Source organism: Battus philenor, unplaced genomic scaffold (genome assembly GCF_028537555.1).
Source record: "Battus philenor isolate CCGP_79_NKW_IND1 unplaced genomic scaffold, ilBatPhil1.0.hap1 SCAF_21, whole genome shotgun sequence".
In the NCBI taxonomy this organism is placed as follows: Eukaryota; Metazoa; Arthropoda; class Insecta; order Lepidoptera; family Papilionidae; genus Battus; species Battus philenor.
This window is the reverse complement of record NW_027181684.1, coordinates 12,661,462-12,949,819: the sequence shown is the minus strand read 5'-3', so window position 1 is coordinate 12,949,819 and position 288,358 is coordinate 12,661,462. Positions and strand designations below refer to the sequence as shown.

The 288,358-nt window shown below is 36.5% G+C and overlaps 1 protein-coding gene and 1 pseudogene across 1 annotated transcript; both read right to left on the bottom strand.

Moving 5' to 3' along the window:
• Positions 1-158,880: 158,880 nt before the first annotated feature.
• Positions 158,881-159,834, bottom strand: LOC137923431 (solute carrier family 25 member 3 pseudogene; annotated as a pseudogene).
• A 2,214-nt stretch (positions 159,835-162,048) lies between these two features.
• Positions 162,049-278,803, bottom strand: LOC137923432 (fibrillin-2-like). Its single transcript, XM_068766682.1, has 54 exons — positions 278,675-278,803; positions 233,563-233,714; positions 221,136-221,218; positions 220,540-220,659; positions 219,527-219,631; positions 218,717-218,824; positions 216,707-216,885; positions 215,584-215,745; positions 213,323-213,410; positions 212,482-212,637; positions 210,796-210,976; positions 209,741-209,878; positions 208,924-209,040; positions 207,253-207,469; positions 206,091-206,301; positions 204,933-205,037; positions 203,894-204,153; positions 202,852-203,041; positions 201,388-201,495; positions 200,744-200,913; positions 199,696-199,828; positions 199,035-199,196; positions 198,010-198,335; positions 196,907-197,057; positions 195,135-195,287; positions 192,824-193,004; positions 190,779-190,971; positions 189,972-190,145; positions 189,124-189,290; positions 188,113-188,252; positions 187,217-187,333; positions 185,612-185,758; positions 184,501-184,617; positions 183,863-183,966; positions 183,108-183,369; positions 181,880-182,046; positions 181,199-181,356; positions 179,569-179,802; positions 177,778-177,947; positions 176,831-177,032; positions 175,720-175,839; positions 175,125-175,282; positions 173,963-174,063; positions 173,028-173,267; positions 172,294-172,513; positions 171,150-171,323; positions 170,159-170,267; positions 168,950-169,186; positions 167,533-167,825; positions 165,895-166,098; positions 165,360-165,514; positions 164,145-164,384; positions 163,364-163,454; positions 162,049-162,596 (listed from the first exon to the last, which is right to left on the bottom strand). The coding sequence occupies exons 1-54, from the start codon at positions 278,675-278,677 to the stop codon at positions 162,229-162,231; spliced, it is 9,021 nt and encodes a 3,006-aa protein (XP_068622783.1). The 5' UTR covers positions 278,678-278,803; the 3' UTR covers positions 162,049-162,228.
• Between the last annotated feature and the right edge of the window lie 9,555 nt (positions 278,804-288,358).

Genomic DNA, 288,358 nt, shown 5'->3' with positions numbered 1-288,358 from the left:
ACCGTGATCAATTTGATACGATAGGCTCGCCTTACTTTTTTATTTATTTTTTTCTATTTTATACTGCCTAATTATTATAAATATTAACTGTATATTTAGCAATATTTAACAGAAAAAAGATTATTTTATACGTATTGCTAAGAAGAAATTTTTGCAGAAAGAAAAAACTGTAGCCATTTTTAAAACAGAAGTTTGATGGCGTCTGGAGATGCTGTGTATGTGTTAAAGTATTCCGACGAAGAAGTCCGACATAACTTAATCTTGACTTAGAAAAGGTGGTTATGTAAAAGCATTAAGATAAGATATCGCAAATCGAGTTCCAAAAGCTAAAAGTACTTTTGTATTTTTCGTCGTTTTTTTAAGTTTGTATGCCCATGTACACCATTATAAATATAACTCGTATGTAGTCCCAAAGTAGTTCGTGATATAGTTCACGGACCCTTCCGCTCCGTGAACTAATATCCGAAGCTGTTAAAGCCTTAAAAGGCTAACAGCACCAAAATCTTTAAAACAGTGCAGTACAGTACAGTTCATAGTAGCTGAATAGCAAATTTTTTTTTCAAGCGCATTATGCCTCTTTGTTTTTTATTCTTCCATATAGCACCTCTTTCTTTTTCTGTATTCTCTTAAAAGCTATCAAATATATACATTTTTACTTTCAAACCTAGATTTTGATTAAAAATAGTTTCTGCCACAAATGATTATTTTTAATTTCATTCAAATATTCCAACTTTAAAGTGATTTTCGGATTAAAGATGGCCATTAAAAGGTATTGATCTCCATTAGAGATACCTATTAATGCACAAAGTGCACACACACACATAAAAATATTTATATATATATATATATATATATATATTTAGGTGTATGTATATATATATATGTGTATATATATATATACCCGTATATATATATATATATATATATATATATATATATATATATATATGTTCGTTTTAATGATGACCGTTGTGGCCGATAGATTCTAGAGTGGTAATCACGTGTCGGTAAACAGTGACTATGATTTTTACGTAGAGAAACTACCTTATAGTTTGACATTGTGAACGGAACTTGCGACCTATGATCTATATATATGTTCTCAGAAGTTACTTTAACTGTAGTTCATTAATTATAGAAATAATATCATCGTGATGTTCTGCATGTATATAAAACAATATCGTACGTCAAATGGTTGTGTGAATTCGCGTTATGGTTCGAACGTAACAAATCGAATTGTAACGAAACGAGAACTCGTCTGCTTTATTGTTTCACACTTGATCAGGTTGAGCAGCGAGCCGTGGCGCCGGCCAGAAATGATATCCCACGCTCGCCCCGCGCTGGGAGATTAAAAATCTAACTAAGACCAACCACACCAAGAATAAACGATTTAGGTGATGTATATATCTTTCACACAACGCATTGGTAATTATAAACTAATTAGTAAATTTATTAATTGAATTTGAAATATTGGTTAGTTTTTTAAATAAAATTCCACAAAACATTATTGAACTACCATTTATAAATATCGAAACCCATAATGAAAGTAAATTGACGGAAAAGGCTTATTATTCAATAGGCGAATATTTAAATGACAAGAATCCTTGAAAATTATGTCGATTATTTTTATTTCATTCAGGCTATATCTGATAAAGTATACCTGTAAATCTGTGTTGTTAAACTTTATTAAAATATGTTTTATTGTGAAATTTTTTCCTTACTTTTTCTTTCCCTACAACTTTAACACATTGCGAAGCAGAGTAGAGTTAAAAATAAAATAGATAAAAAAATAAATTGATAATACTTTTACGATCAATGAGAGTTCTGTTAGAGATTTCTATATTGAATATTTTTTTAACTTTCAATTATGAAACATCTTCTTGTTCTCCAATATCAAAATACGAAAATCCACAACCTGGACCCTTCCGTTCCATGGACTCGTATCCGATGTTGCTTTAAAGCCTCCAGGGCCTGACATCACTGACATCTTCAAAAACAAAAGAAGGTATGTTTTTCTCCTTATAGCTTATTTTCATAAAAATAATCTTTCTTTTTTTCTTTCTTTTCATGACACGCGCCTAAACTACCATTAACTCAATTAAAATTTTTCTTAATTAATTCAAAGAAGGTAAACTAAAATTTCTTGACTTTTTAAACTTTCAAAAATTCAGTAATTTAATTAAAGTTGGATATGAGTGTTCATCTTTAGGTAAAGGCTTATACGAAAATTAAAAATATTACCTCCTAAACCTCTCCAGGTCAGATCTCGTAGCGTGAAGGGGCGAAGCCCAAGGTGCACTTTTCACGTTACCTTTTAAAAACGTCCGCAGTTTAACCAACTAATGGAATACTTAATTCGCCTCGCAAAACTTGAAATTTAAATAATTAAATCGAAATATTAATTCATGATGCATATTCAGTGTAACTTGGTCCAAGATGCATGGCTTATCTCGGGCAAAGGCTAAGTGAATAGTTTTCAAGTAAGTTTCCGAGAGCGGCGATTTAAAGGCTAAGTCGCCTTTAAGTTTTCTTTAAGTGTATCTCGCTAGACTTGATGGCGTGGCTAAGGAATCTACTGCCAATGTACTTCAGAATTCTGCAGCGAAATAATTAACTCACATAATATCCCTGTAAATTTTATATATTTTTTTAATTTTAACTTAAATAAATAACATATAGATAATACATTAAGTCAAATCTGTGTTAAAAAGTAACGTAATATTTTCATTTACATTACTTGAATGTAGTACGTAAATTTTTTCTCTAGGTTTGTAAGACTTGTGCTAAATCATTTTAAAACATGTTTTCTCTGTCTCAAACGCATCACGCATCTATAGGTCGATGTCATACTGCGTGGGTTCTTCGCGACTTTTTGACAAAAACTGATGTCGTTCCGCAACTCTAGACTGAGAGGACAAAAATCTAATCGAAGGAGGTCTTGAAGGCCTTACCGGATAAGACTAATGGCGTCATGATACGCCTGGTTCTAGTGCGTGCTAAGTCTCCGCATTCAACGAAGGCTGTATCTTCCAACGCACCCGCCATTATTCTTAGCTAAATATTCGCATAAATTTATTTTCCACCATCCAACATGTTAGCAGTGTTATATAACGTTCAAATAAATTCAACAGTTTTAATTTAATACACTCTGAAGCGTCAGACAATAATTGATAATAAATTCTTAATTAAATTTACTTTCAACACTTCAACGATATCGATTTTTTGCTTCGTTTGATTATAAAGGAGGGGAACATCCCGTGCGATATCGGAGAATTCATTTCTCACGTCTCCTTTCCCATTTCCATGATTGGAAAAATATTGCACAAGTCATTTATCAATTCGTTATCGCGGAAATATGATAAGTTAATGGAAATCGTTTGCGGACTCGAAGTTAACGGAATAATGTAGTCCACATTATTTCTTCTCACGACTAACAAGGTATTATAAAGTTTACTTTAGTCATTATTTTGCATTCCTATTTTTAAAATTAGCAATTACGAAGACCAATTTCATTGCAAAATCAACGTATGATTCAAAAAAATATTAAATAAGAAGACCTATACAATTAAATGCATGCAATTCATTGCTTGAAGATTCCATAGTCTCACTTGCAATGCAAATCGTAACAGCTTCGCGATAGAGTGAACGTGTAACAAAACACCTGGTCACAGCGCAACAGGTTTATTTTTTCGAATGGCATCCTATCTACGTCCTAAGAGATGTTACGATATTTAATGGAATCAGGCGTTACCTCGCGGAAGTCCATTCTAAGTGTGAAAAGGACCAATATTTAGCCACTTCGCACATGCAAATCACTCAACACGTGTTTCACCCCTCCACGGGGCGGGTAACATAACTCGGTGTAACATAACTCCTGAAGATGCCCCGTAGAGGGGTGAAACACGTGTTGAGTGATTTGGCGGTGACGGTTGTGTAATTCGCATTGTTTGCCGCATACGCATTTATCAGCGGGCTGGCGGGCGGTGCATTTTATTGCACGACTACCACTGCATGTGCGGGAGTGACTAAATATTGGTCCTTTTCTTACTTAAGATGTTACGATTTTAGACTATTAACAAAACAAACAATCGAATGAACGCTTATGCACATTCGTACATTCTATCAAACGTGAATTTTAATATTCATTTATCCGTTCGGTCATTTTCTCATTCCTACGTTCTTTCTTTTTTTACTTCTTTAATCATTTCCTTCTATTCATTCTTATATTTAAACATGATCTAATCCTCTCCTTCTTACTTTGTTTTCTTTTTTTGTTTCTCTAATTTATTCTTTTACTTATACAACCATTCTTCTATCCATTCATTCATTCAAGCTGCTCATTTTTTATTTCTTTCGCTTCTTCTTTTTTCTTTTATTTTTTAAATAACATAACACAGCATAATCGCGATCCAGGAGGGCTTCATTTGAATAACGAACACGGGCAAGTGATACGAGACGCATTATACGCGGCACTTGGCTGCGACAAGAAGCCTCCGCCGTCTCGCAGACAACTTGAGAGCACTACAAAGTTAAGGTAACTCTAAAACAACATGCGAACGTTACTTTAGTTAAAGCTTAAATGTTACATATTAAACGAAAATGCAAGCAAGAATTTGGAATAAGGCAAAATCTTCTAAGGTAATATAAGCATCCAGTATAATTAAAAAACTTAGCCTACAAGTGTATTCATAGCTTAAAATATCACGTACTTTTCCACCGACATTAAGTTATTTATTGTTAAATAGTTAAACGAAGATTACTGTTTTTAATAGTTCGTTAAACGGATCTGTATAATATACGTTCCTTAAAAATGACCAATAAATATAGTTGATATTTAGTTGATATTTCGCGAATACAAAACCATGCGAATTATATCTAAATATTTAATGGAATCAGGCGTTACCTTGCGAAAGTCTATCCTAAGTAAGAAAATGACCAGCGGTACAACATTTAGTTTTTTATGTTTATGCACTAATCGGTGTAACATAACTCCTGAAGATGTCCCGTGGAGGGGTGAAACACGTGTTGAGTTGTTTAACGGTGGCAGTTGTGTAATTCGCATTGCTTGCCGCATGCGCATTTATCAGGGGGCTGACGGGTGGTGCATTTTGTCGCATGGCTGCCGCTGCATGTGCGGAAGTGGCTAAATATTGAAATATATGTAAAACTCGTATGAGAGAGATCTGAGATAAAGGTAAATTAGCAAACTAAATCAAGGAATAAAACTGTTTCGTTGCGTAAAATTGCTTTTTGACTATAATTTAGTAATTATTAGTAATAAACATGTCCTAGCAAACTATCCGGGGCGAAAGAAATCACCGTATCAGGCGACGTAATAACTTGTTCCACTGAGGCAGGGCTGCTTAGAATTTTTTTTTTAGCAAAAGGAGTAGCTGTTGTACATCCAAATGAAATCCGAATCGATGTGGTGTAAATCCTATAGGAGCATATATTCATCCCAGGAGGCTGTGCTCTCCCTGAATAGACGTCCTTACTCTGGAAAAAATATCCTGATACAGAGAAACAGTCTGTACATATCTCACATCCAAGCCTTAACAAGTTCTCATTAGACAAGGCCCAGGGGCTGAAAGCGAGGTCATTATTGTACGTCGAAACGACACCCACGGGATTTATAACACTGTCAATTATGTGATGGTAGCGATATCAAATCACACAAACTCGTGCCGTTATTGCACGTAATATTGCAGGTATTGATGCAGCGAAAGTTCTTGAAGTTGGACTTACAAAGCTTTTCGGTTTGTCCTAAGTATACTTAAGCGTGGCAAATCCAAAAATTACTTGAGTAGCACAACTTATATATTAGACAATACTTTCGTCACATCCTTGTTTATTTCGAGGATTTTAACCACACAAAGTGTGTAGAAATATTCAGTATACACATAAACTAAAGGCAATTAAATAAATGAAATTTCTGTTCAATGTATACCTGGGTTCAATGAACTCGCATAAAGGACTTCGATAAATCAGCGTAGAGTAAAATGCAATTCGAGCTGCATCAGTAACGTGGAACCGAATGGAATACATCGCTAGATTAAAAGCAGGACAGAGCCAACTATGACGTTTTTCGATTTCAATCGGTTGATTAAGAATGTATGTGCGCGGGGGAATACAATAGTCTCGCAAGTGGAAAAGAGCGGAAAATTCGCCGCGTACGCTTTCCAAATAGAACGTATGTTTTCCTAAATTTTAGATAGACGATAACATACTAAACAAATAATCTCAAATAGCTAATTTATAAGTAGAACATTAAATAATACTTCTGAATTCTTTCTTCTATCGATTTTAACGGATTGTTTTACGATTTATTCTGTTTTCAAATTGCTGACGTTTCCAAAGTCAAATCCCATTCCACCCATCAAATTTTACAAGGAACATGTATAGCTGATTTAAAAAAAGTCTCTTAAAAAGACTGAAGGAGTAAGATCCCAAGAGTTACTGCACACCTCACTACTGGCCATAGGCCTTCCCAAAAGATTTCCAGTGAAACCAGTCGTACAATCAGAATCATTCGATGACGTTGTGGGATTCTTCGTAGAGCTGTTAGATCCTGGATGTATTGACAACACAAAGTCTAAAGTAGGATGTGGATATTCATTAAACTTCGTCGATATTTATACAGATTCTTAAAACTATGTAAAAAATGTTCAACCAATTAAAATCATCAGCCAATCATAAAGTAAGAAGTATTGTAGAGCGCTCTCTTTCGCTCGGTGTAAATATAGAGCACTCTGGTGAGGGATTCCCCTGTTTGCTGCTCTAACCTGTCAGCTAGTACCTTACCTTAATAAGGTTATTTGTCAACCTTGTTTGTGAAAATCCTACGCTGTGATTACAGATGTGTGATCTCCACTTCCGAATCTTAACCCTTAATAGCCTGATTTATGAAACTGATTTTTTTTTAATATTACTGTGTTTGCTTGAGGGTCTAGATGAAGGGAAAAATAGATATTTTTTTTTTAATTTCGTTGGAAAGAATATTATAATTAACAGTAAAATTCGTACAGCCAACCTATAAAAAAACTAATAGTAATGTGAACATTCGGTTTAAAAGATTGGTATCAAAATTGAAACTCTAGGCTATTAAGGGTTAAGACACCAGCATGCGTCGAGGCATTCCCAATGCAATTTGAATATGCCCACCCGCTGGGCCATGTCGGTTACTTTTTTACTACAACTACTACTACTACTACTACTCCGCTAGCTCAGTGACCCAAAGTGGGTCTTGGCCTCCGAAGCGAGAGACTTCCACTTTCCTCTATCTTGCGCCATCGTCTGCCATTGGTTGACATTCAATTCGCGCAAGTCTGCCTCAACGCGATCGATCCAGCGATATTTGGGTCTACCCACTGGTCTTCGACTCTTTTTACTACAACGAATATTTTTATTCATGATCGAGAAATCTTGAGCATAGACCAGAAATTTAAAGCCTCATATCACGCAGAGTTTGCTATGATTAAATTGAAAATAAAATACAGAAAGGTATTTTTAAATGTTTTGATACGCGTTTAGAGATGTCGGTTAATTTTCATTTAAATTATTGGAGTTATAATCCGGATATCAAAAAATCGAAAGAGCAAAACGAAGTAACACCGCCAATGTAAATTTGGTCGGCAATAAAACAACGGACGGGTGCGTGTTAAATTAATAAACCCTGTCGGAGGCATAATCCCCGTCGGCTCTGTGTCCACCGTATTGAATCAGGCTTTTGTCAGATGGATTACGATTTGTTTACAATTTAACGCTTTGCGTATTCATAAGGCTTATCAAACGCTTATGAAATGTGATATCATGTCTCAACTCTTTACTGAAATTTTTGAAAAGAATTTTAAAAATTTTATGGAATCAGGCGTTACCTCACGGAAGTCCATCCTAAGTAAGAAAAGGACCAATATTTAGCCGCTTCCACACATGCAGTGGTAGTCGTGCAATAAAGTGCACGGCCCGCCAGCCCGCTGATAAATGCGTATGCGGCAAACAATGCGAATCATACAACCGCCACCGCCAAATTACTCAACACGTGTTTCATCCCTCCACGGGGCATCTTCAGGAGTTATGTTACACCGCCACTCTGAGTTTGGCAATAATCGTAATAAATCAGCGGGCTGATGCGGGCGCTGCCTATATATATATATATATTGGCAGCGACTTGACTTTACATGTCAAATATGAACATCGCTCTGGCGAGAATAAATAAATAAACGATTGATGATGAAAAAAGAATAAATTGGATGTCGTTTTTTGAAAAAGCCAATCATGACCAGCATATCAGCATTGAAGATGTAGCTGAAGAAATAAAAATTTACCACTAACCATTTTTGACCCAAACACCCCACGATACAAAATATAACGTATCCTTCTTTTGCAATAGTTATAAGAGTTCATTCAAAGTGTCAGTTGTTATTATCCTATAATTTGATTGCAGTCCAGAATAAGTTCACCTCGGTGCCATTCGCATTTCCATAATTGAACGGTATCGCAGAACCTATTTATCATTTGCCCGCTGAGAAAATATGACAACTTGAGCATTATTCATTTATTTCACGTTTCTGACATCAGAATTAATGAGAAACTTCGCCGGAATTCAATTTTTAAAAGATATTGATTCTGGAATCTTCTTTCGTTAAATTGCTTTATTGTTGTTTAAAATGTAGTTTTGGAATAATAAATATTTTGAAGTTCATAACACATCCAAATATCAATTATTACAAATTTGTATGATCATATAAAGCCAGAAGAACCTTATTTGATAAAATCTAGAATCAGATTGAACTCACCCATAATATCATACATCATCTTAAAGCTACAATAGTGAACGCACACTGATCTAAAATCCACAGCAAACTCAAATGTTTCTTTTGTGGCCATTTATATAATATCTTTACTACTGTTATAAAGCATGAGTTACAGAACCCTCTAAACAATAAACACTGAACCCTGGGATCAAGAACACGCATGACCTTGAAGTTATTTATAAATTTTTAAGTGCAGCTCTCGGAAATTTTAACCAAATACTATCTCGAACTTACTAGAACCTTATCCATAGTATAAATAAGTGTACTCCTTATGTCGACAGTTCAGTGTTGTTTTTCGATTTATAAGATTAATATACTACGATCAGTGATACAAAGTGACTATTCCGCAAGTTATTTGGACAGTGATTTCTTAAGCGATTTGGAAGCGTAGTTTCGATTGAGCGAAAGTATGCTCTGTATTAAAGTAGGGTGACCATCTGATTTGTGAATAAAGGACTCCATGTGAACCAGTTATGTTTCATTTCGACTGAGAACCCACAGTACGTAACAATACAATAGTAAAGCAATTTTAAAACTTTATTATCGTTTCAAAAATCTTTCACACTATAAAATGATTCTTTACAACTTTTTGTTTAATGTATTTCTTAACATGTTCACTGCGGGCCCAATTTTGAAGAACTTTCAGCTGGTGCGGCTGAGGTCGAATCAGCCTCAAGCTGAACTTCCTAGTAGTGCGGTTGAGGCCTTTTCTGCCTCATGTTCATCAATATTTTTTTAGAATATTGAGTCAATGCTTCGCAGACATAAAGAAAGCTATATTTGTCTTTGTCATACCTCATACGGTTTAGTGTAAACAGCCGCCGCACTAGAGAGAAAACACGAGTTTTACGCGCCGCACCAGAGCAAAGTTTACCATGAGGCTGAATCGACCTCAAGCCGCAGTGAACGTGTTAAATATGTTACAAGATAATTTAAAAATATAACATTGGAGTGCGTTAAAAAAAATAACATACTGCTAGCCATCGTCCCTGAATATTTTTGAAGCTCGTGGTGTCATCTAGCTTGAAGTTATCTGTGGGAGACAGGATAAAGGTCGCCATAGATAAAAAAAGAATTAAGAATCTATCTCTAGTCAATGAAACATTATATTTTCCCATAGCAAGTCAACCGTACCGCTTTTGTTGTCACAACGAAAAAATGTAGTTCATATTTCAGCACGCCCTTTCTCGGTGAGAATTTATACTTTATTACTCTGCCTGCCCTTGAATATAACCTTTGTTATGGTGTGAAAATCATTATCTTTGTTTCTATATCATTAGATTAAGCATTACTCGTCATTATTGTTGCATATACAAAATACTTTTAGGTAAAGACACAAAGAAAGCAAGAAATGTTAAAAAGAGGAACACGATCTCTGACAAAGTTGAAAAAACATATTTTTGAATGTTGGAGATTAAGACTAAGAATACATTAATTACACTTATTGGTTTAGTGTATATTTTAATATAAACTAAGAACGTTCCAGAAAAAAAAAGAGAGAGAAATTTTAAAAATTAATAGGATATTCCTTGTTTGTTTTCAATAATGTCATTTCAGCCCATAGACACTCACTGCAAGACCTTTCCCAAAGAGGACGTCACTGCCCATCCTCTGGAGACTTCTTTGGGAACTGGGGTAATCCTATATAATTAATACACAAAATGTGTATAAAAGATTGTATTCTGGGAAAAGAACTGGAGATCTACGATGGCAAATCTTAGGTCTCTGTCGCTTTTTTTTTTGGTTTCGGAGGGGAAATCTTCCGGACGTTCAAGATACCCCGCCTCTAGGAGGAGGATAGGGATATGTGGGATTCCTACCCACTAAAATATACGGGGGACCACGGTATCTCACGGTCAGAGATCGCCATGCGGTCTTCCCTCGCGCCGTACTATTTTATATAGCTCATCCCAGGGTATGCGGTATGGTTCACACTACCCCCGAAACCCTCGTGGTGCTATCGCGATGGTTCGAGACCACGTCGAACCATCGTCCGCCTCAGAGTCGCCAAAGCTAGTGGGAGTTTAAGACCCCCCACCCAAAACTCCCGCAACTCCGAAGGCCCCGTTTATGGTAGGGGAACACCATTCACCAGAGGGCTGCCGCGAGGTGCGTCCCTGCGCTGACGGCTTCGTCTCCGAGCGGGATCTGTCCCCTGAGCTCCCTGGCCCTCTCGAACTTGTCCCCGCTGGTGACCACCAGCGTGTCATCGGCGTAACAAACGACGCTCACGCCAGCGGGGAAGACCACTGTTGCTGGCCTAACACTGCTTGCATTTTAAGTTTCTCAGAGAGTTTTTCCTCTGAATGCCTTCTAAATAAATTTTATTATACTATATAATGATGACACTGAAATGTCCAGTTTAACCACTGTAATAACGTTTAGCGAAAATATATTTTGAAAATCGAAAACAGAAGCATTTAATTACCTTGTCACGTTCGATACGATGTTTAATATTACGTTTATGCGTCACGGATTGAACATGTGAAATGTTCATTTATTTTCAACCGCTTCTCACAATGTCGATGTAACGGTAGATAAATTGACGAAGTGGCTATTTTAAAAAAAAACAATAAATTATTTTTTTGTAAGTACTTGGTTGGTAAAAATTTCATTGTCAACCCTCGTATTTATATTATGTTAGTTGAAATAAGAATCGAACCATGTGGAATAGCAATAGTGGCCGCACCGCACCGAAGATAAGGCCCCCCGTGTTCCGGATTAAAACAACTTTTGTATAAAGTGATTAAAGTTTACCTGGCGAAGTTCTAAGCCAGCCGGTTAAGCAAACGTAGCCCAACCGCTTCGCCGCCATGTCAAAAGCGGAAACTTCCACGTGAACACTAATTAAGGCAACTAGGAGGCTACAGTCAGACAACTGAAGGGTCGCACTTAAGAGGTCGTTTCGTGGAGTTACGCAGCGAACTGCTCCTAAGACGTAGGGCTTAGCTTTGTCGCGTGGTCCAATCCAGAAGCGGACGGCGTATTGTATTTTATAAAATTACATATTGTAACGACAAGAAACATATTTGACTATTCGTTTTATACTGTAGTCACACTGTTTACGTCAGTAGTTTCCCAGAAACCCACAGCCCACAGAGGGGCAATTTGATAATTAAGGGAAGCAATTTGAAAGTGGAGTTGACACAAATTTAACCCTTTCGCTTTAATACAAAAATTATATATGTTACATAGGCGACGTAAGAGTTTTAGAAAGGCTAAGATGAGGCGGGCATAGAAATGTTGGAAAATACTGGTCTACCCAATCACATTAAGTCCTATTTACACATTACAACACGTCCATACGTAGAAGCAAAATATAAGAAAATAAAATGCAATAGGTACTGTTTTTAGCTGCCATTCGATGTACACGTGCTCTATATATTTAAGTGAAATCACGAACAATTCGATAATATATGAAGGAAAATATTCGGTAAATGACCATCTAAATTTAAAAAAAATCTGAATATTTTCTTCACATTTATTTTCATACATTCGTTAAAGTACCAAGTGCTACTACTACTAACAAAACTAATTAAAGATCAAGTAAGATAAGAAAGAAATTGAGAGGAAGAAGTTAGAAGTAAACAAAATTGTTGAACAACACAGTGACTAAATTGTTATAGTTTAAGCAAAAATAATGATGTCATTTTAGAAAGAAAAAAGCTATAGAATAGAATAAGGAAAGAATTATACTTGTAGTAGCTTGGAAAACGTGGTGAAGAATAATTAGTGATGTGTAAAAGAAAAAAAAAGAAAAAGAAGAAGAAAGAAAGAACTGTAGATACTTTAAAGAACAACACTAGAAGAACAAATAAGATAGTAAGAGATAGAAGAGACGAACAAAAATAAAACTATACGAGGAAATAATTATGAAAAAAAATTATAAGACCCTCCTAAATTATAAGGTCCTCAACTAGATAGAGCTTTAAAACGAGGCCGTGGTGGAGTTTAACAGGTTAGGTAGGCAATGTTAGAGACAACTCCTAGCTAGCTGGAGCACGAAAATTAAAACGCTTGGATGAAAGATAGACAGTTTATTTATTTTAAAATTCATCCGCCTACAACTTCAGACACACCAACGCCATAATAAATTATTTGTCATACGAATGAAATAATTTTTATATAAAACCAACTCCACTCATTTGTAAATATTAAACATTGATTCAAAATTGATATAAGATAATCTTTAATTTCATGTTCCATTATAACACTAAAGATTTAAATAAATTCACAAACAACAAATATGTCACTTGATGCCATTCGCCATTTTTATATTTCATAATATTTTTCGGCGTGAGACGCGATTTTGACAACCGCCTACAAATCATACGCCGCGCATTCTTACATTTTGCGCATGCGTAGACTGATGAATTGACAGATAAACGAAAGCATTTTGACAACAGTGATTATTTCGCTACAAGTCTATAAAAATATTTATAAAATTTAATCAACTCATAAAATGGTCTTCTTATAATACGATTTATTTATTTAGAAGTCAAAAAAGGAAGCATTTTTTTAATATACAATTACAGCAACATTAAAGGTGAACAAAACTGATAGAAAGTTTTCGCTTCTTCTTCTTTTCGTTCCTCTTTACTCGATGGAAGTCTACTGCAACTCATAGGCCTAATCCAAAGATCGCCACGACGACTGGTCCTGCGCTGCATGCATCCAGACACTTACTGAGTCCTTACCTGTGTCGTCGATCCAACGAATGGGGGGCGTAACCACGCCGCGGTTACTTGCTCGTGATCATCTATTGGTAGACATAATGATGATGGTGTTGAAAACTGAAAGAGAAAGAAAGAAAATAAGTTTCATTCAAGAAAATTAAAAATAAAATAATTCTATCTGCTATGACTTGGACCTACAAATCGTAGGTACAGATCTAAGCATCACGGCGGCGGCGCGAGTGTTTATAATGGCACCGCTGACCCTCAGGAGACCCGGTGTGCGAATCGGAAATTAAACCGGTTCGAACCGGCACTGTATATGCTAAGAGACAACCGCGCGACCTTGGTTTTTATCTAGAACATTTCCGTTTGTCGAATTTATTTTAAATGTTCTGATTTAGTATTTATTTTATGACATTTTTAACCGTATATAATAACACGCACGAAATATAAAAGACAAAGTTATTGGCAAAGAAAAAACAATATAAGTTTAATATTCTAGTGGACTTAATACTTGATTATATTCAAAATATATAGTTAGCTATGTAGTTTGCTTAAATTAATGAAATAAGAGAAAATATTAACGATTTAAGCTACTTTCTTTCAGAATAGATATTTGGATACAGTAAGAAGTAATGTCTAAAAGTCCAAATTGTATTAAGCGTCTTTCTCCTAAAATATTAAGATGAAGAGAGAATGAAACTATGTATAGAAGTAAAAAATTATTAACCTTCTTTCTTCCAGACTATTTTTATAGCAAAAGGTAACTCTGTATAATAATCCAATTTACATTAAGCTTTTTCCTCCTAAAATATTTAGATGAAAAGAGAATGAAACTATGTATAAAAGTCAAAGAAGTGTTTAATTATTTTCTTGGCGTATATCCACATGAAAAGAGAAGAAAACAATGTATAGAAGTAAAAAAAGTATCAACCTTCTTTCTTCCAGAAGGTATAGATGGCAAAAGAAGGTAACTCTGTATAAAAATCCAATTTATGTTAAGCTTTTTTCTCCTAAAATATTTAGATGAAGAGAGAATGAAACTATGTATAGAAGTCAAAGAAATGTTTAACTATTTTCTCGGAGTATATCCACATGAAGAGAGAAGGAAACAATGTAAAGTAGTAAAAAAAATATTAACCTTCTTTCTTCCAAGAAGTAGAGAAGTGGAAGGAAGTCCAGAATATATATATATATATATATATATATATATATATATATATATATATATATATATATATATGTGTGTATGTATATATATATAAATAAGAAGAGAAGGACACAATTTATACAAGTCATAAAAGTATTTACCTTTTATGACTTGCATAAATTGTTTTTCTCCCAGAATATCTATACAGAAAAAGAGATAAACAATGGATAAATGTCAAAGATGTATTAAGTTATTTTCTTCTAGAATAACTAGATGGAGAAAGAGACAAACTGTGTGTAGGAGTCAAAGTTATCTTTAGCTTTTTTATCTATCTATCCAGAAAATCTGTAAAGAAAGAGAAGAAAGCTATGTGTAGAAGTCAAAGAAGTATTATGCTTCTTTCTCCTATAATATCTATATGAAAAAAATTGCTATAATTTCTAGTTGTATTGTATATAGAAAAAACTGTTCACTTTACACACTTGTTTATCTAGATTACTCCATACGTTATATCTCTAAAATTTCTTGCTCCACTATATCACTTCCAGAATGCGCACGTTCGAAACGCCTGCAAGCTGCAAATATTTCACCAGCGCCTGGGAACTGCCTCAACTAATTAGCGATGTAATTTCCATTCATATTACGCTAGCTCTGTACACCTGCGCGCTTCGACTGACAAATAGGATGTAACATTTTAAGCCCTCGGATTTGATGTTTAAATTTATTCAATGCTGTTGATTCTCTGTGACAGGCAGCGAGCGGTTAGTGGCTCAAATACTGTCACGATCGGGGAATCCCACAAAGTTTATAAGCGGTGAAGAATAATATTGTAAAGTAACATTTTTATCGGAGGAACAAGGTGCCTGGTAGAAGACTCTCTTAATAAGAAGGCAGGTCATTGTACGCTTTTATTTAAGCACCTATTACCACAATAAGTAAAATTAGTATTGACTGATATATACATATATATAAATATATATGTGTGTGTGTGTGTGTGTGTGTGCATATATGGTCCCCTTAACAACAAATCCACAATAGCGCTCACATTTTGAGAAGCATTGAAAACTAATAATACGAAAATTTTCAGATGTCAAATTTACAATATAAAAGCGCTTAAACGTAATTTATATAGTTTATTTGGACTCCCACTCTACTCAAATAAAATTAGTAGATTCCTTGAGTATGATAGGTGACAGGTCGCAGAGGACGCCTATCCTAGTATCTCTTTTAAGGTAGCGACTACTATTTTACCTGACTGGAAAACCGAGTTCTAAGATTGCCTTCCGCAGACGTTACATGGATTGACTAAGTGGAAGAGACCCTTGTAGGGGACCCCGGCTTGAGTTTTCCGTCGATACTAATAATTAATAACAAAATGATGTGATGCACATGAAAATTTAGAGTTCTATTTTAGAATTTAGTTTTTTTTTGGAAAGGTATTTCTAAATAGATCTATTCTAAATGTATACAGATTCACCGATGAAATGCACAAAGCGGTGATTTTCAAGTTTTTAAATAGAAATATATTTGTTTGAGTCATTTCTTTCTCCGAACTGTCGTCATATAAATCAAGTTATGGTATTTGGTTGCTTTCGTGTTAGTAATATTTTTGGTGATAAAAGTAGACTTTATTTGCGGGGCGTTTGTGCAAATTACGCGGTATGAAATATTATGCAGTGTAAGTTTGTTACAACAGGAAAAAAATAGTAAGATAGGAAGCCAAGGGCCAAGGAACTCACCATATGAGTATTCATTCTGGTCCTCAGAGTCCTGAGAGCGGCGCGGATCTTGATCCTAGTTGTAACTTTAATTGTCTGTTACAAAATAAAAACACACGCGGCGTGGATGCGGTTAGTAACATGGTCGAAACAATAATAGTAGGCGGAAGAAAGTTTTGTCACATTTATTAAGTAAGAAAATAGCCAGCGGGCTGGCGGGCGGTGCACTTTGTTGCACGGCTACCACTGCATGTGCGGAAGTGGCTAAATATTAGTCCTTTTCTTACTTAGGATGGACTTCCGCAAGGTAACGCCTGATTCCATTAAATAAATAATTACCATTACTTGCCATGATACCATAATCACAGTGTAAGAAACTACAAGGAGAACATACGCCTTTCTAAGGGTCGTCCAAATACCCTAGGTGCAAGACAATTTATTTATTTATTTATTTAGGTACACCAGCGGTATAAATAAATTAAAGTTACATTAAAAGTTATCATATCTTATTAATAATGATACTGTTGTGTTACTTTACAGATGACACAAAATTAAAAGATTACTTTATAAAATATTGCAGAATGATACACACAAATATACACATCAAATCAAAATAAACTGATTAAAAAAACATTGAACAGAAAAGTGATCTCACGTAAGAGGAAACATCTGGCTTACTTTAGACACGAAAACAGCACTTAATTTGAAAATGTTTCCTCCGGCGCGCAATCTTCTTTAAGATTTTCAACAGATTATATTGGAAGATGTAATACTGAAGATGTTCTATAGTTTAGATGAAGATGATGAACTTTGTAATTTAGTTTTTTTTTTTAAAGCAGGTTAGCGGCCTGGATCCTATCTCTCTCTGATAGTTTTGCCTCTGAACACCTTGCGATTGGAGCGCTTCCGACAATCCTGTTCTATATGGTCTACTGCTTATGGAGTAAAAGATTTTACGATGCCTTAAAGGAGAGAAAAAGTATAAAAAATATTGTGATGGTAGAAAGAAGTAAATGAAGTAAAGTAAATTAAAATATATAACTTATAGCCTGTAGCCCCTAAAAATGCAAGAGGAACGAGAGGTTCCAAAAAACCTAGACCTTAATAAAATCCATAGAAAAATTAATCTATGGAAAAAATTAAATTAAGGAAAAAAATGATTTTTGTTAAAAAAGTAAAGCATGAAAGATATTGTGACAGTAGAAAGATGTAAATGAAGTAAAGAAAATAAAATATAGAACTTGTAGCCTGCAGTCCCTTAAAATGCAAAAGTAACGAGAGGCTCCAAAAAACCTAGACCTTAAAAAAATCCAAAAAAAAATTTAATCTATGGCAAAAATTAAAATAGGGAAAAAAATGTATTTTGATTTTGATTAAAAAGTATTGAAACAATATAGTATACATTTTGTGTAACAGTATTAAATCTTATTAAGTAGACCTTGTTGAACTTGGACGGGGTATTACGTTCCGTTTATACGCCGATAGCCGAACTTTGATACAACAACTAAATTTAAGTTGTCACATCGTAATCAACTTAGTTTATGTCGGAAGGTATTAATCAATTTTGTTTAGAAATCCTTATTTTTTATGGCCTACTGGGGGCCGCTTGTTCTGTTATCTTATTTATGAGCAGGGACGTTTTTATCTTTTAATGATTCACTTTCTTTTCTTTTTTATTTCCGTACTCTTCTGTCACATTTTACATGATCTAAATTTCTTCTACTTCAATTCTGCAATGGTAGTCGTGCAACAAAGTGCACCGCCCGCCAGCCCGCTGATAAATGCGTATGTGGCAAACAATGCGAATTACACAACTGCCACCGTTAAATCACTCAACACGTGTTTCACCTCTCCTTTCACACCTCCACGGGGCAACTTCAGGAGTTATGTTAGTGCTAAACACAGAGTGCTAATGCAAACTACCAACTAAATGCACGACTACCATTCCATGTGCGGAAGTGGCTAAATATTGGTCCTTTTCTTACTTAAATGATAATTTTAACAAGCATCTTTTAACCTTTTTTTTTCTGGTTCCTATCTTACAGTAAAGTATTTTACATAATTCTTTTTATTTGCATTCTCTTTACTAGTCCTTTACAATATCTTTACTTTATCCTCTTTCAAATTCTACAATTTCTAACTCTCTCTTTCTTTCATTCACAATCCTTGCTCACGGCGTCTCTCCTTCTTCGCCACGTTCTTTTATTTCACAGTTAGTTTAAAATTTATTTCAAATTAAGACGAGTATTTGAATTCCACCGTCGTTCACATTTGGGCTGATTTTTAAAGTGCAAATACGTGAACAAGTAGCAGTTCCAAGCACCTGCTAAGCGCGTATCTCGTAATCTTAAAAAAGTATCATTAAAGATAAATGTCTGGAAATCCTAAAAAGTTATCAAAAGGTCATACATAACTGCTAATGTTTTCATTATCAACTAAATTAAAAGTGTCGTTAAAATACCTTAGTCGTATTAAAGTCTAAAAGCTTATATAAACACCGTCTCAGCCGGAGGACCTTCCGGGAAGGATAATTAAAGGGATCGCACTTAAGTGTCATTCCGTGAAACTACAAGGATATTGGAACGGCTTTTGTCTTACTTATAAGGAATGTAAACTCTCGCACAGTAAAACTAAGGTGTTTGTTCTTCTATTTCCATTCTATGGTTGTTGGTAAAGGATTTCGTCATGTGGCCTTCTTGTACATATCAAAAATCTATGTATTATTATATATTACTAATCGGTGTAACGTAGCTCTTGCAGATGCCCCGTGGAGGGGTGAAACATGTGTTGAGTGATTTAACGGTGGTAGTTGTGTAGTTTGCCGCACGCGCATTTATCAGCGGGCTGGCGGGCAGTGCACTTTGTTGCACGACTACCACTGCATGTGCGGGAGTGGCTAAATATTGGTCCTTTTCTTATCAAAAATAACATCCTCAAAATCATCAGCTTTCGAATCATCGTCCGAGTAAATAACCCGTGACATAGTTACTTTTTTATAATAATATATAATGATGTTAAAATTTTGGTTAAGAATGACTTGTACGTACGAAGTACATGTGAGGCCAGCTTACCTTTCCACCAAGCGACAAAGACACACTGAAAGTTGCAGCACAAAAACGCTGAAATTTATCTTCAGTTTAAACACAATTGCCATGTGGTGAGACAAAGATACTGTCGTCGATTGTCTCAACCGAGAGGAGAGGCCAAGCAAGCAATAATATCATCGTGGCTGGAACAATGCATCCAGCCCTTATAGGTGTCGTACGTCGAAATGATATGTATTAGGAGAACTAAGTTTTCTTTCGTAAGTACAGTCACGCACGTTATAGAGACTTTTGTTTATTGCTCTTGTTTGTTTTAGATTATTACTGTTACTGTTGTTTTGTTTTATTATCGCTTTTAAGACTAAATATTGCTAAAAATGTTCAGACGAATTACTTTTATACGACTTATAAAAAAGTTATTAAAGTTATTTTCGTAACATTAATATAGGTATACGCTTTAAAGGAGTGAATGTATGGCTCATTATAAAAGCTTTAAAGTTTATATACTTATTCCAATCGCCTTATATAAAGTGATCGCAAGGATAATTTGATATTTTCTAATGTAATTCTGGTAGTACAAAGTCTGCACCGACAAATCCTGAGCAATTATGGTGTAGTAATCTAAATCCAAACGCGTTTTATTACAATATCCTCGTTACGTTATTCAGTATTTCTAAAACAAAAGACTTTTGAATAGGTTGTATTGTAATTATTTGACAGCTATATATTAACATCTTTAACCCTTCTTTGCATGGTGATGGAAATTCAATCATAACATTTAGTAAACCAAAAAAGATACTCAAAACCCTTGTAACGTAAATTTGTTGTTGCTCGCAACTTTTTAAGCGACTATTGCGTACAACAAAACGCGGTTGTCGAAAAATAGCAAAGGTCACTGTGAATTACCAGACCTAGAACTTGTTATTCTGCTGTTTGTTGAGACTGGAAGAAAGGAGCGTGATTTTAAATTGTTTTATGGAAATAAACGGAGATATAAAATACAATAAAAAATGAAAATGAGTGGAAAAAAGGTTTGTTTACATGTTTTTGTTATTTTATGTACAATTTATATCAAAACACTATAAATGAATTTCTCAAAACGTTGTGATAGAAATTTACATCACCATGCAGTAACTTCACTTGTAATGTATCGGAATTTTTTTTGTAAATGTTTATTTTATGTTGTTTTTTGGGGAAACTTGAATGAAAGAGATATTGCAGATTATCTTTGTAAGTTATAAGGCGGTTGGCTCTCAGAAGATGGCCTTAATGACCAAGATTCCGATGAAGAAAACCACGATGCTGATGAAATTATAAGTGTTGCAGGAGGAGAATGATGATGACGATGTGGATGAAACTGCTGACGTTGAACCTCCTCTTGTAGAACCAGACGATCAAGAACCCTCTCACAGATCAAATTCATCTAATTTGCAGTCTTCATCCAGTTTTCCATTTGACAAAAGAAAATTGATTTGGAAAAAAAGGAATCTGGTGTGTGACACAGATAAAATTACTTTCTTGGGGAGTTCTGCTGCTTCAGGTGGTCTATCACACCTAGAAACTCCATATCAATGTTTTAACCATTTTATCCCTGAAGATTTTATCAAAACATTACTAAAGGAAACAAATTTATATAAAAAACAGAGTAATGCCAGTTCATCTATATCATTTACAGAATATGATTTGTATAAGTTCTTTGGTATATTATTATACATGCCAGTAATCAAATTTTCTAGCACAAGATCATACTGGTATACATACTGATATTACTTGTCCGTTTATTGCCCAAGAATACAATAAACATATGGGAGGAGTAGATCTCATGGATAACTTTTTGGACAGAAATCATATAAAAATGGGGTCTAAAAAGTGGTATTTGCGTATTTTTTTTCATCTATTTGATCTTGCTATTATAAACCCTTGGATTGTTTATAAAAAATGCTCAAGAAAGTGATGAACCTAAAAAGAGTCTTCTTACAAGGGGCCAATTCAGAAATGAATTGTCCTTTGTGCTATGCAACAAAGGAACCTCCAAAGCATCTAAAAGGGGGCGTCCTGGTACCAGTGTACTAGAAGAAGAATTACAATCAAAAAAAGAAAAGGTTCTCCAGCTCCACCACCTCCAAAAGACATAAGAAAAGATGGTGCTGAACATTGACCAAAAGTAGGTGGGTCACCTCGGTGCAAATTTCCCAAATGTAAAGGCTATTCTACAATTTCGTGTAATAAATGTGGCGTCAATTGGTGCTTAAATAAAATAATTATTGTTTTTTGAATTATCACTAAGAATAAAGAAGACTAAGTAAACAACTTTTTTTATTTATTTAGTACCGGGCTAAATATGTGAAAATGCATGATGATGTAAATTTCCATCATATTGTTTTTTACATAATACATATTTTTATTCACACTAGGATTTTTTTTTATATTTTTCCTTTAATCTAGAGCATTAATTACATCACCCTGATTTATTTTAAAAAAATAGTAAAAATCATGCAAAGAAGGGTTAAGGCTTTTATATATAACCAATTTTCCTACACTCAAAAAAAATTTTCTTCGATTGCTTGTAATTTTGAAATATTAAAATAATATAAACATTTTCTCTCTGCCTGTACGTTTGACGCGAGCAATATCTAGTTATACAGCCTTTTGAAAAAACTATATGAATGTCAAAAGTTTTACTATTTCATTTATAAAAACATGTTTTACAAAAGAAAATGTCTTCGTTTTCATTTTTTTTACTACTTTTTAAACAAACTCTTATTGATTTCTGTCATAAAGAAGAGCCTAAATTAAAAAAAAATACACAAAAGTAACATAACACTTACTCTCACATATTTAATGGAATCATGCGTTATTTTGCGGAAGTCCATCCTAAGTAAGAAAAGGACCAATATTTAGTCTCTGAGACTCTGTGTTTGGCACTAATCGGTGTAACATAATTCCTGAAGGTGCCCCCTGGAGGGGTGAACCGCGTGAGTGATTTAACGGTGGCAGCTGTGTAAATTCGCATTGTTTGCCGCACGCGCATTAATCAGCGGGCTGGCAGGCGGTGCACTTTGTTGCACTACTACCACTGCATGTGCGGAAGTGGCTAAATATTGGTCCTTTTCTTGCTTACTCTTACATATGTACTAGAACGATACAAAAGTTGACAGTTATGTACTGTAATCACAAAGTGACAATTCATTAGGAAAAGTTGTAGCATAATTTGAACTGAATTCACTACCCCATTTGCAATTCCTGTCGTGTAACAAATAAAAGTCATTCGTTAAAAAACGCGTTTTATACAAATTAGTCTTTTACCTTCAACGCGGTCGTCAAACGTTGAATGTATTTAAGAGAATTTTCGTTGCCTTCCTTTGCCCGTCGCGTTCGTTTTAGAAACATTTGATATTTATTTATTTATCTGCTACACTTTACTCTTTTTTTTATTTCCACCAATATATAAATACATAATATATATATATAATGAAATATTTGACACAAAAATTTATTTAAGACACATCTTTAATTTAAAGGCTTTTTTACATAATCAAGTCTGCCAATAAAAAAGACAACTAACAAAACTATGAGATTTTAGACCTCATGAATAAATGAAAACATATGTACTCACAATACAAATTTCGAAGCAGATTTTTCAATAGAACATTAAAAGAATTTCATGTATTTGGAATTTTAATAATCTCACAAATTGCTATTTAAATTATAATAAATTAAATTCACATTAATTTTCTTCTTAATTTAAATCGAAAAAAATAATTATAGTAGTTTTTCTATAATTTCAATTTAAAATCAAAATTCTGTCATCGGACACAAATTACAATTTTTTATTTTTAAATATTATGTTATACTTCAAGAACACACATTTGAATAAAGAACATCATTGCATAGTGAACATTTTTATTAGTTACTTTGCGTAAATCAAAGTAATATTTTTTTAATTTGGTATTTTGTGCACGTAAATAATACTTACATAATAATGAAATAACAAGCAACCATAGCGCAATTCAACCGCTAATCAGCGGCACCCCACCAAGCAAGCGATTTACGTAAATTATATACCGTAACCGATACTAATAATCTATGAAAGCCTTTAAAATAAACCGGCATATTCAAGAACTGAACATTTCCGAAGAATTTTGTAAGGATTTGTGACGTTATATTGACATGGGTGCCGTCAAGAGGAAATTGAATAGGCATATTACAAACCGTACTTTCAAATTTCAATATAACCCGTCTTCTTAGAGGCAAAGTATCATGTAAATATTTCGGGGCTTTAATTGTAAAATTTATGACAGCGTAAAATTTCATTTCCTTAGTAATAAGAACGTGTACGGTTGAATAAAATCGATTAGTCAATTTCTTTGTTTTGTTAACACTAAACTATGGGTCAAATTATGGACCTTAAAGAAGGCTGATAGACCATAGATGCCTTCGAGATATGTTAATGGAGGAAAATTTCCATAAATTCCGTGAACTCGAAATTTCAATTTAAATTCAAAATATTTTTACACAAATTGGCATTTTAGGTTTTTTATCGGCTTTTTTTTGATATTATAAAATCATGTCAAGTCAATGTAGTCAGTTGTAGTGTTGTTAGTGCCTTCACTAAGAAGTAAAGTTCTGTGCAATTTTAGAATCAAAACTCGTCTGACTATCGCTCACCAGCGCCGAGTATCTGGGTCCTGGAACAACTGCTGGTGATTTAAAAAGTCGAAGGCATAGGTCTGAAGGGTCGAAGCTCGCTTATCACATCACAGCGCTGTTAATGCTGCGATCACCATGAAAATTACTTCGTGTCTATGGGAACACTTAACACGTAACAGTGATGCGAAGAGTAAGTTTCCATTGCTAAACTCTTATGAATAAATATCATACAGTCGGCAATAATTTACTTAAAATCCGAAAATGTGGAAAATTTTTAAATTCTTCGACTAAATTGACCACATAAAGTGAGCGTTTTCAGGGATATATACAATATATACGGTCAGGTTGATTTATCCCGTGGAACTGTCCGACGGCGCGTGATGCGGTTGGCACCCTAATTAAATCAGGCTTACGACCCCCGCGGCCATCCTATCTAAATTACACGTCTAATGATCGGATTAAAATATACAAAGGTTTGTTTAAATTTCAAACTAAGTTCGGGATCACTCGATTAGTTTCACTGCGCTGCGGCGCTCGAGTGGGGTTAAAAGCGTCCACCTCCATATCATTTACAAATCAATGACTCCTTTATAACCTTTAAAATTTAACTGAAGCAATAACAGTAAATGAACAGATTATTCTTAATAAGCATAAAGTGCATTCACAGGGTGTGTCTATGTATGGTGAGACAGTATTTAATCGATTTAGGCGTTGTTTTGCGGAAGTCCGTTCTGAGTAAGAAAAGGTCTGATATATAGCTACTTCCACTATGTAGCAGTAGTCGTGCAATAAAGTGCAAGCCCGCTGATAAATGCGCATGCGGCAAAGAATGCGAATTACACATCTACCACCGTTAAATCACTCAACACGTGTTTCACCTCTCCACGGGGCATCCTCAGGAGTAATGTTACACTGATTAATGACTCGGTGTTGGGCGAGTCCACTGCAAGGCCGGTCTTGCGCTGCCAGCATTCAGCGACTTCCTGCCACCTTTATTATGTCAACGGTCCACTTGTGGGAGGCTTGCCCACTCCACTATCTACTGGCTTATTGTGGTCATTCATGAACCTCTTAGCTCCAACAGCTGTTGGCTGCAACGGGCGATATCTCACCTCCCCTACCATTGAGCAATTCTTCTAGCTAAATACAAATATATTTATTTAAATTAAGAATTTTTAGCAGAACTTTTGTTATAACAATTTATTATCTATTTTATTTTTAATTGCTGTATAAAATTTAACACAGATTTATACATATACACTTTATCAGATATAGCCTAAATGATATCAAAATAATCAGGTGAAATCACTGCCAAGGATTCTTGTCAATTAATTTTTAGCATGTGTTTAAAGTTAGATATACCAATATTTAATGGAATCAGGCGTTACCTCGCGAAGTCCATCCTAAGTAAGAAAGGACCAATATTTAGCCACTTCCGTACATGATATATAGATATACCAACTTAAATGTTTAAATCAAAAGTACATATAGAAATTGGTCGTTCGCCAACGACGATATAGAGATTATGTTTTATCATATGACCGAGGTGGCCGACGATCACGTACCAGAAATTACAATGTGATTATATTGCAGAAACTCGAATACCGTTAATGCGAACCGAAATGGCGCGCAAGTTACACAACTGCAATTACCATTAAATATTAGTCGAGAGCGCTCGCAGCCAGGGGCGGAGGTGGGCAGGAAGCTGCGGGATTGTTAGCGCCCTAGCATTCCATTGTACCGATCTAGATATATAACTCACAAGTTTGATCATTCAATCTTCTACTTGTTAATTACGGCTATTTGTGTAATTATCACGTAATTATTTCATATTCAATTTTCCTATTATATTAGAGTCCGTGCCTTTCTTTTACATAGACATTATATATATTTATATCTTTTCCACATATGTATATATGTATATACAAGTATGTGTATGTGTGTTTATAGTAACGTATGCATTTGAAACTGCCCTCTCCTTCGTGTCTCTCATCTCCATCCAAAGGTTGTCTGGTAGAGATCGCCGCAAGCAACAAAACCGCCTCTCGTACCTCTATATAAGTCTTTTTTTCCTTTTTTAGTCATTATCTATCATGTACAAAAAAATGTAAATAAATGTATAATATTTCTAAATTTTTGTTCAAGTAAAAAAAATACTACACTTAATCTATTTACCGTATGACGCTCAGTTCACCCAAATGTGGCCCCCACTCAAGGTCACACGTCACGTCAATTTCAAGGTCGTATCAAACTAGGTAAGTACTAGAAAGTTCGTTAAACTAGCATTGTTCGTTCTTTATTTAAAATCGAAAAATCATTCTGTCGGTCTCTCAGACCAACACGCGGGTATAGGAAGGTTAACGACGCCCTAACAATGTCCAATTCTTAAAATTACTCGACCACTTCCTCATTCCTACTCCATGTTATCATCTGTGTTGTGGTTAAGGTATTTGCCACATCTTGAGTCTCATCTATGCAATACACGCACGAGTTCGTGTAACGACGAAATTGCTACCGCCGCATGACAATTATACAGCCCGAGGGTGTCTTTTGTTCAACGGACAACAATGACCGCCTCGCTCTTTAGCCCCTGAGCCTCGTGGAGAGTCATTAAACCTGTCTCTGTACCGTAGCCTTAGATAATGACAACTTGGTTATCAGCTTAGATATGGTACCTTTACTTTTGTCACGTTGCGTTTAGTTTATTGTAAATTAAGATCTAAGGAGCAACCTCTCTTGAACAGCAAATTCTTGACAATAAATTTCTGTATTACATAATTCTTCTTGATTAAATCTTTATTTAATTTGCCATACATTTTCTTATTTATTTTCTTATCGGCCTGCACTGTCACTGCTGTCCAAATGTCATTTGTAGATTCCGCCGGTATGAAGTAGCAGGATTAAGATCGAATCAGAAATGATGAGATCTACAGAAGAACTAAGATCACAGATGTAGGTCGAAGAATTGCTCGTGTAAAGTGGCAGTGGACAGAGCACATCGCTCATGCAGCAAATGGCAGTAGACGCGACATGGGTAGGTACCCCACTAGGGGAACCGACTACATAGTTGAAGTCGCTGGAAGTCACTGCACCGCTGCAGATTGGTCACAGTGGCGATCTTTGGAGGAGATCTACGCCTTACAGCGAGCGTCCATCGGCTGAAAAGAAGAAGAAGAGAAAGTGGAAGAGCGTAGGGGGGTGCCTAACCTAAGACCTATTTTAAGTAGCGAAGCTCCAAGATTCCAGGGTCAGCCTCGGCTCGAAATACTACTATTCTACCAGCTTCAAAGGCTGCCCAACTCTTAGATCATTTCGATGATCACTCTTAAGAGTGACAGGGTTCAAAAGCGCCCACGAGAGCTTCCTTGGTACCGATTTGCTTTAGTCTTTAATCGTCTCCGTTTCTTTATCGTAAACAACATTTGAAACACTAAATGTCTTAAGTAAGAAAAGGACCAATATTTAGCTACTTCCGCACATGCAGTGGTAGTTGTGCAACAAAGTGCACCGCCCACCAGCCCGCTGACAAATGCGCATGCGGCAAACAATGCGAACTACACAACTGCCACCGTCAAATCACTCAACACGTGCTTCACCCCTCCAAGCGGCATCTTCAGGAGCTATGTTACACCGATTTGTGTCAGAGTAACTCTGTGTTTGGCACTAATCGGATTCTGATCCATTAAATATACTTTTATCCTACCAGCTTCAAAAGCCGCCCAACTCTTAGATCATTTCAGTGATCAGTCTTAGGAGTGACAAAGCTCAAACCCATCACGAGATTTGCTTTAGTCTTTAATTGCTTCCGTTTCTTAACCGTAAACAACATTTGAAACAATAAATGTCTTACAATAATCTCGTAATATTAGAACACAATATGTAAGACAAAGTTGAACAATGTGTTTTAGAAATGAACACGGTGTTATATCGTCGGTGGGTCTATGCTGACTGCAGATGTACTGGATTTGCATGCCAAAGGCCGAGGCGTGCGGGAGAATAATTAGCTACAAAAGACAGCATCCGTGCGTCGGCTTAATGACGAACCGTTTGAGTGTTCTCTGGCCAAGTTCATCGTCGCTAATGTTCTTTAGTTACATTATATCTCACGTTGTTTGAACTATATAGCTAATTGTTTTTAACAATACAGCATATGTTTCACTATTTCTTATACAGGGACTTGTTTTTCCAAATACAATACCATTTTTAGCTTATTTTGCATTCTCCTTCTCTTATCTTAATTTCTTTCGCTATCTCTTTTTAGGTCCTTTGTTATTTCTTGCCTATACATTGCAACATTTCTCGCTATTTTGCGTTTTACTATTTCTAGGTTTATTATTTATCTATCCTAATTTTAGAATTTAAATACGGTATTAATTCAGTTAATATTTTGTCTTATATATGACATCTTATTTTTCTATATCAAAGTAAATTATTTTACCTTTACATGTATTAGTACGTAGGTTTTATTTTGTTTTATTACTTCTTCTATGATTTGTTTACAGAATCCAAGAACCGATGTCATGGGTATTATTTCTTCCTGTTCTATTTCGGGACCCTAGGTTTTGGTGTGGACACTACGGAACGGCAAACGCAACTAAGTTAACGTCGTCTTATTGTAAATCTACATGAGAGACCTATCAATATCACCTGTACTGCGACTTGTTATGTTATTAATAAAAAAATGAGATACACCAAAGCAGAACTAATTCTAGACTCTTGAGAGAAAGAGGCCTACAACCATTAGATACACATCTATCTCCCTCTACAACTGAAGCTATTGTGAAGCGTCACTTAGTATAGCATTTCGAGCGTGAACCATAATTAGCCGTAGCCAGGGGAGCCTAATTCCCGTTAAATTGTCGTGGAATACGTAAATAGTTTATACGTTTATTGTAGCTCTGCAGTTCAGCATTTAACTTTGGAACCATTTACATTTAATTACAAGGCATTGTTTATTTTCTATACTTTTACATATAGCTTGTTATCTTTTAAATATATAAGGTGTTTGTAAAACTAGACTTGCGTTCTGGAAAGATAATTTATTATTTACACAACTGTAAAAATTGTTACAGTACAATACTTACTTACTCCGCTGGCTCAGTGACACAAAGTGGGTCTTGGCCTCCGATGCGAGAGACTTCCACTTTCCTCTATCTTGCGCCATCGTCTGCCATTGGTTGACATTCAATTCGCGCAAGTCTGCCTCAACGCGATCGATCCAGCGATACCTGGGTCTGCCCACTGGTCCTCGACCCCTCGGTTTTTCCAGGTACGCTACTTTCACGCTCTGATCCGATTCCATTCGCTCCAAGTGACCAAGCCAGCGGATTCGTTGAGCTTTATATTCGCCAATGATATTTGGCTGTGCTACTAAAGTCTCAATTTCGGCATTCTTTCGGTACAGTACATTGTTTATAATAATAAAATTTATAAATTATAAACTAACCTGGAAAGAAAAACAATTGCGAGATGACATTTCCCCTCTGTTCTTTTCATATCCACCCAGCTGTCCCGTCAATGCCACAGACCACAGAACCGCCGCATACAGTACTACAGATAAAAAATATATCAAAGCCGTTACGCGGTACAACTTTAATGAATAATGTGTCACGCACTTCGTTTACAAATATAACACACATCTTAGAGAAATTCAATTCCATCTAAATGAAGAGAAATAAAACAGAATCTACAATTGCTATATACTTCTTGGTGTATAAGAAATAAAAAAGAATTGAATAACTAAATATAATTGATTTAAATCGTGGTCAGATATTAAACCATAAATTTTTATTTATATTCCACTATATAATGTTTTTTTTTTTTCTATATTAAATTACTAGTTTATTTGTAATATCGATTACACGCATGAGACATTATCCACCACATCTATACAGATAAACAGAAGAAGTAGTTGGAAAACAGGCAGAGAAGAATAGTATTCTCTATCTTTTAGACGATAGACGACCACTAACAAGGCAACCCCCCCCCCCCTTAAGATCACCACGATGAGTGGTATTGTGTTATTGGGATCCAGCGAGTTCCCACGATCTTAGCTATAACTTCAGTCCACCCAGTGGAAGACCTATCCACGCCGCGTCTACTCGCCTATGGTCGCCACTTGGAATCTTTCGGTCCCATCGGCTTTACCCCCTCACCAGCCACTTCAGATGGGCGATCCTTCGAACTACGATGCATATATGATTAATATATACTTAACATGTTCCATAAAAGAGGTAAAAAAACTTGAAAATTAGAATCTATGTTTCTATTGTCGTCTTTTTAGTCCATAGATCCTCACTGCAAGGTCTTCCCCAAAGATATTTATGGAGGTGATATACCATAATCGCCACACTTGGTAATTGCTGTGTGGTATTATGACATGCAGAGGACGCTGCTGCCCATCTTTTGGAAACTTGTTTATGTGCAGTCGCAATTGTACATAACTAATGCATAAAGTGTATATTACATAAGATTGTATCACCGGAATCGAATCCACCAACCCGAGGTCAAATCGAAGTCTCAAGCTACCACTGAACTACCATTACCCGAATATTAAATATGTTTAGTTTAATATTAATGTATAGTTATCTAAATTTTGAAAAAGCTTTTTCTTAGTATATAATTATCAAACAAAAAAAAATTAAATTATTTTATTCAATATTAGAACTTTTAAGAAAATTATTAACCACTAACTTTATATCTATTTATTTTTATTCTATTTTATTTTTCGACTTTACTCTGCTTAGCAAGGTGTTATAGTTGTGGAGAAGAAGCAGGAAGAAACTCCACAACAACACACATTTCAATAAAGCACTGGCTGGTCATCGTGGTATTTCTTGCAGGGGGCATTTACCGGCTGATATGATAAGGAATTTGTGGTGGTTTATTATTAGTATTATTATGTTATTTATTATTTTTGTCACCATAGATTTTTGATAGCATTTGTACATATGTATTACATAAATCATCCTGTATATGCTTATCTAATTCACTTATAATGACACGTTACAGACCAACATATAACGTATAACATGATAGTATCACAAACGGACAGAAGTAAATACACCCCCTACCACGTAATATTTATATTAAACTTTGCGGGAGTGAAATTTATAAAAACAAACATTCATAGATAGCGCTGTGTGGGAAGCAGAGATGCAACACCGCCAAAACTCCTACAAAATAGGTTATGTAAATTTGACAGATACAAAGTTCATATCTGCATCAGTGATACGAAGGCATCCAGGTTGGACCAGAACATACGGATGGAAATTTTGATTTTAAACGTCGCGTTCGCGAGCCGACACCAAGAAATAAAAAAATGTAAAACCTCGATTTTTAATTTCTTTACGCTGAATAAAAATGTTAAGTTTCACGGATCATTTAAACACTTTGGTACGGCACTTGTCAGCTATAAAACCATACACATAGCCGAGCGTCGAGTATACTCGACGGCCGTAATAAAAACATACGTAGCCTCATTAATGAATGACGGACACGCTACTATGTCCTATGCCAGCATTTCTAAAGTTTTGCGAAACCATTGTCAAACAAGCTACAAAAATGAATAAATTGAATTGATTTTGGGCAATAGAAACAACAAAGTGCAGAAATAGATTATATTAAATGATAATAAAATAGAATATAAAACTCTAAAATTACGTAATTTGTGATAATGTTAACAGTATGTAAAAATAAAGAAAAAAAAACAATGTAATTTTTTGTCAAAACTAAGAAATAAGAGAAAAGGATAAAGCGATGAACGAATAGCAATCAGAATGGAAGAGAAAGACAGATCTAAACATGGTATGAAAGAATAGAACGATATACCATGTGAAGTGTGACAGCTGAGAGTGAAAATTTAAAAGACTGAAAAATTAGTAAAGATAAAAAACAACCCTGTACCAAACCAGATAGGGGTGGAAGCAGAGGTCCCCAGTAACAGTGGCCATAAAAAATATGAACGCGCACAGCCGAGCGTCGACTTTAGTCTTCAACCAAGAAATTTTAGCCTATCTCTGCAATTACAGTTTATGATATCATTATATGAACGTAAAGCGCATCTGTATCAGCTTGTAATGTAAAACACTCTGTTTACAAGTTTGTTAAAGAGCAAAACGAACTCAGTGTCGCAGCAGGTAAGAGCCGGCTGTGGACAATTACCTGTGGCCGTCGACTATACTCGACGCTCGTGTCAAAGTGGTTAGTCGAGTGTTAATTAATTTTAAGGCTTTTTCTTTATCATCTTATCATCATCGTGTCAGCATCAGGTATACGACCATTGCGAGGCATAAGCCAACCTCAATGATCGCAAGTGACTATTTTTGTTATTTTTCAGTTTTTTTTATTCAACACTTGCTCACCTATTTGGGGATATTCTCTCTCCTCTTGTTTTTTGAGGGGCAAAGACGTTAGAGCACGGGTAAATCATTTTTCATTTATTCTTTTTTTCTTCATCTTCTCTTTTCATCTTTCACAATCTCTATCTCTCTTCACATTCAAATCGTCTCCCATGCATCGTGTTCCTTTCCTTACCATCTTTACTATATAGCTTGTAACATTTTACATTACATACATTTTACTATTTGTACTAATTTTTATTTTTAGTTTTATTTTCTAACTATTATAGCTAATTTATTTATAGCTATCTTTTCTTATTTACTAAAACTATGTTGCAAGAATAAATCATGATTAACTTGGTATCTTGCTCGACCTTTCTTTACTTACTTCTGAGTCTTATTGTATTACTTTTTTGGAGAATTCGAGGAATGTAGAGCATTTTCATCATGAGGAAGGCGGTGCTGTATTCTTCAATATCCTTTCCCCATTTGGACCTCAGAATCAGGAGTTCTCCAAACACAGAACCGCCGGCAACGATGTATTCCACGGTCTGGTTCATCTTCGAGTATTTTCGTTATTTCTCTTTACGAGTCCATAAATAGTGTTAAATTAGGAGCTACTACCACAATTGTACAATGTTTTTGTTGTATTTTTGTTTCCACGTCTTCCTTCACTTAGTTAGTGGGTATATTTAAGTTAATGACTTATCTGTGCTCTTTTTATCTATAGTTTAATCCAAGGCTTTTCCCAGAGCTCGTCACGATGACCGGTCCTGCGCTGCCTGCATCCAGCGACTTTTGCAACCTTAACTATTTAGTCGGTCCACCATTCATCAACACTTTAAAATCTTTCTTTTCCAACGGCCATCAGTTGCACGAGCTATGTTCCTCACCCAGAGCCACTTCAGACGAGAAATTCTTTGAGCTACGTCATTGATTTTGATTCTTTTGTGGATTTTCTCATTTCTGAATCGATCACCCAATGAAACTCCGACCAAAGCCCTCACCATTGTCCTTTGGGTGATCCTTCAATAGGTGAAGTCGGGGATCTGTCCACGCCGCGTCAATCGACTCAAGAACCTTTCAGTTCCAACGGCAACGTTGCATGAACGATATGCCTGTCAGCCAAGCTACGTCGGTGATCTTGGTTTTTCTATTTTATTTTTACAATTAAACATGCCATGTACCTTACTTTACGTCATTTCTTATAATAATCGATTATAGTTTTTGAATCGATTTTTAACCGAAAATACTTCCGTGTGTTTTCACTACAAGTGAAATATCCGACTCGCAGTATTCCTTGGCAAAGAGCTGTCGTAGCTCTTCTGAAATTGTGATTTATTTGACGTGGAAATAAGGCGACCCCTGTTTTATATTGCCCGAATTAAAATATGAGCCCGCTTGGAGTTGTATTTTGAAATTCTGTGTCAATTCCTGTTTTGTACAATAAAGGCATGAACTACATTTACTGATATCACACTTCTATTTCACTTAATATAATCATATATTTATGTTAAGTATTTTGTATATAGTTGTAATGGAATAGGCGTTTGTCTTCCATCTCACCTGATGGAAAGTTTAGATGAAGCCGTAAGTGGTACACGCCCATCCAAAAGAAATCTATTAACTCTATTCTTAACGGCTCCAGAGTTCAACTCATCAGGAGAAATAGACCCAGGCAAGTCGTTCCAAATCTTGGAGACTCTGACCAAAAACGAGCTGCCGAACCGTTTAGTTCTTTTGGGTATGACAACAACGTTTAAAAATGCGGAATAAAAATAGAAATAATTAATTTTTAAAATTAGCTTAAATTATATGGCTTTTTTAACATTTTTGGTCTTGCCAAAAGCTGTTTTAGGTAGGTATAGGAAAAAAAAGTTTTTTTTAAATGGTGTATAACTCTAACTGTTAAACTATAAATAAAATGTATCATATGAAAATTAATTATAAAACACTGTTGAATGTAATGTAAAGTTGTGATCATGGAATATAGATGAAGAAAAAAAGGCAATGTATAGAAAAAAGATTTGCAAATGAAAAAGAAAGATCATGTTGGAAGGAGTTTGTAAATAAAAATTTCAAAATTCTGAAAAACTTATAAGGGCGTGTTGAAATAAATGATTTCGTTTAATAACTTAAGTTGGGTAATAATTCAAGAAGAAACTAGAATAACTTAGCTAAGTAAACATTGTGCACATGCAAAGACGAAGGCAAAAAAAAAATTCAGAAATATTAGACGTAATGTAAAATAGGCGTGCACGCTTAAGTCTATGGAATATAGATCCTAATAATTAAAAAAATTAAAACTCTTTAAATGTAACGTCTCTGCCCCACGCATGGCAGAGGATTCATGTGTGTTATACCATAATCTAATAAAAGAACTAAAGAGGAGAAAAAAAATAACAGAACACAAACACACAAAATAAAATCGCGTTCATGCTCACACCATACAAAATCCATATTTGCATGCATACGTCGTATATATTTTTATTTGGTAAGTGTTTGTAAGTCGTTTAAAACTTTTGTTTCTTTTGTTATACGATGTATTCGTTGTTTGCACAATGCTATGGACGAGAGATGTTTTTGTTAATACAAACACTGGCGCAACGGAACTAAATGTAAACCTGTAGTATTCTGGTGCGAAGGTGACAAGTGAGGTGATCAATAAAAGGATTATGAAAAAATTAAAGAACTTACAAAGAAGAAAAGATAATATTTAGAAACTTCCCCAAACTTTTTTGTGTCGTAGACCCCTTGCCATGTTTTTACGTATTGGGTAGACCCCCTACTTACCTGATATTGATTTCCTGTAAATTTCTAACTGTAGTGAAGTTTAGTGTTAAAAACTTAAAGTAAAAACACATGTTAATTTACACATTTATAAATTAAATTTAAATCAAAACTACTCAAAATAAAATTTTGTATCTGTTATATAAAACATACGTAACATTAAATAAATATAAAATAAACTATAATAAAAATAACATAAGCAATAAGTCAATATTTTTAGTGAGAAGGATGAACCTGATGCTTTAAAAATAAATTATTAACATTTGGCATCAATTTGGTAAGGGTTAATCTTAAATCTCCTCGGATAGTGATGTCCAGTCTGTGGACCCCCATTTTCATTTCATGGACCCCCAAATTTTTTGCAGGTTGTCATAGACCCCTAGGGGTCGATATAGACCACTTTGGGTATCACTGATTTAGAAGGAAAAAGATGATAACGCAAATAATATGATGAAATATAAAATTATTTTGTAAAAATATTCCATGTATACCGAATACGGTGGATGTACGAATACGTACGATAAAGTTCAGTCAATAATAATGGCATCATCAAAACTGATTTTTGAAATGTTTTATTATCTAAATCAATATATTAATTAAATATTTTAAAGGTGTAATGTAGACTTTTGAGTCTTCTATTAAATATAAATAAAAATCTTCATTTCTACTACTAAATAGTAGTCACCTCTCTGACGAAGGCCTCTCCTAAATCCCTCCATCTATCACGCTTCCTTGCCTCACGCATTTATAAGGGTTCCTGTATCTGTTTGAAGATTTCGTTCCATCTTTCACTTCTTCGTCTTCTTCTTTACGTGGCTCTTTGGCAGCTACTCTATTGTGCCTTTTGCCCATCTGGTGTTGTTCATTCTAAAGACGTGTCCTGGCTAATGCTACTTGTGTAGTTTCACTCTTTTCCTCACATTTATTATATTAGTTTTTACTCAGATGTCGATATTGTTGTCCTTATCAGATACTTTAAGGTCGAACATGACACTCTCCATCTTATGTTGGCAGATGGCCATTCTTCGTCTTGTTTTTTCAATGACCACGTCTAATATCCGTATGTCAGGCAAGCAATGTCGTTATTTCGTAGATTTTTTATGGTTTTTTATATGGATTTTATTATTTCTCTAAATCCACAGTATTTCTTCCAGGCTTTTCCTACTTTCTATTTCTGTATTGTTTTCAAATGTTACAAATGCACCCATATATATACTCTTTTACATATTCAATCTTTTAAATTTCTACCGTAATGCCTTGATAAATAGGATATATTCATTACATACAATTGGATATATTTTCAATGTATATGCATTTACTTATCACCGCTAAAGATGTTAAGAAAAAGAAAGTAAATGTGATCATCATCACCGCCATTGTTTCAGACCGTAAGCCGTCAACTGCATACAAAACTCCCGGAAACATTTCCAATAAGACAACAGAGTTCACTTGTTCACCTTCTGAGTAGATATGATGCACTATGTTTGCCGATCTGTGGTCTCCAATAAAACTAACAGAACCTTGAAGCCCTAGCAGCCATCTGTACTACGAACTATACTTCCCGCTATTTCAACTAAATATATAAAAATATAATAAAAACTCCTTTTGTTTTTTGGCAAAGCACAATACAAACCTCTGTCTTGCCTTGAGCCATAACGAGGTCTATATTGATACATGTTTGACTAAAAGATGCATAATCACTCTTGACTTGTATTAAAATATAAATACAATCAATTTCAGATTTTCTTATTTAAGTATTTTTGAAAGTCGTGACCCAAGTAAATCACCTTTACTTTTTTATACATATATTATAGCTGTAACAACTAAGGAAACTTTATGTTTGGAATTGGACGATCATCAAAACCTATTACAATTCCCCTAGATCAATTTAACGTTGAAATTGATTTAGAATCAAGCAACTGTATGTAATCCCGTTACATCCCCTCGCGTCATCTCGTTCGATGGAATGGTGAACATTTCTATCAGATTACGACCCTATTTGAGGATCGCATATTCACCAATCACAGAAGAAGGTATATTCAGGGACCCCTAGAAGCTTTTTTCCACGTATGAGCATTTACGAAATTGCAAATTGCATGTATTTATCAAATTCAACATCGTATATGTATTGTTGTGTAGAAATGGAATCGATCCGGAAAATTAAATTTTCTACAAATTTAAATTAAGAATTAAATTCGCTCGAAAACCAGTAATAATTCATCATCAATAAAAAGAGATGAGATTACTCTTATATATATACAGAATGATTGCTTATAGCTGTAATTCTTTACTTATTATGAATTCTGTGTATTTAACTTTACACAGGCTGATTGACAATAGTTATAAAAGCTTTAAAGTTTTTTGCTGACAAATGTGCTAAACATTCAGCCTTTTGGAGCTTTTTTATCTAAATATTTATAATCAGGAAGAGGAGAGAAGTAATATTAATACAGATACTGAATGGTTAGGAGACTGAGAAAGCATATGAATCCAAGACGTTGTCGCTTACAATAGGCCTCCTAATAAGATTCAAAGTCACATAGAGAGAACTATGATAGAAGTATCAGAAGTGAGGCGAACCGCAGAAGAATCGAGATCACTGACGAAGAATTGAAACTCGTCTGAAGTGGCAGCGGGCAGAATGGCAGTGGGCAGAGTGGCAACCACGTGCTGTTAGATGCGGCGTAGGTAGAATCCCTTCTAGGTAGACTGACGACATACTTAAAGTCGCCGGAAGTCGCTGGACGCGGCAGCGCAGACCGGTCATCCTGACGATCTTTGAAGGAGGTCTGTGCCTGCAAGCAATAAATAGTTTCACATTAAAAACAGAAAACGATGGAGGAACAACAAAACAAATGCGTAACTTACAACGTTAGAAAATGTGAAGCAAGGAAAGAAAATGTGAAACCAAAATAATATATATGTAAAAAAATTTTACCCGAATCTGTCACATATATATGTAGGATATCGCCAGATCCCTTAGAAGGTTGCTTGCTTGACTGTGGTCTCTACTACAGAACCTTGAGGCTTCAGCGGCCATCTGTTCTGCGTACCACGTGGCTTATTCTCTGCCATTTCAATTAACCGATCCGCTGGGTAATTTCAATTATTTCTGGGAAAATTCATTTCTGATTTGACTTCGTACAGAAATCCCGAGCATAGTTCTCTCCGCGGCTTGTTTAACATCTATCAGCTGTCAAGTGACGGGTTCATAACATTATTAGAAGGAGAATAAGGAATGTCATAAGTCATATATACTATTAGAGATTACTTTTTAGTTTACAAATCGTATATATTTCAATTGTAATAAAAAATGAAGAAGAAACAAACTTTAAACCGAGACAATGGGTTATTTTACTTAAGCTAATGCTTTTTCCCAGTTGCGGTAACCCATATGCGCGCACAACTTGCGAAGTTAAAAGCAAAACTCTAGTTGGTTGCAACATATTGACTACGATGCTACTGAAACTATAATCTTAACATGAATGCTTCCTCTATTATTTAATAATAGTATTTATATTTATTTAACAATAAATTTAATTAAAAAAAAACATCCTTTATTTTTATCATTAAATAATAGCCGCCTTTTTGGCGTAGGCCTCTCTTAAACCTTTCCATCAGGCTTCGGTCTCTCACGCAGTTAGGGGTCCTCTCTGGTTGAAGACTGGAGACTTCTTCCCTCCTTTTACTTGTATATCGTCTTTTTCTTTACATATATATTCACACCAATTCTGTTAGGCGTTTTGTTCATCAGGTGTCATTCAACCTGAAGACGTGTCCAGGATGTATATCATACGAAAAATTAATTCTATTTCAGAATTCAGTGGTTCCATGGAATAGTTAGTGACAGTTTTACATAGTAATGGGTTAGTATTTTATTAAAATTAAAAGGCGACCACGAGCAGGAAGACCCGTCGTGGACAGGCCCCCAACAAAGTGGACCGACGATATAGTTAAAGTTGCGAGAATTAGCTTGATGCCGCCAGCGCAGGATCGGCCATTATAGCGATCTTAGGGGAATTTTATGCCTTGCAGTTGACGTACAAAAAAGATGAAGGAGAAAAGATAATACTAATTTCAAATTTGACCTTTAAAAATGTATATATAAATACATGTTAGATATTAATATTCTAGATAAATTAGAACTTAAAAATGAATATCAACACGCACCATCAAATCTACGCACACTCAGCTGGAGATCAATACTGGACTCTACGCAACATATTATATATTCTTACTACTTTGAAAACAACTAGAAATGTTTTACTGCGGACTAATAGACTAGAACTAGGGCGGACACCTACCCGCTGGTCAAGTCCAGTCAATAGCTGGACTTCTTATTACGGGTAGGCTGAAGACAGGGCGGAAAAGCTAGTCATCGATTCTATCGAAGCGCTTATAGAGACATGATCTTCTTTAAGACCAAGAATAAGCAACATAAAGCTTTCTAAGTTAGGTTGTTTAACTTGACTTTGTTTCCCAAGACACAAACCTCTCGTAATATCCAGTGGTAGTCGTGCAATGAAATGCACCGCCCGCGACTCTGTGCTTGGCACTAATCGGTGTAACATAACTCCTGAAGATGCCTCGTGGAGGGGTGAAACACGTGGTGAGTAATTTGGTGGTGGCGGTTGTGTGATTTGCATTGTTTGCCGCATATGCATTTATTAGCGGGCTGGCGGGTGGTGCATTTCATTGCACGACTACCACTGCATGTGCAGAAGTGGCTAAATATTGGTCCTTTTCTTACTTAAGATGGACTTCCGCGAGGTAACGCCTGATTCCATTAAATATCTCGTAATATCGGTAGCAGATAATTGTTATATTATTGTTAAGTAGATATCTATTAATAAAACATTATAAATTTGTCAAGTTTGTAAAACTGAAGATGGCCCAGTAATTAAAACAAGATGAACAGTTAAACAAGAGAGGACAGAAGATTTGATACGAAAGCACTCGGAGCTGACAATTTGAGTGTAAACTTTCAGGTAAACACTAATTAAGAGAAGTAAGAAGTCGAACGACTGAAGGGCTGTTCTTAAGAGCTCATTCTGCGAAATTGCGCAAGGGACTGCTCCTACGTCACAGAGATTTAACTAGGTGTGTGGTCCAAGTTACAAGAAAAAGCGGTTTCATTAAAAAAAATTAAAAGTTAATTTTGAATTTCATCTTTTCATGGTTAATAACATAGTAATCATTTTTTTTTTATAAAGGATACAGAAGAAATTTATTGTTAATAGTTTTTTAACAATTAAGTTTTTAAGAGGAAGTGGCCATATGTGGTAGCTGGAGCCTTAAGATTCTGGAAGGGAGAACAGAGATAGGCAAGCACAACTTAGGTAGATAGAGTTAGATCATCGATAGTTTGATGAAAGATGCAGACCGCTTCCAACCGGCCCAGAAATCTTTGAATGAGGTCTATGCTCATCAATGCTAATTTTTTATTATTCTTTATTGTACACGTTAAGATACATTTAATAAGTTTTACAATAATATACAAAAAGGTACAATGGGTGGTCTTACCACACAAGGCAATCTCTTACAGACAACCATAGTATGGAAAAGGTAAAAGTACTAATAATGCTTCCTATTGCCGAAATGATAATAGGATACATAATAACAATTTATAAACTCACACAAATTTAAACTCCTTACATCATCAGTCTATTTGATATTCCCTTTTTCGGTTCTCGTTTTGAGGACCCCTATTTCACCCGTGTTATATATATATATATATATATATATATATATATTCGTTGTAAATTTTTTCCAATTATACTTTTATTTCATTTTCTCCTTTCATCTTTCACAATCTCTGTCTTTCTTTGCATTTAAACCGTCTCCCGTGCATCAATCCCTTTTTCTCTAGTCTAGTCTTTGTTTCTAGACAACAGTTTGCTACTTTATCAGAGTTTTGACTCTTCGATTTTACTTCTAGTTTTATTTTAACACAATAATCGCTATTTTATTTTGTTTTCTTCATTATTAAACCTATATTGCTTTATTCGTGTCTAGCTTGGGATCTTGCTCGATACTTTTTTGACTTGGTTTTGTGTGCTACTCTTTTCTATTATAAATTGTAATACGTTTTTTGGAGATTTCTAGGAATATAGGACAACATTTTTGGTCGCATTTGTGAGAGGCAATACTACCTTCGATCCACCTCCCCATCTCGCTCTCAGAATCAGAATGGATGGTTCTCTTTAGGTAATAATGAGTTCATAGGTTTGGCAAAATATTGTAAATATTATTTTTAATTCATCGTCATTTCAACCGTAGAACACAGCCTGTTTTATGAAGGCTTTCGCTCTAGATTTCGAATTTACGCAGTTGGAAACTGGCTGCATATATTACGTTAAGTTTATCCGTAGATATGTGTATGTACATTATTTAGGGTAACTAGTTTATAAGCCCGAACCTTCATCAACGAAATAAATAATTTTTAAAACGCTACCGCTCATAACTAGTGCCCCTGTTCAAGCTAAGAGCGAAAGCTCTAAATCGCGTCCAAGTCGGCCGACTGTTTATAATCGCTCCGTGCGACCAAACTTAAGACCAGTGAATTAATGAAAATAGTTAAAGGTAACCGGGACTAATTCTCTGTTAAATTTGCTATCTTTGAATGGTTTAAAATATTTCATTTGTTTTATTTTCTAACAGTTAATGTTTTACTTGTTAAATGACACTAAATTAACTTATAAAATGACAAATATTCCTTCGACAACATTAAACTTAACACACAAAACAATCCGGACTGGACTAAACCAAATGATATTCCAACTTTTGAGAAATAGACACTTGGCAAATGTCATAAAAAGTCATACCAACATAGAAAAAAAAATTACTAACCACGCTAATTTCCGGGAGTTATAAATGACAATTTCACCTTACTGTCTACTAATATGTTTATTAGTATCTAATATTAATCAGATATACATCAATACCTCGCTTTGCTTCGTTTCGATTTTCGTTTTTTTCGAAGTTGCATCGCTGCTTAATTTGTACTAATTTTGACTGTGCGTCGTTAGATTTTCGAGGTTGCGTTGTTTTGGGCTCAGACTTTAATTTCTTTTTTGAAATTTTATTTTATTTCCAAAAGATGGCAACACTTTTGTTTCTAATTGCGCCATGCCATCAAAACTCAGGGATTTCTTTTCTAACTAAAAATCAATGCAATTTTAATACAGTTTTATTTTCACTTTATTTTACTAATTTTGGAGTTCAGTTTCAATTACGTGTAGTGTTGTAATGTAGAGTTTTGTGCTTTTTTTAAAAGAGAATAATAAATTTATATAAATTTTAACGTGTTGTTTCTTGTTACAAAAAAGGTTACATATTTTTCCAATTTATTTATTGGCAGAGTTACATTATATTTGTTTTTTAGAATGTTTACTTAATTTAATTTTCTTTTTAAAAAGTAGTATTTTCGTGACCTTGGAACCTATCTTCGATCTTTACATGGTTTGCTATAGAAAATCATAATTAACTCAGCGACGTTTCAATTTGCGTCGTGTTATTTTGGAACGTAACCACGACGCAAAGTGAGGTATTGGTGTATATAGTATTTTTTTCTTTAATATTTACATACATTCATACAATTTTTCTTTAATGGCGCCGCTATTGGAAGCCCCTCGTACCCATATCTTTGGGAAGGACGGGGTCGTTTTATTTTATTTAATTATTTTTTCACATTACTTTTATTTGCGCTCTCTTCTTGCATTCTTCTTTCGTACTCCGTCTTTCTTTCCACATTTCTTCAGCTTTTCTCTTTCATTCGATTTCATTCATTCCTCAGTTATAAATTTCCATATTTTATTTTGAACATTTTGTTCTATATACATATCACACATCACATTCATACTAGTTATATCTGCTTTAATTTGTTTTTTTTTTATAATGGCCAAAGCTATGGGAATCCCTCGTACCCCTATTTATTGAGGGACAGAGACCATGTTTTTATTTAATATTTTTTTCATGTAATATTTTTATTTTCGCGCTCTATCGTTCCTCCTATGATCTTTCATTACTTTATTTTCTTTCTTTCTGTAATTCTTCTATTTTTCCTATTATTCGATACCATGCTCTCTTCTCCTGATACTTTACTATTACTCATCACCTTGGATTGAGACATATTATGGTAATTGAATAAGTTGCCTAAGGCTAAATTAGCTGACAAAAAGCTGGATATTCTGGTGAAGGTTCGGTAGTATTTTACACCAGGATAGTTGAACCTGTATGAAGCACAAATCCAGTCATGTGTTAAATATTGTAGCCATCTCTGGATCAGTTGGTACCAGGTCGAAGCTTTGGACTCCATATAGAGACGAGCCAAGAAGCTTATTGGTAACGATACTTTGATAAGTAATAAGCTTCAAAACTAGGAGCTTCAGCGAAAAGTTGCCAGTTTATCGGTATTTTACAGAGATTTTGGAGAGTGTGCGTTGGAATTACACCAAATAATTTCCACGTCTTTTTTCTTTCATTTGACAATAAGACGCACGGAATCGAATTTTTGGCCTCGTCATCGCTTAAGGTCAGGCGAGAGAGAGGTCAAAAGCTTCATCTACCTAGTCTAGCTATAAGTTTTGTTACAAAGAAAATATCCGATAAATTCTAAAAAAAATATTTTGTTTTAAACTTTTATATGTGATTATGTAAAGTGAAGTAGATATGTTAACGTACTAAAATGGTTATTCAAAATGTCCAACCTTAGCTTCAACGTACGCTTTTAAACGGTCGAGCCATTTGTCGATAGGTTTGCAAAAGATTTCCATTGGAAACATGGTCAAAACTGCCTTCAAAGATTTCTTGATTGACTCGATATTTGCTTGTCGCTTAGAACAGGCCATGTCTTTAGTAAACCTCAATAAACAGCCAGTAACGGAATTTATGGATAGACTAGGTATAAAGAATCTTCTTCTTCTTCCTTCCCTTTTCCCTTTATTTGGGGTCGGGTCTCCTTATCAATTTGCGCCAGGCCACTCTATCCTGGGTTGTCTCTGCATCAAGTTAAAGGGTTTCCAGTTCCTTTCTGATATTAAACCACCACGTAGCTTTTGGACTCCCTCTCCCTCTTGGGAATTCTGGGAGGCTTAAGGTAGTTTTTCGTTCATCTGGTTTTCGTTGAATGTGGCCATACCATCGCAATCTATTTTCCTGGGGCTGGGGATCGGAGCTACCTTAAACGAATCTCTGATATATTCGTTCCGTATAGACTAGGTATAAAGAATAAAAAAGGCATTAAAGTCTTCCATTACACAAGTTGTAATAAGAGTGTATTATTTAAGAAATGAATATTGTTACGAAGCACGAATTACAGAACCTTCTAAGCAATAAACACGGAACCCTAGGGTCAAGCAGTGCCGTAAACATGCGTAACTTTGAAATTGTTTATAGTTTTTTGTGTACGGTTCTCGGAGATTCTAACCGAGTACTATCTCGAACTTACTAGAACCTTCTTCGTAGTATAAATAGGTGTATTCCCCATGTCGACAGTTCAGTGTTGTTTTTTTTGAGTTATAAAATTAAGATCTACGATTAGTGATACAAGGTGACTATTTGTTAAGTTATTTGGACAGTGATTTCTTGAGCGATTTCGAAGCGAAGTTGGGACTAAGCGAAAGTATACTTTGTGTTAAGCACGGTGACCATCTGATTTATGAACAAAGGACTCCTAGTGAACCATTCAGTCAGAAACCACAGTACGTAACAATATTACAATTAAAAATAAATCATAATTCAATACGCGACTATATTTGCATATTAGTTATTAAATTTACAAATTTGGGTCGCAGTTCATTAATAAAATTTTAATCCTAAATTAATTCTATTGTAGCAGATTACAATAGAGATCATGCCGGCGTTGCCGCGTTGTAAAATGAATTGGCTGTTACAAATTAATTATTTATTTCACATTTTTATAAAAATTATGTATAACGATCAACTTAATACGGAAGGCTTTCTCTACCAGCTAACCGTTTAGCGGGGCAGAGAAGATATTATAAAGGTTTTTGATCAAGATAATATCATAAAAGACCCAAAAAAGTGAAATAAAATTGAGAAGGAAAATAATCAATAAGATAAAAAGCACTATAAATATATTAATCGCTACTACTAAATATAATTATATAAACATATACTATTTATATTAATATAATAAATAATAAAATCCAGTTATCGTGACGATTTCATCAGCTTGTCAAGCGAAAGCTCTAGAACCTTCGCTTTGAATGCGCAACGATTCCTGATCATCCTGATATCGAGGGGGAGCGCGTTCCAGAGAAGAATAAGAAAAAAACATTGCGAAGAAGTGAATAAAGTATAAGACATACATTATTATGTGTGTCTATGTGCCTCAAGCGGCCTGTATCAAATAGTCCTAAGAAGATAGTGTGACTACCTTGTGGGCGTAAATTTTACGCTTCGCTTGCCAACCCCCGATTCTTCTTTTTATTTTCAGCCGATAGGCGCTCACTGCAGGGCATACGCCTATTCCAAAAATTGCATCGACGACCGTTCCTGTGCTGCTCGTATCTTGCGACTTTCCGCAACCATAACTATGTAGTCGGTCTACCTGCTCGTGGGCGCCACTCAAGAAACTTTTACCGGCTTATGGGCGCCACTCAAGAAACTTTTACCGGCTTATGGGCGCCACTCAAGAAACTTTTACCGGCTTATGGGCGCCACTCAAGAAACTTTTACCGGCTTATGGGCGCCACTCAAGAAACTTTTACCGGCTTATGGGCGCCACTCAAGAAGCTTTTACCGGCTTATGGGCGCCACTCTAGAAACTTTTACCGGCTTATGGGCGCCACTCAAGAAGCTTTTACCGGCTTATGGGCGCCACTCTAGAAACTTTTACCGGCTCATGGGCGCCACTCAAAAAGCTTTTACCGGCTTATGGGCGCCACTCAAGAAGCTTTTACCGGCTTATGGGCGCCACTCAAGAAGCTTTTACCGGCTTATGGGCGCCACTCAAGAAGCTTTTACCGGCTCATGGGCGCCACTCAAGGACCTTTTACCGGCTCATGGGCGCCACTCAAGGACCTTTTACCGGCTCATGGGCGCCACTCGAGGACCTTTCAGTCTCAACGATCATCAGTTACACTAGCGATATTCCTCGCCCAATGCCACTTCAAATCAAAATAGACGATTCAGACAAAGTTGTTACTCGAACTGTCGGAACTTCGAAAAATATATTTAAAAAACTTCACACTGTCTTTTTGTCACATTCATGTCACATTTAATTTTTTAACCTAATTCAATGTTTACTATAATAAGTATACATGATGATTAGTCATAGTTGCAAAAGCTTTTATGTGGTGAATATATTGTATTTTCTGTCAATAAATATTACACACTATCCTTAAATAAATGTGTTTAAAAATTATAAATAATTATGATACAGAAAGGAAAATCATTTTCAAAATTCAAATTATTAAATACACCAATACCACACGTTGCGTCGTGGTTACGTTCCCAATAAAAACGACGAATTAAGATTTTCTATAGTAAATCATATAAAGATTCGAACCTAAAACAACGTAACTTCGAAAATCTAACGACGCACAGTGAAAATAAGTACTAATTAGACAGCGAGGCAATTTCGAAAAAACGCAAAACTAAACGACGCTAAGCGAGGTATTGGTTTATTAAAATTAATTATTTTTTAATATCTATCTAGATCTTCCTCAAAGATCGCAATGTCGACCGGCCTTGCACTGCCCGCATCTAGTAACGTGGCTTTAATTACGTCTTCTATCCACCTAAAAAGGATCCTTCACCCCCCCATCCCCTAAATAATAACATATTTCAAAGTGATAACTTTATACAAGTCAATTAGAAATAGATCTGAAATCTTTTGCTGATAAATGACCTAATAATTCTGCCTTTAACCCTTTATTTGGCAAAAAAAATACTGAAATAAGAATGTTTAGAGCCTAAACATGCCCAGAGAAAATGCAAAAAAAAACTAGGGTTTTCAGTTTTCCTGAAAAATCATGTATGCTATAACATACATGGTAATGAGTAAAGAAATATGTATTGATTTGAATGTATGTTGCGATATACACTCAAAAACATTTTTTTTTTTCATAGTTTGACTCGTTTATTACAATAAATATTAATAATTATATTGAAATAATAATATTTCTTTGAAACATTTTGTTTAACGTTTGTATGTCACATCATTCAATACCAAATTAAGGATTAAAACTTTTATTCTTATAACCAATCATTCTGTATATTTTAACATTAACCTTATACAAAGAAATAAATGTTGCACAGTTGTATTTATTAAGTCCAACATATATAATACGATGTACAAAAAATAACACAATATTCACAGATATGATTTACTAACATATCGGAACATGCACTGAACTGAAATATTTGGACGGTGTCTACGACTCTAAGTCAATAGCCTTCCTATAACGGTGCATATCCTCGTGATGCCGAACGTTTCATAACCGACACGGATGTACTGCTAAATGGATGCGGCATCCCAAAATTAATTTTTTTCTAAAGTCAATTAAAAATACCATATCCATATTTGATAGAAATTAAATATGACTTGACTTGACTTTGAGATGTCCCATATTCGCATCTCTTAAAATACGGATATTTTCCAGTAATCTTAGATGATCATTTAAAACACAATCATATGTTTTATTATTGGAAATAACAAATCTTTTATAATAGAGTAGTCTTTGATAAAGATGTAACAAATATCTAAGAATTATAATGCCGCATCCATTAATTATTATTCTAGGGACATACCCGGGTATTCGAGTCACGCAGAGGGCCGGTCTAGCTGACGGATAGCCCGGCCGCGGCCGCCGCATACAAACGCCCGACCGGATAGTTTTCATAAAGATCAACCCGGATTATAAGAAATGTGGGCACAGAGTCACTATAAATGGCGTGCATTCGCCCCACGCCCGGGCCCACGCGCAATAAAGGTAAGCTCATACAAACACACGCTTATCCGGATTGTAACTACGGATTGTATTTGATATAAAAACGTACATGAAATAGATATTGTAGGTAGTTATTAAATGCAGTAATTATTTTTACAGTGTTGTTAGTGCTTACATTCATAAATGTGCAATATTTTTATTTGAATTCTTCTCCATTTTTTAAAGCCGATGGACGTTCGAAACCAATGACAAGGAAGAAGGAAAGAAAGGATTAAGACTAACGATCCTAGGTCGATTCGATTCCCGGGATATTATCTTATATAATTCAAACTTTGTACATTAATTATACAGGATTGTCACTGTCCAAAATTTACAGAGGATGGGCAGCAGCATCTTCTGCGTAACATAAAACGACACTGCGATCGCCAACCCTCCTGCCAAACGTGGCGATTACAATATATCTCCCATAGCTATTTTTGGAAGATGCCTATGCCTTGCAGAGAGCGCCTATGACTTAAAATGACGATTATACATTGTCTACATATATATATATATATATATATATATATATATATGTATGTATGTATATATTTATATAGTTATATATACCCTTCTCTTCTATTTCTTCCCAACAGAATCGATATTCCAAACTTGGCTGTAGTATATGTATTAATAGATATATAAATATGTAAATGTTATATTAATGAGTTGTTGTTGACTGTCAAATATTACTTTCATTGTTTTTTACATGTCGACGGAATAAAAAACGTATTAAAAATAAATATTAAATTAATGTTACGCATGAAGTAACACATCTGTTTTCTGCTACATAACTCGAAAGCGACCAGAGAGTCTAGACTAGTAGGTTATCGCAAGAAAAATTGAGGGAAAGAGATGAACAGAGTGAACACTAGCCAGAACACTGTGCGGGTGATGACAGGCAGGTCAAAGAGATTTGAGAAGGATAGGAGGAAGAGTGTGACCTTCAACTATAGATATAGACAACCATGAGGGAGATTAAATAAATAAAATCACTGCAGCGTAATAAAAAATAAATAAATAATTCGATATTACAAGGTCGAAAAGTAGAGCGGCATGTCAATACACGGGGGCGGTATAGAATTTCAACAAGGGTTGTGAAATGTCCGTATACATGAATAAACTATTTGAGAAGCTTTATGACGTACCCGGAAATATTATTAAGGACCCGCGTGAGGCATTATGTTCCGCTGACAAGGTAATAAAGCTATCATATATGCATATATATATAAAGGCATCGTCAACGACGTAATACGTTTTTGAATCATTTATTTACATTATTTTTTTATTAAAATTGTATCTCTGTCATTAAATTTTGCCTTAGAAATAAATAGAGATATTAGAGATATGTTTATTGACGTAAAAAAATCAAAATCAACACTTACACTGTAAGTTGTTCACTTTTTTTTATTTTTTTTATGGCCCTCACTATTGGAAGCCTCTCGTACCCCTAACTTATTGGGATCAGAGACTTTATTATTCAATATTTTTTTCAGTCTTTTTTTTTATTAATCACTTTCTTTCACGCTTCACAATATCTTCCATTCTTTACTTTCGTCCTTCACAATATCTTTCGTTTCACTCTTTTATACCTTCTTTCTTCCCTCGCCTTTCTTCCATCATCTTCTTACTCTAAAGTGCCTAGGTACATTGATTTTATTTTTTTATTTATTTATTTTGTTCTTACATTTTATTTTTATCATAACTTGTCTTGTTTTTAACATAATTTGTTATACATTTCAATTTATTTTGTTAAAATCGTTTACACGCTTTTTTATTTCATTTCTTGTTTATGTTCCTACTCGGTTTTATTCTTAAGTTGTCCATTATTGGACATAGGCCTGTTCAAGATTTCCAATAAGGCCGCCTTAAATCTTGCATTCAGCTTATTCTGAAGTCATCAAAAAGGTCGTCTACACTATGTGATTGGACGTTCTTTGCTACGATTTTCTGTCCGTATGTGTCTATCAATTATGCGCGTTATGTGGCCAGCCCGGCGTATAGCGTATATATAGCATGGGCAGACCCTCCCTTGGTGTATTGTCAACATAGTTATCGCTGCGAGAAGTCGATTGTAGTTACCCTCAATCTTCTGAAAAAAAAAACAAGAAAAATCTATTCGTCTATAGATCTACTAAACTTAATGATTATTTAACAGAATCAGGCGTTACCTCGCGGAAGTCCATCCTAAGTAAGAAAAGGACCAATATTTAGCCACTTCCGCACATGCAGTGATGGTCGTACAACAAAGTGCACCGCCCGCCAGCCCGCTGATAAATGCGTATGCGGCAAACAATGCGAATCACACAACCGCCACCGCCAAATTACTCAACACGTGTTTCACCCCTACACGGGGCATCTTCAGGATTTATGTTAATGATTATTAATAATAAAACCTTTTAAGCTATATAATATATGTAGTAGTTAAAAAAGTAACATTCTTTTAAAATAAAAACAAAGTAAATTGTAATCTAGCGAAGTAATATATATACACAGGACACCACGAGAATAGAATTTTAATAAGAGTGTTTGATTAGCCCATGAATAAACAATCCCTCTCTCACAAAGCCCTCTCTATGGCTTTCGCTTTCATTTTTAATATATACGTATATATCAAAATTGAGAACATATGTACTAAAGAATTTTTTGAATGCGCTGAAGTGAAATCACATTTGTGATAAGACCGCCCATAGTACTAAATTATATTTTAGCATTATTAAATAAAAAATAAATACATTAAAATGTAACAGGTCATATAAGAACAATCCAGAAAAAGTAACGTGAAACGTAGACCATATCTGTCGTGCGAAAGGCATAACATTACCTTTGATGTAGGAAAGAGATATCTATATATCTAAGATGTATTACTTAAATAGAATCCAAAAGCATGGCAAGCTTGTTATTAGATTTTTAGATCTGGTATCGCACTGAAAAGATAAAATATACATACACTGCGGCACCAGGTAGTCCACACCTTGTACCGTAATCTGCGCTTCACACGGCAAGTGTTTGCAGTTAACAAAATGTCATTCGTCTCTCAGAAAAACATTGAATATAATTATTTTTTCTTCCATAATATACCTTTTATAAAGCTATCGATATTTTAATGCCTAAAATATGTGCAAAACTTCCCCTGTTTAATGCTGTACAGGGTATAAAAGACCCTGTTTAATATTTTAGCTATAGACTCAGATCAAAATAAACTAGTGACATACTCCTTAGATTTATACAAATTAGTTATTCATAGATAAATTTCAAAGTAAATAAATACTTTAAAAAACTTTTAAGTTAAACGGTTTTTTGATACCCATATTGTGGTGGTTGTGGAAAAATATGTACCTAGTCCGCCATATCGGAACGGCGTCCATCTTGAATTTCAAATTTTGACATAATCATCGTGTTTTACTAGTGTAGCCCTTTCATTTGATACCCATATTAAGGGGGTTAAGGAAAAATACGTAATCCGCCATTTTGTATCGGCGGCCATCTTGGATTTATAATGTTATTGATTTTATTATATTGCATCTAAATTAAATGTGTGTACCAAATTTCAGATCAATCTAACTACGGGAAGGTGCTTAATTTTCAATTTCTAATTTTGACCTAAATAAACAAATTCCGTACGGGTCGAACTAAATAAAACCGTTTAAAAATCATACAATGTTTGTTAAAACGATGCCATAAAGAATTTAGTTTCTAAATTATTACAGGGTCTAATAGAAACTTTATGGCCACAATGAAAGGGTTGATCATCATTTTGTAAGATGGATTATGTGTGCAATAATTTTTTTTTTTTTTTCAAATCTGTATTTCATATTTCTAGGTTTGTCAATTACTAAAGTGGAAAATTATATGAGACAAATGTCCATAACTACGAATACAGGAATCGAACAATTTATTCTATAAAAAATAAATTGTGTTATTGAAAATGTTTAGATGTTTCGTCAGACACGTGAGGGATTTTGAGTCATAACAGTCATAGACATTCCCTCTGTATTGACTATCTTTAACATAGACCCAAAAAACAATCAACTGGTATCAAATGACATGATCAAAGCGATAAATTAAAAACCTAATTTCATATCTGTTAAGATAAAGCGGTAAAATTTTCACACATTTTTCACGCTTTGGTACATTGTTTAAGTCTCTGGATTTAAATCAACTTACCGGACTGAGATTTACACTTTAATATTTAAAAAAAAAGGTATCTTTACATAAATAAACAATAAAAGACACCTGTGCCCAGCAGTGGGTGTCCTAAGATTAAAGTAATGAAGATGAAACGAAAAATGTTTGTTGACGTAAATTTGACCAAAGTCACCACTATCATCATTTGAACTGTAACTTGTTTACTGTTGGACATAGACCTCCCGAAGTATTTCCAATAGGACCGGCTTAAAGCGGCCTCCATCCAGCGTCTTCTGAGGACCCTAACAAGTTATTCTGCATACCTTGGAAGTAGACGTTTTTTGCTGCCCAATCCGTGGTCAAATTTGAAACGTCCACTGTTGGGTATAGGTCTGGCGCATCGATTTCACAAAAGGTCCGGTTAAACCAAAACCTTAGACCAAAACACTTAATTATAATATTTAATGGAATCAGGCGTTACCTCGCGGAAGTCCATCCCAAGTAATGCCAAACACGGAGCCACTAATCGGTGTAACATCGCTCCTGAAGATGCCCCGTGGAGGGGTGAAACACGTGTTGAGTAATTTGGCGGTGGCGGTTGTGTGATTCGAATTGTTTGCCGCATGCGCATTTATCAGCGGGCTGGCGGGCGGTGCATTTCATTGCACGACTATCGCTGCATATGCGGAAGTGGCTAAATATTGGTCCTTTTCTTACTTAATTATAACTTAAACTGTGATTAACTTCGTCGTCTACGAACTTTTTTGAAACCCAAAACAAATATATAAAAGTTTTACTGCTGATCATCTTTAGCAAGTAATAATAAATCTTTTCAATCATTTCATATTTTCATGAATTACCTATTTATTTTTGTGTTTGTTTAATTCAAATTACAGATTAAAACGCGGAAATCTAAAATTGAGGCAGAATCGTTTTAAATAAAGCCGTTCCAGCTAACACAATGCCCCGGGCAAAATTTCGCTCCGCCACAAAATGTAATAATTTGGTTTTAATGTGTACACACAAATTATCTCGAGTACACATACGTACACATGTACAGCGCTATCGGTACATAGATTTTAGGGCGCTTACACACGAGTTATATGAGCTTTTTTACTGAAACCTTAATAATAATAAAGCTTTATTTCATTCTATACAAATGACTTGAAATTAGAAATTTTAAATTATAGTTTTGATAATTTTGTACTTAGATTGACCCCCTCAGGGTAAAAGCCTCCACCAAAGCTTTCCATTTTTCCCTATCTTTGGCAACTTGGAGCCACCCATGACCTGCCGTAGCCATGATATCATCAGCACATCTGGCATTAGGTCTGCCTGTCGCTCTGGTACCTATCTATTGTCTATTGTCTCATGTGAAGTTTTTACTATTAGCCTTGCGGCTTTTACAACTTCATCGGAAACGCGTTTACGGGATGGAGGGGTCCGTGAACTATATCTGGTACCTCGTGGTCCCGTCCATTTTATAACCCTTTGTGTCCACCTGTTATCAGTGAACCTCGCCACGTGACCTGCCCAGCTCAACTTTCTTTAGAGGGAATAGGTAAGTGCATCTGTTATCCAGGTTTTTTGAGGATGGCTGTATTCCTTATTTTGTCTTTTAATTTGATATCCAAGTATCTTATCTCCGTTCTTTTCTGAGTGGTTTGTATTTTGTTCCTAATCTTCAGGTCAGATGTTCAGATATGGCATCCGCAGGTGAGGCGTTGTAAAATCTCAGAGTCCATAACTATCTTCTTGGTAGGTAGTGGTAGATGTAATTTAAAAATGGCCTACTGCAATATTACTTTCATTAAAATACCTACTTTTTATATTTTTTATTAAAAAGTCAATAATGTTAATATAAATATACTACGGGATGATTCACTATAGATCTAAAATCTTTAACGAGGTAAATGCTCCTTGTCTTTAGTATTATATTAATATGATCTAAAATAGAGAATAGTATAAAAAATTATGCATAATGGTTATTATTTCACAGTCTATATACAGGATGAATGGTTACACATGTGAAGGATTTAAAGATGTGAATGTATAGCTCAAATGTCAGCAAAAAGACTTAAAGCTGTTATACATACTTCATTTATTTGTACTAATACAATGCGAAAGGACAGTAACTTCAGGTAATAACAAAGTCTGCAAAGACAGATAGTAAACAATATCTGTTCTACTTTGAATTTTACTTTGTTTATTCATGGTATATTATAATCACGTGATTTAGTATTCATGAAACTATAGATTATTGAAAAGGGTGAACCATATTTTAATTGACAACAGTTGGCATTTCTTCAAAGATTTTAAAATCAAAATTAAAAATAAAATATTTTTATTCGAATAGGCTGTTACAAGCACTTTAAAATCGTTAATGAACATAAAGCCTTACTCGAAGCCTACCACCGCCTCGGAAGACAGTTCTGCTGAGAAGAACCAGTGAATAATTTAGTTGCTCTTTACAAATATAGTTTTAAAATGAATCCAAGAAAATAATTAGCTTTTTGAGATAGCAATAACATTTAATTCCACACATTAACATTTTATTCTTGGATACAATAATATACTATTTCAAAATTGTTATTTTTTTTTTAATATTAGTATTTAATGGAGTCAGGCGTTACCTTGCGGAAGTCCATCCTAAGTAAGAAAAGGACCAATATTTAGCCACTTCCGCACATGCATTGGTAGTCGTGCAACAAAGTGCACCACCCGCCAGTCCGCTGATAAATGCGTATGCGGCAAACAATGCGAATCACACAACCGCCACCGCCAAATTACTCAACACGTGTTTCACCCCTCCACGGGGCATCTTCAGGAGTTATGTTACACCGAATAGTGCACTAATTTTTTAATATTAGTTTCAAATCTCTCCAGTGGCAGATCTCAATTATCATATGTATACTTTGTGCCGTAAATATTATGTATTTACTCCTTTAACCAATCATTCTGTATACGCAAAGTAGCCAAAATGGAAACATTCAACCAAAAATAAAATCAAAACATAGTAAATGTAAATATGGGATAATAAAAAATATTGGAACTTTATATAGACAGGAGTATTAAAACGCTTAAAATTGTCACAATCAACACCTACCATGTTATTTTAACCTTTGCTTTCTTATAGTTAATTTGCATCAATGAAGCAAAAACGGTAACTGCCGCACAGACACTGACGCACAACCTGAAGATGCCAACATGGAGTAGGGAGATGAGGAAGTTCTCGCACGAAACGTAATGTTAAAACTGGACATTGTTAGGGCGTCGTTAAAAACAAACAAGAAACCAATGACTTAAGCATCTAAGATTAAGGTTATAAATTAATATTTGATGTGTAATACTTACCTTGTTTAATCTGTCTGGATATTCGATATTCATGTGTTATGGGTTCCTTGAATTTGTTTATATGATTCAATTTTAATTATCACTGAATATATTTTGTAGATATACAGGTATCGGGGTGGCGGGCGGTGCACTTTGTTGCACGACTACCACTGCATGTGCGGAAGTGGCTAAATATTGGTCCTTTTCTTACATATATATTTGCATTTAATTTATATATTATCTATATTATCAATCATGTTTATTATTTTCATTGTTCTTGTTCATATTCACTTATTTATTGTTTTTCCTATTACCTTTTTGCAAAACTCCTAAAAGGTCTGGCGACATTCTTCTTTGTTCACCAATAAGACGAGGTTCTACTCCTCTATTCTCTATGATATCTGAGACTGGTATTTGACTCTTACCGCGCTAAATACGGGACAACGCCATCTGTCTACCCAGTACGAAGTAACAGCTTTACGAATATATGAACAAGATTGACATATTTATACGAAACTTTTTCTTCAGGAAGTCTTTGGCTCTCATGTTATAGATTGCACGCACTGCTACTTTCTTCAGTATAAAGCTTATTTAGAAATATAAAGAGTATTAACAAAATTACTCTAGTAGACAATAGACAATAACAAAAAAAAAACATTTAAAATAGAGGTACAAGAGGAGGTTCTATTGCTCGTGGCGATCTCTATTAGACAATATGGAGATGGGAGACATGAAGGAGAGGCAGTTTAGGGCGTACATATATATACATACATTACTATACACTTATATATATATATACGAATTAACAACAAATGTCCCACAATATCCTATTTTAGAGGCCCAGGAACTGCTCTTTTACCATCTTTTTAAATGCCAACAGCGATTTAGCGCGTCTTATTGGTTCTGGTTACTCATTTTTATTGTGTTATCTAAATTTAACGTAGCTATAAACGTAGTCCACAGAATGTGCTTTGAAAATAAGTAAAATACGCTGATTTTCGAGTGTTAACATTTTTCAGTGATTCAAAAAAAAAAACTTAATATAACAATGAATAAATAATTATTTGATGATTACGTGATCCAGCTTTCAAAGGCTTTACCGAAACCTCGAATTTTGGTCGGTGAGAGTTTATCAAAATTTTAATCCAAATTTAAATTCTATTGAAGTATATTACAATACTGACCACACTGCCGGTCATATCATAATTTGCAATTTTCAAACGAGCGTATCGGGCGTGTGAACGGAACCCAATATAATTTTGGCGCAGGATCCTATTTATGCCGATGTTAGGACTTTGTCGAATTCATGTCAATCAACGGCCATTGTGTGGTCTTAACGAGTGATTAAACAATGGTGGAAATAGGCTATTGTCTCTTTAAATATCAAATATTTTGTTAATCTGGATAGTTGTTAAATTTAAATCATGCTCCGAATATTCTTAGGTAAGTCAATTAAACCAATCTCACCTAAGTTGCCCACTGGTGATAAGCTAAGTTATGGTCATCAAAATAAGTTTAATTAAGACTACTTTCAAAAGTAGTACTTTTTGAAGACATCCTAACGCTGAGATAATGATATTGTTAAAAAAAATAGTCTCATAAACCTAACCATAGTCAATACTAGTAACAGAAGACTAACTTAAATCAAATAATGTCAGTTGTATCAATTAAAAAGTATCTTGGCCTCGCGAACGATTTGTCTCTTTCATTCATTCAAACAATTCATATTATTTTTAAATTTGGATCATTCAAAATCATCTGATACATGTATGGCGTTTTCCTGAACGCAACTATTGCATTGTATAGGCAACCTTGACAAGACTGTCAGATTTTAATTCCTGTTTTGGACAAGTCTAGATTGGACAATTTTCTGTAGTAACGCTTGGTATAATTTACCTTGTACTAATTAATATATTAATAGAAATTAAAATCTGACATTCCTGTCAAGGTTTCCTATACAATGCAACAGCTGAAAGAAACATATTGTTACACATATTGTTAGTGAAAAATATGCCAAAAAAGCACAATTTTAATGAAAGCAAAATGACATTGGGCTTTCCTATAATGGAAACCTTCAAGTTAAAGCTACAAGAATTTTTAACACACCCTGAGCTGTCCACTAAAAATTCAGACCTATCATAGTTTTGTGAGTTAATTATAACTGTACCTAGCCACCTAAGAGTAAAAAAGATGAGGAAAGGAAGGCGATGAAAGCAAGAAGGAATGAAAGAACAAAAAAAATTGCAAGATGTTATGAAGGATAAAAGGAAAGAATAAAAGAAATTGAGAAGAATAAAAGTGAGTGTAGAATAAAGATAAAACCATGTAAAAAATTATTTATAAATAAAGTCCCTGTCCCAAACAAAACAGGGGTACGAGAGGCTCCCAATAGCGGGGGCCATAAAAAAGTGTTAATTATAACATATTTAGAGTAAAAATAGAATTTTTATTAGTTATTCACGGAGAAATTAGGACGCGTAGGCCAAAAGATACGTGTAATGGTAATAATAAGGTAGTTCTTAAAATTTAAGTTCGATGATTTACGTTTTTTCAACGCTTGAATCAGCAAAAAGCAATGGTTCGTGATACGATATCTGATTTTCTTCTAGAACGAAATATTTTGTGGATAGAATCGGACTTTTAGCATCGTTTTTGGATTATTTGGACTGTTGAACAAATCAGCCTTGACCTCCGAGTCATAAAGCATTCGTCTTAATCCATCTAAAGAACCTAAATAAAACCTGAGATAAAAATTGTAATTAATATATGTTCACTAAAAAGAACAAAATAAAAACAAGATACGGACGCAGGTAGTAAACCAATAACTAAGTCTGTAATAATAAAGCCTTAGTTAGGATAAACTGTAAGAGGAAGTCTAAACGGAATACAAAGAATGTCAGATATTATGAAGAGCTAATAATAAACAAAATAATATATGAAATACGAAAGAAGAAAATGAAAAAAAAATCAAAACTGAAAACATAATTTACCCATGTAAACGAAGTCCCAGATGTAGGGGTGAACAAAAGGTTCCCAAAAACTTTAATGGTCCCCTTAAAGTAAATAAAAGCGATCAGGGAGGACAGTGAAGACAAACCTAATGCAGCTGTATATCTAATACACATCGACCTTTGGAAAGAGACAATCGTGTAATTTCGGCTTCGTAGAGCGTTATCTCTCATTGTATATTATTTATATTGCGTCATACACGCTTTTTAATGTAATAAGCTGTTGTCACTTTTCTGACGTATTTATGACAATAAATCCTTTAAAAATACGCTAAATTTATTGCATGTACATATTTACTTTTCATTTAGTCTTTATAAGTACTGAGTTTTGCTTCATTTTTGTTTCTAAATGATTATTATTGAATGACAAGTTCCCATATACGGGAGAGAAATAAAAAAACTTGTAAAGTGGTTCAACAATATTGTTTGCTTTTTTAAAAAAAAATTACCAGCTATCGAAGATTTAAATTTCGAACTTGCTTTCATAATCAATCTGCGCTACTTTTAACTAGCCAGTGACATATTCACACGATTAAAAGAAATTAAAATCACCAATGTTTAATGTTTAACCACCACAACTTTTTACTATATAAACAAATTAATCATTTAAATATATCGGCCTTTCACAGGATTAACAATTTTAAACGTTGCCATTAATTACAACTCCTCGCTCGTTCTTAAAGATTAATTGAACGCCGAGACTAGACGGTGGGGAGATAAGGAATGCATACATTTGCACACTTCTATAGTTGACTTTTAGCGACATTGGATCATAAACTATCATAAAAGGGATGCCAGAATAGCCCAATTTGGAAGAAACTAAGTTGACTCTCCCATAAAAGCATCTTTCAACTGAAACGCGCTGACCTAAGAAAAGCTCAGTAAAACCTCTTTTTCGTGGTCATTTTTACATTGTCCCATATTCAGTAGTAGAGCAATTCATTCAGAAGCTTCATCACTTTAGAAATTCTTCACACTGTTCTAGGATTTTTTTACAAACTTTTGTTTAAATTTAATATAATATAATTTTGAGACACTACATGGCCGTGATCCGCTAGATGAACCGAAGACATATACGGTCGCGGAATTTCGCTGGATGCTGGTAGCGCAAGACCTGTCATTGTCGCGATCTTTTGGGAGACCTTTGCCTTGCAGTAGGTATCTATCTCCTGAAACGTGCAAACCAGGGGTGTGAAACTCGCGGCCCGATATGAATATTTTTGCTATCTTATCAATATATCCTACACAAAGTAAAAATAAAATGCCAAAATTAAACACAACGAAGCAACTATAATTATGTAATAAGAAGTTTATTTCTTAACAAGAGTACCCAAAAGATCGTGTTTGTCAGCTGATAGATGGCCACTAAAACACCGGTCTGCGATACCCACACGCGTTAACTGTTCTGGAACTTTCGATGTTAAGTTCTTCTTGGTTGTTTGGTTTCAATTTCTACGTTCCGAATCCTAAGAAAATTCTTCCTTTTAAACATGTACTTAGAAGAAAACTGCACGTGATTAATCAAGACAGTACGTGTCAAAAAATCACCGCCTACAGAGTCGAGACGCGTGTTAGTTGCTATCGTTCTCAAAAGCTTAATATTGATATAGGTACTAATAAATCTGAGTAATAAAAGTAGAATAATTATTAAAGAACCTGCCACAGTATTTTTGCCACGTCAAGATCAGGAAGAAGAGACTGAATAACCAGAACAGCGACATCGAGTAGGTGTACATGTTTGTTTGTCCTTTATTTCAGCTGTGGTTCATTCTTCGAGCTACTGCACTGCAGTTGATATTTCCTATATACTGCTATGATTAACGCAAATATGTATACATAAAAAACAATACAGTTCACATAATCGCAGCTCCATATTCAAAATTTAACATATTGACCACCGCCCCAAAGTGGTGAATGAGGTAATTCATATTTAATGGAATCAGGCGTTACCTCGCGGAAGTCCATCCTAAGTAAGAAGAGGACCAATATTTAGCCACTTCAGCCAGTCAGACTCTGTGACTCTGAGAGAGAGACTCTCTGTTTGGCACTAATCGGTGTAACATAGCTCCTGAAGATGCCCTGTGGAGGGGTGAAACACGTGTTGAGTAATTTGGCGGTGGTGGTTGCGTGATTCGCATTGTTTGCCGCATACGCATTTATCAGCGGGCTGGCGGACGATGCATTTCATTGCACGACTACCACTGCATGTGCGGAAGTGGCTAAATATTGGTCCTTTTCTTACTGAGGTCATTCACTTTATCTTCCACTGGTGTTCTATTTAGTTAACAATTTATACTTTTTAATAAATCAAGTATTAAAGGAAAAGAAATAAGAAATAAAACAGTAACAAAACCCAATATAACAATCCATGAATTTACGCGTTAATCGAAAACAAGGTAGACGAAGGTGTCTATGGGTGCAAACCGGAAAATTGATTTCGGTCTGATTCCCAAAAAAAGAAAAATCTACGATCGGAGCCCGGGCGAGCGGTCCAAGGCTCTGCGGTCCGCCGGCAAATTGAAAGTTAAAAATAGATCTCATACACGCACCTCCACATTCAATGTAATTTTGTACCACCCTCAATCGGTCACCCGTATCCGCGTGACATTGGAATAAGAAATAAATATCTGTGAAAATAGATCAAGTCTTTATTACATTTAGTTATATTTCTTTTTTTAGAATTCCATTTTCAAAATCTTACATATAAATTGGGTTATTAAGATGACTTATCATATAGTTCATTCGCGTTAAAATGTTTTGAATCATCATTGTCCTAACCATACCTCATAACCAATATAATAGTCCATCAATAGACACTTGTGAAAGTATGACATATTGTGATCCATAGAACTATAATGTCTAATTAATTGTGTCTAGGTCGACAGAAAATAAAATAAAACTACATATATCCTAAAATATGTCACGTCTTATTTAAACTCTTTGTTACACCACACCTTATTCGTACACCTTATTTCGTATAGAATTCTATTGTGAAAAGTTTTCATGTAGTTAACGTAATTGTGATCATATTCTCCGTCCTCGTTAATAATACATTGAATAATTATTGTCCGTTGACCTAGCCACGCTCTGTATCTAATCTAATCGTCGCTTATGAGTTGTTTTCGTAAATATGTCTTCTACTTGTTATTGTAAACTAGACTTTGTAAATAGGTACTAGGTCTAGGCCAACGGACAATGAAAAGATATTGTCTCTAAAATTATATAACATTTTGTTAAAACCATGTATATATAGGTTTAGTTTGTTCGCGTTATTAGAACAATGAATTATAATTGTCTGTCGACCTAGTCATGGTGACCCGTCTTGCATTGTCCGCATCTAGTATTTCCCGTGATCTTTACTGTGTAAGAGATCGATTTAGTCTACCTAGCAAATAAATAATTTCCCTTAATTAATAATAATTAAGGACATTAATGCGACGTTTAAAAAAGCTTTCAGTCCTAGCCGAGCTTAATTTGGGACATGCGACGCCGTATTATGATGAACGCGTGGGAAGAATTTTAACAAGGGTTTCTTGATATGCTCATGAATAAGCGATTTCGGAGTTTTTACGAGCGCGCGGGGATTAGCGAAGGGAGGTAGCACTTTGTTACCTCATGACGTAATCAAACGTGAACAGTTTCCGGTTTATAAATGCGTTAATACTACACTTACATAACACCGGCTGCAAAGCCTATAAAATAGTTACTGTCTAGTGGTTTATATATTCAATTTTTTAAATAAAAACGTAACAGATAAATCTAAGCGGTGTTAGAATAAATATATCAAGTACTTATTCGTGCAACAAAAACAGCACAACGAGAACATAAATATTCGAAGTATGAAATATATTTGAAATATTTGAATTTTTACACAGAGTGATATGTTTTATAGTTTTAAAAGATTTAAAGTGGTGCATGTAAAGCCTATTTTCAGTCGATTGGTGTATGATATATCGTTTACAAAAATCAATGGTTTCAGAAGTAATAAAAAAATAATTACATTAATTCATTTTTTTATTATCTCTCCCCGCAGACTTTGTACTGCCTGAATTAGTAATCCTATGGTATAAAACATAATGCTGGTAGATTAATATAGAGAGAAAAATTCCGACATTTTAGCTAACTAGTGCTAAAGACGCTCCGATCTTGGAAGGGATCAAAATCCGCTGCTCTTAAAACCAGGAAGGCCACTCAAATAAGTAACCTACAAAATGACTTGACACGGCCAAGCCAGATGTCCAATTGGAAAGAGGACACAAAGAAGATTTTCGGGTCAAAAATCAACATCGTTTGCTGATGCGGCGGGTAAAACGGTGATGACTTTTGAGTGATTGAGGGTAGAGAGAAGGTTGTTAGCTCTGATTTTAATAACATTGTAACACGGCTGACAAAATTTTCAAACTTTCTGAATAAGATTTTTGTAGCGCTCTGTCATCTATGCGGGCGGTTGTTGTTGCTACAGTACCCTAAGGTCTAGATATTTACTAACCTTTAGCATTGGCAGCTATTTTGGTCAACAATTTAGCGTTGCATGTTTAAACAAAGACGCTTAGATTAAGAGTGATTTTATTTCGAATAATGACTTCTATTTTTTTACTTCTATTGCGAATGAGGGCGCTCCATTTTGCGTGTCTCCCACGCGTCTCTCTCGCACACTTTAAGAAAGGAGTGCCGCATAAAACGCGCATTCTCGCCTGACCAACCTCCTCCGCTCCCGCGGTAAAAGTTTCGAAGCTCACTTCAAAGCCTCTGCTCTCCCCTCCGCCTCCAGCTACTTTAGCCTGGGCCATGCCATTCTACCCTCCCTTCCGCCCAGTCGATGGCATACGAGCAATCGAAACACACCAAACCCCAAACCGAATCTTCAATCTTCAAATACTTCGCCAATGTAGACCTCGACGAGGTCTGCATTCTCACCGCGAAACTCCGCAAAGCCTCCAGTCCCTCGAATCGTTTTCTCTGTATCGCGGAGCACACGGCCCTTCTCACCGTCTTTAAAGCGGAATTAAAATTATCTCCGCCCCAGTTCGACGTCACAATATGCACCTCACATCGAGCCTCGCCGGTCTCGATGTACAAATCATGCACCACTCACATACATATGACTCGGCGGCCGCGCCCGCCTAACCGACGTTCAAGCCAAGGCGGTCCGGAGAGGCCCGCGTAACTCCCGACCGCCGAGTAGTCCTCGCTTTGCTCTACGTACAGTACACCTTACTCACTACACTATATTCAATGGAATCAGGCGTTACCTCGCGGAAGTCCTAAGCAAGAAAACCAATATTTAGCCATTTCCGCACATGCAGTGGTAGTCGTGCAATAAAATGCACCACCCGTCAGCCCGCTGATAAATGCGTATGCGGCAAACAATGCGAATCACACAACCGCCACCACCAAATTACTCAACACATGTTTCACCCCTCCACGGGGCATCTTCAGGAGTTATGTTACACAGATTAGTGCCAAACACAGAGTCACTACACTATACACCTACACGGGTATAGTCCTCGACGTGTACGCGTGTTGTAACTGTGGTACGATCGCCAGCGTAAATTTTTTAGTCCGTGGACCTCTGTATCCACGGGCTCAATTTCGATGAAGCTGCACAAAGCCTAGATCGGCAAGCAGCATAACTTCAAATACATCACAAGCAAGCCAGTCCTCAATAGCTGCCACATCACTCCCCCCTAAGCGAAGCGTACAGTTTTTTCGACTGCTCTTCCACTTCTAGTCACGTAGCTGTTACTTGTAATAGCTGAATCAGCGTGACTGATGTTCTTTTTTTATGATAAGGCCTCCGCTATTGGGACCTCTCCTTCCACCTCTATTTTGTTGGGAACAAGGTTTTTTATTTCTTAACAATTTTTTCACATGAATTTTTTATTTTCGTCCTCGTCTTCCATAGTTCACAATATCTTTTTTTCTTCCTTCTATCATTCCATAATTCCATCTTCCTTTCTCAATCATTCCATTCCTTTCATCCATCCTCCAAACACTTCAGTTGTATTTTCTATTGCAGTATCACAGCTTTATTTAGTTTATTTATTTTTCTCATATACATCAATTTGTTTCACAGATTTCTGACTGGTGGTGATGGGATGGTGATGGTGACTGGTGTTCGCTGGTGTTGGAGCAGTTGAATCAGCTTCACTAGTAGGTTCGTTACAGACGTAATTATTCCTTATCTGTGCACCACGCAGGGTTGACTTGTATAGAATATCTGTAAGCACATTGCGTAGGTATATAAGTGAAAATATATGTACACATAGATGCATTATGTAATAGATTATTTCCCGCGATTATTTCCACAAAGAAGGTCGGCCGGTCTGTGAAATCATTAATCAAAAAATTTACTTTCCCCGGCCCCACGTTATTGAGATTAATTGAGACAGGTTTCTTCGAACGAAAAGCCAACAAAAATTGTTCAACGACGCTTCCTTCTTATAATTTAATTTCGCGTAAACAATAAAAAATGTTAATATAATTATAATAAGAGGTTCCTTTAGCGAGATTATTAAAGTTATTTTCTTTAAATATTTTATTTTTGATATTTCCGGAATTATTAAAGTCAATGGTTTTCAAACTTTTGTAAGAAAAGGACCAATATTTAGCCACTTCCGCACATGCAGTGCTAGTCGTGCAATAAAGTGCACCGCCTGCCAGCCCGCTGATAAATGTATATGCCGCAAACAATGCGAATCACACAACCGCCACCGCCAAATTACTCAACACGTGCTTCACCCCTCCATGGGGCAACTTCAGGAGTTATGTTACACCGATTAGTGCCAAACACAGAGTCAAAATAATCTACTACCACTGCATGTGCGGAAGTGGCTAAATATTGGTCCTTTTCTTACTTAGGATGGACTTCCGCGAGGTAACGCCTGATTTCATCAAATATTTCAAACTTTTTTTGATACATTTATGTAATCAAAAGTTACGTAGGTAAATAATAATAATATATGATATAAAGCTTGATCAAAGTCTACCACAGCGTGTGTAGCCCTCCCCTCCCCCACTAGATGGACCTAGGACATATATACCTTGAAGAAGGTATCCATGAGCTGCAAAGAAGAATAGAAGAAGTGGTAGCCCTGCGGTTGAGGATTGAGACTTGTGATCATAGGTCGCGTGTTCGATTCCCAATTGCTCATTTGTTGTTAATTAATATATGGTACATATTATCCAGTGCAGTGGTAGAAGCAGTGGTAGCTCAGCAACAAGGACTGAGGTTCGATTTCCGGGACAAAATCTATTCATACTTTATGCATCAATTACAAAGGATTACCACTGCTCACAAAAATGTTTCCAGAGGATTGGCAGCAGTGTCTTCTGCGTAACGGTATACCATGTATCGCCAACCTGGCTGCCAAGAGTGGCGATAGCGTCATATCCCCCATAGGTGTTCATGGGAGAGGCTTATGCCTTGCAATATGCGTCAATGGGCTGAAATAAAAATGGAACAAAATATTTTATTAAACCAGTATTTTAATTTAATCTATATATGATTGAATGGTTATGGGTATAAAAGTTTTAAAGAGGTGAATATTTAGCTCATTTGCCTTACATATACATGTATTACTTGGTTCATATATTCAGTAATATTTATATATAAGTACAGGGAGATGCTATGGGAAATGATAAATGAAACAGATACGCCATTTGCACTTCTATCTCGCCTTATTGCTTATGTATTAGTTTATCTCTCACTATGTTCGGACTTAGTTAACTAGTATAATGTGTTATTTTTAACAAACTCTTTGGTTTAGAATCATAATGGCGGATAGTTATAAAACCAACAGAAGGCTTATTATAAAATAATGCGCAAATTAGACAAGAAGTTAAATCTATTTCCTAGACTTTGTTAAATAAGCTGTCTGCAATACAATGTAAACACTAGATATCTCCTCCAAGAAACTCAACTTATCGCAAGGGTCAAGGGAGGGTCACAGCGTCAGTTCTGGGTCAGGCTCCGGGGGAATCCCTGCTCACCAGAGCACTAGCTGACTCACAGAGTTCACAAATCTACTCTTACATAGTTAAACAATAGATTAAGACATATTCTTATATAACTTTATAAAAAGAAGTCTTGGATTTACGAAACTTGACTAGACAGAAAATGAAAACTTTTTTTAGGTCCCAGGAGTTTCTTAGCAAAGTTATGATGGTTCGTAAGAAAAAGACCAATATTTAGCAACTTCCGCACATTCAGTGGTAGTCGTGCAACAAAGTGCACCGCCCGCCAGCCTGCTGATAAATGCGTATGCGGCAAACAATGCGAATTAAACAATAATATTTGTTTTTTTCCAAACACATCGTGACGTTCTTCAATAAAAAATATGAATTGGTTTAGCTGTTTACGAGTTTTATACCTATATATAAAATAAATGTAGATCAAGTAAATTGTTTTGTCTAAGTAGGTAAACAGTATATATTTATGTATTGAAATAAATTAACTTGATAAAAAAAAACATACTGCGTAGATTTCATTTCTCACCTCGGAATGTTAATAACGTGGGTCGTATAGGAGGTAGATATGGGAGGTCATAAATAAGCGAAGGTTTTCCTTCTTCGTCCTCTTATCTTATGACCTCAAACATTTAGAATCCTTCATTACATTAACAACGGATATTACGTGTACAAAGTATATCTTATCTTTAGTTACATTTACTGTCACGGGTTATTAAAAATATCTGGAATCGGTACATATACATACTCGAACCGAACTAAACGGTTTGACAGCTCGTTTTTGGTGAGAGTCGCCAAGATTTGTAACAACTTGCCTGGGTCTATTTTTCCTGATGAGTTGAACTCTGCAGCCTTTAAGGGTAGAGTGAACAGGTTCCTTTCGGATGGGCATGTACCGCCTTCGTCTTCATCTACATTTTCCATCAGGTGAGATAGAAGACAAACACCTATTCCATTACAACTATACAATATATACAGGTGTTTTTTTTTTTTTTATAGAGGTCTAAAAATACCTTTACGTATCATAGGGCCTGATGTTGGTGCCCCGTATGTCGGACTCGATCTAGATCAATACCGACTAAAAACAATCCTCTCTCTTCGGTATCCCTGGTCCCCACGGCATGGCCGTTAGGCATTACTTCGCGGGGGGGATTTAGCCGCAGCTTTCTCTGATAGAGTGGCTGTTCAGTCCAACTTCCTCCGCTCTTGCTCTATTTTACGCAACTCCTTTAGCACCGTCGTACAGTACGCGCTCGTAAGTTCCCAGGCCGAAGGCGAGGATAGCATTGTAGCTATCAGAGTTTCAGGATAGATTTTGCATCCTACACCTTCTTCCCAAGACCTCCTGGCTTCGTTAAATCGGGGGCAGACGAAAAAGACATGCTCTGCATCTTCAATCATTCCGACACAATTAGGACAGTCAGGGGAATCTTCGTATTTGAACCTATGGAGATACGCTCGGTAACAGCCGTGGCCGGATATCATCTGAGTCAGGTAGTAGTTCAACTCTCCATGATCTCGGTTCACCCATGACTCTAGGTTTGGTATAAGCTTACGCGTCCATTTTCCTTTCGTCGACTTATCCCAGGACGATTGCCACTGTTGCAAGCTTTTCAGTCCTCCCCGAATTCTAAGTTCAGCTGAAGTTGGGTCTGATTTGCTTTTTTTGCTACGGTACAGATCAGTTCTTTCGTCTGCAAGAAGCGCAACAGGAACCATACCTGCTATCACGCATGCTGCATCCTCCGATACTGTACGAAAGGCGCTAGCTACCCGTAGAGTGCTGACTCTATAAACAGAGGCGATTTTCCGTCGGGACTCCTGTTTGCTCAGTGCGTCGGACCATATGGGTACTCCGTACATAAGCACTGACGTAGTCACCGACGCTAATAACTTCCTTCTGTTTTGCTTGGGACCTCCGACATTAGGCATGAGTCGGCAGAGTTTAGCTGTCACCAGAGACGCTTTCGCTGCTGCTCTCTCAGCCTGATCTTTAAAGTTTAGCCTATGGTCGATCATTACTCCTAGGTACCGTATAGCTGGTTGAGTTGCGATTTCACAGCTGCCGACATTGAGTGTGATGGTCTCCGCAACTCTCCTGCCAGTAATGAGCACTGCTTCCGTCTTCTGCTCAGCCAGTTCTAGTCCGACTGACCTCATCCACAGGGTGATTACTTGGAAGGATCTTTCAAATGCCCACTTCACTTCCTCCACGTGTTTCGCTACTATAACGACTGCTAGATCATCTGCGAATGCGACGAGTTTAGTTTCGCTGGGTAGATGTTTCTTTAGGAGTCCATCGTACATAGCGTTCCACAAAAGTGGCCCTAGTACTGACCCCTGTGGGACGCCTCCGGTGACTTTGTACTCCTCCGTCCCGATTTCCGTAGTGTATATAAGGACCCTATCAGAGAAGTAACTAGCGACTATTTTACGTAGGTATAGAGGTACATTCAGTGAGCTAAGTGCCCCCATGATGACCTCCCATTTTGCTGAGTTAAAGGCGTTTTTAATGTCCAAGGTGGCAACCAGGCAGTATTTTATCGAGCCTCTCTTCCATCTTTTCCCAGACACTGCTAGTTTTGCTATATTGACTACTTGCTCTATAGCGTCTAGCGTAGACCGGCCTTTTCTGAACCCATACTGTGAGTTAGCTAGGTGGGGTTCAACTGCTGCTTCGATCCTGCTGTGGATAATACGTTCTAGTATTTTCCCCGCAGTATCCAGCATACAGAGGGGCCGGTATGACGATGGCTCGTCTGGTGGCTTCTTACCTTTAGGGAGAAGTACCAGTCTCTGTCGTTTCCACGCGGTAGGAAAGGTGCCTTCCAGTAAGCAGCTATTGTAGGCCTCCAAGAAGACTCCTGGTGTTGCTACAATAGCTTGCTTAAGAGCTACGTTGGGGATCCCATCCGGTCCCGGAGCTTTGTTGTTTCCAACCCTACCGCATGCTACCATTAGCTCCTTCTCGGTAATAGGGGGGATTTCATTCGGATCCACAATCCCTAGTTGAAAGGAGGATTTTGGTTGCGTGGGGAACAGAGCTCTGACAATTCTTCCTAGTAGAATAGGACAAGTGGGCGTTGTATTCTCATGTCTCAGTTGTTTAACTACAACCTGGTACGGCTTGCCCCATGGATTCTTTTCAACCTCTTCCAACAATATTTTCCACGCGTTTCTCTTGCTCTCTTTAATGGATTTATTTAATTTTAATCGCGCTTCCTTATATTTGTCGTAGAGCTGCTCGAATTGTGGTGTTTTCCGAGCCCGTTGGGAGGTTCTACGCGCCTTAACACATATTTTCCTAAGCTCAGCAATGTTATCATTCCACCAGTACACCGGTGGGGTTCGGTTGTTGTTGCGTCGCCTTGGCATTGTTTCATCGCAGGCCTCGGTCAGCCTCCTTATGATTTCAGCCGCCTTTTCACTGGCACTTTTGGAAAGCAGTGGTCGATCCTCGAGTGCTATCTTGAACAGGCCGGGATCATACATGCTAGTCCTCCAACCCACTGAGCCAGTTCTTGTGTGTGGTACTCTATTTGTATTTGGCTTACATGATACCTCCCAGTATATGGCACAGTGGTCGCTAGCGGTGTAAGTATCCGAGATCTCCCAACTGTTATTTCCTCTTGCCAGTGTACTGCTGACGAAAGTGAGATCCACAATTGAGCTCGCCTCGCCTCTTGTGAACGTGGGTTTATCGCCTGTATTAAGTAAGGCGACGTCCAACAGTGACATCGCTTCCAGAAGCTGGCAACCTCTAGTGTTAGTAGCTTTACTACCCCAGTCCACTGCCCAAGCGTTAAAATCTCCAGCTATAGCTACCGGGGAGTACATTCGGGCATCCTCCACTAATTTGGCCAGGAACCGGACGAACTCATCGTGTGTTAGGCTAGGTGGTGCATAGCAACTGTAGAAATGTACTCCGTTAAATTTGGCTCTTACAAATCCAGAACAATTATTTTGATTACCCTGGAGAGGTTTAGTGCCACATGCCCAGATGACAGCTTTTCCTTCCTTATCGGTGATCCAGTTTAGGCCACTGATGTGCTTATAGGGTTCCGAAATTAGTACTATGTCTAATTTTAGCTCCCGTACAGTCTGCATGAGTAGGTCTTGGGCAACCTCACAATGATTAAGATTAATTTGTAGTACCTTGATCATTTTTGAGGCTGTCTTAACATCTGAAGTGCTTTTTTAAATACAGGGCAATGACCACATCCTGCAATGTGAGCACAGTCTTCGGAATTCCCAATGTCAACACAGAGGACACATCGGGCTTCCTTACCGCACTCTTTGGCTTTGTGGCCTATTTCCCCACATTTGATGCAGCTCTTCGATCTGTCATGTTTGTTGCTGCATTTGTTTGCAACGTGACCATAGTACCAGCACCTGAAGCATTTTATAGGCCTTTGAGTAGCTCTTATTCTACAATTGACCCAACCTATCTTGATGTTTTGCCGCTCTGTTAAGGTTCTTGCCAGTTCTGCTGCTACTCTAATAGAAGCCGTAAGTGTTCCTCTGTATGCTTTGCGAAGGGACTTGACACAGTGTTCAGAAATTTGGCTTCCTCCGCCAGTTATTTTCTGTAGGGCTTCTACGATTTCAGGCACCGTCGTGGTTTCGTCTAGGTCCTTAATCTCTAATTCCTGTTCAGGTACTTTGCATACTACCGTAGCATCTTTTCCAAGAACTGTGGAAATGGTGTTTCTTATCTCCTGCGTTTTATCTTTTTGATTTTTCGCTAGGATAAGAAGCATATCGCCCGTAGCCGTCCTTCTAATTTTATCAACACATTTGCCTATATGATCCGCGGAAGCATCTTTTTTGACCCGCTTAAGGATCTCGGCGTACTGATCCTTCTGGCTTGGGCGAATGATAAGAGCACTCGGACGCGTTACTACTTTTTTCTTGGGTTGCTTTTTCTTTTTTACCTCTTTCCACTCCGAGTGATCGTGTGGAAGTGGCGGCTTTGGCTTCAGCTCTGACCTTACCGTAACTGCTAAGTCCGTTGTATTAGCTTTTCGCAGTTTCGGTGCCTGGCTGATCTCCAAGGGTGAAGAGCGTTCCGTCCTTTTGACTTTTCGCGTTTTTCGGCTCTTCGGTGTTGCCGATTTGCTTTCTTCTTCGGTTTCTTTTACAGTCGTGTCCGAATACAATCTGTATAGAGACGGTGACGTTTGCACTTCTCCTACGGATGTGGTGGCGTTTGATTTTCCGACGCTTCCAATTTCCCTGGTGATCTTTGCAAACGATGTACCTAGCGCGGCCACATGTTTGCGGATCTCTCCATGAACGTTTAATTTGCCCTTTATGTACTCCGCCAGGGCAGTGATTGTATTTTCGTGGAGCTGTAATGCCTTCTTCAGCTCCATATTACTTTAATTTTCGTTTGTTTTTTTTATTAATTTATCCATGCTGTTCCCACGAGAACCTAGGGAAATATACAGTCCGCTTCGGCAGAGCCCCGGTTACCGAAGTAAGGCCACTTAAGTACGCCTGAGGTGGGACCTGGTACCCTCAGGGGAGCGCTTGCGACGACCATTCCCTGTCGCCTTCCAGTCCTGGGCACGCTAGACCACTGACATCGGGTTGTGTTTTGTCCGCGAGGGCTATTTTATTTCACCCCTACCCTGTTTCGCAAATTGCGACTCTCGGGCTTTCCCCTATCCGCAACCTTGGGGACGCGCCACGTAGCAGTACACCTCAGCCCGTGGAATATATACAGGTGTGTGTATGTGTGTGAGTGTGAGTGTGTGTGTGTGTTTTTTTTTTCGAAGAGGTTCAAAATACGTTTACGTATCATAGGGCCTGATGGTGGTGCCCCGTATGTCGGACTCGATCTAAAGGTCAATACCGACTAAAAACAATCCTCTTTCTTCGGTATCCCTGGTCCCCGCGGCATGGCCGTTAGGCATTACTTCGCGGGGGGGATTTAGCCGCAGCTTTCTCTGATAAACTGGCTGTTAAGGCCAGCTTCCTTCGCTCCTGCTCGCTTCGCTCCTGTGTATGTGTGTGTGTGCGCGTGTGTGTGTGCGCGTGTGTGTGCGTGCGTGCGCGTGTATGTGTGTGTGCGTGTGTCCTGCTATATATATATATATATATATACGTGTGTTTTTTTTTTTTATAGAGGTTTAAAAATACTTTTACGTATCATAGGGCCTGATGTTGGTGCCCCGTATGTCGGACTCGATCTAGACATCAATACCGACTAAAAACAATCCTCTCTCCTCGGTATCCCTGGTCCCCACGGCATGGCCGTTAGGCATTACTTCGCGGGGGGGATTTAGCCGCAGCTTTCTCTGATAAAGTGGCTGTTCAGGCCAACTTCCTCCGCTCCTGCTCTATTTTTCGCAACTCCTTTAGCATCGTCGTACAGTACGCGCTCGTAAGTTCCCAGGCCGAAGGCGAGGATAGCATTGTAGCTATCGGAGTTTCAGGATAGATTTTGCATCCTACACCTTCTTCCCAAGACCTCCTGGCTTCGTTAAATCGGGGGCAGACGAAAAAGACATGCTCTGCATCTTCAATCATTCCGACACAATTAGGACAGTCAGGGGAATCTTCGTATTTGAACCTATGGAGATACGCTCGGTAACAGCCGTGGCCGGATATCATCTGAGTCAGGTAGTAGTTCAACTCTCCATGATCTCGGTTCACCCATGACTCTAGGTTTGGTATTAGCTTACGCGTCCATTTTCCTTTCGTCGACTTATCTCAGGACGATTGCCACTGTTGCAAGCTTTTCAGTCTTCCCCGAATTCTAAGTTCAGCTAAAGTTGGGTCTGATTTGCTTTTTTTGCTTCGGTGTAGATCAGTTCTTTCGTCTGCAAGAAGCGCAACAGGAACCATACCTGCTATCACGCATGCTGCATCCTCCGATACTGTACGAAAGGCGCTAGCTACCCGTAGAGTGCTGACTCTATAAACAGAGGCGATTTTCCGTCGGGACTCCTGTTTGCTCAGTGCGTCGGACCATATGGGTACTCCGTACATAAGCACTGACGTAGTCACCGACGCTAATAACTTCCTTCTGTTTTGCTTGGGACCTCCGACATTAGGCATGAGTCGGCAGAGTTTAGCTGTCACCAGAGACGCTTTCGCTGCTGCTCTCTCAGCCTGATCTTTGAAGTTTAGCCTATGGTCGATCATTACTCCAAGGTACCGTATAGCTCGTTGAGTTGCGATTTCACAGCTGCCGACATTGAGTGTGATGGTCTCCGCAACTCTCCTGCCAGTAATGAGCACTGCTTCCGTCTTCTGCTCAGCCAGTTCTAGTCCGACTGACCTCATCCACAGGGTGATTATTTGGAAGGATCTTTCAAATGCCCACTTCACTTTCTCCACGTGTTTCGCTACTATAACGACTGCTAGATCATCAGCGAATGCGACGAGTTTAGTTTCGCTGGGTAGATGTTTCTTTAGGAGTCCATCGTACATAGCGTTCCACAAAAGTGGCCCTAGTACTGACCCCTGTGGGACGCCTCCAGTGACTTTGTACTCCTCCGTCCTATATATACGTGTGTGTGTGTGTGTGTGTGTGTGTGTGTGTGTGTGTGTGTGTGTGTGTGCGTGTGCGTGCGTGCGCGTCACGTGTGTGTGCGTGTGTCCTGCTATAAATATCATTGGCGAAGGCATTGAGTGTCTACGGGCTGAAAACAGAACGTTGACGTAACAATATGATCAAGATTATTTCACAGTACAAAATTACGTAGCAAAGAATTCAGTGCAGCGTAACAAAAGACAATTATTTATATCCACACATAATCCCCTATTTCACCTCGCGCCCGCCCCTGATCCGGGGTTGACCTTCTTTTGTATCGTAGATTAAGTATCGGATTAATAATGTGCGAATTTGTAGCCTAATTTTTCATACGGGCACGATGCCAGGGGATAATATGGAGGGATAAAAACACCCCAATCTATTGTTCTAGCTTACTTATCTAATTATCAATAATTAATACACCGGAAGACTGTTCTTTGTATGAAATAAATGTTTAGCACATTATGTGTAACAAACAAACTTACTGTGATACCGTATCGAGAAGGACAAGAGTAGAAATGTTAAGTTTGAAACTGTGTATTGTGTTTTAGGTCTGAAATATGTTGAAGTAACTTTAGATTCAAAAACTTAAGACTAGAATTTTAGGGACATTATTATTTTTTTTAACGGTTTTATTTAGTTCGACCCGTACGGAATTTATTTGGATCAAAATCAGAAATTGAAATTTAAGCACCTTCCCGTTGTCAGATTGATCTGAAATTTGGTACAAACATTTAATTTAGATGACAATACAATATAATAAAATCAATAACATTATAAATCTAAGATGGCCGCCGATACAAAATGGCGGATTACGTATTTTTCTTTAACCCCCTCAATATGGGTATCAAATGAAAGGGCTACACTAGTAAAACACGATGATTATGTCAAAATTTAAAATTCAAGATGGACGCCGTTCCAATATGGCGGACTAGGTACATATTTTTCCACAACCACCACAATATGGGTATAAAAAAACCGTTTAACTTAAAAGTTTTTTAAATGTATTTATATAATGGCGAATTGTTAAATATGTACAATTTGTTATTAAAAATATCTTTATTTAAGAGTAGATTTTTACGCGTTTTTGAATCGTCATTCTAACATGATCTGCTGAGGAAAGACGGCTAGAAACGCAACTGTTGCTATTTGTACAAATATTGTTGCTATATACAGCCTTTAAAATTGGTTCTTCTTTTCAACCAATAGATTCCCACATAGACATAGGCTTTCCCCAATGATCATCTAGCGACTATCCGCGACCTCCTCCTCGGTCTACCTAGTGGGGAGCTGTAGCAACTGTGTTAGCGAGCGCCATCTAGCGGAGTTGCTACGGAGTTAGCTCTTGTGCAGAGCGCAGAACCGCGTGCGCAGGCGATGAGCAGTTCTTTGACGTCACTGCTCGCAAGCATCGATCGTCGAAGCAAATCGGTTACGGCCGCAGACGCATGTATTTATCTTTGTTGATTTCTTTACCACTTGATCTGTTATAATTGTCTAGCATACCTCTAATAAAGTGATATTTACAGCTTATATCTTACTGAGCCTACCCCAGTGGCAGAAGTGATATACGCCGCCTACTATCACTTAGTACGCGAAATTTTCGGAGCTACATCGATGATCTTATATGGATCCAAAGTGCGAAATATAATTTACTGTTTTTATTCCATTTATAATCTGAATGGAAAACAGAACACAATATATAAATGGCGATTGTCAATGAGATTTTTCTGGAATAGTTTTTCGAATTCAACATCAAAAATTTAGTGCCGTTCCTCTTTGTTTTTGAAACAATATGGGGGCTCACGCGAGGTGAGATAGGTTGAAGTAATGAATCAAAGTTCAACGTTGCAATCGTTTTCGAACTTCATTTTTCAATCAACCCGTCTCGTTATAGTCTTGTATTTCGGATATCTTTGTGTACAGCCGTTTGATTTGTGTTGTCAACTTTGCACAATCGGACTGGTGCGAATCTTTTAGTGTGATATGAACATTTTAAGTCCGATATGTATTTTTTTCTAGAGTCAAAATTATCATGACATACACAGTGTGAATCGAATAGACGCCACGTTGTTTTTTACGCGTATTACTTTTTAATTAACCCATTATTTTTCAGCCAGTTTTGTACAAAACCTTTGTCTTTCTAAAATTATTACGGCTATTACAGCATGCATAATTTTTATATCAAAGCGAAAGAATTAAACTCATGTCGAGTCCACTTTCGAATTGCCCCCCTTAACAATCAAATTGCCTCCATATGTGGCGTGGGCCCCACGTTGGGAAACACTATATTAACCTCATTGGAATTTCTCTGCAGTTATATAGAAATTAAGATAGATATAGTTCATAATATTTTAATAATATTTCATTTGTGCTAGTACGTTTTAATTAAAAAAAACTACCAAATAGGTTGCTATTTGTAAAACTTAAAGCCTTAAGCGAAATTTTTTTTTCTTATTTTTTAAGAACCAGGAAAGTTCTTATGAAAAGATATAATGAGAAAAATTCTACACATCATCGTGGTTTTAGCCCATATAGGTTCCTTACGAGACATAGGTCTCCAGCAAAGACATCTTTGGGGAAATATGCCATTATCGCCATGCTTGGCCGGCGGGTATGCGATCGCAGTGTGGTGTTATGGGACATAGTGGACGCTGCTATCCATTGTGTAGTAACGTGTTTGTACTGCCACTCTAAAAGAGGAATTTATTTCGTAGTAATCCCACTTTCTGCATCAGATAGGATAGAAAGAATGCATTGGTCGAGTGGTATTCATCAAATGAAGTCCAATTTGTAGAATACTTCCCAGTATAGCCCTGTTCTTATTATATAAGAGGAATAAGGCCAAATAAAATGTGTGATTTATTTAAGTAAATGATTCTTTTAGTAAAGCCGTAGGATAGTTTCGCCACAAGAGAGGTCTATGTGCGTCGTAAAATTCGGCAGTGGGCATCGAAACGTTTCGTCAACTTCGACTCCTTTCCATCGATATACTTATTACAATTCCGAATTTTCTTTAATTTACTTGGGTGTTGTTTCTATTGAAGATCGCAATCATACACTGTATTTAATACATATAGTATATTGAGCATTTAAATTTAAACATTTTTTATTGAAATCCAACATTGTTTTTTTTTTCAATAATTTATTTGGACATAGGATGCCCACAGCTGGATATAGGCCTACCTCATAGATTTCCCATATCGATCATAGCTAAATGCATCCTGAGAGGAAAAAATAATAAGAAGTAATAGTGTAAATGATACAAAAGAAAGAATAATAGAATTGTAACATTGAGAGACAAGTGTGTATTGTGAAAGAAGAAAGAAGAGAGGAAAAATAAAGAAGTATGTATTGAAAGAAATATTTCTTAAGGGTCAGTTCTCCACCGCTGAGTTACCACTGCTTTGTATTAATAAAGATTATTAAATAAAGTATTAATTATATTGAAAAATTTGTATTATTTAGATTTTATCCCGGGAATCAAAACCGTGATTTACAATACCAAGTCTCAGTCTTCTACCGCTGAGCTATAAAGGGCAACAACATCTTAATTAAATAAATTATCTTTAAACTATAAATAAACTCTCCGTGGTGTACAGTTCTCTGAATGTGACGTCACCGGTGCAACTTCAACTCTGTCGAACAAAAACTTGGGGTGCTCTGTTAATAAAGTTCAACCTACTTAGCGCCCGCTACCACTATACTTAGAATTATCCTTATGATTTAAACCATCGTAAATAATGCCTCATCGCTGCTCTTGAAGCGGAATTTAAGCAAATTCTCGTCCCCATCTCAACCTCAGGACACTGACCTCACTTCAAGCTTCCGTCTGGCTCAATGCACAGAATACATAGCATACAAATACTCACGACCCGAAATCAAACGATAGCGGTTTGGAGAGATCCGCGTCGCTTTCGACCACCGAGAAGTCCTCGCTTCACCTACACTACACTACAGTTACAACACTATACACCTACACAGGAATAGCCCCGTGGACCTCTTGTATATATTAAACTACACAAAGCCTAAATCGACTTGCAGCATTCATTCACATCAAATCCAAACAACTCCAAACTCCAAGGGGCATATAATAAAGAGTTAATACTAAAGAAATATTAGAAAATAAGCAAAATAACTAGAAACTTAATTGTAAGAGAGTGGTGGGGGGTTTTAGCCAGTAAAATTCTGACACTGTCTGGACCCTCCATTCTCAGGCGTCCATATGAGGATTTTCAACCCCCCCCCCCCCCCCGTCTAGAAATTGTTATTTAGAAATATAGGCTCTGACTATGTTGGAGGAAAACTTTGTAATGTTAAATTAAAAAAAAAGAAAAACTCCAAAGAGTAAAAAAAGGGGATTACCAATTTGTTAACTTAATGTTATAATAGTTATTAATTTTATCTATGAGATTGCAATCGATCACTTCTGCTATTTACCGTCTACAATCCGTATCTAGTACGGCCACAAAGTACAGCCACGCCACATCCAGCAACTTCCGCTTCAGATTATCTTGGCTCTTCTGCGGTCTCCTTATTTGTAATTCAATGTCGCAGCGACACACCGAGCATAGCTCCCTCGCTCTCTGAGTGACGTTCAGCCTTTTTATGAGGCATATCATAAGTCACCTCGTCCATCATCGGCAACGCACCGATCAAAAACCTTCGTCTTCAAACATTGCGGTATTTTAGACTAAAAGTGGTTTCTGAGCTGTAACGCGTGATCTATTTTTTTTTCTTTATCATACAGTCGTCTACAACTTTGACTTTTTAGTGGCAAAAAAAATTTTAGCGCCACTTTTGTATCGGAACTCCTCTGCTCGAAGTCAGAGCTAACAACCTCATTTCCAGTTGAAGTGTTTCGAATATTAAAATGCGCAAATGATCCGAATGAAAATATCAGAAGTAACGAATGGTGCAGCGCAAAATAATAAACCGCAGTCGGCGAGCGCATTTTACATTTCGATTCGCGAACTTCTAAATTATACCAACTTTGCAGCTCGGCGGTGCCTCGCGCACTTTGTTACGAATATAAATGAGTTCTGTTTTTACCATCACTACCTTCTTTGTATAAAAACCGTGAGACATTTCAAACGATGGTTAGATATCACACGAGATAAAGTTGGCAATTAGTTCTGTTAACCTCATGTGCGTCGCTCGGGTAGACTATTACGCTCGTTCTAAAATTTATTTTAGTAAGGTAGTAGTATTATTTTAATATTATAATTAGTAACTTCATTCCCAAGTGTTATTATCATTTAAAAATCTATACACTACGATAAATTTCATTTACCAATTTATGGGAATTTACAGTACAAATTACTTTAAATTCGAATTTATTTTTTATTTAATATTCTTTATTGTACACGATAAGATACATAATATACAGATACAATAATATACAGAAAAGTACAATGGGCGGTCTTATCACTCAAGGCAATCTCTTACAGACAACCATAGTAAGGAAAAGATAATAGTACTTATAAAGGGTAGTTCACGTGTACAAAAAAAATACATATTCACAAACAAATGAACATAAATATACATAAACATACATAGACATACATACATACGTATATAACATATATACTTATAATAAAAAGGCTTAATACATATTATAAATATAATACAATAATAAATAAAAACATCAAACTGATTTGGATCGCACTTGCCTCGGATAAAATAAAGAAACAGAAGAAGAAAAAGTAATGAATGAAGGTATAAATAATCATAGATCTAGTAAATAATTTTTAACCATTTTCTTAAAAATAGGTAGTGACTTGAATTTAATTCAAATTCAAAATGTCATTATTCAAAGCATTTATATGCGCTTTTAAATCATTTTAAGCTCAAAACAAATCATTAGCATTAAAAGTAGTAATTAATTAACAGCTCGGAACGCTGATATGTTGAAAAGAGCCGACCGGAAACTCAACATTTACTCTTTTATTTAATAGAATCAGGCGTTACCTTGCGAAAGTCCATCCTAAGTAAGAAAAGGTCCAATATTTAGCCACTTCCGCCACATGCTCCCGCCTACATGCAGTAGTAGTCTGTGTTTGGCACTAATCAGTGTAACATAACTCCTGAAGATGCCCCGTGGAGGTGTGAAACACGTGTTGAGTGATTTGGCGGTGGCAGTTGTGTAATTCGCATTGTTTGCCGCATACGTATTTAACAGCGGGCTGGCGGGAGGTGTACTTTGTTGCACGACTACTACTTCATGTGCGAAAGTGGCTAAATATTGGTTCTTTTCTTAATTGCTCTTTTAAATGAAATTAAACAACTTTTTGTTAATGTTAACATTATAATATTAACCTTGTTGACGAGTCAACAAACCATTCCACGCATTTCGAGCAACTAATGACACTTGAATTTTATAATAAGATTTATTAATAAACTTTTAATTTTAGATTTAAAACTAAGCAAAGAAAGTTCTGAAATATCTCGTGAAAGTTTATTATATATGCGTACACCTATGACGGATTTGTTAATATTTTGAAGACTTTATACCAGTTTTGCAGGTGAAGATGACAAAATACTGGATCTTTGGCAATGTATATGAATTTATTATATGGGGGTTTAATACTATTTTTCTTATACAGACAAGATATTATAGTAAATATCAGTATTAGAATATATACTTCTTGTTTCTTTATTTCGAACTATGGCTGTGACTACGGATCCGGATTCGGATACGCATATGGATACGGATACATTTATGATTATATCTAATCCGTACTTATGTTTAATTCGTTGAGAAATTAATGCAGCGATCGTCCCAAAGTGAAATATGTACGAGGGCCAAACTGAAAGTTTTTAGAACTGGCAACTTAAAAGCATTATATTAAAAAAATAAGTTTAAATTTTGAAAATAGAACTCTTTACCAATAAAATTGAGTATACATTTCATTCATTTGTCATTTGTTTTACGATTTAGCGGCAAATTGAAAATTGTCTGTGCACGTCAGAATGAATTTAAGCCGAGAAAATTTTCGTGCAATGATTTTTTATGACTTTCGATGTCATATAAGTCAACAAGAAAGTTATGATAGACTTCGATTGGCTTTTCACGATGAAGCCCCATCTCGTGCCACAGTTTACAACTGGTTTAATGAATTCAAACGTGGTCGAACTAATCTCACCGATGATTTGCGTGAGGGACGGCCTTCTACAGCGACGACTGAAGACAATATCAGTGTTGTGCAGCGTATGATAGAGACTGACAAAAGAGTGACCTATCAGCAGATTCGGACAAGTCTAGGCACAGGTATCACATGCACAAAATCCTCCATGAACATTTAGCGGTCAGGAAGCTTTGTGCGCGCTGGATACCGCATAATTTGACCGAGGCTCAAAAACTCCGCCGTGTTGATTGGTGCCGAGAAATGATCCAAAAATTTAACGGAGGTGACTCAAATGCTGTGTTCGACATACTAACGGGTGACGAAAGCTGGATTTACTGTTATGATCCGGAAACCAAAAGACAGTCTGCTCAGTGGGTGTTTCCTTCCGAAGAGTTGCCAACTAAAGTGAAGAGAGGTCGAAGTGTTGGAAAAAAGATGGTGGCCTCGTTCTTCGGAAAGACAGGTCATTACGCGACAGTTGTCTTAGAGGATCAGAAAACGGTTAATGCAGAGTGGTACACTAACAACTGTTTGCCACTTGTCTTGGAAAAAGTTCGAGAGAAACGACCTCGCAGCAGGATTCCTCCTTCATCACGACAATGCCTCGTCGCACACCGTCAGGCAAACGATCGACTATTTGGCGACCTCAGACGTGGAATTACTGGGTCATCCGCCGTATAGCCCCGACCTCGCACCCTGCGATTTTTATTTATTCCCGAAAATAAAAGAAAAACTTCGAGGAAAACATTTTATGGACGCCGAAGAAGCAGTGGCTGCGTTTCAAAACGCCGTCGAAGAGACCCCTAAGGCCGAGTGGGCAAGGTGCTTTTCTCAATGGTTCCATCGAATGCAACGATGTATTAATGTAAATGGACGCTATTTTGAAAAGTTATAATAAAACTAATAACTTGCTAGAATGCTTAGTTTTTGATTTTCTAAGAACTTTCAGTTTGACCCTCGTATTAAAAAATGCGGTTAAATTTTAGTTTTTCCATAGCCGCGTATAGAACGACATCAGAACATAATGAAATGTCGCGTTGCTAAACCAAATATGACTAATTTAGGTACGAAATTGTGTTAGTTTTGAATTTAGAATTCCAATTATAAATGTTCGTTATTTGATTTCATAGTTGCCAGTATTGAGAATCGAAAGTACGAGTAAATTTAATAATTTGTTCCTGACAAAGAGAACCATAGACGTACTAAAGTATGTAACCACGTGTTGTGTTAATGTGGTAGACAGTCTACATAGAGCAAGGAACTTCTTGCTGACAGCACCTTAGGATTCTAAAGTGAAGACCACTGATCGTCCAACACAACGTAAAACGTGTGAAGACACTGAAATCAGGCCACTTCTTACCAGTATAACTGAAAATCTATGAAGCCTTGGGTAGAGAAGTGGACGTACCACGGCTGAAATATACTAGTGGGATTAGACTTGAAGCAAAAGTTTTAAACTCAAAAAGAGTTTCCTCATGAACCTGTAACCCTGCGGTGGACCATACGAACTAATAGAGGAAAGCAACATCTCCTTCCAAATGCAACAAGAGGAAAGCAGCCAGACCTTCCTGTGATATTAGAGAAAGGTAATAAGCAGAGTAATAAAAAGTAACAAAACGCAGCAATGGTCGGAAAAGATAAAGAAAAATCCGAGATAAAGAAACAAGGAATAAAAATTGTGATATAAAGTTATAATAAAAGAAAATAAAAATTATAAAACCGTGATATAAAAAATACTGATAAAGAAAATAATAAAGTAAAGGAGGAAGATGAAATCGTGAAAGAAAAGAAGTGATTATGACTAGTAATGCAATTAAAATGAATGAAAGATAACATTAAGGAAAAAAAGAAGTAAATGAGGGAAATTTAGATGGACCGGAGAATAGAAGGAGATAGAATAAAATTAAAAAGTGAATAAATTATTTGAAAAATTTTCCTTGTGTATCCACTAGGGGAATGTGCCAATGTGTCCAATGTCGGGGTGCAAATTAAAGAAAAAAAAGGAAATTTCCCAAGTCATACAAGAATTAGTAACAATACTAAGTTAATAATACTGTAACAAAACACGAGTAACAGATACCTTAGAGGGAGGGAGCACAATAAACACCGAACCCTGTTTCCGGGAACACGCGTAACCTTGATGTTATTTATAAATTTTGGTGTACGGTTCTCTGAAATTCTTACCGTGTACCATCTCGAACTTACTAGAACCTTATCCGTAGTATAAATAGGTGTACTATCACAATCAATGTCGACTGTTGTTTTTTGAGTTATAAGATTAAGATCTACGATCGGTGATACAAAGTGACTATTTGGCAAGTTATTTGGACAGTGATTTCTTGAGCGATTTAGAAGCGAAGTTTGGACTAAGCGAAAGTATACTTTGTGTTAATATAGGGTGACCACTTGATTTGTGAAAGAAGTACTTCTTGTAAACCAGCGGTGTTTCATTTCAAGTCAGAACCCACAATACAATACAAAAATAAAAACATATTTTTATTCGTTTTTATGTTGATTAAAGTATTTACTATGAACAATCTACTAAAGTTTTAAATGTAAGTATAATAGGTTCGAAAAATTTTCCCCACTCGGTCGCAGTAAGCAGCTGGTCCCGGGAACTACAATTTGAGGCAATAAAAGCGTTTTAAAGTCCGCGCATAACTTCAACTAAAGCTCTGCGGGGGGCTTTCGATTTGCGAAGTTCACTTAAATAGCTAAACTGCACTCGGCTTGAGGTTCTACACAACTTAAATATATAAATCAAAATTGAAACGTATAACAATGGAGACGCTTTTTAAATCTGAAAATTGACGGTAACTTATTTTTTATATTATAACTTATCAAAAGTTTATCGGAAAATTGCAACTTTAAATAACTTAATAGCCTCTCTCTGCATAGATGTCTGTTAGTAAGAAAAGGACCAATATTTAGCCACTTCCGCATATGCAGTGATAGTCATGCAACAAAGTAAACGTGCATAAATGCGTATGCGGCAAACAATGCGAATCACACAACCGCCACCGCCAAATTACTCAACACGTGTTTCACCCCTCCACGGGGCATCTTCAGGAGTTATGTTACACCGATTAGTGCCAAACACAGAGTCACTCTGTGTTTGGCACTAATCGGCTGGCGGGCGGTGCATTTTGTTGTACGACTACCGCTGCAAGTGCGGAAGTGGCTAAATATTGGTCCTTTTCTTACTTAGGATGGACTTCCGCAAGGTAACGCCATTTTCCATTAAATAGATGTACGTTGTTAACCTTGTGAGGATGTTGCTATCAGTCACAAGGCTCGTGGGTTTGTAGCTCGTTTGGGAGCGCCACTTGTATTTTGGTTTGTCGATGCTTGCATCTGTGTGACACAGGCACACTGTTTCTTACCTTTAGGTGTTATTGAAGGGAGCAGTCATCTTTCGTTTTACGCTGCTTCTGTAGCTTTTAGTGTTAAAATTTTATTCTTTAGTTTTATTCATTCTGGATACCCTCTTCCATTGACCCTTGATCCTAGGAGGCAATTGGGCTTTCGGTGGTGGTTAAGCTTGGCTGACACGGCTACGCAGAGGACACGGCAGTACGTCCTCTGGAAATATATTTGCAAGCAGTCCTTTATATTTAATACACGAAGTGTGAATTATATAGAATTGTAAACCAGGAATGAAACCCGCGACCTACGATTGCAAGTCTCAGTTCTCTACCGCTGGGCTACCACAGTTCCATTACTAATAATCATTATAAAATATATCATTAATACTGCGCCTATATTACAATTATAAACAATTAATTTCTGCAGCGATGTATGTAGCTATCTAGCCATTGATGTGCTTTTGAATACAGATTCGAAATCCAGATATTTTAATAATTATAGTTGTATTGTTTTAATAAAAGAATTTTTAATTACCATATTTGGAATTCCACACATTCCGTATTCAAAATGACTATGTGATAAGAACAATACAAACCGCTTGTTCATTTTAGCGATTGAAAGTTGTATAAGTTCAAAACAATACGTGACGGTTTATGAGGAAACATAATTTCTTAGTATTCCATAGATGCTATATTACGTCATCTTCAGCGACGCCTCGAAAAGGGGAATTCCACAGAAATATAATTCTTTATTTACATCGGCATTATAGAAGCAATGTTACGTCATCTTCAGCGGGGCATCGAAAAGGGGAATTTCACAGAAATATAATTCTTTATTTACATCGGTATTAGAGAAGCAATATTACGTCATCTTTAGCAGCGCATCGAAAAGGGGAATTCCACAGAAATATAATTCTTTATTTACATCGGTATTAGAGAAGCAATATTACGTCATCTTTAGCAGCGCATCGAAAAGGGGAATTCCACAGAAATATATTTCTTTATTTACATAGGTAGTGCGAAAGAGAGCGCTCTACAATACTTCCCGACTAATGATTGGCTGTCGACTTTTATTAGGACTAGGTTTAATCAATATAAGCACTTTTACTTTGTACTTAGTTTGTTATTATCTCCAAGACATTACTATTGAAACAATCTCACAGATCTATCATGCAATGAAGAACGAGGTGGCGTGTACGGTTCTCAGGACACGAGTAGCAATTTAAGAAAGTCTTCTTGCAATACCTTTTAACCCCCTTCCTATTTACTTAATCTTAAACAATCATACTAATCCTGCTTTAGAAGCCTATTCCATAAATGAGCTAATGTTTGCTTTTAATAGACTTACTTAACAGGTTATATATAGATTTAGTAGCTATACACTGTTGCTCCTACCTCTATAGCAGTGATTCCCAAAGTGACCGAACCTAGGGGTCTATGACAACCTGCCAGAGGTCTATGTCAACGAAAAAAAAATTGGGGGTCCATGAAATGAAAATGGGGGTCCGCGATAGTGAATCTCAACACATACACTGATAGTACCTATTAACTTACATCATACTATCTTATAATATCAAAACATTAACTTTATTTATAACAGTAACTATGAAGTAAAATATTTATTATATATGTATATAAAATTGTGTAAGTTGTAATATGTTGGTATAATAGAATGGTTTAGTTGGTATAGTAGATACAACATTTGTATAATAATGTATAAATTAATATGTGTTTTTACTTTAAGTTTTTAACACTAAACCTCACTGCAGTTAGAAATTTACACGAAATCAATATCAGGTAAGTAGGGGGTCTACCCAACACGGAATAACATGGCAAGGGGTCTACGACACAAAAAAAGTTTGGAGAACTCTGCTCTATAGCATACAAATTTATTTTGAATTTACTCCTGTTTTTCATGGACCATATATTTGTACAGATTTCTGAATAGAAGCAAACTAACGCTCCGATTGTACAAAAGACAATTCTCTTTCCTTTATTCTATCGATTATTACTTTTTTATATCAACTAACGAGCACTGACAAATATTAGTACAATATAAAATGTAAACCTAAAGTTCTTCTTTGATGGCCTCTATTTTTGGGGTCCTTTCGTACATTTACCCGTTTCAGGTACACAGGGATAATTTTGATATTTTTCCTTCACCATTCTGAACTGCTACTTTAAAATATTTATTTTGTTTTCAATGTTAATTTAACATTTTATAAATATATATTTTTTTATTTTACTAGTATTATTGGCTCAAACAATTTAATATATATCAAATACAATACTACAATTTCTACAAATTTCTTAATATCAAATTGTGCTTATTGTCAACCCCTATGCAAAATCATTCCCCAAACACAACCTAAGGAATAAAAAAGCGTTACCAAAATTTGGCTTACTACATATAAAAATTAATTATTGTTATCTGATCCTTGTACACTTTCTATTTAACATATTGCAGAGTGATCATCTTTATACAAAGTAATTTTAAAAAGACATTCACGCTTTTAAAGCTGTACTGTATATGTACAGTACAGCTTTAAAAGTTTAGTATATTGGTGTTTACACCAATATACTTGTATATATTGACAATGTAAGAAAAGAACTAATATTTAGCCACTTCCGCATATGCAGTGGTAGTCGTGCAACAAAGTGCACCGCCCGCCAGCCCGCTGATAAATGTTGACTTGACATGACTTAGGACGGCCTTCCGGAAGGTAACGCCTGATTCCATGAAATATCTTAGCAATGTTTTGCTATAATGATTATCTCAACTTATCTCGTTTCTCTCGTGTTATAAATTGACACCATGATTAATGTATAAAAACGAACTCTACCAAACTATTTTCATTCATTTTTATTACAACTACAAAGATTTTTATGAATAATTGCAGAGATTTAGACGAGGTATTTCGATAGTAAGTTAGATTAGGCACTCTCCAACGTGGCGGTGTCGAGCAGGGAAATGTTAGAAGCAATTCGGCTGTATGCCAAATCGCGGCGAAGCTCTCCGTCACCCGCGGACCGCTTGCCAACTCGCAGTCTCGATTACAGAGCTCTCTGTCCTCGCTTCACTGTTTCTTTTTGTTTACAACTCCGTCGAAGTTCCAAAGGCATCTTGGGACCAATCAAACACGACAGCCTTCATCTTACAAACTTTTAATATTCTTGAAATAAAAAATATAATTATTATTTCTAATAGGTTTTTTAAATCACAATAAATTGGAATAAGACTGGAGTATTTTTCTAGATAAAAAGAGTTAGTAACACTCGAAGATAATATACAAAAATGTTGATAAAATCATTGGAAAACATTAAAAAAATTATGATTTTTAACTCTAATTTTAAAACTTTAAAAATTTATTACATAAGTCATAATAATCTGTGGTATGAAATATACAATTGTGATCAGGGAATATAGATGGGGGACAAAAGACGATGTATGGAAGATGATTTACAACAAGGGGAAGAATGGAGAGAGTGAGAGATAGTTGTATTTGACAACATCAAGACAAAATATATCCCGCAGTTATTGTGCGTTCAGAATTGCTTAGCAGTCAAATGGTTTAAATTATAAATAGTAAGGTAACTTCTTTGAGTTCTGATCTGACAAGAGCCGACCGGAACCAAAACAGTTGCTTTTTTTAATGAAATAAATATTGTAGTACAGATGGTATTTTGTATAGTATGACTGCTAGATATGGGTATTGCTAGGCTAGTAGAAGAGATAACTATAACTGTACTGAACGGTATATTTTAACGACCAAACATCAGTTGGGTTATATATATGTGTATGTTGTTTGTGTGTGTGTGTGTGCGTGCGTGCGTGTGTGTGTGTGTGCGTGTGTGTGCGTGCGTGTGTGCGTGTGTGTGCGCGTGTGTGTATTCAACCAAGAGGATACTACAACTTATATATAGCGTAACCAACATGAGGCGTTCAGTAAAAATGCAAATCTTACAATAAACGGAAAATAAAAATTGCAAAACTATGAACGGGCGGGGAGAGTTCCGCTGGAATAATTTCCCAACATTTTCCGATTTCAAAAGTTTGAATTGATCCGACGATTGTAGGTCGCTGTTTCGGGAACGTTGTCGTTTTCTTTTTTTAATGTTATATGCGTTATTAAAACAAGTAACGGCGCCTTCTTTTCATCTTCCATTGACTTAATGTTTGAGTTTTGGTATTTATAGCTTTTAGGAATTGAAAACGCTGAGTTTTTTTTTTGCTTAGGCCTTATCACCTCTACCGTTAAGTGGCAGGTACTTTTTATAATACAAGGCTAATAATTTTTCAGTATGATTTTTGTTTACATTATTACTTATTCTATTTATTATTATTTTTGTAATGTGATCTGTTCTTGGCTCTACTTCAATTCCTTTACATTACTATCCCAGCCTATTCTAGTCTACACTTATTTTTTACTATTAAGTATTTGTGACAACTTTTAATTTTTATCGTGGAAAGGCTTTTTTAAGTTAAATTCATACGACTATATTTTTAACAAGTTTTTTTTATAATCAACTATATATTCACCTTCGTTATCAAGAACCTTTTGCCATCTAGTACATAAATTTTCAATGCCGTAGTGGTGAAAATCAATTGTTTTTTTTTTGTAAAATATGTCGATAGAAACGACATTACTTTCCGGTCCCTTCTATGATATATATATATATATATATATATATATATATATATATATATATATATATATATATACGTCTAACGACCCTTGTGACTTTGATTAGTGATAAACCAATGGCGGAAACAGTCTATGGTCTCTATTTATATATCACATATATATTTAACTTTACTATTGCATATTTTAACTCTTTATTTGTGTCTTTTCTGCATGGCTATTGCTGTGCTAAATTTGAACTCGCGCTAATAACTTTATACTCTGTTCTAGTCTTTACATACTCCATTATGTTTTATTTCATTTTCAATTACGTATGATTGACTTTATAAATGAGATTCCGCAAATGCTACGACACACACAGCAGTACTTTGTCTCTGTGTCAGTGATCTATTGTAATTTATCTTAAAGTAAATCTAGTACAGTTAATGTATGATGAAGCTTTTATATCCGCCCAAAGCTCCGTCAATCAAACAATCCGCCCACCGCCAAAGTAATGTAAGTCTTGTTTAACGTAACTGCCTAACTTTTCTCTCTAGATTAATTCAACTTCAACCCGTGAGAGTCGTTTTTCTCAATACAGTTGAGACAGTTCGCTGAATTATCTTTTCGAGTTAGAAGAAAACTTAACATTGTCTAGAGTATCTAATAAATGTGTGAGAACGTGAAAAAAAAAATTGTTATCTGTCAGGAGGGGTCCTTGAGGTTAGTCACTCCATGGTGCTTCCACCGAAGCAATCTAAGAGTTCAATGGCATCCCAATCCCATAAAATAGTAGGATATATGCCGCCCTTCCCTCCCCCTGGGAGCTCACGAGATTCTCTACTTTAAAAGAGATCTAAGAGAGAGTGCAATCTGCTCCCCGCCACCTCAAATGCCATTTGAGCTGAGTAATAGTCCCGTCTCAAAAAAAATCAGCTCTTCTCCCTCTTTCGAAATAAAATGCCGCTTGTGTGTAAAAGATGCGTTTATTTATAACGCTGTAGAAACAATAGCCATGGACAAAGTCAATGAAATGGAACTGGAGGACACGGTGAGAAGTGACACCGTTGTCTCCCTCATGAGAGATAAAGAACGTCCTCTTAAAATATTGTCACAGAGTTAATAAAAACAAAAGTTAATAATAAGGTCGGGTAAAGCGAAACGCCGATTCTCGAGCGGCGACCAAGAGCAGGTAGACGCCGTGCGGCTATCTCCCCACTAGGTAGACCGACTATATAGATAAGATCGCGTAAAGTCACTGGTCACACGACTGGTCATCGTGGCAATTTTCGAGGTAGGCCTATGCTTTGTAACAGCCATCTGTGGCAAAAGAGATGCATCCACTGCCATTTCAGACAAGTAATTTTTCGAGCTACGATTCTTGTTTCTTCTTCAGATCTCTTCGTTTCTTCGATCTTGCAGCAAAACTCCAAGCATAGTACCTCTATTGCTTTCTTGGTGAACTTATATCATCACCGGCAACACACATTGGTCAAAGACCTTTGTCTTCAAACATTACGGTTTTTGGAAAGAGAAAAGGTTTAGGAGCTAACCTGATTCTTATTCTACTCGTACCAAGCGTGTTAGGAGATATACATATGCACAAAATCGGTCTGAGTTATATCGATAAGTAATCATCTATTGACTCAATTGAGACTTTTGCACAAAATTGCTAAATATCATCAGTTTACATTGGCGAAATTGCAACTGTTATGACTTTTGAAGAACGCAACAGTTGAACTTAAATTACTTATAGAACAGAAAACTACGAAAATAGAAGCTTCTTTTATAGATTTCTTACAAAACTTTCGTTTAATCACATTTGAAACTAACATGAGACATTTAGTACGGCGGACCATACTGATTTCAGTAATAAAAACAGATTAACGTTTTCGGCGCTTTGCCAAAGTTGACCAGAGCCGCGCTTTGTCACTGGCATTGTGTTCACCGATTCACTTCGCAGTTAACAGCGTTCACTTCTATTTAACGTTTGTTTCTAACTGGTGATAAACTTTCAGTCGTGTGGGATAATTGCGCTAACGGCCGGTAGGGGCGCTAGTGTCGAAAACGAAGCCAAAATACGTCGTTGTTTTGTGAGCCGACAAAGTATGTAAATTCACGTAATATGGATCTAAATAATTGGTTGAAACACAAATGTATCCCTTTAACACTCTACTATTATATACACTATATAAATATTTGGTTATACATTTAAAAAAATCTGAATGTATAACCTTGGAATACCTAATCCAAAAATGAAAGAAAAATAGTTTTCAAAAATCGGATTGCTACATCTTGAAATAGAATTCTCATGTCAATTATTAGTCCTAAAACTTTTATTTTTAGATACGATCCACCATAAATTAATTGATGACAAATGAAATATACATTTATCCTTTAAAACATAAATGTATATATATAAATATATAATATATATGTATATATATATATGTATATATATATGTGTATATATATATAAGTATATATATATATGTAGGTGTGTAGCAATGGATGCATTTATAAATATGTACACCCTAAACTGCCCTCTCCTTCATGTATATATCATATATATATCTATATAAGTGTCTATTTTTTCTGAAGATGTTAATGCTGTTAGCCCTTAGGCTTTTACAGCTTCATCGGTACTGAGTTCACGGAGCGAAACGGTCCGTGAACTAGATATATAAGTGTGTGTGTTTTATGTGTATATATGTATGTATATTATCCAATTACACTGTATATATCTGTAGTCAAGCTTTAACAGTCTTATTCAAAACAAACGGAATAAAATCGAGAACATCTGGTAGCATTTAGATGAGATTTCCAGCAAAAAATCCGTAGATAACTGATACACACCTTCAAGATGAATGTCGCCTAAATGCGACGTCAGCCCGGGCGCACCGGCGAACTTCGTCACTCCCGGCGCCCGTCATTAACTGGACCCGGAGCAAAAAGCTGAAGATAACTCAGCGCACGACCCGGCGCTAACGACCCGTATATCTCACCCTACCACGCCCCCTCTTGTCCACTGGACCCCCCCCCCCTACCACCACGCAAATACAGTCAGCACTGAACCAAACGTATCAACAACACTGTTAACAAGAAGTTTAGCATTACCTCATACACGTACACCAAGAAATTCCAAAACTATAATATATACTGTATGGTTATAGTAAAAACTTTAATGGAGTGAATATATCTTATTTCCCCCCTTTTATTCACTGAAACCGGAGGGGTTTCAAGTACAGTTAGGGAATAACGGAACCAAACATACCAATGACACTGATAAGCATTACCTCATATACACCTTAACATGTATATTATGTTTGGTTAATCAAAAAGTTTTAAATGAATATGTATATAGCTATTTTATCAATATATCGTACATCCTGTAGAGAAATCTACGATTTACAGAAATAATAAATTTCGCCATGATAATATATTTAGTAATAAAAAGGGTTTTCATAATTAGTATATATGTTGGTTACTATATATCTTTGTAGACTTTGATTTACAAAAAGTTATTGGTCACTCGCATTCTTGGACGAAAAATAAATTATTGTAACATTTCAAAATGATCAGTTTATACAGGTTGATCGGAAATATAAAGATGATGTAAGAGTTTTAACACTATAAAGATAGATGTAATTTGAATGGATTTTTAAAATAGTTTGCTTATTCCAACACTTTTAATGTAAAATTAATGATAATTTACGACTTTATATTTTCTTAGAAGCACAAAAATATACAAAAAGCCGATACACAGACAAAGAAAGGGGCACGACTACTAAAATGTAATATTAGAAGGACCGGAGAGTAAAGTAGCTTTAAGTTAAATTCACACGACTACATTTTTAACAAGTTTTTATTTCTAATCAACAATATATTCACCTTCGTTATTAACAACCTTTTGCCATCTACTATACAAAATCAATGCCGGAGCGGTAAAAACCACTCGGTTTTTCTGTAAAATATGTTGACCGAAATGACATTACTTTCCAGAGCACTAAAATATATAATTGTAATATTATAGTGCTTTTGTAAATATTTTAATTATGTTTTTATATTCGTCAGTTACGATCATAGATTGCCTGATATATCGTATTGTTTCGTATCGTATTATTTAGAATATTGTGAATGAATTAATATAAAAAACTTGTAAAACTTCAAGACAACGAAATACTGCATTTGTTGCAAAACCTACTAGAATATCAAGAAAATATATACCTTAGCAGCGGCGACGATTTTTAATTTAATGAAAATTCAAATTCTGAAATTGAATCCAGAATATCAGGTACCTCTTCAATTCCTTCAAACGAAAGGGATCAGATAATCCTTATTTTAGTTATCATTGGATTCTCTTTTCTTATGTTTAACTACATGTTATACTAGTGGCCGCATTTTGTACTTATGTATATAATTGAACAATTTTATGTAACTACTATTTACACTTACTGTAAGGTACAAATTTGTTACCGGCTTGAAAATGTTTTTTATTTTGCTTTTGCTAATTTGTTTTTGTATTTTTATATTTTTTGTAATTCATTTATTTTCTTTTCATTTAAATGTCGTCTAGTAACATCTAATATAATATTTGCCGGCATGGCTTTCGAACTCCATATATGTATATAATATTACAGAAAATTCACTAGATGGCGCTAAATTATAAATTTATATCGATAAACTGTGTATAGTTGCAAAAGACGCTAGTAGATGGCGGTGTTATCAATATTAACAACTAATGAAAATTACTTGTGTAGTAGGTAATATGTGCATAGGAGGCTATTTATCACACTGTTTGGATTTGTTTGATATATTCTCGTTTTCTTTTCATATTATCCTGTAAAATTCTTTACATTTATTTAAAGTAGCATTTTTACTTGATTTTTCTATCACGAACATGCTCCATAGCATTTGCATAGATTTAAACTCTCTCAGACTTTTATCTACGAAGAATTTTTGGAGTATATATTAACAAAACTGTTGCCAGTTGTGACTAGCTTGGATTTTTTAATATATATAGTTGTAATGGAATAGTTAACGCCCATCCAAAAGAACTACTCTCTATTAAAGGCTCTACTCTTAAAGGCCTTTACTCTACTCTTAAATTCTCCAGAGTTCAACTTATCAGGGAAAATAAACCCAGGCAGATGGTTTCAAATCTTGACCTTTCTAAAAATTTGACCTCAAAACACGAGGACTTCAATTTGACGCCTCGGCTTCAGAACCAGATAGTTACTAAATAAAAAAGTATCAAATGAATTCTGCCATTCTTCAGTGCGCAGGACACCAATACTGGAATATCTAAATAGGTCGTTTGCAACATTAAAAGCTCGTGACCGAACTCGTTACAAATGCTTCCCAGCCCGAAGCTCGGTAGACCGCCCACCGCTCCAATCCAGTTATAATAAGACAACTTTCGTCCATTTTATTTCTTAAGTAAAAAAACTTTTGGGAATTTCTTAATGCGTACAGTTACGGAAATTTCAATTTACAACTGACAAAACTTTCCGGTGCGGATACCTGGTTTGATATCTACGACTTTAGGATCTATAGTCAAATCGATTTTATAAATATTGCGAATAAAATATATACGTGAAATATGTACGTGAATTATATGGAGTAGTGGTAGCTCAGCGGTAAAGAACTGAGACTTGTGATCGTAGATCGTGGGTTCAAATCCACTGATACAATCTAATATATAAAATTCTCGTGTCACGGTGTTCGAACTTGAACTCCTCTGAAACGGCTTGACTGATTTTTACCAAATTTAATATGCGTGTTCAGTAGGTCTGAGAATCGGCTACTATCTATTTTCTATACCCCTAAGTGATAAAGGTTGTTCACAATTAAAAAATTTTTTTTATTTTTTTAACGAAATTTTTTGTTTTTATTTTTTTATGATACAGCATACAAGAATACATACAACTATAAATTTTCACCCCTCTACGATCAACCCTTATTTTTTATTTGTAAATTAAAATATCAATTTTTTTTTGCAAAACAACGTTTGCGGGATCAGCTAGTTTTATATAAATCACACTTTGCGCTTTACTTATATAGGATTGTCACTGCTAACAAAACCGAAATTACCCGATTGTCTCTTTCCAAAAGTCGATGTGCAATATTAATTGCCGGGTCCTGTAAGTATTAAATTAAAGAAATAACGAGAAAGTAACATAGTTTGAGCGTTGCGATATGAAAACAAAATTATAAAACAAACGCCAACACCTGTGATCCTCCATCAAGTTATTAACCCAGATAAGCCTACTGTCCTATATTTAGGACAGTAGAAATAAAAAAAAATATCAGAATACCCTCTTTATCTAAGATTATTTAGTCTTATGATTTGCAGTAAGAAACGTGTCAGCTTTATTAGAAAAAATAAAAAGACAGTTATTTTAACAGTTTTTACCTTATATTTTACCTTATAAGTGTGTAATAAAAGTGCGTTGCAGACATGGCAATGACAGGTATGTATAAAAAGTTATATTTTACTCGTGAGTTGTTTTTTTCTGTGTTAATATCTAGTTGATAACCTTAACTTTTGTACTAAATAAATATTCTAGCAAAATAATATAAATAAATTACGTATAACTTGTTACAAATACTAGCGTACTATATATAGGACAGTAGGATAATATACATGATTTTAGTACAATAATACAACTTTTTCTTTACAGACCGTTAGTTGCGCATGAAATTTTAGATGCTTTAGAAAATGTTTCTGATAATGAAGAAGATTATAGAGAACGACTGATATGTATTCTACCTCCTCCTGTTGATCCTGACTATCTCACTGACGAAGATTCGGGTGAAGAAGATAATGTAACTTTGAATAATTTGCCACGAAACATTCTGCTTCAACCGGCTGAAGTAATGATTCAAGGGCAGATTATGGTGAGTGATACAAAAGAAGAACCTTCTGATTCTACAGGTCGAACTAAACGTAGGCGTACCTACGCATGGAGAAAACGGGACTTGGCAAAAAATCCCGTGAATTGGCCAGATGTCAGAGATGGTGTCAGAGAGCAATAAATATGCTGTCAAAAAGAATTTGCCTGGAGACATAACCACTGAAGATATGAAATGTTTCATCGGCATATTGTTGGTTAGTGGTTATTCATGGCTCCCCCGTAGAAGAATGTATTGGGAAAACTCCCCTGATACAAAGAATGAATTGATCAGCTCGGCTATGACTAGGGATAGATTTGACTTTATTTTTCGCCACCTTCATGTCAATGATAATCTGGATTTGCAAGACAAATACACAAAAGTACGCCCCCTAGTTACACTTCTAAATAAAAAGTTTGAGCATTACAGTGTAGATGAGGCCATGATCCCCTACTATGGTAGACATGGCTGCAAACAGCACATAAAAGGTAAACCTATTAGGTACGGGTTCAAAGCTTGGGTTGGTGCTACACGGTTAGGGTATGTTTTATGGATGGAACCATACCAAGGTGCTACAACTATGTGCAATCCAATATATAAAGAATTGGGGCTGGGTGCAAGCGTTGTTCTCACTTTTTGCGATGTGCTGATTTCACGTGGCTTCGACCTTCCTTACCACGTAGTTTTTGATAATTTTTTTACTGGGACGCCCTTGCTGGAAGAGATAACAAAGAAAGGCCTTCGTTGCACTGGGACAGTTCGAGAAAACAGGACATCTAGTTGTCCTCTGATTACATCGAAGTTACTGAAAAAAAAGGAACGTGGTGCTGTCGATTACAGAACGACACATGACAACACGTTCATTATTGCTAAATGGCATGACAATAATATATTCAGTATTGCTTCTAATGCTGTAGGAATAAATCCTAAACAATCTGCCAAACGCTTCTCACAAAGTGAAAAGAGAAACATTGTCATAGAAGAACCACATATGGTGTCCATCTATAACAAATATATGGGAGGAGTGGATCGGTCTGATATTTCACATTACCGAATTGGTATACGAGGTAAGAAATGATACATGCCGTTGCTCACACACATGATTGATCTTGCCGAACATAATGCATGGCAGTTATATAAAATAAATCATGGAAAACTGGATCATCTTGGCTTTCGCAGAAGGGTAGCAATTGCATTGATTGAATCAAACAGAAAAAATGCCAAAAGAGGGCCTAGCCGACCCTCCCATCATGAACATGCTGATAGTCGTAAAGACCAAATGAATCACCTGGTTATTCCTCAATCGAAGCAAACACACTGTCGTCAATGTCACAAAAAATGTTTGACACGTTGCAAGAAATGTGATGTTGGAGTGTGTGTCAAGTGTTTTGAAACATATCATTCATAAATAGTGTTAATCTAGTAAATTACATATAACAATGGGTAATATAATCAATAGTTATCTAATAAACTACACTTTTTGATTACATTCTGTTTTGTCATAAATGGTCTTTTATTTCCTCTTATTATCCTACTGTCCTACATATAGGACGGCTGTTTCCCTGAAAGCCTTACACTTAATTTTTTTTCATAATTTTTTTTATGTTGCATAAGATCTAATAAACTAAATAATGTAACTTTTTTCAAAATTTTCAAAAAAATTTAGTTTCAGGCTTATCTGGGTTAAGTTCCGCTACGAACAATGCAGCCTTTTATTTCCAACGATTCCGGACTCCTATATTTATTATTATTTGCTTTACATCGCGAAGTACACTCCGTTCCGACGACGGGAGAACGCGTTCCGGCGTCAAGACGGAGGGAAAATAGAAAAATGTATACTTTTATGTTTCCAATTTCATGCTGTCTTTGCGAGTCTGCGCTTCCCTTTTTCTCTTTTTATTATTTAAAAAAAAAACGAAGCCGTCTTCTTACCCGGCGCTCGATGATTCAGAGAGACAATGGATGCTTAACTTTTTAACATTTATTTTTATAAGTAGAACACAATTTTTTTTTATTTTGTCTTCATTTGACTGCCCTTACAAGTTTTTTTAATTTTGTCTATTGTTATTATTGTAATAAGAAGGATTGGTGTTACTATTTTCTAACATTTGGCGGCCGACATAAGAGTCCACTATAGATTTACAATAAAATCACACTAAACAATGTTTTATTTACCCGCAAAAATATTCAAAATTCAAGTTTAATTAGTCGATTCAGTGATAAAGATGTAGTTAATACAAGGAATAAATAAAGTATACTACTAGTTTTCATTTAAAAATTAAATAAAGATGTGTACAAAAATATTCCACAATCGATTTCAGATCTAAAATTCGAAATATAAAACCAGTATTATAAAAACAAATATTAAAAAAAAAGTATATTATTCTATCCAAGAATATTATACTGATGTTAATGCGTGGAATTAAATTTTGTCGATGCTCACTCAGGAAGCTTATTATTGTCGCGCACTCTTCATAAAACTATATTTGTAAAGAGCAACTATCGAGTTTCTAGCCGGCTCTCAACAGAACTGCTTTCCAAGCCGCTGTTAGCGTCCTGTAGGGACATCAATGCCGACATTTCAAGTTGATTGACGATGTGAAAGTAGTTGAAATAGCCTATTCGAATAAAGAACAGTTTAATTTTATTTTTTGGTCGGTTGGAAGCAACCTTAACACTAATTGTTTTATATTAAGTAAGAAAAGGACTAATATTTAGCCACTTCCTCGCATGCAGTGGTAGTCGTGCAACAAATGCACCGCCCGCCAGCCCGCTGATAAATGCGTATGCGGCAAACAATGCGAATCACACAACTGCCACCGCCAAATTACTCAACACGTATTTCACCCCTCCACGGGGCATCTTCAGGAGTTATGTTACACCGATTAGTGCCAACACAGATTACGATGGACACACTTAAGATGGACTTCCGCAAGGTGAAGCCTGTTCCGTTCATTTTGTATTAGTCAGTAAAACGCCGACGCTTGTGGCGAGTGGTGGTTTTTTGCGCGGCTACTCTGGTAACATCGTCAACTTACGAAAACGTGTATTGGATTCATTCTTACAGTATAGAAGTGCTTATTTCTTTTTATTTCTTTTTCCAGCAGTGAATGTGTTAAACACTACCTGATAACAATCAGTAATTTTTATCGAAACGAATTTTTAATTCGACACAAGGAAGCATACGGGACGAAGCAAATTCGTGCACCGTACAACATCTTGCTATTCACAACCTCCAATCTTACTTGTGATTATTAAAAAGCACATCGTACTGTTCCCGAATCTTGATTAAAACACACTTCCACCTGGGGCTTCTTGGTATTTTCTCCATTTATTTTCTCATTGGCAACGTACCAAGGTTTCAATGGAAATTATAATTTTGGTACCTTTATACACATGTGTTTAATAACACAACACTATGCCGTGTAGTATACATACTACAAGTATAGTACTCTTTCTAGGTAACCAGTTCGCAAATGGAACTATGGGTCCTTGTTTATACTAGAGCACTACAGGGCCCTAGTATCTCTACAACTATTAACCCAAAGAACAATGATCGCCTTAATATTTTCTAAATAAACAGTATTAAACACCTCGATGTATATGTAAGAAAATGACCAATATTAGTTGCCACAGTTCGATTCTGTGTTTGGCACTAATCGGTGTAACATAACTCCTGAAGATGCCCCGTGGAGGGGTGAAACACGTGTTGAGTGGTTTGGTGGTGGCGGTTGTGTGATTCGCATTGTTTGCCGCATACGCATTTATCGGCGGGCTGGCGGGCGGTGCATTTCATTGCACGACTACCACTGCATGTGCGGAAGTGGCTAAATATTGGTCCTTTTCTTACTTACGAGTAGGATGGACTTCCGCGAGGTAACGCCTGATTCCATTAAATACCTCAATGTATGTATAAAATCTCTGATTTAAAAGGACAAAACCACATTCAGTGTCTGAAATATGCAGACGAAATGGAAAAATATCATTATAAGCTTACCTCTACATATTTATGCGATACTTTTGAATATTTGAGTTCAGTTATGGGATTTATTCTTTCTCGGTATACGAGCTTATATCGTCACAGTCAGAAAATTTTAAAAGCTCATAATAAAAAAGCTCACAGATAACATCGACTAATATATCATCTGGAAATACAGATTAATAAATGACGAAATTGTCCAAAAATAATCCCGTCGGAGTTTATTGGTTCCCAGATCTGGACTTTTAGATTCCAAGCCAATTTAAGTTGATAATTACATGAACCATAATCATCATTTCAACCGAAAACCATACACTGATAAACATAACCTTTCAAGGAAAAGATTTTTAGTATAACAAATTCGTAGTGGCCTTCATGCAACATCTTTCAAACACTTTAAATAAGTTATCTCTTAACCTTTATGGGCAAAAGCGCCATATGCTGCGTATGCCAGTCCTTGATCTACACTCTAGAATAGTGTTTCCCAGCATAAGGCCCACGCCCCACAAGTGGGCAATTCGAAAATGGAAAAGCACAAGTTTAACCCTTTCGATTTAATATAAAATTATTAATGCTACATGGGGGAAGCATGAATTTAGAAAGGCCAAGATAGGGCGTTGTAAAAGGTTGAAAAATATTTCTCTAGAACTTCAAGGCTCCATCGGCCATCTGTTCTACGCTCTATGCGGCATATCTACACCCACTACAATTCGCTGTTAAAAATTTAAAAAAATAATTTCATTTCAAACAAATCATCCTGTATGTTAAACTGAAATATAAAGTATGTTGGTTCAAATAAAAATTCTCCACCCAAACATTGGCAATGTGCGTTCGTGAAAGTACATTGATAGCTTTATAGAAAAACAGTCTAAAAAAAACGGTTTCAAATATTGATAAAAGATATTTCGAGTCCATTGACGGCTTACTATTTAACACACCGGCTCATTGTTTCTGGTGTTCAGATAACGCGCGCAATGAATGGATCTTTCGAACGGGCGCCGCTAGAAATCGACTCTATTGTAATCCACCAAAATATTCCAGACGCATTGCGGACCAACGTTATATTTTTGGCTTCAAAACTTTAATATGAAAAGTAGACTCGGGGATGCCCCGGTTTATAGGTCGTTGACCTTGTTTTAAATGATAAAGTTAATTAAATCACTGACATCTAACATAAGATACAGGATACATACAACACAAAGAAGCTACCATTTCTAGAAGCTTCTATATCTAAAACTACAACGCGTTCTGAATGTAATTGTATTTCCACAAACTCTCAATTGTTGGAATACAACCTGAATCATATTTTCCCTTTCAGAAAGACTAAGATCAGTAATATTATTTATCGACTGTTTTACAAACCCTCATCAATTTCTCACCAGAAATTTGGCATGGGAATAGTGAGGAACTTCATTTGATCATTCCATCTCAAACCCAGGTGGCTTCTAGATCTTAAAACGTGTTCAAAGTATTTTCACACCCCCGCGCCTCGCACCTAGAGGACCTGCACCGAGCGTACATGTGATGGAACCTGATCCCGTGTCCCGCGCAAGAGAGATTCGCCCAAATAACCATATGGCGATCTCTTCCACCAGCGCGCAGGCCCGAGTTGAAGAAAGAAGAAGTCTGTGCACCATGTCCATGCGCACTCTCTCTGAGATACGGTGTTCGTAATATAGCGTAGTTAGTGTGTATTAATTAGATTTACTTTTTGTTAAAATCAGTGGTAGTTGCTGTATCTTTCAACGATTTTTTTTGTCAGCTAACCTCACCCGTCAGGCTACAGTTCAGTAAATATTAAAGTGAAATCACTTAATCCTTCTTAATTACGGTTTTTTCTACATATACTTGCTTATGTTATTTAAAACTAGCTACTCTGTTTTAAACAAATAAAGGAAGCACGTAATAAAAGGTTTATTAAAAATATTTCATGAAACAGCACAAAGAAGAATCAATTTCATATTACATATAAAAAGATATAGCCTTAAATATACGAAACGTTGTATTAACTTATGCATATTTTCAGTGAAATTAAAATTATGAAAATTCCTCAGGAAAACATCGTCTCGGAGCGGCTGTGTAAGAGCAAAACAAGTGCGATTAAAAATTCCGCCCCGGCGCTTAGGGCGGAACAGATTTCGAGACGGAGCTATCATCAAATTATCCTACTGTTTCAACAAAATCTTTATTATAAATAGACTTGACCCTCTACATATATCCAGTTCCACAAGATATCTCAGACCTTCCTTTTCTTAGTTTTAATCTAAAATTAAAAGTATGTTATTAAAAGAATCTTATTATTGTATTCTACAGTTTTTAGTTGATCATAATGTAAGCAATTTGATTTGTTGATTCTTTACAGGGTTGATATAACAAGTTTTAAATGAATCTATGTTAAATATTACTTATTGACTACAGAGAGCAACTATTGAGTTTCTGACCGGCTATTGTCAGCAGATCAGGCTTCCAAGCCGGTGGCGCCAAATGTCATTGTGTTTTGATATTAACAATGAAGATATATAAACATACTTCATTGCTGATTGACAAATATTTCTCTATATTTCAAAATCATAAATGTCAAACCACAGTGACATTTAGCGTTATTTGTAGAAATTAAAATATATTTACATTTTGACATTATTTTAGCGCCACCTTACATGTCGTGTATCTTTCGTAAAATTTGACATAAAATAAGCAGTGCTAATAATAATTCGACGTTTTAAGATATATATCACTCCATCGTTTGTTGATAACTATTTTTTGAATATCTACATTATAAATGTCAAAGCACAGTGACATTTAGCATTATTTATAGTAATTAAGGCACCTTTACATTTCGACATTACTTTAGCGCCACCTTATAATTTTTCTCGACATTTTTAATTTCAGATTCTATGAATTTTTATAAAATAATTTTAATTCCTATTTTACTATTTCAATACTTATACTCTATTCCTACTCTAATACTTGCATGTATTTAATTCTTCTCTAGTCTCATATATATCTCATTCAATCTAATTTTATTTCTTTTCATATTTACTTCTCCATACATGAGAGTACACATTGAACATCTGTACATTTTCCAGTTTTCTTATCGGTTATTGGCGTAAGCTATGCTTATTTGTTTCCAATAGCACAATAAGCTCCGTCGCACAAATGCAGGCGTCTTGGTAGCTAGGACACTCCTATACAACCTTCTGACTTTTCTACAAGATGTATTTCATAATTTTATATTGAAACTAGCTGATCCCGCAAACGTTTTGCAAAAAAAAAATTAAAGTTTTTAATTAACAAATGTAAGATAAGGGTTGATCGTAGAGGGGTGAAAATTTAGGTTTGTATGTATTTTTGTATGCTGTATCATAATAAAATAAAAACCAAAAAAATTGCCTAAAAAAATTAAAAATAAAATTTAGGGGTGGACCACCCTTATCACTTAAGGGTATGGAAAATAAATAGTAGCCGATTCTCAGACATACTGAATACGCATGTAAAATTTGGTAAAAATCGGTCAAGCCGTTTCGGAGGAGTTCAAGTTTGAACACCGTGACACGAGAATTTTATATATTAGATGTTGATCGAAATTTATTTATCATATTATTATAAAAAAATATACTACTTTTCATTTTAATATTTTCATTTGAATGAAATATAATTGATAATTTGCATTTTCTTCGATCGTTTTAGATCCTAAACGCCCACTGCAAGGCGTAGACTTCCCGAATGTATCTATAGGTAATGTATCATAATTGCCATCTTTGATTGGGTGGATCGGTGATCGCAGTGTGACATTATGGTACTCATTGGACGCTGAGAAATGCTTTTAATTATATAAGTTCGATTCCTAGTGTTACAATTTTAGATAATTCACACTTTGTGCATTAATTATATAGGATTGCAATTGTTCAAAAATAAGTTTCTGTTCGGTTGCTGCGAAAGCCATATCTATCTCTAGGGAAAGCCTATGCCTTACAGTGTTTGTTCAGGGACTGAACGAAGATGAACACTGCATTCGATGGTTATATTATTTTATTAAATGTATTTACGTGTGTATTCTCGTCAAGCTATCAAGATGTATATGCCGTTTCAAGCTGTGATGGTGAAGATAAAGCAAAACAGCGAACTCGGCAACAGAATAAAAAAATAATTCTATATAAAGGGTAGTGGGCAGAAGGCCTGGTCTAGTTTTACTAATTAACTACATCGGTAGCTATTGCCTGAATAATATTGCTACCACTTCGGAAGGAATTGGTTTGTGTCCTCTATGGTAAAATTGGACAAGGAATTCTTCACGATCTTATTCCTCGTCATGTAAGACTGGTAATATTCACACGAGCTGTGTTCTCAGAAAATAAATTCATGACGAACGACAACAAGTCGCCTTCTTTAACACATTTGTTGTTAAATACACGGCACCGTGGAATTGTACTTGTCTGAGTACACGGCGCCGTGACTCTCCTTTTTTTTTAAACAAAAGATGGCTTCTATAATAATTTTCAAAACATGCACATAATACGCAAAATACTTAATCACAACTAGTACAAACACTCAAATTGTACAAACACACTTGTACGTTTAACAAAATCCGGTATTTGATAGACTTTAAAGTGACAGTGGCATTGAATGAGGTTTTTTTTTATGACCCCCGCTATTGGGGGCCTCTCGTACCCCTATCTTGTGGTGGGACAGGGTCTTTTTTGGGCAATTTATTTTTTTCACTTAGTTATTTTTTTTTATATCCGTTCTCTGCTTCCATTCTTCACATGATCTTTCATTCCATTCTTTTATACCACATTTCTTCTTTCTTACCCTTTTGCTCTGTTCGTCTATCATTCTTCCCTTTTTCTTTTTACATTTTTTGATTTATATTTTTATTTTACATTTTTTTAAACACAGTTTTGTTTCTATTTACGTTTTTAATCTTTTTATACTCTGTTTTCTGTTTTGCATTGAATGTGTTAACAAATTAGTTATTAATTATGGGTGCATTAATTTGTGACTGTACAGTTTAAAAAATCCGATAACAAAGAAAGATATGACATGGAAGCAGTATGCAAGGCATTTCAGGCCAATAAACCTTCATATTCAAACATTTGGCAAGCGTCTCCAATATCTTGGCCGCTCTTTCCAATTCCCCGATGCCGTTCGAAAGGGCGTCTCGTTTATTAATATTTGTTTTCGATTGCAAAGTAATCTCGCTCCACCCGCGTCGCCCAAATAAAAGTCGGGTTTCCGTTTAATTGAAAAACGCGAGTTTAAATTTCGAACAAAGATGTCGGGAAGGCAAACGTTGAGATTTTCCATTTTAACTGCACCATTTCAGAACTATTTTTTGAAAACACCAAATCTGTACTAATTCAAATTTAGTCCAATATAGGATCGTAGTTTTAAAAGAAAATGACTTAACCCTTAGTAGCCTGATTTACGAAAGTGTTTTTTTTAATATTACTGTGTTTGCTTGAGGGTCTAGATAAATTAAAAATAGATTTTTTTTAATTTCGTTGGAATGAATATTATACAACAGTAAAATACGTACAGTCAACTTATAAAAAAACTAATAGTAATGTGAACATCCGGTTTAAAAGATTGGTATCAAAATTGAAACTCTAGGCTATTAAGGGTTAAGAGAGTTATGAAGAATCTAGTAAGGAATCCACATTAAAACATAAATATCTGTAATTTCGTAGTATTTACTACGCCGTACACATTTTTCTACCTACACTGACAATTATTGATTCAAGCCTTCAATTCTCGTGTACTTATTTAGTTATCAAAAATATGTACACATACGCCAGAACCTTTAAAACTAAGAGTAATTTCCTGTGATATATCAATTCAAACCTGCATAATAATGTTTGGATGCTCAGACATTTGAAATTGAGGATAATTTTGTATCCTATCTTAATTTGTAATTTGCATATCTAATAGATTCAGGCGTTACTTTGCGGAAGTCCATCCTAAGTATAAAAGGACATATAGCTACTTCCGCTATGTTGTGTGATTCGCATTGTTTGTCGCATGCGCATTTATAAGCGGACTGGCGGGGTATGCACTTTATTGCACCACTACTGCTACATAGCGGAAGTAGCTATATATAAGTCCTTACCTTACTTTTACTTTGCAGTTAATATATTTTTAATCTTCTTGTACTTTTTGAAGTAATAGATGCCAAGTACAAGCAATGAGTCTCCATCATGGTCGCCACGATGGGCAGTCTTCCTCTGCCCGTATCCAGAAACTAACTGCCATCTTAATGATGTTGTCGGTCCAGCTAGAGGGAAGCCTACTCATGCCTCGTCTATCAGCTAGTGGTCGCCACTCGAAACCCATTTGGTCCCAAAGAACAATAGTTGCATGAGTGAAGTGACCAGCTTTCTACTACTTCAGACGACCAACTCTTCGAGCTACGTCAGTAATTTCGGTATTGTATTTTCAAATTGATGGATGAATCAAACCTTTAGAAATTCTAGTATGCCTAGAACGTTCTAATATGAGATATAAGAGATCTCTGTTTGTGAAATGGCGTTTTGGTATAAAATATTTGACTTTTTCAATCGCATCCACAATTTATTCAATTCTTTTTGTCTCCAACGAACAAATGAGGGGAGTTGGGCCCCAAATAACTGCCATTGTAAGCGGAGATGAGACATCGCCGCCCCGCGACCGAACAAGACACCGTCAACCGAAATATTCTCTTTGTGTAAAGATTAAAATTTTTTAGTTTTCTCTCATTGCTCCGTGGGACGCAGATTTTAGCGTTTTTAAAACTTTGTGTTGGGATTAATTAACACTAAAATTTCGTCGGAATATTTATGTTCACTTAACAAAGTGCTTATTTTTTTTCTTTTTTCAAACTTTTTAGTGGTAGGCGAATAATAAGATTCTTACTTTAAAATTAAAATATTCTTTATTCGAATAGGCTCTTACAAGCACTTTCAAATCAACATAAAATATCGGCTTTTTTATCCCTACAGAAAGCTACCATCAGCTCAGAAGGCAGTTCTGCTGAGAGCCAGCAAGAAACTAAACAGTTGCTCTTTACAAATACAGTTTTATAAAGAGTGCGCGACAATAATTAGCTTCCTGAGCATTCTATATTGGTTTTATATCATGTGACAGATCTGAAATTGATTTTGGAATTTTATTGTACATACGTATATCTTTTTGATGGCCCCCGCTATTGGGGACCTTTTGTTCGACCCCATATTTTGTTAGGAACAGGGATTTACTTCCTTTTTATTATTTCTTCTTCTTCTTCTTCTTCTTCTATTCTTCTCAATCTCTATCATTCTGTTCTTTCATTTCATAATTCTGTATATTTTTCTCTCACACGTATATCTTGTGTATATTCAATTTTTCTCGACATTTATTTTATCCAAACTAAAACTGTCGATAACAATACAATGTGTACAAAAGGAGAAGGTTGTTTGTGTAAACTAATAATAGCCTTAAACACCCTTAGAAGAAAATTTGCCGACATAAATAAATAATTACATCGAAATATTGAATATATATGATATAACAAACAATGTAATTATTCTTTTTCTATAAAAATTACTTACTGAGAAACCTTTATCCTAGCCATCAAATGCTTGAGGTTATTCAAAATCAAAAAATGCATGTAGGAATGTTATTATTATTAATATTAAAAAATGATATGAAAAACTGTAAATTTTTAAACGGTTTTATTTAGTTCGACCCTTACGGAATTTTTTTGGGTCAAAATTAGAAATTGAAATTTAAGCACCTTCCCGTTGTCAGATTGATCTGAAATTTGGTACACACATTTAATTTAGATGACAATACAATATAATAAAATCAAAAACATTATAAATCTAAGATGGCCGCTGATACAAAATGGCGGATTACATATTTTTCCTTAACCTTCAATATGGGTATCAAATGAAAGGGCTACACTAGTAAAACACGATGATTATGTCAAAATTTAAAATTCACGATGGACGCCGTTCCAATATGGCGGACTAGGTACATATTTTTCCACAACCACCACAATATGGGTATCAAAAAACCGTTTAACTTAAAAGTTTTTAAATGTATTTATTTATTTAAATCCTCGAAACGCCTTTGAAACGCTTTTATAATATTTATATGGAGGCATGAATCAATATATTTGACGTCATTTACAGAAAGCGTGTTGCGTCCTTCACGTCAAGAACTTCCACGTGTAAGGACGCCATTGTTATGAATCTAGCTGACAGGTTTATAATGGCGTCAGCGTATTGTCGACGGGTAGAGATGGCCGCTCATCATAGATTTTATTTTAATTTAAATTTAATTTTGTAACAACGATCACGGGTCCGAAATAAAGCATTACACATATATCAGGGTGACCGCAAAGTAATGTCGCTTTTTTAAGTTAAATTCACATGACTATATTTTAAACAATTTTTTTTTCCTATCAACATTTTCTTTTTCGTTATCAACAACCTTTTGCCATTTAGTATACAAATTTTCAATACGGGAGCACAAAAATCAATCGAATTTTCTATAAAATATGTCGACAGAAAAGATATTACTTTCCGGTCCCCCTAATGTATACGTGGATTTCGGAACGCTGTCAATTCGGCCGATAGATTGCGCTGGTATTCGATTGCCTTGGTACATCGTTTGACGTCTGACAGTTCAATGTAACAGCACCGATGGTTTCAATTTCATCTACTAACGACCGCTCATCGCACAAAAGAAGGCATGCGATGCTGAAAAATCAAACACAACACTCTACACCTTCCGTTACGTACCACCGCCGCCGCGAACAGCGTGGTCGATCCAAGGTAGGATCAGTATCTTAAGTAAGAAAAGGACCAATATTTAGCCACTTCCGCACATGCAGTGGTAGTCGTGCAATGAAATGCACCGCCCGCCAGCCCGCTGATAAATGCGATTAATGCCAAACACAGACTCTGTGTTTGGCACTAATCGGTGTAACATAACTCCTGAAGATGCCCCGTGGAGGGGTGAAACACGTGTTGAGTAATTTGGTGTTGGCGGTAGTATGATTCGCATTGTTTGCCGCATACGCATATATATTGGTCCTTTTCTTACTTAGGATGGACTTCCGCGAGGTAACGCCTGATTCCATAAAATATTTAGGATCAGTATCCTTCCTTAGATTGCCGAGTGGTCCACGCTGTTATCCATACTTTCACTACACATTCAGTACACGAACAAACAACACTGACTCGACCAGGAAAGCCTCGCCTCTACTGCCTCCTTCTCCATCTGAGTGTCTAATGCAGGTTCGGAAACCCGAATGCCTTGGTTTAGTATAGTTCACGGACCCTTTCCGTTCCGTGAATTCATTTCCGATGAAGCTGTAAAACCATAGGGCTCACTGCAAAAACTTTTCAAATACAATACAAAACATTCAGTTACTTACTGACTCATCGGGATATTTCTGAATCAGTAATGTTTATTGACTTAAACTTTAGGAAAAATATTCGTTTTAATAAGTAGAGGACTACTAAGGTCGGATTTTAGGAATATCTATCTGCAACAAGATTAAAGGCGGTTATTAAAAATATTTTCTAACTATACTTCTTATACATATAAAAATATCTAGAATATTTGGCATGTTAAACATGACCAAGACTCGGCACAAGTTTAACACTTTTGTTTTAATATGAAAATTGAAAATTTAATATGAAATGTAAGAATTTAAAAAGGCTAGGCTAAATAGTTGAAAAATACAGCTATAGAGGCAATAATTATGTAAGTAAAAAAAATTCTTTACGAATATAAATAAAACAACATTTACAGCAGTCTCCATAGTTTTCCTAGTTCCAAATATTCAGAAATTGCATCTTAACGATCTGCAAAGCTACAGCCGGACGCTAGCACCGCCTGCATCGCTTACACTGTCTGCAGTAATAAATAAGACTTCATCTACTAGGGTGCAATTTACTACTTTTCGCAGGCACAAATGCTCAATAAATCTGAGCACCTTGGCCTATGTATCAGTAACGATTCTACTGTTTGTGACGCCCAAAACTACTTGCATTGCCAGCAGTAAGAAGCATTTCCTCTGCTTAATTTTAAGCTATATTTACTTATATTTAAGATGTAAAACAGTACGGAATGTAAACATGTTTTATTATATCTTCATTCAGTGATTTTCAACTAAGTTTATCCTATTCCAAATTTTTAAAGGTCACTGCATATTATATAAACTAGACCTAACCTAATTAAGAAAAGGACCAATATTCAGCCACCTCCGCACATGCAGTAGTAGTCGTGCAACAAAATGCACCGCCCGCCAGCCCGCTGATAAATGCGTATGCGGCAAACAATGCAAATTACACAACTACCACCGTCAAATCACTCAACACTTGTTTCACCCCTCCACGGGGTATCTTCAGGAGTAGCAGGCACTAATCGGTGTAACATATACACCGATTAGTGCCTTTTTTGACTTTTGACTCTGTGTTTGGCATACCCATTTATCAGCGGGCTGGCGGGCGGTACACTTTGTTGCACGACTACCACTGCGTATGCGAAAGTGGCTAAATATTGGTCCTTTTCTTACCAATTAATTAAATCCAGATGACACTTTACAATGCATTGTTATCACAGAACTACATAGAGAAACACTTGTCCAGAGACAGGTACATGATAACAGGCGACCCTCGTCAACCTCCAGCTCCAGGTTTCAAGTTTTGAAAGTTACATCTGTTCGTCGAACGGTTCGTAAATTTTATACATTTTAAGTTTGTGTAATATCTGACGGCTTTTATGAAACAACTTTTCTTTTGTAACTTAATAAAAAAAAGTTTATGGACACTTGAAAATTTATGTTTATTGTGATAATCTCAATTCCGTGTTTATTGCATTTCAGTTCATTTTTTTACCTTATTTTATTTCTAATGTATTAGATTCGTTTATTTTTTTATTTATTTTCTTTATAATTGAACGCCAACAAAATATGTATGTGATTGAGACCACATCGGGTAATCTCTGGAAAGTCCACATTTACAGAGTTTATAAGAACGGTAAATAAATAAATCTGTTACATTAATTTTTTTTACACAAAATCTGCAGTGACAAACATCAAATATTATTAACTTAAATATATAATTCGAATTTTGAAAACGTATTTTCTATATATATTATTATTGCATGATTTATTATTTTTATACCATTAATTTTTGATACCCTATCCACGTACTATGCAATTAGCTTTTAGCTGTAACATCTATATATCCAAATCATCCTGAATATCTAATTTTACATTGTTTTCATGGTTCTAATTCTATAAAATTTAGCTGAAAATTGGTTTTTATAAATTAAAACTGATGACATCGATGCAATTTGTACTTGATAGAGGGTGCTCGTGTTTTGTTTTTAGTAGCAAATGAGCTATAACAGATCACCCTTTATAAATTACGGTTTTCGTTTCCGGTTCAATGACTTTAAGCTACCGCAAATCGGCAGCCTGAACGTTGACACCAAAACAACTTGCAAATCTAATAGCACCGTTGCGTTGATAAATTGTTTACAATTCATTTGAAGCCAATACCGGACGCCGCTAATGCTTCCGTGGTACATCTCAACGACGTGAGATTTGATAACCTATCACAATCCAAATCCAACTTTATTCCAACAAAATAAAGATACTTATCCAGCGCAATAGACGTGTACTTAATTTGTTTTTCTGTTAAATATAGGGACGTCGAAAACAGGACAATTTGAATTAATATTTCCACTTAAGCACTGAAATTTATTAGGGGTGAAAAATACAGTGAAAGTTTTTTTTCAAAGAAGAAAGAACAGTAGATGAGCATTTATTGTTATTTTATTTACCTATTTATACTTTGTACAATGACAGTTACTTTATAATATTCTATAACATTTAAAAAGAGGTGGTCACTTACGATGGGCCTCATACGCCCACGATCATCCAGACACAGGGACCCAAACAGACACCCAGAGACAGGATAATTCTCGGAGTTTAAAATTAAATAAAATTTAATTAAAATGTAAACCCAAAATAGAGATACGAGTCGTATCCACCTAATTTGGCTCCGTGAGACTTTTGACTATTCAGCAAATTCAGAAGACCAATGCAGAGACGCCATTTTGAAACGATTTAGGAGATAAAAACCGAATCGTAGGTCTCGAAGGCTATACCGGAAAAAGACGGTTTCAACTGCTTCGAGGACTGGAAAAGTTAGCTAAAGTGCATTTTATCAGACGGGGATTACTTTTGAAGTTTATTTGGAAGAATAAATAAATAATTTATATTTTATTATTAAATTCATCTTAGTTTTTGATCACAGTGATATATATATATATATATATATATATATATATATATATATATCTCAACTCTCGACAAATCGACTCTATACAAAATATTCTATTTACAGACTCATGTAGAACACCGAAGTTATAAAATGTTTTTTTTTTGCTATATATAAAAACTTTTTCATCATTTCTAAAACGATTAAACTTTGAATGTATCGTCGTTTTAGCCCATAGGCGCCCACTGCAAGGCAATAATATATAACGAAGGCGATAATATACGAAGGTGCTTGAATAAATTTAAGCTTATTTATTACTTAAATTAACTTTACAATAAGTATTAAAAATCTGGCTGGTCAATAAAAATTATAAGTTACTTTATACTTTACATTAAACACAAAGTATAAAGCTAAAAGTAAAACTGAAATGTAACTTAAATGCAAGTTAATTACACAGGTGGGTCCCTTTAACAGGTTAGCTCTACTAAAAGCTCCGCTCAAAGAGTGTCAAATAAAAAAACCTTCTCTGACGTCACTAACGGCATTCACGCTTTCGAGCGACTCCCGCGTAATGCTTTTATTGTTACGTAATGGCGGAAATGTACTTTGTAAGTGGAGCCTAGATCGATACTTGATAAAGGAATGTTTTGTAATTTTCCTTCTCTTCATTTTTCAACCTATAGACGGCGACTACAAGGCTTAGTCGTCACCTTAATGTCACCACTATGACCGGTTTTGCGTTGACCGCATCCAACAATTTCCAGCTATCTTTACTATGTTACCGCTCTACTTACCCATCCCACTAGTGGGCCACCCATGCCGAGTCGTGTCACCGCTCTAGAACCTTTCAGCCCCAACGGTCATCGTTCTCACGAGCGATGTGCTCCGCCCACTGTAAAGACGAGAAATTCTTTGAGCTACATCTTGATCGCCTTATTTCTGATTCGATTTCGCAGCTACACTCCGAGCAAAAAGATATAGGCTATATATAGCTTGATAGGCGAGTTGGCGATCGCTGTTTGGTAATATGGAGCGCAGGGGACGCTACTGACCTGCAGGAATGTTATGAACAATGACAATTCTATATATTTAATGCGCGAAGTGTAAATTATTTAAGGTTGTATTCTGAAAAGACGAACCTGCGACATATGATGATCAATAATTGAATAATAAAACACAATTAAAATACAATTATATAATTAAAGTTTTTTAGTGAACAAAATAAAATTCTCTAAAAGACTTTCAACTTATTAACATTATTAATAAATTAAATTATAATGTAAACATATACATCGTAAATATTTACATTACATAAATGTAAATAAATTATTTATTTAAGAAAAGGACCAATATTTAGCCACTTCCGCACATGCAGGGGTAGTCGTGCAATAAAATGCACCGCTCGCCAGCCCGCTGATAAATGCGTATGCGGCAAACAATGCGAATCACACAACTGCCACCGCCAAACCACTCAACACGTGTTTCACCCCTCCACGGGGCATCTTCAGGAGTTATGTTACATCGATTATTGATAAACACATAGTCTCTGTACTTAGCACTAATCGGTGTACCACTGCACGTGCGAAAGTGGGTAAATATTGGTCCTTTTCTTACTTAGGATGGACTTCCGCGAGGTAACACCTGATTATTTATTTTAATTCTAAATGACTAACATATAGTAGTAAGACGTTTAAGTAAATAGTTAAGTAGAGTAATTGATATTGCCCTGCAAACAAATACCCCTGGTCTTCATGTAGAAGTGTCGGACACCGTGGCCTTAAAGCTGGTTCGGTAAACTCGGGCGCCCTTGTGGCGGAAGGCTCAATCATCGATAAGTGACAACTCAAGCCGATGTCCTGCCAGATCTCTATGGCGTCTACCGAAGTGATCTAAGAATTCGGCAGCATTTCAATCCAGTAAAACAGTATGATCCATCCCAATTTGTAAAATTTTGTTATAAAAATAATAAAGAAAGTAATAGATTAAAATAAAACTAAACAGTAAATTAAATGTAAGGTTGAATAGAGTACAAAGACATAAATTAAAAACTGTGATACTTAAAGAAAACGGCGAAAGAAAGGCGACGATGTGTGTAAGGAATATTTAATGGAATCAGGCGTTACCTCGCGGAAGTCCATCCTAAGTAAGAAAAGGACCAATATTTAGCCACTTCCGCACATGCAGTGGTAGTCGTGCAATAAAATGCACCGCCCGCCAGCCCCCTGATAAATGCGTATGCGACAAACAATACGAATCACACAACCTCCACCGCCAAATTACTCAACACGGTTTCACCCCACCACGGGGCATGTTCAGGAGTTATGTTACACCGTTTAGTGCCAAACACAGAGTCAGTGTGTAAGGAATGAAAGAAAAGAGTATACAAGAGAATGTTAAGATTAAAAGAAGATATAGTAAAAGAATACTGGGAAAGAATAAAAAAATACTAGTATGCAGCGGTCCAAGCAAAAGCTCTCTAGGTAGCTTTCCAGCTTCAGTACTTTAAAACAGGTCTTAGATTAGGTGCCCTATTTCGGTGTTATTGTAAATCTATGTGCAGTTTGTCCTATGACTAGAATGATGAATTTTAAATATTGTCACAATTCATAGCATGATAGGAGTGACTACATAAGCTTCGGTACAGGATTCGAACCCGTATCTCATGTTTGATTCTATCCATAGCTGGCAGTATGCAGTGATATTAATCCTTGTACGCCGTCATTCGCATCTCTAACTAGGAGTATAATGCGACGACAGAGCTACGAAACAAAAGACTAATTAATTCATTACGTACACAGTGTAGATAACACAGCTGCTTCAACCCGCTAGATTTTACAAATTGAACCAAAGATATAGTTTTTATTACATATTTATATTATCTATACAAGTAAATAAAATTGGATTGTCTGTTTGTGATATTAAAATAACCTTTTTACTGCGTGTATATATGTATATATATACTTACTTACTCCGCTGGCTCAGTGACCCAAAGTGGGTCTTGGCCTCCGAAGCGAGAAACTTCCACTTTCCTCTATCTTGCGCCATCGTCTACCATTGGTTGACATTCAATTCGCGCAAGTCTGCCTCAACGCGATCGATCCAGCGATACCTGGGTCTACCCACTGGTCTTCGACCCCTCGGTTTTTCCAGGTACGCTACCTTCACGCTCCGATCCGATCCCATTCGCTCCAAGTGACCAAGCCAGCGGATTCGTTGAGCTTTATATTCGCCAATGATATTTGGCTGTGCTACTAAAGTCTCAATTTCATTCTTTCGGAGCCTCCAAGATATATATGTTATTTAAAATTATCGCCTGTCTGTCTGTTTGTTCCGTCTTGTCTCTGGAATATGTAAATAGATTTTGATGGCATGTACACTGGCAGATAGCTAATGTAATAAGGAGTAATTAAAAAATTCTTAAAAGAAAATAAAATATTTTTTGTTAAATTTCTCGTAGAGGAAACCGCGAGAACAGCTAGTGGTTTTATAAAATCAAATTTAAATTACAAATATAGAGTATAAGCCTACATTTTACCATTTCTTTCAATCAAATAAACCATGTGTTTCGCACACTGTGTGACTCTTGTGTGTTTAAAACGCACATAAATACATACAAGCATACTTATATAAACATATATACACAAGTACATATATATAACTTGGAAAAAATATTACATTAATATGAATAAATTAAAAAAATACTACACAATATCCGCTTTTAGAGGCCAAGGAAGTTGTTTTTTACCATCTTTTTGAATGCTAACAGCAATTTAGCGCATCTTATTTGTTCTGGTAATTTATTCCACAACCTGACAGATATAACAGTGAATGATTTCTCCATAAATATAGAAGAATAAGCAGGCAAAGTTAATTTCAAGTTCTCTGTTGATCTAGGCAACTTATAATGTGAGTAACGTAAAAAGTAAATTTAGATTTGAGGTAAGAGGCAGTAAGCGGGTTAAACAAGCTACTATAAAGACGGACTGCCCGGCGTGGTAGTCGGAGTGACGGATCCTGGCGAACGAGATCGGACAGGACCTTTCCTTGCCAGCAGTCGTGACGACGATGTTGAGCGGGTCATCGGCGTGGAAGACCGTGGCCTCCTTATGTGAGACTGTCATGGTCCAGAAGGAGGCGGCCGAACGGGATCGGTAGAGGACAGTTTCCGCTCGAAGACGACACTGTCATTGCAGGGACGCGCCTCGCGACGGCCCTCCGGTGAATGGTGTTCTCTACCATAAACGGGGCCTTCGGAGTCGCGGGAGATTGGGGTGGGGTCCCTAAACTCCCATTAGCTTCGTCGACTCTGAGACGGACGATGATTTGACGCGGTCTCGAACCATCGTGATAGCACCACGAGGGTTTCGGGGGTAGCGTGAACCATATACGCATACCCCGGGACAGGCTATCTAGAATAGTACAGTGCGAGGGAAGAACGCGTGGCAACCCCTGACCGAGAGATACCGTGGTCCTCCGTATAGCGCAAAGGGCAAACACCGGGGGGGGTTTAATAGGTAGGATATCCCACATACCCTTGTCCTCCCCCCAGAGGCGGAGCATCTTAAATGTCCGGAAGATTCCCCCTCCCCCCCGAAACCCAAAAAAGCTACTATAAAGAAGGGAAAGAATGCGTACATTCCGGCGAAGTAGAATCATCAACCACTTAAGCCTATTACGAAATACAGAAACATAGTCATATTTGCACAGTCTAAATATGAACTTAATATAAAAAAAATTCTATTTGAACCTTTAAAATCTTAGTTTTCTAAGATTTTAATTATAACAAAATTCTACGCCCTTGGAACGTGGATCAGATGTAAATAAGGTCTCCTTTGACAGTTTTTGATCCAAAACTCTTTTTTGTTTTCTTCTATTATAGGTAAAGTAATTTTTCTACCACGTTACTCTAATTTGTCACTCTAAACCTCGTTGTCTTTCAACGGCCATGATGTAGGCTATTGTCAGGATTTCTTTAAGAGACCGAATCAGTAATGAGAAGATGAGAGAATTAGTTTTTCTTTCTCTATCCTCCTACCACGTGACGTTATATATTCGTTAATAATTTTTTCAATTGAATTTTTTATTTCTCACTCTATTTCTGTTCTTCAAAAATTCTTTTGTGCTTCCCTTCGTCTTTCACAATATCTTCCTTAAATGATCTTCCTTTCTTTATCTTCGCTCTTAGATCACAGCGTCGACCAATTTTTTAATATATCTATATTTATTTAATTTTTTTAAAGGTTATGCAGTAAATACCACGGACCAACAAGCACGGTGTAAGACTTCCGCCCAAAAGGTGGACAGGTGACATTCCTCTTGTCACTTTTAGCCAATTCTTTTGGAAGTCGGTCAGGGAGTCTAGTGTTCAGCAGCAAGCGGCGAACCTCCTATGATTGAAATGATAACACTGATACATTCTGTTTTGCTTATTAAGGTTCCTGGAATTTCATCTGATTCATTACGTGACATTGCTACTCCGCTGTTAAATTAAACCTACGGGACATTGAGGTTATTTACTCGTTCCTCCTGCTTTGTGCGTGACAAGGATGTTACAAGTTCGGGTATTCATTTTTTCAGGTAAATTTTACATTTATCTTCTAGCTTGCTTATTCTTTCCTTTTGTCTCTCGTAAAATCTTTCATTCTTAGGAATTCTTGTCATTCTTTTTACGCCTTTAATTCTTCTGCTACATTCCCAAAGTATCACAGATTATTTATCACATTATTGTTTCCCTGTTTTATGTTTTGACTAAATTACTATATATCTATATCTATTGCCACATATTTTTGCATTTCTGTGGTCTTATCCGACACTTTACTTAGTCATATTATTTTGATCTAATTTTTATTTTCTTCAATTACCTATTTTATTGCTGTTGTTGGGTCACACTCATCGTCGCCCAAGTGGGAGTTGTCTATTTCCTTCCACATCTCTGACATTCCATTCTGGATCTTCCGAATGCGGTGAGATTGAGATTTGCGTGTACTTGCTGCACTGCTCCGCTGCTCTGTGTCTCAGTCTCCAGCTACTTAACCATAATAAGATTACGAACGTTGCGCGGTCCTAATTAATTGAGCGCTGCGCCGGCTCGGCTGCGACGAAGCCGTGAAATACCAATTTGCGAAATCGCTTCAGGTTCGCGCCGGGACCGCCGCTCATTGTAGCACTAACGACTGTTATCCGTAACAATGGCCTAATTTTGTAAGCTCCGAAATGCCTCGAGAATGTTTCCCCGTTGCCGTCTATATATATTTCGTTCTTATATTTTAGACGTCCCTTTTTTTCTACTTACAACGCTTGCTATCACTAATTGAGACAATAGTACCTTAGCGAAATCCTCGAAGGATATCTCCTTTACCCAGTGTTTCAACATGGATTCCACATCCCACTGGAGAGCAATTTTTAAGGGGTTCAATTCGAAAGTTGACTCAACAATAACTAAGCCTTTTTCCTTTAATATAAAAATACATGTCATATTTGGGACGTGAAAATACTATTCTAAATCGTGCGAGGCATCCAAAAGAGGATTTTCCCACTGATTATCGAGTGGTCCAGGCTACTTCCCAAACGAAACACACAATACATCACATATCTACACGCGTAGATCTGCCACTGTGCGAAGGTTCGGGCAATTGGAGTACGAGTGTCCAGTGAAATTTTTTGTACTTTCACGGACCCTTCCGTTTCACCCCTAACTGTCCCATAACAACGATAATATCAGAAATAATAGTATTCGCGGCCATTCAAATACGGTACATTATAACATAGTATGGCGTCATAATTTCCACTACAAGACATATCACATATAGTCACTCTGACATTTCTCATATATATATCTTTCACAGATACTTCATTGACTTTTCCTCTGTTAGAACAACGTACGCTTGTGACTGTATTATTTTTATTAAACATTGTAGTCAAAATAAATGAAGGCTTTCAATCGCTATCACTTTCTAAAAAAGTTTAGTTAATTTTCGTATAAATTACTTTTAGTTTGTTATTAAAACCAGTATTTGTAAACTGTGTAAATAAAGCTGCGAGTTTCATTTTTGAACGAACATCAGATGTGACATTACAATCGACTAGATAAAGTAAAAACGCTTCTGTTTCATACTGCCGGAGATACATTAGTTGGTAAGGTAATTATTAGAAAATATCTAAAATGTTTTGAATAATCTTACATTTACAATGTCAATAAATACATAGCTTATTCCGGCTCGAATTCGAGTGCCGGTCTGGCGTTAAAATCAGGGAGGAGACAACAGCCTCCCTGATAGGCGGAAAGGAAACTAGGGAAGAATTCCTCTCATGCTGCAAGAAAATAATTAAAAAAGTTATACAAAAAAAATAAAAATTTAAATAGACAATAAGGAAAAAGGTGATATAATGTAACTCAAATGTGATATAAAGTGTGATAAAAATGTAAATGAAAGAAAAAAGAAAAAATGTAACAAGTAATGAGGGAGGAATGAAAGGACACAGAGCAAAAGTGAAAGAAAGCAGAATTGTGGCATAAAAGAATAGAATGAAAGATTATGTGAATAATGAAAGTAGAGAATGAAAATAAAAAATTATGTGAAAAAAATTAAATTGCCAATAAAGACCCTGTCCCACCTAAGATAGGGGTACGAGAGGCCCCCAATAGCGGGGGCCATGAAAAAATAATACATAGCTTATATGTCACCTGTTACTGTTCAAAAAAAACTTTATTTACGCATCAATAAATAAAAGTAACAAAGTTGTATAACAAAAAGCAATACAATATATTGTATTTTAAATAACTTTGTTTTAAAAAAAAACAATTATTCATTTTAATTGAAAACTTCTTCGGTTAGTTGCACTTTATGAATAAATGCAAAATAAAAAAATATATAATTGTTCCGGGGTAAAATTAAAAATGATTCATTTTTAATTAACCGATGCCAGTTGCGACGCTGGAAGGCAGCTATTAATCTCCATCTAGTCGAGTGCAATTAGCAATCGGCAATTACTCTATTTAATTTCTCGACAATTATAACGATACAATTCGACTTACGAATGAAATTGTCCTTAGAAACATTGTGATGCAATTATTGTGAAATATTTGTACTTAATATACAAGTCGTCTTTGTGATAGACATTCGTATATTTTAATCATAAGTTGATCATCAGTATTTGTTACAAATATTAATCATTAAAAAATATCATCACCGTTGTCGTTTCAGCCCATACACGTCCACTGCAAGGCATAAGCATCTTTCATAGATATCTATGGAGAGATATATCATAATCAGTACGCTTGGCAGACGGGTTTTTAATGGTTCTGTTTTTTTGGACCCCACGCTATCCTTACCATATGTGGGGTGGGTGGTTTCTCCTTTTGTTCTTTTCAATTTCTTACATTACAATTTTCTTCTGTCCTTCTCAATCTCTATCTTTCTTCACATTCAAATCGTATCCCGTGCATCGCCTTTCTTCCCTCATTTTCATTCCTACACCCCAGTTTGTTAGCATTATCACAGTTTGTAACATTATCACAGTTTGATACATTATAATAGTATGCTACATTATTACAAATTGTTACATTATCACGGTATGCGACATTATCACATTTTGTTACATTATCACAGTTTGTCACATTATCACGGTATGCGACATTATTACATTTTGTTAAATTATCACAGTTTGCTACATTATCACAGTTTGCTACATTATCACATTTTGTTACATTATTATGGTTTGTGACATTATCTCATTTTGTTTCATTATCACAGTTTGCTACATTACCACAGTTTGTAACATTATAACAGTTTGTAACATTATCACAATTTAGACACAATTTTTCGATTTTATTTACATTTTGCTACTAGTTGTATTTTTTATTTCTAGTTTCATTTTTATACAATTATAGCCATTTTATAATCTTTTGTTGTTTATTAAACCTAAATTGCTTTATTTATTAGCTTGGGTTATTGTTGGACATTTTTTGACTTACTTTCGAGTCTTATTCTCGTTCTACGGTATATTGTACTATGCTTTGGAGAGTTATAGAAATATAGGTCGATATTTGTTATCGCTCATGAGGTAGATAATGCTGCCTTCTTAGTTCCTCTTCCCCAACTCGACCTTGGAATCAGAGCTGATGCCATGTATGTTGACGATCACAGTATGGTAATTTAATACACGGTGAACGCTTCTGCCCAACTTCTGTAAATATTGTTATAATGATTGTTAAAGGCAGTAAAATGTATGATTTTGAATAATATGATTTTAATCATATTTAAATTTTAAAACAAACTATCAATCATTTGAATGCATGAAAATAACTTGTACAATAAAACACTACAAGACGAGATATAAAATATTTATAAAACACTAGACTAAAATTCAAAGAAACGATCCGGTAGCTTTAACTAATTTCAAATAATAATAGTACAATCATATCAAAACATAATAGTATAGTGGTAGAGCTCTGAGACTTGCGATGTTAATTCACACTTTATGCATTAATTATATATAGTCGATTGTAACCTGTGAGAATATAAGCTTTGATACAAGATTCAAACCCACATGTAGTATGTTATGTTGAAATCTATCTATAACAGTGATATTCATTCTTGTTCATCATCGTTCGAATCGCGAACTGGTAATATAATGCTTTGACAGGGCTACAAATGAAAATAGTAAATATTTAATTACGTACACAGTATAGATAACACAGCTGCTTCAACCCGCAAGATTTTATAACTTAAAGTAATGATTCCCAAAGCGGTCTATATCGACCCCTAGGGGTCTATGACAACCTGCAAGGGGTCTACGTCAGCGAAAATAAATTTGGAGGTCCATGAAATGAATTTGGGAGTCCACGATAGTGGATTCCAACGCATACACTGATTGTACCTATTTACTTACAACATACTATCTTATAATATCAAAACATTTACATTATTTATAAATAATAATATAAAGAAACAGACTGGACATCACTAGCCGAGGAGATTTAAGATTAACCCTTACAAAATTGACGCCAAATGTCGATAATTTATTATTAAAGCATCATGTTCATCCTTCTCACTAAAAATATTGACTTATTGCTTATGTTTTTTCATTTATAGTTTATTTTGTGTTTATTTAATGTTACGTATATTTTACATAACAGATATAAAATTTTATTTTGAGTAATTTTAATTTAAATTCAATTAATAAATAAATAAATTAATATGTGTTTTTACTTTAAGTTTTTAACACTAAACTTTACTACAGTTAGAAATTTACAGGAAATTAATATCAGGTAAGTAGGGGGTCTACCCAACACTGAAAAACATGGCAAGGAGTCCACGACCCAAAAAACTTTGGGGAACTCTGACTTAAAGGAATGTCGTATAAGGAGTCATTTTTATGTATTTATATTAAGATATTATCTATACAATTAAATAAATTGGATTGTCTGTATGTAATATTAAAATTACCGCGTTTTATTGCATATCAATATACAAAGAGTATATATACCAGGATTGCATTTTTGTTTACTTTTGTCTGTCGATTTGTTCCGGCTAATTTCGGAATGGCTGGACCAATTTTAAAGCGACTATACTGGAAGGTAGCTGATGTAATGTGGAATAGCTTTGGCTACTTTTTTTCAATGGCCCCTATTATTATAGACCTCTAGTTCACCCCTATTTTTGAGCTGTGTTTTTTGCTATTAAAAATTTTTCTATATATATTTATATATATATTATTTCTATATATATTTCTATATTATGTTTTCACCAATATTCCTATTTTTACTACCCTTTTTACCTTCACAATCTCAGTCATACATTCCTCTATACCTATACCTCGCTTTGCGTCGTTTCGTTTTGCGTCTTTTTTGAAGTTGCGTCGCTGCTTAATTAGTACTAATTTTCACTGTGCGTCGTTAGATTTTTGAGGTTGCGTTGTTTTGGGTTCGAGTCTTTAATTAGTTTTTTTTTAATTTTCTTTTTTTTTAATGGCTATATTTTTGTTTCTAATAGCGCCATGCCATCAAAACTTGGGGAATCCCTTTCTAAATAAAAATCATCGCAATTTTAATAGTTTTATTTTCACTTTGTTTTGCTAATTTTAGAGTTCAATTTCAATTACTTAGTGTGTTGTAATATAGTGTGTTGTGCTTTTTTTAAAAGAGAATAATAAATTTATAAAAAATTTTACGTGTTTTTTCTGGTTATAAAAAATATAAATATTATTCCAATTTATTTATTGGCAGAGTTATATTATTTTTGTTTTTTAATTGTTTACTTGTTCAATTTTCTTTTTAAAAAGTAATATTTTCGTGACCCGGGAACCTATCTTCGATCTTTACATGGTTTGCTATTGAAAATCTTAATTAACTTTGCGGCGTTTCAATTAGCGTCGTTTTTTTTTTTGGCACGTAACCACGACGCAAAGTGAGGTATAGGTGTATTTATTTTTACAATATCTTATGGTACTCTGGCTTACTAATGCTCTTCTATGCATCACCTTTCTTGCTTCTCCTTCTTTTCCAAAATATCACAGTAGGTTTCCTTTTATATGACAGTACGATTTAATTCTAGTCTTTAATTATATACCTTCTATTTGTCTTTCTAATGATATTCTTTTATAATTTTCTTCTTATAATATTACTTTTTATTTATTTCTGTTCCTACCCGACCCGTAAGGTCTTTTTGCTGAATTTTAGGAACAGGGTGATTTTCGTCGCCCACCAAGGAGGCAATATACTTAGGATACTTTAGGTTATTTAATGGAATCAGGCGTTACCTTTCGGAAGTCCATCCTAAGTAAGAAATGGAGCAATATTTAGCCACTTCCGCACATGCAATAGTAGTCGTGCAACAAATGCACCGCCCGCCAGCCCGCTGATAAATGTGTATGCGGCAAACAATGCTAATCACACAACCGCCACCGCCAAATCACTCAACACGTGTTTCACCTCACCACGGGGCATCTTCAGGAGTTATGTTACACCGATTAGTGCCAAACACAGAGTCCTTAAGGTTACTCTTTAAATATAAAAAAGATTTCTTATCCACTGAAATATAAATAAAAACATATTATTAGTTACACTGCATCAATTGAAATACTTTAATGATTAACTCTAAATATAACCTTAAAAATACTATATACTTTTTGTTACATGTATATATAAATATACGTATAAATATTTATACGTATACATATATATATATATATATATATATATATATATATATATAAATGTGTGTGTGTGTATATAATAGTATAATACGTCTAAGGATTCCGTTGGGTCGACAGCGACCGTAAATCGAAGCGGCGCGATAAGCCTGTGGTTAGATTTATTGTAATTACATATGACCTAGAAAGTTCTGTCTATGGGTTACAAATTACTAGAACTCTTTTTTATATATCTACAGTGTAATTGTAGTAGGTGTTATTCCCTTCAATGGGTCGAATGTAAACAGCTTCACTGCTATTGACTTGAACATGTGAGTCAGTCAGATGCCAACTATCGTTTTTGATGTTGATTTCTTTTAAAATGATTCAAATGTTATTAATTAGTTACTATTTGCATATAGAAGGTAATTAAAATGATAAAATCAAAAATCAAAAGCATCACGCACCGGCGCGAGACCGGCACTGCGAAAGGAATTCTGACTTCCAGTGTCGGGTCTCGAGTATTTTAGCACGTGGCAGACACTTTCTCGTACTTATATTGCAGGCACAATTTTTTTTAATAAAAGGCAACTAAAAACGACGAAGTTAGAACGTTAGCATGGCACTTCGCGCGATGCCGGCTCCGTACTGGTTCATAAAAGTTGTTTTGAACATATCTCGCGCGGGCGCGTGATCGGCACCTCATTATACTCTTCGCTTCTCGCGCCGGCGCGAGACAGGCAACTGAGTTGCAAGTACAAAAAGCGTTAAAACTTTTCGGGGTCCTAATACGGTAGAGACCTTGTACCTCATTTAAAGTTGTATTTGTTTCTTTTTTCGTTTTCTACATACTATGTCAAATTACTTAACTCCAGCTCTTGATTGTTTGATTTGAATATTAATTTTAATGTCATAATTACGCATGCGTGCATATTCATCTAATAGATGGCATTTAGCATGCTGGTATACCTTGTTCGTTTGTTTTTTTTTTTTTTTCACTTGTTTACATCTAATTAATTTACTTCTACTTGTCTTAACTCTTTCAATCTCAGCTTTATGTCTTATAAAAATTCTTATCCATTTATGTTATACTATTTCTATTTTCTTATTTATATTATTTGAACTTAATTAGTGGTCTGTCCTTGTGTCTACTAGAGGTCTTGTCTAGTGGTCTGGTCTTAACTGTGGATGATGTCAGGAAACTTTGTGCTATTGTTCCTGGCCAATACAGCCTTCATGAACTGGTCTGTGAAGCGAGAAGGGACAGTCTGAGTCTTTCATCGGAGATAAGGCTTTAGAGCTTTTAAACATGTATTTCAAAGAATAAATAAAGTGGACAATTTTATACATGTCACATTTACTTTTTTTTTTAATTTGCTACAAAGCAATAACTTCTGGATGTACAGTCTTCAGGGACAGATAATAAACAATAAATAATTTTAATATGTAGTTATACGAATTTTAAAGGCGCTTTTTGTTAATGTATTATAATTACTTTTTAAATTTCTGAAACTATTGATTTTTATGTAGAGTTTACCACACATTTATTGACAGGAAATGAACTATACATTCATCCCTTTGATACCTATAACCAATCACCCTGTATATGGGATTTTGTACATGCATAATTTTGGGTACTGATAGTACCTTATAGACCAGTGATTCCCAAAGTGGTCTATATCGATCCCTTGGAGTCTATGACAATCTGCAAGGGGTCTACGTCAGCGAAAAAAAATTTGGGAGTCCATGAAATGAAAATGGGGGGTCCACGATAGTGGATCTCAACATATACACTGATAGTACCTATTTACTTACATCATACTATCTTATAATATCAAAACATTTACATTATTTATAAAAGTACCTATGAAGTAAATAATTATATATGTTTATAAAATTGTATAAGTTGTAGGATGTTGGTATAATAGATTGGTTTAGTGCGTATAGTAGATACAAAATTATATTTTAAGTAGTTTTAATTTAAATTAAAATAATAAATGTATAAATTAACATGTGTTTTTATTTTAAGTTTTTAACACTAAACTTTACTACAGATAGAAATTTAAAGAAAATCAATATCAGGTAAGTAGGGGGTCTACCCAACACGGAAAAACATGGCAAGAGGTCTACGACCCAAAAAAGTTTGGGGAACTCTGTTATAGACAATAGATACAGACCACTACCATCTGGTCTTATTAGAGATCTATGGTGATATATTTATTTAGATACACCAGCAGCATACATAAATTAAAATTACTTTAAAAGTTACTTAATAAATAAAGGTTCTGTTATTTGCTTCTATATACGTGACATGACATTTAAAATTTACTTTATACAACATTCAAAAAAGATTGAAGAGAAATATAGTCACACGTAAAAGAAACATCTGTCTCTACTAATCTTCTTTTGTGATGATAGTACTAGGTCTTCAAATCTAATAAATACATTTAAAAAACTTTTAAGTTAAACGGTTTTTTGATAACCATATTGTGGTGATTGTGGAAAAATATGTAACTAGTCCGCCATATTAGAACGGCGTCCATTTTGAATTTAAAATTTTGACATAATCATCGTGTTTTACTAGTGTAGCCCTTTCATTTGATACCCATATTGAGGGGGTTAAGGAAAAATATGTAATCCGCCATTTTGTATCGGCGGCCATCTTAGATTTATAATATTATTAATTTTATTATATTGTATTGTCATCGAAATTAAAAGTGTGTACCAAATTTCAGATCAATCTGACAATGGGAAGGTGCTTAAATTTCAATTTCTAATTTTGACCGAAATAAATAAATTCCGTACGGATCGAACTAAATGAAACCGTTTAAAAATAAAACTTTCTATGTCATTTACGATACATACATAAACTGCCTTATCTATTAAGGTTTTTACGAAAGATTATATGTAATATTTTTATTGTACTAACAAAAAGCAAAACTATAGATAACTAACGGACATGCAGCGCCATTTTGTTCGAATGTTATTGTTTCGTTTATTATTTTCTCTTGTTAGTGTATGGAAGTAAATGTACACGATCCGTGTAATAACTGTTAATATTGGTTGACCCTCGTCATGCAACACAAGTGTACACGTGGCGTCTGCCCTGGCTGTTGTGGGTACGCTTCGATACCCGGGGATATTAAACTCTACCTCATCTCGGTAGTGGCTGAGAGATTTCGGGTTGCTTTAACTAAACAGATTTATATAGAGAAAAGTTTCTGTTGATATTTACTGTAAACGGTTTCATATTAAATTACTTAATTAAGACGTGGAAAAAGTTCACAATAATTACATATATACATTATATATAATACAAAACAATAAGTCTTAATAGCTATAGATTGTAATGTAAACACACAACATTTGTTAAGTTTGTTGGAAAACGCTTCAGGCCGCTTTGAAAAATCAAAAATGGAGGTTGGGCAAAGAAATAAGCAGGTATATAAAAGTAGCTGTGATTCAGAAAGAGATGCATTTAAAGAAAAATGAAATGAAAATTGTAAAAGAAAATGTGAAGAAGGATATAAAATTAAATGTAATATTGGAAAAAATGTGATGAAGGATGAAAGGCGATGCATAAAAGGTAGGTAAATATAAGCAATGAGAAAGAAAGAAATTGTGAAGGAAAGTAGAAGATATAATGGCAGATAATGTGACGGATATATATATATACATATATATAAATAGCTGCCCCACAAAATCTCGAAAATCTCCGCCATTTTTAGCCAGAAAACTATGTCGAAATTGACAAGGAGTATTGGAACTCATAAATTGCAAAATGAAGGCGATATACATATATATATGGAAAATGCTTGTTGGTATATTTAAAAAACGACACATCGTTGAGATGTAAAGAAATAGTTACCTGTTTGTCAAATATAATGAGATTCCGTGAAGCAGTGTTTGATTGGAAGGATAATACCTCCGAAGTGACGTTGGTTATGTTGGCGATTGAAGCCTTCAAAGAGATTTAGGCAATTGACAAATAAAACGAGAGATAAACAATGGCGAAAATAACATTAGCTGTATCCGAAGCGAGGGCAAAGCGGCGTCGATCCATCAAGTTGTTTCCACTTAATTTGGACCCGCCTCGAACAAGGCGGGCTTGTTTGGGGACTTTTGATCGATGACGAGTGCGGCGTGTCAACACTCCGTGTCGCGATGTCGCTCCGACGTCGTGTTTTGACGTCTCGGTGTCGTGTCGGAACTGATGTCGTATCGTAATGACGTCATGGTATAGTGTCGTTTGGACCTCGGTGAAGTGAATCTCAAATAGTTTTTATGACACGATGTCTTTCGTCAATGGTAATTATAGGGTGTAATAATAGTGTCCCGCTGTCGTGTGGTTACAGAGACATGTCGTTAAGACCTCTAGATTAAGTTAATGTAGTATTGCAATGTCACGATGTACCTTGCCAAGTAATGAAATAGATAATTTTATATCATAATACTATTAATCGTGTATTTTTAGAGAAATAATAACGTCTAGGAGTCGTGTCGTTATGACCTCACAGTGTCGTGTCGTTGTGTCCACACAGTGTCGTGTCGTTGTGTCCACACAGTGTCGTGTCGTTGTGTCCACACAGTGTCGTGTCGCTATGAACACTCGAAAAAGTCAATGTTATATTGTAACGTCACGATGTAGTGTGTCAAGTAATGAAATCGTGTAATTATGTCGTCCCTGTGTATTGTCATTGTGTCCTTACAGTGTCGTGTCGCTATGACCACTCGATGAAGTCAATGTTATATTGTAATGTCACGATGTAGTGTGTCAAGTAATGAAATCGTGTAATTATGTCGTCCCTGTGTAATTTCATTGTGTCCTTACAGTGTCGTGTCGCTATGACCACTCGATGAAGTCAATGTTATATTGTAATGTCACGATGTAGTGTGTCAAGTAATGAAATCGTGTAATTATGTCGTCCCTGTGTAATTTCATTGTGTCCTTACAGTGTCGTGTCGCTATGACCACTCGATGAAGTCAATGTTATATTGTAATGTCACGATGTAGTGTGTCAAGTAATGAAATCGTGTAATTATGTCGTCCCTGTGTAATTTCATTGTGTCCTTACAGTGTCGTGTCGCTATGACCACTCGATGAAGTCAATGTTATATTGTAATGTCACGATGTAGTGTGTCAAGTAATGAAATCGTGTAATTATGTCGTCCCTGTGTAGTGTCATTGTGTCCTTACAGTGTCGTGTCACTATGACCACTTGATGAAGTCAATGTTATATTGTAACGTCACGGTGTAGTGTGTCAAGTAATGAAATCGTGTAATTATGTCGTCCCTGTGTAGTGTCATTGTGTCCTTACAGTGTCGTGTTGCTATGACCTCTCCATGAAGTGAATGTGTTACAGTAACGTCACGATGTAGTGTGACAAGTAATGAAATCGTGTAATTATGAAGTCCCATCATCGTGTCATTGTGTCGTCGCAGTGTTTTGTCGTTGTGTCCTCACAGTGTCGTGTTGCTATCACCACTCGATGAAGTCAATGTGTTATTGTAACGTCACGATGTTGTGTCAAATAATCAAATCGCGTAATTATGACGTGTCGGTGTCATGTCGTTGTGTCCTTACAGTGTCGTGTCGCTATGACCACTCGAAGAAGTCAATGTGTTATTGTAACGTCACGATGTAGTGTGTCAAGTAATGAAATCGTGTATTTATGACGTGTCGGTGTCGTGGCGTTGTATCCTCACAGTGTCGTGTCGTTATTGGGTTTCAGATGAATGTTGTTATTCATCACGGTATTGTATCGCAAGGCAAAGGTTTTATATGCTTAGCACCTCTCGATGAATATCGTATCCTAAAAGACCGATGAAATTAGTCAAGCACTAAAATCGTGATCATGCCGTCCAGGTGTCGTGTCGTTGTGCGTTCCGATGTCGTAACTATATTGTTAGAACTGCTCTTCATACATAGTACGGACTACCTTTCTTACCACATAAATTTACTACCAGTCTTTTTGTAATATATACAATGTCGAAAACCTCGCAAAGTAAAAATTCTGTCTCTTATATTTCGGATATTTATTGTCACAATATCATAATATGACAAGAGTTGTAAAATCAGGAGAGACGCCTATGCCCAATCAATAGAACACAATGGGCACATAATAATATTAATATATTTTGTTTGTTCGCAAACGATATTACGCTATTGACAGTCGTACAGACAAACGAACCCTTTAGATGGGACCAAGGAACATTGGAGCCATTATCCCTGCCCCCACTTCTATCCCCCTACCCCTATAAATTCCCCAAGAAATTGTTACCCATAGATAAGGCGGCAAAACACTGATAACTCGGCCCGATTGATCGCCAATGAGTAGAAATCCATTTATCTGGCAAACCTCAGAGACATTTTCTCCAATGTAACTTACATCTTATGTTACTACAAATAAGGTTAAATTTCATTTGTTAGTTCGCTAAACGGATCTAGCTTAAGCTGCGGTTCCACTGAGCGAAGTTTTCGCAGTGAATTTAGTGGTTAATCCTTTTGATGTTTGAATTGAAGACGCTTGAGGTAGTTACAGTGTGGAAGGCGTATGTACTCGCTTGTTCGTTTACTATTTGTATGCGATATGAATACGTTCATGTTTACAGTGTCTTGGATATACATACGTGTTCTGGGAACGCAGTCAAAACTTTGAATTAAATTTATTTTAACATTTAACGAAAGGGTGTGGCTATTCTCGGTATTTGTGAACGAGATAAAATCAGAAATGAAGAGACCAGAGGACGTATGAAAGTAACAGATATAGTCTGCACAGCAAGTTCACGTGACTGCAGGTAGAATAAGTAAGGCGTAGTAAGTACTAAGTCAGACATAGTTGAAGTCGCGGGAAATCGTTGGATGCGACCATTGGAAGACCGGTCGTCGAGGCGACCTTTCAGGAAAGCCTGCGCTTTTGTGGGCATCCATCGGCTGAAAAGAAGAAGAAAAACCATTTCCATCTCTTATATTGTTATCACCTACACCAAACTGCACAAAATGAGGAGTTGTGAACGGTGTCCTCCATTTCCTCGTGGGATGTGTCCTAAGGTTATCTATTAACACATACAACAATCTATCTGACTTAGAAAATAAGTAGGCTTTTCCTACCTTAACAGCAGCTAAGTAATTATTTAATATATATATATAAATATATATATATATAAATATATATATATATATTATTTTGCTATAAACGTGAAGAAAATAGTAGCCGGGGGATTACATTAAATTTATTTATAATTTTGTTAATTGTTATGTTTATTATTTTTTAAAATAGTCATCACTCGGATCCGAGTGGCCGGCATACAGCAATTCCGGATATCAAATACTCGGATCCGAGTGCAATAGATAATAATAGTTTCACAAATATTTTGGATTAATTTTCCACGGGTGCATTTTTAACTGCCTAATTAATCTTTACATTTTCGTCAAATTCTGGTACCGCTAGCTTTGATAGTGAGGAACCACTATCGAAATCTAGTAACTGGAGATAAAGCTCATAACTAAGAGCAAGATACTTAAGGAGAGTCCCTCTTGCATCTGGGACCCTACCATGAACCAGGTCATGGTGAACATAATCATTTGCTGTCCCGTATTTGCAAGTACAAGAGCAGGCTTCCAGCTTGAGTTAGAAAGAGAGGTGAAGAGTGGCACCATCTCCTCCCTAATGGGAGACCAAAAGTGTTGCCACATCCATTTGAGGTATTGCCGAAAATTATTAATGAGTTAAAAAGTAAATATGCAACGTAGATTGGGTAAGAATAAGGATAAGATAACAAATTGTCAATTAGAATGAAGGAACATAGTAATAATATGACAGAAGTGTAAGTCTTAAAATCAAACAAAATTGTAAAAACTCAAAATGTGATAATAAACTGTACAGTGATATACCAAAAGGGTATTGCAAATTAAGAGAGGCGTGGTGTGAATGGAATGTAAATAAATAGTAAGAGAATGAATGAAAATGTTAAGAAAGGAAGAAGTGTAATAGAGATTATAAAGAACGGAATAGAGAAGTGATAAGAAGACACAAAATAAAAGAAATTACAGAATGCTTACAATATAATAAGTAATAGTTTCAATAGTTCATGTCAAATAATAAGTTCTGACTCATCTAAACTTTGATAAACCTAATGACTTTTAGGGTTACGAAGTAGTATTACATTACTATGCTGCGAGAATGAATCTAATACTTGCTTTCGTAAGTTAGCGAAATCATCAGAGTGGTCACGCTAAACAATGACCCTTCGCCAAAAACGCCGGCGTTTTTTTACATCCGCAAAATGAACGGGTCGCACTCTCGGATCCGAGTGATAAGCACTTAATGTGACTTAAAATGAGACTTTATACCTATATATGTGTGTTTTCTTCTTTTCAGCCGATGAACGCCCACTGCAAGGCATAGATCTCACACAAAGAACGCCACGATGTACAGTCTTGCTCTTCCCGCATACAACGTCCTCTTGCGACTATGTCGTCAGTCTGCTTTGGGAGGGCCCAGCTAAACCACGTCTACCTGTTCGTGGCCACAACAGCCATCAGTTGAACCAACGATGTGCTCCGCAGACTGCAATTTCAGACGAGCAATTCTTCGAGTTACTTCATTGCTCTTGGTTCTTCTACGGAACTTCTAATTCCTAATTCAATCTCGAAACAAAACTCCGAGCATAGCCTTGTTATAAGGCCCGTCGTGTCATCAAGTGTCATCATAAATATATATATAATATACAAAACGATTAACAAACACTCCGTCTCACCTTTTAATGTACAGACAAAACGAACTATGAATTCTCCAGTTGTATAGAATACAAAACAAATTCGCACTAACCAAACGGCAGCAACTTCGTATCCGGCACATAATTTGTGCCCCATATCGACACACAGATAAAACCGTTCGATTCGGTGAGACTTTAATTTCTTTCCCAACGATAAATGCTTCCGTCGCGCCTCCCGCTCGCACGCGCGCTGTTAGAAAGGAACGGCGGATGCCCGGAGACAAAAGAGCCAAGTGTTGAAACGGAAAATAAAAAGCGTAACAATAGAAACCAATAAATTGCGTTCAGGTTACACTCCGAATGTTTTTCTTCTCTGCTACACATACTTCTTTCTACGCTATTTATTTTTTTATTTCTACTTTTAACAATTGCAATAAATAATTATTAGTGTAATAGTATTAAGAATGTGGGACTCATTTGTCAGCCAAAATTTTTTTCTCCCATTTCCAATGACCTTACAATTTGAAAATGAAATGTGTTATATTTTTTTAATGCGATACGTCTGTTTCTTTTGCCAGTACTAAATGTAATAGGAACAGATAAAAACCAATAATTAATTTTAATATGTCAAAATACCGCAATATATAAAAAGTATGTCGTCGTAAGGTCTTTGACCCATGTGTGTTGTCGAAGATGACATACGGATCCGTATAAGAAGGCTCATGGTCACCCAGAGAGAAATATACTCCGAGTTTCGCTGCGAGATCGAATCGGAAGTCAGGAAATCCGTAGAAGAAATAATTGGCCGTCTGAAATGGCAGTGGGCGTGGCACATTGCTCGTATAACCGATGGTCGTTGGTGCTGAAAGTTTCAGGAGTGATGACCAACATCAGGAAGAAATAAATCAGAAAAAGGTGTAAAACGTGGGCAGGCCCCTTAGTAGATGAAATTTTGCTAACGCTTTTTCTTACTATAATAGTGTGTGTGTGTGTAGCGTATATATGTATATACAGACAGCAAATGATCTATTTATTTATACTTTTAAAGCTTTTACACCTATTTTTTACACAAATCGCCTTATAATACATCTATAAATCAATAACATGTCACCTCGTATATGTCGAGAGAATCTTTGCTAGAACTACATTCTTCAAATTAAAACTACAAAGATACCGAATGTCTTGTGATCCCAGAAATAACTCATTTCTATCGTTTTTATGATCAATGTCACAAACTTTCTTATTATTTAAATTAAAGAAATAAATTTCTAAATAAAAATTGTACTGTGGTAGCCCAGTGGTAGGGGACTTTTACTTCCGTAGGTCGCGGGTTCGATTCACACTATGTATTAATTATATATGATTTCCACTGATCACAAACAAGTTTTGTGATGATGAGCAGCAGCGTCATAAGAGTACCAATATACTACGTGCTATATATACACACGTGCTATATATATATAAATATATAAATATATATATATATATATATATATAAATATATATATATATATATATATATATATATATATGTGTGTGTGCGTGTGTTTCGTATCAAGAGATATGTTATTTTGTATATACATAAATTCCCAAAAGCTATCGCTTTTTGACGTTTTTTTTTTAATATCGTTTTAGTTTATGAATACAGATAGATAAAAGTTGTTTCAATCAAACATTATGTTATATAAGATTGTATCGCGGGAATCGAAACCGCGACCTACGATCGCAAGTCACAGTTTTCTACCGCTAAGCTACAACTGTTAATATGATTTATAAATAAAATAATAACTAGATATTATTATAATTCATAAAGTGTGTACATGAAATAAAATGTATAATATGTCCAGTGACAAACGACAGTATACATTTGTTAAATTAAAAACATTCCCATTATTAAATTGGAACACACTAATTAACAGAGTTATTTTTATATCAAAAAATGTGAGCTCTGAATGCTTTGAGGGCGAGGTCTACACAGTTTCTGTAACACGGTTCTGTTTTTTATGGAAATTTCGCATCTCTGCAATGCCTCCGGGTGCCCGGGATACCGCTTTTTTTTTCTTTTCTCGTTGCAAATGTCTCCCGGTTTATTTCTCGTGTTCTGCTTTATTACATAGCTTTTGATTATCTTATCACAGATATATATATATATATCTAATATATAAAATTCTCGTGTCACGGTGTTCGAACTTGAACTCCTCCGAAACGGCTTGACCGATTTTTACTAAATTTTACATGCGTATTCAGTATGTCTGAGAATCAGCTACTATCTATTTTCCATACCCCTAAGTGATAAGGGTGGTCCACCCCTTAATTTTATTTTTAATTTTTAAGACAATTTTTTTGTTTTTTATTTTATTATAATACAGCATACAAAAATACATACAAACCTAAATTTACCCCTCTACGATCAACCCTTATCTTACATTTGTTAATTAAAAACTAATTTTTTTGCAAAACAACGTTTTGCGGGATCAGCTAGTATAAATATATATGTTATATATATGTACCACCAAAACGAAACTTTTCAGGGGACACGAAAAACTAAATATTTGTTACATAAAAGATATATAGAAGAAAAAAAAGTTTTTTGACAATCTCCGCCATTTTTAGGCAGAAAATTATGCCAAAAATTGACAAGGAGTATTGGAACATATAGATTGCAAAATGAAGACGATATATGGAATATGCTTGTTGGTGTATAAAAAAGGCGCATCGTTGAGATTTATTTATTTATTTATTTATTTACTTTATTGGAGATAAACAGTAACAAAAAGTAGTAAGAAAGTACAAACTAGAAGCATAGACATATAAAATTAGTTACAATTGCTACCTTATAACTATCTCACTGAAAACATTTAATAATTTATGGTCAAACAATGACAGGACAAATAATAACATTAATAAACAGGGGTCAAAGATTATGGTTTATAAACTTATATTATATGATGTCAAGAAATTGTTATCTGTTAGTAAAATATAATGAGATTTCGTGAAGCAGTGTTTGATTGGAAAGATAATATCTCCGAAGTGACGTTGGTTATGTTGGCGATTGAAGCCTTCAAATAGACTTAAGCAATTGACAAATAAAATGTCTATGTAATCTTTTTAGAAAACAAAAGTTCACTGTAAGCAATAGGTCTTCCACAAAGATATCTAGGGGAGGATACACCATAATCGCCACGGTAAGCGAATTGCCGATCGCAGAATGAAATTATGGTACAAAGAAGACATGCTGCACATCCTCTGGAAACTTGTTTATGAGCAGTGGTGATCATAAATAATTAATGCATACATTGTGACTTATACTTGTATCGCGAGAATTGAACTCGCTACCTACGATCGCAAATCTCTTCTACCGTGCTCATATATCTATGTATACTTATTAACAATAATGCTAATATAAAATATTAATAGTAAAACAAATTCTACTAAAAATTTTATCAAGGTACCACCGTAGCACAATTACAGTGTATTGCTATTTGGCGGTAAAAATAGTTTTACAAAATATGCTACCACTTAATTCCAGTGATAGTTTCAATAATTTTTAAGAGCTACATTACCTCTTCATCAGCGGCGTATCGAAATGGGGAATTTCACAGAAGTAATTGTTCAATTATATCGGTACAAATGCGGACTCGAATGATTATACACACTTCTACTTCGGACTTCGTGTCGTTATTGCCTCTAGAATTTTGGAATGTTTCAGGCGCTGGTAGCTCTGGAATTCCCCTTTTCGATGCGCTGCTGAGGATGACATGATATACAGTAATACCCCGCTTTACGCGAGGGATACGTTCCAAAAAAAATCGCGTTAACTGAAATTCGCGTATAACGAGGTTTATGATTAAACATAGTCAAAAATTATTACAAAAAAATACAAATCATTTTAATCAATCACTTTAATTCTAGGAACACTTTATGCAATACATACTCTTATTTTTTACGGAAAAATACATCTATTGTCTTTTGGGTAACGTTTTGTTTACGTTCTTGTAAAATACTTTCATAACACCCAACACTGTTTTTTATTGTTTGACAGATGGTCAAAACACCATAGAGAAGTTGATGACTACATTATATTTATACGCACTCTTTCGCGTAATTCGAGGCATTTGAGTGCGAAATTTGCAATTCGCGTTATAGTGAAACCGCGTATAACGGGGTCGCGTAAAGCGGGGTATTACTGTACCTCATATACATTCATCACTGTTAAAGTGATAAAAAGAAAAAAAAAGCATAATGCACGTAATAATTTAATATTGAATATTGTAGGCTTCAATCTCTAGGCTGTAGCGCTCGATCTGTCCAGCATCTGAGGCGGGAGGCCGCGGCCATATTTCTCTGTACCACAGGTGCTACGCATTAAGCCCGGCTCACGTGGCGGCCTCTGAGATTAAACGTCGAACTAGGCCGCGTATCACACCGTCGCGTATTTTATATATTTACTAGCTGATCCCGCAAACGTTGTTTTGCAAAAAAAATTAAAATTTTTAATTAACAAATGTAAGATAAGGGTTGATCGTACAGAGGTGAAAATTTAGGTTTGTATGTATTTTTGTATGCTGTATCATAATAAAATAAAAACCAAAAAAAATGTCTAATTAAAAATAAAATTTAGGGGTGGACCACCCTTATCACTTAGGGGTATGGAAAATAGATAGTAGCCGATTCTCAGACATACTGAATACGCATGTAAAATTTGGTAAAAATCGGTCAAGCCGTTTCGGAGGAGTTCAAGTTCGAACACCGTGACACGAGAATTTTATATATTAGATTTACTTACTGCTATTTAGCACATTTAAATTCTTCCACACACGAGTTGTTATAACTTTGTTAAGTAGCAGAAACCATTCCGCTACGAAAGGAATATACTGGACGCATACTGGATAGAACTCTACAGTGTTTCACAAAACTTTTGACAAAACTTCGGGAACACTTTAGAATACTTTGGCTTAACGGCGATGGCATACTTAGTCAATGTTTTAGGGTTTGTGTTCCTCAACCTTTGATATAGAAATACAAGCAGAATTAGCTCGCGTTTCTGAGGGACCAAGGCCATACTATAAGGGTAGGGCCCAGGACTCTGACAGCGACTATGGAACTCCAGTGTTCTCTCTCCTGCTCCTCCGTCAGCATTCAAAGGCTAGCATCAAGAGACTGTTCCTCATCATATTAGTCCAAGCTCTGTACTTCTGAATCTTGTGATGAGCTTTGTCCTCATCGTTGCCATAATTCAGTACGTAAAGCCTCCACATACCGACAGTACCTGCACTAGCCATAAAATTGCACACCGTGCGGGAACTGATGAAGCAATAACATGTCACAAAATCAATTTGACGATAGATTTTGTAATTAAAAATATTTTTTGTATTAAAAAAAATAGTTTTGAAACATTTAAATGGACTCTTGTAACTTAGTAGTTTCAAAATTAAATGTAAAATTATAATACGTTTTCTACTTCGTTTCTATTTACAATCACGTGCAAGGCATCCAATAGTTACGGATGATTTCGTTCTGTTGCATTTGGAAGTCAGGTCCATATCTCCCGTTACCTCAGGTGCCTTACGCTAAGCTCTGCCTTCGGAAGACGGTCGAAGATTAAGCGTTCAGTATGGCCTCCACTCACACCGTGGTTCGGTAAATTTATATAAATTAATTTATTTATATTAACCATCAAGTCAAGTCAAGTCATCCGTGCACTACGCTTGAGGGGGAGTGATGTAGGGACAAGATTACGACATCATCAGCAGCGCATCGAAAAGGGGAATTCCACAGAAATGAAATTTTTCATTTATAATATATATACGGGCGAAGCTCGAATATATATACACTTCTACTTCGGAATTCGTGTTGTTATACCAAGACCAACTGACTCTAGGAGAGAATCCCACAAGGAATTTTCACAAATAAAATTTTCTACACATTAGTACAATTAGTAATAAATGTACTGGATTTATTGTAATTTATATAGCCGGCGACGAACATGCGCAATTTTTAAAAATCATTATTAAATGTACAAGATTAAAAAATTAAAATCTGTAAATATCATATTTAAATTTTGTCAACATTATTGATACAATATATAATAATGTAATAAATAAATAAGCGTGAATGCGGGCAGGGCAGGACTGGTCATCATCTTCATCTATGGGAGAGGTTTATACCTTGAAGTTGGCGTCTATCTGCTGTAAAGAAGATTTAAATGCTTTCGAAGAAAAATCAAATGGGAACTGTAAAGAAGATGTAAAGAAAGATATAAAATATATTGTATACAAAATGTAACATTGTAAAAAGTTTAGCGAAGGATGAAAGGCGATCCATAGAAGGTATTTAAATAAAAGTAATAACAACAAAAGAAATTGTGAAGGAAGTAAAAAGATAGAATGCCAATTTAGTGACGTGAAGAATAAAACCTGAATCCAACGTCTTCCGTGGACTTTAATAAGATCATGCCACTTGGTAGGTAGACTTCCAAGAGTGGTCTTTGATTATAATCATATAAATGATATGGCTATACCAAAGAAATAAGTATAAATTTATATATACTACATAAATACGTTTGGATAATGTATTACAATTAAATTCTTTTTATTTACTAAACTTTTAACTCTCATTATAAGTGTTCATATTTAATATAGGATTTAAAAATAATGTCACATTCTTTTCGTTATTGTATAGATTTATTAGAAATGTTTTTTCTAAAACAAAAAAGCTATGAAGATATTTTCCAAAATTTGTCTTTCAAGAATACAGTAAACTACCACTGCATATATATTTAATTTGTTTATTTTCGTCGTAAAATAATAAAAATATTATATAATTCAGATGAGTGTAATAACGGTGTGATTGAGGCCACGTAATCCCAACTTATAGAGACAAAGCATCCACGCTTCTCATCACATCTAGTCAAAGATGCCTTCGTTTTTAAAAGATTATCTTCAATTCTAATGATAATTAATTAATATCTAATTATTTAATAAATCTTTGACTTTATTTAGAAATGGCCTACCTCATAGATTTCCAATAATGGTAGGAAGTGGTCTGAATCCAGGGTAAACCGAAGACTTTAGCAAGCCTGTTTGTCCAACACGGTAGAGCAAGATATTGTGAAGGATAAAAGAAAGGAAAAAAAAGAAATTGAGAAGAATGAAAGTGAGTGTAGAATAATGATAAAACTAAAAAAATTATTTGTAAATAAAGTCCCTGTCCCAAACAAAATAGGGGTACGAGAGGCTCCCAATAGCGGGGGCCATAAAAAAACACGTAAGAGCATATTCTTAACAGTGTTTATCAGTTAAACTCTACTCAAAACTCTGTAGGCCATTATTTCCCAACGTGAAGCCCACGCCCCACACGAGGGCTATTGATAATGGACTCGAGTTTAACCCTTTCGTTATGATATGAAAATTATGTATATTACATAGGGGGCGTAAGAATTTTCGAAAGGCTTAATAGGATATGACACAAAAAAGTTTGGAAAACTCTGCTGTTGGCCGGCGGCTTTCTGTTCTTTGCGTATATATTTATATATGACTTCCCAATGCAGTAATGAAAAGGTTATATGCCATCTGCTTTGCAGACAAGAGGTCTGTGAAATCTGTAAATAAGTGACTAAAATTAAAAAATATATTAGAGATAGAATGTTTTTTTTTTCTGTAAATATTAGAAATCAGCGATATTTCAAACCGCTACCAAATTGGACTCTTTCTGCATTGTTTTAATAACTAATAATCACTCTAAATTATATGAAAGCCAACATGAATAAATGGTATATTAAAAAAAAATTAGCAATACGTTAGCGGCCGGCAGGCTATTTCGCAGTAGTCGACAAGAATCAGCGGAATTGGTTTCGAAATTGACTCGACGCGCCCCAAAAATCCAATCAACGGATATTGTTTTGACTCCGCTTCCGTTCGCGCCGAAGCCCGCAACTTTGAACGCGAAAGTTCAACGTTCAAGCAAAAATATTAAAATTTCATCAAATTTACAAATATCGTAAATGATGGTAAGCTACCATCAGTTTAATGCTGTGATCAAAATGTGAGGTTCTAGGAAATTCTTTCAAACCAATTTCATGCCCTTCAAAGTAATCTCCGTATGATAAAACGCACTTTTATCAAAGTTTTTTCCAGTCATCGGAATAGTCTTTCTTCTTCCTTCCTTTCAACACCTTCAATTCGGTTTTTATCTCCTCAATTGTATCAAAACGACGTCCCCGCATAAGCCTTTTGAGTTTGCTGATATCAGTCAAGTGTTTGATGCTTTTTACCCAAAAAATTGAGCTGTTTTGGCGCCAAATACCCATTTAACTAGAATTGCTCATCTGAAGTGTCGGTGACCGGAGCACATCGTTCATGCAACCAATGGCTCTTATGGGACCGAAAGGTTGTGGAGAGACTACAAGCCGGTAGAAGCGGCGTGGGTATTCCTCCACTAAGACCGACATAATTAAAGTCGCGAAAGTAGCTGGATGTGGATCAGGAAAGGTCATCGTGATAATCTTTAGGAGATGCCTATGTCTTGCAGTAAAGCATCCATCAGCTGATAAGAAAAAGAAGTTGGGTATTGTAAAAGTCGCGTAAAGTCGCGGGCAGCGCAGGACATGGTCATGAGGCAATCTTTGAAGGAGGCCTATGGCTTGCAGTAGACGTTCATCAGCTGAAAAGAAGGAGAAGGTGGACCGACATAGTTAAGGTTGCAGGAAGTCGCGGGCAGCACAGAACGTGGTCATCGTGGCGATTATTGAGGGAGGCCTATGACTTGCAGTGGGCGTCCATCAGCTGAAAAGAAGGAGAAGGTGGACCGACATAGTTAAGGTTGCAGGAAGTCGCGGGCAGCACAGAACGTGGTCATCGTGGCGATTATTGAGGGAGGCCTATGACTTGCAGTGGGCGTCCATCAGCTGAAAAGAAGGAGAAGGTGGACCGACATAGTTAAGGTTGCAGGAAGTCGCGGGCAGCACAGAACGTGGTCATCGTGGCGATTATTGAGGGAGGCCTATGACTTGCAGTGGGCGTCCATCAGCTGAAAAGAAGGAGAAGGTGGACCGACATAGTTAAGGTTGCAGGAAGTCGCGGGCAGCACAGAACGTGGTCATCGTGGCGATCTTTGGGGAAGGCCTATAGCTTGCATTGGGCGTCCATAAGCTGAAAAAAAAGAGAAGGTGGACCGACATAGTTAAGGTTGCAGGAAGTCGCGGGCAGCACAGAACGTGGTCATCGTGGCGATCTTTGGGGAAGGCCTATAGCTTGCAGTGTGCGTCTATCAGCTGAAAAGAAGGAGAAGGTGGACCGACATAGTTAAGGTTGCAGGAAGTCGCGGGCAGCACAGAACGTGGTCATCGTGGCGATTATTGAGGGAGGCCTATGACTTGCAGTGGGCGTCCATCAGCTGAAAAGAAGGAGAAGGTGGACCGACATAGTTAAGGTTGCAGGAAGTCGCGGGCAGCACAGAACGTGGTCATCGTGGCGATTATTGAGGGAGGCCTATGACTTGCAGTGGGCGTCCATCAGCTGAAAAGAAGGAGAAGGTGGACCGACATAGTTAAGGTTGCAGGAAGTCGCGGGCAGCACAGAACGTGGTCATCGTGGCGATCTTTGGGGAAGGCCTATAGCTTGCAGTGTGCGTCCATCAGCTGAAAAGAAGGAGAAGGTGGACCGACATAGTTAAGGTTGCAGGAAGTCGCGGGCAGCACAGAACGTGGTCATCGTGGCGATTTTTGGGGAAGGCCTATAGCTTGCAGTGTGCGTCTATCAGCTGAAAAGAAGGAGAAGGTGGACCGACATTGTTAAGGTTGCAGGAAGTCGCGGGCAGCACAGAACGTGGTCATCGTGGCGATCTTTGGGGAAGGCCTATAGCTTGCAGTGTGCGTCTATCAGCTGAAAAGAAGGAGAAGGTGGACCGACATAGTTAAGGTTGCAGGAAGTCGCGGGCAGCACAGAACGTGGTCATCGAGGCGATTATTGAGGGAGGCCTATGACTTGCAGTGGGCGTCCATCAGCTGAAAAGAAGGAGAAGGTGGACCGACATAGTTAAGGTTGCAGGAAGTCGCGGGCAGCACAGAACGTGGTCATCGTGGCGATTATTGAGGGAGGCCTATGACTTGCAGTGGGCGTCCATCAGCTGAAAAGAAGGAGAAGGTGGACCGACATAGTTAAGGTTGCAGGAAGTCGCGGGCAGCACAGAACGTGGTCATCGTGGCGATTATTGAGGGAGGCCTATGACTTGCAGTGGGCGTCCATCAGCTGAAAAGAAGGAGAAGGTGGACCGACATAGTTAAGGTTGCAGGAAGTCGCGGGCAGCACAGAACGTGGTCATCGTGGCGATCTTTGGGGAAGGCCTATAGCTTGCATTGGGCGTCCATAAGCTGAAAAAAAAGAGAAGGTGGACCGACATAGTTAAGGTTGCAGGAAGTCGCGGGCAGCACAGAACGTGGTCATCGTGGCGATCTTTGGGGAAGGCCTATAGCTTGCAGTGTGCGTCTATCAGCTGAAAAGAAGGAGAAGGTGGACCGACATAGTTAAGGTTGCAGGAAGTCGCGGGCAGCACAGAACGTGGTCATCGTGGCGATTATTGAGGGAGGCCTATGACTTGCAGTGGGCGTCCATCAGCTGAAAAGAAGGAGAAGGTGGACCGACATAGTTAAGGTTGCAGGAAGTCGCGGGCAGCACAGAACGTGGTCATCGTGGCGATTATTGAGGGAGGCCTATGACTTGCAGTGGGCGTCCATCAGCTGAAAAGAAGGAGAAGGTGGACCGACATAGTTAAGGTTGCAGGAAGTCGCGGGCAGCACAGAACGTGGTCATCGTGGCGATCTTTGGGGAAGGCCTATAGCTTGCAGTGTGCGTCCATCAGCTGAAAAGAAGGAGAAGGTGGACCGACATAGTTAAGGTTGCAGGAAGTCGCGGGCAGCACAGAACGTGGTCATCGTGGCGATTTTTGGGGAAGGCCTATAGCTTGCAGTGTGCGTCTATCAGCTGAAAAGAAGGAGAAGGTGGACCGACATAGTTAAGGTTGCAGGAAGTCGCGGGCAGCACAGAACGTGGTCATCGTGGCGATCTTTGGGGAAGGCCTATAGCTTGCAGTGTGCGTCTATCAGCTGAAAAGAAGGAGAAGGTGGACCGACATAGTTAAGGTTGCAGGAAGTCGCGGGCAGCACAGAACGTGGTCATCGTGGCGATCTTTGGGGAAGGCCTATAGCTTGCAGTGTGCGTCCATCAGCTGAAAAGAAGGAGAAGGTGGACCGACATAGTTAAGGTTGCAGGAAGTCGCGGGCAGCACAGAACGTGGTCATCGTGGCGATTATTGAGGGAGGCCTATGACTTGCAGTGGGCGTCCATCAGCTGAAAAGAAGGAGAAGGTGGACCGACATAGTTAAGGTTGCAGGAAGTCGCGGGCAGCACAGAACGTGGTCATCGTGGCGATTATTGAAGGAGGCCTATGACTTGCAGTGGGCGTCCATCAGCAGAAAAGAAGGAGAAGGTGGACCGACATAGTTAAGGTTGCAGGAAGTCGCGGGCAGCACAGAACGTGGTCATCGTGGCGATCTTTGGGGAAGGCCTATAGCTTGCAGTGTGCGTCCATCAGCTGAAAAGAAGGAGAAGGTGGACCGACATAGTTAAGGTTGCAGGAAGTCGCGGGCAGCACAGAACGTGGTCATCGTGGCGATTTTTGGGGAAGGCCTATAGCTTGCAGTGTGCGTCTATCAGCTGAAAAGAAGGAGAAGGTGGACCGACATAGTTAAGGTTGCAGGAAGTCGCGGGCAGCACAGAACGTGGTCATCGTGGCGATCTTTGGGGAAGGCCTATAGCTTGCAGTGTGCGTCCATCAGCTGAAAAGAAGGAGAAGGTGGACCGACATAGTTAAGGTTGCAGGAAGTCGCGGGCAGCACAGAACGTGGTCATCGTGGCGATTTTTGGGGAAGGCCTATAGCTTGCAGTGTGCGTCTATCAGCTGAAAAGAAGGAGAAGGTGGACCGACATTGTTAAGGTTGCAGGAAGTCGCGGGCAGCACAGAACGTGGTCATCGTGGCGATCTTTGGGGAAGGCCTATAGCTTGCAGTGTGCGTCTATCAGCTGAAAAGAAGGAGAAGGTGGACCGACATAGTTAAGGTTGCAGGAAGTCGCGGGCAGCACAGAACGTGGTCATCGAGGCGATTATTGAGGGAGGCCTATGACTTGCAGTGGGCGTCCATCAGCTGAAAAGAAGGAGAAGGTGGACCGACATAGTTAAGGTTGCAGGAAGTCGCGGGCAGCACAGAACGTGGTCATCGTGGCGATTATTGAGGGAGGCCTATGACTTGCAGTGGGCGTCCATCAGCTGAAAAGAAGGAGAAGGTGGACCGACATAGTTAAGGTTGCAGGAAGTCGCGGGCAGCACAGAACGTGGTCATCGTGGCGATTATTGAGGGAGGCCTATGACTTGCAGTGGGCGTCCATCAGCTGAAAAGAAGGAGAAGGTGGACCGACATAGTTAAGGTTGCAGGAAGTCGCGGGCAGCACAGAACGTGGTCATCGTGGCGATCTTTGGGGAAGGCCTATAGCTTGCATTGGGCGTCCATAAGCTGAAAAAAAAGAGAAGGTGGACCGACATAGTTAAGGTTGCAGGAAGTCGCGGGCAGCACAGAACGTGGTCATCGTGGCGATTATTGAGGGAGGCCTATGACTTGCAGTGGGCGTCCATCAGCTGAAAAGAAGGAGAAGGTGGACCGACATAGTTAAGGTTGCAGGAAGTCGCGGGCAGCACAGAACGTGGTCATCGTGGCGATCTTTGGGGAAGGCCTATAGCTTGCATTGGGCGTCCATAAGCTGAAAAAAAAGAGAAGGTGGACCGACATAGTTAAGGTTGCAGGAAGTCGCGGGCAGCACAGAACGTGGTCATCGTGGCGATCTTTGGGGAAGGCCTATAGCTTGCAGTGTGCGTCCATCAGCTGAAAAGAAGGAGAAGGTGGACCGACATAGTTAAGGTTGCAGGAAGTCGCGGGCAGCACAGAACGTGGTCATCGTGGCGATTATTGAGGGAGGCCTATGACTTGCAGTGGGCGTCCATCAGCTGAAAAGAAGGAGAAGGTGGACCGACATAGTTAAGGTTGCAGGAAGTCGCGGGCAGCACAGAACGTGGTCATCGTGGCGATTATTGAGGGAGGCCTATGACTTGCAGTGGGCGTCCATCAGCTGAAAAGAAGGAGAAGGTGGACCGACATAGTTAAGGTTGCAGGAAGTCGCGGGCAGCACAGAACGTGGTCATCGTGGCGATCTTTGGGGAAGGCCTATAGCTTGCATTGGGCGTCCATCAGCTGAAAAGAAGGAGAAGGTGGATCGACATGGTTAAGATCACGAGAAATCGTGGACAGCCAGGACATGGTCATGCGGCGATCTTTGAAGGAGGCTTATGGCTTGCAGTGGGCGTCTATCAGCTAAAAAGAAGAAGGTGGACCGACATAGTTAAGATCACGGGAAATTGCGGGCAGCCAGGACATGGTCATGCGGCAATCTTTGAGGGAGGCCTATGGCGTCCATTAGCTGAAAATAAGGACAAATTAGACTGACATAGTTAAAATCGCGGCAAGTCGCTAGAAGCGCAGGACGAGTTATCATGGCGATCTTTGGGGGAGGCTTATACCTTCCAGTAGACGTTCATCAGCTGAAAAGAAGGAGAAGGTGGACCGACATAGTTAAAATCGCGGAAAGTCGCTGGCATCGCAGGATGGGTCCTCGTGGCGATCTTTGGGGAAGGCTTTTACCTTCCAGTAGACGTTCCTCGGCTACAAAGAAGGAGAATGTGGACCGACATAGTAAACATAGGTAACGCCTGAATCTATTAGATGTTTTATTTTAAATTTCCAATATAAGGGAATTTAAGAAAATTTTGTTATTCGACATTCAAAAATAATTAAGGTATTCTGGAGATGGTTAAGTTTCGGCGAATATCACTTTAAGTAATTTCACTGAATTTTAATTGGATAATGGAGTCGCTGAGATATTTTCTTGATAAAAATCCAATCTGCAAATTACGGTTCGTTTTAAATTTAAATTTGTCCGTTGAGCACTCTCGCCGCGGAAACGTTATCATGATTTACTATAATACGTGTTATTATGAATGTATTGATACATTTCATGCCACATTATTATTATATAGGTGATTGTATACAGGTGGAATATCTTTAAAAATGTGAACACGCAAAAAAAATATTGTAATGATAAAATAATAGAAAAGAACGTATTAACATTTCGGAATGCTATTATTTAAAATTATTTTTCGTTTACAATTTGTCCCTGTAGACTTTAATATTTAATGGAATCAGGCGTTACCTTGCGGAAGTCTATCGTAAGTAAGAAAAGAACCAATATTTAGCCACTTCCGCACATGCAGCGGTAGTCGTGCAACAAAGTGCACCGCCCGCACCCGCGCTGATAAATGCGTATGCGGCAAACAATGCGAATAACACAACCGCCACCGCCAAATCACTCAACACATGTTTCACCCCTCCACGGGGCATCTTCAGGAGTTATGTTACACCGATTAGTGACTCTGTGTTTGTTGGATTGGCCAAACGCATTTTAATTAAAAAAATAATGTAGCATTTTTCAGAGTGATCATAAAAATTATTGGAAATAGGTGTAAAAACTTTGAAGAATTTTGCTGATAAATGAGACCATCATATATTTCATCATATATGTCACCAATCACCTGTATGTTTCTACATACAAATAAAACCTGCATTATACTTTATATATTGTAAGCATATATTATATATATATATATATATATATATGTTTGTATATATGTATATTTTGTACACATAGTTCTACTAACCTATCCATATTACGGTTGTGTGTAAAAGATTGCCATGATGAGACCGCTCATTGAATTTTTATTGTTTATTATCATGTAAATAATTATTATTTAAATGAATACAAGCGTGTATAATAAAAAAACATTAAATAAGAAAATTGGAAAAATTGGAAAATTAGGATTCAAATAAAAATGACGCGTAGTATTGCAGGTATTATTAAATGATCAAAGATTACTTTGATCTCGACGTGAAACTATATTGAAAATGTGTAAGTTATTTCAATAAATAAAAGAAACGAAAAATGAAACACTGCGAAGCTGCAAAACGAGATTATTAAAACTCTATAATGATGTAGAAATTCCAGAAATTTCACAGCGCTTCAAGAGTCGGAACATTGTGTCGAAAAGTTTACACATGTGTCGCACGAATTTTAATTTTATTTTAACAGTTTTAGGTTCAAAATTGCATCGCTTATGATAATTTTCGGCGACGTGCCAGTACTTTTAATTTGGTACGAATGCACTAATCGTGTGTGTAACTGTTGTAATTCCATTGCACGGTCATAAATAATACACGTTATTTTTTAAGACCGTGCGATATTTAAACAAGAAAACAAATCAGAAAAAGTCATAAAAAAATTATTTACTTTTTATTTTCCTCTTTAGAATAGTACAAAAGGAGACGAAAAGTTTTAAAATGTTGCTTTGTCATAATAACTGACAACAAAAAAAAATTTCTTTGTTCTTCGGAGATAATAATATAACATTTATCACTATCTAATAGCTCTGACAGATTTCTTTCTATTAATAGAAATTAGTTTGTTGAAGTTCAATTAAAATAATTATATGATAATTACGATGTACTTCAGAACGATCGTTTTATTTATTGATTTAATGTCTTAATAATAATTATATTAAAAACAACGCCATCTAGTTGCATTTCTTGCAACATTATAGTTTTAACGATTTCGGTTTTATTGTTTAGCGCCATCTAGTGAATTTTCTGTAATATTATATACGTTATGCGAAATTCGAAAGACACTCCGGCAAATTGTATAAGACGCTACTAGACGAGATTAATGTCAAAGAAAATAAAAAAATTGTACCGAACAAAAACAAAACATTCTTATAATACGGGATCAACGACTACTAACGAAAATAATGTTTGTCTTTCGTACGTTACATTAATTTATTATATTTTTGTTAGATGCTTTCTACACAAAATATTTTGTGTGATTATTGTTTTTTTTTTAATTAATTGATGTCAGATCTTTGACAGCTAGGGACAGATGTTTTAATTTACTCTGTAGTTTTAATGTACAAAAATTTCAGCACATCTATAGTTTCTCTGTGCCTTACTAGATGGCGCTAGTAATATGTTACATTCCTCTATCGTTTGTTAGGTAACTTTGAACCAAATATTTAATAGTATAATTATGGGGGTCACCTATTTGCATTAACGGTTCGTCTCAAATATAACTACGTCTTACTAAGGAGATGTCCACTTGCGTGACTTGGCATAGTGACCACTCTTTACAGGACTGGTTATTATAAATCTACACTTATTACAATTTTTTTTGCTTTTATTAAACGCACACAGTTGGGAGAGGGTTGTCACTATTTGATACAGATATTACTTCTCCCAGCTGCAAGGCACGACAGCGTTTTACCATCATTTATAACTTTTCTTATACAATTTTCTCTTATGTGTGAAATCAGCTAAAATTTGTACATATTAACATTATAATTTGGAAGTTTTACTCAATTATATATTAGTTGGTACATTATTTTATTTCAAGTCACTTCCCAAGCGCTACAGACCGTTAAATGCCTTGAGGTTTAGGACAATGTACCGGGCCAACTCATCAAATTCCGTAGATTTTTTCTTGAGAAGGTCCGGTAAATCAAGCGGAGGTATATTAAGGTTTTCACATAAGGTCACGTGGTTACGTCTTTTGGATTCGAATCGGGAGCAGTGTCTGAGTAAGTGATGAAAAGTCTGTACTGTGGAGTCGTCATGGGTAAGTCTAATTATCGATTATTTTAAAACGGTGCAGGTACTGCAATACCCGTACCCACTTGCAAGACTTGTTTATACAATATCTCTCTCTCCTACTATCTCTGGCTACTATTTGCGGAATTTCCTCACTACGTCCTTCATACATACGCTTCATACTAACTAAGTAACATGTTTAGTGAAAAACACTTTTTTAAGTGTTAATAACATTAAATTTCAATTAAATAATTGCCTAAAGAAAAATATATATAACTTCATTTTCTATGACGCCGATACGCTAAGAATCTTCGTGAAAATTTGAAGAATTTTTCCTAATAGACTGACGAACGGCGGAGGCTTTCGTCCTTCGGGGAGGTGACATTCCGATCTCATAATTAACGTACCTTTAATAGTAATTTAATTGCGTCGTCAATTCTATTTTTAAATTCGAGGTAGTTTATTAAACAAAAAAATACCGTATTTCTTTAATAACGATTTTAAACATATTAATACTAGTTTCTATAACATTGAAAGTATGTAGAGAGAAAATAAAAAAGATGTTTTTCTATTACTGGAGTTGTCGTAAAATTAAATTGATACAAAAACAGTTACAAGTAGTACTAACTCTTATTACTGCATTACAAATTGCAGCTTAACCCGTTCTACAGCGCTGATTTTCAATAAACCAAGTAACAAGGATAAAAATTCCGTAGTATGCTGATTATAATATACTATATTAGATTTAAAATGTCTTTATATATGTCTATAAACGCCTAAGACAAAGGCTTTCCCGCTAAGATAGTCAAGACTGTATTATTTCAGGAGAAGTTACACCATAACACCAGAACCATCACTCATCTACTCTAATTTTATTGCCTATCAAAAATTAATGAATTGTCTGCTGAATATTTTCCGGACAATTAACATCTAATTACTTGACTTTTATGACCTGACCAAATATTATAAGTCATGACCTTCAATAAGGGGATGTGAACTTTTTAAGCTGTTTGTTGAAGTCAGAATTTTGTCCGGACATTGTATTCATGTCGTAACTAATAGTATAACACATGAATGATTATTATAAAAGCATGTATATATAGCTCTTACAATATCAATCATTGTATGGTATACCTTATACAAAAGACAATGTTTTCAAAAATTACGTAATGTTAATATAGTAAGAAAAAGCTATAAAATTCGGATTACTACACATTAAAATTAATTGCAGTTTACTATCTTTATTCTTCACTCACTTTCATTCTTCTCAATTACTTTTGTTCTTACCTTTTTCATTCACAATATGTTTCATTTTGTTCTTTCATTCCTTCTTGCTTTCATCGCCTTCCTTCCATCATCTTATTACTCTTAGGTGGCTAGGTACATTTCATTTATTCTTTATTTTATTATTTATCCTATTTTTTATATCGCATTTTTTTTTGGGTTTGACTTTTTTAATACAATACTACTTTGTTCTTATTCTATTTTTAGTTTAATTTCCTATTATTAATTGACTAGTTATTTGTGCAGTTTATTTTGTACCTACTTATCTATACTGTTTTTGTCAGTAGTTATTGGACTGTTGCATTCCGAAAGAAAACACGAACTGGAAGTCGGTGTACAAGTTGGGTAAGCAGCCTTACTAATTGGACTATTATGTTGAACCGTGGAGGATTGAGACATCCTAAAATAAACTCACAGAGGTTTTAGTCAAAGATAATATTTTCTTTTTTATAAATACATCTATATGTATCAAATGGAGATCGGAGTTTTCATTCGACCAAAGCACACGCGCAATAACTTTCAAAACCAGTGCCAACAATTGTAACTTTGCAAATATGACCGCATTTCACTTCGCACACGTGATATATTATATAGATGCTAGTCTTTTTAAACGGTTTTATTCAGTTCGATCCGTACGGAATTTGTTTATTTGGGTCAAAATTAGAAATTGAAGTTAAAGCACCTTCCAGTTGTCAGATTGGTCTGAAATTTGGTACACACATTTAATTTATATGACAATACAATATAGTAAAACACGATGATTATGTCAAAATTTAAAATTCAAGATGGACGCCGTTTCAATATGGCGGACTAGGTACACATTTTTCCACAACCACCACAATATGGGTATCAAAAAATCGTTTAACTTAAAAGTTTTTTACATTTCAAATTCAATTTTGTTTTTAAAATACGATTGAATACATTACTCAATAAATATAATCGTAAAATAACTACAAAATTATTCCGAATATGAATTTGTAATACTATTTGCAATTATGAAAATGCAATGTGATATCGGCAAATTAGTGACGTCAGAGGTGCGTAAAACTGTCGAACTGTGTGTTTATCTCGTGCCTGCAGCGTATCCGCGACACGATCTATGGACAGATGCATTTGTAACAAACTCATGTTGCCCCCCTCCGCGACAGAACTTTGCATTCTGATTTGTACATTCACATTTTCAAATAATCTAAATAACAAACTATTTAAGCCTTTTTAAATATGACATAAAAAGATTACAACAATATACTTATATCTCAAATATTTAATGGAATCAGGCGTTACCTTGCGGAAGTCCATCCTAAGTAAGAAAAGGACCAATATTTAGCCATGCAGTGGTAGTCGTGCAACAAAGTGCACCGCCCGCCAGCCCGCTGATAAATGCGTATGGGGCAAACAATTCGAATCACACAACCGCCACCGCACAAATTACTCAACACGTGGTTCACCCCTCCACGGGGCATCTTCAGGAGTTATGTTACACCGATTAGTGCCAAACACAGAGTCATTGACCAAAATCTCACTTTGCGTCGTGGTTACGTTCCAAAAAAAAACACGACGCAAATGGAAACGCCGCAAACTGAATTAAGATTTTCTATAGCAAACCATGTAAAATAGGTTCCAGGGTTACGAAAATACTACATTTTAAAAAAAATTGAAGAAAGTAAACATTTAAAAAATTAAAATAATATAACTCTCCCAATAAATAAATTAACAACACGTAAAAATCAATCTAAATTTATTATTCTCTTTAAAAAAAAGGACAACACACTACGTAATTAAAACTGAACTCTAAAATTAGCAAAACAAAGTAAAAATAAAACTGTTCAAATTACGTTGTTTTTAGTTAGAAAGGGATTCCCGAGTTTTGATGGCATGGCGCAATAAGAAACCAAAGTGTTGCCATCTATAAGAAAAAAAAATAAAGACTCGAACCCAAAACAACACAACCTCGAAAATCTAACGACGCACAGTGAAAATTAGTACTAATTAAGCAGCGACGCAACTGCGAGAAAAAAGGCAAAACGAAACGACGCAAAGCGAGGTATTGGTGTAATTTTAAAGATACCAGACTACCCATGCAATATGCCGGACGCGATCTCAGCTTACCGCGCGCTCTATAGCATCAAGCTCCGGTTTTGGCACAGATGTTCACGGGGTACGGGGGATTCTCGGAGTACCTTCACAGGTTCTAACTCAAGAAGAATCCCTCGTACTCCTCTGAGCCAGGAGTGGACCGCATTCGGAAGACTCCGATGCGATCCCGAGCTCCTGCTAGGAAAAGAGATCGGTGAGGACAGCATCGCCTCACTGATAAATAGTGACGAAGACAGGCCTGCATTTTTCAAATGTTGCAGAGAAATAATTGATACGTCCTACAGGAACAAAGGTAAATGATGAACACAGGCCTGCGTTCCTTAAATGTTGCAGAGAAATAATTGAGGACGTTATTAACAGGAACAAAGGTGAAAATAGTTCAGGTTCCGGTTAATAAATTAAGAACCTTAGATTTAAGTAAAGAAATACTTAAAGAGACTTAAATAACAATGACACGCAAAAGCAAGTAATAAAATAATTCGTAAATAAAAATGTAATTTTATAAAACAAAAGCATGGATGCTTAAGGTTGTGGTATGTAGAAAAAAATACAATGTAACATTTAAAATTTGAAAAACGAACAATAACGATATATAAATATAACATACGCATATCAGTCGAAGATGTCCACAACAAGACAAATGCTTCCCAGAAAGATCGTCTTGCCTCATCCAGCGACTTCCGGTGACTTCCAATAACTTCCGTTGACTTCCAATAACTTCCGGTGACTTCCGGTGACTTCAAAGTCGTCAATCCATAGTGGTGGGCTTACCCACTCCGTATCTACCGGCTCGTGTTCATCATTCATGATTCTTCAGACACCAATTGCAATTACATGAGCAACGTGCTACGACCACAGACCATATAAGTAATTTTAAAGATTTTAGAGTAAAAATAACTATTTAACCTCGTTTCATTATATCATAAAAATTCCATTTCACAGCACAATAAATCCTTTTATTTCATTTTTAATACTTTTATAGGCCAACTATCATAGTTTCCACTAGACAACTTATCACTTCGATGGTTATCGAACGAGTGATCGAGCTCCCCAATCAAAACGCTGTTTCAACCCCCCCCACTGTCAATCTTTTTACTGAAAGTCGTCACAAAAGAGTGACATGGTCGAGTAGTGTTGTTATTTAAGAAAAATAAAATTACCTTTTATAAAATTATTACAATATATATATACTTCTAGGCTACTAGTTGGATCGATGACATAGTTCATCGTGGCGATATTTGTGAGAGGCCTGTACCTTATAGTAGGCGTCCATCGGCTGAAACGAAGAAGAACGTTTATGTTTTTATTAGTAATTATTATGTTGAAAAACAGATCATTGAGACATTCTAAAATAAACTTACAGACATTACAGTTAAAGATTATATTCGCTTTTTCATAAATATATTCGCCGCAGAGACCAGTTTTCGTTCAACCAGAGCACACGTGCGAAATAAGTTTGAAGACCAGTGCCAACAATTGTAACTTTGCAAATATGACCGCATTTCACTTCGCACACGTGATATATTCAGTATAATGGATTCGATTTTGGCATTTTACATTCAAATTCAATTTTGTTTTCACAAACAATTGTTTATATTATTAACGTACATTTGATTCTGCTGCCCATTAAGCAAAAGAAAATCAGTGGGAATATATATTAAAGTATAAATATATATACATATAGTATATATTATATATTTATAATTTCTAATTTAATGAACTACGCGAATACACCATTTTCAAGGAGTGCTATTCCGTAAATTCATTTACCCTTCGCATACAAGACTTCTTTGACAGTTTTTTTTTAATCACAGAAAAGAATCTTCTGGAACACATTTACGTTGTGGCTTTCATTAGAACACACACAAACTCATTATTTAAGAACGCATCTATTTTTCTATTCTCTTGTTGGACTCTGTGTATCTCTCTCTTTCTCTCTTTGACGCGCTGCGCTACCGGCTAGATGCATCGTTTCGACCGTTGTAGCAATATAAGGTTTATTGTAGATTGAGATTGTTATGCTGTGATATTTTATTGTATCTTTAAACCATCCGGCAAGTGTTTTCCTTACACCGACTTACTATTGGACGACGGGCCTGCGCTAACAACCATCCACCAACGTTACTTCTTAAATTTTAGGATTAAACATTGCGTCATCGTCAGCGGCGCATCGAAAAGGGGAAATTCCCCAGAAATATAATTCTTTATACATAACGATATAAAAATAGGCGAAGCTCAAATGAAATACACACTTCTACTTCGGATTTCGTGTTGTTATTATCTCAAAACCTATCAGCCTTGGAAAGAATATCACAGAGTATATACTCACATTTTTACGATGCATAAACTTTATAAAAACTAAAATTTCGCCAACGATTCTACTCATAGACGCCCCCTGCAAGATTTAGGACTCTGTGTTTGGCACTAATCGGTGTAACATAACTCCTAAAGATGCCCCGTGGAGGGGTGAAACACGTGTTGAGTAATTTGGCGGTGGCGGTTGTGTGATTCGCATTGTTTGCTGCATACGCATTTATCAGCGGGCTGGCGGGCGGTGCATTTTATTGCACGACTACCACTGCATGTGCGGAAGTGGCTAAATATTGGTCCTTTTCTTACTCCCCCCAAAGACACATCTGAGGGGATATGCCACATGCTTTGTAGAGGGGTTAGCGATCTGAGTGTGATATTAAGGTAAAAGGAAGCTGTTGTCCATACTCCTAAAACTTGTTTCTGGTCAGTGGCAATTATATATAATTAACACACAAAATGTGAGTTATATAAGATTGTATCCTTATCGAACTCATGACCCACGATCATATGTCTCAGGCTTCTACTTCTGGTCTACGACTGCTTGAGACTTTGTCAATTGAATCTCATGAAAAACGTGACAAATACACCTATCCCCCGATTTACACGGTAGATACGTTCCTGAGAAAAACGTGTAAATAGAAAATTTTAAATTTTCAAGTCAAAACCGTGTAATTCGAAAAGCTTGCAGAAAATGCATAATTTTGCTATTCAACAGTTGCGGTTTTTTTACAATATTTTTAGGTGTACACAGAAATAAAAATAAAATGCAAAAAAAAATATTACAGAAACACTGTTTTTTATTTTATTACAATACATTAAACAGAAGAACAAAAAATAAAACCGAAGGTGTTTTATTATCCTTTATCACTGTCAGAAATCACTCTCATTCTTTTTTTCCGAATCGAAGGCTCGAATTCACTTTCATCACTCGAAGTTATTTCTGCCGATTCGATGATTGAAGCAGAAATATTTACATTATGGGAGATGGTAATAAAATCGGTTATTAAAACAAACAAAAAACTAATTTGTAAAACCGTGTAAAAGCGAAAACGTGTAAAGTAAGTACCGTGTAAATCGGGGGATAGGTGTACAGAAAAGCCTTATACAAAATGGCAGTGAGGATCCCAATAGGACGCCTACAAAAGAAGGTACCATCAGAATTTTTTAACTACTTATGGTTTTTTTTTTTATTTTTGCCATAACGAACGTGGGAGTAAACAGGATAAATAACAACTGAAAATCCAGTAAAACATTATTATCATCCGTTCGATTGTGGAATGATTTACCGCTAAATATAAGACGTGCTAACTCACTACCTATTTTCAAGAAGAAGATTAAGAACCAATTACTGGACCTGTAGTCGTCTATCTCTTGGTTCATTTCTTTTTCTTCTTTCTTCTTTCTGAGGCAAGTGCGATCGAACCAATACTGATCGAAGTCAGTTAGATGTTTTTATTTATTATTGTATTATATTTATAATATGTATTAAACCTTTTTTATTAAATATGTATGTTTATGTATATTTATGTTCATTTGTTTGTGAATATGTATTTTTTTGTACACGTGAACTACCCCTTATAATTATTATTACCTTTTCCTTACTATGGTTGTCTGTAAGAGATTGCCTTGTGTGATAAGACCGCCCATTGTACTTTTCTATATATTATTATATCTGTATATTATGTATCTTACCGTGTACAATAAAGAATATTAAATAAATAAATAAAACACAATGAGTGCGATGCAATAAATCCTGACCTAACTGTGGGCAATATCATCCAAGACACAGCGCTCCCATTTGTTTCAACGATCGAAGTAAACACGAAATGTCATATAAAGTATCAGTGGACAATAAACATAAAGAAACTTGAGCTCGACTATCAAGGCGGCTTACGTAAAGCGGGTAGGCAGGCAAACCGGCCCACTGGATCGGTTGTAAGATTATGTTAAATGGAGAATCTTGTAAACACTGACCATCGGATACACTTCACAGATATATTTTCTATCGCTTTTTTAATCGCTTTTTGATATCTACATTGAATGAATTTGCTTTTTTTATTTAATATAAGATTTTAAAAAATTATACCAGTTATATTTATCAACCTAAAAGATTAAAAAAAATTAATATATGATAAACGGAATCAGATTTTGTAATAAATTCCGTAAAACACTATTGGACTATCATTTACAAAATTCAAAACGCATATTAAATATAAATTGACGGAAAAAGCGTATTATTCATTTAATGAATATTTAAATTAAAAGAATCTTTGGCACAGACTAATTATTTTGATTTCATTCAGGCTTTATCTGATGAAGTGTATATGTATAAATATGTATTGTTAAACTTTATTAATATATATGTTGTTGTGGAGTTTCTTCCTGCTTCTTCTCCACAACTTTAACACCTTGCGAAGCGGTCTAAAATAAAATAGATAAAAAAATAAGTTGACAATCATTAAGAGTTATTTCAGAAGTTCCAATGTTGAATAAAATAATTTTATATATTTTTCTTTTTCATTCTTACGGAAAAAAATACAAATTCCATGTTTGGCTTGCATATGCAATGCCAATGGAAGCATCTTTGAATGTTTATGGCATCAATATAGAATTTTCTCGTGGCCTGTTTGCATGTCGCCTATTCACGTGGAAAAGCATTAACACGCATCAAAATGCAATTAGTATTTCTTATTGTGTATTCTGAAGCATTTTAATAAACGCTAAATTTTAAAATAGCTTTTTTTATTTATTATGGTTCAAATTGTGTACGTATCTAAAACAGGGTAAATGATTGGAATATGACTGGCCAATAACTTATATCAGTACAAAGGATGCAGTGACATATATATAAACAAGTATATATTAATTTAATATATAGTAACCTCAAATTAAGGTAAGGCGTACCACATATCAATTGACTGCAAATGACTTGTATTTTCTTCTCTTTAAAGAATTTACACCCTTAATCGATCACCTTGTGTAATGGCAGGGGAATACAAATGCCGATACTAATATAGGCTTTATGTATTATTTATTTTTTACTAACAAAAGTTGATATGTATATAATATGTTATATACATTCTTCTCATTGCTAAAATGTTCTTTAACAGATCGTACAAAAAATATTAAATAAATGAATTTCGGTAGCGCGCTGTCTCGGTGTTTCACGAAGGCTGCCAGTGAGAGGCGTCATTTCTTGCCCTCCAGTTTCTTCTTGAGCGACAGCGGCATCTCCGGCGGCGGCGGGCGTGGCATGCCCGTGTATACCTTGAACGCGTCGTAGATGAACCACTGCAGGCCGGTGAGTGTGCCGATCATGATGATACGTGCGACCAGACCACGCCAGATGCCGAAGAAGCCGAGCTCGGAGACCAGCCCGCCGATAGAGGCGCTCGGGTCCTTGTTCAGCTTCGACACGATGGTATCCGCCGGGTGCGACACGATTGCGCAAAGCACCCCTGCGATATATCCCGCCATGAACGTCACCACCAGCTGCTCGCCCTTCGTGCACTGACTGCGCGGCTTCGGTACCAGATTGTCGTACAGAAACTCAACAGTCTTCTCGAATGACGAGAACTTCATCATGGTGTACGGCACCTGACGCAACCACAGCGGCACTAACCCCTTGTAGAAAGCCCCGAAGCCTTCTGTCGCCATCATGTGTGGCATGGCTTTGCGCAGCTGCGAAGTGTAGCCGGGTGTTGTCTGTATTCGTACCTTAGCGGCCTCAAATGGAGACAGGAACACGTCTGCGCACACCTCCGCTGAGGCAGACGCGGCCAGATACAAGTACGTGCGGTAGAGGTAGGCGTTCTCTTCGCTCATCATATCGGAGAACTGGTGTTTAAAGAACTCGTAGCCGGAGAACTTGACGGCGCCCTGCAGGGAGTACCCGAACAAGGTAGGCGCCCAGCCGCGTACGATATTCGCTACTCCACCCTCCTGCAGAGAGATGCCGAAGCCTTTGAATATGGACTTGTATTTCCCCGGGTCCACCTGCAGCCGGCACTTGACTAAGTCAAGCGGTGTTAGCGCCGTATGCGTGCTCCCGCATGCCACAGCGCCCCCCGCCATGCAAAGCAAGAAGAACTTGTTGCTGTACAGCTCGCACGAGAACTCTTCTTTCTTATCTTTTTTGGACATGTCGTTTTAAGAAAAACTCTTCACTGAGATGCAGTTTTATTATCCTATTCTTCTTTTAATTACTCCTATATACATCTATTACATGGAACGTTTGACATTTTGACTGTTAGTTTTGACAAATGGCCTTTGTTTCTTTTCCGTAATGTCAAAGAGTAATCTTCTTCACAAAAAAGGTGTCATTCCCATAAATTTAAGAGATATATTGAAAATAAAAGAATTTTTGATAACACAAGCTTATCTTTATGTTGCGTCTCGTTCAAATTAATTTTAAGTCTGTGATTTTTATTACGAAGTTGCTGACAAAAAATAAGTATGAAATTTTCTAAAATTTTGCTCAATACAGAAGACGAGGATTAATTAAGTTCCTATTTATCGCAAGCAAAAAGCTATTATTTGTGTAGTATTTGCATTAGTAATTTTAAAGTGATTGATCGAAGAAAAAATTACAGAAAATTCGAATTTATGTGATGAGCTTTAAAAATCTCTGGCTGCATCTCTTTAAAAAAAAACCTAGTGACAATGTCACTGTCATGTCAAAGTCGTAGTGAAATCAACTAGATTCATCTGAACCTTGTCTTGAGCTCTAGAGTGGGAGTCACCATCTCTACTCTATCCTCTCGACGTGTCTTGCTATTACGTTAGCGCCAGGTTTTCCTTACACTTCTTTAATTACCTAGAGAAATATTTACCAACCTTTTTTCTGCCATGCCCCATCTTCTGCTTCTTCTTCTTTTCAGCCGACGGACGTCCACTGTAAGGCCAATGCCTTCCAAATCACTTCAAATCAAACACGACGCAAATTGCGGTATTGGTGTATTTTTTATCTTAATACTATAAATGAGTTACTTAGATGTTTCAATAGATGGCGTTGACATTGAATACATGACAGTGTTAAGATGCAAGAATTTTATATGACCTGTTTTTTATAAGGCCATTAAATGAATTTTACTTTCATCGCCTATTTTACTCATGTCAATCGATATATACCTTCTGCAAGGCATGGATCTCTTTCAAAGAATGGTAACTGGTCTCGCGCTGTCCCTGGGACTATGTCGTCGCACCACCGAAGAGAGGCTAGCCCTCTTCTTCTCTTCTCTCTCATTCCGCGACTACCGACTGCATTAACAATGTGCCCATCCCCTGCCACAGCCTATACTCTAGTTTCATTTCACATGGGATTCTTTCCCTTAGCCTGGATCTACTGAAGTAACTTTCTAGATGTAACGGATCTAGTTCTAGAATCCTATACCTACTCCGCGAATACCAGCTGCACGATGTGCCCATCCCCTGCCACAGCCTATACTCTAGTTTCATTTCGCATGGGATTCTTTCCCTTAGCCTGGATCTACTGAAGTAACTTACTAGATGTAACGGATCTAGTTCTAGAATCCTATACCTACTCCGCGAATACCAGCTGCACGATGTGCCCATCCACTACCACAGTCTATACTCTAGTTTAATTTGGCATAGGATTCTTTTATTTACCCTGAATCTACTGAAGTAAATAATATCATTTACAAATAAATTTCAGTCAACCATCAGTTTAGCCATAGAACCTCTTCTGCCGGACATAGACTTTATTAGTAATCACTAATAACAGAATGAACGGTTATGGCGATAAGAAAACAATGTCGTGTTTTATTAAAAATTTATTAATTTCGTTATTATGCTTACTCTAAGAAAACATTATCGACTATTAAACCACAGTTATATTAGATTTGTATACACATATTTACAAAATTGTTACTGAACTAATTCAGATGTTTATTAGTAAGACATAAGTAACTTTACATAGATATAACATTGCAGATAAAACAATCATTTGCCATGTTTCGTATATAATCTGGCAACAATTTAATATATCTTCAATAGCCTGGTAAGTAGCTGTAATAAATTAGTTATGTTCTTTAAGAAGTAATCCTAAAAATTTCGATTATCGATACTTTTACAATATATCGATACCGGCACATCACTAGCGCTCCAGCTCCGACATAATACTTCCACGTACTACGGCTTACCGCATATTTTTTATCAAAAATTACTTAAGAAGATATATCATAGAAATAAAACTCTCCCGTTTTACGCTGAAATGCTCATTGACATAAATAATTATATTAAAAAAAATCAACTAACAACCAATTGCTTCAACCGATTCGAACATAGAAAACGCGTATTATTGCATACAAAAGTAAATTCGGTGATATTTTTAACTGAACCGTCATCAGATAAAATTGATTTCAGGGTAGTCATAAAATGTACAAAAACTTGCCAGAGAATCGCGAAAGGATAAAACAGAAATATAAGATTACTATAGGAATACGTGAAATTAAATTGGAAGATTAATGATGGCAGTGCTCGGCAGTGTTAAAGATAAGAGTCCCATCGCTGGGACGGTCAGCGTTTGGGTGGCGCGATGTGAATGGAAACGTATAGACGTAGAGGTGCGGGAACATCTAAATCAGCCTGGCGTCTGGATCTAGAAGCTCTGTCAGATCGTGGACGCACAAAACGAGCTTCCAGCTCCAGCTGTCTCCGAAGCTCAGCGCGTGGGGACAGGTGTCTGCGTAAACGCAGTGCCCATCCGCCGTCGCGTTTTGACAGCACGAAGTTCTTATCGTCGTCGCCGTACGCGATGCGGTAATGGGCACGCGCTCCACCGGACGCCGGCACCAATCGCAGCAGCGGCGCACGTGCCCACGTCTGCTCTGGTGTCGCCGTGACAACAATCAGCTCAGCTTCAGGCTCCAGAAGCGATCGTCGACCTGGAAATTTATTTACTTTCCTTTAACTTTGGCATTGCAATGTACAATAACATGATCGTATTAAAGTTGCTCTTAGACGATGCTTGATTCCTAGTTCTTCTATTCCACAATCTTTATCTAAAAAAAAAACTTTTAGTTGATATTTTAATCCTTGAAGCTAGTCTATATATATACACCTGTAATATCTGGAATGCAAAACTCTACCATTCGGATCCGGTACGGATTGACCAGTTGTACTAAGGTACGGTATTAGCAGTGGTAGTTCAGTGGAGTGAGACTTGCGATCTTATATGTAATTCACACTTTTTGCATTAATTATATGAGATTGCACACAAACAAGTTTTCAGAGGATGGGCACCAGCGTCTTCTGTATTCCATAACATATCACTGTGATCGTCATCTCGCCTGCCAGGTGGGGGAGATCTTTGAGGATAGTCCATGCCTTGCAATAGATGCCTACTGACTAAAACTGACGAAAATGATAGATTTACCAGCTGTTACCATAAAAGACTGAGGTCGTACATTCAGTCAATAGGGTTTATTTTGTCCCAGGATGTACCATGGAACAGTACTAAAGGAGAACTGAGCGTTTGTAGGGGTTTCAGGGGTTTAGTAGGTAGAAATCCCCCAAAACCTTGTTATTTCCCCAAAGAGTTAGATATCTTATGCGTAACCAGAAGATGCTCTTCTGTTTCTCTTTCTCTAACTCCAAAAAGGGTAATAAGCTGCAAGAAAAATAAGAAATTCCTTTAAATATGACAACTTACGCCTGCTACGTCTCCTGCGCCTCCTGACGTAGGTGGTTCCATTGGCGAAAACAATGCCCTCTTCAGGAGCTCTTCTATGCCGTCCATTCACCTGAAATACATTTTTTTTCAGCTAAAATACATATTCAAGTAGTTGCAATAATATAATAATACTAGCTGATCCCGCAAACGTTTTGCAAAAAAAATTAAAGTTTTTAATTAACAAATGTAAGATAAGGATTATTCGTAGGGGGGTGAAAATTTAGGTTTGTATGTATTTTTGTATGCTGTATCATAATAAAATAAAAACCAAAAAAATTGTCTAAAAAATTAAAAATAAAATTTTGGGGTGGACCACCCTTATCACTTAGGGGTATGGAAAATAGATAGTAGCCGATTCTCAGATATACTGAATACGCATGTAAGATTTGGTAAAAATCGGTCAAGCCGTTTCTGAGGAGTTCAAGTTCGAACACCGTGACACGAGAATTTTATATATTAGATTTAATAAAAGTTTTTTTTTTAATATCAAGGAATTATCGGTTGTAAATCTAAAATATTTAAAAAGGAGAATTTATAACAAGATTATCATCAAAAAATCCTTAGTTTTTACATCTATTTCCAATCACCCTGTGATCACTCTGACATATTTTACGTTACAGACATATTTTTTTTAAAGGAATGTTAAAGGTTAATAACTTCTAGTAGTACAAAATCTGATTTACCGTACATTAATTGACAGCAAATGAGTTATAAAAGGTTACATATTCACCCCACAAAAACCTCACTAGCAGATGCATACCTTACAGCTGAAGCATCCTTCCGTGGAGATGAGTTCATTCTTCCCACCGATCTTGTACTGGTCGCTGACGGGGAAGACAGGTGCGTCGCCTATGTCGTCGGCGGGCAGGGCTCCGTCCAGCGCCGTAAGGCAGTGGCCGGCGCCCACCAGCTGGTAGCCGGCGGGGCAGCCGCACTGGTACGACGAACCGAACGCAGTGCAACCGAACAGACAGCTAGCTGTCGCACATCCGCCGCCCAACTGTAGATTTACAAAAGAACAACCTCAGGTCACATCGCCAGTGCATCAGTTGGTCATCATCAGTCTAAGGCTCTGGAGTGGCGACGTCAACATAATCAAAGTCGAAGTAGTTGCTGGATTTGGGCTGCGTAAGACCGGCAATCGGGGCGATCTTTGGATGCCTATGCCTAGGGCCATTACCTGCTGCCAGCTTGATGGTGATGAAGCATTTTGGCCAGACCTAATTGAGGTCGTTGGAAGACACTGGATTCAGGAAATAATCTGCATCCAGCTTCCAACCAGTGCCATTAAATATATATGAGGGAGGTCTACGTCAGCAGGGAACCTCTCGATTTTTGGTCACTGAAAATCAGTACTGTGTGGTTTGGAAAACATTGTGCTATTTCATACCGACCAGACTACTCTAATATTACTTAAAGTTGTGTATTATATTTATGTCAGAATTGTGATTTATTAATAATTTTCTTTTCCACTAGCGCCACCTACAATTCATGTCAATTGCATTCTAGCGCACACAGCTGAAATGTATTTAAAAAATATCCGCTGTTAAAAATAGTATTACATAAACTAAAATATATATTTATATGTTACTTCACGCTATTAAATTTTTATGGCTAATTATATACAACATAAAAGAATGTGAATAGTCCATCAATTGATCTAGAATCAAAGGTGATATCTCTTCTTATCAAATTACGTCTTCAAATTCATCCTTATCTCCAAAAAAATACACACTGTATTGTTGGTACATTTTTACTGGATTCTATTTGATCAAATTTTTAAACCTAGTGCATGATATTACCGCATCTAATTTTTTACTAGCAACACATCTGTACCACCGTGGGGCTTGAGGTAGCCTAGAACCAGGACACTACACTTTACGTGACTCCGTTTGTTGGTATAATACACTCAGGATCTTGTTGCCTTGGTCTCTTGTTTTCAGAACGTAGAGAATAGAGATAGAGATATGTGTACCTGCAGACAGACGCCGTGAGCCGCGTCCCATCCGTAGCCACTTGGGCAACCGCAGCGATAAGCTCCCCCCACCGGGAAACAAGGTGATGAACCGCATGGCCCCTCTGCACATGCGTCCTGTGGCACGCAACCGCCGCTCGCTGATCGCACCGACCCTGTCAAAATCACACTCACTCTCACTCTCTTCTTTCCACTCCTATCTAGTCTTACTCTATCTTCGAGTTGCACTACTAGAACAATCGAAAATCAAACACATGGAGCATCCGGTTAAGCGATCTAAGAACTCGGCGGCCTCATATTGAAACTATAGTATACAATGTCTTGAAGAGCAGCTCTCCAAGGAGCCCTAGGGCATCTTGACAACTATTGAAGTGTATTCAAATTATTAAGATGATTATTATTTTTCGTAATTATGATTAATTACAGTGATCACTCACAAACATCTTTTACATCTTATATGTACACAACATATAAGATGTAAAGGATTTGCGCTGGGACCAAAGATGTAGGTAGTAACATGAGAGGGGGGGGTTACCTGCTGGGCAGTCGCAGCGGTAGCCTCCAGCGTAGTTCCTGCATGGCTGGCAACGGCCGTCCACGCACTCGTCCCGGTCCAGGCAGCGCTCGCCAGCAATATCCAATCGGAATCCACGTGGGCACACGCAGCGGTAGGAACCCAACAAGTTCACGCACTTGCCCGGCGGTGGGCACACGCCCTCCTCGTGGCACTCGTTGATATCTGCATCACATAATATTAGTACTAAAGAGGCTGTTCATCATCTGCCGATAGATGCCTAATACAAGGCATAGGCATTACTCAATGATCAGTTTTGCACAGCATGCAGTAACTTCTCACGGCCGTAACAATGTGATCCACCTAGCGAGGGATCTTTTTTTAAAATCATCAACTTTCCACTTCATGTGTGCCAGTGAGACAGTTAAAAAATATATTTATTTAATATTTTTTGTACACCATAATTAAAAAGAATACATCTAAAAGGCGACGACTGTAAAACAGGTGGTAATATCGCTCAAGGCAATCTTTATAAGACAGCCTTTTGATGGAGATGATAGAAAGAAGGAAAAGGCAGTTTAAGAAAATATCTTCTCTCTTGGGGGAAAAGGAGGGGGCCTTATACATGTGGCAACAACCGCCCTTAAAACACTTCAATGACAATTAAACATTTGAACGATAAAAAATATTGATTACTGTTTTTAATTCAGATATTATATTTTCAAGAGGGTTCAATCTTTTGTGAGGAATATTCCAGAGAGGGATGGGAGGTCCAAACAAGTTTAACTTGATGTGGGAATGTTCAGAAAAGGGAAATCACAAAGGACAAAACAATTGAAGGCCCTCTCGGAATCAACCTTGAATTTTTACATAAGCCCGTGTTGATCATGGAACGACTCCGTAGTACAATTATCAATGTCATTAAATTGGCATGGCATTGTTGAAAATATAGAAACATATACTATATAGGTACGTATTGTCATAATATCAGACCATACAAACACATTAAGCGACTGCATTTAGCTTAGATGTAATTTTAAATGTGTTTTATAATAGAAGGCACACACACACACACATAATATAAATATAATAATAAATCAATAGTAATGTATAAAGATAAATTAAGGTGATATAAGGTAAAGTTAACATAAAAGCCGTAAGGCTTTACACAATAGTGTGGAAAGCAGGCAAAGTGAAGAATGATGTAAAAATATAGATAGACTAGAATAGACTAAGATAATAATGTGTAGGAATTAGAGGAGAACCAACAACGGGCCAAATTAGGAAAAAAAGGAAATAGAATAAGTGATAATGTAAACAGAAACCAAACCGAAAAATTGTATTTTATAATGTAAAATAAACTGTTTTTTTATAATTACGGATGTATATCAAGTCCCTAATATTACGTTTGTGTGTATATATAAAGACTATTCTGTGTTTGGCACTAATCGGTGTAACATGTCTCCTGAAGATGCCCCGTGGAGGGGTGTAACACGTGTTGAGTGAGATTTGTGAGTGTAATGCGCATTGTTTGCCGCATACGCATTTATCAGCGGGCTGGCGGGCGGTGCATTTTGTTGCACGACTACCACTGCATGTGCGGAAGTGGCTACATATTGGTTCTTTTCCTACTTATATATAGACTAGTTTGAAGCTTACCAACACAAGCGTCACCACGCTTCTCATATCCGTCCTGACAGGAGCACTCGAAGGAGCCGTCGGTGTTGGTGCAGGTCTGCTGGCAGGTGTGCGTGCCCCGCTCGCACTCGTCCACGTCGCGGCATTCAGCACCATCTTCGTCCAGCTCGTACCCGGCGCGGCACAGGCATTCGTATGAACCTTCCGTATTCCGGCACAATTGTGTGCAGACTGACGGCCGTGATGAACACTCGTCGACATCAGCACAAACCTCACCAGCTGCACGATATCCGCGACCGCACACGCAACGGAAACTGCAAAACAATTATTTAACAACTAAAAAATTTGAAATTCAATATTTCATTATTCAATTTGGAATGAGAATCTACAGAAAAGACACGGCAAGAAACTTTAAAAATGAAACTTAACTTTTTATGTGCACGTAATAACATCAACAATGTATCTTGTGGAACTATTAAATATTCGTATATCAAGCCGAGGAATTTTTTTAAAAATAATATGTGCATATACTGATGGTGGAATGTTTAAGCGGTTTATTAGGCAATTTTAGAGACAACACCTTACGAGCACAAAAATTAAAAGGCTCGGATGAAAGGTAGACGGTTTATTTTAAAAGTCATCCGCCTACAACAGTGATTCCCAAAGTGGTCTATATCGACTCCTAGGGGCTTATGACAACCAGCAAGGGGTCTACGTAAGCGAAAAAAAATTTGGGGGTCCATGAAATGAAAATAGGGGTCCACGATAGTGGATCTCAACACATACACTGATAGTACCTATTTATTTACATCATACTATCTTATAATATCAAAACATTTACATTATTTATAAAAGTACCTATGAAGTAAAAAATTATTAATATGTTACGTATATTTTACATAACAGATACAAAATTTTAATTTGAGTAGTTTTAATTAAAATTCAATTACTAAATGTATAAATTAACAGGTGTTTTTACTTTAAGTTTTTAACACTAAACTTCACTACAGTTAGAAATTTACAGGAAATCAATATCAGGTAAGTAGGGGGTCTACCCAACACGGAAAAACATGGCAAGGGGTCTACGACACAAAAAAGTTTGGGGAACTCTGGCCTACAACTTCAGATACACAAACGCCGTATTATGGTTAAACAGTTCTAACAAAAACTCAACTCAAGTTAACTGGCACTATCTGGGTTTAGTATTGCTTGCAGTTAAGATATGGGCACATTTATGCTAACTTTTGTTACATCAACTTAAGGGTGGTTCATTTAATTGTGCGTTAATTACTGACAATATGATTTATTTACATCAGTTTGGACTAAGACTAACTTACCTTGAGACACTAGAACATCCAACTACCTCTATACTTGGTTAATAATATATGTGAAAAATGTATGGTACGGTGTTCTGGTCATTAGAACTTTAGTGCGTTACCTGCCGATGGTGTTGACGCATCTGCCAGGCGCGCAGAGACCAGGCATGGCGGCGCACTCGTCCACGTCACCCAGCAGCACGCCTGGGATCGAGCTGTCGCCTGTGCCCAGCACGCCGCCGCCCCCGCCTACCAGGTTCGTCTGCGAGCACAGCTGGAGCCGCTCCGGGCTGCCGGGCGGTGGGCACAGCTCGCACTCAGGTCCCCACGCCACGCCCAGCGTGCAGCAGCACTGTGCCCTGAATTCAGTTCCACACTCAACCCTTCGCAATCATCTTATTACTCCAATAATTCGATGGTCGCATATTTTTATGTTTCATTATTCCTTTATGTTTTTTTAATCTGTATTCTTTATATACTTATTTCACGTAAAAAGCCAATAGAGTTTATATTTGAGAACTTATTCCATAAATGTTTAAACATATTAAGTAAGAAAAGGACCAATATTTAGCCACTTCCGCACATACAATGGTAGTCGTGCAATAAAGTGCACCGCTCGCCGGCCCGCTGATAAATGCATTTACGCCAAACAATGCGAATTACACAACTGCCACCGTTAAATCACTCAACACGTGTTTCACCCCTCCACGGGGCATTTTCAGGAGTTATGTTACACCGATTAGTGCCAAACACACAGTCTCAGTTGGCGGTGCACTTTATTGCACGACTACCACTGCATGTGCGAAAGTGGCTAAATATTGGTCCTTTTCTTACTTAGGATGGACTTCCGCGAGGTAACGCCTGATTCCATTAAATATTTAAACATATTAATCTAGAGAATATAATAAAAGACTTACTTTTTTATTTAAAAAAAAATCCAAAATATTAAACGTATATGTAAAATAAAGGCACAGACGCTAATGTAAAATACTAAAACATGCGGCTAATAAAACGCTTGTACATCGTGGTAACATATTAAGTTTTAATGCGCAGACTCAGTCTGGCTGTATAACAGTGTCCGTGCACTGGTAGCAATATCACGTCACACACGTGCGTGTATTGCACGGACGAGACTCAAGATGCGATCGCAAGATTCATCAATATGAATACGGCAACCGCACAGACACTGGCGCACAACCTGAGGATGGCAATAAGAAGTAGGAACGAGGAAGTGGTTGCACAAACCGAAAATTAAACAAGTCACCAATGATTAAAGAACCTAAGATTTAAGTTTGTAAGTAAGAGAAAATATTTTCTAGTCGATAACTTACTTGGTGACCTGCGAAGGTGTTGCCGGTGTGGAGGCCAGGAACCGAGGCCAGGGCTCCGGCGTACAACGACCGGACACCAGTGATCTATGGCATGTTCCAGTCCGTCGGTCTGAAGAGAAGCAGTTGATAAATGTATATGTAGGCAATGTTAGATATCACCGATATCATCATCATCATCATGATATACGCTGACTGCGAAACGTAGGCCCCTCCCAAAAATCGCCAGATCTCCCTTGACTACTTCGTCGATCCACTTAATAGGAGGCCCAAATACGCCACGTCTATTGACTTGTAGTCGTTACTCAGAAACACGATTGAGAATGAATAGTAGTCTAAATAAGTCTCTCTAACTAAGGCGAATCATCATCGATGACATCATTTCAGTTACAGAAAGTGTACTGCAGTACAAAGGCCTCCTCAATAGATTTCCAAGTAGTAATCGGCCTATATAGAGCGTCCACATTCTTGCTGGTTCAAGGTCTTCACTCCAAAACCTTGGGATACCAAAGTTTGTCTGATAAAAAGTAACTTATTAAGAGATGACTTTTTCCAAACTTTCATGAAAAATTTTTTTAAAGGCACGTGCACCATGATCGGAACAAGTGAACAAAAAAAACTCCATGTGTAAACACGAAACGTTCAAAAGTGAGACACTTGGGAGGTATAATCATCATTACAACCGTAGGATGTTCACTAATCATCAAAGCGACTTGCATCTAGCTTTTCCCATCATCTTTGTAATGATCTGTCCACTTCTTGAATGAACGTTTTTCGCTGCGCTTGCCGACCCTTGCTCTCCACTACAGAATCTTAGTCCCGTATTTCACGCGGTAATGCATTGGAAATTTCGGTTGCAGCAAGGGGTCCAAGAAAAAGACAAATAAAAAAAACCTTTAGACCTTGCCCATCTGTTCTCTACGCTAGAAGCCCTGGAAGCTCCACCTCCTAACGGAGGAAAATTGTGTTCCATGGTAAAAGTACGAGAACTAACCTATGCAGGCGTGTCCATCATCGCTGCGCTGGTAGCCGGCGTCGCAGTCGCAGAGAAAGTCGCCGTCCGTGTTGATGCAGACGCCAGGTGTACAGCGGTCAGGCTGCTCGGCGCACTCGTCCACATCCTCGCACGCATCTGCTGCATCATGCGCTGCCGATGTGCGCTTGTACCCTGCGTGTGCCCATGCAATACTTTAAAACATAATCTTTTCAACAAACAATGATGTTTACCACCATATCAGCCAATAGGTGTCAACTGCAAGGCGTAGGCTTTAAATATACTATTTGTCTTGAATTTAACAAAGATGACCTTTATATTATAGTCGAATTGACTTCTACATCCGTTATACTTGACTCATTAAAACAAACTAACGCACTTGTGTGTAGATGGCGACTTTTGATCAAAATCAAAACTAGTCCAAATAGACTAAAATCAATCGTTTTTAGTTATTTGCAGAAACTGTCAACAGATCGAATATATAGTCACAGATGCTTTCCTCATGTCAGCCCTATGTGTCCACTGGAAGGCATAGGTCTCAAGTAAGAAAAGGACCAATATTTAGCCACTTCGGCACATGCAGTGGTAGTCGTGCAACAAAGTGCACCGCCCGCCAGCCCGCTGATAAATGCGTATGCGGCAAAAAGAGAGTCAAGCTCTGTGTTTGGCACTAATCGGTGTCACAACTCCTGAAAATGACCCATGAGGGGTGAAACACGTGTTGAGTGAATTACCGGTGGTAGTTATGTGATTCGCATTGTTTGCTGCTTCCCACATGTAACTCTGTCTGAGCCCACCCAGTGGGAGGTTTACGCACGCCACTTCCAGTGGCCGCTCGAGAATAATGTTATCATAATAATTTACCCCGCCCACTGCCACTTCAAACGAGTCAATTTATGAGATACCACTACGACCTTATTTCCGAAACGGATCCTCTCATTTCTGGTTACTGGTCTTATATGTAACGACTAGATTTTATCATAAATCTATAAAACATATTATACTAATACCGAAGCCTTTTTCCCCTATTTATAAAATATAACATTATTTACATTTATTCTAATCTTTCAATAACTTACGTCTCCGCAAAACGTGGTCCAAGGATATTTGGTGGTGTAAGTAAGAGAATGATGGAGAAGCTTACCTTCAGGGCACTTGCAGATGTAGGAGCCGACGACGTTCTCGCAGGCGTGCGGGCATGGCGATGGTCGTGCGGCACACTCGTCGACGTCGCGGCAATGGGCACCGTCAGGTGCCAACCGGTATCCGTATGGGCACGTGCAGCGGAATGAGCCCGCCGTGTTATGACAGCGGAACGAACAGGATGCACGCCCTTCTGCGCATTCGTCTACGTCCACGCATGTCTGTACAAACACACATAGTACATCAGCTTGATCCAAAATCATCATGTAAGCCGATAGCCTCTCCCAAATTCCACTTCCTACCCATCCAGGACACACTGGGTCTCATATAAGGCACATAAAGTAAAACTATTCGGAGACACGGGTATTAAGGATAGAAGTACCTCTCACTAGCTTTATCAACGTTAACGATGGATCGATGTAGTGTCGAACCATAGAGAGAACAATAGCTACATGGGTAGCGCTAATCACACATATCCATCCCCTTTTTTGTTTTGCCAGTTTCGGTTGCAGCAAAAGTCCGAAGGAAGGAACATCGCATCACTTATGGATAACGAGGAGAGTCGCAGGACCTTTATAGAGGCAGAGACCTCATAGGAGAGAACATTAAAAGGAACAAGTAGGCTAAAAGCAACAAAAGTGTATAAGACTAATAAAAATAATTACTTAAATCTGTAATAAATATTAAGAAAATAGGAACATAAATCCTGGTGTAGTTTAAAGAGTTTTAGTGTACCTGTTCTGCGCCTTGTGTAAAGCCGTAGTTGCACGTGCAGTCATAGCCGCCAGCGGTATTGGTGCAGGTGCCATTCCCGCAGATTCGAGGGTCGAGGGCGCATTCATCTGCATCTACGCACACCAGCCCGCTGCCGTCCAGCACATAGCCAGCTGGACAGCTGCAGCGGAACGAGCCGTCCGTGTTGATGCAGCGCCCGCCACGGCAAACGTCTGGTCGAACCTTGCACTCGTCCAGGTCCTGCTCACAAATCCATCAGTTACTTCCTTTGCCACTCCCACAGAAATTTTAATATGCGTATTTATTTATGATTGTTAGCTTGTTGGCAATGTTTTTAACAAGCTCGACTTTCTCACGAGGCCTATCATAAGCGACCACATCTCTGATATAATATAAATAATCTAGAAATCATAACTAAACAATTTTTTTCTATTAACCTGTATCAGTCCAGTAAGAAAAATAAATAAATAAAATGAATTCTAAAGTAACGTAAGTAATTATTCCAAGGGGAGACGGATAGGATTTGAAAAACACGCTTCCAAATTCGTCGCCGTCGTTGTTTCAGGCACTAGACGTTCATTGCAAGGCATAGGCCTCTCTTAAAGACATCTTTAGGGGGACATACCATAATGTCCAAGCTTGACGGGTTAGCTATCGTAGTATGGTATTATGGAATGCAGTGAATGCTGCTGCCTATCCTCTTGAAACTTTTTCATGAATTGTGGCAACCCTATACAATTCATACACACAGTATGAATTATTTATGAGACTCTATTTTTTAAATTGATCTCGCGACCTATGATTTCAAGTCTCAGCCATTTACGGATTATTTATTTATTATTCTTATGGACTGCGAAAAACCTTTTTATTTATACAGGAGTCTGTCGTGACAAAGTACAATATAAATATAATAAAAACATCTAAAGAGTACTGACCTGTGTCAGATTGGGTCTTCCCATTCCTCCTTGACATATCCTTAAGAACTCTTCGGAATCAGGAGTAGGACAACGCTCGCAGTATCGTCCCCAGGCAGCCCCTGGAAATAAATAATCCTTTTTTTTATTATTACTTCTAATAGCGCCAATAGATGGCGCTTTGCGAAGTAAAATTCCGAGTGCAAAATGGAACTCGAAGAAAGGGTGAGAAGTGACACCGTCGCCACCCTGGTGGAAGACACAGAACGTCGACATATCTTCTCAAGTTATTGTCACAGAATTGTGAAGGACGTGATAAATAAAAATGAAAGGTAACAAAAAGTTTGATAAAGCGAAACCAACCAAGAAATATGATAAAAATATTGAAATATGTATAAAAACAAATTGTAACCAACTGTGATATCAAAGAATGTCGCGAAGAAAAAGAGGCAACGTGTGTAAGCACCGTGAATGAAAGAAAGAGAATGTAAGAAATTATAGTTTCAAAGAGGATAATATGTTAGGTACTGTGAAGGACGAGTGAAAAGAATGTTAAATACTACCTTGTCTCAACAATAAAATAGGAACGGAGAAATAGGAAGGAGACGCCACCAAGAAGGGGCTATACAAATAATAGATGGCGCTAGCAGTTCCTGTTCAGCATTAGTCGGAACATTGAATTGCATACAGTGGCAAAAACTGGAATACAAAGCAACGAAATTAATTCCATAGGCATTGAATGTATCTATAAAACAATAAGTCGCATTTGGAAAATTTTCCATTTCAAAAATTTTAATTTAGCAGCAGAGCACTAAAAGGTATTAATAAATAAATTGATATCAAAGTACTTATGAGAGTAATAAATGTCATGGTGACGAGTAAAATGAAAAATGAAGAAAAAGAAGTACGAGAAGAAGTAGGAGTAGCAGTAAGAGTTGAACAAAGCAACTTTCGACAGACGTTTGCTCTAAGACATAGTAGTAAGTATATTTTTACATCTGTTTGTTCGAGAATCTTCTCTTCCTTTTATTTTATTTCATTTTATTATATCGCTACAACCCGTATGTTTGGCTAAACCTAGAGTCAATTGACTGTTCATGTGAGTCATTCGTTGATATATCATATTAATTTATGCCATCTACCTTCAATAATTTACTTTCTTTAGAATTGCAGACATTCGTACCTTCAGAACAACAGCAGTCTGGCCTGCTAAGTTGCAGTGGGCGGGCCTTGTGACAGCGACCGCCCTCCCACTGGTCATAGCATAACTCCTTCCTTTCATCAACGCACATGGCACTCGCCTTATCGAACCTCCAACCAGGCGGGCAGTCGCATCGGTACCTAGAAAAGTAATAACCAAAGTAATATCATAACCTATTATTTGCATTTACCCTGGTGCCTTCTCGAGATCGCCAACGACAAGACGACGTTTATTGGTATACATCAGAGCCTTTATTAAAGTCCATTCTATATTTCATCTCACCTCTTGTCAGTGACAGTGCAAGATTATATAAAACGAGTGACGGATAATACTACCCAAATAACTCTATTGTCTAAATTACCCTACCTACGCTTTTAGATGTTGCGCCGTCAGCCCCGATCGACTCGTTCGTAGAATTCGTGCTTTGGTTCCTGCTGTCTCTTTTTTGCTGGATATTTGAACGGTAGTCACAATTTTAAGTTTACAGAGTGAAAGAGTTACTTTAAATGAAATCGATGGATATACTAGAAGACTTTGAGAAAGGATTCTGGTGGGGTCTGGTATATTAGGTACGTACCCTCCATTGAAGTTGTGACAGTCTCCTCCCGCGCATACATACGGCAGCTCGCGGCACTCGTCGCGGTCCACACAGCGTCGCCCCACCAGCCGCCACCCAGCACCACACGAACATTCGTACCTGGTCATGTCATAAGATGATTGTCTTATTCCCAATGAATTTGTTGTTAGTTCTTCTCCGCAAGTAGCGCGTAATAAACTAACGTAAACTAAGTTTTATCTGATATTGAATGATTATAGTGAACTCATATAACAAAGCTATTTTGACTTTTGACTTTGATATTGGCAGTGTATATATATATATATATATAAGTGTTGGATCTTTGTAGTTTTGGCCAGCGCCGACAGATGGCGCTAATTGTTCGTAATCGTATAAAAGCGGAAACGCGCGGTTAAATTTACATAAAAATAAATAAAGAAGCCTAAACAACAACACGACATTATTATCATTAAAGAATTTAAAAAAACACTACACTAAGCACGGCCTATTTCATATAGTAAATTAAGAATAACACTTTAGACTAGTTTTCAGTCAGACGGTATTAAAAATTTACGAAAAACCAAGAAAAATTAAACAGCTTCGAGATTATATGAACACCTTATGTAAAAGGCTTTGTACTGGCTGCTCATATGTTTGCTGCACATATGTTTTATTACAACAAGAAGAGGAAATGTATCAAAATGTTTGTATGGTATAATAAATTACCATTAAATGTAGTTACAAGTGCTATATACGACATAAATTACAAAAATCAACTCAATCTCGAAATTGACTCGCCTCACGTTAAAGATTCAATCAACGGATATTAATTGGGCGAAGCTACTGATCACCAAAGGATTTTTGGAGGTCATCATCATCATGTCAACTGGTGGAAACCCACAGTAAAGCCTCCCCCAAAGATCACTATCATGGCAGAATTTAGGCTGCCTGCTTGCTGTGACTTTTCACAACTATGACTATGCCACTGTCAGCTTCGCGAGTGATGTGCTCCGCATAGTAACACTTCAGATATGCAATTCTTCTGCGTTGGTGACCTTTGTATCTTCTCTTTTGTCCCTCCCATCACAGCTTAACCGCTTATGTCGTGTCCACCTAAAGAAATACTACTGACCCGCCGTTGGTGTTGGTGCAAGCTGGCGAGCCATCAGTGCCACAAGGTGCAGGCAGTTCGGTGCACTCGTCCAAATCTCGACAGTTCCGTGAATCAGCACTCAACACGTAGCCGGGAGCGCATTCGCAGCGGAACGAACCGGCAGTGTTGCGACACCGACCGTTTCGACACACCATACCGCCTTCACGACACTCGTTGATATCTGCATCATAAGGATCAAATCTAAACAATTATTTCGTAGAACAATCGTATGGTAATAACAAAATAGAATAAATAGCCTCTAACTAGGTAGGTAAGTATAAAAAAGGACAAAGAAAAAGAATAACAGATATTTCTTTAACCCTTAATAGCTTGATTTACGAAAGTGATTTTTTTAAATATTATAAACATAATAATATAACAGTAAAATACGTACAGACAACCTATAAAAAAAACTAATAGTAATGTGAACATTCGGTTTAAAAGATTGGTATCAAAATCGAAACTCTAGGCTATTATGGGTTAAATTTATATTCACAAAAGTCGTTATAATAAAATTTAAAATGTAAATTTCGAAAGAAAAAGTCAAGTTACAATATTAATTTATCATTTAAAAATTTGTCAGTATAATATGTTTTACCGGCCAAAAGTATGTGCAAGTTACGCTCGGAATGTTACACAATAGTATTTTTGAGTAAGAAAAGGACCAATATTTAGCCACTGCTGCACATGCAGTGGTAGTCGTGCAATGAAATGCACCGCCCGCCAGCCCGCTGATAAATGCGTATGCGGCAAACAATGCGAATCACACAACCGCCACTACCAAATCACTCAACACGCGTTTCACCCCTCCACGGGGCATCTTCATTTCCATTAAATATAGTATTTTTGGTCAATATAAATGGAAAAGTTGCTAAGTCAGTAAAACTCTTAAAATGGAGGCTATATATCCAAGTTAATACACTAACCGACGCAGTCGTTGTTGGCGCCGGGCTTGAAGCCTTCGTCGCAGTGGCAGACGTAGGAACCGGGCCGGTTCTCGCAGGTACCGTTCCGGCAGAGTGGTCTTGGACGAGAGCACTCGTCTACATCCCGGCACGCGTTGTCTCGCAGAGTATACCCCGGCGCACACTCGCACCTGGAAACAGAAATCACTACTGTACGCGACTGTACGTAACTTTGCAGAAATATACTCGACTGTACAACACTGTACGCGACTGTACTTAACTTTGCAGAAATATACTCGACTGTACGCCACTGTGCGTAACTGTACGCGACTGTACTTAACTTTGCAGAAATATACTCTACTGTACGCCACTGTGCGTAACTGTACGCGACTGTACTTAACTTTGCAGAAATATACTCGACTGTACGCCACTGTGCGTAACTGTACGCGACTGTACTTAACTTTGCAGAAATATACTCGACTGTACGCCACTGTGCGTAACTGTACGCGACTGTACTTAACTTTGCAGAAATATACTCTACTGTACGCCACTGTGCGTAACTGTACGCGACTGTACGTAACTTTGCAAAAATATACTCGACTGTACGCCACTGCGTAACTGTACGCGACTGTACTTAACTTTGCAGAAATATACTCGACTGTACGCCACTGCGTAACTGTGCGCGACTGTACCTCACTGTGCATAATTGTATGCAACTATTCGCCAACAAATGATTTCCAAAACCAATGACACATTATTAAACTAACGTTACCCCGTTTGCTTTGCGAACTTAATCAACTTCTTTAACCTCCGTTGTGAGTGTAATTTCGTAAAATCTCATTCTTTAATTCATAACTGATCTGTACTAGGTGAAAATAATATTTCTGTCAAATTTCTAGTCTCTAATTCTTATTGTTTCGGAGATGTTAAGATGAGGTAGTACGTATGTTTGTTTTACACAAAAGAACAGATATTTGTCTATATTTTTAACATAATCTGTATTGATTTAAAGAGAGTTAGCATAACCTTTTAGACAATAAATTCATTGAACCCTAGAACCGAAATAGTCTAGAAATATAATTGTCATAAAAGAGTACAAATGTGAGATATGTATGGTAGTAAATGTGAGTGTAAGATAATGTATATTAATGTACGTTAGTGTATGATAGTGTATGGTAATTTATGTTAGAGCAGAGTTCCCCAAACTTTTTTGTGTCGTAGACCCCTTGCCATGTTTTTCCGTGTTGCGTAGACCCCTTACTTTCCTGATATTGATTTCCTGTTAGTTTCTACATGTAGTGAAGTTTAGTGTTAAAAACTTAAAGTAAAAACACATGTTAATTTATAAATTTATTAATAGAATTTAAATTAAAACTACTGAAAATGAAATTTTGTATCTACTATACCACCTAAACCAATCTATTATACCAACATCCCACAACTTACACAATTTTATAAACATATGTTATATAATTTTTTACTTCATAGGTACTTTTATAAATAATGTAAATGTTTTGATATTATAAGATAGTATCATGTGAGTAAATAGGTACTGTCAGTGTATATGTTGAGATCCACTATCGTGGACCCCCATTTTTATTTCATGGACCCTCAAATTTTTTTTGACTGGCGTAGACCGCTTGCAGGTTGCCATAGACCCCTAGGGGTCGATATAGACCACTTTGGGAATCATTGTGTTAGAGTATGATAGTTTATGTTAGTACATGCTGGTAAGATATGATAGTGTACGAGTATGTTAGTGTTTGGTAGTGTATGGTGATATAAGTTAATGTGTGGTAGTGTTTGGGGTACCTGTAGGAGCCGACGGTGTTCCTGCACTCGCCGTGGTCGCAGAGGCGGTGGTCGGCGCACTCGTCGACGTCTTCGCACTCGTCGAGGGAGGCTGTGAGGCGGTAGCCGGGCGGGCAGCGGCATTCGAAAGCACCCGGCAGGTTGACGCACTGCGCCAGCCCTCGACACGGCGACCGCCCCAGCTCGCACTCGTCTATATCGCGACACAGGTGCGATGTGTTGTCGTGTTCGTACCTGCGCCCACCGACAACAACACCATACATACATTATTTATTTATCTAATACAAATCATTTGGTTTTTTTTTTGTGGCACAGGGACTTTTTAATTCTAGTAATTTATTCATATTTTTTATTATTATCATTCTTCTCTTTCATATATCATCTTATCTGTCGTACTGTTTCTTTCATTCTACAATTTTCCCAGTCTTTCTCTTTCATTCCATTAGCCATACATCCATCCTCAACCACTACATTCTAGGTTTCCTTACTATTTTATTTTGCAACATTATATATTGTTCAAATATTTAACACGTATTTTCTTTATAATTATCATCTTATATTATACTATTTATCACACTATTTTGGGTGCTACTATATTCCTTTTATTTCTATATTTTAGTGTTCGTTTTATTTTTACCTATTGCATTTATTACCACCTTCCTAGTAGCCGAGGAAGCATTCTCTCTCCCCTTCGTCTTGCATGATGGCAAATCATTTAGTTATCCAAACATGTGAAATTATTTAGAATCTGTGTTTAGCACGAATCTGTGTAATGTAACTCCTGAACATGCCCCATGGAGGGGTGAAACACGAGTGATTTGACGGTGGCAGTTGCGTAATTCGCATTGTTTGCCGCATGCGCATTTATCAGCGGGCTGGCGGGCGGTGCGCTTTGTTGCACGACTACCACTGCATTTGCGGAAGTGGCTAAATATTGGTCCTTTTCTTAATTAGGATGGAATTCCGCAAAATAACGCCTGATTCCATTAAATATATAAAATTATTTCAATCTATATCAAAATTTTGTTTTAAATATTGCTAAAATGTGCACTCTTTCCTATGTTAATAATTTAGTAGCGTAATCCCATTATCATGGCAATAAATTTTTAACAACCGAATCACGACAGATCATGAAATTGAAGAGATAGTTTTACATAAAATTCTTAGCAACAAACTCATGTAACATTAGGCATTATCTTGTTAAAACTACATATGAATTATAATCATAATCGGTCTAGTTCAAAGATAAGGATAAAAGATTAAAGTTTATTCAACATTGGAAATTTTAACAGAACTCTTATTGATCATCATCTTATTATTTTTTTAATCAACTTTATCTTTGACTCTACTCTGCTTCGCAAGGTGTTATTGTGTAGAAGAAGCATGATGAAACTCCACAATAACACATCTTTCAATAATTAAATATAGAATAATAAGCCTTTTTAAAACCACTCGTGTATAATATAACGTTTAAATAGAAACCTGAATCGGATCAATTGTGAAATGTATCCGTGTGTGAATCTAGACGTAAATACTTGTACGCAAATAAACGAGCTTGGTGTGTGTGTGGAGGTACATGCGGGTACGAGGGTATGTGTGCGAGAATGCGTGCATGTGTGCGTATACTAACCCGTGGTCGCAGCCGCACTGGAAGCTGGTGGGCGTGTCGTGACAGGAGCCGGGCTTGCACAGCTGTGGCATGATGTCGCATTCGTTGATCGGACGAGTCTTGTTCGTCATCGGGTTGATGTACTCGCCGGGCTTCTCACCGCACAGCGCCATGTGCTCCTGAAATTCGAAATTTGAAATTCGTAAATAGCCTTTGTTCAGGTTACCCAAAGAACAATGAACTATGCTCGGAATTTCACTGCGAAATCAAAACAGAAGTGAGGAGATGCGCAAAAGAACCAAGGTCACCAACGTAGTTCGTGATGAAGCTGAAATGCCACACTATTCCACAACCGATGGCCGTCTTGGTGCCAAAAGGTTCTCAAGTGGCAAACACGAACCGACAGACATGGCGTAGTGAAGCTACTCCCCTACTAGGTAGACCAGTGTCTATTAAAGTCGTAGGAGGTCACCAAATACTAGAAGCGTAAGTTAGGACACCGTAACGATCTTTGGAGTCCTATATCTTACAGTGAGTGTCTATTGGCTAATATAATAATGACGATGATCATGAAATAATATTTGCATATATGTAAATATACAATCCCAATTACTCTCGACTTGAATCTTTCTTGGAACTGACCTTCATTGGCTGGTCACGTATAATTTTTAGCAGGAAGAGCGTCTAAGAAGAAAATGTTACCTGAGAGCCCTTATCGGGACAGGACTCGCAGGGCGCACCCCAGGCCTTGCCCACGGAACAGCAGCACAGGTACTTGGTCTGCGGCACTCCCACGGCTGATGAACACTCGCCTGTCTCCTCGTCCCAGGCCATGTAGCACTGCCGCTGCCGTACGTCCACGCATTCCTCTGTCGACAACACGCAAGTTTAAATCCAGTTCACATGAGATACACAGGCTTTTGCTAAGAAATTTTATGTAAGTATACAATAAACTATAGATTTGCCAATTCTATAATAGATATGAAAACCCCTGTATATTTTCTCCCATATTGACTACTAAATACTCTCTAAACAAACACGCATTTCAATGACAGCTAGCGCCACCTATTAGCGTAGTTCCAAATTTTAGCGTCTCAAACGCCATCTTACATTAAACAATAGAAACTTTGTACAGTCTGTTATCTTATTCGTTTTATTTTTACTAAATTTGTGAGCGCTAAAGAACGCCTCGTAATTTTCTTCCAGGGAATACTTTTCTTGAACCTCAAAAAAGAAAAGGCTGAAGTCGTGAGTGTTTAAGGAGAGAGCTCTGACCTCTCATTAGCTCATGAACAACGCCGAATGTCGCCCTATGTTACTATAATTTTCCGAAAAAAGTAGTACAATATACGAAAGAAAAGAATAAAACTCAGAATTAATTAAAAAAAGGGTTGAGTTGACCTTTTCAAGACCTTTTCAAGCTCGTCATGGGTGAAGTTAAAATATGTTTGGTAAAAAAAAAATAATAAAATCGAAAATTGAATCAAAACTGTGATAAAACAGCAAACTGTAGTCTAGAAACGAAGATGTGGTAAGTAAGCTGATGCAAGGAATACGATTTGAATGTAAATAAAGATAGAGATTGTGAAGGACAGAAGAAAATTGTAATGTAACAGATTGTTTAGGATGAAAGTATTATATATAGTAAAGAATGACTTTAGCCGAGTTGTAACATCCTTGCCCCATACAGGGGGAACGAGAGATCTGCAAGGCGGGGGAGCTTTATAAAAACCTCCCATTAGTTTAAGCAACTCTAAGGCGAATGAAAGATGGGGCTACGATGCATTTTTAGGAGCCACCAGAACACCTGAATAGCATAGATGACGACTTCAGAAGTTGTAGTGGTAAGAAAGGAACATGATATTTTGCATGGACATGGAAAACAATCTCCCCTTCTTTTAAAAAGGGTGCTAGGTACAATAGAACTTACTTCCACTGGGCATTGCTACGTAACCCTCAGGGCAGAGGCAGACGTAGGAGCCGGGCAGGTTACGGCAGACCCCAGGACCACAGACGTCGGGATTCGCGCACTCGTCGATGTCGTCGCAGCGCGCCGCACCCGCCGCCAGCCTCCGGCCCGGACCGCACGTGCACACGAAGGAACCGAACGTGTTTGTGCACGTGCCGTGCTCGCAAAGCGCCGGGTGTTGTGCACACTCATCAATGTCCGCCAAAGTGACCACGTACGACGGCTGCAACACACAATCACAACCATACAAGCATACTAACATCATTGCACGCGCGACTTGATATCGGAAACTTATGTTTAAAACAGATAAAAATGATATATACGCATTTATCACCGGGCTGGTGGGCGGTGCATTTTATTGCACGACTACTACTGCATGTGCGGAAGCGGATAAGTATTGGTCCTTTTCTTACTTAGGATGGACTTCCGCGAGGTAACGCCTGATTCCATTAAATAGATAAAAATGAACTACTAATAAATATAGATTCTAGAAGATTTTTTAATGTAATAATAAATACTTTCAATATATTCCAGTAAGAAATAAAGGCTTTATAATCTTATTAAAAAAAGAAAAAAAATCAAAGACAAGCGATTTGGGCGTGAATTCACGCCTGTGGAACGCAACAGTTCTTATGGTTGGACGTGAATTAAAGCCCGTGGACAGAGAAGGTTTAATGCTACATTTTTACTAGAGCCTATCTGAAATATGTACTCACAGGTTCAAGAACTGGTTGATAGCCAGGGCCTCCTGGGCAGAGTTGTCTGTAGGCTTCGGATCCTGGTTCAGGACACAAATCACAATAGTTGCCCCAAGCGGCGCCTGAATTAAACAAACCTCATTAGTCAAATTCGAGCCGTACCTCTTGGAGACTCAGAATGATGGTCCTCGTGGTCAGTAACTTCTTAACTAGAGATCGCACGCGTTCTTAATTCAAATTTCAAAAGTTTTTATTTTATTAAGTATTCATTTATTTTAACATCTACTAGTATGCCATTACCATCCCGAAGTGATGATCTGTTTGAGGAGTCAAAAACAGAGAAAAAAAAAGAGTTGCTATCTTGAAATGAAATTTTACAATATTTGATATGTACATTATAATATCAAGCATGTAAATGAGTCAACAAACCAAAAACACTTGAATGTTATTACAAGTTTTATTTAATACTTTACTATTAATATGAGATTTAAAACTTAGAAACTTTAGGTCTAAGATATCTTGTGGTACTTTCTTAAATATTCGTACACTCAGAGCCATGAATTGTTAACTATTTGTTGTTAATACATGTATTAAATAATTTGCCTCTTCTAGAAGTGTTTGGAATTTTCTGTAATATTCTGGAAATTCATACTGACCAACAGAGCAGCAGCAGGCGGCCATGGTGCCATCTTCAGAGAGCTCGTCGCTGTCGCGGCAGTGTTCAGTGCCAGACCGAAGATCCACCTTAGCGTAACAGCGTGCTTTCCTCGAATCTAGACACAAATTTCGATATAATATTCTTGGTCAAATTGTCCTTTTGTACATGTCCTATGGTAATAATGTCTTCCACTTGATCACGACTGCTATTCCAATAGCATATAAACAAGTAGGTAAAGTGTATGAATCAGAAACGTGGTCATTTATCATAGACCATAAAAAGACTATGCCCAGAGCTTTATACACGGAGTTTTTTTTTATGGCCCCCGCTATTGGGGGCCTCTCGTACCCCTATCTTTGGTGGGACAGGAACTTTACGGGCAATTTATTTTTTCACATAGTTATTTATTATTTCCATTCTTTTCTTTCGTTCTTCACATATTCTTTCAATCTATTCTTTCATGCCACATTTCTACTATCTTTCCTTTTTTTTTCACGGAGATTCAACCAGACATGAGATCTGCAGAATAACCAAGATCACCGATGTAACTCGAAGTGAAGTCTGAAGTGGCAGTAGGCGGAGCTTATCGCTTGTGTAACCAACGACCGTTGGAAACGAAAGTGGCTACCACAACCCGGTAGAAACATCATGGGTAAGTCCCCTACCAGATGTTCCGACGACGTAGTTAAAATCGCAGGAAGTCCCTATCTTTCGGGGAGTCCTATGCCTTGCAGTGAGCATCTATCAACCAGCATGATAATGATGAAGGTTTAACACGTTCACTGCGGGCCCAATTTTGAAGAACTTTCAGCTGGTGCGGCTGAGGTCGAATCAGCCTCAAGCTGAACTTCCTAGTAGTGCGGTTGAGGCCTTTTCTGCCTCATGTTCATCAATATTTTTTTACAATATTGAGTCAATGCTTCGCAGACATAAAGAAAGCTATATTTGTCTTTGTCATACCTCATACGGTTGAGTGTAAACAGCCGCCGCACTAGAGAGAAAACACGAGTTTTACGCGCCGCACCAGTGCAAAGTTTACCATGAGGCTGAATCGACCTCAAGCCGCAGTGAACGTGTTAAAGGGTGTGACAAGAGTGGCAGTTGCATACCGTAGCAGGCAGTTCCATCGGACACCAGGTCGTAGTTCGGCGGGCATCGGCACACGTACGAACCCTGCGTGTTCACGCAAGTTCCATACTGGCACGACTGCGGCGATTTGCATTCGTCCACGTCCGTGCAGTTGAAGCCCGGCATTACTGTCACATAATCATAATAATTACAACAAAATCAATAAACAAAATCATACTAGTAATAATGGTGATAAAAATAATACTAATAATACTAGCGATAATAATATTGATACTGATTATACCTGTAACGATAAAGATATCAGTGGGAATGATTCTCATTATAATGATAATAATATTATTAATAACGGTTATTATAGTAACGATGATAATGATGATATTAACTATGCTTATAATGGTAAAAACAATGGCAAGAATGCTTCTTATAATAATGTTGATAACGATAATAAAAGTAATGCTAGCAATTTTAGTGAAACTAATAATGATGATACTAGATATACCTATAACGGTAACGACAAGAAAAAGAATGATTTTGATTTCAATAATAATGTTGATATTGATAATAATAATGATTACAGTAATAATACTTGTACACACATTACAGTAATAATAGACTTGTCAATTCAAGTAAATTTTTGACTTGAAAAATGACTAATCAAGCTACATCTAATTTTTACAATTTATTTACTGTTTATTTTAAAAGCATTTGATGACTATGCGATGATATATTAATACTTCAGTAGAATATTGTACAAGTTTAATTAAATTCAGAAAATAAATTTAAAAAGATTATCAAACAATAGTTAGTGGAATAATCGGGCAATAACATTCGAAGGTGAGATCAAATGATAAAAATGCTATGAGTGAATTCACTAGAGCATGGTAGACTAGATTAAATATGTCCCCAACATCACGAAAATGAGACTAGAGAAAACTCTGATGTTTCCAATCTTCTTATATACATGTGAACCCTTGACAATTCACATGTCAGACGGAAGAAAAGAATTATTTTGAAGTGTGGTGCTGTTCAACAGATATTATATATATATATAATATCTAGGCTAGTTTTCGCAGGAAAAGTGGAGAGTTAGATACGAAGTGGGCGATCACTAGCCCGACGGGTTTTAATAAATAAGTATACAACCTTATATGTTTTTAAACATAATCTTAAAATAAGAAAAGGACCAATATTTAGCCACTTCCGCACATGCAGTGGTAGTCGTGCAATAAAATGCACCGCCCGCCAGCCCGCTGATAAATGCGTATGCGGCAAACACTGCGAATCACACAACCGCCACCGCCAAATCACTCAACACGTATTTCATCCCTCCACGGGGCATCTTCAGGAGTTATGTCAACTGTGTTTGGCACTTATCGGTGTAACATAAAAGTGACTCTGTGTTTGGCACTAATCAGTGTAACATAACAAGTGGCTAAATATTGGTCCTTTTCTTACTTAGGATGGACTTCCGCGAGGTAACGCCTGATTTCATTAAATATGATCTTAAAAATATAGCCGTATAAACTATAAATATTTTAAATTACATCAAGCTAAATATATGTATTGATCTTGTATGGGTTTATACGTACGAATGTCTACGCATACGCATGAGAATTTGTACTTACAGTCGTCTACGCTGTCAGACTGGTATCCCTTGTCGCAGATGCATTTGAACATGCCGTACGTATTCACACAGCGTCCAAACACACACACATTGTCGAACGTTGCACACTCGTCCATATCTGCAAAACAAAATTATTTAATTAACACTATCTCTTGTTTGTTGCTTTGTCCGTATAGCAATAGAAAAGACAAATGAAGGTGATTATGGCAAAGGAAACTTTATAAGACAATTAAATTAGTATTTCAATATACATGTTCACAGTATCGGTCAGAATCGAGGTTCTATACTCAGCCATGGTTTCTGGAATTTCAAGTAACCTTAAAGATTTCTAGAAAATTATAGACCGAATAGAAGAGATAAAACGGGAGAAAATTTTGAAGGAAAACTCGGCTACTGCATTAATATTTTAAAAGATTTGACCTATCCTCAAGAGATCATAAGGTATATCATTATAGTTGGCATTGGCAATGGTGGTGATAACTTTATCTCATTGGTAAGTCAAGGAGAAAGTTGCCAGACCTTCCTGGATTACTGCAGAAATGTGACAGGAGAAACAAATATGTCAGATAACCAATAAAGAAAGGGAAAGTAAAATTGAAAGAGAATGATAAGAACCAAAATAGAAAATGTAAAAATTTGGAAAATAAACTGCAAGTAAAATAAGGAATAAAGTAAACTTTTTAACCGTATTCAGAGAGCGATGGAAAGAGGTGATGTATGGAAGAAAAACAGGGCTTGAAAAGGAATGGAAGAACATGTGATGGATGATAGAGATATCAATGAAAGACATAGAGAAGTATGAAAAAAGATTTGTGAAAATACAAATTTTAACAAAATCATCCCCGTTCAGTTACTATAAGGTTGTACGAGAGACTCCAAGAACGGGTGATGGGTTACCTAAGCAAGAGCGTCCATCAGCAGCTCGGGTGAAGCCGACGTCGCAGTCACACTCGTAGCCGCCGGGCGTGTTGGTGCAGTGGCCATTTTCACACAGCGTCGGGTCATTCGCGCATTCGTCTATGTCCACGCACGAGTATCTATCAACACAAACATACATACAGACCGTCAACATTTATTATATAAGTCACAAACTACTGGAAAATTCCTGGTTCTTCTATTTTCAAATGATATGGTGGCCAATCTCTGTTCATTAAGCTGAATCCTGAAGTACTATTCAATTGAAAATTTAATTTGCCATTCTACTTCTCTTTTCGTTATTTCCAATTAGCCAAGAGAACTGGCAAGTTGAAATGGCAGTGGAAGAGAGACAGAGACCTTAAGGATACTTCAATGCAGGTTATAAATAACCTTTTTATTATGTGGAATGAGAAAACAAAACATAATATCATATATATTTTTTTAAAAATAGCTACGAAATTTAACAAAATACCATGAAATTATGTTGCCCGTAACACAAGTGTGATTAAAATAGTGGTTATTACTGTAGTAAATAGCCTTTGAATTTGAAAATTCGAATAAATTGTGATATTTAAACGTGTAAAAATATTAAGATACAAAAACGTAACAAAACGCGATAAACTTTATACGTTTTCAGTATGGAGTATTTTTTCATAATAGGATATTTCCAAACAGTTTGGAAATGTTACATTTTGAAATATAAACGACGTAATTTCGACAGATAAACTATTTAAAATAAAAAAAATATTTTACTTTATTTAATAGCAAAAAGACAATATAGTTAAAGTTCAATATCATTGAATTATCATATCACTTGTTTTGTTTTGTCTCTCCTCAATTCAGGTATTGATTTTTTTCAGCATTAGCTTTAGTCACGTAAATTTTTTTCAGAAGGCGTCGCATATAGGATTGAGAATACTGAAATTTCAGGTCACGTATCATCAACGACGATGCAATAAATATATTATTATTAGCAAAAAGAAGCCTCACCCATCGCCCTTGTATCCCGTGTCGCAGAGGCACATGAAGGAACCGTCAGTGTTCCGGCAGGTGGCGCGCGGGTGGCATCCTCCGTTGTTGGTTACGCACTCATCCACGTCCTCACACTCCGTGCCATCGCCCCGCCATCCGTCGCGGCAGCGGCACTGGAACGAACCCTGGACCACACGTGATCCGTTAGAACAAACCACTAACATCCTACGATCTACGTTACGAACATACTGTTTTACGTAGGTCCAATAGGACCGATACAAAGAGAAGGCATCTAGAATCTTCCAACGACTTTAACAGTTTTATGTTCAACAATTTTTTTTATTCCAGTACCTTAACGCCCCGATGTTCTTATATAGGTATAGGTACTAATTTTCGTTAGAGATCCAGCATTCCCCTTAGAGATACGAAGGATGCTCAAGGAGGGGGTGTTAGTGATTAATCCCACACAACCTTATTTCCATTCAAAACCCAAAAACGAGGCGTGGAAAGGAGTTCTTATCTCATTATCGCACGCCCAAAGAGCAAGAGAGTAAGCTATGCGTTCTTACGCATCCGCAGAAGAACCGAGACCACCGACATTGCTCAAAGAATTGCTCGTTTTAAGTGCCAGTTGGCGGAGCATATCGCTCATGTAACCGACAGTCGTTGGGGCTGAAAAGTTCTTGACCACGCGGCATGAGCAGGCCCCCCATTAGGGGAACCGATGATATAGTTTATTAATATCCGGACATCGTGGCGATTTTTGGGAGCGGCCTATACTTAGCCGTGGGCGTCCATCGGCTAAAAAGAAGTATAAAGATCGTACGATCCAGGATTTTGTAAATGTAATTTCTAATATTATTTACCGGAAGGTTAATACAGTCGGCGGCGGGGTGGCAGTCGCAAGTTCCTAGCTCGCACTCGTCGTCGTCGGAGCAGGCTGGACCCTGGTCGGGCTTGACACTGTAGCCGTCTGGACAGCGGCACACGAAGCTGCCGATCGTGTTTCGACACTCGCCGGCACCGCACAGTTCCGGGATCTGTTCACATCGCACGCCCGGTTAACAATACAACACTAACTCGACAAAATGTATATTCGTACAAATTTATCAAGAGTTTTATAATATAAGTAATCGAGTAAATATTAGCAAATACTCCGTTAAAAATTTTTCGACAATTATTAAGAACTCATGGATATCTAAAATTATGGTGTTACTAAAATATGATACAAGATGGCGTTCGCGACGCTGTAAATTTGGACGATGTCAACAATTTTTAGTTTATGTTATTTTCTAGATATCATATGGCGGTGGTGTGGGTGTCAGTAAGGTGGCAGTAGAAAAAGAGGAGTAGCGTTAGGGTAATGTAGGTAGCAGGAAAATAGGATATGGCAATAAATGGCAGAGAGAGATATAAGAAGTGGCAATGAGATAAGAGGCAAATTGGCAGTGGAAGTAGTAGTGGAAGGTAGAAGTAGCAATGAAATGTTCGAAGTGGTAGTAGGGTAATGTCGGAAATAGTGGGATGATAGGTGTGGGCAATGGGGTGTAAAAATTAGAGACAGGGTAGTATAGGAGGCAATTACATGATACATGTGGCAAAAAGATTTTCAAGGTAGCGGTAGGTATTGTTGGTGATGTGGTTGTGATAGTAATAAGTCCCACGATACTCACGTCAGTGCACTCATCGACATCAAGACAGGTGGGCGGGGCGGAAGGCGGCGCGGGCAATAGTCCTGCACCGCACTCGCAGCGGTAACCACCTGGAGTATTCCGGCAGGTACCACCGCCGCACACTCGTGCCCCACCGCGACACTCGTCGACGTCGCGACACGTGCGTCCATCTGCGCGCAGCTGCCATCCCGGGCTACACGCACAAATAACATCTCATCACTCTAGTTTATTACCACCCCTACTTTTCTATACATGTGTTAGATTTATCTGCTATCACAGATTTTACTTAAACCGGCCCTGTACATATTTAGAATTGAGACTTGCATTCCAACAGGAACCACCACGAAATCCCAGGATTATGGGGTACATATTTCTTCGCTATGTTTTCATTCGCTGTTACAGAGTTGTGGCCATATTGTATAATTACATACAGAATCATTTCAATGTCCTTATGATACAAAAGGTATTAAAACGTATACAAATTATTTAAGAATAGCCTAAATCACCGACGTAGTTCGTAGAATTGCTCGTCTGAAGCGGCCATGAGCAGGAAGACGCGGCGCGGGTAGACTCTCCATTCATACAGAGTAGACTCTCCCCTCATACAGGGTAGACTCTCCACTCATACAGGGTAGACTCTCCCCTCATACAGGGTAGACTCTTCCCTCATACAGGGTAGACTCTCCACTCATACAGGGTAGACTCTCCCCTCATACAGGGTAGACTCTCCACTCATACAGGGTAGACTCTCCCCTCATACAGGGTAGACTCTCCACTCATACAGGGTAGACTCTCCCCTCATACAGGGTAGACTCTCCCCTCATACAGGGTAGACTCTCCGCTCATACAGGGTAGACTCTCCCCTCATACAGGGTAGACTCTCCACTCATACAGGGTAGACTCTCCACTCATACAGGGTAGACTCTCCCCTCATACAGGGTAGACTCTCCACTCATACAGGGTAGACTCTCCCCTCATACAGGGTAGACTCTCCACTCATACAGGGTAGACTCTCCCCTCATACAGGGTAGACTCTCCACTCATACAGGGTAGACTCTCCACTCATACAGGGTAGACTCTCCACTCATACAGGGTAGACTCTCCCCTCATACAGGGTAGACTCTCCACTCATACAGGGTAGACTCTCCCCTCATACAGGGTAGACTCTCCCCTCATACAGGGTAGACTCTCCACTCATACAGGGTAGACTCTCCCCTCATACAGGGTAGACTCTCCACTCATACAGGGTAGACTCTCCACTCATACAGGGTAGACTCTCCCCTCATACAGGGTAGACTCTCCACTCATACAGGGTAGACTCTCCACTCATACAGGGTAGACTCTCCCCTCATACAGGGTAGACTCTCCACTCATACAGGGTAGACTCTCCCCTCATACAGGGTAGACTCTCCACTCATACAGGGTAGACTCTCCCCTCATACAGGGTAGACTCTCCCCTCATACAGGGTAGACTCTCCACTCATACAGGGTAGACTCTCCACTCATACAGGGTAGACTCTCCACTCATACAGGGTAGACTCTCCCCTCATACAGGGTAGACTCTCCCCTCATACAGGGTAGACTCTCCCCTCATACAGGGTAGACTCTCCCCTCATACAGGGTAGACTCTCCACTCATACAGGGTAGACTCTCCACTCATACAGGGTAGACTCTCCCCTCATACAGGGTAGACTCTCCACTCATACAGGGTAGACTCTCCACTCACACAAGGTAGATTCTCACACTTATACAGGGTAGACTTTCCACTCATACAGGCTTAACTCTCCACTCATACAGGGTAGAGTCTCGGTGGACATATGACAAAATTAAGGTCGTGGGAAGTCTCTGGATGTGGGCGGCGCTAAACCGATCATCGTGACGATCTTTGATGGAAGCCTATGCAGTGGGCGTTCATCAGCTAAGTAGAAGAAAAAGCATAATTAGGGTTATCTACCTAAAAATCATTAATACAGCTGCTCGTAACCTCTCGAAGTTAAGAGTTAAATAATTGGAAGGGAGTGGTAAGAGAGTTGTATCAGACTGACTTGCAGGTGCAGTGGTAGGAGCCGGGGGTGTTGACGCACTGCTGCTGGCAGCGCGTGGGATCCTCGCTGCATTCGTCGATGTCCTCGCAGTGAGACTTCACCGTCGACTGAGCGTATCCTTCGTCGCACACGCACTGGTATGTACCCATCAGGTTCTCGCATGCGCCGTTGCTGCAGATGCCTGCAGTAACCCTTACGTTAGCATACACCATAACTTATCAACTAAGAATAAAGGGGGAGTGAGGGGGGAAAGAGGAGAAAGAGTAACTAAAAATATTGAGTCCCATCAAAATACCAGGGTGAATCAAAAAGTTCTTAGAAGTGCATATATATGAAACCTTTTTGGATCAAGTTCGATATTCAAATTAAAGAGTGTCTATCACACTATATTTATGCAGACTGTCACTTGTTTTTGTCAGTTCGTTCGCATGTAATAAATTTTTTTGTGCAACGAGTTGCTAAAAAGTCAAAATTATGGATAAAAGTGAGTTACGTGCGGTGATAAAATATCTCAGTTTGAAAAAAATGTCTACGAAGGAAATTTTTTTGGACATTCAGCAGACATTAGGGGGTGATGCTGTACCCTATTCTACGGTTGCGTACTGGGTGGCTGAATTTAAAAGAGGTAGATCAAGCTGTAAAGATGACCCGCATTCTGGTCGGCCTTCAACCTCCGTTACAGAAGAAAATGTCAAAAAGGTTGAGAATCTGGTTTTGGAAGACAGAAGAATGACTATAAAACATATAGCTGAGATCCTAAAGATATCTTTTGGTAGCGTTCAATCCATTTTAATTGATTCACTGGGGTTCAAAAAAGTGTCTGCAAGATGGGTGCCACGAATGTTAACCGACGAAAACAAAAAGCGACGTTTGGAAATTTCCAAGCGTAATCTCGAAATGTTCCAGCGTGATTCGGATAATTTTTGCCGTCGTCTTGTCACCATGGATGAAACGTGGGTCCACCATTTTGATCCTGAAACTAAAAGACAAAGCATGTCTTGGAAACGACCATCCTCTCCATCCATTAAGAAATTTCGAGTTGCTCCTACCGCTGGCAAAGTTATGGCCTCTGTGCCTATATCCCTCTGGGATAGTGAAGGAATCCTTTTTATTGATTACATGCCAAAAGGCCAGACGATTACTGGACCCTATTATGCAAATTTAATCCCGAAAGTGCGTGAAGCGATTAAAGAAAAACGTCGTGGAAAATTGTCGTTGGGCTTGTTGTTCCTTCAAGATAACGCTCCTGCTCATCGATCGGAAGTTGCGCTCAACGCAATCCGCTGTGCTGGCTTCAATCTCCTTGACCACCCACCATATTCTCCGGACTTAGCCCCAAGTGATTTTCACTTATTTCCAAAATTAAAAGAGGAAATTCGTGGAACAAAATTTCACGATAATGACGCGGTTATAGCTGCCGTAGAGGACTATTTCGAGAGTCAAGAAAATAATTTTTTTTCACAAGGAATAAGGAAGTTAGAAACGCGTTATTCTAAATGCATTGCATTGGAGGGAGATTATGTAGAAAAATAAAATATTATTATTTAAATCTTTGCATTTTTTAATATTGATTCCAAGAATTTTTTGATTCACCCTCGTATGTTGTTGAAATTTAAAGATGTTCTATAGGAAATTCACGGTCGCCTACGAAAAAGAATCAACGTTGAGTGTTTTTTGTAAATATCAAAACCCTATCTTTAACATCGCATGTTGTCTTTTAAGCAGAATGTATAGCATCGTGATATCCTTGTCCATTTGCAGCAAGATTTGTGACCAGACTGATTGAAGCACTCGTCAGAGATTACTATGTACAGGTTTTGTATTACACTCAAGTAAAATCTTTTAATTCGCCATACTGTATGGTAACAAGGCCGAGTTTTCCATTAAGCGATTCTTGATAGAGTCTTATTCTTAGATTCGAGTCATCAGACAAATCTAGGGTCGTTAAATAATTCTTTACTTCTTTGTCCTTCTCATTAATCTGACTCCTTTCACTATTCTTTTACTCTCCTGACTAGATTGTTTACCGACAAACCTCACCATTTTTTTTAACAACAACTTGACCGAATCATATTTCTTGATTCAAACTATAAAACTAATCTAGTATCGTCAAATGATCTTCTACTACTTTGTCCTTCACACCAATCTAACTTATTTCATTCTTTTTTTTCCTCTCCTGATTGGATTATTTAGCAGGAAAACCCACTATTAGATTTGTCTTCAAGACCAACTAATCTTATGTACATTTATATCTTAAGAATATCTAGTAGACTACTAGCAGGGTAGTAATAGGTATAAAAAGGGCAGTGACCAGAGGTGATGGAGCATTCGTCGACATCCTTGCAGGAGAGGCGATCGGGAGCCAGCTCCATGCCTGGTCCGCACTCGCAGTGGAACGAGCCGGCAGTATTCACGCAACGCCCGCCGCGACACAGCAAACGGTTCTCCGCACACTCATCGATATCTACAAACAAAATATCACTCAAAGATATTTGCTTTACAAAGCCTTAATACCCATAAAAATATTAAAGCATTAATAATTTCAAAATATCATATATCTGATGAAAACTATTAAGGTTCTAGTGTATCTGACTAAATAAAGTCTAACAAAGCAGATTATAGTAAAGAAACCTAGAATGTAGTGGTTGAGAATGGATGTATGGCTAGTGGAATGAAAGAGAAAGACTGGGAAAATTGTAGAATGAAAGAAACAGTACGACAGATAATATGATACATGAAAGAGAAGAATGATAATAATAAAAAATATGAATAAATCACTAGAAATAAAAAGTCCCTGTCCCACACGAGATAGGGCAACGGGAGGTCCCCAACAGCGGGGACCATTAAAAAAAACAAAGCAGATTTAAAATAACCTTCATAAACATTCAAAAAGATTTACACTGATATTCTATATGAAGCTAAAGTTAATTTTCTGAATTTAGTTAGATTCATCATCGACAACTAGAGTAACAGAGAGAGAATACGAGAAAGAATAAACAGAATATAAACTAATAATTAGTCATATGAAAATAATTTCAAAGCAATACACCTCAAAATCTTTTGTTCTGACGTTATTTCACGGCGCCGAATTTGAACATAGCAATGTATATACTCGTATTAACTATTCGCGCACAATTCCTTAACACTGCGAATACTGCTTCACTTGGACAACCAGCAACATGCCGGCTATCGCTATGTTATCGATTCGTGTCGCTGTCAAGAAGTCAGACAAAAACTCCTCACCTTCCTCAAGACCACGACTTGGATACCGCAGGCAGGGAAATTCTAGACAATTCAACACGAGGCAGGATGGTGAGGTAAAGATATTAAAGCCACTTAAAGGACTAATCTCTATTGTATTCCGTACTTTATTTCACCTCATCTACCAAAACGAGGAACGCGCAATAGTCGCACCGTCAGCCCCGACTGAGTCGTTCGTAAAATGATTTCTTTGTTCCCGGCGGTTTCCTTTGTACCGAGTGGTTATTTGAGGGGTCGTCACAATATTATAATTATAATTAACATCATCAAACTAAATAATAAAATAATTATACATGGATACATCATATAGTAAACCGAATATAAAAAATATGAAATAAATTATAACTTGAAATTCAACGTTTACAACGAAAATAAAATAAATAAATATACATAAAAAAATCCGTAGATACGATTTAAAAATACGTTAATAACTTTATCAGCTAAAATTAATGTTTACATGAATTCGTAAAGCGCCACCTACCGAGAAAATATAACAACAAACTCAGTAGGTGTTGCCATTTATTTTTTTCTTAAAAAAAAGAAAAATTAACTTCCGATCTCCTTTATCGTGAACACGCTCTGAAATATGTTATTTTAATTTATTATGCCTTTTCGCAGAGCCCATGCTTCATAAATTTCTTGAATTTTACTGAAAGATATATACACCGCGTCGTTATGTAGTTTCGTATAAATCGTCAACATTGACCTACGATCTTCGAACTTGCTAATAGTTGAAATCACTTAAATATCGAACATTTAAACGTGAAGAGAAAATGTAAAGTACAATTTAAGATAAAGTATAGTTTGAACAATGCCACAGACCAACACAAACTTTAGAGAGCTCGTCTGCGCGGTGACCGTCGCGGCAATGGCAGGAGAAGCTTCCGTCCGTATTCCGGCACTCGCCTGCTCCGCACACCTCGTCCACGATCGAGCACTCGTCAACGTCCACGCAGGTGTGGTTCTTGGAGTCCTGCAAAGTTCCTGATTCAATCACTGTGTTCTTGAGGCAAGATATGAAAGGTGAAGAAAAGGATGGGAATGGAGAATAATGTGACGGATAAAATAAGAATGGGTGAGAAAATAGAATAAAAGCAAAACTGTCTCCTTGAACTCGAGATAGGGGTTGTAAAGAAGGTCCCAAATAGCAGGGGTCATTTAAAAAGTCACTGTGTTCTCTGGACATTACATCAGCCGATAGATAAGACATACGTCTCACTCATGATGGCCAGTCTTGTGATGTCGTGATTCAACAACTTTCCTAGATCCCAGTAGGTGAACCAACTACCCAGGATATATCCAAAAAAATTAGGTGACCGTTCCCTAAAGACAAAGATCTCTGGAAGGGAAAATGGGAGACATTGACCCAAATTGGATTCAAATTAAAAAAAATATCTAACCATGTTCCCATATTCAATAATGTACTAACACGACTAACAAATTGAGCTAAATAGCTAATCATAGGTCGCGAGTTCGATTCCAGAAATAAAATCTCACATTATTCACAATTTGTGCATTAGTTATATAGAATTGCCACTGCTCACAAATAAGTTTCTAGAGGATAAACAGCAGCACCTTCTGCATGCCTCAATACCACACTGCGATCTTCAACCTGCCAGTCAACGTGGCGACTATGGTATATCTCCCCATAGATATCTTTGAAAAAGTCCAGCAGTGGGCGTCTGAATATATTAGCCTAATAAAAATAGGAAAAAATTACAAAGTCAGCACCATCTGCAAGGTTTCCACTCCAAAACTATAAGGTCATAGTAACCAGCCCACCGTTCAACTTGCCAATACAGGCTATATCTTCTATGTTAAGCTACAGTGGTTCTGCCAATGTATCTCCGTGCTACTCTATTTTTATACTGTCCTTTTTTATCTTGTATTTTACAAAAAAAACTGCTACATACAAAATCACTTACTTTTTCGTATCCCGGGAAGCAATCACATGTAAATGTTCCGAGCATATTTCTACATCGCCCGTGTCCGCATAGTCCAGGGAAAGCGGCGCACTCGTTAACCTCAATATGTCCCGGTATTAGACCTCCGCCGCCACCAGGACCCCAGCTGTCGAAGGAACCGTTGCCCAGATCATTGCCCATGTCCAGGTCCCAGGTGCTGTCCAGCCCGCCGCCCGGGCCCGTTTGGCTCCAGACATCGGTCCTATTGGGGCCGCCCCACGGACGGTCCCAGATGGTGGGCGGTCCACTGACGCCGGAGATGCACAAATTGCGATACGCGTCCGTACCTACACACACACAATGCGAGAATAATAAAGTTACAAAGACAGACATTTAATGAGTGACTTCTTTTTTAAAATTACAGTAATAGATTTTACACGACATAAACTATAAAACTAAATTAAGTTGTAAAACTCCGAGATCAGATATGCCCTTTGGTTTGAGAATTGATTATGAGACATCCGGCTTCCTTCATGAAACCAACTTACTATTATGAGATAAGGATATCAGGAACCTTTTGATACAATTTTTAATAATGCTTCCACAATGCGCCCAATGGCAGAGGGTTTGAACTAGCGATCGTAGGTTTGCAAATTCGACCCAGGATTCAATCTTAATTAATTTCATTTTGTGCATTAATTATATAGGATTGCCACTGCTCATAAACAAGCTTCCAGAATATGGGCAGCAACGTTTAAATTGATATAGATAAGTACATACCAAATTTATTTTAATAATCACGGTTAAACTGGCATCGCATACTTTTTTAAAAACACTTCCTTAATCTGTTCTATGGTGGAATTATTGGTAAATTATGTTAGGAAATTTTGATAAAATAATCGACGAATTCGTAAAGGGAAACAGTGGAAATCTATCAGATGTTATCTTAATATGATTTTAATATAAATTTTATATGTAAGAAGTAAAAGTAGAAAACATTAGGTAGTCACATAAGGTGGTGTGTTAGGCTCCATTTTATAGCATACCTTTCTTGGGGCATGGCTCGCATCGGCCATCGCCCCAGGCCTTGCCCAGCGATGAACAGCAGCATACTGCGCGGTAGACCTCCACCTGCAGCGGACTGGAGCAGCGCCCACCGATGAACTCCGTGTAACAGAACTCCTTGCGAGTATCCACACAACGATTACCTTGGAACATACTTTGCCATTAACATCTAAGGTATTGTTTACGAATTTTGATATTTTTTCTCTCATGGAAAAATATTTTAGTCATTTTAAATTTTATACGTTGACATAATTATGATCAAGGGATGTCTCTGGATTCAGGCAGCTTAATAGCGATCGTGGTGATCTTTAAAGTAAACCTACACCTTGTAGTGGAAATCATCATCAGATAGACATGATTAAAATGATGTTTGAATGTATTGCAAGAAGCCTCCCTAAGCCCGAGCACCGTAAATGACTCCTCTACTGCAAAGCCCCTCCACTACTGAGGACCTGGAAATCCATGAAATTAAAGCTGCTCTCTAAGAAATTACTTATCTGGTATTGAGAAGAATTAATGAAGATCAACGGCACTAGAAGACCAGCTGGAATGCCAGTACCATATTTCACGCTGCTAATTTTTATAGAGAACATGAACTGTTAATTCCGGTGAAGGTGGTCTATGATGGAGAGCTTTCCTTACCAGTGGAGTCGAGGGTCAGTCCAGGTGGGCAATCACAGCGGTAGGATCCGTCCGTGTTGACGCATGTACCGCCGACACATAGCTCAGGGTCCAGCATACACTCGTCCAGGTCCCGACAAGTCAGCCCATCCAGCTGCATCATTAACAGCGTTAAAGTAAGATAGTTTTGTTTATTAAAATGTAGTAAGTTCACAAGGCTCTGATGATGGTTGGAATCTTTTATCGATATGATACCTCAGTGGTTACATCCACCCAGCAATGACCGTTACAGCTTTTTATCTTAAAAATGCTGTATCCTCGTAATTACTGAGCCAAAAGTGGTGATGAAATGGATGGAAACCAGCCTGACGGTCTTTGCCGGCATGATCGGAGTGACCTGGCTGCGAAGCCATGGGCTAGGGATGTGATCTATCACCAGATAATATAGAAAATATAACAATTTATTCATACTATCATTTCAATCATTATGCTACTTGGGTTTGGGACTACAGACTGAATCAATTTCTACATCTTATGTATAATAACAATTAAAAAAAATTATTTTAATGAATATATTAAATGATGTAACGCTGTTATTTTAAACGGCACCGATAGATGGCGGTAGTAGTAGATTGCATCGCGCTGTCGTTTGACGTCCGCACCGCTCGACAATAGTGATTCGACAAATATGTTAAAGTGATATTTAATATATTGATATTTTATATGTGTAATTATAGCTTCATCTATATATAGAGCAGTGGTAGCCCAGCCGCAAAGAACTAAGACTTGCAATAGTAGATTGCGGGTTCGATTGTCGGGAAGCTGTCTTATATTATTCATACTTTGTGCATTAATTATATAGGATTGCCACTGCTCACACATCTTATACCCCTCATAGATATCTTTGGGGAAGGCCAAAGTCTTGTAGTCTATGAGCTGAAAGAAAGAATCATGAACTCAACGTGCACCCTCTCCATTCTCCAGAAATTCACAATGACTTTCGACTATCATTTACTCGTAAATTTTAATAGTAGGGGAATATGTACTGCAACCTTACAAAACAAATTACCTTAGCAGAACCCTTGGGGCAGGGGCAGTGTTCTGGTTGACAGGGTTCACAGGGAGAACCCCAGGCTAAGCCCAATCCGCAGCAACACTCCTGGCGCAGCAGCGCTCCAGCCGCTGCACCTTCGCACTGCCCGTCCACCGCCCGCCTCCAGCAAGATCCGCGACGGTTATCTGCAAACGGTCACCATCACACACCATTGTTACTACCTTATATCGTACTAGCTTAAAATGCTTTAACTTCAATTTTAACCATACTGTACCTACAATAAGACCCTATAAGATGCCAAAACTACAAGCCAAACAGATAATTTATATAGTCGACTAAAAAACTAAAAAATGTTATAAATATTATAAAGAAACAAAATAATATTAATATTAAAATAGGACAAAAAAAGGTACAAAACAAAAATTATATGTATAAATATATATGTAGCATTCTTCCGAAAAGGAAAAGAAGATATTAAGAAAGATGACAGCCTGCCAATATTAACATTCAGTGAAAAATTATTAATTGTATGAATAGTCCCTGCTTTACCATGGTAGAGCAGGCATTTCCCAAAACGGGGGCAAAATAAAGTGTGTCAGGAGGTTATTAATCGTGACATTGGACTCATGACATTTCTACATATTCGTGTAGAGGCTTACCCAGGCAGCGCTGCGCGGAGGCGTCCAGAACGAAGCCGTGCTCGCACTCGCATTCATAGCTGCCGTGCGTGTTGATGCAGCGCCCGTTGTCGCACGGCCCGGATTGCTCTGCAACCCACAGGAACATGGCATGCAACTCATACATCCTACATATAACCTTCTATTATTTTACTATCCGAAGAAACAGGACTTATCTATCTGTTAAGGTAGCGAAGCCTCCCTGAATAACCTCGGCTCAGGACTCTATTTACGATGGCTTAAACAGACAATCCATGAAATAACCAGACTCAAGGGAAATTATTATAGTGTAACGTAAACTGTAACAACTAAAATATCGAAAACAACGGAAAAAAAATCAGTGTAGACACATCCTAACATTGCATTGATATGGCATTGCTTTTATACCATATTTATAACATCATTGTCATATTAAATAATTGATCCACAAGTATATCGATTAAAATATTTAAAAAAAAATAGTGTAAACACATCCTGGTGAATCCACAATCTTTGATTTATGTTTTTAAATAACTGTCTCATTTAGGTTAATTATTATAATGTTTACTATTTAATTGTTAAAATATAGAAGATGGTGAATTTTTTTAAGTATAGACACTTCCTAGAGCAGTATTTTTCAACCTTTTATATGCGATGGCCTACCATAGCCTTTCCAGAAATCTTACGCCCCCTTTGTAACATACATATATTTCTATATTAAAGCGAAAGGGTTACACTCGTGTCGAGTCCACTTTCGAATTGCCCCACTTAACAATCAAATTTCCCCACTGTGGGACGTGGGACCGTCGTTGGCAAAAACTGTCATAGAGTATCCATGGTATGGCATCGTCTTTATGGCATACTTGCCTAATTCCGATTATTTTTTAAATCGGTTTTTATATTTGATTTTTTATGTTAGTTATTATAGTATTTGCTATTTTATTCTACTATGACAACGAAAAGTATTTTTTTTCAGTGTAGACACATCTCGGTATCTACAGCGTGGCAGCGCGGTTTTATATCAACGAATCTTTTTTATTTATATAGTTTTAACAGATTGTTAAAATATAGCAACTATAATATAGTTGATACTGTAAAAAATTCTATAGTGTAAATACGAGTGAATCCATAATGTGCCATCTTCTTTTATTGATTGTTATACTATTTGCTTACATGAGTCGTAAAAAAATATTAGTGTAGGCACATCCTGATGTCATTATGATCAGCCGTGATATGCCAGTGTTTATATTCCATTCGTTTTAATGCAGAAATGAACAAAGTTTTATGAGCCAATTAATAAGATATTGTGAGCAGCGCAATGGGGGAAGGTAAGTCTTGTTAATTCCGAACCAATTATGTCGAACGTCTATGGCAGTTGATATGAGATTAAGAGAGCTCTGATGGAAGACCTCGTGCTATGGTCCCCGGGATGCTGGATGATATAGGCGTTTAAATAAGGTCGGTAACCTGCGGGCAGGACGCGCGAAGGGGGGATGTCCCCCCTGTCATAGTCCAGGACGGTGTAAAGTATCTCACCCTCACCCTCGCACTCGTCAATGTCGCGGCAGATCTGTTCGTCGGGCTCGTGCCGAGTGCCGCTGGGACACACGCACGTAAAGCTGCCCATCGTGTTGCGACATTGTCCACCAGTACAATACTGAAAAATATTCAACCATGTCTTCAGACAACGTACCAAAGTATATACCCCCATATTTTCCCAGACAATGTTCATTAATATTTCAAAGTACGTTTGTGTGCTAATAATAACACTATACTACACAATGAAGGAGTTAAAATAAGTGTATCTACCTTTTAAAAAAGATTTAATCATTTAAAAACCGCTTAACCCTTGACGACCCTCCGGCAAAAATGCCGTTATCATCTAGCTCCCGCGAGCTATAACATCATCGTAAAAGCGATACTTGAAATTAACAACTTATACTCATAACAGATAAAAATTAAGGAAATGATAAAAGAACATTCTAGAAGATATTTACTATTAGAATAAGTACTTACAATGGTATTACGGTAAGAAATATAGTTTTATTATATTATTAAAATAAGAGAAAAATCAAAGACGTCACTCGGGCGTGAATTCACGGCCGTGGGTCGCAACGGTTCTTATGTTCGAGCGTGAATTCACGCCCGCGGACGAAGAAGGATTAATATTGACGGTTCTATATCTGATGTCACTCCTTCACGGGCGCTAGTAAAAGATACACGACCTGTGAAATTTAAATGCTAGTGGACAGGACACACAGCGCGTGAAACTGGTTGCCGTTGGGACCTTAAAATTCTAGAAGATACTCTAGGATTGTCCAAATGCACGTTCTTCGAATAAAGCTGGACGCAAACCATTTCCATCAGACCTAATTTAAAATCTTTAGTAAAGGATTATGTCCAGCAGTGGGAGTCCAACTGCTGAAATGATGCTGATGATGAAGTGGTTATAAAAATGCTACTAGATAGGCAGTGACCTTTTCCGTTTGTATCTGTACAATATACTTACCGACTGGTGCATGTCGCACTCGTCGATATCACGGCAGATGCCGTCCGCATCAGGATGGTACCCAAGGTCACAGATGCAGCGGTACCCAGGATCCAGGTTCTCGCAGGTGCCGTGCGCGCACACGCCCGGGATCATATTGCACTCGTTTATGTCTGCGCCTCCGTTGTCCTTGCTCGGCCCCTCCGGGCACAGGATCTCGTAATCAGGAGTTCCCTGCTTTGGACATTCTTTACACCCCACACCCCAACCTAGCTTGAAGCCTGAAAAATAATTGAATAATCTCAACTATATATTGACTCATCACGGTATCACTAGAACCATGAGACATAGAGTGTTAAAATCTGAAATGAGTTATCTTTTAACCAAGTAGAGATCAGCTAAGAATGGAGTTTATGAAATTTTACCAACAACGTTGTTAAGAGGAGGTTTACAAGAGATCGGCTAAGTCACATACAAGAGATTTCCAATTAAGAACTGATTCATTGCTTTATCTCTAGAACCATAAAGCTTACACACTTAGAATTAGTAGTAAGATTAGTAGAAGTAGGAATATCTCTTTTACCGTGTAAAGGTCAGCTAAGAATGTATTTTACGAAATTCTATCCATATAGGGGTTAAGGGGACGCTCACAAAATTCGTGAAACAGGCGAAGAACGGCTAAGTCACATTAAAGAGATTTCCACTTAAGAACTTATCATAGCATCTCTGGAATAATAAAGTTTAGAATCTAGAAATTTAGTAAAAATGTTCTTTTTGCTGATTAAATGTCAGCTAAGAACGGATTTTATGAAATGGCGGGAAATTTTTTTGGTGTCTTAAAAATAATCAATAATCTATTTAATGAAAGTACATCTAAAAAAGGCAGTTGAAACCACGCGAAGCGTGTGAGGGATAGCTATATTATATAAATAAAAGTGTTGCTCTTTGAACAGAGACACGACATTTGACATGAAAAATTTTCCAAATGGTAGTAAATATTTGACAACAGTAGGCATAGCAAGAAACATCGATTATTTTACAAAAAATTCCTGTGGTATACCTTTGGTGGAGCTGCAGCAGCACTGCGACCTGGTGACAGGTGTGATGCCGGGCCCGGTGCAGTGACCATCCTCGTACTTCTCGTAGCACAAGTCTTGGACCTCATCTGAAAGGTTTAATCAAAATAATCAGTTGACCTGTTCATTGTTATTAGTTTACGAAAAAAATGGTCAAATAAAAATCTTAACAACAATATCGCAATATAATTATTTGTATAAAACTAAATGCTGTGGTAAGTTATATATATTAATAAATGGCATTTTCTTCTTATATGATATGAGTTTTAATCTAATAATAATAAATGAATGAACAAATGAATGTACATTGTAATAAATTAATTTATATTCTTCTCAGGTGTATAGCATATATCTGAACAAGTGAACGACTGGAAAATCGTGACGCGAATGGAAAATGTAATCCATCATATCTTCTATAAAGAATTTTTGAATTCAAATGAAGAAATTAATACGTATGTAATTATAAATTATTAATAGAACGAATGGTGGTAAAATAAAACAATTTTATAACAATTTAAACATACCGTAATAAAAGATGTACCACTGACGAATATATATTTATGCATATATTCGTCAGTTGTGAAAGGATCTTTTATGAATGAATAAAAGAACCATTGAATGAATGAAAGGTTGTTAAATGAACGAAAGGTAAATATTTTATTCCTAAATAAGATCATTTATTATTCCTTACAATATTAAGAGGACTTATAGTACCCGAATGAATGAATAGGAGAAAGAGACGCATATAAAGGAATCAAAGATTGTAAGAGTGGATGAACGAATGAAAGAATGAGAAATAAATAATACATACATAAACGATTCAATAAATGAAATAAATGATTGGTTGAATGAAAGAGTAAAGACAGAAACGATAGAGACATAAACGAACCAATGAATGGAAAAATGATTGACTGAATGAATGATGGAAAGAAAGATATGTAAACAGACCTATGATTAAAACAGTGAATGAATGAATGAATAAAAGAGTGAGGTAGAAAAAAATATATAACGGAATTAATGATTGGAAGTGTTAATAAAGGAATGAATGAGATAGATAGAAATGATACATGCATAAACAAATGAATGAATGATATTGTAGGTATTGCAGATATTGCAGAGTGAGAGGGTGAAAGAGGCAGTACCGAGGCAGGTGCGGCCGTCGTTACTGAGCGTGAAGCCGGGCAGACAGTCGCAGCGGAATGAGCCGGGCGAGTTGCGGCAGCGGCCGTTTCGGCAGACGCGCAGCTCGGCGCACTCGTCCACGTCGACGCAGGCCCCGCGCGCAGCCGTAGGCCTGTACCCCGCCTCGCACACGCACTGGAAGGCGCCCTCGCTGTTCACGCAGCGCCCGCCCTGCGCACGCGCACCCCAACATACAAACCCAAAGTTATTTAACTCGTACACCTCTTTGCACTGTGGCGTGCCAACCGCTCCGCCTTTGGACCGCGCCTCGAAATACACGTTGCCTAGCAACGAGCTCTTACCCACGTGCCCGCGCAGTCGATCACATCGCGGCAGCGTCGATAATAAAACGGATAGATGACAGATGGCGCCACAGTAGACGCAACAAAAGTTTGCATCGCGCTGTTGAGAACCTCCGCGCTCATTATAAGTGCGAGCGGAGGTGCGGTCAACATTAACAAGAAGCTACAGTACTACGACCACTCCTACAGCACCTTACCCTACAACTCTACATGCCAAATTATTTATTAAAAAAATCATTGAAATAGATGCACCAAAATGGTTATATAAGATGTACAATATCTTTCTATTCCCGAAATACAATCTTATGTAATTCACAATTTATGCATCAATCATATAGTTTTATTAATATAAGTTTATAACATTGTTGTGTTGGTTATAGATTTATAAAAATTTTATCGTAAAAAAACTACAAAATACTTTTTTAACATTATTAGGTCAACGGACAATAATCACAGTATTTATTGTAATATTAACGCAGAGGAACTATAGGTCAGTGATTAGATATTATGTTTCTGTAGAAGTTGATGTTGTTAGCTCGGGGGCTTTTACAGCTTCATCGATACTGTGTTTGGACTGGAAGGGTCCGTGAACTTGTCAAAAATAAAAATTAATGGCCACTCACATTTTAGTAGCACAATGAAGTTCGCATTTAGACCCCTCTACCCGTGTAGAGGTGTGTAGTGTGATTGTTGTTGTATTTATGGCTTGCGACGGCAGCGTGAACCGCTCAACGTTCCAAGAAAGGATCTGGATTCTCGTCCATTTCGTGAGGATACGTTAATTTGTAGTGGTAGAGTGACGGTGGTGGGGTTGACTCACGCGGCAGACGGTGGGATCGGCGCACTCGTCGACATCAGCGCAGTAGCCCCCAGCCGTGGGGGCGAAGCCCGGCTCGCAGGCGCACTCGTAGCCGCCGGGCGTGTTACGGCACCGGCCACGTCGACATACTCGAGGGTTATCACGGCACTCATCTACATCACGACACGCGTGGCCCGTCGCCGTCGCCTCGTAGCCTGGGTTGCACGAACACTCGAACCTGGACACAGCACACCGAGCAGCTCAACATCTCTACCATCCTTCATTTTGCGTCCGGATTAATTCATCTGAATATACTCAGAATATCCTGGTCATCCTGGATGAAAACAAGGTAGTTTCCGATCCACTAAAACCCCCATGATGATCACCGGAACTTTGAAAACTGGACTGGAACCGCTGGATCATATATTTAAATTATTATCCACATAGAATTATTAGACGTGACCACTTAAGCAAGAGGAAATGCCAAATTAGCGCATTTTGATTTAAACTAAAACCAGATTGAACTCACCTATCATCATTAAACCTAAAGTTACAAGAGTCTCAAATGCGTTCTGATCCAATATGAACCCTCAACAAACTTAGACAGGAATTTTTTACAAGTATTACTTAAAAAAACATGGATTTACATCAATGGCTAGATTAAAAAAAATATCTTCTCATATTTTCAAACCATCAGAGCTTTGGAAAGAGTAGCTTTAGTCGGAACAGCCATGGGACTAAAACCACTTCGAAGGCATTCTCAATATTAGTAAGCTGATGACTTGTTAAAACATACATCTCAACTTTAACTCTTTAAAAACTTCTCCTACTTCTTTGCAAAGATAAGAAACTTTGTTATCATCACAATGCGAATACATGGATACATGTGCAAATGTGCAGACACATTTAAAGTAAGACACTCTCCTTTTTTATACACACTGTTTATTATACTTTCTTTAAAATCTATACATAGAGTTAAATAGTAAGTAGAAATATACTCGATTCTTTCATCATTATTTCAGCCGTATTAGGTCCACAGCTGGACATAGAAGTCCGTCAGATACTTTCAACAGTACCGGTACGGAGTGGTAAAATTGGAAAACCCAGGAATATATAAGTAGATTTAAAATATAGTTAGAAAGATACTGGCTTCTATCGTCATCATTTCCGCTGTAAGAGGTCCACTGCTGGGCAGAGAAGTCTGTCAGAGACTTCCAGTAGTACCAGTACGGAGTGGTAACATTTTGAAACCCAGGAATATATAAGTAGATTTAAAATATAATTAGAAAGACATTGGCTTCCATCATCATCATTTTCGCTGCAAGATGTCCACTGCTGGGCATAGAAGTCTGTCAGAGACTTCCAATAGTACCGGTACGGAGTGGTAAAATTGGAAAACCCAGGAATCTATAAGTAGATTTAAAATACAATTGGAAAGACGTGGGCTTCTGTCATCAGCGCTTCAGCTATAAGAAGTCCACTGCTGGGCATAGAAGTCCGTCAGAGACTTCAGAGTTGGAAAAGCATCAAAAATTTTGGTGCTGATATTTATAAAGAAAATATTGTTCGCCCAGCTTAATTTCCCTATATCATGCGTTCAGTCGAAAGACTATGTGCATAGGTATTGGAAGAATATACTCCCCATTTTTCTATCAGCTACTATCATCCTAGAGTAAATATACATCATCTCACCCTCCATCCACGTTGGTGCAGACGCCGTTGGTACACATCCCTCCATTTGTCATCTCGCATTCGTTTTTATCGCTGCAGCGAAGACCGTTTTCAACTGGATCAAAGCCTGGTGGGCACCTGCCGATACAACATGAATATCTTCAACAAAGAACCTTTACAATCTACGTTTCTTTTACGAATGGTCGCTGTTTCCTCTATTGGAATTTACAAAATCCGATGTCTCATGGTAACAAAACCAACTGAACTAGAGACTTCTTGTCCCCAATCTTGTGCAGTTACAATGTTTATTTGTCTATTCGAGAGTCCTACTATCTTTAAGGTATATGAGCGGACATTCCTAAAGATGGCCACCTAAGGACCCCTATGAGGGGCCTCGACTTGTGCAATATCGTTTACCATTTACGTTACCGGACTGGAACTTCACTGTAGTTAGTTACCCCTTAGTATTTCTATAATAGTAATTGCGAACCTTATAATACACATGACTCTTTTGATACTGGTTATTCTAAGAGAAATTTTCTGTCAAATGTTTTTAGTATACCATAAAAAAAAGGATATACATCGCATTTGGTGTAAATTTTTCATTATTGTAACGACCCCCGAAATATCTGATACAAAGAAGACTGTCGGGAGCAATGGACGAGCTATATGAACGCGCCTATCGGGGCTGATGGCATAACATCAAATAGGTGCAGGCCTCAGATGGCAGACAGTAAAATATAATAGAGAATAAACTATAATAGAGGCTCGTCCTTTATGTGGCTTTCCTGTTTTTTTTTAGAATAAAGACAATTAAATAAAATTAAAAAAATCAAACCTGCACTCGAAGCCGCCAGCCCTGTTCACGCAGGTCCCACCCTTGCAGTACTCGAGAGCACACTCGTCGATATCAATACAAGTGGGGTTTCCGTCCTGTTCCGCCGCCTCGGCGCCGTCCCAGCACTGGCACTGGTATCTGTGGGTAGAAAAACATCTCTTGAGCAATTGGGTAAGAAACCGTTTAACATACAGGTTCCTTGAACCTTGAACAAAAAGGATATCAGAAAAGGTTCTATTGCCAGATTTAGAAAATACCAAATAACGTTTCTTGTCTATAAGTATGGTACGGTACCAAGTGTTTGTCCAGATTCTATTGACGAACGCTATAAAATATTATTTTGTGAAAACACTGCAATATGTTAAAGTTTCTTAAATGTTCTTCTTCAATCTGCTTTTTACTTTTTCTTAAATATATTTTACCCTTAAATACTAGAATCACAATATCAGACGTCCAGCCACAAGCTGGATAGGCGATCTGGTTAAGATCATCGGAAGAGGCCGGATGCATACCGCTTCCAACTGGTCCTGTTGGAAATTTATGAACGAAGACTATATCCAGCAGTGGACATCCAGAATTAGTTAAGGTATCCCTGTCACAAGAGGTGTCTAAGAAACCCTCAGGTTCGCGGGCGTTAAGAGTGGGGGCCTTCATCGTCCACTGCTAACTCAAGAAGGGCATCAATGCGAAGTGACCCCGTGTTGTTGCAGAAGAGCGAGGATGCCGAGGGCGGCACTGCTTTCTCCCGGGATGTGTCTTGGCATAGTACTCTAGTACGACATAAAACGACCACCGCCTGGGTTTTGGTGCGAAGGAATCTAATATAACCCTGTCCTTTTCCCCAAGAGCAAGGTATCTTTGGTCCATCCAGAATTCCCCCCTCCCCCGAAAAAAAGGTGGAAGAATAAACACTGTTTCAACAAATCATACTCTGTTTTAGTAAATTTAAAATATCTTTTGTATGAGTTCTACTAGGTAGACCGATGATATATTGGGGGAGGCCTATACCTTGCGTCTATGAGCTGATATGAATGATGATGATTTCGGCTACGTACCCTATGTCCTTATCAATACAGTCGCCGAGGCCACAGATGCCGTCGCGTAGCATACACTCGTTGATCTTGGCAATCTGCTGTGCGGTACCTCCACCACCTCCTGCACCGCCACCTCCTCCCGTTTCGTTGCGGCGCCAATCAGGAGGCACTAACCCGCCGCCGCAAAGATGTGTCCACTCCGCTGCAAGAATAACAACTTCTAATGACGGACCAAGAATGGTGCTGGAGAAGAATGTAAATTATAAAATAGCTTCATGAAATTATTAACTCTTTTTTTGGAGAACTGATGTTATGTCTCTATATTAAAACCAAAACATTCTTTATTCAAATAGGCTATCACAAACATTTTCGAATCGTCAGACATAAAATGTCAGCATTGTTGTCCCTACAGGAAGCTACCAACGACTCGAAAGGCAGTTCTGTTGAGAGCCGGCGAGAATATCAATAGTTGCTCTTTACAAATATAGATTTATAAAGAATCCGCGACAATAATTAGCTTCCTGAATGAGCATCGACAACATTTATTTCCACGTATTGACATCAGTATAGTATAGATAGAATAATGTACATTTTGCAATAAAAATTTTTTGTAAATCCCTCCAGTATATTAAGTAATTAATATTAGAAATTTATTAAACAAAATCAATCAGAGCATATGTCCTTATAAAGAAGGTCTATTTACCCGTGATTCTAGATTGTACTAAAATTCTTGTACACGAGCTATTATTAAAATAACCCAAATGAGAAAATTAGTGGTTTTGCATTCGTTCCTATTAAAATTACCCCAGTTAATGTATAATTTCGAATTACTGCAGCAAGAACGCGTTCTAGATCTCTTTTTTTATCAACGGCAAGGACAAATATCGGTAAACGTGCACACTTATACAGAATGTGTGACCTCCACAATTCATATGTTAGTGATATTGATATATTCTCGTGCTCTCTCGTATCTTTTAATAAACAATTTCGTTCGAAATTATTGAGTACATACTCGTACAATGCAATTTAAACCATAATATAAATATATAAACCATAGTCTTTGATCCCTGTTTAGTAATGTTTTTATTTGTTTTTTTCATTGTTTGACTATAAATCATTATATGTTCTCAGTGAGATAGTTATATGGTAACAACTGTAACTTATTTTATATTTTTAAGCTTCTAAGCTTGTACTTTCTTACTGCCTTTTGTTACTGTTTATCTCCAATAAAATAAATAATAACTAAGAAATATTTAAGAAAAGGACCAATATTTAGCAACTTCCGCACATGCATTGGTAGTCGTGCAATGAAATGCACCGCCCGCCAGCCCGCTGATAAATGCGTATGCGGCAAACAATGCGAATCACACAACCGACCAACTCTGTGTTTGGCACTAATCGGTGTAACATAACTCCTGAAGATGCCCCGTGGAGGGATGAAACACGTGTTGAGTGATTTGGTGGTGGCACTGCATGTGCGGAAGTGGCTAAATGTTGGTCCTTTTCTTACTTAGGATGGACTTCCGCGAAGTAACGCCTTATTCCATTAAATATTTAAGAAATATTTTGTAACAATAAGGGGCAATGTAAGTTCTCGTGTACAGGTAAAAAGTGGAATATACATGAAAATAACTTAAGATTGAATCTTGCGATAGCGTTTATATATAGTGGTGTACAATAGCAAAGGATACATGTGTGTATACTGACTTGAACCACGCGGCGGGCACGGAGCGCACAGCTCCCCCCAAGCGCGACCCATATTGTAACCACAGCAGCAGTCGCGATTAGACAGCGCCACGCCCAACTGATCGCCGCACTCGCCCGTGTCGCCCAGATATGTGAAGCAGCTGCCCACGCGCCCATCTGCAGACACAAGCACACACTACATACATATCTATGACCATGTTACGCCAACACGTCGATATCCATAGACCATTACTACGTGTATATCATTAACACGTTCACTGCGGGCCCAATTTTGAAGAACTTTCAGCTGGTGCGGCTGAGGTCGAATCAGCCTCAAGCTGAACTTCCTAGTAGTGCGGTTGAGGCCTTTTCTGCCTCATGTTCATCAATATTTTTTTACAATATTGAGTCAATGCTTCGCAGACATAAAGAAAGCTATATTTGTCTTTGTTATACCTCATACGGTTGAGTGTAAACAGCCGCCGCACTAGAGAGAAAACACGAGTTTTACGCGCCGCACCAGTGCAAAGTTTACCATGAGGCTGAATCGACCTCAAGCAGCAGTGAACGTGTTAAGTTGCACGTGCGCACTGCTACTTCAGACGAATAATTCTTCACGCTACATCGATGATCTTGATTCTTCTCTGGATCTCCTGATTTCTGTTTCTATCTCCAGTGAAACTCCGAGCATAACCCTGTCCATTGCTCTCTGAATTACCTTGAGTTTTCTTATGAAGCCCATTGTAAGTGACCACGTCTGGGATCCGTATGTCATCACCAGTAATATACATTGGTCAAAGACCCTCATCTTCTAATACTTCAATACGAGACGAGAAAAGGTTTTGGAGGACTATGTACTCACCGATACAGAACTTCTTGTCGGGACTCGGGATGAAGTGAGGGTTGCACAGGCAGTAATAATCACCCTCTGTGTTCACGCATTTTCCGTTCTGAAAAATACCGGCATAGCTAATACAGTTAATTCTACTCACGTCTCCATATCTTTTAGCTTATTTTCATTACGGGAGAATTCTATTATCACATGCCACAGGTAGCATGCGGTAACCGATTTTATTAGCGCTACTGAAACCGCTGTACCGCTCACTGAGAAAGCGCGGTGGGAGGAGACAGAGGAAAAGGGAGCATTAACGCCGTTGATGACGGCAGACTAACAGAACGAAGCGATCTATACTCCCCCCCGTCTCGATACGCGTATGCCATTGGCGCAGTACAGCGGTTTCGGTAGCGTTAACGAAATGAAATTGCTAGACTGCTGGGATTCGCCGTATGTTATATGTCAAGAATTAACAACCAATGATAAAGAGCCTATATATTTAAGTTCACCTAAATCTAAACATATTTTAGCTGAGGCGAAGGGGTTCAGTATACATAAATAAGCTAACTATAATGAATTTTATGAGTCTCTTTAAAATGAGCTAAATAAAAAATATTACCATCTTTGGTTTTTAAATAATAATAAAATATTTAGAGTAACACAACGCATTTAGCAATACGTTAAAATTTAAACCTTATGTCTTTACCGTTAAATAAACATCTCGTTTGTTTCGTGTCTGTATAATAAAGAAAATCGAAAATTTTACTTGTAATAGACATCCGTAATAAACATCTTTAAGGAATATAACACGATATATCTATATCTGTCAATGAAGTTACTATAAGTCATTCGCGTTAAAAATTATTCAGTACATTATTGTCTGCCAACCTACTTAGCTAATATAACCGTCATATATAAACATTCTAAAGTTTGAATTTAACCAGTCTCTGTGATATAATGTTTTATTGAATTCTTAACGCGAAAGAACTATAGTCCAAAGTTTCAAGTCGTTAAACATAAACATTCATTTCAAGTATCAAAAAATTTTGTTTCTAATGTAAACAGGAGAATCAAAAAATATATCGACAATTTTATCCACAATATATCCTATCGAAGTATAAAGCAAGGGAAAGATCATTATTTATCCAAAAAAGTTTTCTTTTTATAGTGAAGAAGGTCACGAATTGATAAAAACAATAACATGTTTGATCTCCATTTTTATTACATCATTCAACTTAAAATAGAGCAAAGATCCCTCGAATGTTCCTATTCGGTCACAATTGATTCCGGTTTTTTTTTTTCTAATGTCCTCTCTTTCCTCCATCTCTTTTTTGGGACAAGGATATAAACCTTTCTATTTTCACCTACTCTCATCCTTTACAATTTATCTCTTTATCCCCCTTTTTATCCAAGTGATTCCGTTAGAGACTGCATTTGATTTTGTAAATGTCCTCCGATATTACCCACTTGCGTTACGAGTGCCTGATTGAAAGTAAAATGAAAACGCTTTTACCAACAAAAGGTCCAAACATGATCATTACTACAATGAGGAACATCAGTCTTGGCTAGCAGAGGGAACACAAGAAAACAACATCGCCTCATGGTAACCAATGAGAAACAACGTCAAATATTTCTAAATTATTGTAATAAGGTTATAAAACAGTAATAAAAAGTTATAAATAATGTTAAATTGTAAATAATCTGAGATATAGCCTATAATAAAGAATCAAAAAAAAATAAATGTATTTAAAAACCGAATAAATAAAGTAATGAAATTAATAAATGTAAATAAATATATAGAAAAGAATGGAATAGGTAATCTATGTAATCTGTCTAATATATTTAAAAGAATAAAAGATAATTTGAAGTGAAGAAGGGAGAACGAATGTCTACACATTAAGAGGAATGTAAAATTAAAGTAAGAAAAGGACCAATATTTAGCCACTTCCACACATGCAGTGGTAGTCGTGCAATGAAATGCACCGCTCGCCAGCCCGCTGATAAATGCGTATGCGGCAAACAATGCGAATCACACAACCGCCACCGCCAAATTACTCAACACGTGTTTCACTCCTCCACGGAGCATCTTTAGGAGTTATGTCACACCGATTAGTGCCAAACACAGAGTCACTGTGTTTGGCACACTGCATGTGCGGAAGTGGCTAAATATTGGTCCTTTTCTTACTTAGGATGGACTTCCGCGAGGTAACGCTTGATTCCATTAAATATGTAACATTAAAGATCATACTTTTTATATTTACAAGAGGCTCTACTAAGAAAAGGCTTACCGGGCAGATATCTGGATCCTCGCACTCGTCAACATCCTCGCAGTTGTTGGTGAGCCGGTGTCGGCGTTGCCCCGGCGGGCACTCGCACGAAAACGAACCCACCGAGTTCACACAGCGACCACCTTCGCACAGCCCCGGCACCGCGGCGCATTCGTCAATGTCCTGCAAACGAATAATCATAACCATCATTATAATTCACTGTATCCATAACTTATTCTTACTTGAGTAATTTTAAGTTACTACCCTCGGAGTTTCGCTGCCAGATCTAATCAGAAATGAATCTCTAAGCCAGTGTATCCCACGTGGTTCCCACGTTCCACAGGGGAGCAGTTCGAATTTGATTTAATATAGAAATTATATATGTTACATATGAGAGCGTATGAATTTTAGAAAGACTTAAGTGGAACAGAACCAAGATCACCGACATAGCTCCAAGGATTGCTTGCGTGAACTGGCAGTGAATGGGTCACATCGCTGGTGCAACCGATGGACGTTGTGTCCAAAAGTTTATCTAGTGATGACCACAAGCTGATAGACGAGGCGTGAGTAGACCTCCTAGATGAACCAAGGACATAGTAAAGGTCGTAAGAAATCGCTGGATACGGGCAGCGCTGAACCAGTCATTGTGGGAATTTTGACGGAGATATTCTATACAGTGGGCGTGCTGTTAAAGAACATTGCGCGCCGGTGGAAAAGATTTCAAATTAAGAATTCTATTGTTGTCTAAAGTCGTCAGATAGATGTTTCCCCTTACAAACATACATTACTACATACATTACTTGTATCGCTTTTCTCTTTTATTTGAAATGGTATGATCTTTCTACTTGATTTATTTATAAATTGTGTGCGTTTATCTGTGCATGCACAGGTATATATGTATATATGCATGTATATGTGAATACGTATATATATCTTGTAAGACTTTGTTGCATACCCTGTATATGCCAAAAAGTTTATTGAGTAACTTTCTTCAGTATAGCATTATGATCCTTCCGCACGTCTTCACAATCTAAATAATGTAAGGACCCTTGGTTGTAAGACGCCTAAATACTTATGGTGTTAATAAAAAATACCACCACCAGTCTCATTGTAGCAAAATACCTTTTGTACCAGAATTACTGACCTGGCATTCCTTGGTGGCGAGGTTACGCAGGTGTCCAGTGGGACAGTCCAGGTCGGCGCACCGCTCGCACGGGTGACCCCAGGCCACACCCACTGTTGCGCAGCACAGCTGCTTGGTGCAGACCACGCCTTCCAGCGCTCCCGTACACAAAGCTCCTCGCGTATCCGTATAACATGGACCTAAACATATTTCATGCTATTGTCATTTCAACCATGGTAAAACACATGCACTTACTTCGACCACTGCTGGGGTTACACCGATCATTCATCATTATTATCATAATCTCAGTGAGACGTTCACAGCTGGACCCTAAGGCCTAGGCCCCCATCATTTATGTAATAGGGCCAGCATCTGCTGACGATCCGTCTATCCACTTAGTGGATGAACCTTAGGGTCCAATAATCAAGTGTTACTTTTACTTTAAACATACTATTGTAGTCATAAATAGTTGTTCCTATAAATGTGACACTACCATCAAACTGGACTTCACACATTCACACTCGAAGGTTTAATTAGATCTCTGTGTTAACTAAAAACATTATTTTGTAAACACATGCTGATCTTAAATATCTAATGGATTCAGGCGTTATTTTGTGGAAGTACATCCTAAGTAAGAAAAGGACCAATATATAGCTACTTTCGTCATGCAGGAGTAGTCATGCAACAAATAGATTTTTGTTTACATCATTACCTATTATATTTTTAATTTTCCTAATCTGACCCGTGCTAGGCTCCATTCTAATTCCTTTATATTATTATCTTAGTCCATTCTAGACTAGTCTGTTGATAGACGGTTTTATTTTTTTATTTAATATGGATGATCTTTATTTTATTATGGCACCCTCATGCAAACACAAAACATAATATTCACATCTCAGGAATAATTTTTTTATTAATATAAATAATAATATAGATGTTATCGATGTAGAATATTCCAGAATACTTTATACTACACAATGCGTTTATTTATATACAAAAGTGCCATAGATTCTTTACCAAAGGTAATTGATGTAGAACTCTACATTCGTAGATCGTAGCGCTCGTAGCGAAACCTAGTGTAGCTGTTAAGCCTTCACGTGTTACGTTTTAGTCTCTACTTGACTATATTTTAAATTGAAGACGAATATTTTGTCTTTGCTTGAAATGTGACTTCAGTCTCTACTCTGGACTCTAAAATACGAAGATCCAGGTAACTTTAACATGGAACTACCACAAGATGTTATAAAGATGTGTTTACACTTTAAAAATGATATACGCGTTTAGCGAATGAAAATTAGTTACTCCGCCATGAATCTGTTTTTAATGTAACTTTGTTCATTAAGATATCTGTTAATGCTCATGACAGAATGGGATAGAGATAGATGTAATAGACGTAAAAAAGAATTATAAAGTGAGATTGAAAGGAATTAAAAATGAAACTAAACTTAAAGATGAAAAAAACAGACACGTAAGACTTTAGAGCAGAGATGGACGGGTCATATTCTAAGTGAAACAAATGAAAGGAGGACTAAATTGATAATAGAGAGATATCCTAGAAACAATGGCGAAGAAGAAAGAATGGGCGACAATTAAAACGATGGAAAGACTACCTCAAAAAGAAGATGGTACAGAATAGAGGAGAACAGCAAGGGAAAGAGGTATATGGAAAAGTTTAGATGAGTCCTTCATCGAGGGACAAGCAGTCGATTCAAATATCGATATCTATGAAATATTTATGTGAATGAGTATATAAATTAATATATGTAAAATTGTAAATAACAAAAAATGTAATTTAAATATATGGAAAGAGATATAAGAAAATGGTATAGCCAGGGGAGATCAAGAGAATGTATATTTATATGTATATAAATACTATTTAGAATTTACACTCGAATGCAATGGTATCAACCACATCACTGACTTTGTTTGAATTCAAATTAGCGATCGAATTCGAATTCGAAATCTAAATTTAAAAAGTATTGTAGCCACAGTGGCCAGTGATACGGGACATTAGGGTGCGTGTAGCCTTACCAGTCCGGCGGTCAATCTCGCAGCGCGTGCCGGACAGGCCGTGGAAGCAAACGCAGCGGTCCGGCGCGATGCAGCGCCCGCCGTGCAAGCAAGGCTCGCGGCAGATCGCTGGCGTCATAAATAAAATAAACCAGTTAAACACTAAACCCTTTGGTATATAATAAGGGTCTGAGACTATACATATTGCGAGGGTGTGGGTATCTAGGTATAATGTATGTGAGGGTATATACAGTGTGGGTGTGTAGTAATGTGGGTTTTTTTTTTCTTAGAGGTTTAAAAATACGTTTACGTATCATCGGGCCTGATAGTGCCCCGTATGTCGGACTCGATCTAGGCGTCAATACCGACTAAAAACAATCCTCTTTCTTCGGTATCCCTGGTCCCCACGACATGGCCGCTAGGCATTACTTCGCGGGGGGATTTAGCCGCAGCTTTCTCTGATAAAGTGACTGTTCAGGCCAGCTTCCTCCGCTCTTGCTCTATTTTTCGCAAGTCCTTCAGCACGGTCGTACAGTACGCGCTCGTAAGTTCCCAGACCGAAGGTGAGGATAGCATTGTAGCTATCAGAGTTTCAGGATAGATTTTGCATCCTACACCTTCTTCCCAAGACCTCCTGGCTTCGTTAAATCGGGGGCAGACGAAAAAGACGTGCTCTGCATCTTCAATCATCCCGACACTATTAGGACAGTCAGAGGAATCTTCGTATTTGAACCTATGGAGGTACGCTCGGTAACAGCCGTAAGTGTAGTAAGGTGGGTGTGAGAGTGTTTAATGTGTGTGTGTGTATGTGTGTGTGTGCAGTGTACTTACGCTCGGTACAGAACTCTCCGCTCCAACCGGGTGCGCACGCGCAGGTCCCGTTGGTACAAGTGCCGCCGTTCATGCAGATGCGTCGACAACCACCGCGCGTACGACCTGATAGACAAGTAGAAAATGGTTCTATCAGAACGTGGACAAGAAATATTCTTAAAAAACCAATATATAGTAAAATAAAACATCTCGAGGAGGCCTTATTTTTTACTAAAACGAATATACGAGTAATGAATTAAAAAAATTGTTATTTTTTGATTTTTGCAACGGCGATTTTTCGTTAAAAAAATATATCAAGAGAACATATTTTTGAATCTATACAAATAAATAAAATTGGATTGTCTGTTTTTAATACCAAAATAATCGCCTTGTTACTATATGCGTACATACATACGATATATGTACCAAAATTACCTTTTAAATTTTTGTCTGTCGGTCAGTATGTTCTGGCTTATTTCTAAAATGGCTGGATCGATTTTACAGGACTTAAACTGATTAGCTGATGTAATAATGAGTCACTCAGGCGACTTTTATTTTAGAAAAGTTCTTAAGCAAAAAATAAACTATCTTTATTTAATAATTTAGAAGTCTAGATATAAAATTTCATATACAAGTTTTTATAATTTTATAATATGACGAAATAGATACTAGTAAATAATTTCATAAGAAATAATATATAAAAATATAAATATATATATTTATATATATAATAATAAGAATATATCTAATCTTTTAGACACAAAGTCAAACAATGAGTTACACAATCATATATATAAATGTGTGTGTGTGTGTGGGATTTAACTTGAAAACAAAATTCGAATCAAATCTCATTTGATTTCTTATTAAAATTGTCATCGTTAGACACACGTTTTACCGTCCTTTTACTGTTTTACACTGTGTCATCTTCAACCATAAGTTACCATAATCAAAAATATACTCAACTAAAATATAATCTAAATCACATATACACTCTATATATAAATGAAAAGGGAGCGGCAAAGCAGAAGTCTTACCGGAGTAAGGATAGAAGCCTCCGCCGTTACCACAAGAAGGCGCTTCTACGCCGTTAGGGCAGCGACACATGTTGGGCGCCACACAGGAACCCGGCGAGCCGCAGTCTGGCCTGCAGATCGCTGTAGATACAAACATATATATACAAAACGGAATATAAAACCTTTTTTATTAAAGGTACGTATGTTTTTTAAATATTTTAATTTTATTTATTATTCTCCTCTCACACACACATCGCCTTCCGTCCCTCGTCCTCATTCCTGGATTACAGATTATTGCAGCATAAATATATATATATATATATATATATATATATATATATATATATATATATATATATATATATATATATATATATATATATTTATAGATAGATATAGATATAGATATAAAATAACAATAAAAAATCTCCATCCAATCCATCTCTTCCAATAAAATATCCGGGCATAATTTGCCGTTGATCTTATCTGACTAAGCAAAGATATCAAGCATGCATTGAGAAAATAAAACATCACTCAGCACTGAGTGTGCAGAGCAGCGCTGAGCATTGAACTATGTAAAGTAGTTACTACGCTGAACAGAGGATTGTGATACTCACGGACTACGCAGAGCAGGGAGTTAGGCCTCGACGTCCAGCCCGGACAGCAATGCGTGCTGTTCCGGCTGCGACACACGTGCGGCCTGCGACAAACGGACACACATACATTAAAATATTAACACATTATACATAAGTAACTTGTAAGATGTAAATTTTGAATACAGTGGAGAATGTCTGTCTTCTTTTTTTCAGCCGATGGACGCCCAGTGAAAGACAAAGACTTCCCTGAAAAATCGCCACGATGACCGCTCCTGCGCGATCCGCTTTCAGTGATATCCCGTGACCTTTGTCATCGATCCCCCCAGTGGGGGGCAACCCATGCCGCGTCTACCGGCTAGTGTTCAACATTCAAATGTATAAGTGTGCCTACCAATAAATCAATGATTTCAATAATAAAAACAACGCAATTATATAAGTAAAGAAATCCTTTAAAATATTTTGGATTACTGAATACTATAATTTTGGCCTACCGTATTCTAATAGAAAGAATAAACTAATAAAACTTATTTCAAAGTGATCACTTTATATAGAACGATTGGAAATAAGTGTAAACCTTTAAATTTTTTGTTCACTTATAAGCTATACTACAACACCTTAGAAGCTTTTGTTTCAATAATCAATCACCCTTTAATATCGCAAAATTTATACATTTATTATATATAAAACAAATGGATGAAACTCCTGGGGATCAAGTAGTGCAAATTTAACCAACTGTTAAAAGTGATATTCCAGAGAAAGTTTGGTAGTATTTTACACCAGGACAACTTTTGAACCTGTATGTAGCAGGGTCTGGTCACTGGTGAACACACGTGTAAAAAAGACAATATTATATGTGACCAAAGAAAATATTACCATCAAAGCTCTGCCAATAACACACGAGTAAAAGGGACATTGTTATGTTTGACTCGAGAAAAGATTACCATAAAAGCTGTGCCAAAACACACAAGTAAACGGGACATTATTATCTTTGAGTAGAGAAAAGCTCTACCAATAACACACGAGTAAAAGGGACATTATTATGTTTGACCAAAGAAAAAATTACCTCGAAAGCTATACCAATAACACACGAGTAAAAGGGACATTATTATGTTTGACCAGAGAAAAGATTACCACGGAAGCTCTATCAATAACACACGAGTAAAAGGGACATTGTTATGTTTGACTAGAGAAAAGATTACCATGAAAGCTCTACCAATAACACACGAGTAAAAGGGACATTATTATGTTTGACCAGAGGCAAGATTACCATCAAAGCTCAACCGATAACACACGAGTAAAAGGGACATTATTATGTTTGACCAAAGAAAAGTTTACCACGAAAGCTCTACCAATAACACACGAGTAAAAGGGACATTATTATGTTTAACCAGAGAAAAAATTGCCACCAGAGCTCTGCCTATCGCACACGAGTAAAAAGGACATTGTTATGTTTGACCAGAGACAAGATCACCATCAAAGCTCTAACAACAACACATGAGTAAGAAAATCAATATTATGCATGACAAAAAAAAGAATACCACGAAAGCTCTAGCAGAGAATATTATGACCAGAAAAAAGTTAACCACAAAAACAAATGGCGAAGACGGTATTGTTATTTTTCACGTCAAAGTCAGTGCTGATGTCAACGGGATGACGAAGCATAGACAATTAAGCAGTGAATTGTCACTTTGTATGAAGACACGAATCGTGTGAACTGGCCTTCAATGCAGATGACACGGCAGCCGTTCGTAACAAGTCGATTCGATTCGCTTCTTAATGTCATTAGTGGACTAATTTATGTCTCAGTGGGTCACCGAGTACACGCGGATTAGTTATGCGGAAATGTGGATTATGGCAAGGACTTTTTAACATGGGATGAGAATAAACTTGATGATTCAATGGAACTTGTAGACGGTGATGAAGAAAATGCTATGTCAAACGTGTTTGTCGAAACCGTTGTGATTTTTGGTCCTAATTTTTTTAAGTAGATTATATTGGCTTATTTGGAAAGTAATTTCGTTTTTTTGTGGTGAAAATCAACTATCTTCGTATAATGAACGAATATTAAATTAAAATATATATCGGCCATTCTGATCCAACACCTTTTACCATCTTTCTGGTACTAGCGTGATTCTGTACTCATAAAATTTTTGATCTTTAGTGGCAAAAAACTGATCAAGGTGACTTTTGACGTGTTCATTTGAGGTAAAGTTTTGCAGTGACCGGAACAATTAATAATCCGAAGGTACCAGGTCTGGAGAATATGGTTGGTGTGGTAGTACATCCCATCCAAGCTGTAAAAGCTTTTGGCGAGTGACCAAACTCTCCGTGAGGACATGAGAAACCCACACATCTTCGAGATTAAACCCAGGCCTTTCAGGTGGTCATAAACAGTTGAATTCGATAAATTTAACCTCTCACCGATCTCACGTATTGTTATTCGCCAGTTTGCATCAACTAATGCTTTTATCGCGTCATTCCAGAGACATCAGCGTTCGTGTCTTTGCATGTTACAGTTGTATTATAGTTGTAATATATCGTATTTACTATATGTGCTATAAATGTATGTATGTTTGAATATATGTATGTTTTGTACACATTGACTACCCGTTATTTATACTTCTTCTGGTACTTGGTTCCATATTTTAGTTGTCTTGAAGAGATTGCCTGGTGTGATAAGACCGACAATTGTACTTTTTAAAAAATTTTGAATGTTTTCTAGCATGTACAATAAAGAATATTACATGAATATGTAAAAAGTGTCTTAAACTATTTTCTATCTTAAACAGTAAAGTATTTAAAACAAAATTGAAATGAACTAATCATTATTATGCTTATCTTTTATATCATTGGCACCTTGTTTATTTTTAATGACGCCTTAAGAATGTCCAGTATTTTAAATTACGTTTCGTGCTAACACTTCCCCATACTCAGGTTAAAAGTGAGTAAAATATTTTCTTAAAACGCGTAAATCAACTTAAGAGTGCTTCAGTAGCTTAAGTTTTGAAACTCGAAGCGTATAGGCTTTTTTTAAATGTACTACTTCAGGAATCATAACTGTTAATAGCTGTTTGATTAATAAACAATATTCTTATTACTTATTTACTACTTACTTACTCCGCTGGCTCAGTGATCCAAAGTGGGTCTTGGCCTCCGAAGCGAGAGACTTCCACTTTCCTCTATCTTGCGCCATCGTCTGCCATTGGTTGACATTCAATTCGCGCAAGTCTGCCTCAACGCGATCTATCCAGTGATACCTGGGTCTACCCACTGGTCTTCGACCCCTCGGTTTTTCCAGGTACGCTACCTTCACGCTCCGATCCGATCCCATTCGCTCCAAGTGACCAAGCCAGCGGATTCGTTGAGCTTTATATTCGCCAATGATATTTGGCTGTGCTACCAAAGTCTCAATTTCGGCATTCTTTCGGAGCCTCCAAGATCTGTCTTGATTTCTCGCTGGTCCCTAGATCTTCCGCATGATTTTGCGTTCCGTCACTAGCAGTTTTTGTTCTTCTTTCAAAGTTAGCGTCCAAGCTTCACAGCCATACATCAATATTGGTCGTATTACGGTTTTGTAGATACGGACTTTTGTACTTCTGCTTAGGAGCCTAGACACTAGAACCTTGTGAAGTGCTGCACTGCATCTCAGCGAGTTCTGGATACGGATATCGATCTCCTCTTCTCTGGTGTTGTATATATATAATAACCAATATAGACAAACGTTTATTTTACACTCCCGAATATATGATTTCTGTTGATCGTCCTTTAATCGATGATTAAATTAAAATTAACGCTGTACAAGCGTGTCTAGCAAATAAAATCATGTTTAACAACGATTAAGAAGATATTAAAGGTAAACTAACCGATTTGTCTTTTGGAACTCGAAGGTAAGTTACAATAAGAGTAAATAAAGTTATTAATATCACGGAAATTATTAACAATATAATATCTCCATTTAAAATGTCGACAAATGAAACAGACGACGCCGCTGACCTAATTTGGAACACTTGTGCAAACATTATCCTCGACGTTGCATTCAAACTTAACCTTCGGAACAGAATATTTCTCATACAATTCGATCCGTCGAGTAATAGGGTCAGGCTATTGAAGAAGCAAATCAAACTGTATCATTGGCGTCATGTTTTTGATATTCTTCCACTATGGCGAAAAAATCAACACATGTAACATAAAAGTAAGTTTTCTGTAAATCCGTTATCTCAAAATAAAGTTTATATTTAATTGGACGATAAAAACTATAATAATCTATCAATAAATTACTTATGTAGATAATTTTAAACTTTTTTTGCTTAAATATTAGGTATTTAATTTTCAAAAAAAGGATGATAGGATTCGTATGTATTACAAGTGTATATTATTTTCATCTCCAACGATGTTTGAACGAAATAAGTTTAGTAGAATGTTATATATATTGTTAAATACAAAAGTAGAATGATTTGCTTCTTTGTGATAGAAAGAAGGTTCAAAATGAAAATGCAAAGCACAAAAACACAGTCTCTACTTATCAAACGTTAGACATCAATCTAAGTATAAAGATTTTTTCTGGGATGCTTGTAAATTTAATGTATTCTACTTCTTCTTATTAGCTGATAAACACCAAATACAAGGCAAAAGCCTTCACCAAAGATCGCAACCTTCTCGCAAACATAACCACGTGATTACCAGTCGAGAACCTTTCAGCTCCAACAGCCATTGGTTGCACGAACGAAGTATCTTGTCGATTACCACTTCAGACATTAATTAAGATATTACTTAACTTTAAGTATAACAACATCTACCAGAGTAGCACCTTATAAGTAAAATTTCAGAAAAATCGTTTCATTGTAAACATCTATGTAACTAAAAACTTTTTCACTCAAGTGTATAAAACATCCAACTAGATAATTTGATTCATTCATCACCTACTGGAATAGGTCGAGTTAGAAGTATTCATATATTTTGATGACAAAAACCAACACAAACTTTTATTACACTAAAAAGCTGCGTCATCAGAGAGGTGTCCTTATTGCAACTGACCTCACTGTGGTACATCGGTTCCACTTGTGACCTACCAAATTCACAAGCATGGAAATTACAATAGCGGAACATGTATTTAGCCAGCTAAAATTACCTTATCAAGTAACAGTATACGATAACTTTCATTTATGAATAAGTTAAATGGGAAAGTGATATAAATACTGCACTTATATACTTCAACTGTGAACAGCTGCTTAATCCTTACACTGCTTAAGTTCGATCCTGCATGGAATGCTGCAGTCACCTCTGGAACGGTGCAGCCAGATATCATCTGGAAGCTTTGAACTCAGTTGACCAAAGATCCCATAGGTTATTTAATAACGAAAAGCTCTCAAATATCAGACTACACATCCTAGAGCATCGTCGTCGAGCGGCCAGCTTATCGGTTTTTTATAGGATGCACTTTGGAGAGTGCTCGAAGGCTCTTTTCGAACTGATTGAACAATCTCCATTCTTTTATCGGACTACTAAGCGGAGCCAAAAGTTTCATCCATACGTTGTTGATATACCCAAAAGTCGAACTAAACGGTTTGACAGCTCGATTTTAGTGAGAGTCACCAAGACTTGGAATAACCTGTCTGGGTCTATTTTTCCCGATGAGTTGAACTCTGGAGCCTTTAAGAGTAGAGTTAACAGGTTTCTTTTGGACGGGCGTGTACCACCTTCGTATTCATCTACACTTTCAATCAGGTGAGATTGAAGACAAACGCCTATTCCATTACAACTATAAAAAAAATATCTTTTCAACTTAAATTTATATCTTTATTCATCATTATCACCATACCAGACCACTGATAGCCATAAGTGTCTGTCATAGATATCCTATAAGACCGTTTGAAAGTAGCCAGCATTGAGCTTTTTCTGATAACCTTCACAAATCTGTCCTTACCATCTGTCCACCTTGTGGATGGACTTCCTGTACCTGGCGGTTCATGGTCTTCACTCCATAACCTTGTCCCCAGCATCGTATGAACCACTATTCTTTGCGTGACCATCTCACCATTCATCTTGTCAATTCGCTGACCATGTCAGTTGCTTTTCTTCATCCACGGATCTCCTGGTTCATAATTCGATCTCCTAAAGATGTGTAGGTGATCACTGGAAACACACATTTATGCACTTCGAAATATTTATAATAGTCACTGGTAGCAAATGACTCGAAACAGTTTTTTTCTTGATCACTTCTACAAAAGTTCTTATAACAGAATTTTTCTATTTATGTTTTTAGCAGTGCAGTTGTTGTGACATTCCCTCTTCCCCATCCAACCATCTCTTCCTCTCCTAACCATTCCACTTGATAGACACATTTAGATCTTGAATCATTCACTCTATATTAGACAACAGGTTTCCACAACATCAGCGTATTTCTTCTTTTTATTTTCATCGGGTAACCTGGTCAAAGCATTACAAAAGTTGGTGCTAACCAAAGCTTCTTTTCCTTGCTTGAAATATACCATTTATCTCCTGATGACTTCTGCAACTTTCTTCTTTGGCATCATATTTTTTATCATCACAAAATTGCGGTTACTGGAGATTTGCACAGATTCGTGTATATCTTTCCCGACACCAAAGGCCAAATAGATCCCTAGCCTCCCTAGATCCAAATTTCTAGATTATTACAGGAAAGTTGTCAAGCGATTGTGAATGAAACGAAGAGAACATAAGAAAATGTTCACATGAACAATGTCAAAATATTGCTAAATAAGGCCATAAAATAGGCCAAATGGAATGTGTCATTGCACTCTCCGGTATAAACATTGCCAGGGTTTAAAACTAGAATCACAATATCTAGTTCAGGTTATACCAGAATCATAACGGATTATAAGAAGTACGGATAGTAAACAATGCCTGCAACTAATTATCTACTACAGTTATACCACAAGGATAGTTCGGCCGTTGAAAGCCGCGACTCATTAAAACTAATTGACAAGTGCCTGTTTAATGTTATCAAAGACTGTATCAAAGATACCGCTCCACAGATAGCAACGACTTAGATAATAAATAAACTTGAATCGATCTATGAAGCTAATGATGCTATAGTTACTAGTGTTTAAAAAAGAATAATTTCCATTTAAGTTAACGGGGTAAAACACCGTAAATATTTCACTATACTGTACATGTTTAATCATAGGTATAAAAACTTTAAGGAGGTGAATGTACATATTTGCTGTCGTTGCATTTTCTCTATAGAAGTAGACGCTGTTAGCCCTAAGGCTTTTTCAGCTTCGTCAGAACTGAAGACCCTACCGGTCCTTGAACTTAAAAACTTACAAACTAGAAAATTAGTATATAATGGGGTGTCGCAGGTGCAGTGGTTGCTAGTGATTTGCTGTCAATGGTAAGGTAAACAATATAAAAAATCATTGGATTAAAGATAAATAAATAATGTTAATATAACATTGAAATTAGAATCCATTGTATGCAGTCTACGAAAATAAAATTGAAAGAGTACAAAAAAAAATACCATCGTATTCTGAACTAAGAAATGCATTGCCTCTGGGATACATACAAAAATTTATTAAACAGATATCATATGTTATCATTGAAGGATCGACGTTCTCTAATGGACGCCGCTACATTTAAAAATATTTGTGCTGACCATGTTAACTGTTCGGAACTGTTGTCCGAGGTAAATATTCGAGTTCTTGCAGCTAGAGCTCGTTCTAAATCTCTCCTCTTTGTATCAACTGCTAAGACAAATATCGGTAAACGTGCACCCTTATAAAGGATGTGTGACCTCCACAGCTCATATATTAGTGATATTGATGTATTCTCGTGCTCTCTTGTATTAGCGAAATTATTGGATATACACAATGCAACTTAAACCTCACTGGAATATGACGGCTTGCTGTGATATTTAATGGAATCAGGCGTTACCTCGCGGAAGTCCATCCTAAGTATGAAAAGGACCAATATTTAGCCACTTCCGCACATGCAGTGGTAGTCGTGACTACTAGAGACTCTGTGTTTGGCACTAATCGGTGTAACATAACTCTTGAAGTAATTTGGCGGTGGCGGTTGTGTGATTTGCATTGTTTGCCGCATGCGCATTTGTCAGCGGGCTGGCGGGCAATGCATTTTGTTGCACGACTACCACTGCATGTGCGGAAGTGACTAAATATTGGTTCTTTTCTTACTTGGCTTGCTGTGACTCGTAATTATTACTGTCTGTTTAGTAATATTTTTGTTTAGTTTTATTATTGTTTGACTTTGAATCATTAAATGTTCTCAGTGAGATAGTTATAAGGTAACAATTGTAACTAATTTTATATTTCTAAGCTAGTAATCCCTTACTGCCTTTTGTTTCTGTTTATTTTCAACAAAGTAATAAATAAAATCAAAATATAAATAATATTTTCAGACTTTGAACTGCCAGAAGTTATGGAGTGTAATATGAAAATAATAATAAAAAAAAAGAGTGTAATATGAAATATATCGATGAGTGATCACTTAGGTGATCTAGTGATCACACAGGGTGTCTGAAAATGAACTTTATATTGAAACATTTAAATATTTTACATCTATAACCAATTCTTAAAATTTATACAAAATCCAAAAAAGTCGAAAAAGGTATTGATAAAAATATTTATAAAGGCTTTCATGCTAAGGTACATCGATTATACCTCCACAAGTTATACACGATATAATAGACCTTCCTTTTCCTAGTTTAAAACCTAATATTAAAAGTACAAAAAAATCATATTATAACATTTAAGAGCTTTTAGTTGATCAAAATGTTTGTGGACTTTACATGGTTGATATTATAATGTATACATTAAAAATTGTTAAATTTATTTTTAAAATAGCAACTGTTATGTTTCCGGCCGGGTTTTCTCAAAAGTTCTGCATACGGAGTCAATGGTAGCTTAATACTTATAATGATATAATAAATCAAATTCTAAATATTTTTTATTTGAATAGGCTATTACAAAGTTCTTTCGAATCGTCAAACATAAAATGTCGGCATTGTTGTCCCTACAGGACACCACCGGCTCGGAAGGCAGCTCTGTTGAAAGCCGGCGAGAAACTCAACAGTTGCTCTTAACAAATATAGTTTTATAAAGAGTGCGTGACAATAATTAGCTTCCTGTTAGTATCGACAACATTTAATTCCACGCATTAACATCAGTAGAGTATTTTTGGATAGAACTATGTATCTTTTTTTGAATATTTTCTTTTAGATATGGGTTTAAATCCCTCCAGTGGCAGATCTAAAATTTAATGTGTAATTTTATTGTACATATATACCTTGTGCCATGAATAATCGATTCTGAATTTAAAATTTGTTTTGTATGTGTCATTATGGTGTGAAATAAATATATAGAGGATAGAATTAAAGGATCGCTGGCCAGCCTGGCACATGCAACGCACGTCCGCTTGGACCGATGGAGCCGCGATTGGGCGCCGCCATAGCTCACCGCATTCCACGCACGCGTGTTCTGCTTATACAACATTATCCTAACGCATTCATGTCTATAACAATCTAATATAATCCGATATTAAAAAACAATTTAGATATAGTTTTGCCTTACCGGGATTCCCCGAAATGTGCGACATCGACGGCTCAAACCAAACACATGTACAAAGTATAAACATTTTTTTTAAATCTGAAACTATATATATAGAAAAAAAATGTGCTGTTATATAAGAACCAAATGTAATTAGGAATGTAGATGAAGGAAGAAAGACGACATGTGAAATAAGATCAGAAAAAAGAGAGAAAGAATTTGTGAGGAAAGAGAAAAATTATTTACATCGAAGTGTAACGTTCCTGTCTAACACATGGTGGCAGGAACAAAATAAAAAACCAATACCAATGATAATATAGCCGTAAATATTGTACAGGTAATCTGACAATATCAACTGTTCGAACTGAGTCTCTGTCTCTGTTTGGAAATCTCTTATTATACGACTATCGAGTGACAGCCCAAAACCAAAACCCACCCCACTCTTCTCCTAACTCACTCTAAGTTGTAAAAATATTAATGTCAGAGAATCTCCCGGTATTTCTACTAACTCCACTAACTTCTTTGCAATATAATCAAATTTTCCCTGGAACTCAAATATATAACGAATGTCCATAAAACATGCGTTCAAATCGAAGGCTTCAATGCTGTTTGTTGATAAACAAAAAATCAACACAATATTGCTTTGTACTCTAATTTATTCCAGTACAGTAAGTACAGGAGTAGTTGTAGCCTAATGGTGGTGGTGGTGGATTCCCGGGATACAATTTTAGGTTTTCACTGCCCAATAAAGAAGTTTCCAGAGGATGGGCAGCAGCTTATTCTACGTACCATAATTCAATATTGCAATCGTGAACACGCGTGTTGAACCCATAACTGTACATGCTTATTTGTATTAAAACGAAAACATCGAAAGAATGGTGACGTTTCGAGTTGTGGATGACATAAGAATTTATGTAAATTGTTAAATTCATGACCGACTCACATAATTAAAATGAAAACTAAAACAAAATATTTTGTTAAACACCTCGCGAACAAAGTCTTGGGGCAAAGCTAGTATTTTATATAATAACTAGCTGATCCCGCAAACGTTGTTTCGCAAAAAAAATATTTTTAATTTTCAATTTAAAAATAAGGGTTGATCGTAGAGAGGTGAAAATTTAGGGTTGTATGTATTTTTGTATGTTGTATCATAAAAAAATAAAAACAAAAAATTTCGTCAAAAAAATAAAAATAAAATTTTAAGGGTGAACAACCCTTATCACTTAGCGGTATGAAAAATAGATAGTAGCCGATTCTCAGACCTACTAAATACGCATATAAAATTTGGTAAAAATCGGTCAAGCCGTTTCAGAGGAGTTCAAGTTCGAACACCGTGACACGAGAATTTTATATATTAGATTGATTTATTAACAATTACAACAAAAAAAAATACCGTCAGCGCTACACCGCTTTTCAAGTGTACGAATATTAAAGAAATCATATCTCGCATTCATAGAAGTTAAAGTAATCGTCAAAGATGGTAAAGGAATCAAAATAATAAAATATACATATATTGAATAATTTTCAATAAAAAAAATAACCTCGATCGCGCTTTATTAAATCTGAAACGAAATTCAAATCAACTACGCACTTACATTTTACGCGCCATTCACAGATAAACAAAGTCCCGCCAACTCCATAATTGCACAGATAATATATACAATTACATTTCGTTCGGCCCCTGATTTATTGCACTGTTAATTATATTGTCAGGAGTTACACCCACGTCGGCTTTTTAAATGCATACAATTATTTGTTAACTTGATCACCAGCTACTCTGATGGTGATCGGTGTCTTTGATTTTATAGTCCACAGCCACAGTTTTGACTGTTATCTACGCCATTATTTTTTTAAAAAGTTATTTAAACATAATTGAGACGTCACGTTGTAACTGTTTCTTCTCTCTTGTTAATAAAGTTTGAATATTTGAATTAAGAATGTTAACACAAACTTTTTTCATAAATTACCAAATTAATCACAAAAAAATAAAGTAATACATTATTTATTTATTAATATACACCAGCAGTACATATAAAAATAAAATCATATTAAAAGTTAACCTATAAATAATTATTTCTGTATCTAATAGATTCAGGCGTTACCTCGTGGAAGTCCATCCTAACTAAGAAAGGGACTAATATATAGCTACTTCAGCTATGCAGCAGTAGTCGTGCAATGAAGTACACCGCCCGCCAGCTCATAGAAAAAAAATAAGGCTGGTAAGGAGCTGAATTCCCTTTCTCAAAACAAAAGCCTTTTTTAACCTAAAAAATTCAGTATTAATCTTTTTAACACTGATTAAGAAAACAAATTATTTTTTATTTTTATTTTAACTAAAAGTTGGTCATGTTTTAATAGTAAATTACTTTTATATATCACTTCCATTCGGTATTATTCTGTGTCCAGTTTTTAATTTTTCCAAAGTTTGGTACATCTTTGTAATACAAACCCTAATTCTCATGTCTTCTTTTCAATATGGAGTTATAAGCCTGTAGAAGGAAGCTAAAAATCACCAGGCTTCGAGGTCTAGAGCAAAGTTCCATGCCATTGCCATGTTTTTCCGTGTTGAGTAGACTGATATTATATATTACCTGATATTGATTTCCTGTATATTTCTAACTGTAGTGAAGTTTAGTGATACATTTATTAATTGAATTTAAATTGAAACTACTCAAAATACTACTTCTAGGTACTTTTATAAATAATGTAAATGTTTTGACATTATAAGATAGTATGATGTAAGTAAATAGGTATTATCAGTGTATGTGTTGAGATCCACTATCGTAGACCTCCCTTTTTATTTCATTGACCTCCAAATTTTTTTTGCTGACATACCATACCCCTTGCTGGTATATACATAACCACTTTGGGAATCACTTGTCTAGAGGAAGAGCTGGTGCACTCACCCGACGAACTGGCTGGGCGCGCGGTCATCCAGGGTCCGCGCGCCGCGCTGCCAGTGCCGCGCGCGACCCTCGGCCCGCGGCGCGCGAGCCTCTCCCGCGACGCCCGCCGCCAGCAGCGCCACCACCAGCGCCGCCACAGCGCCACCACCACCCTGCAACCATACGCGCACATATACTACCATGTCATACACAAGCATACTACACATCATCATACCGTGACAGCCTTTATATAAACACTGACCTTCAAGAATTTAATCGTCAAGAAAACACAAAACATTGCATTTAATAATAAGAGTAAGTTAATCGATTTTAAGTGAACTAATTTGTAATCTGTTAAATGCTATAGATAAAAAATTAACAGCGAATCAAGAGTAAAGTTGGACAAGTATGTGACAGACATCACAATCAATAAAAATGCAAATGGTCATCAGAACAGAAGCCTCCGAAGATCCGAAGACGTAGCCCATATGACCCAGCGAATTTGAAAGTAGAAGTGGCAGTAGGTAAGGCACATAATACGCAAAATTGATGGCCACTTGACACTTTATTGAACCGCGGAATAACAGCACCTTATGATATCCACTCACAAGGCAAAAAATGAAATAGTTAAGATCCTCGGAAAGTGCTTCCAATAGATGCTATCACATGGTAGAAAATTGTAACAAAAAAAAACATTTTCTATCTTAAATGGTATATCTATCTCTATTAGCCTATTGTCTTACGTTCTTCAATTATTAAATTACAAGACAGGACATCCACTGCCGAACAAAAGCCTCCTCAATACATGTCCAAAAGGACTCATACAAAGCGGCCTACTCCCACCATCTTCTTAATAAAGTCGTCTGAAGACCCTTATCATCAGACGTGCTTCTCTTGCCATTCCTTGGTTTTCATTATAGAATCTTAAGGCCCCTGCAGTAATCTATTCTGCGCGCAATAGTCTATCTATTGCCAGTTCAACTTTTCAATCCGCTATGTTTGTTACTCTCCTTAAATCTCCTCTTATTTTCAGCCGATAAATTCCCATTGCAAGGTATAAGTATTCCCCAAAGATCGCCACTATGACTCCAACGACTTCTCGAAACCTTATCTATGTGTAAGATCCACCTAATGAAGGTTCTACCTACTCCGTGTTTACCGGCTTGTGATCACCCGGCCCGTCATGACCACGTCTCGTATCATCACCGGCAACACACATTGGTCAAAGACCTTCATCTTCAAATATTGCTGTATTTTGGTATAGGTATCTCCTTATATTTGATTAATTATCATTGTTTTAAAGGTTTGCCACAAATTCGGCGAATGTCACGTAAAACAAAGTAGGCAATGGTTCATAGAATTAGAACACTGGTTCTCGTATAAGGCAATAAACAGCTTCTATGTTCGTCGTCCAAAAATCGGACGCAAATGTACCCACGCGCTCGTAATTATCGTAACTATTTCCAACTGAAGGTCAACGGTCAATGTTAAGATACTAATTCACGAAATAACGCTAATGTGTTGATCTTGTAACAGAAATTGTACTAAAAGAAGCTATTTCTCGGTAACTATTAAAACAACGTGCTATCTAATGCTATAAAAGCTATTATTAATTTAGCATTTGGTGCTTCTCCGATAAAATACTTCAAGAGATGTTGAGAGTAAGTTCATTGAAATAAATGCATATATTCACAAAATTGCCCTGGTAATATGAAACTTGCATAGAATTTTCTTTCAAAATGACAACCACATATATCTAGTAACAGGTGGCGCAAAAGTAATGTCATAATGTAAATGTAACTTAATTTTTACAAATGGCGTCAAAGGTCAGTGTTCTTTGACAGTTATGATGTTGATACACAGATAATTAGTTATTAACAAGCGATGTAGTGATATACACATCAAGAACTAGAAATTAATCTCACTCCTTATTTGACAAAGTTTCAGTCTGCAGTTTCAACGCAACGTGAATTTTGTCATTATATTCCTTGTCGTCCTGCCCTTTTTTAATATTGTGTTTATTGCAATAAACCACGCATCTTACAAGCCATGAAAGCTAACGTTGAATAAGATCTCACCGGTTCGGAGTAAGATATTTTGCGAACAACGAGAGGTGACCACCTGAGCTATATAATTTTTTCAAATTAGTTGACACTAATATCATAAATCACTGTTTAATTGAGTCATCAATCATACACTTTTATATTACCTTTTTTTAACAACAGTTCTCTATTTTTAATATATAAAAAAATGGCTGCCGGTTCCAATTATACCATTAATTTTGCACCACCTATTATATAAACATCAATTCCTATTTCCCTAGTTCACGCTATATCTTTATAGAATGTATTACAAAAAAAATTAACTAATTTTCTTGATTGCAGAAACTTTGCGTGTTGGATATTTAGCTCAACTTTAAAACTACGCAAATTTATAATGTCATTCAACAACTGTATTTTTCAGTGATTAGATCAGAAAACCATGTTCCAATAATTTAGTTCTTCGTATGGAATACTATGTAATCAAAGGCCTATTCAAATAACAATAATTGAACATACCAGATGTCTTTATTAAACATGAAAACTTGTATGTATTTTTTTCAGGCTCTCCCTAAAATTACTTTAATATCAAAAAGAATTCAAAAATAATTAACGAAAAATAACTATGACAAAAGGTAAGATAGTTCAAGTTTTGATGAAACACACTATTAAAATAATCAAAATTGGTCGATTGTTTTTGAATTTAACACCTGTGTATAAATGTAGTAAAATTTATATATGTTTTTTATCAATCACCATTACATATACATTAAGATATAAAGAGAATTTTTTATGGTATTATATAGTTTTGTAAAAATTCCATATATATAAAAATTAATTTTTATCTGTATGTCCTTTATAGAGTTTTTACAACTCTATGCGTTTAATCATGTGATGATCTTTAGCAAAGTTTTTGTGCATGAGCCCACAAAGGTTTCTAAGTTATTATATAAGTTAAGATTTTTTTATTAATCAATAAAATTACTGAAAATGAATTAAAATTTTGTGTAGTGTATTTCATTCAAATTTATTTTAATTGGTAGCAGGGCAACGTGTGAAGGATACATACAGCCAGTTAGTTTATTTTTTTTTGTATTCCTTTACTAAGATTTATTTATTATGATCTGTATTTCGCAAACATTAGTGTTTGTACTTTGTTTTTTACATTTAAGTTTAATACTCCTAATTTTTTTTTGCATGTTACAGTGTTTCATGCTTCGTTGCTCTTTGGGAATCTTGAGCCTTCTCATGAAGCTTGTCTTAAGTGACCACGCCTCGGATCCTTACGTCTTCCCCGTCAACACTCATAAATGATTTACTGGCAATAAATATAAATCGACTAATGAAGTAAGAACTTAATATAACTTATCTGTGCTTGAAGCACGCAACGATCTCTGTAAATATATTTTAATGTAATAGATTAATATTTAAAAATCTTACATAATCTACTTGGAGTTTGGATTTCATTTTTTTATATGTATTGATGGTTTGTTACTAAAACTAACAATTGAGTTTCTCTAGTAAAGGATTCAATTTTTTAATATATAAAATTATGTATGTTACATGGTGGAGCATTTATAATATAAAAAAAAGTTTGGGAAACACTGGCCTAAGCAAATACTGTTAGCCTGCTGGCAATTAAAGCTTTACATGGTTTGATATAGCAATGCTAAAGACGCTTATCCAGGACCTCTTAAATATATAATGTGTGTGTGTGTGTGTGTCTTACTTCTATATAGGTGGTCAGAGTACAGAAAACGTCGCTCGATCATGAAGTTCCGGTGAACGGAGATATCAGAGTATAGCAGTCACGTGAGAAAGCAACAATCACATTATTTTTATACGTTTGAATTCAAATTCTAATTCGTAAGAATGATTTGCCACTACGTACATGTCTAAATTGTACATACTCCCTGTGTATATAGCGCCTGGATCCCTAGCTTCCATTGTCCTAGCCAACCAAGGAAGGAATGTCTACCTGCACGGTTAGTTTATCTCTACCCGCTAAACGCGTGCAATTGCGACGAGATGTTTTCACATAATTTTTTACTAAATATAGCGCGCGATAGGACGGGAGCGACGCGGGTCGACGGACTGTGTTATCATTTCGGCACAGATTCCTTGACCCCTCCCGCGCGCCGCCGCACCCCGCCGGCCCCCGACGGCCCCCGGCGTGCTCACAATATACTGACGCATTCGGGGTTGTAAGATGAATCTGATTGCTTCTCTTCTTCTTTTAAAATTTTACTCTTCACTTTAAATCAATTATAATGAAGACTTTTTGCGGAGACATATACCGGCCCAAAGAAATCTTTAAAAATATATAAAAACAGCCTTCGTTTTTTACCCAAAATATAATCAAGGGGAGAAGATAGAGAAAATAATGCACTAACTTCTTCTTTTAAGCTAATAGAGTGTCCATAGGTCATTGGAAGACGCTAGATGTAGACCGCTTATAATCGGTTCTATTGAGAATACGTGTGAGGTGTATGTCAAGTAGAGTACAACCTGTTACTGGAACAATGATGATTGTAAGGAGGAGAAGTATGATTTTCTGTACTGTACTGTACTGTTTCGGTAGAAGTTAATGCTGTTAGCCTTGCGGCTTTTACAGCTTCATCTGTATGAGTTCACGGAACGGAGGGGTCCGTGAACTTAAAAACTTAACAAAGTTTGAGTGTCGGAACTCGTATCAGGGCTTGGTGGAGAGACGTTGAAGACGGAGACGACGAAGACGATGCTCAGGAACATCCCAGTCGGTCCTCGAAGACACAAATCAGTCGCGACCTTGCTGGCCGGCAGAACTCTCTGATCGGTCGGTCTGATCGGTGTTGCTGATGTGTACTGCATGGGGAGTTAAGTGTTGACGGCAGCGTGGACCACTCGGCAATCTATAATCTCTCTTTTCTCTTGATACTCTAATCTAGTATCGGCACGAGAGAGACGAGAAACAAGAGAGCTTTCCGCCACTTTAACTATATCATTGGTTTACTTAGTAATGGGCGCGTCCCATGCCGCGTCTACCTGCTAGTGGTCGCCACTAGAGAACCTTTCTACCTAGGATGCACGAGCGATGGGCGCTGTCCACTGCTACTTCAAACGAAGTTTCAAGCTACGTCGATGATTTTGGTTCTTATGCAGATCCTCTCATTCTTGATTCGATCTCCCTGGACCTGGAGCCTCCTTATGCAGCCCGTCGTAAGTGACCGCACATGGTCAAAGACCTTCGTCTTCAAACATTGCGGTGTTATAAACCAGAAGAGGTTTCGAAACTTCTCGAACGCTTCCATCCGAGTTGGATTCGGCGATAAGATGGATAATGGTATAAAATTATCACTTGTCTTCATCTAGATGATATCAGAAGAGCCTAATTTGATACAACCTATAATTAAATAAATTCCCTGTAATGGTATCAGATATGGAACAGGAGTGTGGTGGTGCTGTTCTTCGAAGGTGATAATACCCTGATGAAGTAATACCGACTTATTTCATCTGTGAACCATGTTTACAAGTTATTTTTGAGGGTCATTGGGAATCGGCCGCCACTGTCATTTCAACGAAATTCATATATCGCTGTGACAGTTCATACTGATTTGAATTGAAACGTTTCAAATTATTGATGTTATAAGAATTTATGTGAATTGTGAAATTCATGTTAAAAACGAAAAAAATGTAATATTTTTGTTAAATTACACGTGAATAGAATCGCGGGGCACAACTAGTCATATATAAGTCCTTTACACCAGTAGTTTCCAGCCTTTTTTTTGCCATGCCTCTTCTTAGCCTATCTAAAATTCTTACGTCCCTCTATGTAACATATATTTTTATATTAAATCGAAAGGGTTATACAAGAGTATAACCCTCGAGTATAACCCAAGAGTATCGATAAGAATCGATTCCACTTTTGTATTGCTTCATTTAACAATAAAATTGCACCCCTCACCCTATACAATTAAATTGAACCCCCCCCCCCCCCTTCACAATCAAACTGCCCTCCCCCCACCACCCCATACAATCAAATTGCCCCCTGTGGGGCGTGGGTTACAGGTTGGGAAACACTGGTTTACACTTTAGTTGGATACATGTTCTTGTTTTAATTTAATGAACTCAATTGAAAATTTACATAATAAAACAAAAATTTTTTCCGACTTAAATGCGCTTTTAAACCTTCATTTGAGTATTTATTTTATTACAAAAAAAGATAAAGGCCCGAGTGGATATAAAATTAAATTGTTTTATTTCCTCTCAGAGCGCGGAAGACACGAATTTTCCTATCGACGTTCACCGTTGATGTCGTGTGCTGTGAAATTGCGAGCATCGGGTTGAACTTGATACAATGAACTTGCACATTTACTACAAACGGGCCAACGATCTTACGGTTGAAGCCGAGAATCGCTGCTGATTTATGTCGCAGTTAAACTTTAAACTAACAGTTCAACTCGGGCCAGCGACCTGATCTTCTTCATGTAATTTCTACTTGTTTTTCTCAACCAAATACTCCTGATATGAAATCTCTTTTCCCTTCTTAACCAACAAATCAAAACTAATTTAAATGTAAACTATGAGTTGCAACTTTACTAATATTTCTGCATCTCGCTGCATGTATATTTATTAGATGATAGAGACGAGAACGTTGCGGTGAGATGCCGATCGACCAGCAGATCAAATGCTGCAAGTGCAACTGGACAGTTAACACGCTCCTAAGGGACCCTGATCACATACCGAGGCAAAACCTATAATGAAATCCTCAAGGAAAGACGACGTGGCCGCCCAAAGCAAACCTGGCGGCGGACGATCACTGCAGAAGTGAAGGCAGTTGAAATGACGTGGAGCGAAGTAAAGCGCGAGGCTCAAGACCGCTCGGGATGGCGACGTACTGTGGACGCCCTTTGCCCCATCTTAGGGACATAGGAATAAATGATATTATAATACATTCAGATTCTATTTATTTGAACTATGTTGAAATAACATTGTCAATTTGGTCTTGGTAAGAAAAGGACCAATATATACTCGTAGCTACTTCCGCACATGCAGTCGTAGTCATGCAATAAAAATCGGTGTAATATTACTCCTGAGGATGCCCCGTGGAGGGGTGAAACACGTGTTTAGTGATTTAACGGTGGTAGTTGTGTAATTCGCATTGTTGCCGCATTTATCAGCGGGCCATATATATATATATATATATATATATATATATATATATATATATATATATTGTGGGCTACTTTGACCACAAATAGCTCAGAAGCAATCAGAGAGTCTGGTTAAGCTGGTATGATACCTATGAAGGTATATCGTCAAATCTCGGCGGTTTGAAAGGCATGATAATAGCAGTAAAGATAAGCGACCAAAAGTAATGTAAAAAGAAAGGTAATAAAAGTATTCTCTACCAATGTAGAGCTAGCTACCTAACTAGCTAATCTATGTAGAGATTGAAAATGGAGAAGAAAACTAATGAAGGTAAAATAAACATCAGACTACGATAAAAAAAAGAAATGAACAACCTAAAATACTTATATATTGTAACTCATCGTCATCTACAAACACCTCTCCCAAAGATACCTATGGGGGATGTACTATATTGCCAAGCTTGACTATTACGTACATATGTACTTATTATACAATAATATCTAAGTAAATAGATCATCAGCATATTTTCTTTCCTTATGTTAAGCCTGTTAACCTTCTATCAAAGTCGCTTAACGCGTTTTCTATCTCCTTCTCATTTGTCAATCTCCATTTCACTTTCCGAATATGCAATGGTTGCGTATGAATGCGGTTGAATCATACTGACTCATCTCCGCCCACCGGCACTACTTCCTACAACTTCGTATTCAAACGATGAACGAACCGAAAGTCCGCTATGCGCTGACCTCGTCAACTATTAGCCGCATTGTGATAGAACATAAACAACTAGAAACAAAACTAAAGAGCGACACAGAACGTTATTAATTCGAATACTCGTACAACGTTTTTTTCTTATAACATCCATAAACTACCGCGTTATAGGGGGAATTAATCAATAACAAAACATCGACATTTTATTTATTATTAAAATAATTTATTTGATATCTGGTTAGACAATCAGGTCATCTGCATACCACATAGAACAGATGGTGTTTGAGTTCTGGTAGACACCATAGGCAAGCGCAGCTTCGTATTTCCATCCACAAGGATATACAGCCTTGTTCAGGTCGTTAAAAGACGCTGGATGTGGGTGGCTTTCAGCCGGTCCTATTGGAAATCAATGGAGGAGATCTATACCCAGCTGTAGACGGAACTTTGGTAATGATGCTTGCAAATGTAACTATCTTTGCAATCACATATGTAACAAATACTTTTTATCTTTACCAGATCAGAGATGACTAGGTGACTAAAGGTAATTAGGACTCTTTATAGTAACTAACTAGAAGGCTCCCTAGAGCATCCTAGTTTGAAGAATTGCTCGTCTAAAGTGAGAGTAGATGGGGAGCATCACAACTGATGGTTATTGGGGCCGCAAGATCGTTGAGAGGCGACCACGACCCGGTAGTGGTGGAGGTATAGTGGGTGGTTCAAATACGACAAGCCAATTACTTATGATAGTATAAAACATGAATGGAAAGTTCATTTCACCACAAAGACGCCCATTGCAAGCCATAGGCCTAGACTAAAGATATATATGGGAGGTATACTACAATCGCAACGCTTGGCAAGCATGTTGATGATCACATTGTGTTATTATGGTATAAATAAGACGCTGCGAAACATCCATGGAAAGTTATGAGCTGTGGCGGAAGTTTATATATATACCCCCTCCCCCTCCCCCTACCGGTCCCCCAAACACACAACAATATCATCGACGTAGCTCGAAAAAAGAGCTTCCTAGAGTATCCTAGCTCGAAGAATTGCTCGTCTGAAATATCATTGAGCGGAGTACAAGACTCGTGCAACTGATAGCCGTTGGGGGAGAAAGGTTCTCGAGTGGTCACCAAAAGCAGGTAGACGCGAAGTAGGTAGACCTCCCACTAGGTAGACCGACGGCGTAGCCAAGATCATGGGAAGTCGCTGAATGCAGGCAGCGCATGACAGGTCATCGTGGCGATCTTTGGGTAAGCCCAATGCTTTGCAGTAGGCGTCTTCCGATTCAAAAGAAGAAGGAAGAGACTTCCTCGTCTCATGCTGATATCAGATTAGATTATCAAGTGAAAATCATACTTCTCCTCCTTATAATCATCATCATTCTCTATAGATATTCTCAATAGAACCGATTGTACGCGGTCTATATCCAGCGTCTTCCAACGAAGAATCCTTCTCGATGATGATATTTTAAATAACTCAAATATAATATACATTGCAAGTCATGATATAAAAAATGCACTATAATCCAACACAGGCTACTAGCTTCCAATCACAGATGCGATCATGAATTTTGTTTCACTAAGTGTCATCTGGTTTTATAAATTGAAACACTAAATGTTGACCGTGTCGCAATGACCACGCAGGGACAAGAGGCCATTAGTGGATCGACGCGTGCGCAGATAGACGGGGAATAAATTACGATATCGGACACAAGAGAGAAAATACATAACATGTGTCCACTACATTTTGACGTAGATTTCTTCTAATAAATATAGTAGCTGCAGCAGATCGTTGGAGGACTGACACTTGCTATAGGTATCGAGTTCGATTCCCGGAATACAATCTTACACAATTCACACCTTTTGCATTAATTATATAGGATTACCACTGATTTTAAATTTACAGAGAATAGATAGCAGCATCTTTTGCGTACCATATTACGAGTATCATACTGCGATGGCCAACTAAAAAAAAAATTGTATTGTAAATTTAATTTATATTAAGTAAATTGTGTTATTTCCCGCTATTAATTAAATTAATTACTGTAGTTAATTAATAATCAATTAATGAAATTAATTAATTAATTAATTTAATTAATGAATTTATATTAATTAACGAAATTAAATTAATTATTATAATAAAATTAATTAATGAAATTAAATTAATTAATAAAGTATAATTAAATATGAAAATTAAATTAATTAAAGGAGTTAAATTTACTAACGAAATTTATTTATTTATTAATAAAGTTGTTGTTGTATTTATTAATGAAGTTAAATTATTTATTGAAATTAAATTAATTATAGAAGTAAAATTAATAACTGAATGAATTAATGGAGTTTAATTAATTAACTAATAAAATAAGTGAATAATCAACGCACGCGTATTTCAGCTCTTGATCCATTATTGAACGCACCTATAAAAGCAGAAAATCCTCAAATATGAAATTCATCCTCTATTCTCCTGAGAGGTCCGCTATTGTAAAAATAAATAACACGACGTCTTCCCAAAAAGATCGTAATGAACTTACTCCAAGCACTCGAAGCTCCTAGATCAGAGTTCCCCAAACTTTTTTGTATCGTAAACCCCTTGCCATGATTTTCCGTGTTGGGTAGACCCCCTACTTATCTAATATTGATTTCCTGTAAATTTCTAACTGTAGTGAAGTTTAGTGTTAAAAACTTAAAGTAAAAACATATGCTAATTTATACATTTATTAATTGAATTTATAATAAAATTTTGTATATGTTATGTAAAATATATTATACGTAACATTAAATAAACTATAAATAAAATAACATAATATTTTTTTCTTCATAGGTACTTTTATAAATAATGTAAATGTTTTGATATTATAAGATAGTATGATGTAAGTAAATGGGTACTATCAGTGTGTAATGAGATCCACTATCGTGGACCCCCATTTTCATTTCATGGACCCTCAAATTTTTTTTCGCCGACGTAGACCCCTTGCAGGTTGTCATAGACCCCTAGGGGTCGATATTGACCACTTTGGGAATCACTGGTCTAGATCATTACCGGTGCGTTTCAAGTGGACGCATCCTTATAAAATAAAAACGGAACCAAATGAAAAGAATTTGTTTACATAGACAAGAACCGTTAGGATTCTAAAATGATAATGGTCGAGTTCCTTTTTTAATGCAAACAAATTTATCCTCTATTAAGATTCAATATTAATAATAAGATAATCTATATAAAATATAGTTATATGATATATGATAAATAATTTATATATATTAAAGTGAATTACCATTTCGCTTGATCACGCCATAACTTAGACATAACTTAACAGCATTCATCTTTTTTATAAGTTTCGAAAGAAAATAAGAATAATCAATTCAAAATTAGAAACACTAGATGGTTTGTTATCTGTATAAAAGATTGACTATTCTTAAATATGTTACATTACTTATTACAGATAGTAGACTATTATTAATTTTTGAATTTCTAAAGGATCATTTTAGTAACCTCTTTCTTTTATTTTCAGCTGATGGACGCCCAAAGCTAAGTATAGGCCTACCCCAAATATCACCAACATGACCGGACCTGCATAGCCTGCATCTAGTAACTTTCCTCGAACTTAAATATTTCATTGGTCCATCTAGTGGAAGTCCTAAACTTGTCGCGTCTACCAGCTTGTGTTTGTCACTAGAGGACCTTTCGGATCCAACATCCAACAGTGCGATTTCAGACTAGTATATTATCATTATGTAATTTGGTATTAAAACCAAGAGTAAAGTCTACAAAGCAGTTGTCAGACCAGCTATGCTCTACGGCTCGGAATGTTGGACTGTAAGTCAGAGACACGAGCAAACACTTCATGTCAATGAGATGAAGATGCTTAGATGGTCGGGTGGCGTCACTAGAATGGACAAAATACGGAACGAATATATCAGAGGTTCGTTTAAGGTAGCTCCGATCCCCAGCAAATTACAGGAAAAAAGATTACTATGGTATGGCCATATTCAACGGAAACCAGATAACCACGTGGTAAAAACTGCCTTAAGCCTCCCAGAATTCCCAAGAGGGAGAGGGCGTCCAAAAGCTACGTGGTGGTCTAATATCAGAAAGGAACTGGAAACCCTTCAACTTGATGCAGGGACACCCCAGGATAGAGTGGCCTGGCGCAAATTGATAAGGAGACCCGACCCCAAATAAAGGGAAAATGGAAGGAAGAAGAAGAAGAAGAATTTGGTATTGACAGTGAATTAGCTATACATATATCCCTTCAAAGCTTTTATATCTAGAACCAATAATCTTCAACAATGGCTTCCTAGTTGTAAGAATGAAAAACAGCGGCGCTAAGTAGAATCCCAGCGACCCACATTCGGGACGAGCCGGCTGCATCCATGACACGGTGTGGATACTAACGTTAATCTTATCACGGGGTCACTGTTACAAGTTGTTCGCATTCGAGCCGCAATCATTTGCATGCCGTTATCAAAACAATATTATCTGCCGCTCATTACGTACGAATATTTTGACAATCATATCAAAATTGCGCAATGAACGTACCGTATATAAAAAACTTAGAAGTGTTAAAACTAAGGTTATTCATAAACCTTCTTAATTCTTCTTTCGCCGAATTAATTCAGCTAAATACAGATTTGAAATGGCAAGAGATGGTAGAAACTTAGATACGCAACCACTAGATCAGAGTTCCCCAAACTTTTTTGTGCCGTAGACCCTTTGCCATGTTTTTCCGTGTTGGGTAGATCCCCTACTTACCTGATATTGATTTCCTGTAAATTTCTAACTGTAGTGAAATTTAGTGTTAAAATCTTAAAGTAAAAACACGTGTTAATTTATACATTTATTAATTGAATTTAAATTGAAAATACTCAAAATACTACTTCTAGGTACTTTTATAAATAATGTAAATGTTTTGATATTATAAGACAGTATGATGTAAGTAAATAGGTACTATCAGTGTATGTGTTGAGATCCACTATCGTGGACCCCCATTTTCATTTCATGGACCCCCAAATTTTTTTTCGCTGACGTAGACCCCGTGCAGGTTGTCATAGACCCCTAGGGGTCGATATAGAACACTTTGGGAATCACTGCACTAGATGGACCGACGATATAATGTCGCGGTAAGTCCCTAGATGCAAGCAGTGCAATACCGCGCATCATGGCAACCTTTGGAGCTCTGATTTTAATTCCATCCGCAACAGGGTTGTGGTAGTGTTTATTAAGTTCACGGGTAACTATTGTTATAATAAATAGATTATGGAAATGCCTACAAACTCATCATAAATGTCAGAGGCAACACGGAGCACAGTGGTCGGGCGTACCGAGCGACACCTCGTGAGGAAACCACGGCACGCGCTAACGACCACCTTAAAGATGGTGATACACCGATCCCAAGATATCATATATATTAAGTAAGAAAAGGACCAATGTATATACTTCCGCCAATGTAGCAATAGTCGTGCATTAAGTACACTGCCCGCCAGCCCGCTGATAAATGCGCATGCGGCAAACAATGCGAATTACACAACTACCACCGTTAAATCACTCAACACGTGTTTCACCTCTCCACGGGGCATCCTCAGGAGTTATGTTACACCGATTAGTGCCAAACACAGAATGCTCTCACAGCACGTATGTGTCCAGAATTTTCATGTTATAATTTTAAAATGATTCATCAAATAAAAACTAGTTGTAGAATCATATCATTTGAATTGCACTAACACTATATGTATATGTATATATATACATATACATATCTATATACATATACATATCTATATACATATACATTTATATATATATATATATATAAACAAAGAAGTTTGTTGTGGCCACTTCTTAGTTAGTTCTTTTCCAAAAAATACCACAATAACCTGCTGTCCTGCGCTGCTCGTATCTAGAAACTTCCTTAACCTTGACACCTGTCCCCCTAGTAGGGGACCTACCCACCCCCTGGCTACCAGCTTGTGGTCACTAATCGAGAACCTTTTTGCCTTAACAACTATCGGTTACATGAACGGTGTACCCCGTCCATTGCCACAGACGAGCAGTTCTTCGAGCTACATGTGTGATCTTAGTTCTTCTGCGAGTTCCCCTATTTCCGATTCGATCTTGCAGTGGAACTCCGAGCATAGCCCTCTCCATTGCTCTCTGAGTAACCTAGATCCTTCCTATGAGACCAGTCGTAAGTGACCACGTCTCAGATCCGTATATCATCACCGGCAACACACATTTGTCAAAGACCTTCGTCTTGAAACGATGCGGTATTTTGGACGAGAAGAAGTTACTTATATTATTACATTTGAAACCTTTGTAGTTTGATATTAAGGTAAGAAACATCTTTATAGAGAAACTCGTTTTGTTTTTAATTTCTATTGAATTCTGGCATTATTTCCTAGACGATGATCATGAGAGAATCATCTCATGAGAGAAAATAATGAATAATGAAAAAAAAACCAGAGCAATTTCGGTTTCAATCAATTACTAATTTATTATTTTTTTTAAAAAATCTATTTTCATAACACAAATATTTTGCTTTAGACTTTTCGAATATATAAATTCACTATTGTTAAGACGTAAGAAAATGATTATTAGAAGTTATATATATAATCAGTTCGCGCGCAGTGTGCCACTGCCCTTATGGACAAGCGAGCGCTCCCAATTGAACGGTTATTAAACGCATTCTTGTTCGCGCCGCGCTCCGCCGTGCCCGTAGCGCATGCACACAATCTCCTTATTTATTTAATCTGTATCCGGATGAGATTCCTTTTTCAAATCTCCTTTTTTATCTGCGTTCATTACAGATATAGATACTTCAAAGGTCAAGGAGTTAATATTTATTAAATGTCTGATTTTTTTAAATTCAATTATTTATAATGACAGATAAATGACGTAATTATTTATTTTTTAACATTTTTAATTGAGATTCTGATGCACCTGCTTATTTAAGTGGTACAACAAGTGTAATGTGTGTACAATATTTACAATATATGTACCACAGGAAATATAAATTTATTATAAAGATGACAAAGTTTTAAAGTTTGTACACATATTTATAATTCAGCATGTTTAAAGTGATTATTCTGAAATATGTTATATTAATTTATATTTTACTGATAGTAAACAATAATAAATTTTAATATGTAGTAATCTGAATTTTGTAATCGATTTATAGAACATCATTCTTCTTTCTTTTCTGCTTTCTTTCTTTTCGGCCCAAACATCGTCACGATGACCGGTCTTACGCCGCCTGCACCTAGCGACTTCCTCCTAGTGATCCTCCTAGTGAGTCCTGGTCAGCTGTCAGCATAAGCGACGAACCACACCCACTGACCTTGGTTCTTCTCCAGCAAAACTCATAATATTCGTATTATTATTTAGTGTTCAAAGCGGCTGCCTCATCGTCGAGGCGTGCGGCGCCGGAGGCGTTTCCTAGTTAAATATACGTTAGCAGGATACAGCCCTTGTAATTACATCTCGCGGAAGATATTTTATAACAAAGTTTATGATTTTTTAAATAAATTATTAGATACTTATAGATTTATTACAAGCTTATAATTACTCAACGGATCAATACTCGAGATTTATTTACCAGAACGAATCTGAATTAAAGATTTGACAACTCGAAGTGGCATTGGGCAGACTGCTATAGTCTTGAAGATGGCCGCCGAGGAATTAAGGTTCTATAATAAATACCTTGGGAACGCAGCGCAGCGCAAGACGTACACGAATTACAAGAAGTGGACTATAACCAAAAATTTGAGTCACAAATGTAAATATTCCTATAATTCTCCAAAATAGGTAGTACAATATACAATAGAAATGAATAAGACTCAGAAATCAGTAAAAAAGGGTCGAGGAAGTTACCATGTTAGTCATGAATAATACAATGTAGTTTTAGTAAATAAAAAAGATAATTAAATCGAAAAATCGAGTCAAAACTTTGATAATGGAACAAACAGTGGTCTAAAAACGAAGATTAGGGAAGAAAGGTGCTGCAAGAGAGAAGCTTTGAATGTTAAGACAAATAGAGATTGTGGAGGACAAAAGGAAATTGTAATATAATATTCATTGTTTTGGAAATGATCTTGTTAAGTTCATTGAAAGGCTTTGGATGCAGGCTGCTTACATCCTAGGCCTAACTTATGTTACTATTGAAATGCTTTTTTTAGATATGATTAATGATTACTTTTAAAACCTATGGATAACTGTTTTAATTTACTCTCTGGTTAGTATGTCAATAAATAGTTTTATTTCTACCGTTTGCTTCAACAGAAATTTACAAATCAACAGGACGTAAATTCTAACACTGTTTCATTGCCCATATTTTAGGGACCTCTTGTTCCAATATCATATTTTGGTGCAGGGACTTTGGTTTTACTAAGTTTTTCGGTATATTTTTAATTGTTTTTTTTCTTTTGTCCGTTACAATATTTATCATTCTATCTTTTTCCTTGCTTTACATTTTCTTTCATTCTCACTGCTTTTATTTACGTACTTTCTATGCATCGCCTTCCAGTCTTTGCCACTGTTTCATTTGATTCTTCTTGTAAGTCTTTTTTCTTTATCACTGTTTTACATACCTGTTTATTTCTTTACCCGTCCTTAATTTTTATTTATTTATATTACCTCTTTTAATAAGTGGCGATATTCTGCGGTATCAAGAAAGCGATACTTCCACTGTCTATTTTGACTCCTAATTCTATTTCAACATCTTTTCTCATCTCGCAAAATAGGGGAAAGCAAGCGATTGCTTGCACCACGATCTGGTTTACTGCAGGGTTAATGATGCACAAGGGACTCTGAGTTTAAACCTACTTTACACCCTTACAGGAGTGGTCTAATATAATTAAGATTCCTCAAGTAAGCCAGCGCCATCTCTTATTCAATCTACAAATCTCGTGAGTATTTATGATAATTTAGTAGATTAATAATGCATTTCGAATTTATTACACGACACCTATATCCTCGTTACAAATGAGTCCTGCGCCAGCCGCGCCGGCGGTGACAGTGCGGGCATTAAACGCAGGATATTAAAATGATATCGCTTAATCTTTAACGGTGATTAGAAAGATAAATGTGATCCAATCTCGGCGTACGGTTTATACGAACCTAACAAGATTTACTAAACAGTTATCGTATTGGCCCTCTCGCAGAGGTGACAATGAAATATTTCGAATACGAAAAAATAAACATACAGGACGTTTTGTTATGTGTAAAGGCTTTAAAAAAAGTTATATATTAGAAAACTTGAGAAAGAACTATGATATAGTGTTTAGAAAACAAAAAGTGAGAAGTAAATAAACACAATATGAAATGTATAATTTATACGATAAAGCAAAAGAAATAAAAATGAACCTTATAAACAAAATGTACTTCTAGCAGTTATTAGTTGAAAAGAGGTGACGTAAGTGAGTGGAGGTATGAAAGAAATGCAATAAACGAAATGGACTGCAAGACATTGTGATGAACAAAAGAGAACAAGGAAGAGTGTGGAAATAAGATAATTTAATAAATAAATTATCATTGTTACTGTTATCCCTGTGTATCCAGGGCAAGGGAAGAAAAGTTGTGAATGTATAATCCATTTGTCTTTCAACTTTAAACTTTTGTAAAGAAATAATAATAAATGTTATAGAGAAAAATAAAAGCTAATAAAAATGTAAAAAACAAAAATCAAAAATTGCAAACAAATCAGACTGACAAAGAAAAGTAATAATGTGATATAGAATAATAATAGAACATAAGCAAAAATGTGATAAAGAATATAAGAAAATGTAAAAGTAATGAGGAACGAATGAAAGGCGATACAGAGCGAAAGGGAAAGACAGTGCAATTGTGGAAAGAAAGAAATGAACGAAAGATAATATGAAGTATGAAAGAAGAGAAAGAAACTAAAAGAAACGTATGTGAAAAAATTAAATAAATGTAAATAAAAGGTTCCTGTCCCACACCAGATAGGGGGTACGAGAGGCTCCCAATAACGGGGGCCATTAAAAAAAAAAACTTTAAACTTTTGCAGCTATTTCCAACCAACTTGAATAAATTGATCACGTCAGAAATATATTTCGTTTGATGTGATTGACGTTATGCTACTAGATGGCGTAGGAATCGCGGAAACAGGAGGTCCGCGAGTTAAAAAATTAACGCTGGGTGATCGTATTCCAGATACAACGATTTCCTTTACACAAAGCGGGACTATACCCGTGTAGGTGTATAGTGTTGTGACTAGTGTAGTGTAAGTTATGGGAAGCGAGGACTACTCGGCGGTCGGGAATAACACGGGTCTCTCCTGACGACCCTCGCTTGAACGTGGGCAATGAAACGTTACGCTAAATTATTTTCTCTATCACAATGCGACTGATCAATAACTTCTGGCAGCAAATAGTCAATTAGAAGTTGCAGTAAGATAAGTATTGTATTTTATGATCATTACTCCCCTGCCACACACTCGTACATATACAAATGTGTACATACACTCATACACACTTGATAAATAATGTAATCGTTTACTTTTATAGTGCACGTAGAACAACGAAGGAATCGAACACTTGTTTCCAGCTAGTTACAGCTTTTTAAAATGGCCCACTTTGGGGACTTTGTTCTCTTGTTTCCCCCTGTCATGTGTGGGGCAGAGATGGTACAACTCCCGTAGATATTTTTTCACTTCATTCCACTTTCTCCTTCCATCCTTCACATTTAAATCGTCTTACCTGCATCACCTTCCTTCCCTCATCTTCGTTTCTAGACTACAGTTTGCTACTTCATTACAGTTTTGACTAAACTTTTCGATTTTATTATATTTATATAACCCTTTATTGCTTTATTCATGACTACCTCGAAATCTTACCCGACCCTTTTTGATTTACTTCTGAGTCATATTCTTTTCTATAGTATATTGTAATACTTTTTTTGGATAATTCTAGAAATATAGAGCGACATTCGTCGTCACCTAGGCAGGTGATTCTGCTTTCGTTCCTCTTCCCCATCTCGACCTCGGAATCAAAGCACACCTACCTATAACTTGGGCGTTAAGTTAAAAGTGAATAGGTAACTTAAACAAGTAACATCGTAGACCTCGTCATCACTTACACTAGAGACAGAGAGAAGAGAAACAGAGATGAAAGGCTTTGCCTATAAAATAATTTGATACATAGTTACGTAAAACGTACAGGGTGTTGAAATTCTTCTTTGATGGTATTAGACAATGATAGTCGATATAAGGAGTGAGCAGGTGTGAAGCCGGATTTTTTTTATTTGGGATATGCCGGGAGCATTGACCCCTCGGGCACAGACGAGCGGGCGCCGGGAACGCGGTACACGCCTATGAATTAGTAATTAATCGATGGACATATATTTCACTGGACCTCTTCAAAACAAGGGCATTGGATCCATGTAACAGCGTAACAATTTTTATAAGGTCTATTTAGGGTTGGTGAAAGGATTTAGATTTTCGAAACGAATTAACTTTGAAAAAGTAATATATAGAAAATCTTTTGCATGTTTTACTCACAATTATTTTATTGTTGCAATCTTATTATATTTTTTATTAAAAAAAACACTTAACGCACTTTTGGATTGTCAAATATTTTAATATTATGAGTAGTAATCAAATTTGCTAAGAAGAATATTTATTTATTAAAGATATAAATCTCATACAAGATAAATTAAAAATTATACCCAAGTTATTTTTAAATTTACTTAAATGATAACTTAGCCTTTCAAGTCATGGTATAAACGTTCTTTATTTACTTTATAACAAATAAATAAGGTTTCTATTACGTGTTCCTTTATAGGTGAAACGACATTAAAAATTTACTTCGTACAACATTGCAGAAAGATCAGACCACATAAAATCAAAATACGAGTAGATTGATTTAAAAAAGATTAAAGAGGAAAGTGATCGTATGTAAGAGGAAACATATATATTACGAGTTTGGACACAAAAAGAGTTCTTAATTTGAAATTATTTCCTCCGACGCACAAATTTCTTCAAAAAATATTCAATTAAAATTAAAAATGTGTTATAGATACAGTGAATAATAAATATGATTTATGAAGTCTCTATAAAAGCCGCGAAAGATGGCAGGCAATTGTTCAAAAGAACTGCACATTCGTGAGATAGGAGTGTAACCCAAAACGTCGGACAAAAAATGTCCGAAAATATTTTACAAAAAAAATATTTATATATACATAAACAAATTTAATAGAAGTAAACAAATTATCTATAATTACATGTAATAAAAGAAAAGACATTAAAAGCATTTAACTCAAGTTAATTAGTTTTTACTTTGACATTGATAGTTAAGAAGTGACAATATTATAGATAATTCAAATAAATTAATAACGAATGAAATAATTATTATGCGTTTTGCATGTTTCGATCTGTCTTCTTCCGGAATAGAATATTAAGTATTAAAATATCTAATCTATTTACTTCGAAATATACACACAAATATTCATGAGTACAAAATTCAACTTAATAAGTATATGCACCAAAATTACTTTATTAAGTTGACTGAACAGAGCTAATGACAGAGAAACGTGTTATGCTTTGTGAGAGATATATTATATATATAATAAAAGGAAATTATTTAATAATAATTATTATTACAATCAAATCCTTTGAATTTTAACGTAATTAATTAAAATTGTTCATTAATTATAATATTGTAATGTATATGAATTTAAATTAAAGCTTTATTATAATTATTTGGTTTTAAAATAAGTGTGATATAAATCAAAATCTAATCATTTACTGACTGTTAAGCAAACTAACTTACTAACTTTGCCAAGTCAATTTAAATTAAATAAATCAATCAATTATATTTTAACAAGGAACTTTTAATGCACTTGGCTTCCAATAACAGTAGGGTGAATAAAAAGAAAATCAACAGTATACGATGTCAAACATGATGAAATTATAACAAAAAAATAATAATGCATAGATAATAAAACATATGTACACACGGTGGAATAATATAAAATAGTCTACGACCTCATTCCGTGAATAAAAAAAAAGATGTAGGACCATAGAAGCATCAATCATAGTGATTGATGCGCCGCTATCAACGGACGGGTCCAGGCAAACAGCCTAGTGCAGGTGCGTCGACCGCGGGCGCTATTATTAGGTTAGGAAACTATGACATGAATGTTAATTAGGACGGCCGCATAAAGTGTTTACCTTTGGCGCCAATATTGACGCTCGATTAGATTAAAAAAAAAAGTTGAAATTTTTACGCGGGCTTTTTTGACAGATACAGATAAAATTTTCGCGAGTATATATATCAGAAGATTTATATCAATATACGCTATTTTCCGTTTATTAACATTATTTTGTAACTACTATTATTTATATATACTTATTTATGTTTAAATAATATAAAAGAAATAAAAAAAATTAACAATATCACCCGCACTGTACAACATGACATATTATTCATTTATAGACATAATATATTTTCTATTTATGCATTATTTACAGTAATACACTAAAAAAATAATGAGAAATATCAGAAGCTTAATTTGAATAAAATAGATCGTGACTTGATTTTTTTTTTGGTTACTACATTTACTACACAACCAGAATATAGAACGATATATCGGCTTCCTTATTTCTTGAGTATTACCCAGGTCTCTTCAAGATCTGAATAGGTACCTACTAGGTCTGCGTGTTTCTTCCACCATCGTCGCTCAGATGCGGACAAGATAGCATAAAAAACCATTTTTACCATGTATACTACCTTCATAAAATAAAAATAGGCTTTATTTCTACGACTAAGTAGTAGTTGCCTCTTTGGTATAGGTCTCTTGAACTTCTACATCCATGACCCTTCCGTGACCCACACATCCACAGGGGTCCCCGTCTTTGTTTGAAGATTTGTTCCTCCTTTTACTTGGTCATCATCTTTTTGTTTTCTTATCTCTTGGCTCTGTTTTTGATATGCATTTTGCCTATCTGGTGTTGTTCATTCTACAGTCGTGTCCTGGCCAATGCCACTTGTGTGGTCTCGCTCTTTCACATATATTGTTGTCCTTATCAGATAGTTTTGGGCTGTGCATACTTCTTTCCTTCTCAGATTGGCAAATGGCAACTCTGTCTCCATCTTATTTCCTTTCTGTCCTTATCTGACATCCGCATGTTAGACAAGGATATATCGTTATGTCGTAGAATTTTTTTCTTAATTTTCAATATTTCTTTCGGGCTAGAGTAATCTCATTTCTATGTCTTTTCGTTTTCAAATATTACAAGTCGTTCCATATATATTAGGGGGACTGGAATGTCGCTTTAAGTTTAAATCATACGACAACATTTATAATAAGTTTTTATTTTTAAGTAACAATATATTCACCTTCGTTAAGAACCTTTTGCCATCTAGTATACAAATCAATACAGAAGCGGTAAAAATCAATAGATTTTTTCTGTAAAATATGTCGACAGAAACGACATTACTTCTTTCCCTAATATGTACTCTTTTACATAGTACATGTATATACTAAGTTAATTATATAATAATTTTTGTTTGGTGAACATACATCGTACTAAATTATAGTACAAAATACGTATTTTAGAGTTAACTTATTAGTTACTTAACTAATTAGTTTATTAATGATTAAAAATTATACTAACAAACCTTTTTTGGTTTTTGATTATAGTAAAATGTTTGACAGATATATACAGACTTTTATATTTATTGTTTAGTTAGTAGTATTGTTTGTACATGAAAATTGACATTTGTTATTATGAGTATTTTCCTATTTTTTTTTCAAATAGTTCCTTTTACAAACACCTTTTCTGTATCTAATTAAAATAGGAAAAGATATTAGCCGAATTGGACTATATATTTTCGTGTTTGTGAGGTTACACTAAGCAATATATTTCGCTATTTATCTTCAGTTATATATATACTATATACGAAGAATACATATAACAAAACACGTTCGTCCGTATATAAAGATTTCATTTCAATTTCATAACATTATATAAGTTACAAATAAAGGATATAATAACATTTTTATAGCTGATTACGTTTTGTTACTTTTAAATCGATAACCTTCCGAGATCTTAGTACAGAATACGCACAAATCGAATCGCACGCTTTCAAACTATGCGATTTCCGATTATTTTTTATTTAAATAATGAAATATATACCTTGTTCTTTATAATTCATTTTCTAATTAATATGTTTTTTTTATATGGTCCACGCTGTTGGGGACCTTTCGTTCCCGTATATCGTGGGGGACAGGCACTTTTTATTTTTAGTAATTTATTCATATTTTTTATTATTATCACTCTTCTCTTTCATGTATCATATTATCTGTCGTACTGTTTCTTTCATTCTACAATTTTCCCAGACTTTCTCTTTCATTCATTTAGCCATACATCCATCCTCAACCACAACAATCTAGGTTTCCTTACTATTTTATTTTGCAACATTACATTTATAATTAATATGTTTGAATGTTGAATAGAATAACCAAAGTCGTAGCTCGAAGAATTGCTCATCTGAAATGGAAGTAGGCGGAGCACATCGCTCGGCCATTAGGACTGAAAGATTGTCAAGTGGCCTGACCAGGACCTGATAGACGCAGCCCGGGTAAGCCTCCACTAGGTGAAGCGACGACATAGTTAACTTCCCTGGAGGTCACTGGATGCGCAGGACCGGTAATCGAGGAGATCTTTGGGGGAGATCTATGGCTTGCTGGGGGCGTCTATCGACTGACATAAATTAAATGAAATTAATTCTATGAAATAAATATACTTTATAACGCATTTTTTGTCATGTTTTCTATGTTTTAATTCCATCACAGCACGTCGCTAAAAGGACTGGTGGGGGAGCAAAATATTACGAGCACCTAATATCCCATAATCCGGCAAAAACATATTTCCATCATCATCGTCATTTCAACCGTAAGTTGCCCACAGCTGGACATAGGCATCTCCGTTTGGAATTAGTTTTATTTCAATTTTTTTTCATTATCTATACATACATACAAATATAAAATGGAGTATCTGTTTGTTATATTAAAATAACCGCTTTTTACTACATGCATATAAATATATATTTGCCACATATACTAAAATTATTTTATTTTTTATTTTTGCCTCTTTCTTTCTGTCTATTTGTTCCGGATAATCTCGGAAATGGATGGATTTTGACGGGACTTATAATGAAGGGTAGCTGATGTAAAAAGGAGTAACTTAGGCTACGCGAAGGTTCTGGCGGACGAAGTCAAAAGCACGAGTAATATCAAAAATAATAAAATTGTTAAGTGTTATGTAACACGTATGAGATCTAAAGAAAAAGACAATTAAATTGGTTCAAAATAAGGCTTAATGATGACAAACTGTTGTGCCCATTCCGAAGTCCAAGTTCTATGTTCAGAGCGAGGAACGGAATAGTGTTCAGCGGTGACAGCTCGACGATAGCGCAGGTCACCGGGGTGACCAGCGACCACCGCTATCGATAAGATATTCCGAGCCACGGCCACGCTCCCGAATGTTCGCCTAGGTAAGTTACATCACTACAATCACATTAACATAACTGCCATAAATTTTCGAACTTAATTTAAAATTCGAACGAAAACTGAATCGAACCAATTTAAAAATAATTCAAAAGTGGATCGCTATATCCCTTCACCATCATAATCTGTACGACGTCTACTTCTGTACATCGACTTTACCCATAGACTTCCGCCGGATGGTTAAAAGCCGCCTTCATTCAGTCCTTCAATGGTAACATCATACATGAACGGCTTAACCAATTTCATTCGTTCTAATGAAAAAAAAAACTTAAGAAATGCAATAACTATTGAAACTTTCCGTATTTGACAGTTCGCTTTGAAGTTCGCGCTTTTGACAGTTCGCCTTGAAGCTTGCACGTTTGACAGTTCAAGCGATGCACACCTATATTGTTTTTTAGTAGCTGCATAGGTCGGTATTGTATTTTATATTTAATCAGCAAATAAAGCTATCACTATGAAATACGTTACATTAATTTTCTTTTCTATTGGAATACGACAGATTTATAACTTCTGGCTGTATAAAGTCTGTCGGGTCTGTTCTAAGGCTTTTACAGCTACATAAGTTAATGGATCAGTGGGGTCCGTGAACTGTACTAAAACTAAGGCATCGTATTTCAGATCCCACAATGACGCTCACACCAAGGTGAGATGGAAGGTTACCACGTCGTATGTGTTGTAAGGATACGGTTTAGAGGGCAGCGTGGACCACTTTGCAATCTTAGGATGTAATGCTGATCCTACCTCGACTCGCCCACGTTGTACACAGAGACGGAGGCCGCTCTGATATAATAATAATAAAAGAAGCGAGAAAACTTTAAAAAAATCTTGCTATCTCTATTCCACATAAACAACCTAAATTCGAAAAAAAATGTATACTCCACCTATTTATTTATTCACCTTTTGTAAAGGCGGACTTAATGCTTTTAGGCATTCTCTACCACTCAACCTAAGATGCCAAATATTATAAAAAAAGTTTATTGGTTATATACACATATGATATTTATATAAAGACGCGAAGATGATAGTTCAAGTCTCTGGAAGGAAACTCAACTTCATATTGCATTTGAAATAATTTATGTAGAATTAAAAACTTGACTAAATCCTCTTCCTTTTATAAAGCGTTTACTCGGGTGATATAAGAACTAAACGATCTTCTCATGCGATCCAGTGAACTGTATAAAATATCAGTCTGAATTGAGACTCAAAGTCACCTAAATAATCACATCAAAGTCTACAAATTTAAGCCAAATAAATCAAATTTCAACACATACAAAGTAAGAATTAATAAAGAAGAAATAACCTAAAAATTACAAATGTTAAATAAAACGCGATGTACATAATCCTACCTTACAATTCATTTTACGGCGACTGTTCGAAACAAATCGGGATAACATAATAAAGGTGTTCAAGTCCAACACTATTAACCAAGTCCAACACGTTCACCATGCATGAGCAACAAGCGATGTGATCACAACTTTACACAGACACAGCGAGCAACAAAATTCGAATACACCGGGCGGCTCGCTTTAAGGTAGTGCTTATTAGGCCGCAAATACGACATAAGTCCGATTTAATTTCTACGGATTCAGGGCAAACGAACGCGACCGACGCCCGACGTTCCACGAGCCGAAATTAATTGTTTTATTTATTTTTTGTATTCATGTCAACGCTACTTTGAAAAGTCCGCAACATTTGCTGAGGATAGCGAGCAATGTACTAACGCTTATCATTTAGTTAACCAGATGTTTCAAATGTAGATCTAACCAAAGAGTATCTTGAGCATGAGAGGATCGAGGACCTAGAGAGCGAAGCGGTCATCGTTATGCGTCAAACAACAGACACCTTTGCGCTGTATAATAGTGTCCGTGCGGTGGTAGCAATATCACGTCACACACGTGCGTGTATTGCACGGACGAGACTCAAGACGCGATCGCAAGATTCATCGATGTGCCGAATACGGCAAACGCCGCACAGATACTAGCGCACAACCTGAGGATGCCAATATGGAGTAGGTACTAGGGAGTGATCACATGAAACATAATCTTACACACTGGACATTGTTAGGGCGTTGTTGAGATAGATTAAAAGACTTACTTTTTCACTTTAACACTAACATGTAAAAACAAAAAAATCAAAAAAACATCGATCCTAACAATAAATAAATACATTTTAAAAAGTTTTAAGTTAAACGGTGTTTTGATACCCATATTGTGGTGGTTGTGGAAAAATATGTACCTAGTCCGCCATATTGAAACGGCGTCCATATTGAATTTTAAATTTTGACATAATAATCGTGTTTTACTAGTCTAGCCCTTTCATTTGATATCCATATTGAGGGGGTTAAGGAAAAATATGTAATCCGCCATTTTGTATCGGCGGCCATCTTAGATTTATAATGTTATTGATTTTATTATATTGTATTGTAATCTAAATTAAATGTGTGTACCAAATTTCAGATCAATCTGACAACGGGAAGGTGCTTAAATTTCAATTTCTAATTTTGATCCAAATAAATTCCGTACGGGTCGAACTAAATAAATCCGTTTAAAACAGCATATTTAATTAATATTTATCTGATATATCCTATTGTCTCTGTAGAAGTGATTGCTGTTAGCACGGTGGCTTTTACAGCTTCGTCGGAACTGACTTCACGTAATGGAAAAATCTGTTAATTTTTCAAAAAAAATTGCAAAAAAGCATGATCACGTTTATACTTAGAGAACGGCTCTACCCGTGTAGAGTAGAGTATTGTTGTGTATGCGGCTTGGGACGGCAGCGTGGACCACTCGACAATCTGAAGGTGGATCCGGATCGTTCCTCGGAACGCCTTCGTTGTTTTCGAATATCTCAGTTCTTTCCAAAGGTTAGATAAGGTTTAATTTATCTAACCTTTGGAAAGAACTGTAGTCAGTTTAAAATTATATCAGCACATCGTCATTATTATCATATCAGCTGATAGAAGTCGACTGAAAGCCAACTTCCAAAAATATGTTAAAATTCACACTACTTTAGTAGAAGGGGACGAGAACCTATGACATTGTCCAGATCGCATTAAGCTGTGGATGCCGACAATCTTAGAGTAATGCCCATGTCTTGCAGATCGTCTATCGGCTTATATGAGGGTGATGTTGATTTCTTTCGCAACGCCATCTATTGACACTTTTTTGAAATAGTTACCAAGAACGCTATCTTTAGGGAATGCAACCCGCCATCCATATTGCAGTTTTAACCGCTGCTGTTCTTGGATATATATCTAGGTTTAAGTCAAAGTTGATACGAAGCCTATAGACGCCCTCTCTTAGATATCTATGGGAGGATATACCATAATCAACATCCTTGGCAATGTGGTATTATAGTACGCAGTGGACACTGCTGCCCATCTTCTGGAAACTTGTTTGTAAGCAGTGGCAACACTATATTAATGCATAAAGTGTGAATTATATAAGATTGTATACCAGGAATCGAACCCGCGACCTACGACCGCAAGTCGCAGTCCTCTGTTCCAGTGATTCCCAAACTGGTCTATATCGACCCCTAGGGGTCTATGACAACCTGCAAAGGGGTCTACGTAAGCGAAAAAAAATTTGGGGGTTCATGAAATGAAAATGGGGGTCCACGATAGTGGATCTCAACACATACACTGATAGTTCCTATTTACTTACATCATACTCAGCTCTTCCTCTAGACCAGTGATTCCCAAAATGGTCTATATCGACCCCTAGGGGTCTATGACAACCTGCAAGGGGTCTACGTCAGCGAAAAAAAATTTGGGGGTCTATGAAATGAAAATGGGGGTCCACGATAGTGGATCTCAACACATACACTGATAGTACCTATTTACTTACATCATACTATCTTATAATATCAAAACATTCACATTATTTATAAAAGTACCTATGAATTAAAAAAATTTATTATATATTAAATTTATTAATTATATATGTTTATAAAATTGTGTAAGTTGTAGGATTTTGGTATTCGCTTTGTGGTCGCAATACATGTTTATTTAATGTTACGTATATTTTACATAACAGATACAAAATTTTATTTTGAGAACACGGAAAAACATGGCAAGGGGTCTACGACACAAAAGAGTTTGGGGAACTCTGCTCTGTTCGATGACCTATGTAATATTTGCTAATTATAAAATAACAAGAACACAAGCAACCAGCTTCAGCTATCGATCGCAGCAGATAAAAAAAAACCGACAACAAACGCACAGACATTAACATAAGTAGGTCTAAGTCGACCGCAATATCCTATTTAAATTGGTACGATATCAGATATCGCGACGCCTTTCGTATGTCTGCCAAATATTCAATTATTCATTTCTACGATTTTCTGACCTCTAAAACATTTTTCTGCTACGAAACTGTAATACTAATTATTTTAAATCATTGGCCACTTCCTTTAAGACAGTATCAATGTAATCATTCTGCTCGTATATTCAATTGATATAAAAATTAATACGAAATTGCTTGGTCAAGTCATTCAACCGTATATATCCAAACTATATATATATAAATATGTATATATAAATATATATACATATTTATATATATATATATGTATATATATATATATATATATATACACATGTATGTCTAAAAGGTTTAGACGGTATAGCTCAATTTTCAGCAAAACTGTAAAGATTTCCATTAATTTATTTTCAAAAATATTTTTTTGTAAATTCATGTGACTAGGGTAGAGATAGAAATAGAATAGAGTGAGTAAAAATTTTAAATATATATATCTCTATTGCTGTCAATATATTGAACACATATCCAAATAAATGGTTTCAGAAATAATGAATAACGTAATGATAATATGGTATTAGTGTTTTAAATTTCGAATTATTTTTCTTCTTCTTTTCAACCGATGAACGACAACTGCAAGTCATATGCCTATCTAATAGATTCGGGCGTTACTTTGCGAAAGTCCATACTAAGTAAGAAAAGGACTAATATATAGCTACTTCCGCTATGTAGCAGTAGTCGTGACACTGAGTGTTTGGCACTAATCGTTATAACATTACTCCTGAGGATGCCCCGTGGAGGGGTGAAACACGTGTTGAGTGATTTAACGGTGGTAGTTGTGTAATTCGCACTGTTAGCCGCATGCGCATTTATAAGCTATAACTATAACTTCATTCATTTTTTTTAAATCTAACGTTTATTATATAAAATTTTTGTAAATAACTGATGTGTTAATAAATGTGCAGCCCCTAAAAAAAATATTTTAATTGGCTCTTAGGTTGAAAAGCTTGCCTATCTATCTAAATAACAGGGTGACTTTCGACTTGTCTGCAGTTAAAATAATAAATATTTTTTGTAGATAAAGTAGAGATTTAGGAGACAAAGAGAGAAAGGTTGTCTAGTAGAGATCGCCCCGAGCGATAAGACCACCACTTGTCAATATACCTCAAATTAAGAATAAGAAGCTAGGTATTATTATTTGTATATGTCGCTCGCCTACAAAACATCACTACCTATAGTGTGGGACAGAGATGCTCTACGAAGCCGAAATTAACCGATTGTCTCTTTCCAAATGTCGATGTGCAATATTTATCGCCGGGCACTGTACACGTTTGTTATTTATTTTATGTATACTTTATTTATAGTTGGTAGTATATTTAATCGACTAGTTTACATTATAATGATTAGTACATAGCTAAAGTTTTAAAGTTTCCAATTAGAAAGTGTTTAAATCTTGTAAAATAGATAGCAACAATCTTACTAAAGATAATTGGATATGAGAAGATATCGCATGAAGCAAGCAAACACAGGCTGCATTGATAGCGAATAAGGAAGTGCAGCCAGTGTGCACGGGTATGAAAGAGCCACTTGCTCATGCCGGCACTCCGAGTCCTGTACGGCGCTTTGTCTTCTAAGTTATAAAATAATTATTGGCGCCTTCGCTTGCCCATGCAAACATCGTGCGGTTGTAACACGTGATCTTTCATAGCTACATGAAACCGATCACATCTGTATATAACAGTGTTTCAAAATGGACGCAATTTAAGTACATATTAAAATTTTTATATATATATATTTAAGTATTTCTATGTATAAATATATATACAAACAAGGAAGTACAGTCTCCAATACAAAGAGCATTTCATCAACGTTTCAAATAAAACATCTATTAAAACAGTGTTTCCCAACGTGATGCCCACACCCCACAGAGAATCAAATTGATTTTTAAGGGGAGCAATTCGAAAGTGGAATCAACACGAGTTTAACCATTTCGCTTTAACCCTTTCAACTCCAGGATAGACAGATAATAGTATTAAGCGTAGAATTCATATATAAGATTAGACTAATAAAATATGTAAATAGCTAAGTTAGCTTAAATAACAAGTGTAATATAAATAGGAATTAATACTATAAGAAGATTAGGAAATAAGCAAAATAACTAGAAACTTAATTGTAACAGAGCCGACGGTGGGGGGTTTTAGTCAGTAATAGTCTGACACTGCCTGGGCCCTCCATTCCCAGGCGTCCGATGAGGATTCCCCCCCCCCCCCCGTCTAGAAATTGTTAACTAGAATTAAAAAGGCTCTGACCATGTTAGAGGTACTTTTGTATTGTATAATTAAAAAAAAAAACCCTTTCCACTCCAATGTCGAGTGTCACTCGACAATGATTTTGTTCCACAAGCTCCAATGTCGAGTGTTACTCGACATAGTGTAATACTTCTTTTTGTGGAAAAATTTTAAAACAGAAAAGATTTTTGTTACTAAAATGTTTGAATCACGAATGAATGAAACATATATTAGAATCGCAAGATACTATAATTCAACTAAATTTTGTCGATGCTACATAACAGCCTTGGAGTGGAAAGGGTTAATATAAGTTATGTATTATATAAGTGGGCATAATAATTCTAATTCTAAGATGGGTCATGACTCAAAAAAGGTTTAATAAAACTGATATTGAAGATTAAATTTTAATATAAAGCCCTATTTATATAACAAATAATTTAAAAACTGTCTTAATCGGTACATAGCTAAAAATACATTTATAAAAGAAGTGTTAAATTAGTCCTATTTACATACACCAACCTTTTTACACGGTAACAGTTGAACTAGCGAAATGCCCTGCCTATTTCCACTACAGACAGGCAATTCTTAGAGCTACGTCTATGAATTCTTTTACAGATCTCCTCATTTCTAATTCGATCTACCAGCGAAACTTCGGGTATATATATTTTATAGTAAATTTAAAAAAAATGTTTGACATTAAATAAAAAAACACGAGTACTTTGTTATGATAAAAAAAAAACTTTTTAAATTTATTACGGGTAATTCTAACGAGATATTTTATTATAAAAGTGTGTAAGTGTAAAAGGAGTTAACCCTTAATAATCTAGAGTTTCAATTTTGATACCAATCTTTTAAACCGAATGTTCACATTACTATTAGTTTTTTTTATAGGTTGGCTGTACGTATTTTACTGTTGTATAATATTCTTTCCAACGAAATTAAAAAAAAATCTATTTTTTCCTTCATCTAGACCCTCAAACAAACACAGTAATATTAAAAAAAAACACTTTCGTAAATCAGGCTACTAAGGGTTAATAACACGGTACGTAGAGAAATTATTAAAAGGCCTTATTACCTATTTCAATCAAGTATATTTAAATTAAAAAGTTTTACTCAACATACGGTTGATAGCTTTTATTGACCTCAAGTTGTCTGTTGTCTGTTTGGGTGATGTGCCTTAGACCTTAGAGTTACTCTAAGGCGAAATGAACTCAATATATAACACAGGTAACCTTCCTATAACACTGTAGTTAGGGTCTTAAAAATGCCGTGTTGTATTAGACCTAGAGGTAGAAAAAAGGTTACGTTCCAAAAAGTTTTTTAAAAAATTTATTTAATTCGACATTACCAACTAAATTTTAATTAAAAATATAAATGTATGTAGAACACAAATAAAAAAAATAATTTAATGGATCTCTAAGTTAAAGAATTTTAAACATTTCTTCAGTGGAACGATATCGCCTTCACTTTCTCAACTTATTTCTTTGCTTAAACTTCTTGTATGTTTTCCTTCTCTTAAAAAATCTGTTGTCAAACTTTGTTTGTTGATTCTAACTAGGTCATTGTATATTTCGCGATATGAAATAAAATGGTTTTGCAGGTCTATTTAAAATTTTCGATCTTTTTCCGTGCTTGAGAAAGTTGTTGTAAGTACAAAGGAATTGCATCATCATCGCGCTATAGCAAAACCGTGTTATAGAAAGCCGCGTTGTATGAGGGCTACCTGTATGTGTATATGGTAATAAAATAATACAGTTATGTATATATAGTTCAATTACCCACAATCCTGTTTGTCGTTAGGCGGGTAGATGTAAAACACGTTAGTCCGACCAGTTCCCGGGTTGGCCTATTCACTCATTAATTACAATAAAGACGTATGAACGTGAAGCAATATGCCGATGTACAGTTAGCATATGCAGGCCACATGCCATGCAGATTTTAAACATAAAGATCTCAAAGTCGACAGTTTGGATTAGTAATTGCGAATGCTCGGAATATCTGACGGCATTTGCATCGTTATGATGGTACGCTGACTTCTAAAGCCTCGATAACTTAAACTTACTTAATTGCCTCCCTGTTACATATTTGCATAAACACTCCATACAGTGAAACAGTTACTCTCAATTAAGATATTGTCGTTAAATTAGAAATACTAGAGAAGCTGTTGCTATTTTTAAACTATTCATATAACTTTGTTGACTGATATAGTCAAGGTTGCAGGAAGGTTTAAGGGGAGGTTCTATGCCTTATATTGAACACCTATCGACTGACATGATGATCGAATATTATTTTCCTTTTTGGATCATTTAAAGTGATCAGTTAACTCAGAATAATGATATAAGAGCATAACTTGATACAAACAAAAATTAGCTACAATAAGTTCAAAACGTGCTTATGTGAAAAGAGACCTAAACAAACATAAAGGATTTAAATACAGCTGTCTGAGTAATACATTCTCAAGCTTTGTTATACATTAAATACACAGAATGTAATAGTGTATACGGACGAGAATCTCGTTAAATTCAACGCAGGGAAATAGCAAACCTGTCTCATCTCTGCTCCCAACTTTTGTTAAATGCTCTTGTACCTTTGACAGACTTTGAGCTTTTTGAGTTGACTGAACACTGTCTATGGCTAAATTAGCTGGTAAAAGCTGGGTATCTTGAATAAGGTCAAGCGGTATTTTACACCTGAACAATTGCCAACTTCAGGATGACTCGCCTAAATTCCAGCTCGGAGCTCTTGATTTCTAGAATGGCGTGATGATCAACTTATAGGTGATGAGTTGGTTAAGCTTTGAATACCTTCGACAAGTAGCGAGTCAATTTAGGAATATTCATTTTGGGGAATGTACTGCGTAACTTCACGACCTTATTGGAATATCTCCATATTTCGATAGGATTAGTAGCAGGTCGATCCACTACCACGGTGGAGTTTCCTTGAAGGCCTACCAAGCGTTTCGATTCAACGATTTCCGCACAGTCCGATTCTAGAACAATCTGCGGGTTTCCTTATTTCCTGAGAAATACAACCCAGGTCCCTTCAAGATATGAACAGGTGTCTACTCAGTCTACGTACATCATCTTCGACCATATCTTTGCTTTCCATCAGGCGATTTGATGGTCAAAGACAGACAGGTAAGCGATAGTAAAAAACCGTCTCGTTTAATAAACTTTTTAAATTCACATGATATCTATGACTCTAATCTACATAAGTCGTCAATACTAGGTAAGTTACAACATCTGTCAATTTGATAGTTCACATTACTGGCAATTTTGAACTCAAGTATTTTGCAATGAGGAGCAAAAACTTAAATAGAATTTAATTGAAATAAAAGCATCAGATTAAAAAAAAATGTACGAAAAATTTCTATATAATGACAATCAAAAGTGATCGAAGAATTGATTGAAAAAAACAAAATCGACAAAAACAGTCTAAATCAAAAACTTACACAGTTTTTCTACCTTGTAAATATTTAAATCAACAAGCTTTATTCTAGAACATCTAGATTGTGTTTTGTGAACTGTAATGAACTGTGGTGATGATGAGATATGATGAGGAAAAAAATATTAATCTTTACATATTTTAAAAAGTATGAAAATTAAGTAAGGAGAAATAGCAGAACGCCGGTTCGATTGCCGGGCAGGAACTAAATATGCGGCTATGCAAATCGAGCCATCGAGTGCACACTAGCGAAGCAACTCCTGATAAGATGCAACGGACAGAAACACGTTTTTTGCTTCCTATGAAATTACTCCTCGGGCAGTCCCTGCGTAATCAACTCGAATGGAAAATGAACGACCGCGAACCCATTCGCTGGATACGTTTCTATTTACTTTGATGAACTGATCATCTTCCGTCTAACACATTTTAAATACGAAACTGATCATCTCGCGCGATCTAAACCAACGATTTCAATTCTCCTTTACCAAGATCACGTCTTACATTCGATGATAGGGTTTTGTCCAAACTAAATTTATATAAGTTCATTAATCACGATATATTTAAACAAAATAATATAGAGGGACCAGAAAGTAATGTCGCTTTAAGTGAAATCCACACGACAACATTTTTAACAAGTTATTATTTCTAATCAGTAATATATTCACCTTCATTATCAACAGCCTTTTGCCATCTAGTATACAAATCAATGCCGGAGCGGTAAAAATTAATCGTTTTTTCTGTAAAATATGTCGACAGTGTACAAAGGTAACTTTCTAACTTTGACAAGATAACTATCCGATAGCAAATCCGAGCAAGTTCTGGCACTGGTGAGTCGAATTCAAAAGTTTTTGCTAAATATATACCTCATATTTTGACTCAAACTCAAAAACTCCATCGTGAAATGTTATTGTAATTTGGCGGTGGTCCCTCAAATGCTGTCTGTAATGTTTGAATCGTTCCTTAGATTTATTGCTGTAGTCCCGAAACATATGGCCAATCACAGTGCTTCCCTTAGAATAATTACAAAAATGGAGAGAGAAAAAACGTAAGAGAAAATGATGACAGCTTCGTTCCTTGGTCAGACAGTCTATCATATAAGAGTAGTTGCTTTTATTTGCCTGTTATTCGGGAGAAAGTTCGAGAACAACGTCTGCGCTCACTCCTCCATCATCAGGACAACGCGTAACAACGTTCAGCCAAGCGCACAACCGAGTCCTTGATTTTGAGCCTCTTTATGATGCCCGTCGTAAGTGACCACGTCTTGGATCCGTATGTCATTACCAACACATAATGGTCAAAGGCCTTATACATTACGGTGTTCTAGCATCTGCCAACGGCCGAATAATAGTTATTCAAACACATAGTCAGTAAGGAAAGATATAAACTGTAACATCTGGTGATGAAAAATCAAAGGCAATCCACTCGACTCTTTTCACCAACCTTCATGCACTCGAACAACTTATGAAGGCACCAAAAGTTGAAGACAAACCTCCGAGAGGCCGTAGTCTCGTCGGGTCAAATCAAATTCGTTCGACAACAGACACAAAACTTGTTGGGCTCTACGGAGCCGAAGATTAAAAAAGTGGCGTTACATAATAAGGCCTGAAATAACTTCATATCCAGAGAATCACGACCTTTGAAGATATGCGAGGAGAATAAGCTAAATTCAACGTTTAATAAAATATACTTTCTAAACTAAAAACAGCACAGGTGTCTCAATAAGGACTTTTTCCTCCGATCATGTTATCATTATCAATCAGTATTGTGTTTATTAATTCACCTTATATATTTGAAGTGGCAGTAGATAAGTCACACAACGGCTGGAGCCTTAAGGTTCTATATGGCCCCCCTTTTTACCTCTTGTTCCCCCCGACATGTGTTTCAGGGACGTTAAAACTCGGGTAATATATTTTTCCATTTTGATTTATTTTTCTTTCACCTTTCTTCACATTCAAATCGTCTCCGTTGCATCAGCTTCCTTCCCTCATCTTCGTTCCTAGACCACAGATTGCTACATTATTACAGTGTTGACTCAATTTTTCGATAGCTATTTTATTATCTTCTCTTAGAGCCTCAAAGTTCAATAATTACCCAGGAATCATAAGCGTACGACGTCAACAAGGTGATAAGACGACCTTTTTTACATCGTCACAGGACGTTGCATACATGCCGATTTCAACCGTTCTTTCTGGAAGCTTATGGAAAAGATCTTTGTTCATCAGTGAACGTCCTTCGGCTGAAATGATGATAAGAATAGATATAGAACGTCAAAACTGGTAATACAGCCACTGAAACAAATAGGGACATAAGAAATACGGTCAAATTTTACCATTGCCACCCGAATAATCTTAAACATTGTTTTATTTTAATCGACTGATGATTTTGGATCTAATACAGTGTTCCCGTTTTAATTATGTTTGGTCAATACTTAGTACACTCGTTGTCCGCTAGATGGCGCTGTGCCATACAGATATATTTTTCTAAGCGCGGTGTTAATATTGTTACTGATTTTGATATGGAATTTGATGATTTGTTTTTAAACCAATAAAATAAAATTTATTAGCTAGAAATATAGTTACAGGGTGTTATAGTTATTATATGACAATAACAATGTAAAAACAGAAGAGCGTGTGCAACCACAAGCATTTGTTATGCAAATTTTTACAAAATTAAACTGCCTAAGTCTTTAAAGAGAACATCTAAAAAGAAATATAATATTTACTTACACACAGATTAAAATAATTACACACAAACGACATAAATCTTTTTGGAATTGACTTATCATTACGTGCCATGAAGTTATTGGTGTAAATACGTTTTCCAACGAGTCCTTGTTTGAGTTTAATTTTGAACTATTTGATAAGATAATTTGTTGTATATTTTTTTTGGCATGTAACTGTAATTTCTCTTATAGAGTGGTTTACACCGTCGATTATTATATATTTTATTGGGTTTCGTTCTAAAAATCTTTTTACAATTACTTTAACAAACAAATATGTGTTTAGCGCCCAAAAATAAATCTTCTGCGGAACTGATTTTGGTGTTTCATTATACGTACAGTTTTCTATGAAATCCGCGGGATCCACGCCCCACAGATTTCAGGGCAATTCGGATGTTGAGTTTAACATTTTTGGTTTTCTTATATATATATATATATATATATATATATATATATATATATATATATAAAATAAATGATTGAAAAATGCTAGTCTAAAATATAATATTTTTCTGAGAATAAGAAAATTACTTTGAAAGCCATCAAGTGACTAGCAATATATGGACATGTTAGAGCAGTTAAGGGTGGTATTATGTCGTATCGTTTTAAATTTCAGCTTAACATGCGACCGGCAGTACATTCACCCGGAGATCGCAAGCGGGTGATGCTATAGATTCCATAGTTAATCTCGCGTCAGCAAAGTCGGCAAACAAAGATAACGCAATTATATCATTTCATGGAGGACATGTCATCATCTCTTTGCTTCATTGTATCACAACTCTGCAGCGAAACCTTCTGATATCACCTCCATTATTTTAAGGAGCAATATTCTACAGGCAGCATTCGTGACTTGGTTTTTACAATCACATTTGATATTTCAAATTTTTTTTGCTCGTCTTTTTACTAAATCCAGTTTCTAAGATAACATTTCGTGAGAACACTTCCTCATCTCTACTCCATATTGGCTTCCTCAAGTTGTGCACCAGGTTCTGTGCGGCGGTTGTCGTATTCACATCGATGAATCTTGCGATCGCATCTTGAGTCTCGTCCGTGCAATACACGCACGTGTGTGGCGTGATATTGTTACCACCGCATGACACTGTTATACAGCCCGAGTTCTCCTGTTATTCGACGGACAACGATGACCGCGTCGCATAGCTTTGGGTAATGAGAACTTGTTTATCATCTCGGTTGCTATATAGGTACAGGAAGTTTCTCTGTTTCGGGATATTCTCTCCAGAGTTAGAACGCCTACTCAGGGAACGCACCAACCACTTAGATCAATTCAAATTTTATTGATTATAAATGTAAAAGTATTACAATATTAAATGCATAGCTCATTTTCCATCTAAAATAATTAAAACTTTCACTTTCACTTATTGTCACCTACGTGATAAAAGCTTTCGAGCAGTAAATAAATAGCTCATTTCCTATAAATTAATATCTATAATATAATATTGTACTTAATCCAATAATAAATGATTTCAGAAATGATAAATAACGAAATAATGATATAATAAGAAAAAGCGTTATCGAAATTCGGATTACTATAATTTAGAATCAACTATTGTTTACGATCTATAACTCCAGTCTTTATACTGCCAGAAGTTATTGCACTGTTGCACTTTAATCGAAAATATCTATTAATATAACATACTTCAGAGTGATTACTTTATATAGAATGATTGAAAGTAGGTGTAAAAGGTTTAAATCTTTTTGAAAACAAGTGAGCAATCAGCTACTCGTTCAAAGCTTTTCCTTAATATACCTTAATATATCTCCGTTCAGCTTACCGGACCTTCTCAAGAAAAAATCTACAGCAGAATCTTTTGATGAGTTGTCCCGGCACATTGTCCTAAATCTCAAGGCATTTAACGGTCTGTAGCGCTTGGACAGCGACTTGATACAAAATAATGTAGCAACTAATATATAATTGTGTATTCCAAATTGTATTGTTAATATGTATAAATTTTAGCTGTATTTACCCGTAAGTGAAAATTGTGTAAAAAAAAAAATTGTAAAAAAATAATAATAATAATAATATAAAACGCTGTCGTGCCTCGCAGCTGGGAGAAGAAAGATCAGTATCAAATAGCGGCAACCCTCTCCCAACTGTCTGCGTTTAGTTAAAGCGAAAGATAAATACTGTAAAAAAAACACCAGCGATACAAATTATAATTATTAAAAAAAAAAAAAAAAACAATAACCAATCATTCTGTATACTTCAGATACTTTACTCTACTTATGTCTTTTGAGATAGAGAGTTACTCTAGAACGAATTTTACAAAAATTATAAAGAAATTTTATGTAAATTTCTACTTTAATAACAATGTTAAATAGTTTTACCAAATTCAACTCGATTGACACTATCGATCATGTCGCAGTATTGCTTGCAGTTAAAGCATGCAACTTATTTTTGCTAACTTAATGGTGATGACGTCATAATATATACATATATGTATGTGTGTATATATATTAGGCGGATCGGAAAGTAATGTCGTTTCTGCAAATGTTGATGAAAACGTTGTATACTAGATGAGTAAAGGTTGTTGATAACGAAGATGAATATATTGTTTATTAGAAATAAATACTTGTTAAAAATGTAGTCGTGTGAATTTAACTTAACACGTTCACTGCGGCTTGAGGTCGATTCAGCCTCATGGTAGACTTTGCACTGGTGCGGCGCGTAAAACTCGTGTTTTCTCTCTAGTGCGGCGGCTGTTTACACTCAACCGCATGAGGTATGACAAAGACAAATATAGGTTTCTTTATGTCTGCGAAGCTTGACTCAATATTATAAAAAAATGATTGAAACATGAGGCAGAAAAGGCCTCAACCGCACTACTAGGAAGTTCAGCTTGAGGCTGATTCGACCTCAGCCGCACCAGCTGAAAGTTCTTCAAAATTGGGCCCGCAGTGAACGTGTTAAGAAAGCGACATTACTTTCCGGTCCTCGTAATATATATATAAATATAGTAGAGCTTCCCTTAGATCGTACTTATAAATAATACATATACATTATAGTCAGATATATATATCGCTGGATGCAAGCAGCTTCCTATGGTATTTATTGGAAATATACAAGGATGCCTGTACACAGGAGTTCTTTCAGTTTAATTACTTCCTGCTTATTTATTAAAAGTTTACACTAAGCCCTTAGTGCTTTGTCAAGTTCAATCCGCATCGAGTCGCAAATGAAACAATGTATTATTGCCAGGCAAAAAAAAACTTTTTGTTAAATTTTATTGTTTTTACGTATATGATTATAAGTACAAAGGCCACCTTTAATCCTATTACAAAACTACATAGTTCGTAACGTTGAGTACATATGTCATGGCGGACGATAAATCTGACTACAATTGTTACCTGCGGCCAAATGCTATTAACTGTATGAAAGGCTTCGCCGTTCCCCTAACCTGTGACTTTTGGATGGATCAAATTAATTTTCCACCTGCCACTTTGAGTACATCATTCTACATATTTGCCGAAATATCCTATATCTAATTTTATAAAATTTGACTGAGTAATACACCGCTTTACGCGAGGGATACGTTCCAAAAAAAAATCGCGTTAACTGAAATTCGCGTATAACGAGGTTTATGATTAAACATAGTCAAAAATTATTACAAAAAAAAAAACAAATCATTTTAATCAATCACTTTAATTCTAGGAACATTTTATGCAACACATACTCCTATTTTTTACGGAAAAATACATCTATTGTCTTTTGGGTAACGTTTTGTTTACGTTCTTGTAAAATAAGTTCATAACACCCAACACTGTTTTTAATTGTATGACAGATGGTCAAGACACCATAGAGAAGTTGATGACTACATTATATTTATACGCACTCTTTCGCGTAATTCGAGGCATTTGAGCGCGAAATTTGCAATTCGCGTTATAGTGAAACCGAGTATAACGGGGTCGCGTAAAACGGGGTATTACTGTATTAAACTTGATTAAAATTTAAAAAATCGCGTCAAAATACAAACATGAATTTTTATTTTATTAATACTTTGTAGCACGAATTGCTAGTCTGAAATGGCACTGATCAATATCGATGGCAGTTGGTATCAAAAGTTTCTCCACTAGCAACCACGATATTGTCAAAGACTTGGAAGGTCGCTGAATGTGAGCAGCGCAAGATAAGCCATTATAGCCACGTTTGGGGGAACCCCACGCATTAATATCGGCGTCTTTCGGCTCAATGAGTAGAATAAATGAAGTTTATTAATTTCAACTAAAGAAAATAATGAAAAAGAAATGAATTTAATGCTATTATCCGAATTATTTCAGTTTTTTTTTCACAGCAATAATTCTTTATACTTCTCCTTGTCATTAGAGAGTCAGTTAACTGGTATATGCTCAAAAAGAATATTTTATATATATATATATATATATAAATATATGTATATGTATATATATATATATATATATATATAAGTAATTTATGTATATATCATATCATCCTATTTAACTATGTGTTTATTATTAATTAAAATATTATATAATATAGTATTGACCATGTATATATAGCATATATTCATTCCATCTTACGTAATAAATAAAAATATACAAATAAACTCTTTACGCTTCGATCTTTCGGTCTGAGTGTAGGCATATATAATAAAGTTGCACTAGATACCCCAGACCTTCCATTTCGCAATTTTAAATCGGAAATTATAAGTACATTATTAAATAAATTTTACTACAGCATTGAAATGTTATAGTTGATCGAAATGTGTGAAACTTAGTTTGGTGACTCATTTACATGATATACACATAAAAAATAAGAGAAGTCTTATTGATCGTCAACTTATTATCTATTTATATTTTTAATCTATTTTATATTTGACTCTACTCTTCTTCGTAAGGTGTTATAGTTGTGGAGAAAAAGCAGGAAGGGCTATAACACAAAGTGTAAAAATGTTAATTAAACAAAAATGTATGTAAAATGTTTGTGATATAGAAAAGAGTTGTTCGTTTAATATATGAGATATAGAAATTCTTTTAGAGAAAAGATAAGTGAAGAAATTATTATGACGTCATAATATATGTATTATAGCCATTAAGTTTATAGTAGAGCCTATACCTATATATATATACGGTATACAACTATACGGTATTACAATACACTGCCATGAAAAATAATTCCCATGTTAACGTTGTAAATAGTCAATTAGTATGTGAAGGATTTTTAAGTGAATGAATTGCTCTGTAACTGAAGTAAGGATTTTGTACAAGTGTCCGTAAAATAAAGAAAAACAAACCATTATTATACAGCCTTCTTTCTTTAGTAACATATATACGTTATGTTTCATTTTAACAAAAACTTTGCACATGTAAACATTTACTTTACAAAGACAACATCTAAAATCAGACTTGCTTAAGTAACACTAACACTTGTTTATTATGCTTCATTGTATATATTTATCTATGTCAAAATTCTAAATAAAAACGCATTAACAAAATTTAATGATAGTCATATAAAAAGCTCGCATATAAACTTACGTGGTTACATTTCAAACGGAACATCTGTGACTAGCTTTGTTTAGTTAAACCGCGAAGTTAGAACAACATCTTATGTTTTATATTAACCACTTGAACACTCATCTGAGCTAATGGAGCTATACGTCAACAGTGGTTTGTCAAATTATAAAGAATTTAAACACCCTTATGTTTTATGAGAGTTTACATTTAATTTTTATAATATCAAATATTAAACTAAGTGTCAATTTTTTTTTGCTATAGGCAAAACATTCAACCTTTTTTTTCGCCTGATGTTAAGTTAAGACGAGGTCTACGATGGTACAGCCTAGAAACTACCTATTCACTCTTTAATACTTCCAAGTTATAGCAGAACAGAAGGACGCAGGAACTTTAAGGATTTGAAATAGAACACGGATCGGAGCGTAAAATAGACCAATTAAGGTTTTATATAATCTTGGACTAAAATATATAAAATAATAAAAGGATAAACATGCAATGTACTCATGTGACCGGTGCAATGATCACTTGATAATTATGCATTTGATTTTACATATGTTAACGTCCAACAATTTACGTATGCTTTAAAAAAGAAGTTTCATGTAGAATAGAAATCTTATAGCAAAAACTATATATAAATAGATTTTAAAAGTTGTTTTTCTAAGTACATGTCCGTGTAGATCACATTTCTTAGACACAGTTAAACTTAAACCTTATCGACAATTTACACTGAGATAGTCGATAAAACATATCTAAGCATTTTTAGTTAATTTACTAAGGATTGTCAACAAAATTAACCATATTACTAATACAAACCAATGTCGCATGTCACAATTTTTTTTAAAACCGATCAACATATCTTGATCTATTTAAAAAAGTTAAAAATAATTATTATTCCACAATTAACTATTTATTAATTATTATATAAAGATTTTCTTGATTGCGCCATAAAACACAACTCATAATGTTTCTGTACATGCTTTAAATCAACCATTTCCTACAAGCCGGATTCGTGGCTACTTCGGCTACATAACTCGAAAGTAACCAAAGAGATGAGCTGGTTATAGTAGGAAAAGCAAAGGGTAAGAGTCCAAGAAGGCTCCGAAGGTCTCTATTGCAACTCGCAAAATTGACCAAGTCTTTCCAGGTATGGCGTGATTTTTAATAAAGTCAGTCTTTCATAGGCTTCCCCAAAGATGGCAAAAATGACCGGACCTCCGCATCTAGCGACAACTCGAAACCTCAATTGTGTCACTGGTCCACCTTGTAAACATTTTACCCATGCGTGGACAGGCTTGTGGTCGTCACTAGAGAACCTTTCGGCCTCAACGATCTTCAGGTGGACGAGTGATGTGCCACACCCGCTGCCACTTTATAAAGCTTCGTTACGTCTTCATATTACTAATTTATTTCAGGCTTAAGTGTTTAGTGTAAGATCATATAAAGAGCATTTTAAAAATTGTTGTCCATTATGAGTTCTTACCAAAGCATATGACGTTCAACAATCAATTTTACCAGCAACCTATGCACAATTTGTATATCAAAGTAATAACTAAGAAACGCAAGGATTAGTAGATTGTAAATTGGATGTAGCATCATGATATGACAATGCTCTGATGAATTTTTACTGACCTAGTAGTAGCAAAGACAACACTCGATACTACCAAAAAATAAGACACATATAACAAATTGGAGAATACAAAATAAAACTTGCTTTAATATCAGATAGAGTTGATGGAGTTAGATAAAAACAAAGCAGATACAATTCAGATAGGTACGGGAGATGAACAGCGGAGGATTCCCACACAGTTGTAATTAACGGACGTGATATGGTAGCTATTGCGCAAATTACCAGCCTTCTGCTGTTCCTATTTTGATAAGACCCAACATCATATAACCCTGGCCCTATTTACAGAGGATGTGGACGTCGTTCATGACTAAAGTGTACGCAGATATCACGGCTACAATTATAACTTTTAACGATTTTTGCACAAACTGATAAACTTGTACATACAGCGTGAACAATTGCCGGCGCGATAAATCTGGTAAATCATTATACAGATAAATGACATGATTTCACTCTTACCGGAGATATATGAAATAAATCACTATTCTAACTTTAAAACGACTAAAATAAATGTTCATAAACACGGTTATCCTTGTATTAATTAGATAATATATTTATTTATCAAATTTTCGCTTTCTCTCTGTCTTTCTTTTCGTAGTATCACTGCTTAGGACAGAGACTCTTTTTGACAACTAAAATAACAATAAATATACATTGATTTATGTTTAAAATTTCAATTTAAATATTAAAGAAATTCTAAAAGCTCTAGTTAGAAAAGTGAAAGAAAAAGAACGCGCGAACGCAGCCGAATAATGTTGTCAAATAGTTTAATAATAATTTTAATAAAGATTACGTAATACGATACCTATTACTAGGTCTAGAGACAATGGGCGGCAAGCACCCGAGGGATCCGTCGGACGTAATGTAAAAAAATATAATAAATATCCATTCGAAAAACGTTCACAAATTACCATGCCACTGGTTTCGTAGATGGGTCACCGGCACTGTCGGGGGCGTTTGTGGGGAGCTCCTTTCCGAAATTCGTGGTCGCGACTCGAAGTAGACCGCGGCGCGGTAATGGCGTGTGCTCGGCTTCACGCCTCGCTCGGGACTGGCGGGCGAACGCAACAGAATCGCGAGCTTTATCAATGGAGCGAGTGCGCCCGCGCATGCCCGCCGCTTCCGTCGCGCTGCTTGGCGATGCTCTTTGCCTAATGTTTGTTTATACTCTCCATCACTTGCTCCACTTGACTTTATTCCCGCTCTTCTCAAATCATTCGCAGCCGGTTGTAGTTTTCACACGAACCAACTACACTGTCTTTTTTATAAAGCCACTAAAAGGGGTTGAATTAAATGCATCTTGCTTTTGGCTCTACTGCTGGAGCGGACTGAGTCTTACTTACTTGTGTCTTCTAAGGCTGACAGCGGTGATGGTAGCACTATAGGCCGAGGTATGCGAAAAGGAGAAGACGCTAGGGAGACTCGGTGTTCAGGATAGAGTGAATAGTTTTTTCTATATAGCTCCGCTTGTTGAGGGCCTCTCGTTCGTCTATCTTAAATTTTTGACAGACTTTTGTTTCAAATATTTTTAAATGCGCCTTTTTCTGTCATCCATCACAAGTTCTTTTGCTATATCTCCCTTCGTTTTCTACATTTTCTTTTTTACTTTTTCATTCACCATCATTCCAAACATCGCCTCTTTCCTTCTCCGCATATTTTTATTATCACAGTGTAGTTCACAATTTTTAATCTTTATCGTTATTTCTATTATTTTTGTTTCTTATTATACAACTCTTGTTTTACTCAATCTTACCTTTAATGTTTTATTTAGTTTCATTTCATGTTTTACTTTCTTTAAAAATTTATGGTGACTTTCTTCATTTTCTATTACCTTACCTATCCATACATTCAGTTCCACTTCGCACTCCCATCTTTCTCTTACAACCACGAGACAGCTTGTATGGTGCATAAGGGACACCTCTTGAGTTTAAACCTGTGCAGATACTCAGTAAATCTCCCGTACTCCGTGAAGATCTGGACCAGCACCTTGTCTAACACCAAAATACGCAAGAGTGAATAGTTAAAAACAAAGAGGTCTTTCAGCAATGCGATAGACTGGTCAAACGAAGATATCTCATGGAATCACCGCTAAATTGGATGAGATGACATTGAGAAGTACCTTGGAGTGACCTTCATAACCATGACAGATCTGACCTGCCAATATCTGCCAAGAGTTTCTGGCTCTGGTGGCAGGGTGGTTCAGGTGGGCTTGTATTGAGTACTCTCTCTCTCTAAGTTCTCTTTGCGATAGCTTGGCGGACTCATAGGAGTCTGTTACCCGCGTTGGGTAAAGATGCTGCAAGGTATAGTGCGGTAGATTCCATAACGGCTTTCCGTAAGAGGGAAGAAAAAGATCAAATACCAATTGCTTTAAAGATTGTTATGAACACAGAGCTTGTACCATCAAGCACATTTATATTACTCTAAATAACTGAATACAATAGAATAGCTCCAGTTAAGTAAAGATTTTAGTTTTTTTTTAAAACTATTACCTGTACAGGGCAAAAGTGTGAGAAAATTTATTTTATCTACACTTAATTGATTGATATTCTTTAATCTCGGATTAATTTTGAAAAAGAAAAAAGGAAAAAAAAACTATTCATAGTTGGAACATAAATAAATACAGTTTACATGTCGTGACAAAAACAAAAACTGCTGATTGCGACAGTAATATTGATCAGCGTAACTTATTTAGTTATTCTTAATAAATATACAATAATATAAATAAGGTAAAAAATAAAAATACACTAATAACTTGTTATCTGTGATAGAGTAGAACTGTGTGATCGGCATTACATCACAACATTGTTCAGTTATCACCTAATATTAAGAATGTCTTAGGTTTTTCCCTCGTACATCATTTAAAACATTTATTAGACATCAACTGTTACCTTCCTTAAAGATTTTAACAAAGTCGTGTGTCCAACTAGTGGACTGACATCCCAAGCTGCGCTTGCTTTCTGCGTTGATCCGTCATCTTCACTCTAGAAATTATGCCCCAGCTATGTGGCCTTCTCATTGTCACTTTAACTTGACAATCCACTGGGAAAAGACGGTCACTTTCGTTCGTCTTCGGATCTCCTCGTTCCTGATTCGTTCTCATGAATAAATCTCTTTCATAGCTCTATCAACAGCTCTTTAAGCGACTGTAAAGTAATTTAATGGAATCAGGCGTTACCTCGCGGAAGTCCATCCTAAGTAGGAAAAGGACCACAGAGTCTCTGTGTTTGGCACTAATCGGTGTAACATAACACCTGAAGATGCCCCGTGGAGGGGTGAAACACGTGTTGAGTAATTTGGCGATGGCGGTAGTGTGATTCGCATTGTTTGCCGCATACGCATTTATCAGCGGGCTGGCGGGCGGTGCACTTTATTGCACGACTACCGCTGCATGTGCGGAAGTGACTAAATATTGGTCCTTTTCTTACTTATCAATAAGGCCCCGCGTGAGACAACGTTCCAGGTTCACCGGGTTCCGTACCGAAAATCAGAGCTGTAGTATTAGTCACGCTGTACAGCGCGTTGTTATTGTTGATACTTTACTTACTTACTTACTTACTTACTCCGCTGGCTCAGTGACCCAAAGTGGGTCTTTGCCTCCGAAGCGAGAGACTTCCACTTTCCTCTATCTTGCGTCATCGTCTCCCATTGGTTGACATTCAATTGGCGCAAGTCTGCCTCAACGCGATAGATCCAGCGATACCTGGGTCTACCCACTGGTCTTCGACCCCTCGGTTTTTCCAGGTACGCCACCTTCACGCTCCGATCCGATCCCATTCGCTCCAAGTGACCAAGCCAGCGGATTCGTTGAGCTTTATATTCGCCAATGATATTTGGCTGTGCTACTAAAGTCTCAATTTCGGCATTCTTTCGGAGCCTCCAAGATCCGTCTTGATTTTTCGCTGGTCCCAAGATCTTCCGCATGATTTTGCGTTCTTACTTGCGTTGATACTTTAATTAAGTAATTTTTTTAATGCCTTTAGTGCAATATTTTTGAAATTGATCAGAGAAAACTTATGAAATTAGCTTTAAATAACTTGTTAATCGTCGATTTACATTTGTAACATATGCACGGTGGTGACAGCGGCGTGTGACTTTTCAGTGACCTTCAGTGAATTCTTGTGTCGTGTGTAACGCAGACACATGCGTCACATGTGACCACCGCAGCTCTGCAAGCCTCGCTTTTGACTGTTTTGATCAAAGACTTCGCGCCTATAAGACGGGACATCTATATAATATTCAAATAGGCATTTATAGGCTCTTTTGCATTGTCGATTATTTTAACGTTATAAATAGTAAGCTGCCAAATGCTCGGAATACTGATCTGTTGAAAAGAGCGGCAAAAAACTCAACAGTAACTCTTTTCAATTTTAAATTTATACTCAAATTCTACACATTTCGATCAACTAAAAACTTGATTTGTATAAAGAGTTAAATTTAATAATATACTTTTATTTAAAGATTAACACATAAAAAAGGAAGGGCCACGATATCTTGTGGATCTTTATTATATAAACATAACAATACTTAAAAACATCGGTTCGGTTTATTTTGTTGGCTCCCGCTATTGGATCTCTCGTTCCACTTCTATTTATTTGGAAACAGAGATTTTATTTTTCTTTATAAAGTTTTTCATATTGCCGTTTTTATTTACATTCTCTTCTTTCATACATCACATCATCTGTCTTTATATTCTTTCATTCTTCAATTTTTCTATCTATCACTTCTATTCTATTCCACCCACCCATCCTCAATCACTGCAGTTAAGTCTATTTATTTACGATACATCACAGATTTTAGTTTAATTTTTTCACTTTTACATATGTATATTATTTTTTCACTTCCTTTTAATTCTGATTACATTTTATTTTCACACTATTTTACTTATTTCTATTTATTGCAATTTAATTACCTTTCTACAGAATCTGAGGAAGGATTCTCTTCGTTCCTTATCATATCCATGATAGAGGCGATAGTCGCCTCCTCAATCTTCTTCTCCAGCAGGCACTCGGTGTCGAATCGAAGCCTTCCAAATGCAGGAGCCGTTGTTTCGGTTGCGAATCAACTGAAAGCTCAGTGTCTGCTCTATTGTCGAGTGCTACGAGCGTCATCGATCAGATGTTCCACAATGCACGCCACTTTGTCCCACCTTTTACATCATATAATTAATAATTTCTATCATCTGTCGTATCTGTTTTAGTGAGTTTATGTTATTTTATATAGTCTATGTGCCGTGGCCTATATCCGTTGTTGACCGTGCGTCTCGCAGACACATGTTCAGGTGGCAACATTGTTCGCAGACTGTTTCATTTATAAAACACTTTCTATTAAAATAATTTTATATACACATTGAAATTAATCTGAAGGAATGCTACTGGTATAATCCAGTGCTTCGAGCAAAAAGCTACTCGCTATTACATACCTCTGTTTAATAATTCTTCTGTCATCTTGAATAGTCTAGCAGTACATTTGTAAACAGAAGAGTGGTAGCCTAGTAAAGGACTGCAACTTGCGATCGTAGGTTGTGGATTCGATCCCCGGGATACTGTGCATTAATTATATAGGATTGCCACTGTCAAAAACAAGCGTCGTCTGCGTACTATTATACTACAATGCGATCGCCAACCATATATATATATATATATATATATATATATATATATATATATATATATATATATATATATTTGACGGAGGCCTGTCTTTCAGTGCAATAGTTTTTAGATTTAAACCATGCATTAGAATATTAATTTAGACGCCATTAGTGATGTAGCCGCTGCCATGATGTTCGAGCGAAATTATTAAATTTCTGATCACCAGCTCTTATCACCCTCGCCATTAAGAAGGAACAAATACACTTTCGTGAAGATACTCCTCTCTCTTAAAATCGTGTACACTCGTTTTAACAATTTTGTACTCTATACCTTGTTATAAGAACCATTCTTTCAAAGCTGCAACCTGTGAAGCCAAAACTGTGATAAATATCTATAAGAGAAGATAATCAAATCTTTGATAAAATGTAACAAAGTGAACTAAACTGCAGTGATTGAGGAAGAATGATGGAATTGAATGGAAGAGAAAGATAGATCGAACTATAGAGTGGAAGAAAGGAGAGAAAGATAATATGAAGTATGGAAGAAAAGAAAAAAATAAAAAACATGTGTGAAAAAATTATTAAAGAAAAATAAATCCCTGTTCCCACATAAATAGGGATGCAACGTGAGGTCCCCAATAACGGAGACCACATAAAAAAAAACCTGAAGCCATGGTTCAGCTTGAAATTATTTGCACCACGAGAGACAAGTTACGTCGAAACCCACTCTCAAAGTTACATTAAGTTCCAGAATATAGAGCACAGAGTTGTTAGACACTTTGCAAATATATTTTTAACTTATTATAAGTGTACCATAACGCTTGATCGCTCTGTTCAACAAATTACGTTCTATTTTATCTTCTGTCTGTGTATCTGTATGTAAATCTGTATTGTTAGGCTTTATTAAAATATGTTTTGTTGTGGAGTTTTTTCCTTCTTCTACACAAATATAACAACTTGCGAAGCAGAGTAGAGTGAAAAAAATTAAGTAAATTAAAAAATAATTACGTAATTATTTGTCTATCAACAGGAGTTCTTTTAAAGTTTCTAATATTGAATAAACGTATTTTAACTGTCCAGATGGACAAAGTATTGTCTTATACTCAAAGTAACACTCATCACCACTTTACTAGGTGATAAGTTATAGGTTTAAAAGCTTTTATACCTGTTTTTAATCACCTGTATAATTTCAGTAATATGAAAATCTATTCAAATAAGACAGACCTAATAACTTGTGGCAATATAAAGTTTGCAAGGACAATTAGTAGATAATAATTTATTTAAAACGCTATTTCTTTACTATGTTATTTTAAAATTCTGAAATTAAAATAATGATTTCTAGATATGGCGTAACATTAAATAATTGACAGAAAATGAACTATACATTCACTCATTTAAAACTTTTACATTTATAACCAAACATCTTGTATAATGTACAAAAAAAAGTATATAATTTTACATTTATATTTTTCACTTTAGATGGTTATATGGTGATTACTTTTGTACGTCATAACAAAAGAGAGCCAGCCCGAGCTGGTGATGATATTCATCATCGTAAATGTGAAGATACGAGGGTTTCAAACGCATGCTGATCCGAGAAGAGTATACAAGAAATTTAGTCTAGTTTTTTGTTGTCAATCCCTAGTTGCATTTTCACTTAAAAAATCATTGACAGTTTTTTTTTTATATGATCTAGATCAGGGATGAGCAACCCGCGGCCCGCGGGCCGCATGCGGCCATCGAGGCATGTAAAAATTTAATGTATTTTTATTAAAAAAAAAAAAAAAACGAGAAGCAACGCTTAAAGGATAACAAAGTGTCTAATTAGTTTTTAATATCATAAATACAAACATATACCACGTTTATAACATGTTTTGAACCTTGTATATATACTTTATTTTCTTCACGGCCCCTTGTTTTTGAAACTGCGGCCCTCCGAGCAAAAAAGGTTGCTCACCCCTGATCTAGATAAAAACATTCTTTCGCGGTATGCGAAAAATTTGCATGCATTCAGCTCAGAGATTAACACAAGAATGCGTGATAAGGCCGTGTTTACGTTGCTACGGTGGTAATGATTGGAACACAGACAATATTTGTCTGATCAAAAAGCAAGCTGAAATTGTTTTTTAAAACTTGATACTAAGAAAGCAGGTAAATTTCTTTTATTGTTAGAACGTTTATAACATTTGCCAAGCGTCTATTTGTCATCAAGTTCAATTATCACAGAGTTACACGTATTTTTATCAAAGATATAAATATATAGATATAATTAATTTATTCAATATTGGAACTTTTAACTTCTATTGATCGGTGACTAATTTTTTTTAATCTATTTTATTTTTGACTTTACTCTGCTTCGCAAGGTGTAGTTGTGGAGAAGAAACAGGAAGAAACTCCACAACAACACATTTTAATAGTTTTAGTCAAGCAACTTTATTACCAAGGATTCCTGTCTTTTTTATATTTGCGTAATAAACGCATCAAGCCTCGATTCGTGAAATCGCTCTATTATTTTGAAAAAAACTCGACTGATATCGTTCTGTGATCTCTGTATTCGCCTGATTTGGATCGCGACTTCTAGATATTCAGCAAACTCAAAACGCCATTACGGGACCATTTTGCTACGAATATGGAGATAAAAACTGAATCGAAGGCCTTGAAGGCTATATCGGAAAAACACTATTCCGAATCTTTCGATAACTTAGTATTAGAGTTACGTTGAAGGGAATGAAAATGATTTGTAAGGATAAATAAAGAATTTACATTCTGTAAACAAATTTATTTAAGTTTTTTTTATCACAGTATTATATCGTTTTAACTACGGTATCTGCTTATAGCAGGTGGAAATTCAAAAATTTCATCATAGATAAAATTTAACCCTTTTTTTCCATTTTTTAACTTGAAAAGACTGTACCAATCACGTTCAGGTCTTTTTATAAGTATCTTAATGAAAAAAGTTCCTATAGAACCAAAAATCCCGAAATTTTACATCTATTAAAATTGAGCATTTAACAGTTCAGAACGATCACTGCGCGTTTGAAATTTCACGAGATGCGAATTTAAGCTTGATTAATGAACTGCATCGATCAATATTTATCGATTATAAATTTAATCAATTTCATGTTAAACATTGTTTAGTGAACTTTTTGTCCTAAAATAATGTACAAGTCATCGTTTCCAAGATCCTCCTGTAGATATCCATGGAGTATCGCAGTGCAGTATTATAGTACGCAAAGAACTGCTAGCAAACCTCTAGAAATTTGTTTATGAACTGTAGCAGCTCTCTATAAATAATGCGCAGAGTTTGAATCCACGACCTGCGATCGCAAGTCTCATTGCTCTACCGCTGAGCTAACACTTCTTGTACCAATGACAATTAATTCACCATGCATCAATTTCTATATTCATACTAGCTGATCCCGCAAACGTTGTTTTGCAAAAAAAGTTTTTAAATAACAAATGTAAGATAAGGGTTGATCGTAGAGGGGTGAAAATTTAGGTTTGTACGTATTTTTGTATGCTGTATCATAACAAAATAAAAAAAAATTGTCTAAAAAATTAAAAATTAAATTTAGGGGTGGACCACCCTTATCACTTAGGGGTATGGAAAATAGATAGTAGCCGATTCTCAGACATACTGAATACGCATATAAAATTTGGTAAAAATCGGTCAAGCCGTTTCGGAGTTCAAGTTCGAACATCGTGACACGAGAATTTTATATATTAGATTTGAATTTAACATATATTTTTAGTATATTTTAATCGAATAATAACTTTTTTACAAACTTTAATGTTACAGTACAATATAGAATAGGTTACCGAATAACCTTTTTTATCTTTATTAAGCTACGATTTGACTATTCAACGCTATCAAGGCAACGTTTATATATAATATGTTTAGTTCAACGAGTAGCTAGTAGCGAGTAGTTAGCTTAGTCAATTGATTTATTTATTTACAATTGCTTGTACACCACAGACAATAAATAGAAGAAAAATAAATACATTTAAAAAAACTTTTAAGTCAAACGGTTTTTTGATACCCATATTGTAGTGGTTGTGGAAAAATATGTACCTAGTCCGCCATATTGGAACGGCGTCCATCTTGAATTTTAAATTTTGACATAATCATCGTGTTTTACTAGTGTAGCCCTTTCATTTGATACCAATATTGAGGGGGTTAAGGAAAAATACGTAATCCGCCATTTTGTATCGGCGGCCATCTTAGATTTATAATGTTATTGATTTTATTATATTGTATTGTCATCTAAATTAAATGTGTGTACCAAATTTCAGATCAACCTGACAACGGGAAGGTGCTTAAATTTTAATTTCTAATTTTGACCCAAATAAACAAATTCCGTACGGGTCGAACTAAATAAAACCGTTTAAAAAACAATTTATACAAATACAAAGTATAAAAGGTGCTCTTATCGCTCCAGGCGATCTCTACCAGAAAACATTTGGATGGAGATGAGAGACATGAAGGAGAGGGCAGTTTAGGTTGCACATACATACAAATCCATACATTACTTAACACACATACATACAAGAATACTTACATATACATATATCCACTTATACATATATAGTATATCGCCTTCTGACTGAATTTGGATATATTTTACCAACGTTTCTCTATTTCAGTTAAATAAAAATATACAAGTGTTTATTATAATAAAGACAAAATCCTACATCCGTCATCGACGCGATCGTCTGGATAAATTCTATTTTGTTAGGTGCGCACGCGCATGTGGGCGATTCATTCATTCGCCGACGGGAAGAGAGACCCTTAATTATTGCAAAGTGGCCAAACGCTCTACAACGATCCAGTTAAACTCTTAACTAACCTTGCCAATTACTGTACATGCACGAGATAGCAAAACTTTCTATAAGAAATTTATATATTTTTTCTTTCTCTAATAAACGAGTGTATATTAGCTTCCGCAAGCTGTTTGATCTTTCGAACAGCGTGTCTCAGTCTACTGTCAAGACAGATATATGC

Excerpts from the sequence above, each read along its gene's own strand:
- LOC137923432 (XM_068766682.1), bottom strand. Across the intron at positions 215,746-216,706 it reads TCGCCACCAAGGAATGCCAG|GACATTGACGAATGCGCCGC; the intron begins GTCAGTAATTCT and ends ATTCGTTTGCAG. Across the intron at positions 184,618-185,611 it reads CGATGGAACTGCCTGCTACG|ATTCGAGGAAAGCACGCTGT; the intron begins GTATGCAACTGC and ends ATTTGTGTCTAG.